Raw genomic sequence first — 288358 nt, forward strand, 5'->3', positions numbered from 1 at the left:
TCTTTATGTTTTGCTCCATGTGCATGGGTTAAAGTGAAACATTCTAGAAAATGTGAAGAAAGAAAAAACGAGTCCGCATTCCTTTGAAGGCTGCCTCTCAGTAATGTGTCAGATGCAGAAGTACCGAAGAAGACGCACACTTGCCACGTGGCAGGTGGGAGTTTTGATCCACCACAGCCCCGTTTTGTCAAGAGTTGGCCGAGGTAGCTTTCTGACAGACTATGCTTATGTTGACTATTTTGAACATCCCATGTGGCCCATTGCTGTCTGTGTGTTTGGGTTTGAATTATGGAAAGGAGTTGGCAAGAAGTCTTACTGGGTAAGAACATTAACTTACAAAGGCCTGGGGTTCATTTTCCACACTCACTTTTGCTTGCTTGCCCATGTGGAGCATAAGCGCCCTTTCCTGCCCGCTGAGGGGGCATCTACATGCCTGTGTGAACATGCATGTGCTACTGAGCACACACACACACACACACACACACACACACACACACACGTTAGAAATCTTAAAACTATTCACAGTTGCTTAGTGTATCAATAAAAATTTAAGACCTTGGGATGTCTGATACTTCATTACCAAGTATGTCTTCAGCTTAAGGTATTGGGTATTTGAGCGATCCTGGAGACTTCAGACTGAAGCCTTTTATAGCACGACATGTGTGGAGAATTGCACAGTCCATGCAATGCCTTTCTTCTGGTCTCTTCAGTCATAGCGGCTTTACCCATATGTAGGCCCTTCTCTGCTTCCCACCTGCCGTCCACAAGTCTCTGCTCACATCCTCACAATCAGTGGAGGTTTCAATGTGGTTTTCTTTCTTATCTCGTGACCCTGAGTTAAGCATGAGCGTGAATGCTCTAGTAGCGTTGTAGTCTAGACCAGCACCTCTCCAACTTTTCTCCTCATGAATCCTGTTCTCCCGAGAAACTCTCATGACACTGAGTATATCGGTATATAAACTAGACCGAGAAACATGAAGAAGTTGATTTTGGCACGCACACACAAGGTTACCATTTATTAGTGATGGAAACAAACTTACATATTAATGAGATGGATGTGCCTATTTTACGTAAAAAATAAAAACTTGAATCTTTAATAATGCATGGCAAGAACATCCTCAACATTTTTGGAGCTGATCATATTTGATTCTATAATTGTCCATCCTGACAACAGAAGGCTGCTTAGCACAAACGCATAGTACAGCATGGCAGAAGGACGTTTAGTTATTTCAAAAAATGGGCAATTTTGTCCTGATAGACAAAATTTTGATTTATGTGTGTGTGTCATATGTGTGTATAGGTGTGTTCACCTGTGCATGCACAGTGGACAGATAATGATGTCAAGTGTCTTGCTCTCTCATTCTCTATCCTGTCCCCGTCTCTCACTGAACATGGAGTTTGTTTTTGTTTTGTCTTTTGGCTAAACTGGCTGGCCAGCAAGTGCTAGCCATCCTCCTATCCACCACCCCTGCACTTGGTTAAAGGAGCACTTGGTAACTCCTGGCTTCTATGTGCCTCCCAAGGCTCTAAACTTAGGTATTAAGTTCTTTTGTCCACTAAGTCACCTTCCCAGACTGTGACTAATCTTCTCTAAAACTTAATTCAGCAGCTCAAAATTTAAAACCAAATATAATGCACTATTATTCAAAATATATGAATTTGATAATGCTGAGGGATGGTGTTAGAAATTATTAAAAGTCCTTGTTTTCTGCAGCCTAACTATTGCTGTAAGAGCAGGAAACTTTAATATTACATGTGTGTGTGTGTGCATGTGTCTGTGTGTTTGCATATATGAATGCCCATGTTTGGCAAGACCAGAAGTATCAGAAATGAGGTTGGTGTTGCAGACAATTGTGAATTGCCTGGTGTGAGTGATGGGAATTCGAACCTAGGTCCTCTGCAAGAACAGTACGCAATAACTAACTGGTGAACCGTCTCTTCAGTCTCCTAAAGTAGAAACTTTTTTTGGTACAGTAAGAACTACACTTCAGAGCACACAACAGACTTGTCTATTGACGTGTGGCTTGAGGGCATGCAGAGTGCAAAGTGCACATGCTCTGTGTTCAGAACAAAGGCTACGGTAAAGGCTAAGGCTGTGTATTCAACATGGGTGAGCACCACTGGATGCACCTCAAATTATGCTTCATGATGAAAGAGCTTTGGTCACCTCACATTCAGAAACTGTTGCCAATTGTTTTCAGCCCCCACAGTTAGCTATGTGACCCTGTGTAGGTCAAAGCCCATTGTGTTAGAATCTGGGTTCTCAGTTCACAGTTCTTTGCTTCTGTTGAAATCTCAGGCCTATTCCTTTCCATTCATGATCCTCATTTTCATATATATATATATATATATATATATATATATATGAATATATATTCATATATATATATATATATATATATATATATATGAATATATATTCCCAGTTCCTGTGCCTGCTCAGAGAAACCTCAGACCTAGATTTTTATACTCATCAGAGGGCTCATATCAATGGATGGTATCAACTATTCATGTCTCGGTCTCATACCATCTACATTCTGTCATTGCTTTCTTTCTCAGCCACGTGCATTTTTTTTTTTCACGAATACTCTCTTATACATTAGTTAGGTGTCTGTAAGATCATCTGCCTCTCTTACCTGTTTCTTACCATTTTCCCAACTTCTTTGCCATACTCCCACTTTTCCAAATTATCACACTGAACCTAAAATTTTTAAATGCCTTTTGATATCTTTATAAAGGAATAAAAGATTCTTCATATTTTTCTTTAGCTTAATGTGGTACTACAAAGTTTATGCTTCTGTAGGATTGAATTGCTGTTATTTTTTATTCTTGTTTCATTATGCACATATTTGTATGTTATATATTATATAATTATATATGGTATAATTAAACATTACATTTTCTTTGTTCTTGTCACTACAAGGAGTATAGCTTTCTAATGGATAAAACACTTTATTCTTGAAAAATTCCCCCAGGCTTTACTCCCCCATGAGCCCTTCCATGTTTTTTCCCCACCCTGACCCTTTAACAGTGTCTTTCTAATATTTTCATTCCGTGTGAATACTTCCACTGTGTACGCCATGTTCTACTTTACATTGCTAGTCCATGGACAGAATTATTAAAGGCTACTACTCTTTTGTTACTCGTCATTCTAGTCTTACCCCACCCCCACTCGTTTTGTAGTCTTCATTCCTAGCATCTAATAAGCATCAGCCTGTTAGTGCTAATTTTATTTTATTTTATTATTTATTTTTTGGTTTTTTGAGACAGGGTTTCTCTATGTTATCCTGGCTGTCCTGGACTCACTTCGTAGACCAGGCTGGCCTTGAACTCACAGTGATCCACCTGCCTCAGCCTCCTAAGGGCTGGGATTAAAGGCATGCACCACCATGCCTGGCTAAGTGCTAATTTTATAAAATTATGTTTGTTTATAAGTTTCTCTTTTAACCTGGCCAACACAAAAATAACTGAGACTCTTGTATTATTTTAATAAGCTTCACAGCACAAGAACTGAGCAGTTATTAATCTGTTCTTAACCCGCTAAGCTAATTTGGCTTCCTCCCAGCCTACATCCCAGAAATACTTGGACTTTCTAGCTTTTCCTGTTCCCGCTCTCTCTCCTGATGTCACCTGAACCTCTGCCATGGCTGAATCCTCTACTTCCTCTCTAACTTTTCATCCTCTGCCTGGCAGAAAGCCCAGCCCTATTCTCTCCCCTGCTCAGTGACTGGCTGCCAGCTGTTTTATTGGCATATCAGGAGACAATTGAGGATCAGTGTTTACTCAACATTGAGACAGGAGATTCTCAGAACAAGGATTGCAACCAGGAAAGGGGATCAGGGACACAGAAATCAGCACCTAAATTACATCATAGCCTTAATGCATACATCAGCCATCAAAACTTTTTGCCTGGGCTGATGGATCCAAACATTTAACACCTGATATAGTAGTACCCATATATCCATGTTCTGCCCTGTATTCCTTGCGGCTGTCTGAAGCTGGATAGCATTGATCCCTTATCTATACAATATGTTTTTCTTATAAGTGCATACCTATGACAATATTCATACACAGTAAGAGAATAACTACTCAGAAAACAGAATTAAAGAACATGCTATTATACAACTCCCAGAATCATTGTTTTTGGGCTTTGGGGACATTATTGGTAAAAATAATACTTATCTCAATATAAATGTAGTGAAATCTTGTCAGTCTGGCAATTGAGAGAGCTATGAAGTAAAGGGCGTCTAATATATACCAAATGAATACAATGGGCAAATAAATAATTCAGCAGTGTGAGAATTCATCAAACCATTCAGAACAACTTGCTATTTTTTTCTGTTATAAAATTTTTATTCTATTGTTATTTAATCACTTCACAGCCTGATCCCAGTCCCCTCCCTCCTCCTCCTCGAACCACCTTCATGCCCCTTCCCCACATCCCCGCCTCACTCTCCTCAGAGAAAGGGAGGTCCCCAAGGGGTACCCACCCACCCTGACTCCTCAGGTTGCAGCAGGACTAAGTGCGTCCTCTCTCACTGAGGCAAGGCAAAGCAGTGCAGCTAGGGGAAGGGGATCCAGAGACAGGCAACAGAGTCAGAGACAGTCCCTACTCCCATTTCAGGGGGCCCAAATGTTGACCAAGGTGCACCTCTGCTACATAAGTGTAAGGGGTCTCGGTCTAGCCCATGCATGGACTGGACTTTGGTTGGTGGTTGAGTCTCTGTGAGCCCCCATGGGCCCAGGTTAGTTTACTGTGTAGGTCTTCTTGTGGTTTCCTTGACCTCTCCAGTTATCTATCTTTCCTCCTACTCTTCCACGAAACTCCTGGAGCTCAGCCTATTGTTTGCCTCTGAGTCTCCGTATCTGTTTTGACCTCTGAGAGAACAGTCATGCTAGGCTCCTGTCTGCAAGCATAACAAAGTATCATTAATAGTGTCAGGGGTTGTCTCTCTCCCATGGGGTGGGTCTCAGGTTGGGCCAGTCATTGGTTGGCCACTCCCTCCATCTCTACTCCATCTTTATCCTACACAGGTTGTTGGCAGAGTAAATTGTCAAACGTTTTATGGGCCAGTTGGTGTCCCCTCCTTCCACTGGAAGTCCCACCTGGCTTCAGGAGTGGCACCTTCACTTTCCATATTCCCCACTGGTAGCATTCTCAGCTAGGGTTAACCCACATACTCTCATGAGCCTCCCCTGTCCCAGAGATGGCCCACAACTTACAACTTAAGCCTTATGAATTATTTCTGGAATAGTCTGCTTAATACCTTTTAATATTAAATTTTGGATTGAGAATTTTGGTACTATGTATTTTGAACATATTTTTTCCTCTCACTCCCAAACTCTCTACACACCCAACTTCTTAGTCGTTTTTGAAAAACACCCAAATCCAAACAGAACCAACTGCTCCCACCCCTGCAAAAGTAACAAATAACAGTGTACTCTGGTATACCCAGTGTCACTCCATTGTGAAAAAAAAATTGATTTTCCCTCTCCAGAAACTGCTGAGTATAAATAGCTTTTTGGTTGGAAGGATGACAGAGACTAGAAAAAATATTTTAAAAAAATTAACTTCCGTTATGCTTTACTGTATAGTTTTAATTTTATATTTTTACTTTATATTTTGCATTTGGAAACATGTGTCTAATAAAAACATTGACACTTCTTCCATTTAAAAATTATTGAAAGTTTCTTTCAGTTTGTTAACTATAATGTTAATTTTTAGTACTGTTACCTTTCTTGAAGCCTGCCATGAGTTTTGTGAACCCTGAGGTTTTAGGGCAATGCTAATTCATAGATTTTTTTGTTTGTTTGAGACAGAATTTCACTGTGTAGCCCAGGTTGGCCCCAAATCTGTAGTCTGCTTGCTTCAGCCTCCTAAGTGTTCAGATTGTAGGTCTGTGCTGCTGTACCTGCTCACTTAACATGTGGGGCAGCAGTGACTCTTACACACTCAATTGAAGCTCATTTGTTTCAAGGTTTTGTGTTAGAGAGTTTGAATTTTAGATTATAGATGGTTATCTCTCATGCTGCAGCAGTAAGTTTTTTTTTTTTTTTTTTTAAAGGGGTCAACACCATTGCATGGTTCATTTTCACCAATTATAAAAAAAATTCAGGAGTCTCTTAGCAGTATTTAAGAATTAATTTTTTCTCCTCAATTGCTGATCTTAGTTTTACCTGAAAATATTTTCCAATTCACATCTTTGTCAATAATTTATATGGATTTCATGTAGTATAATTAATTTTATTGTATGATGCATATAAAGTTATACATTGTTTATGGTATTTATGAACAAATATTTCGAATAGATGGATAAAAATTGAATACAACTTCTGCATGTAGACAAATTTCTACCTGTACATGTTGGAGGATGTATTGACTGCAGTGCCCATAATTTCTAGTGCTGTATGCCACAAACATCGTTTTCATTGGGATAAATCCATTACCTGACCCCAAACTTTAACATTTGTTGCTAAGTGAATTACTTTAATAGATGGTAAAGCATGTTCCTCAAAAATCCTTTTTTTGGTGGGGGTGGAGTGGGGTGCGTGGGTTCGAGACAGGGTTTCTCTCTCTGTGTAGCCTTGGCTGTCCTGGACTCAACTTTGTAAACCAGGCTGGCCTAGAACTCAGGGAGATCTACCTGCCTCTGCCTTCCAAGTGCTGGGATTACAGGCCGTGTGCCAACGTGCCTGCCTCCTCAAAGCTATTTTTACACCAGATAACTATCAATACAGTGATTCTACATTGAAGTGTTATAGAATTCCTTATCCTTTAAAATGGTAAACCATGTATCACTGTGCAGTTCAAGATCTTTGCCTCCCAGGGTTTTAAAATAAAGTTCAATTTCTTTATACCATCCACAAAATACTGGCTTTGGCTTTTCCCATTCTCTAAGCTTGTTGACTTTGTATAAAAGTAAACTTTATTCTCCTGGCTCAATTTTCTAGGGGGCTTACTGCCTCCTTCTGCTAACCTAGGCCTAGTCCTGGAAACTTCTAGCCTCATATAATCTAACCAAGGCCTAGAACGTTTTCAGCCTCTGAGCCTTACTGCTGAATAAAATCACCCTTTCTTGTTTCTTTCTGAGCTCTGGGCTGGCTGGTTCAACTCAGCTGTTCTGGCTCAAACTCCTCTCCCAGATGATTTATATATAATCTGGCCTCTGTCTAGGCATGGAATTACCTTGCTTGGCCTCAAACTAACTCAGCAATCTCTAATCTTCTCATTTTCTGGCTCATTCCATCTTCATCTGAGTTCTGTCTTTGCAACTCATCTATTACAATCCTGGTAAAAAAAACTGCCTTCTCTCTCTATAACACTGCAGCATTGCTTGGGATTGAAGGCATGTACCAACAAGCCTGGTCCTAAGCTTTTCTTTACCTGATACTTGCTCTATGCTGGGCTGGTCTTGAACTCAGATCTGTTTGCCTCTGTCTCCTGGATTAAAGGCGTGTTTGTATTCCAGCTGATCACACAGACCTAGAAAGTCTTTGGATGTGACCTCTTGCCAGAGCAGCCATGTTCTGAATTAACATTCCTCTACAGCATTCTTATGCTTTCTGTAGTCCAGGTATACGAGCCTCATCTCAGTTGTGAGAATATGACAAGGGACAATTCCCCCCAGGTTATTCTATCTAAAACTTTTTGCTTCTTCTATACTGACATTCAAGCCTATATGAAACTTGTCTGACCTTCAGCACTCTGTCCCAGTGAAGCTTTGACTTGTTTCCCCGAGTTTCATCTTCTTTCTCCTTTGGAGGTTTTTACCTTTTGAGGTACGCCACCCCCCCCCCCCCAATGCTTCCTTCTGAAATGAGCAAGTTTTTGGTTTTGTTTTGTTTTTAGATTTATTATGTATACAGTGTTCTGCCTGCATGTACACCTGCAGGCCAGATGGTTGTGAGCCGGCATGTTGTTGCTGGGAATTGAACTCAGAATCTCAGGAAGAGCAGTCGGTGAGTGCTTTTAACCTCTGAGCTATCTCTCCAGCCCAAGTTTTTTTTTAAACTGTCATACTTTTAATTCTACAATTGATAATGCCTATAGACTGTGTATACATATACTAATGTGTACTAGTGTACATTTTCTGCATAATTTTTGATTTTACAAACTAAACATCCCATTATAATCTCATATATGTAAACCTCAACTCACTTCCTTTCCCAAGCCTACCTCTGTATGTATTCCATATATACATGCATATTCCACACTGCTGACTCGTCATCCTGGATTAGAAACCCAAGACACGGGTTGGAGAGATGGCTCAGAGGTTAAGAGCACTGGCTGTTCTTCCAAAGGTCCTGAGTTCAATTCCCAGCAACCATATGGTAGCTTAAAGCCATCTACAATGAGATCTGGTTCCCTCTTCTGGTGTGCAGGCAGAACACTGTATATGTAATAAATAATCTTAAAAAAAAAAAAAAAAAGACACATCCTAGTGTCTCACTCCCCTGTCCAGATCCACACTGCCAATAAGCTTTACTATTTCTTTCTTGGGCTGTCTCATCTATCTACTATAGACTTAATGCAGACATCTTATTTCTTCTTGCAGTGCTGGTAAATGTCTCTAAATGGCCTGTGTTTCTGTGTCTGCCACTACCCAGACATCTACCCTCCACACTACTGTTAGAATGATCTTTTAAATACTCAATTTTAATTATGTAATTTTTCTGAAAGGTTAAAAAATGTCACTTAAAAGGTACACCATTAAGCCAGGCATTGTTGGTAATCCCAGAACTTGGGAGGCAGAGGCAGGTGGATCACTGTGATTTTGAAGCCAGCCTGGTCTATGAAGTGAGTCCAGGACAGCCAAGGCCCCACAGAGAAACCCTGTCTGGAGAAAAAAAAAAAAAAAAAAAAAAAAAAAAAAAGGGATGCCATTAACTGTTAAACAAAGGCTTAAAATATGATTTAAATTCACCTTGTTTCATTTTCCTTTCTATCCATTTCTGCTTACTTTCCCCTAAAAGCATTTTCCTCTCTTTGTACTTTGATTTTTCTTCCAGGTAACTGAAACAAGGGAAGCATTACCTTCTCAGAAGAACGTTTACCTAGGTGTGTCAGCTTAGCCGTCTTTTTTTTTTTTTAATTTAAATTTAATTTTATTAATTTATTCAGTTTACAACTCACTTGTTATCCCATCACTTGTATCCTCCCATTCCTCCCTCTCTCCCGATTTCACCCTATTCTCCTCCCCTAGGCCTATGACCCAGGGGGATCTCCTCCCCCACTATATGGTCATAGGCTATCAAGTCTCATCTTGGTAGCCTGTTTATTCTTTTTCTGAGTGCCACCAGGCCTCCCCACCAAAGAGAGGTGGTCAAATATTGAGCACCAGAGTTCATGTCAGAGTCAGTGCCCGCTTTCCACATAACTGTGGAGAATGTCCTGTCCATTGGGTAGATCAGAGTAGGGGTTCGATGTTTATTTCTACTGTGTTCTCAGGCTAAGTGTTCTTTTATTCCAGTACTTACCCAGGCCCACAGAACTATGTGCCTCTTTGCATGAAGCCCTGAGGGCTGGCTGTGTCCTCCCCTCCCCCACCATCTTCGTGTCATCTAGGACAGGTCTGTGGACCTCCCGAGATGACCGTGAAGAAAATTCACAAGAGAATGAAAAATGAAGATGGAAAATAACGGATTTGGATTCAAATAGACTTTTGTTAACTAATTTTGATCTTTTCAGTAATCTGCAGAGTGCGATATTGTCAACTAGACGCGATCTAGAATCACCTAGACAACAAACCTCTGGAAGTTTCTAGACTGGGTTGAGGGGAGAAGAGCAGGCTTCAATGGGCTGAGCCTGCAGGACTGGGTGAATGGGGCGCAGTGAGCCCCATTCACCTCTGCTTCATATGACCAGCTGCCTCATGTTCCCGCCACAATTTCTTCACCGTAGGCTACACTCAAACCATGAGCCAAAATAGACCCTCTCTTTAGGCGTTTTGATTTTGTTTCTGTTTTTGGTTTTTTGTTGTCATGGCAGCAGAAAAGTAATTTAAGTGAAAATATGTATTCCTGCTGGATGGACACCATTTCTCCACTACTATCCTTGTGGACAATTGGAATCCATCCACAAGGCATACCAGGTAGAGCAGCTGCCAGCCCCTTCAAGCAAACAAGCAAAGAAACGGGATTTGGGGTCACAGGCATGGCTCTCTGACTCAACCTCCCTCATAGAGGTGGGTGGCCTCCATCACTGAGGATACCTCCCTCGCAGGTTTCCTGGGTTAGTCTCCCATATGAAGGCGGCCTGGCTCACAGAGGCTGCCTCCTACTTCATACAGAGGCCGGCTGGATCCCACTCTGGACTCCCCGGCCCGCTCGTCCATCTGCCCCGCCGGCCTCCAGCGCCTAGGAGAGGTAGCCTAGGTAGCCGTCCGTCCGCGCACCCCACCCCCAACCCCACCGAGCGCGCGCCACGCCCACCGCCCCGCCGACCCTGCCCCGGACCCACGCGCCGCCGGTTTAACGGTCCTGACCCCGGGGCCCCGCCCCCGGCCCGCGCCCAGCCCCGCCCCCCAGCCTGCGGCCGCGGTGACCCAGGCAGCCAGCCGACGCGCGGCGGGAGCCGTTCCCCGACGGCAGCCGGGCCCTCGGCCGCCGTGTCTGGGCTGAGCGCCGCGACGCCGCGCCGGAAACCCTCCCGGGTCTTGAGGCGGTAGGTGAGGGGGAGGCCGCCCGCACAGCCTGGGCGCCGGGTGGGCAGCGGGCAGCGCCGGGGAGCGGGCAGGGAGAGCAAAGGCACGGAGACCCCTGCCGCCTCCGGCTCGCCCGCTTGCCCGCCGCCGGTGCCAGCGAGGGAGAAGGACCAGACCCACACCACACTCACCTGTTGCCTGGACAGCTCCTCTCAGCGAGTAGTTAAATTGTGTCTTTTGGTGAATGATGCTGAACAAAACAAAACACACAAAAAACCCTCTTTGAGTCCCTCTCCCCAGGTTTTTTAAAGAGAAGTGTGGAGGATAAAATGTGATGCTACATGTGGCTGTTGAGTAGTTTTTTAAAAAAAGCAAAATGGATTTATGGAATATATTATATATGTATTATATATAAAAATATATGTATATATTTATATAATACATATATAATTATGTCTATATATTTACTACCTAATAATGGATTCTATTTCCTGTTCGACTATGTTTTGTTACTTTTTGACTATTATTTTTTATCACGACAGGTTTTTTTTCCCTTAACAAGCAGTGTTTGGTTTTAAGTGTAGACTTTTGAAGTAGGAAATTGAATTTAAATCTTAATGAGTTTTCATATGGAAAATATACAGGAGGAAAATATAAGTGATTCTGTTTTTTAATTGTACTAGAACTTTGTGTATTTATTTTGGTGGTGCTGGGACTAGATAGAACTCAAGACCTCACACATCCCTCCTACAGAAGCACTTTAACCCTGAGCTACAACCTTAGCCCCAAGAAGCCTAGAATTTATAAGGAAGATTTTAATTTTCATACTCAGTTTATCCTCTGGGTTGGCCTCTGATTCAACCCTGAAGCCGAGGATGAGTTTGAATTCCTGATCCCGAGTGCTGCTGTGATTGTACGTGTGACCCATCACACCAGGTTTTATGCGGTGCTGGGGATGAACCGAGGACTTCATACCTGTCACCTGGGCTACACACCCAGCCTGATATTTCTTAAACTCTGGGTTAACAGGAAGAGCTCATGTCATAGTTAAATATTCGAAGACAGATGTAAATTGAGGCAATGCCAGTGAACGTCATGACATTCACCTTCATAATATTCAAAACACAGACATAACATTCACCAAGGCTTATCATAAATATACCTTCTACTAGTTAATTTTTTATTAGTATGTAACATTCGTGTATGTAAAGTTAGCAACTTTAGAGACTGATGCGTTTTGTAGTCAAACCCTCACTTCTTGGCTAACTCTGTAGATTTGGGTCTCTGTATCTCACGTGTCTCCTCTGTAAGGCGAGACTAGTAACTTCCAACAGTTAATGTGTAACTCAGTGTTTAGTGATGTAGCATTTGTAAGGTATTTATGATGTAGTACCATGTAAAAATGGTGTTTTAATTGAAAACATCTATACTCAATACCAATTGCATCCAAACTTATCAGTTTATGTGTTTATTCTACTATATTTTAGAAAATTCTGGCTAATTTGTACTTTCGGAATTACTGAGAACAACTTCTGTGAAGCAGGAAAGGTGCCTGGGGTACAGTTAGTATTGGCACATGTGTAGTCGTAGCTACAAGACTCTTGACTGATTGTTCCTAATGGTAGTCTACTGATTTCACTCATAAGCAACTTGTCCTTCAAGATGATATGTTTTCACAACTTGATAGAAACTGTACTTAGCAACCAGTTTGAAGAATTTTAAGATCTTATGCCAAATTAATGAAAAAAAAAAAAAAAAAAAAAAACTAGGTCACAAGCTGTATTTACATTTTAAAAGACAACTTTCTCCTGAGCCTTCCTCTTGCTACCCTTTGTTACTAGTTTCTTTTGCAACTACTGCCTTTTTTTTTTTTTTTTTTTAGTGGATGAGCTAAATGCCTACTGGTAGCACTGGCTGCATCAAGAACACTTTTAAGCTCTTGGATGAAACAGGCATTAAACTCTGAAGATTTGATTGATACATTGACTTAGTAGTTCACTAAGCCTCTATTATTTTGAACTAAATGGAGATGTGAATTGTGGTTTGCAGTCTTCTCTTGATCAACCGATTTGATATGGTGATTATCTTGTTAAATACTTAACCCTTTAATTGATAAGTGATGGTAGTGTGGACTATGCATTGTGAGTGGCTACTCATTCCCTGTAATGTGCAAGCAGAGTTTTATTTTAAAAGAAAAGATATTAAAAAGCGTGTGTATACGCATATTATCTAAATTACTGACTGATGTGAATTTATATATGGGGTGACCTAGGTGTTCTCTTTCCTACTGCCGACTGGAAGGTAGGTGGCACTAAAAAGGCTTTCATTTTCTGTTTATTGTTTTGCAAAATCTGTAGCTCCCCAACTCTTGAAATCCCCCCAGTTTGAATACAATCCCCCAGTTTGCCTTGGTCAGCAGCTGGAAGAGACTTCACAGTCTACAGCTCAGTTTCAGCTGAGCAATGGAAAACAAGGAAATGTGTGCCAAGGTCTTTCTATTCTTTTGTAGTCTGATTCACAGGGTGGAAAGTTACTGTGTGGTGTTTGAGTCCTCATCAGAACTGTTAGGATAAACATTAAGCAAAGAAACGTGTATTATAGTTAACAATTCACATTAGAGGGCTTTTGACCTTTATTTTAAATATCCTATATAGAGGTTTTTTCCTGCTTCCTGTTATATTAGGGTTGTATTATGAACAAATAGTATTGATTTGTTTAGATTTATAGCAGTTCTCAACCAGTGGGTCATGGCCTCTTTGGCAAACCTCTATCTCCAAAGTATTTACATGACAATTCATAACAGTAGCAGAATTACAGCTATGAAATAGCAACACAAATAATTTTGTGGCTGGTGGGGTCACCACAACATGTATTAACAGAATTGTGTTAAGGGGTTGGTTGCAGCATTGGGAAGCTTGCAAACCACTGGGTTAGGAGCTGCTGTTAAGCTCCAGTTCACAGGAATATAAAAAAGCAGGACAGCTACTGGCAGGTGGGCTGGGACTTTTATCCTCACATTTCAAGAACAATTAACTCTGAGATTAGTTAGCATGACTAATTTGAGGGATTACATTGTTATTGTAATATTGGAATCATATATCTTCAAAGACTTTTAGATAAGAGAAAGGTAGTTAGCAATCCTAACATATACTTGAGGAAATGGAAACGGGCTTACACTTTGCTTAAGATGGTAATTCTTTTTAGATGGCCAGTATCCAGCTAAGCACTGGCTTGCTCTTCTTTTGCTTTGATGCACACCAGAATTTAGGGAGCTGTGTGCCATAAAGATGTAGGGATAATGGGACGGACTTAAACTACTTGGTTTATTTAATGAAACTAATTATGTTGTAGATAATAGAGTGAAAAGACAATTGAAATGTAGTTGCTGTGGCCTCAGCCAATTAATAGTGTATATTCAAATAAGCATGTATTATATTTACATGCTATTTATTAGAAAAGGAATAGACGAGATACAGTGGGAACCAATGGAGAAGGAAGTTAAGGAAAGTGGAACTTTTTAACTTTTGACTGCACATCAGAATATAGACAACGTTTAGAAGCGCCTTGCTTTAAGCTCTGCATTAAGGCTCAGATCTTCTGTAAGGAAATACCAGGTCCTTGGCTTTGGTCCTGAACGATGATTAACCATTTGGGAGAAGAGTCGCAGAGAGAGTGAAGAGTCCAGAGACAGCTGGATTTCTGTCTGTGGTGGAACAGAGTGAGTATCCATGCTCAAGGCGAGGTGCTCACATTAGATGCGTTCCTGAAAGGGAGAACTGGGGTTTAGTAGCTGGTGGGGGGCTGGGCGTGGAGGAGGAGTTGAAGGGGAAGGGAGGGCTGACTGTGTGTGTATGAAATTCTCAAAGAATACATTGAAATGATAGCTATTAGGTAGCTACAATGTGTGCAATAATAACTGGGTTGGAAGAGGTTACAGAACTGTTTGGGAAAATATGAAAAGGCTTCTTCTTACCAAGAAATTGTCAAGTGTGGAGTGGACAGAAGGTTGAGGCAACAGCTACACTCTAGGGCAGTGATTCTCAACCTTCCGAATGCTGTGACCCTTTAATACAGTTCCTCATGTTGTGGAACCATAAAATTGTTTTTATTGCTTTTTTATAACTGTAATTTTACTACTGTTATGAATTCTAAATATCTGGTATGCAGGATATCTAATATGTGACCCTTGTGAAAGGGTCATTCGACCAACACAGGGGTCTTTAGCCACAGGGTGAGAGTGACTGCCCTAGAGGGTTGTCCCAGAATGAGTAAAGCCCAGCTATCACTTACTAGTCTGTTTAACTTGGCTAATTACATTATTTCTCTGCACCTTAACTATAAAACGAGAATGACAGATTAACTTTTACTGAATTGTGTAACAAGTATTTCTAAGTGATTTATGTAAGTTATACATTTAATGCTTATATCAGGCCAAGGAAGTAAATATAGTTATCTACTGTCATATAGCTAGGCGTTGGTGTCAATGATATGAATCCAGGCATGCTTGCACAAAAATGATTAGTTTTGAGACACAGGACAGGTAGCGCAGGAAGGCTTTGAATTTAACTAGGTGGCCCAGTGTGACCTCTAGTTTGCAATCTTCCTGGCCTAGCTTTCTGAGTGGTGGGTTACAGCGCATACCACCATGCCTCAGTTCTGTGCATGGCACTTTGGCTACAGAATTGTTTATAATAATAACACGTACAGAAGTGGTTTATTACATTTGTCATGGATATAACCTGCTTTGATTATTATTAGTGCAGAAGATTTTGAACTGGTGGGCAGTAGTTTTTGTTTTGTTTTTGTAGTCCTGGGGAATTTAACATAGATCGTTGCACATGGTAGGCAAGAATTCTACCCTTGAGATATATTCCAAGATATTTTTAAAGCTTTTATTTTTCAGACTGGATCCTGATAAGTTGCTTATACTGGCCTTTCAAGTCTCCTGTCTCATCATCCAAGCAGTAGTGATTACAGGCCTTCAAGCCTGTACCATTAGTCATGCATTCATGTCCTTAAAATTTAAGTGTATATAAAGTGATGCCATTTCAAAAGATGGCAATATTTATCTAGTTGCTCAAGGAAGGGTTTGTTTTATCTATTTTGTATTTTATAGGGCATATTTGGTGAATAAGTGTCTCTTCATTAAGATAAACTTCGCTTTTTACTTTTGTTTAATATGGAAGAAAAACAAAGTTATAGCATACTACAATGTCTTAAATGTCACAACATGTGCACATTCTTGGTATCACAAGTTCACATGTGGGTAGCATTTATATCTACTTAAAAAGTGGTCAGAGAGCAGTTACAGAATTGATGAAAACATGTGAATATCTTGTGGCAGAAAAATGGGTTTGAATCAGAGTGACTTAAACCATCAAATTGAAGGTGTTTTTGGGGGGGGGGTTGGTGATGACTTTAAGGAATCCAGGAAGAAGATTGTTTCACTCTGGAGATATTTAATTGATGTCTCAATGATAATGTAGACATGGAAATAGCAGTGGATAATGAGAAAAGAAGATAATAAGACAAGAAGGGCAAAGGTTCACTTTATATATTTCCACATGTATGTAGGTAGCTGTAAGCATGAACGTTGTCTAAAAGATAAAAATATGTTTTCCCTATTAAAGTATGGAACCTCAAGGTCTTTATGACAATGGAAACCAAAAAATTGATTGGCAAACCGCTTCAACCTGCAAGACCTGTTCGTCATCTCTCTTCTCCTCCCGGTGAGTAGTGAAGTACTGAATTGTTTTAAGTATTAACCTATTAGTGGCTAATTAGTATTTGAAAGGCTTAATCATTTGTGAGGTAATTTGAAGAGTTTACAAATGCTGTGTAAAGATACAGAGGTTATTAGTTAGAGTCTACTGGTCCTACGTCTTACAGACTAGCCAGGGAAGGGAGCTTAAGCCCTCACCTGAAAGTAACTGTGGTTCTTTTTTATTGTCTCAGTGTATAGCTAACTTGTCTCTGGTCAGAGAGACACCTTCCCATAGAAATTATTTGTACCTTGTGATTATTGTCAGTGCATAATATTTGTCTTGTGAAACACATGAAACAAGAACAAATTTAACAGTAACCAATGCCTGGAGGCATTACACTGTCCGTGGAATGCCAGCAGGAACTAAAGGTGTGTTTGAGCTGTCATGGAGCTCATTCCAGAAGCCTAAACAGTGATAATGGTTTGGAAGTAAGCCAGGCCTAATGACTCAGGCCTGTAATCCAACTGCGTGAAAGGTTAAGGCAGTAAGATTGCACGGCCAAGGCTTGCTTGGGCCACAGACAACATTCATATCTGATTGGGCAACTTAGTAATAACCTGCCATTACTTATGAGCTTGGTTTTTAGGCTGCAAATCCTTCTTGTGCTTGATTACCTGCCTTGTAAAAAGCTGCATGCCAGACGGTTGCATAAGTACTTGTTGAATAATGAGCCATCATAAAAATTTGTCCCAATGCCAAAGATATCACAAACATGCATGCTTTTCAGATTATCAAGTATTGAACGTGTGAATATTTAAAGTAGTTTCCTTCTTCTAACAGGACCAGTGTTCCCTTTCAACTTTCAGAATGAATATCCATGCAACACTCAGTGCTTACAAAGTGGAGTTGGAAGAGTAAGTCTTAGAAATTGTAACAGATTGGGCCGGGAGCATCACAGTGGCATAGCACATGCTTATCCAGGGTTTTTAGTTTTGAGTGTGCACATGTGTCTGGTGTGTGAGTGTATATGCATGTAATTTGTATATTCACTTTATAGACTGTAAAATGACATTGCTAGCTGGCTGTATGCAAAATCTTATGTTAACTGCATTATATATATATTTTAAATGTTGATATATTTCACATATATATTAAAGATTGCACGCCACCCATACACTCCACACATAATACTTTAAAATGTAAATATTTCCTATATTTGGTTGTTTGTTTGTTTGGGGTTTTTCAAGACAAGGTTTCTCTGTGTATCCTTGACTGTCCTGGACAAGCTTTGTAGACCAGGCTGGCCTTGAACTCACAGAGATTTGCCTGCCTCTGCCTGCTGGGATTAAAGGTGTTAGCCAGTGCAGGGGGCAGGGAGTTTTCAGGTCAGTTCTAGTTTGATGCTTTTGTGTCCTACAGCCAAAGGCATGGTTTCAGAACTGGGGTCTTCCCATCTAGTTGTGCTGGGTAGCCAAGGACAATGGCAATAGCCATATTCCCTGGGGAAACTCGAGGGCTTTCAGTGCAGCAGCTCATAGGGAGGTGTGGGTGTGCTGTAAGTGTGCAGCAGGGTACCACCTTTCTGATGTTCACTTTAAAAAGTAAGCTTATAGTCAGCGTTTATTAGTCAGCTTCAAATATTCCATGGTTAATGTCATAGGCCTTAGAAAAATACCCCTGGGTGGTAAAAAAATTTTACATAAACATCTTAAACCCAAGTTTAAAAGTACATTTCCTTACTCAACAGTGTAAGACGAATGGAATGCAAGCCTTTTCTCAAGGTCTTAGTGAGCAACAGCAGCACCAGTCTCCAGTTAAAAAAGGTACTCTTTTGTCAAACTCTCAACTCTAATCACACAGAGTCCTCAGCATTCACATGCCTACATATCTATACATGGGAATTTGGTTACGTTTTAGGTTAATTTCTTGTTATTAATAATTATGTTGATTTTCTTCTCTAAAGGAGACACCAGAATAATAATGGTTGCAATGAGATGGAAAGTTATTTATACATTTTATCAAAAATTTCATTAGGCTTTTTAATTGATTTAATATATACTAAATACATACATATATATTAGAGAACACACACACCTATATTTGTGTATATATATATGTATACACACACACACACAAACACACACACACACATGTTCTCTTTCTCCTCCTTTCTCTCCTCCCTTTACTTTGAGTTCTAGCTCTTGTCAGATTGCAGATTCCTGACTCTCAAGTGTTTCCCCTGCTGGACCATGTTCTCTCACTGGCTTTTTACAGTGCTTAGGATTTTAATTAGATGATTGTCTGATTTAAGCATTCTTTTTTTTTTTTCTTAAAAAATTTTGAGATTTTATTTTTATTTTATATACATAGATAATTGGGTTTTTGTTTTTAATTAATTTATTCATATTACATCTAAATTGTTATCCCATCTTTTGTATCCTCCCATTCCTCCCTCCCTCCCATTTTCCCCTTACTCCCCTCCCCTATGACTGTGACTGAGGGGGGCTTCCTCCCCCTGTAAATGCTCATAGGGTATCAAGTCTCTTCTTGGTAACCTGCTATCCTTCCTCTGAGTGCCACCAGGCTTCCCCATCAAGGAGACATGGTCAAATATGGGGCACCAGAGTTCGTGTTAAAGTCAGACCCCACTCTCCACTCAACTGTGGAGAATGCCTTGTCCATTGGCTAGATCTGCGTTGGGGTTCAATGTTTACTGCACATATTGTCCTTGGTTGGTGCCGTAGTTTGAGCAGGACCCCTGGGCCCAGATTCCTCTGTCATTGACCATTCTTTTTTTGTTGTTTTGTTATATTTAGGATTAGATATAAAACAAAAGTATCAGCTTGTTTTCTTTAGAGTTTTATACTTTTAGAACTTTTGGGCTTGTGACCCATTTTTAGTTAATTTATGGATATAGTCTGAGATTGGAGTCCAGCTCCATACTTTTTCCTGTAGCTATTCTGTAGTAAAAACACCTTGCCCACACTGAAAGGCCTTAGAACCTTTATTGGGGACGAGGTGATGTGGACGATGGTGGTAATGGCCTCTCAGTTGTAATCCTTTATCTATATTCACCCTATGCTGGTATCGTACTCTTTGCATATGGTAGCTCTGTAGTAAGCTTTGCTATTTACAAGTGTAAACCTAGTACTGTTTTTTTTCCAAGATAGTTTAAGGCTATTTGGGTTTCACTGAAATTCCATGCGCTTTTTGGGTTCAGATTTTCTATTTATATAATAGAGGCCATTAAAAACTTGTTAGTGATGGCATTGTCTCTTTAGGTCATTTGCAAGGACTATTAAAACCTTGACATACCATGTGTTTGTAGCCGGGCAGTGGTGGTGCACACCTTTGATCTCAGCACTGGGGAGGCAGAGGCAAGTGAATCTCCGAGTTCAAGGCCAACCTGGTCTACAGAGAGAGTTCCAGCACAGCCAGGGCTACACAGAGAACCTTGTCTGGAAAAACTAAAAAGAAAAACAAGCAAACAAACACCATGCATGTTTACCAGCTGCTATCTCTTGTCCTGGGAATGTTTGTCAGGCAGAGTAAGCGGTTAGTGAAATTACAGACTTCAGAGAAAGCTGACTCTTGCAATTGTTCACCAGCTTACTTTCCCTCTAATGGATGGAAAACTTTGAGGTTCCCGACTTGGCTCTTTTCCATGATGCCCCTCAATTCTTCCCTTGAATGTCACATTGTTTTCTTGTCATTCACCACTTCTCTTTGCTCAGTACATTCTTTAGAAGATTTAGGAGGAACGGTGTTTAGTAGGTGACTGCTTTTGAGTTTGTTTGAAAATGGCTTTATTCCACTTGCAGACTTGATTGATAGTCTGCTAGATAGAAAATTTCAGTTAACAATGAGCTCTACAACATGCACACTTTTAATAAGATAGACACAAAGTTGGAGCTATTTTAACATTCACAGGTAACAACTAGACAGACAAATCTGTAGAAACAAAGCACACAAGGTGAGCTCTCTCAGGATGGAGACCTAGGGCCTTCCAAGTGGAATATTTTGTGCATTTCTCTGTTTTTCACCACTCCATTTTCCTCCCTGTTCCTTTTAGAAAGCTCCTGTTTTATTCTGATATTAATAACACTGGCTCTCTAGTTTTTGTCTTTGTATTTTTCTTAGTCATTATTTAGCCTTCTGAACATCCCTGTCCTTTGCCTGGTTAATAGCTTTCCTCACCCTCCCTCCTGTCCCGCCCCACCCCCAGCACTGCAGCACAGTCCAGTCTGAAGTTACTAATCCTTAGTTCTCAGCCATGGGCCATTCCCATCACGGAAAACTTCCTAGTCATTGCTTTTACACAGCACTGCTAATAGCAGCAGCTAAATAGTCTTGTCCTCCCTATCTAACAATTCCAATGTAAAATCCTTTTGTCTCAACTTTATCTATTCCTTAGGAGCTTTACTGAGAGATAGAATTTAGATATTATAGAAACCACCATTGTCAGTGTGTGACTTGTCCTCTTGCTAAATTGTGGAATTATGTAAGCATCGCTACACATCCATCACAAAGCACACTCACTTGTTAGACCTGTGTAAGCATCGCTACACATCCATCACAAAGCACACTTGTTATACATTTGCCTCACTCCCTACTCCCACACTCAACTTCAGGTAGCTAATACTAATTGATATCTTTTCTCTAGTGTGTATTTTTTTTTCTTGAAAAGTGGTTCATAGGAATTCCACTGTATGGCTATACATTTTATTTATCCTTTGGCATTATAACTTTTGATTATTGTTGATATTAATATATAAGAAGTTATTGTATGATTTTTTTATTTCTCTGTGGTAGAAATTGGATTGATATACCATAGACTAGGTAAATGCATAATTTCATCATACTGTTTTGAGTGCCCTTGTAGCTAGATTTACCTGTGAAGTCTAGTTGCTTGACAGCTCTTGGCATTCATTATCATTATTATTTTAATTGCATTAACTCTAATAGAACCTAATTTTCAAATGGACATATCAAAGAGACATAAACCGTATGTCCAAATATTTATATAGGCATTTCATCCATGTTGAATGTTGGTAGAAAGCTGCTCGTCCTAGCTCTTATATTTATATCTGTAGTGTCTCTGCTAAGAACTCCACTATTCTTCCAGACATTGATTATTTGATGGATTTTTTGCTAATTAATCTGCTTGGATATTAGTAAATTTTGTTTTCATTCTTTAAAGAACCAGATTTGTCTTTATTTATGTTCTTCTTTGGTGGTTGTAAACTTCTTTCTCTTACTTTTTGGTTTCGTTTGCTATCTCCCCAGCCCTAGCATTTACTGTAGCTTATTAGGTCATTACTTGTATATATTTATTTTCTTATTGGTATGGTTCATGTGTGATTTGCCTACAACAAGCCTCTTGTTGAGGCTCAATTTCCCATTACAATGGTAAGAGTGGAGTCTTTAAAATGGATTAATGTCAGTCTCTCTAACATGTTTATGCCTATTTGTGAAGATGCCTCCTTGCATGTCAGATGAAGTCAAAGGTTTCTTCCTTCCCAGATGCCATGGTGTTTGGATTTTCCAGTCACCAGAACTCTAAGCTTAATTTCTTTCTATATTACCTAAATAAGGTATACTGTTATAAGAACACAGAAACAGAGCAAAACATTTCTTTATATACATATGTTGTAGTAGTTGAGAATTTTAAACAATGTGCTTTGATCATAGTCACCTTTCTCTTCCTCCTTCCAGATTCATTCCCTGCCCATCTCCCCAATCTAATTCTGCATTCTTTTACTTTAAAAAACCCACTAAGAGAGATTTCTGCTACCCACATATTGTTGCATGTGTGGTAGCCCACTGGACTCTGGTCAACTTAGCAGCAGCTCTGCTCTTTGAGAAGACTGACTCTCCCTCTCCTAGCACCTAACAGTTGCCAAGAGCTCCTCAGCCAGGGAAGGGACTTTATGCTAACTCCCCTCTCCATGCTGGAATTTGGTACCGTGTGAGTTTGCATAGGTCTCCTGCATGCTGTTGTAACCACTGTTCTTATAGTCATCAACAACCTCCAGCCTTTACCCTCTTTCCACTGCCTCTTCTTCAATGATCTCCGAGTCTTTGGAAGAGGGTGTAGAATATGTCTCTTCCATATAGAGCTGTCTTCTGCACTCTCTGATTTTCTGCACCATGGCCAGTTGGGAGTCTCTGTGTTCATCTTCATTTATTGTAAATAGAAGCTTCTCTGATAAGGGTTGAGAAATGAATTAAGTCATTAGCAGTCAATTTAATACTATGCTCACTTAGCAGAACAGAAGTGGTAACGGCAGGGATGGTCATGTGGTATTGGACAAGCAATTGGTGTATTCTCCTGGAAGACTATCTTTCCAGCTCTCAGCATTTCTTCATTACCAGCAGTTCTTTGTCTAGTGTAAAAGCCTTTCCTTGCCGGCCGTGGTGGTGCACACCTTTAATCCCAGCACTCAGGAGGCAGAGGCAGGTGGATCACTGTGAGTTTGAGGCCAGCCTGGTCTACAAAGTGAGTCCAGGACAGCCAAGGCCACACAGAGAAACTTTGTCTCGAAAAACAAAACAAAACAAAACAAAACAAAACAAAAAAAACCAAAACAAAACATAAAAGCCTTCCCTCTATCGATGTAAGCATGTCTATTGGTATTGTCTGTCAAAATAATTCCTTTAAGTAGTGACTTCTCCCTTATGGCTCATGACTTGTCTAACTATAGGTCCTTGGCCTGATAATGGTGCCAGGTATGGGTTTCAAGTTGTGGAGCAGGCCTTACATCCAACCTTAAAGTAATGAATAATGCCCCTTATGTTCATGGCACTATTGCCACAGTGGGCATGTCTTGTCAGCCTAGTCAGTAGCGTAGATTTCAGGATTTGGGATAAGAGGGGTTCGATTGATGATTATTTTTATCCTCTGGTAGTGTTCATAGTACCTTCCAGCACGAGGAAAGCTAGCCAGTAGGGTGAAGCTTCTAGGTTAGATTTAGCTGGACTTCTCCATGTTCTTTGATCCAGTATGTCATGTCTTCAGCAATAGTGTTGGCCAAAACCTTTGAAACAATACAAAATTGTTCCCACCAAAGCTATGTGAGAAAGATTTATGCATTTTAAGTTTATGTGTGTGAAATTTTTGCATTCTCGTGTGTGCATGTGCGTCTGTCTGTGTGTGTGTGTGTGCGCGCGTGTGTGCGCGCGTGTGCACCACATGTGTGCCTGATGTTTGTGGAGGCAAGATGTCAAATTCCCTGGAACTGGAGTCACAGACAATTGTGAGCCACTAAATGGGTTCTGGGAATTGAACCCAGGTCCTCTGCAAGAGTAGCATGGCTTTTAACCTTTGAGCCATCTCTCAAATTATTCACTTTAGTTTTAATTCTCTTATTATTGCATCTTAAAATATATTATTTGCTTAAATATTTGAGATGTGAGGGTATTATAGATTTATAATTTAGTTACTAAAAAATATAGTCTAAGCTGAGTATGGTGGCATACCACGGACCAGCTCAGTTGGGGATAGGTCCCTGGGAATGAGTTCTTGGAGTGTCAGTGTACATGAGATAAGGTGTTGACAAACAGAAACAAAACTCAAGATCAAGTCTGCTCCTCAGAGTGTATTTTTCAGGCAAGCTGTCTAACATTATACACATTTTTTGAAAGCAGGGGGATTTTTAGGTTACATTTTCCCACAAAGCAGTTTCACTAAGTCAGTGAGCAATCAAGCATACAGGTACAGATCTAGAATGCAAAGTTATTGTGTTGTCATAATTTGAATTACAGCTTTAAATGAAACAATGCAGGGTACAGAACATACAACCAAGATGTCATCACTTCTAAGTTACTGGTTTGGTATCAATACGCCTGTGCTCCCTCTGTCCAGGGTCAACGTTCTCTCTCCAACGAAACTTATGCCCAGCACCTGTGTGCCAAAACAGTTTTTTCCTTTTCTTTAGCTCCCTCTTCTAATATCTGAGTGCCACTACCTAGATAGAGCCTTTTGAAATACTCCATTTGTAGGCCGTAATATAACTTATTAACTAGTGATTACTTTCTATTCATGTTTCTTTTAATAAGTGGAAGTGAAGCAGAATTACTCCAGACCTGGACAGTCCCTGGCTGCAGTCCCGAGTCAGGGTTGTCTCCTAGCGACCATGGTTATGCCTGAGAAGTCCTGATCTGGGAGTGAAGTAAAGTTAGAATAGAAATTGATTTGCAGTAAAAGAAGAGGAGAAAAAAGCAGAGAAGAGCTGCAACCAGTCAATCCCACTTCCAGGAGACTCTCCCCCGTTAAGGAGGTCGTAGTCTCAGACCTCTGTATTAATTGTCACACAGGTTCCACTGGCGGGGGGGTTGTGACAGTGGCACCCACTTGTAACCCCAGCATTTGGTGAGGCAGAGGCAGGTGGATCTCTGTGAGTTCGAGGTCAGCCTAGTCTACAGAGAGTTCCAGGACGGCCAAGGCTACACAGAGAAACTATGTCTCAACAAAACAAAACAAAACAAACAAAACAAAACAAAATCCCCAAAATATAGTCTGTATGATTTTAAACATTTTAAGTTATTAAGACTTGTTTCTGGTCTGGCTTATAGTTGCTATCGGTATACTGTACAGGTATACTCAAAAGGAACTTGTGTTTTGTAGGTGTCATCTCTATAATTTTAGATGAAATATTTATTAATGCTATCCAGATCACTGATGCTTTTTGTGCTTAATTTTCTTAGTTCCTGAAGTAGGATTTTTATAATACTGGGTATTGTTGTCTATTTACCCAATTTATTTCTGTTAAAGTTGCTTTGTGTCTTTTAAAATTCTATTATGCAGCACATATTAATAATTACCTCTTTGTCTGAGATGGTAGATACTTCAGCTTTCCTACTCCTAATCTTGTTATGATATATATGTATATTTTCCCCATATGAATGGATTTGTGTTCAGTCTGTCCTTTGCAGGCAGGATCGTGTTCTTTACCCAGTGTCAACTTGTATCCATCTATGCAATGGTTTTCAAGGAGTCAGAAAATTATGGCCTATGCTTGTTTTAGAAACAAAATTGGTTGAAACAGAGCCACACTCATCATTTATGTAGTATCTGTGGTGCTTTTGAGCTATGATGCAGAATTGAATAGTTGTAACAGATTGTATGACTCAATGATTCTTAACTGTTTGCTAGGTGAATACTAAGAGAAGTTTACTGTTTTTAGACTTTTCACATTTAGAATGACTGCTGATATAGTTGGACTTAGACCTATTATTTTATGATTTGTTTCAGTTGTTAATAAATGATCTTTGTTTTATTTTTCTTACCTACTTTTAGATGGTCTTGGGTTTTTATTTCATTTTCACTTATTGAATGAATTTGTGGCTACTTTTTCTTTTAAAGGTATAATCTAGGAATTATAATATCCAACCTTTTTACTTGTTTTTAACATTGTACTGTTTCAAGCATATGGTGATGATGCATTCCTGGACTTATATGCAGGTCCTTTTATACATCTATACCTTAGGAACACACCATATCTGTACCTTAGGAACATACCAGTACTTAAGCAGTGACACATATTTTAGTCCACTTGGCCGGCTGTTATCATTTCATTTGACCTTTCATTTAAAAATTTTAAAAATCCATTCGTGTTATATCTTAACAGTTATCCCATCCCTTGTATCCTCCCATTCCTCCCTCCCTCCCACTTTCCCCCTACTCCCCTCCCCTATGTCTGTGACTGAGGGGGACCTCCTTCCCCTGTATATGCTCATAGGGTATCATAGGGATAGTCTGCTATCCTTCCTCTGAGTGCCAACAAGCCTCCCCATCAAGGGGACATGGTCAAATATGGGGCACCAGAGTTTGTGTGAAAGTCAGTCCCCCACTCCCACTCAATTTTGGAGAATGTTCTGTCCTTTGGATAGGTCTGGGTCGGGGTTTGATGTTTACTGCATGTATTGTCCTTGGATGGTGCCATAATTTGAGCAGGACCCCTGGGTCCAGATCTGCCCATCATAGTGTTCTTCTTGTAGGTTTCTAGGACCCTCTGGATCCTTCTATTTTCCCCATTCTCCCATGCTTCTCTCACCTAAAGTCTTAATAGGATGTCCTCCCCTCTGTCCCACTTTCCTGATAAGTGAAAACTTCCATGGGACATGGTCCTGGGCTAGTGTCCAGATATAAGTGAGTATATACCATTTGACTTTTTCTGCTTCTGGGTTAACTCACTCATTATGATAATTTCTAGCTCAACCCATTTGTCCACAAATTTCGGGAATTCCTTGTTTTTAATAGCTGAGTAGTATTCCATAGTGTAAATGTACCATAGTTTCTTTATCCAATCTTCTTCTGAGGGACACTTAGGCTGTTTCCATGTTCTGGCTATTATGAATAAGGCTGCTATGAAAATGGTAGAGCATATGTCCTTGTGTGATGGACAAGCTTCTTCTTGGTATATTCCAAGGAGTGGAATAGCTGGGTCTTGAGGAAGCCCTATTCCCATTTTTCTTAGAAAGCGCCAGATAGCTTTCCAAAGTGGTTGTACTAGTTTGCATTCCCACCAGCAATGAAGGAGTGTTCCTTTTTCTCCACATCCTTGCCAACATGTGATGTCACTTGAGTTTTTGATTTTAGCCATTCTGATGGGTGTAAGATGGAATCTCAGTGTCGTTTTGATTTGCATTTCTCTGATGACTAACGAGGATGAGCATTTCTTTAAGTGTTTCTCAGCCAGCTGATATTTCTCTGTTGAGAAGTCTCTGTTTAGTTCTGAGCCCCATTTCTCAATTGGGTTGTTTGGTTTGGTGATGTTTAATTTCTTGAGTTCTTTATATATTTTGGATATTAGACCTTTGTCAGATGAAGGGTTGGTGAAGATCTTTTCCCAGTCTGTCGCTTTGTTCTGCTGACAGTGTCTCCTGCTTTACAGAAGCTTCTCAGCCTCATGAGGTCCCATTTATTAATTGTTGACATTAAGGCCTGGGCTGTTGGTGTTCTGTTCAGAAAGTTGTCTTCTGTGCCTATGTGTTCCAGGCTCTTCCCCACTTTTTCCTCTAACTGAATTAATGTCTCTGGTTTTAAGTTGAGGTCTTTAATCCACTTGGACTTGAGTTTTGTGCATGGTGACAAATATGGGTCTAATTGCATTTTTCTACATGTAGACATCCAGTTAGACCAGCACCATTTGTTGAAGATGCTATCGTTTTTCTATTGAATAGATTTGGCTTCTTTGTCAAAAATCAAGTGACTATGTGTGTGTGTATTCATCTCTCGGTCTTCAATTCGATTCCATTGATCCACCAGCCTATTGCTGTTCCAGTACCATGCTGTTTTAATTACTGTTGCTCTGTAGTATAGCTTGAGATTGGGTATGGAGATTCCTCCGGAGGATCTTTTATTGTATAGGATTGTTTTTGCTATTCTGGGCTTTTTATTTCTCCATATGAATTTGAGAATTGATCTTTCAAGATCTTCAAAATATTTTGTAGGTATTTTGATAGGGATTGTGTTGAATCTGTAAATTGCTTTTGGTAAGATGGCCGTTTTTACTATGTTAATTCTCCAGATCCATGAAAAAGGTAGATCCCTTCATCTTCTGATGTCATCTTCAATCTCTTTCTTCAGAGGTTTAAAGTTTTTTCAAATAAGTCCTTCACTTGCTTGGTTAGAGTTACTCCTAGATATTTTATATTGCTTGTGGCTATCATGAAGGGAGTAGTTTTCCTAATTTCTTCCTCTGCCTGTTTGTCATTCGTATATAGGAAAGCTACTGACTCTTTTGAGTTAATTTTGTATCCTGCCAATTTTCTGAAGTATTTATCAGCTGTAGGAATTCTCTGGTGGAATTTTGGGGGTCACTTATATACACTATCATTTCATCTGGAAATAGGGATAATTTGACTTCTTCCTTTCCCATTTGGATCCCCTTGATCTCCTTTTGATCTGCGCCCTATTTCTCAATTGGGTTATTTGGTTTGATGGTGTTTAACTTCTTGAGTTCTTTATTTATTTTGGATATTAGACCTTTGTCAGATGAAGGGTTGGTGAAGATCTTTCCCCATTCTGTAGAATGTTGCTTTGTTCTGCTGATTGTGTCTCCTGCCTTACAGAAGTTTCTCAGTCTCATGAGGTCCCATTTATTAATTGTTGACGTTAAGGCCTGGGCTATTGGTGTTCTGTTCAGGAAGTTGTCTCTGGTGCTAATGTGTTCCAGGCTCTTCCCCACTTTTTCTTCTAACTAATTTAGTGTCTCTGATTTTATGTTGGGGTCTTTAATCCACTTGGACTTGAGTTTTGTGCATGGTGACAAATATGGGTCTAATTGCATTTTTCTACATGTAGACCTCCAGTTAGACCAGCACCATTTGTTGAAGATGGTATCCTTTTTCCATTGAATAGATTTGGCTTCTTTGTCAAAAATCAAGTGACTATATGTGTGTGGATTTATCTCTGGGTCTTTGATTCGATTCCATTGATCCACCAGCCTATTGCTGTTCCAGCTGTTTTAATTACTATTGCTCTATAGTACAGCTTGAGATCGGGTATGGAGATTCTTCCTGAGGATCTTTTATTGTATAAGATTGTTTTAGCTATTCTAGGTTTTTGTCTTTTCATATAAAGTTGAGAATTGAACTTTCAACGTCCTTAAAACATGTGTAGGTCTTATGATAGGGATTGCATTGAATCTGTAAATTGCTTTTGGTAAGGTGGCCAATTTTTACTATGTTAATTCTCCTGATCCATGAACAAGGGAGATTCCTCCATCTTCTCAAGTCATCTTCAGTCTCTTTCTTCAGGGACCTAAAGTTTTTTCAAACAAATTCTTCACTTGATCTTACATTTTGAAGGGGAAAATTTCCATCTAGGATCATTTCCCTTCAAATTGAATGACCTCCTTTTAACATTTCTTGCTGGTCAATCTGCTGGTGAATTCTGTTAGCTTTCCTTTACTAGAGAGTGTCAGTGGGATTGCTGTAGGATTTTCTCTCCACACTAATAAGGAGTTTGTCAGTTCTTTTGGTTCATTTAGAATATTGTGGCAATTTTCTTCAGCATCTGCATATGGTCAGTACTGGTGATAGTTTCTGCATGATTTATGATGAGAAATCAGCAGATACTTGAATAGTTGGGTGACTTGAAAATAGGGACCCTGTCTTGGATCTCCTTACCATCACCCAGCACAGTGGTTCTCAACCTTCCTAACACTGCGACCCTTTAATACAGTTCCTCATGTTGTGGTCACCCCAACCATAAATTTATTTTGTTGCTACTTCATAACTGTAATTTTGCTAGTGTTATGAATTGTAATGTAAATATCAGATATGCAACCCCACAAAAGGTCATTTAACCACGAAAAGTGTCTTGCCCAGAGGTTGAGAACCTTTGATCTAGCCAATTATAAATGTTTTCTAATTAGTTTGATTGTTTTAAAACTAAAATATTGAAACAGATTATATTGGCTCATTGTGATTACATTTTGGCATGATTTGAATACTACAATAGGTCTTAATATCTATTGCTCCTGCTCTTTATAAAATCTGGGTCACCTTGCTCTACCTATGCCTGTATTACCAGTACTACTAATTTTTCCAAATGGTTCCTTTTTCTTCCTTTTTTCCCCTGGCTTCTTTTGCACGTGAAAGAAAGATCTGATGACCTTTCTCTCCCTATCTTCTCAATAGATACTGAATGCCATTTAATAAAAAGGGGACCATTTAGAGACACCCAAAATCTGAGTCAAATATTTATCTACAACAGTATAGTTTTATGATTATGTTTAAAACTTAATATCTACAGAGAGAATTAAATACAGCAGAGATTTCTTGTTGAAGCTTTCAAGTGTTTCCATCTGCAGAAAAAAACCAGACTTTCTGCCTGATCATCCCATTGTACTTCAAAAACCAGTGAGTTGTTTTATGATCTTTTTATTGCAAAATTGTATTCCAGATATTTGTCTTTAACATTTTCACTGTATTATAAGGGAAGGGTAGTACAAAAAGTACAAAGTTTAAAATACTCAAGGATAGCACAGAATAATTTTGATATTATGTGTGTAAAACTCTTCTGCTAAAAGATTAAGAAAATATCATCCTGCATTCTGAAAATTCTATCTTAGTTTTCAGTTAAATTCTAAAATCTACCTGGAATCTATTTTATAACAAACAAAGTGGGGATTGTTTCAATTTTTTATGGATGGATACCTTGTCATCCTAGCAATATTTAAAGAAAGGGTAGTGCCCTGGCACTCTGGAGCTATGTGTGCCTGTTTATAGCTTTTGTTCTGTTCAGTTAGTCTTTTTCTACAGATTATTCCTGCTATTTATTTGCTTTGCTACACAGCCCTGTTATCCATGCCAAACTACCAAATATATTAAGGTGCACTCAGTCATATATAATCAGCCTGCTGGAGGCTTATAGGAAAGGACACGAGTATTCTTGTCAAACTTGAGTTTAAACTTTTAAAAAAGAGATTTATTTATTTATGATATGAGTGCACTATTTGCATGTATGCCTGCATGACAGAAGAGGGCATCAGATCGCATTATAGATGGTTGAGAGCCACCATGTGGTTGCTGTGAATTGAACTCAGGACCTCTGGAAGAGCAGCTGGTGCTCTTAACTGGTGAGCTATCTCTTCAGCCCCAACACTTGAGTTTAAATTGTTGCTCTACTCTGTACATTTCCAGTTTAAGCTTAGACTGTAACAATTTTACAATTGAAGATAAGGATGATGACTTTTGTATGGCTAGGGTTAAATCAAATAACATAAAAATACAAGTAATGTGCCTATCAGTCATTCTGAACTCAGTAACTTATTTCTATGTTTTTTTGGTCTCTACTCATCTTTGACTTTTCCCCTTGTTTTCAAAACAATTATTTTCTAGGTGAAAGCAATAATAAGATAAGACGCAGCACATGAGTGTGCTAAGAAAAGCTCCACTACAGGCTACAGGATACTAGCTCCCTTTCCCCTCTTTGGGATTTTAAGCCTTGAAAATCCAGACCACCTCTGCAGTCATGGGGGCAGGGATGGTGGTTCAGTGGGCAGGAGCAGTTGCCTCGCAGGCCTGAGGAATTCAGTTTGAACCCTCAAAACCCATATCAAAAGCTAGTTGCATATGGAAATGGGAGGGTCACTGAGGCTTGCTGACTGTCAACCTAGTTCCAAGTTTAGTGATGCAGCTTATCTGAAGAGAAAGGTGGAAGCCACAGAGCAGAGCATGTGGTGTCCCCATGTAGTCTTCATGCATGTCTGTCTGTGCTTCAGCTGGCGCAGACATACAGATTCCCATTAGCAAAATTATCTCCTTGGTTATAAGTAAAAAGTAACCCTGTATTATTTCTATCAGTATTCCACAATTGAAACTTTATAGGTGCCTCCAGCCAGTTAAACATTTTTATTTTGTCTGGCATGTGTGTGTGTGTGTGTGTGTGTGTGTGTGTGTGTGTGTGTGTGTATGCATGATACTGCATATGTATAGAGGTCAGAAAATAGCTTTGCTTTGATCTTGGGGATCAAACCCAGGTTGCCAGGATTAGTGGCAGGCACCTTTACCACTGAGCCATCTCACTAGCTCAGTAGCCATGAGCAAATAAATCAGGAAGTAAATATTTTACAATACTTTTAAGAAAGGAATATTTGGTGAAGAAAAAGGTATTGTATACTTGAAATATCTTACCTGTTTGAAGATCTAAGGAAACATATAATTTCTTGGGTCTTTAAGAATAAATATAAATTTCAGTTATACATAAAACACAACCACTTTTTATTTTCAGGCTTAAACAATCCAGTAACACTTTATTTTCTTAATAAAAGCTTGACAAACTCATTTTGAATAAACGCACACTAGAATTGCTTACTTTTGCTTTATGCATTAACAACACTTAAAAAAACTAGGCATCACAGAAAAAGAACAACAGAACTTGGAATGCAATTTACTATATTTAAAAATGGATTACATAGGCTTACTGAAACACAAATGCATTTGATAGTTCCAGTCACTTTAATAGATTGTATAGGAACATGCATTTAGGTAGTAAATCCATAGTATTTGGTTAAATAAGCTACTTTGTGAAAACTGTACTCAGTTAGTGTAACTGATAAATTATCTTTCTTTTATATTACAGGAAAACAACCAAAGTTTTAAGTAGCATTTTAAGAACAGATGAATTTGAAGATAAAGAATTATTCATTTTATATTTTGGACACCTGCAAATGAAGTGGACCTAGTAACAATAACTAATGGACTGTGACGATTCAATTTATTTTTACTTTTGATGGTTGGCTATTTGGCCTCTCATAAAAGGAGAAAGAGATATTTTAAACTATAAAGAATTTTTATAATCAGTTTCAGCTTTGCAGGCAGTTCCTGCAAAACTTGGGAAGTAACACGCGACAGTGGGGATGTTGTTGGTGAAGTGGGAAGACTGTATTATATTTGCATGCTACTTGCAATTCTTGTTTTTCACCACTTGTAATAATGGAATGGAAATGTAAGCTGTAAAGATTCTCAAATATAAAGTATTTGCTACGATGTATATATGGTATGTAATTTTTGTTGCCCTTAAAGTCAAAGTCACTCATTCGTTTTCCCACCAATTTCACACCAGGCCCTGAACAGGTCATTGTGATGTCTGCAGAGGCCCAAAATGATTCTGGGTGTTCAGAGCACAGTTGTCAATGGCAGGGGTGAGGGAGAGTTTCTAATGGATGTTTCAGACACATAATTGAGTCCCTGGGTTCATAGTAACAATATGTCTTAGGTTCATAACTTCCAACAGAGATGAACAGTTGGGAGAGGGAGTTAATGAAGCAGAAGTTGAAAAGTAGCTGATACAAGTTACTCATTGGTAAATAAAATTGAAATTGTTTCCAAGAGAGGAAAAATTCAAGCATTTGTAAATAATAACAAAAATATATATGGATAAAGAATTTGGAGGCTTAAGCTTTTAATTTCTAGGAATTTAATGCATTAAATGTCAATGTAATAGGTCAGAAATACTGCCGACAGAAAGGTAAGTATAAACTCACTGCTTCTCTCTCTTGTGCCTTGGGATCACTAGCAAGTCATTCAAGGGCCCAAATGATCAGAAATGTCATCTCTCTCCGCCTGTGAAGTCCTCTGGTTTGCTGCTTTGCCGATTCTTGTAGTCCAGATTCTAACGTTTAGTCCACAGAAGATTTCCCAGCTTGGTCTTTTCCTAGCTTCTTGTTCATTACTTTGATTTCCAGAGAAATAATTGTTTTTAATACACAAAACCCTCTTCATTAAGTATAAATGTACTGCTTATTTGAAAATGAAATATTTATACTATCATGCTTTGGTGTGTGTATGTGTGTGTGTTTGTGTGTGTGTGTGTTGCCACCTACAATTTTTCTTTTTTTTTTTTTTTGTCACAGAAACCAGTATGTGTATTCATACATATTCACACATATACCCACTTAAAACATACATATAAATAGCTAATAGCTGATTTCAGAATTATCATAGTTAAATTCATTATTTGCTTTTTTTCTTAAGTCCTTTTGATTTTAGTTTAATGTATTTACAAAACTCATTCAAATTTGTAACCAGAGGGCCATTCTTCAAACTCTGTTGCTGGACAGAGCCCTTTTCAGTTACACTACTCTGCTACTTTGAAAACTATCTAGTATGTAAAACACTCAGTAGAATTTTTGGGTTGGATGTGAAGTGGCCAGTTAAGGTAACATTTTGACTGGTTGTAATCACCAGCATTTCCAAGAAGCATTTGTATGTTGAAAGTCCTCTGTGTTCCAGAACTTTACAGTGTGTATTGATAGGCCTCAGCATCTGCTCTGCTCCCTTGCTTTCACAGTTTGTCTCAATAGACACTGCCCATTCAATGGACCCTGCATACCTATAACAAAGAGTTGTTTCATAGTGCTTGTCACCTTAAGGTTTGAACGTGTGTGTGTGTCTGTGTGTATGTGTGTGTCTGTGTAAAAAGTTGCTAGTTCAGTCTAACAGAAACTATGAACTTTTATATAGATTGAAGAGGACTGAAATTATACAAATGTTTTCAATAAATCAATGTTACATGAACTATTTTGAGATGATATTGTAGATCATGTCTCATATTTATGAAATGAAGTTTTCATTCAAGCATTCTCTTTCCCTAAGTTTTCCAACTGTTAAAAATACCATAATATTTTACATGTATTTTTCCATAAGACCCAGAATTTCAAAGGCATTTGTATGAGAACATAACACAGCAATAATTCTGTGTGTATTCTTGTAGCAGTCTCTATAGCTAGAGCTTGCCGAGAAGGGTAGATACATAAGGTGTGTAGTTTGTTAGTTACCTTAGGAAAGTATATAAAATAGGTATAATCAGTTCCAGAGTTTTGTGCTTGTTTTAAATTTCTCTATTCAGTTGAGTTGAAATTTTAGTTCTAACATACTGAATTGAAAAATCTTCGTTTAAGTTCAAGTGTTCATTTTTCATAAGAAAAATTTATATGGATCATATACCAAAGCCTTCTGTCATAAATATTAATTTACACAAAGTAAAGCTTTCTTCTTTGATCAGAAATGTTTAGCTTATATATGAGAATTATAATACTAACAAATAAAGGTGTCGCATTAGTAAATGCCCACAGTTACTGTAGATTTTTCATGTGCAGAACACCAGTACAACATGACACATGGGCAGTTTCTACAGGCAATAGCCTAGGTTGTTTTATGCATTTATGTTAATGTTAAAGGAATCATAAAGAGAATAGTTGGAGGACCCTATGGACCTTAATGAAGAGCAACATTTCTCTGTCTCACGCACACAAAAATGTATTACCGAAAAAAGTCTCAAAGCACAGCTGTAATCCTTTAGAGCAGTGGATTTCAACTTGTGGGTCACAACCTCTTTGGGGTAGCATAGTAGATATCTTGCATATCACATATTTACATTGATTCATAACTGTAGCAAAATTCCAGTTATGAAGTAGCAACAAAATAATCTCATGGTTTGGGGGTCACCACAACAGGAGGGACAGTATTCAAGGGTCACAGCATTGCAAAGATTGAGAACCACTGCTGAAGAGCGTATGCCCGTTTACAAATCCTGGCCTATGATATGAGATTCTAGAAGTTCTCACGGAGCATTTTTAACAGAATTGTCATATTTTATTACTTTACATACCATGTCCTTACATTAGGATTTTACTATAATGATTGATCACAATGTAGCAAATCAATTAGCATCAAATATCAAGAGTAACAGTTGAAATAGTTACAGACTGTACTTTACAAGTGTATACTATATGACACATTGAACAAAAGTGCGCAGCAGATTGACAACCACAGAGAACATTCCAGTTTACTTCTTAAATAAGAACACTTTTACTTGGAACAATGAAGACATTGTATAGGGGCATCTAATTATTGTTCAGGATCCACCATGAAGCTGAAAGAAGAAAAAACAAAAAACAAATCAAGAAACATATGTGTTTTTAAGGTAGAGAAAGTCCAAACTGTAAAGAGGTCATTCCTTTCCTCTTCTGCCCGCATAATTGTTTTTCTAGTTTTCAGTTCTAGATGTTTGGGGATATTGAGTTAGTCCTGTGAATTATACTGGAATTTTTGTTTAAGACTTTAAAAAATTATATAGAAATGGAGTTTGTCTTAGTAACAAGATTATAAACAGTCCAATACTGAATCATATTGTGCACCCTATCCACTACTACCAGTTGTTAGGAAATAACATGGGACACTTCTACATATATGTTTCAGGAAGTTAGAGACTAAGTAAATGGATGTATTATAAATAACATATTTTTTAATTTATTCACTTTACAACCTGACTGGAACCCCCCCCCCCCCGCCTCATCTTCTCCCAGTCCTACCCTCCCTTCCTCATGCTCCTCCCCCTCCCCTAGTTTTCAAAAACGGGGAGCCCTCATCCCCTATTATCTGACCCCAGCCTATCAAGTCTTACATCCTCTTCCTCTATGGCTTGGCAAGTCTGCCACACCAGGGGGATGTGGTCAATGAGTGGGCACGAGAGTCCATGTCAGAGGCAGCCTCTAGTCCCCATATTATGGGGCCTACAAGGAGTCTGTCCTGCCTGTCTACTACATCTCAGCAGAGGGTCTAGGTCCTCACCATGCATGGTGCTTGGTTGGTGCATCAGTTTTTGCAGCACCCTGCTCCCCAGCCCAGATTTGTTGGTTCCATTGGTGGTCTTGTGGAGCTCCTTTCCCTTCCAGGTCCTTCTATCCCCCCACTCTTCCCTGTGCTTCGCCCTGAAGTTTGGCTGTGAGTCTCAGCATCTGCTTGGATCCCCTGCTGGGCGAAGTCTTTCAGAGAATATCTATGGTAGGCTCCCTTCCTGTTCCTTCTCTTCAATTGCTTCCAGTGTCTATTCTATTTGTCCTTCTGAATGACAATTAAGCATCCTCCATAGGGTCCTCCTTGTTAGTGTTTAGATTTAAACACTAGAAATGTGTTCCCCAATGAATATAAACACCTAAACATAACCTATGGCAAAGAAGTATGGTTGTCGTCATGTCTTGGTAAAATGGCAGATGAAAGGAATAAACTTCGCTTTTTAAAATTGTTGAATTGTTTCCACTCAGACCTCACTTTCTTGTGTTCCTTCTTTCCTTTATGGCAAGGACATTCCAGTTAAACTCCTGTTGTCCGCATGGATTATGATGGTTAATGGGCCTGCATTGCTGTGTTCCTGCATGCCTCATTTGACTATTGTATTTAACAGCTCATAGTGATACTCTTTGGTTGGTTTGTATACTTAAGTCTTGATGGTATTTGGCTTACTTGAGACATATCTTAACTTCTGTGTTTCTAAACATCATAGCTGCCATTTACAAATGTTAGACTTAAATTTGTGCAGTGACTGTGGTTTTATTTTCATTTCCAACCTTCATTGTGGTGTAACACAAAATGCACAAAACTGGCCAGTATGCTGTCATTACAAGTGGTATGGCCATCACAACTGTACATAATGTCTTTACACTAATTCTGGATGTTTGTTCAGGGAATGTTTCTGCAGTCACACCTAGGAAACTTCAAAGTAGGTTGAGATGCTCCAGTGGATGTTAAAATGTTGAGGCAGGTTTTCATTTGTTAGAAGCCAAGCCTAGCTTTCCTTTATGTTCTATTACGTTCCATTTATCATCGCAAGATTAGGTGTGGCAGGAAAATTAATGCAAAGTTGGGCACAAATTAAACTGTATAAAGTTCAGCCTTTAAGAACGATAGTTGATTCAGTTTTATTTGTGCCCAATTTTTCTCTGAAATTAGAGAATCCCAAAAAGAGAGTGGAGGAGAGTAACGCATGCATCAGTGATGGACTAGTTCATTGCATCAAAGTTCATCCAACATAATGGTGAGGCTGGACCAGAACACTTACTTGGTTATGTTATATTTGCAGTGCTCACAACAGCATTTTTCCCATCCTTATTGTTAACTTGTGAGTCCCTTCTTGTATTATTTTTCTACTCTATTTTTGCTCACATATTTTCTAACCTTGACAGACTCAAGACCCAAACAAGAACGAACACTACTTTCATGTTTTTGAACCAGTGGGTTTATTATTGGGAGAAATGAAAATGGGTCTGATGGCAGACACAGAGATATTAATATGAGACTTTGGAGATTTGCATCTGTGATATGGAAGGTCTTTATTCCTTCGCAGAAAGGTTGTATTCTTGTGTCATCTACTGCCAGTGCAGCATTAAAGACAAAGATGAGATAAATGCTAGCCCTGTTTTTCTACGTTCTATCTATCGTCTGTCATATCTGCAGCATTTATTTGTATTGTAGGCTGAACCTATTTAGAACAGCAAGTTCAAGCTTGGTATAATAGTGAAGCTAAAGGTTTTCTAGATAAACATAATGTAGCTGCCTCAGTGTCTTCCTCATAGTTTGCTGCACACTTCCCGGGCCTTCCCCAACTGTAACACCTTGCAATACAAACTAAGTCAAACTGCTAAGCTTGAGAAACCAAGCCGTGTGCATGGCTTTTTTTGTTTGAGGATTAGGCCAGCTATACAGTATGAGAAGTTCTTAACATATGTCCCCCAGAAGCTCCACTGGCACACCAAAGCTGCAAGGCTGTAGACTGTGAGGATCAGCTAAATTGAAGGCTCGCCCACCTGGCTTCCTGTCTCCTCAACCAGCTGCAGTTCCCGAATTGATTGCCTCGTCCCCTGTCTGTTCCTCAGTGCATCAAAATCATCTTTAATTTCAAATCCCTACCACCTCATTAAGATTCTTCGCTTAAGATGTGATTTTGGCAAATCCAATTTTCTGTGCTACTTCTTTTTTTTCAGCCATGTCACCACAAATGCCCCAAGGAGCATGGCACTTTTGCATTCCATGCCGATACTATCCTGTCCTGGTTGGATGGTGGCCTTTGTCTTCTTTTTTTGGGTTTTGTTGAGACAGGGTCTCTCTGTGTAGCCTTGGCTGTCCTAGACTCCCTTTGTAGACCAGGCTGGCCTCGAACTCACAGCAATCCGCCTGCCTCTGCCTCCCGAGTGCTGGGATTAAAGGTGTGTGCCACCACGCCTGGCAAGCCTTTGTCTTCTTACTAAAGTAGGCTCTTCTTCCTCTTAGGTCTTTACAGAGATTCATTCCTCCCTCAGATGTTCTGTTCTATCTGCACGTGTCCTCACTCAGAATGCATCTTGCTGTGCATCTGAAGCTGGAACCCCAGCAAGCTCTTGCTGGAGGTTCTTTTCATCCCTGGCCTGCTTGGTCATTGTCCTGCTTGGTCATTCCCCACTCCACAATGACTGCTTTTGTCCCAGCAGTCAGATATTACTGGTTGGAACATGTTGTTATCCATCTAAAAACATTCAAGAACTTTAAATTGTTGTTCATATACCTAAGTGAGATAATATCCACCTTCAAGTTGAGAAAGATAACTTCTCTGTGTCTACAAGCATGTGCTGTGTCTAGTAATAACTATTTTGTGCCTTGAACTGTTTTGTTTTTATATAAATTTGTGCCCTGTGTGTGTATATATATGTGTGTGTATATATAGATATGTATGTATGTATGTATGTATGTATGTATGTATGTATGTATACAAGCTCACATTATTACCCAGTAAATACGTGTGTAGTTAGTTACTGAGCAGATGGATAGATAGCAAGTGAACTTTCTCGGTCATTGTAAGTTTTGTCCAGACATTTTAGACAATTTCATTCCTAACCTGTCGCCTCCTGTTCTTCTTTCTCCCAGTTATTAAATTATCTTAATAACTATTATAATGAGTTTTTCTAACACAATTCTAACCCTCTTTCTGTGGTCAGTTATTTCAAATTGCATTCAGCATACTAGAATGTAATATAGGAAGGCATTTGAATATTTTTTTAAGTATATGAGTTGACTGACACTTTAATTTTGCTAAAATGGCGGTGACTAACTAAGTACCAGTACTAAGTTCACTGCAGCTAGAAACAAAGTCATTAAGGACAAAAGAAAATAAAAAATTTCTTCCCCCTCCCTAGATTATAAAGAAAACACCATTGATAAAGCGTGTGAGATAATTTTATGTGTAAAACAAAAAACAAAAAACAAAAAAACCCAACGTGGCAGAAAAGCATATAGAAGTAGAATAGTTACCAGGAACTAGCATAGTTGAGGTGAGCTCTGGGGTTTCCAAGAAATCCACATTGCTTCTTTGGAATGTCTTGCTGTAATTCATCTGGAGGTGGCTGGGAAATGATTGCAGGTTAAAGTTTATTTTTAGTAAAGCATTCCTAAGCAGAGTAACAGCAGAGATCAAATGCATCCACAATGGCAGGATTTGGAGTGGTGTGAACTAAATGCCCAGATACTGTCTGTTCTTGGTGCTTACTTAACTTTAATAGAATCTGAAGAGTAATACTTGTTATCAGAAATTTAGAAGAAAAGGCATTTAAGATCAGCATACAAAACTTGCAACTACAGAAGTTAAGCTAAATTCCAGGAGAAATGTACAAATAAAGGCAGCTTAATATCTTCATATTTAAAGAACAAGATATCTAAGAACAGGAACTATAACATTTCCATGAGGAGAGAATAAAATGAGATTTAAAATCTCTTAAAAGGCGAATATGTGAGCCAGGTGTGGAGGTGCACACATTTAATCCCAGCACTTGGGAGGCAGAGGCATGTGAATCTCTGAGTTCAGGCCAGCCTGGTCTACAGAGTGAGTTCAGAACAGCCAGGGCTACACAGGGAAACCCTGTCTCAAAAAAAAAAAAAAAAAAAAAAATCCAGCCAACATGTTTGGAGTTGCCTTCCGGGTATTATTGCTGTCTGTCTTCCTTATAGCACAAAATGCTTCAAGTATTTACTCCTGGGCAAGCACCCCGCCATTGAACTACATCCCAAGACTGCCCCCTCGAAGCCACAAAAGTAACAATTTAAGGTGAAATATGAAATCAGTTGACTTTCTTAGCATTCTTTTACTTTTATTGCCATAGCTAGCACCCTAAAACACTGATTATCGGAAAGCTATATTTTCTGTACTACCTGAAATCAGGAAGTGTTGATGTGATTGAAGAAAAAAAAATCCTTCATGTCATTTAAAATTGCACATTTTTACTCTCAAAGTTGGTTTATAAGGTTTTCCAATGTCTTTTATTCCTTTATTTGTAATGTTTGGAAACATTTAAAAAGTTATATTAGCCACTGTGTATAGTTTTAAATTTAAATAAAACAAAATGATTTTTGCAGAGCTTATATTTCATGAAGCTTCAAGTTCCACCAGTTTTTCTTCCTGAGACACCCATGACCCTTGTTGTCTTAGGGTTTCTGGTTGCTGTAAAGAGACATCATGACCAGGGCGACTCTTATAAAGGAAAACATTTCATTGGACCTGGCTTATCGTGCAGAAGTCTGGTCTGTTATCGTCATGGCGGGAAGCATGGTGTCAAGCAGGCAGACATGGTGCTGGAGAAGGAGCTGAGAGTTCTGCATCTCAGTCCGCAGGTAGCAGCAGGAGACTGCGGAAGCACACTGGAGTAGCTGCAGCACAGGAGACCTCAAAGCCCACCCCCCGCAGTGACACACTTCCTCCAACAAGGCCACACCAGGCAGCTTACCAGGCAGCTGGGATGTAAGCGGGACAGTGTGCTTACCCACTATGCTCAAAGCTCTTGGTTCAATCTCCAGCACCAAATAAGGTGTTTCCAACAGTATAAAAGTTTCATCGAGTACAACGCCACACCCCATGCTCAGTAACACAAGCCATGTTTTCCCAACTTACCGATTCCACACGCTGCTATTCTCCCAGAACTCGTATATCATGTAGCGAGATTCATTTGAAAGTTTCTGTATAGAAATACTGAAATAGAAAAGGCGTGATTGGGCCCTGGAAATTACAGAAGCGAATGAAGGGGTAGGGGAGATAACTCGGGGGCTAAGCATAATTACCAAGTCACGTGATCCCCATTGCACGCTGGTTAGTGAAGTTTGGCTCAATGAACAACGTGGAGAGCCGCGAAGGAAGAGTCCCAACAGCCTCTGGTCTCCACCCGTGTACCTGTGCGCCCTCACACGCCGATAGGCACTCACACTGCGCGCGCGCACACACACACACCGAATTTTCTAGTACGCAACAATGTTACCCTATATGTATAGGAAACAAAGTAACCTAAGCTAGGAAGAATATCAAACGTCTTTATCAAGAACTGAGTAGTTCAGGGTATCTATTTTGGCATATAATGTTTAATTTAATATCTTTGAACACATTCACAATTCTTAGTTTCTTATTTTGTGTCTGTTTTGTGTATTCTGTATGTCTGTGCACCATTTACATGCCTGGTGCCTGGTGCCCATGGAGGCCGAAAAGGATATCATATTCTTCTGACACTAAAGATACAGCTGTGAGCCACCATGTGGATACTTGAAATCCAACCTGGGTCCTCCAGAAGAGCAGCCAGTGCTCTTAACCACTGAGCCGTCTCTCCAGCTCCAACCCAGGAGTTTTACTAACTCCTTTTATGCCAAAACTTATGAAAAATTCTTTGTTTTAAAGTACCCCATTCGTGGCAGTGTGGCGTAAATAAGTGTATAGTCATGTAAAGCCTAGAGAAAAGTTGAACAGGTAAGAAAATAGCTTAGATGAGAAAGATCCAAATCAATAAAGAAACAAAACACAGGGGCGTGTTCATGAGCTGAGTAAGAAAAGACAGACATGAGTTACGCGTAAAACTGAATTCTTACTGATGTCTTTTTAGTCTAATGTTTCATATTTGCAGACTTAGGATTTATCCATTTGTGGCCAGCAGGTGGCAGTAACTACACAAAAGAATTTTAATATATATATATATATATATATATATATATATATATATATATATATATATATATATATATATATATATATTTTGTATCATGGCAGTTTGGAGCGTGCATAAAGGACATTTTGTTTCTTTTATTTTTATAGTGTTGTAATTTCCATAGTTTTGTATAATTTGGTTCATTAGGCATGATGTGCTAATGCTACTAGTTCAACTTAAGATTTTTCTGAATAAATATTTGCTATATGATCATTTAGTACAGCAGGGAGTTTGTAATTTTCTTACCCCAGGAGTTCATGGGTAAGCTTTGTGACTTTTACCATAAACTTGCAAAGTGACATGCAAATTAATGTACATACATACATTTTTCTAGGAAGAGAACCTGTAGCTTATTTCATGTCTTGAAGTTGTCCCTAATGCTGAACTATAGCCTAATAGTGTGTTGGGCAAATTTAAACTCTATTTTCTTTAGGATAAAGATGAAAACACCCGCCCTAGCATTTTAAGCCCTTATCAGTTGCCTCCTGCAAACTAGTTATTAACATTACTCATTATATTAAAAGTCTAGTTATCATGCTATAAAAATGTTGCATTGTTTTGACTGCCACAGAAAGCCTATAAACCTATAATTCCAGCACTTGGAAGACAGATGCAGGAGGATCTTAAGTGTGAGGCCAGCCTTGGATAACTGGTAAGCTATCCCTCAAGCAATCAAGCATTGGAGATGCACCTCTCTGGGAGAGCGCTTGTGTAGCAAGTGTGGGATCCTGCATTTGATCTGCAGCATTGCTTCCCAATGAAGTTCACCTGTCATCATGGTGCCCATGCTTGTGAAAGACTGAGGGTTGAAGAGGAAGGATATCATGGTGTGACAGGATAGTAGGTAAAGTATGTCCCAACAACAAACAACAACCAGAATGTCCCAACAGAACTACCACATTTGACCCATTACTCAGTCTGTTTCTCTCTCTGTGAAAGGGTTCTATGAGGACCAGAGAGGACCCCCTCTTACTCTTGGTTTCCTTCTTTCTATGAGTGTCTGCCTTGCTTAACCCACAGGGCCAAACCAATGAAAAAAGATGTAACACGCGGGACATAGTCCACACACACCTACACAGAGAGGGATGGGTTTGGCCAGCATGTTTTACTCTTATCCATACAGATTGATGAGTAATACTTCAATGCACTCCAGTAATTCTTAAGGGTGTCTCAAGAGTGGGTTTTACAATATCATCCAGACATGTTCCCTGGACCCTTGATATTGGAAATATGTACAGATTTAATTTCTGCAATCTTGTAGCTGAGAATAGTCTCAGAGATCAGTTCTGTTGAAAAACTAGAACTTTAGGACAAAAATATGAATTGCAAAGGAGTCAAGATCCTGTTTTCAAAGTTAGATCATAAAATCAGTGAAGGCAGATGCTATTTCCTGTCTGGTCTGGGTGCTGAGTCTAAGAGCACCCTGTGTGTGCCACTTCTTCCACTGGTGGCTCTCTCACAAAAAGTATTGGGCATCTGTAATTGAAGAGAGAGGGAGCAGCATAAAATAATACACATCACCTCATATGAATGATCTGCTTGAAGTTTTATCCAAATTAAATGTGTGTGTGTGTGTGTGTGTGTGTGTGTGTGTGTGTGTATGTGTGTGCAAGCATGCTCACCAGGGTATGTGTGTGGAGGTCAGAGATAAGCTGTGCAAGTGAGTTCTCTTTTTCCACCATGTCCGTTGCATCAAACTCAGGCCACTGGACTTGCTGGCAAGCACCTTTACCACCTGAGCCATCTTGTTAGCCCTCGCCAAAGCCTTTAAAGGCATCAGGGACAGATATAACCCAGCCTCTGTCGATCTCTAAACCTCCACATTTCTTAGTGAATACTCAGAGCCAAAGTATTAACTCAGTTGCCTGAGTTTAACAAGGTTATTAGTGAGATGACTGGAACTGGATGGATCTTGTGTTTTTATTCCACCCCTAGTTAGCCACACATGCTCAGGAATCTTTAATTCAACCATGATTAAATCCTGTCAAGGAAGATTAAACAAGGTTTTGAGTGAAGCTTCAGCAATCTTTTAACACACCAGAAGCTGTTTTTTTTTTCTAAGCTGGATGCATTATATGCCTGTAAAGATTCCTGTGAAAACTAAGTAAGAAAATGGATACAAAATTGTTATTCTTGTAAGACATCACCCCATGTCTCTTGTGGTAAGGATTAAGCTAAGCATTGTGGGAGATAGAACTAAGGATTATGGAAGATGAATCTTTGCTATCTTAGAACTTCACCAGCACAGCACTAGGCAGCTATGGAGGGTATACAGGATGATGACTGCTGACATGAGTGGCCTTTGATGATTCGTCAACAAGTAGCGAACTGGATCTGATCAACTCGTACATCTGAAAAGCTCAAATGAGACGGGTGGCATCTCATCTACGGTTGTTCCACCTGTGTGGTCATTTTCCGATACTCATTACATTTCTATACATCCTGACAACAGCTGCAAAGGAAACTAATGGAAGAATCTGCAATAAATGCATGAATGAAGCGCCACTAAGAGACATAGCAGTGTTGCAAAGGAAAAGGCAAGGCTGGGAGCCCATCCTTCCAGAAATGGGTCCTCTCCTGGCCTCTGCTCACAGTAAGGCAGTTCTTTATGATTCTTCATGCTTTGGCCCAAGCATCATGGATGTACCTGTCTGACTCACCCACAGCAGGTTCCTCCTTTCTGGGGCTATTGGAACCCCCAGGTCACATAGCACATGAAAACAGTGTTTCAGAACTTTAACAAATTCTGTGCCCTTTTAATAAACATAAAACATTGAACCAATGCCTGGGAATTTGGCACAGACTTTTCTACTTTCCTTGCTAATTCAAAAGTTTACGGAGTTCAACTTTCTTCAGTTGCATAGGTTCTGCTTGCATTTCCCCAGCAGAATTATTTTTAGACAAGTAGGCCTTTAAAAGCTACATACATTCCTGCCTTGGCAAACCTCTAATTCTTCCAAGAGTGAAAATGCTCTTCTGTCCCTAATATGAAGTAGAAGAGCAGTCACAGCAGTGCAGCTTTTCCTAGTGTCTGTTACAAAGGCCACGCTGTGACATCATGAGGAGCTAACAATACTCACACCGCAGAGATGGGAGGACGAAGGCAGTGGTGACTTCAGGTCAGATGTCATGGTCCTCAGTGTATGGAAGATTCCAAGCCAGGCACTTCACACATAAACATTTTCTGAGATTGTGCACACGCATGCTTGTGTGTGTGTGTGTGTGTGTGTGTGTGTGTGTGTTTACTAGGTGTTGAACCCAGGGCCTACAGGTCCTAGGAGATTGTTCTGCTTCTGAGGTACACACCCAATACTTTCTGTGTTTTGAGACAAGGTCTCACTAAAATTGCCCAGGTTGGACTTAAACTCGTTCTGTCATCTAGGCAATCCCTGAACTATTCTTTCCCTGCCTCAAGTATGTGTGCGAGCAGGCCTGCCTCCATGAGGTTCTTGATGAGGAAACACGAGGTTTACAGCCAGTGGGAATCCCCATGACACAAAGCTGGCCTAGCTTTAACCCTAGTTTAAATCTACCAAAACCTGAAAGGTAGGTTTTAGCATAAATAGAAATTAACCATCAGAAAGAGCAAAACAAAGGCAAAAAGCATGCGTTTTTTTTAATGAGCACACAGATGTACACCACACAAACACACATCTGCAAATATTTAAAGAACATTATTAGGGAATGCAGGTAGCTCACAGGTAGGGGTATATGTTGTGGAAGTTTTGTACACACAGCTAAGTTTGGGCCTGTGCTGTGAACTTCTGGCACAGCAGGAGAGGCCGGCTGGGTGGATATTTATGGAGGAGCCTGGCCAGGTCTAAGGCAACAGATAATGCTGGATTATTGGTAGATGACTGTGAATATGGGCTTCTGGGTTTGAAAGCAACATAATCATAAAGTCTGGGCTAATACCTAGCCTTTGACAGGATACGCTTTGGAGTCCTCACAACAGGAATTCTACCTTTGTCTGTGGAGAACTAGTCTAATACAGGTTTATTGGACTGGTTGTAGTGAGAAGCTACAGATGAGGTGTGGCATATTTTATTAGTGTTTACATAACAGTTGAGAAGAAGCCATGAAATGAAGAGAGAAAAGAAATGCTTGCCACTTGAGATAATCAAGGTCTGAAATAATAATTCTGGAGAGCCCTGCTATTCCCACAGTAGTGGAAATGGTCATTAGTCCACAGAGTAATCAAGGCCAGACACCCAGGAGTGGAAGCCTTGTCTACAGAGATGATTTCCTATGAGTGCTGGCTGCCTGTGTGCAAAGGGGAAGATTTCAATCTATCTGAAACTTTTCTCATCCAGATAGCTTTCCATTTTATTTCCCTTGGTATGCCTAATGATGAAACCAATTCGGGTTCAAAGATCGAACAGAAAATATTCTGCTAAACTCTGAAAATACCATAACCCAGTGGGCTGGACTGCTCTGTAGAATTTAGGAGTCTGTGTTCTGGAACCTTCCCCCCCTGCACCTAAACTCCTACTTTCACCAACCCTGTAAGGCTTAAGGCTGGTGGTGATGGTGGTGGTGGTGGTGGTGGGGCTTGCCTTTGAGCACTTACCGCAGGCAGCCACTTTGGGCTGATGCACTCTCCGCATAGTGTTTGAGAGCAAGCTGGAATTCTTCCAGATCATCTTCAGTCACAGACATCTGGCGCTGCACAAGCATGATGTGCTGCAGAGGGAAGAAAGATTAGCGTTTCATAAACACGTGACTTCCAGTCACAAACTGACCAGGGAAAGCCGTGGCTGTTCCATATCTGAAGTTATACAGAACCCCGAAAACATAGCAATGGAAGCTAAAGAAAGTGTTTCCTGCACAGTGTCATTTCCTCTTTAAAAGCAAGAAATGCAATTAGAATCACGAAGCAGTTTGCAACCTCACGTGTTTACATCCCGGTGAGGCAGAGGTAGCAGACCCAGGGACCAGCAGCATCTTAGAGACTTCCCAAAGGTCCTCCAATGGGCAGAGAGTCATCACCACTGCCCCAAAGTCACCAAGTCTTTGTTTTTTGTTTTTTTAAAGATTTATTTATTATTTATACTGTATTCTGCCCACATGTACACCTGCAAAGCAGAAGAGGGCCCAGATTACATTATAGATGGTCATTAGCCACCATGTGGTTGCTGGGAATTGAACTCGGGACCTTTGGAAGAGCAGGCAGTGCTCTTAACCTCTGAGCCATCTCTCCAGCCCTAAGTCACCAAGTCTTAAAGAGAAGTTCCATCTTACCACACTTCAGCTTCTTGGATATTTCATGACATCAGATACTGGACAACCATTACAATCAAATTTGCTTTACTGTAGGCTTAGGGAGCAGTGGTGCATGCCTATAATCCTGGCACTCAAGGAGGCAGAGGCAGGTGTATCTCTGTGAGTTCGAGGCCAGCCTGGTCTCCAAAGTGAGCCCAGGACAGGCAAAGCTACACAGAGAAACCCTGTCTTGAAACCTGTGCACCCCCTTCCCCGGCAAAATGTGGGCTTACTGATACATTTCCAATGCTTCATCGGTGATTAAAGGGCTATCATATATTTCTTATTTCCAACATGTGCTGTTCAGAATACTGTAACTCTGTGTGATGTGAGGGAGTTTCTATCTTACGTTAATTTAGCTGGTTCTTTTTTTTTTTTTTTAGAGACCCAACTGTGATGGGCACCATTCCCTGAGCTGGGGTCCCGAGTGACTAAGGAGAAAGCAAGCTGAGCACCAACTTTTGTGTCTCTCCTTCCTGACTGTGGATACAGTGTAGTCAGCTGGCGCGGGATCCCGTCCGCTCCTTCTCTGCCAGGATGCAGTGCGCCCTCACAATAGTAAGGCCAAATAAAGGCCTTCCCTCCCTCCTTAAGTTGCTTTTGTCAAATTCTTTGCCACAGCAGCAAGACAAATTGCTACGACTCCCTGATTAATAGCTCACAGTGGCTTGGCTACTAACTGCTTTTCCTAACAAACAATTATAACAATAAGAGTTTCAAGACTTCCCCAGAGATCTGCCTGTGCGCCTCTCATGGAAGTATAGGGCTTTCTTTTTCTTCAAGAATTGATAGAAACACAAAAAAGAAACACACACACACACACACACACACACAAACACACACACACAAAATACAAGCCTCACAAAAGTGCAAGAACAATTTTAAAGGGCTATTCACAAGAACTATTTGAAATACAAACAAAGCATGCCAAATATTGTTAGACACGTTGCACAGAGACTACAGCTCAAGCCCTGGTCTCCTGTTCCCTATTTCATTTAAGTCCCCAGTGCTGCTGCACAGATACTATCTGCCGAATGCTGATTGCATTGTAGGGACTACAGTAGACACTAAATAGATACAATTGTGGTGGTTTGAATAAGAATTGCCCCTATAGGCTCATATGGAGTCACCAAGGGGAGTGACACTATTTGGAAAATGTGTCTTTGTTGAAGTAGGTGTGGCATTTTTGGAGGAAGTGTTTCACTGGGGGTGGGCTTTGAAGTTTCAAAAGCCTAAGGCAGGCCCAGGCAGTCTCTCTCTCTGTCTCTGTCAGCCTCTGTCTCTCTCTGTCTTTGTCTCTCTCTGTCTCTCTGTCTCTGTCTCTCTGTCTCTGTCTCTGTCTGTGTCTCTGTCAGTGTCTGTCTCTCTCTCTCTCTCTCTCTGCAAATCAGGATGTAGTTTTCAGTTTCTGCTCCAGCACTGTGTGAGCCACAATGCCTGCAGTCGGGCTCCCTGCCATTATGGTAATGGATTAAGATTCTGTAAGCAAGGCCCCATTTAAATGCTTTCTTTTATAAAACTTGACTTGGTCATGTTGTCTCTTCTCAGCAGCAGAAGAGTAACTGAGACACTAACAAATGCTTTTTTATGACACTAAATACAACATGCTGAGTTCTGAGAATGCAGTGATAGATAAAGACAGGCTTCTAGGGCTAGGTTCAGCAGTAGAGCACGTTCCTAGCGTGCATAAGTCCTAGCTCAGTCCCAGCACCACATGCACACACACAAATGACTTCCTGTCTTCAAAGGGCTTAGCAAAATAATAAGGCTAAAATCTACGTCCAGATAATGTCAATGTCTCAAACATGAAGTTGACTACATGTAAGTCACTAATAAGTCTAACAAGTTTTTGAGGACACAGTATTGCATTGTCAATGAAATATTAAACCCAGCCATAAGAGTCTTCAGCTGTTTAGCTGCTAGAACTATGATTGAGTCCATGTGAGCACTCAACAGGCTATGAACAGTATCTAAGTTCCCCCACCCCAGCTCCGCAGGAAGGTGATGTTCTTCAGTTTGGCTTTACAGATGATCACAGAAGTTAATGAACCAGGTGAAAAATTCACAAAACAACTGGGCTGTGAGGCTATTCTAAGAACGGAGACTCGGTGTCCAATCGTAGAATTTCCTAGCTGAAAATGCCTCTCAGCTTGAATTCATTGTTGCAGCCAAGCGTCAAAGGCTGTGTGTTTCTCATCCACCCACTCCATTTATGCCTTTAGGTCCCAGTTTGATCTCTCTCTCTGTTTCTCTCTCTCTCACTGTCTCTGTTTCTCTGTCCTCCTGTCTGACGCTCTCCTTTCAGTTCACTGTATCTAAAATTCATGTTTGTCCAACCTCCGTAGACAAATTCCCAATAAAGAGGACTTAATAACATGCGTAGGTCCCCGATTGTGCGCTAGGGCAGTAACTAAAGAGAGCTTTGGGTGATGTCCCTTGTGGAGGGTCTGCGTGTGCTCTAAAAGGGGTGTCTGTGGAGATTAGATGGTCAGACCCCAAAATGCTTCGTCTTTATTTTTCCAGGCACACTATGGGACTCTCTGTCTCGCCCACTCTCGTGCATTTAGGACCAACCATCTGTTGCTTTGTTTTTTTTTAATTTAGAGACTAAAATAGAAGTTCTAGGTGCCATGTTTGAGACTAAAACCATGAAGCTTGGATGCAGGCAAAGTTGACAGGCAAATACTGCCAAGACAGGGTAAGCCAAGTCCTCAATAGTTTCTGCTTCACAAATATGTCTCTCAGATATACTGGGCCAGAAATCTGAAGATGGTGTTCCAACGTTACAGAGAGTTTTGGGTGGCTGTTCAAGCAGTAAACTGTCTCTGTAATTTTTTTTTTTTTTTTTTTACTTTGAAAGCTGCTAACCTGCACTTCCTGTTTACTCAGGTAATTACTTTTATTCTTTTCAAGTCTCTGATGGAGTTGAAGACCAGATAGTTTAGTTTTACAATTAAGCTTAGTTGTTTAGGGTTAAGATGTTTTAGGTTTAGACAGATGTTTTAAATAGACAAAGATGAGATATGATAGATACTGATTTACATTCAGAATTTTAGACTCACCAAGATAGGAAAGATGTTTTCTTCAAGGCTGCCAAATACAAATAGCTAAAATGCTAAGAATGTAAAATTTATATAATTCCTTATTGTTTCGTGGTTCTTCTTGCTGTCTGTAGTTTATTTTATATATATAAATGTATGTGTAAAAATATGTTTAAAATGAAGATTAAAATAGAAGTTCTAGGTACCATGATTGAACCTAAAGCCATGAAAGACGTGAGCCCTCATGTTTTTTTGTTTGTTTTTTTGTTCTTTGTTTTTTTCTGTTGGTAGGAGGAAGACCTATCTTGGGAATGAGAGAGCCTCAAGGTGAGAGGAATATGGGCTCTGAAGCACTAGGTGGGCTTTCTACCAGAAAAATAACACTAAAAATTGTATTGGAACCATTCTATAAATTTGATCCATATCTTTCCATATGTAGCCACTTTGAGTTCAACAATCCAGCAAACCAAGTGACCTTTGCTTTCTTTCCTCTCAGGGTCAGAGACCAAGAACCAGAAGATGCAAACCTAAGACTAGCTGCCAAGGTTCTGCATGAGCAGGCAGCTCTGTGTGTGAGTCTCCCAGGAAGTTGGTTTAGTATTAATAATGAAATAGAATTGATTTCTGATGACATGAAGATGGACACATCCTCTCCTAGACATCTTCAGGGACTTCTTGGGTCAGGCATTTCTCAGAGGCTATCTTACATATATGCACACAAACTATCTAGACTTCTATGTACTTCTATAATTCTTTTAGTTTGAAAACAATCTTTACACGATCGAGTAGGAAGAGTACCGACAATGGCCAGAGGCCTTCACTACTCCAGAGCTTACAGCCCCTTGCAATGTTGTTCTCACAAAGTTCCAGGCTCTGTTTCCCTCACCTGGGCCCTGGGTTAGCTTCCTAACCGGCTTCGGCTAACTGAATGCTACAGAGCTGACAGTTCATTACAGTCAACAGATTGGTTTCCTGTTTTTGTTTTTTGTTTTTCCCTCTCAAGTCCTTGGGATTGCCATGTGAACAAGACCTGATAGAGCAGAGTCAGCAAAGGGTTTCTGTAAATAGACAGCAAACATTTCAGGCTGTGTGTTACTTGGTTTCTGTTGCAGCCACTCTAATGTGCTATTGTGTGGCCAGAGCCACACACTATAGCAGTGGGTCTCAACTTTCCTAATGCTGCCACCTATTAATACAGTTGCTTATGTTGTAGGGATCCCCCCAGCATAAAATTACTTCATTGCTACTTCATAACTGTAATTTTGCTACTATAATAAAGTACATTGTAAATATCTGATATGCAAGATATGTGTTGGGCCCCCCCCCAAGGGGTTTGCAACCCACAGATTGAGAACTGCTAGGCTACATAAACAAATAAGAAGGGCCCAACTTCAATACAACTTAATGCATAAAAATAGACTGTTAATTAAGCCCACAAAGAGCAGTTCTGACCCTCTATATGTATGAAAGCTGATGGGAAGCTGGCCACAGACACCCAAAGGAGGCCACAGGGGTCACAAGAACAACACCACTGATCCCATCTAAATTTCCTACTCATAAAGCTTGGTTATTATTTCAAATCCCTGAAGCTTGGGTTCGGTTGCTAAGCAGCAAATGAGTGCAGCATGCATTTTTTTTTAAGATGGGATCTAGAATAGACATCTTTTACTATTGCCCGTTAAGTCTTTTCTTGTACATTGTAACTAAATCTTTATTTTCACCTTTCTTTTCTTCCTTTTATTGAACATAGATTTTTTTTTTGTAAAGTCACACACTATATCCTGATTACAGTTTTCCTTCTCTTTGCTCTTTCCAGTTCCTCCCACCTCCTTTCCCATCTGGATCCACTCCATTTCATTAGAAAACAAACAAGTTTCTAAGGGATAGTAATAAAATAGAACAAAATAAAATATAATAAGATGAACCAAAAACTATCACATCAGAATTGGACAAGACAGACAAACAGAAGGAAAAGAGCCTAGGAGAAGACATAGATCAGAGACCCACTCATTCACTCATAAGGAATTCCATTAAAATATTAAACTGGAAGCTACAATATACATATGCATAGGACCTGGTGCAGACCTGTGCAGGCCCTGTGCATACTGCCTCAGTCTTGGTGAGTTCATATGAGCTTTGATGATGTTGATTTAGATCCCTCTTTTTTGGTGTTCCCTATTCCCTCTGGATCTTACACTCCATTCTTTATGGTTTTGTCTTAAATATATACTCTTGGATGCATTCTCTGTTCACCTAAATTAGATATGTCCCTTGGTGAAAATGGGTACTTTTTTTTAGAATTTTATTGATTTTTTTCATATTACATCTCAATGGTTATCCCATCCCTTGTATCCTCTCATTCCTTCCTCCCTCCCATTTTCCCCTTACTCCCCTCCCCTATGACTGTGACTGAGGAGGACTTCCTCCCCCTGTATATGCTCATAGGGTATCAAGTCTCTCCTTGGTAGCCTGCTATAACGTTCTTTACCACATGTTATTACTGACTCTAGTTTAATTAACTATGTTTTTTTCTCATCTGTTTTCTGACAAACAGTATTCACACATTTATTTCCAGATCTTCTCACCAGACTGATACATAGATGGTCCTTAAGTTTTTTTGTTTTTTTGTAGGGCGATTACTATGAAAGATGTTTTTACTTTTAGAAAGTGACTGTCAGTTAATTTTCTTTAATGCATTCCATATATTTACTCATCCCAGATTTGAGATACCCCTAAGAATTCTAGAGTACTGGACAACTGTGAAGTTTTCTTCTATCTGTTTCTACTGTCTTGTTCTTTCTTTCCTTCTCCTTTTCCAAGAGCAGAGGACAAATACTTTTTGAATTGGCTTCACTCTTAATGGATATGAAGGCCTTAAACAAACTATTTGTTTTTCTTAAGTTTGGATACATAAAACTGAAATAGTAGCACTTGTATCACAGAATTGAGGGAGATTACATAGACTTATGCCTGAAACATGGTCCAAGAATGGAGTCATTTGTAAAGTTTGAATACTTGTAAGAAAACTCCTGAAAAACAAGACAAGAATTTTGTGACTTCAGTTCCTTTAAAATACAGAATTATTCTTGGTCTGTGTTCTTGAGCTCCTAGCAGGTGTAGTGGATAGGAATGAATTTACTTCCGCTGTTGTTATTCATTTGCCTCTATGGGGAAAAAAAAAACCAATTTTTTACCATGCACTGCTTGTCCTTGTGACTGTGTGCTTTCTTTACTTCTTTGACTCTTCTTAATGCTCAGAGTATAAATTGTCAGATGCTCTGCATAAAGTTGGCTATTGCATGGAACTTTAGTCTCCTTCATTTTTAGGTCCTGTTCTCCCAGGTTAACAGTACCAACTAGAGCAGTGGATACCTTAAAACAGATTGTGTCTATGATACCTCACTTCCCTTCCTTTGAGATGATGGGAAAATGGGTTTTAGGAAATAGAATGTATTCTGGACTTGTCATGATGTAATGGTTCAGTGCTCAGAAAGTTAGATTTTCTTTGTTTAAATAAGCCCACCAAATAATCTGGTAAGTTCTCCAGATGGAAAAATTTCACAAGCAAAAGAAAAAAAATCAATTGTTAATCTGTCTTGCAGCAACAAGCACCTCTACTGTGGTGGTGAGAAACCCATGAGACACTGCACTGACAGTGTCGTCAGCATGTTGAGTGTGAGTTGAGCATTGGACTGCTGGAGTTTGGGTATAAACTTAAATATCTCTGCATTTAACTTTCTTCATCCATGGAATGAAGCTGATGACAGCACACACTCATTTGGATATCTTGAAGATCAATGACTTGATCTCTTAGTATTTCACACTCCCCAGATTTAAGCTAAATGCTGGAGATACAGTGATATACAGTACTAGGTTTCAGCTTAGACCTTTAAAAAAAAGATTTATTTATTATGTATGCAGTGTTTTGTACCAGAGGAGGACACCAGATCTCATTATAGATGGTTATGAGTCACCAAGTGGTTGCTGGGAATTGAACATAGGACTTTTGGAAGAGCAGCCAGTGCTCTTAACCTCTGAACCATCTCTCTAGCCCCAGCTTAGGCCTTTACAACATTCAATCTAGTGGTATTTATAAAATGCTTTATGATAACATCTGGATAGTATCCTTGTCATATTCAATAATGCAATAACTCACTGTCCCATTGTGTATAAGAACTTCATTTGGTACCCTGAACATGACAAGTTTATTCACACAAGCAATGAGTGCTTAATGTAAGCATTAGGTCACCATAAATCCATACCAGCCAAGCAAAATGACTAAGCTCTTTCAACAATGAGCAAAAAAGCTTAATTGGAAATTTTCTGAAATTGCAATTGTTCTAAAATCTCTATATGTACTGTCTTCCCAGGGTTAGTAACTATACCTCCAATGATGGGATTACCTTGCTGCTTCTTTGCATGTCACGAACATTTTATTCTTATTGAAAGTAAGAAATGATACATATGATAAGAACTGCCATGGTGAATCTAGAAGGTGTGAAATGTGAAATCCATTACTCAGGTTTCCACCTGTCCTTGAGGTACTAGATTTTGAGGGAAGTTAAGTCTTGTCTTTAGAGTATCTACATCTGAAAATTTGAGATGGAAGTCACTCACAGCTTTAGTGTTCGCTTCAATTACTTCTTCTTCCAGGGGCTCCAGTTTCAGATCCTTCAGTCAGAGGAAGTAAATGGAAGGAAAAGAAAAAGATACCAAGTTACACAACCAGAGAACTCAGCATGAAACCATATGCTAGCTTTGTTTCATGATTAGTATCAAGCCCAAAACCTTTGATACTGAAAAGAGATGAACCAATTCTCATTTTAAAAAAATTAGCTGTTCTGGGGCTGGGGAGATGTCTCAGTGGTTATGAGCACTGGCTTTCCTTCCAGACATCCTGAGTTCAATTCCCAGCAGCCACATGGTGGCTCACAAGCATCTATAATGAAGTCGGCTTCCCTCTTCTGGTGTGCATGAAAACAGAACACGCGCATACATAAAATAAATAAATCTTAACAATTAAGCTGTTCTAATAAGGGGAATACTATATCATTATTAAAAACCACCTGTAAGGAGCTATTTATGATACATTCAAGTAGTAACTGCAGTTTACTCCATCAGAGAGCAAAAGGGAGACTAAAAATGCATTCATAGGAGGAATAAAGTTAGCAGGAGTAGCTTAACACACAAATGGCCTTTGTTGTCAGTATTGTCACATCTTTCCTTTCCTTGGGAGTTCATTATTGACATTTGTCTATTGTAATAATGTTTTTTTTTTATGTTGTAGCACAAGTTTTATTTTTATTTTTTAATAATATTGGTGAATTGAAAAATATTTGTTAAAGATTTTTTCAAACATTTTATATACACCACCTGCCCCTGTGTATACCTTGTGTATAGGCATGTGTATACCACAGTGTAAGTGTGGAGAATCTTTGAATGTCAGTCTTCATGAATGAAAGATTTTTATAAAAACCTTCAGGTCTTCGAGGATGACCAGTGGTTAACACTGATGTGCACAGCAAACCTTCAATAACTTGGCTAGATATGTATATTCCATGTGAGGAATCAAATAGTTCCCTCAACCGGCTAAGAAACAGTTGTCAGTTGTGGAGGTCCACTTAAAGAGACAGTGTTAACCGCGTCACCGCAGAGCCAGGCTGCTCCAGCTCAGCTGTGGGTAGCACTCGGGGTAAGCTGCTTATCATCCATGGAATTCAGGCTCAGGATCCCTTCTGCTGCCTTCCCCCTCGGCCTTCCTCTAGCTGGCCTTTTACACCCAGGTTTAATATAGCATCCTTTACACAGACTTTCTCAGACCACTTTAGGTATGTAACCTCTCCATCCACCCACATTGCTGACTTCGGCTCTAGTTCATGATCTGATTTCGTTTTCTTTCTTAATTCTCTCACATATTTTTTTGTCTGCCTTTTATCTGTTTTAAGTTTTCTGTACTGTTCTTTCCAGACAGAATGCTGCTAGGCACGTAGTAGGCAGCCATTGCAGATTCAGTGAGTGGCTGGATGAGGGTCTCACTTAAATCATGGCTTTTCTAAAAGGTAAAATTGTGCAATGATTACAAATGTGAACTAAACATTAGGTAGAGTGAGTTCGCAATGTGGAGGTCTCCATTGGATCCCTCCTCCCGGAGCTTGGGCAACCCTTTGGAAGAGAGGGATGAGGAATTGTGGGAGCCAGAGAGGTCCAGAACACTGGGAGAGCATGGACCATGAAATCAAGTAAGCAGGGCTCATGGGGGCTCACAGAAACTGAAGAGGCAGTAGTAGAGCCTGCATGGGCCTTTGCTATGTCCTCTGCATGTATTTTATGGTTGTTGGCTTGGTGTTTTGGGGGGGCTCTTGACTGTAGGAGTGGGAGTGTCTCTGGCTCTTTTGCCTGCTCTTGGGATCCTTTTCCTCCTTCTGGGTTGCCTTGCCTAGCCTTGATGTGAGCGTTTGTGCCTGGTCTTATTGAATATTGTTGTTATGTGTTCAGTTCATGTCCCTGAGAGGCCTTCTTTTTCTGGAGGGGGGGAGACAGGTGGATATGTGGAGAGTGGTTATGGTGGAGGGCAGGGGGAAGCTGATATTGAGTTGTACTGTGTGATAGAGTAAAACAAAATAAAACAAAAAGCCCTATGAATTCAATATTACAAGTACAACCCTGACAGAGCTTTGACCTAGCATTCTCTGGGTGTGTTGCTACCAATGTTGAGTTCTAGGTAATCTGATATAAGAGAAGAAAAGCTTTAATTACGTGAGTGTGCCATTCTCAGTTATTCCTCTTCTGGTGACCTGATGCTACACTGGGGGAATGAATAGCCATTATCTTTAGCATTGTCTTTGATTTGTTTAAAATTAAACATGTTTTCCTTTTTTTTTCATTCTATTTAAAAAGTGGTGCGTGTGTGTGCATGTGTGTTTCTGTGTGCGTTTGTGTGTGTGTGTGCACGTGTGTGCATATGCAGGCATGTGTGTACTACAGTGAATGTGACAAAGACAACCTTGCCTGCCAGACTTCCTCTTTCCCCTTTCCTGAGACAAGCTCTCTTTAGTGTTTGCTGCACACAACAGGCTGATGGTCTGGGAGCTTCCAGGAGCTCTCCAGTCTTTTCCTCCCATGTATCTCCCCAGAGAAGCAGAGGGACTGCAGGTGGGTGCTGCTGCAGCCGGCTTTTACATGGTTCTGCATGTTTGAACTGAGGTGTGAGGTTCCCATGCTTTGCATGGTGAACACTTTACACCTGGTGCCATCTCCGCAGCCCTGAAGGTATTCTGTAGAGATCCAAGGATAGCATAGCTATAACCTCGGGACACCCACATTGTTGCTCATGGAGACTGCAAAAGACAGAACAAAACCCTGAAAAACTTAGAACAATCACAATTGTTAGAAGCCTCCAACCCCTTGAATAGAATTATGTTTAGTTTACAGTCTAGGAATGGTTTTCATAAATACATAGGAAAAAAATCTATGTTCTGCCTCAGGTAGATTTCTTTTAACAAGGAGATCAAATCTAATGCTAACAACCACAGGAAACAAGGGGGTCAGCAGTGAAATGACTTACACTGAGCCACTGTTGGGCAATTGGATAGTTTCCCTCTGGAAACCTAATTCAGCACAGTACAGAATAAGTCATACAAGAAAACGGAACCGTGCTGCTCCAGCACTCGTTAAGACAGCTCATGCTGAGCCCCACACAGCTGGAGGCCCAGGCTTTCAGCAAGCCTCTTGGATGCTGCTCTCACACTCAAACCATTTCATAGGAAGGGAGAGAGACAAAAGTCCAGGAAAGAAAAGGATGTGACAATACTTTGATTTGAAACAGGGGAGAAAGGTATTACTAAAGTTTAAGCCATTCCAGGAAAAAAAAAAAAAAAAACAAAACCCAAACCTGTACATATTTCATACACCAAGAAGAGACAGTTTTGCTAGGAGCTTCAAAACCACTTCAAAAAGAGTTATTTGTTCTTTAAAAGAACCTAAACTTATTTAACACAGGAACCCTTTTTGGGTTTTGGGTGAAAGACGAGAACACTCACTTTAGAGACAGAAGCTAAAGTTTTGTTACAGACAGGACCCCCCCCTCCACTCCCCGCACCCCCCGCTGTCTGTTCTGCTTGCTATGGACTCTTCTGCCTGCCTTTGGATTACTTTATCCTAGCTGGGCTGCCTTGCCTGGCCTCAGTGGAAGAGGATGCCCTTAGTTTTGATCCAGCTTGATGTGCCAGGGTGTGTTGGTACCTGACGGCCAGTCCCCTCTTCTGAAGAGAAGGGAAGGGGCAAGGGGTTAAAGAGTGGGAGGGCGGAACTTTGGGACCTGGAAGAGAGGTGGGAGGGGGCTGAGGTTGAGATGTTAAATAAATAAATAGATTTAACTGATGCCGGTGGAGAGGACCTAGGCCCCCAGCTGATAGGCCGCTCAGTCTCCATGTGGGTCCCCTAGTAAAAAACAGTAGGTACGGGCTGTCTTGGCCATGGACTCTGTTGCCTGTACTTCATTCACTTCCCCATGGTGGGGCGACCAAGAGGATGCAGGCAGTCCTGAGGGGCCTTTATAGGCTGGGGTCAGTTGGTAGCAGGGAAGGACTCCTCCTTTCTAAGGACTAGGAGAGGGGGATGGGGCGACGAGGGAGGGAGGGTGGTACCGGGAGGAGAAGGGGAGGGGCCTATGATCAGGATGTAAAGTGAATTAAAAAAAAATTTAATTAAAGAAAGAAAGATATTTAGAGTAACGTATCTGTTGAATTTAACAATAAAACATGGTTGCTTGTTTTTAAAAAAATTGCTGACAATAAATTCTAGTCCTGCCAAAACCAAACCAAAACAAACAAAATGCGAAAGCTTTATTTTATGAGCTCTCAGGGAAATGGTCTGCTTGGGATTTGAACTGTGTTCCAGAGGGAAAGTGGTATTGCATAATTAAAGGGTGAGATCACAAAACGAGGGGGCTTGGGTGAGCTGTGGTGCCATCCAGTTACAGTTTGACATTGAGGATTAAGCAAGGGTCTATCTGTTGGAGCCTGGGCCTCATCCAGGCCACCTGGTTTCAAGGCCCTTAACTCATACCCCTAGATATTTGGTCCGAAATCTGGCACTTAAAGATACCTTGTCTATTGTACTTTGAAATTGATGCATTTAGAAAGCCAGCTTCCTTTTTCATTGAACCTTAAAATGGTCTATTACATGTTTCTCCTGTTTCTGTGAAAGGACTCTGATGGGCCCAAATCCTCAGACTCTCCTGTGAATTCCCACCACACCCATCCTGTGGTGCTGTTAATTTCACTACTGATCTTGGAAATCTTTCATTCCGTTCTCTCACTTCGGATGGACCTATCTCTGTGTTCAGGCACACAAACTTGAAACTGATACCATTGATGGAGATGATTTCCTCAGCTCTCAGCCTAGTCTTCTCTTGTTTTAATCCATTTTGATCTTAATTCAACACAATTTGTATCTTTCCCCCTGGTTGACTATCAAAAGATCTTATGTCTTTAATTATAAGTTAAAATGTCAGGAGCCATAGGACCTTGCCTGACCTGCCCCAGTGGCTGAGAGGCCCTGCTGGCTGAAAGCCACAGTTGTCTGCATACTTGAGATAATTATTCTGCCTGGCTACCACAAAGATCCAGCCTGACCTTGAGAAAGAGAACATTCGGTGTATCGAGACTTCTGTATAGTCGCCCCACTCCACACCTGCTGTCCTTGGGCCTGGCCCAGAAGATTTTGTAACTTTCCACTGCATTCCTTCTCACCCCCGCCCTTTCAGAAGCTTATTATAAATTTGGATACCCCCTTAAAATAAACGGCCCTCGGTAAGCAAAGTTTTTCCTGGGCTCGTGCCTTTCTTTCGTCCATTCTTTATTCACAGGTCGCGACCCTCCTCCCCACTCCATGAATAACTGAACCCGCGGGTCGAGAACATTAAAAAAAAATGTGTCTGGTTGTTCTCCATACCAAATCCAAATCCCTTAGTCTGTTACTTAGTGGCCCTCATGATCAGGACTTAGCCGCCATCTAAGTGAGTCCTCACTTCTTCCCTAAATGAAAGACTCAGCTAAGCTGTTCCTCTTTTGTGCTGTCACTGCCCTCTCCAATTAATTTCTTCTTCATTTACTAGAACTTTACTTCAGGTAAAATGTTTGTTTGTTAGCTAGCCAACATTTATTCCACCTTTAGTGTCAACACATTTTTGTTTCCATGACTTCTTTCCTTTCACTACAGTGGTCTGGGATTGTTAGAACTCTCCCTTTCCTTTCTCTAAGAAGCTGGCATGTGACCCTAACAGCCCCAGGCCACCTTCCCAGCTGGAAATGGAATAATAAGCGCAACATAAACAGATGGGCTCATTACTTCTGGCGGATGTAACCCAAGAGACTGTAGCAAATGCTTGCTAGACATCTAGAATCTCTTTCTCTCCAGCATTCCCAAATTCATGCCGAAGAGTTATCTATTGATTTCATGAACATCCCCATGTCCTCCCAGGACAATCTCAATTTTATTAAGTTGGAAAGAAGAGTTTTGTGGCTTGTAATAAAAATTTTAATTGAGATGTCATCATTTTTTCTGAATGTAAAATCCTCCCAGGCACCCAGCCCGTGCAGACCGTTCCTTCAGGTAACCGTCTGCAGATCCCAATCTTCTGGCACATGTCAGGACTTAATGAGCACTAGCCATGAACTCAGTTCTGTCAAGCATTTGAAAACAAGCAACCCTTCTTCTATGCCTCCTTGTTTTTGTACACATACAAGTGGGTTTTTAAAAAACTCAGGTTTTCTGCCAAGCAAAAACATTCATTCTTTGTTGCTCAGAAGTCACAGAAAACACGTGTCCTTCCTGACTGACAAAGGCTGCCTTAACAATTAAAGCTGTACAAGCATAGTGACAATATACTGTTAAGACACTTGGTGCAAGCTGCAGTGCTCTATTAAAGACTTTATTTATGCCAGGTGGTGTGGTGCGTGCCTTTCATCCTGGCACTTGGGAGGCTGAGACAGACAAAGCTCAGGTGAATCTTGGAGTTTGAGTCCAGCTTGGTCTACAAAGTGAGTTCTAGGGCTACATAGAGAAACTCTGTCTCAAGCAAAGCAAAACAAAACAAAACTATATGTTATTTAGGAACATACAGTTTATCCCTAAGGATGTCTTCACCATATTCCTTCTTATTCTCTTCCTAGTCAGGCTTAACACTAAAACTGTCAATATGCCAGTCTCTAGAAGTCGAGCAAAGAATAACTCTGTCCCCTAATTAACCTAGAAGATTCTCAAGACCCTACTTGTATCTCTCTATGAGGTGGATTAGCATCATTCAAGCATGATGTAAAGAGTTCATTCTCAGCCCTGGACCTTAGTTTACAAGTAAGCTTTCATATTTTAAGAGTCAACCAATCAACCAACCAACCAACCAGAAAACAAGGCCTTGTAGCGCCACCAGACATTCACAGAGTCAGTCAGATGTTGAGTATTATTCATGGCATGGGGCTGCCATGGAGGGGTATCCAGGAAGCAAGTAAATTGGGTCAGGCGATCTTGCAAAAGAAAGAGGAAAAAAAGGAAGTACTTACCTTCTTTTCCAGTCTATCAATTAATTTCTGGAGTCTGTTTATCTGCGTCATCCACTGGTTGTCTTCTTCTAACAATGCTTGGAAGAAAATCACAAAGGCAGAATGTGACATTTTTAACAATGTAGAATGCTTAGTTATCTATCGTTCCACCCTGAAGGAAGAATGTATGGTCACTGACTTTTAAACACATTCCTCAAAATGTAGCTCGTGAGTGATTTCTATGTAACTGACTCAACAAAGATCTCCACGTCACTGGCTTCTTTCACAAGCTCCTCCACTCAAGTTTTTTTTTTTTTTTTTTTTTTTAAATATTGTTTACTGTACTGGCCTGTGAAACTCAAGAGAACCGATCTCACTGAACCATTTTCACTCTCCTATATGAGAGTTTTCTTTTGAAAAAGAAGGAAAGCACTGATTCTAAACTCGCCTGTAAGGCAGAGGCAGAAGCAGATAAAATCAGACCCTTGATATGGAGCCATGATGCAAAAGAAGTGTAGCAAGGTAGCCGGTGTTGCCCTTCTCACTGACTAGCCTGGGGATACATGGACCCTTAGTCATGGCTTAGAGGTACAGAATGGAAACTGGAGCCTGTTGCTCTGTATTTATGCACATGAACTATACTCATATGTATATGTGTGAATGTAGTATGTACTGAATGTGGGTATATGTATAAATGTGTGTATTTATGCAGGTACATATAGAACAGCTGCATATCTGGTACCATTTGTTATGTGCTGTTTCAGGTCACTGACAAGTGGCTTTCGAAGTAGGATTGCCTTTCCTCCTCATTTCAGCCCCAAGCATGTTTGTTTCAAAGCATCCTTCAAGGCTCCTTGTCTAGGGATGAGCTGACTCTCTAACTTTGCAGCAGGGAGGAACTTGAACAGAAAAACAACTCAAGAGTAAATACTTTACACCCCTGAGAGGAGCTAGCAGGTACACTATTGCCAACAAGCGTTATTGTTGTTTTTGTCATGATTTAAGAGTGCCTGTAGTGAGAAAGAGAAGCCAGAATTTCCGATGTGGGAAGCTCATTCATGAAAAGAAAGCTCAATTGTGAACTCCACTTGACTGCCTTGACTCCCAATTTGATGACGTCATCTTTAGGTGTTGCTATTTGTTCTTGTTGGAAGCTTCACCAAAGGGGGGTAATCTTCTGGGACTATCCATGAGGAACTCCAGCTGGCTGCCTCAATAGGGCTTCCTCAGCCTGTTTCTGTGGGATGTCTGAAGCACTTGTTTTGATAATAGTCCCTCTCTGTCTTCTCTCTCTCTGTTTACTTGTTTACCTTGTCTTGTTATTAACTTGATAAACTCATTTGCTCAAAATCCAAAATATGGCTGTTATAGATCTGGACTGTACAGAAAACACCACTTTTAAAACACTGTATAAACAGTGCTAGTATTATCATTGTAACTATTTCTATGTAAAGATGAAAAAGGAGGCGCTATGGTCTGAGACCTTGAACGGGCATCCTAGCTTCCTGTGTGCTGAGGACAGTTCACTCAAGATGTCTCATATGTGCTTGTTGAAGCTGTCTTAGTTAATCTTTCTTAAAATGAGGGCAAAATTGAATTCACAGCTACAAATCTCATTTTAGCATAGAAAGAAATGGAGTCAAGACTTAAATTATAAACAGTTACTATATAGAGACAGCACAGTAAATTCCATTAATATTTAGTATTGCAAAAGTAAAGCGTAATTATTTGTATCAAAATGTACTCTGTACCTGTCTTTTTTGAGGGAGAAATGCACCAAGAAATTATTAAATAAAAACAAATATAAATATTAGCACTACACCCAAAAAGTGGTATCAGAAATGAGAGTTTAAAGAAAATACCTTAAATGCAAAAACCAGTAGGCTTACTTTTAAATTCACAAATTAGGTAGTATACTTCCAAGCTGGGTTGTTGCCTATAAGGATTCAAGGAAAATCAAAGTCCCTGGGAACTGTGGTTTCAACTATGCCTTCCCATCTAAGCACTAACCAGGCCTCACTCTTCTTAGCTTCTAAGATTAAAAGTGATTGATACACTCAGGATAGCATGACAGTAACTAATTTCTATATTTTTTCCTTAAAAATTGCGTCAAATATATCATCTATATCTATCTATCTATGTATCTACCTACCTACCTCTCTATATAACATTTATCTATCTATCTATCTATCTATCTATCTATCTAGTATATGTGTGTAAGTATGTGTGCATTCCAGCATGTGCATGCTTGCATGGAGGAGAAATTCATGCATGCCAAGGCATGTGTGTAAAAGTCTGCTGACAAACTATGGGAGTTGGTTCAGCTGTGGGGTTTGACTTCCTACCATGTGGGTGCTGGGGACGAAGAGCTGAGCATCAGGCAGCAAGCTCACTTACTCATGGAGCCAGCTCACTGGCTCTGTGTTTTCTAAACGGTTAAAATGGAAATCATATAATCTATGATTGGCCTTGTAAACCCAGCACTGCCATTTTCGAGCCAGTCTGTAATTTGCTTGCTGATTCCTTGCTCTTTCCTTCTGCACAGTGCTTGTGCAATCCCTGCGGGGGCCAACTTTGTACACCTCTTGTTACAAGGAAGGGCATAATTTCCTTCTCCATGATTAGTGGGCTTGACATGTGACCTATTTGGTGAATGGGAAGTTAGGGGGCAAGACTAACATTGTAGTTTAAATCTACCTATATATTTTTGGCGTGGCTGCTTGTGCTTCTGACACCTACCAGAAGGCAAAAATGCTCCGTGTGTTACTTATTCTAGATGAATCTCTGCCAAGGCCAGAGAACTCAGTCTGTAGTCTGTAAGCACATCTGGCTGACACTACCTAAACCTCCACCAATCACATTCATGAGGGAGTAAAACAAATATTTGTAGCTGTAACTATTGAGATTTTGGGTTTCTTTGCTAATAAAAATGGAATAATACTCCATATGATCATAGACAAATAATTTTATATTCTGGGCATTGCCTTTTTTTTCTGGGTGACCTGGAAGAATGTGATAACACATATCCATTGTGTAAGGATGTGAGATAGAATAGACTGTTCAACAGTGTACTTTGACATCTTCCAATCATAGTCAGTGTGATATTGAAATATTTGTGTTAAAATGTTATGTTCAAATGCAAATATGTTTTCATACATTTATGTTTACGATAATTACTTGGATATTTGGCAAACATGAATTTGCATAATCAGAATGATTTTACAGCAAGTATGTTAGTTAATATGTAATACTTAAACCATTACCAGTCAGAATTAGCCCAGTAAACATTTCATTACGTCACAGGCTTCAGAAGTCCCAGCTATGGCTAATCCTAAAATGTTCCTAGATAAGTTTATGATACATTTTTCAGAGGACCTGGAGAGGGAGAAGCTATGGCGCAGAGGAACAAGATCAGAACTTGGGCATGCTACAGTGCAAGTGTCTTGGGAATCAGCTGCTCGAGTTCTTTCTTCTGTGTCAATACCCCTGTGGACTAGGCAGGCACCTGATCTGATGGGACTGGCAGGAGGATCACCCCCTCACTTCCTAATTAATACTCCGCCCCTTTTCAGTGTCATATGCATTTGGTAAAAGGAAGGCATTCCAGGCTGTTGTTTTTTATTTATCCACACGATGAGGAAGAACACCGAAGTCTGTCTTACCTGGGCTGCTGGCATTGAACTGTGGGCTGTTGGGAGAGAAGCTGTTGTGTCTCTGGACTCGGCGGTTGGATCGCTTCCCAGGCCATTGAATGGACAGGACTTCTGGCTTGGTTGGCCCTTGCCTGAAGTGAGAGCCAATATTAAACTTTACTGTCAGAGTTTCAGTATGTTGCTCCTAAGATGAGATCCTAAAATATCAACCCCAGGGCTTTCTGGGATATTTAATGGAGACACAAGAGAAATACTGCATGCAAACATGCTCTGGAGACCCAAGATGATTGTTACTACAATTTTCTTTTTTTTTTCTTTCATTCTTTTTTTTTCTTTCATTCTTTTTTTTTTACATTAAAAATTAATTTATTCAGATTACAACTAAATTGTTATCCCATCACTTGTATCCTACTGTTCTTCCCTCCCTCCCTTTTTCACCCTATTCCCCTTCCCTAGGTCTAAGACTGAGGGGGGCCTCCTCCTCCACTATATGGTCATAGGCTCTCAAGTCTCATCTTGGTAGCCTGCTTATTCTTTCTTTGAGTGCCACCAAGGATCCCCACCTGGGGGAGGTCATCAAATATGGGGCACCAGAGGTTACTACAATTTTCAAATGCAAGGATGAGAATGTTCTGGGCTTTCATTATTATTAAAATTTAGCCCAAGTGAACAGACCAATAAATGCTAGTGAAATAGAAACAGTAATTAAAAGTCTCCCAATGAAAAAAGGGGGAACAGGGCCAGATGATTTTTGCATAGAGTTTTTTGAGATCACACAGTTACTGGTATCCAAACCACATTAGAACCTAAGAAAAAAAGGAGAATTATAGACCAAATTTCCTTTAGAACACAGATGAAAAATTGCAACAACGTACTTGCAAATTGAATCCAAGAACACGTTAAAAATATCTACCATGATCAAGTGGGTTTCTTCCCAGAGATGCAGGTATGGGTCAAGAAAAGCAAGTTGATGAATATAATCTGCCATATAACCAAACAGAAACACAAAAATGACGTGATCACTTCATTAGATGCAGAAAAGGCCTTTGACAAAAATCGAACACCCCTTCATGATAAAAGTCCAAGAGATAAAATCAAGGGATAAAGCCTCAACAGTTTACAGTAGGCCCGTAGCCAAGATGAACTTAAATGGAGAAAAATACGAAGCAATACCACTAAAATCGGAGCAAGATAAGGTTTTCTACTCTATACCTACTCAATACAGTACTTGAATTCTTAGCTCTAGTAATATGGAATTATTCAAACTAAATGGCTGTATATAGAAGAATCCAGAGAGATCCCATACTTAGCTTCTAGAAAAAACTCATCTCCAAATGGGTCAAATGCTTCAGCATAAAACCAGATATACTGACCCTGAAAGAAGAGAAAGTGAGGTATAGCCTTGAACTCATTGGCACAGGAAAAGGCTTTCAGAAGAGAACACTCTTAGCACAGGTACTAAAATTAATAATTAATAATGAGACCTCATGAAACTAAAAGGTTTCTGTAAGGCAAAGGACACTGTCATTCAGACAAAGGAGCAGCCTACAGAATGGGAAAAGATGTTTACTAACTACACATCTGATAGAGAACTAATATTTAAAATATATAAAGAACTCTAGAAACTAGATACCAACCACCCAAATAATCCAGTTGAAAATGAGGCACAAATCTAAACAGAGAATTCTCAAAAGAGCAGTCTCAAACGGCCAAGAAACACTTAAGGAAATAAATGTTCAACAGCCTTACCAACAGAGAAATACAAATCAAAACTACTTTGATATTTCGTCTTACACCAGTCAGAATGACTAAGATCAATAAAACAAATGGCATGCTGGCAAGAATGTGGAGCAAAGGGAACACTTATTTATTGCTAGTGGGAGTGCAAACTTGTACAGACACTATGGAAATTTCTGTGGTAGTTCACCGGTAAAATGGGAACCAATCTCCCTCAAGACCCAATTGTACCAATTTTGGGAAGATACCCAAAGGATGATTCATCCTACCACAGAGACACCTGCTTAACTATGTTCACTGCTGCTTTATAAAGAAAATGTGGTACATTTACCCATCAACTCAGCTGTTAAAAAATGAAATCATGGAATTTCCAGGCAAATGGATGGAACTAGAAAACAAAATAATTCTAAATGAATAATTCAGACCTAGAAAGACAAATATGGTATACATTTGCTTATATGTGGACATTAACTACTAACTCAATGCTAACCATTCTACAATACATAGAACAATAGCGGTATAGAGTAAGGAACTTGGGGTTGTGGGCAGATATATCTCCCTTTGACATAATAATAGAATAGATAGTTGTGGATGGATGGGGTTGCTGGAATGGGAATATCCAGTGGGAACGGGGAGTGAGAGTGGGGTGGAGGGAGTGATGAGACAGAGAATTCGGAATGAGACACCTAAAATGAAGGACTACTTGAGGGGTAGTATAGATACCTAAAACCGTAGAAACTTCCTAAAATATACACATATATAAACCAAATCTAAATAATTTTGCCAAATAATGGGGGATGACATCGCACCATCTAGATATCTCTTGTCACCAAATGTAGCTTCCAATATTGGGACTGGGTTGTGTCTAATTGAGTTGTTGGTCAAAAAGCTCCCATGCAAATGTCCAAACAACCCAGGCAGTTGCCAAAAACTATAGGTTGCTTTCCACAATGTGATGGCAAGATGGCAAGGCCCCATTGTTAAAGACAACACCTAGACAACTCATTAAGCATAGAGAGATCAAGATGATGTCAACACAGAGACCTTTCCTGCATGTCCTAGTGTCTTTGGTACAGAAAGATACTCTGTACTCTACCAAAAGAGAAATACTAAACCCAGTCACAAATCATTTGATTTATAATAGTGTCCTGACTACAAGATATGCTAGGGCAATGGTGAGCTTTTGGGACTACCCAACTAATATCTGAATGACTGAAGGCCCACTCTATGAGATGGAAACTATTCCTGATACTGCTTGGGTGACCAAGAACCCAAGGCCAGATATTCCAGGGACCTAAGGTAAAACCAAATATGACTGTTCTTTAAAAAATAGATAAAATGACTTCTAATGACACTCAACTATTCTCATAGATCAGTGCCTTGTTGCCATCACTAGAAGCTCCCTCCTCCATCGGATGGGAGCAAATGCAGAGACCCACAGCCAGATCTTATGCAGAGATTGAGAAATCTTTGAACATTCAGCCCTAGAAGGAATGTCTCCATCAAATCCCTTCCCTCAAGTCTCAGGGAACCCTGGATAAGAGGAGGCAGAAAGTTTAAGAACCAGAGGGGATGGAGGACACCACGGAAACAAAAACCCTCTAAATCAACATGAGCAAATCTCATATGAACTCACAGAGACTGGGGCAGCATGAACAGGTTGTGCATGGGTCAGAATCAGGTGCTCTGCATATATATTATGGCTTCTAGCTTAGTGTGTTTATGGGATTCCTGAGTGTGCAAACGAATGGTCTATTTTTCTTGTGCCTTTTCTTAGGTACTGTTCCTTTTATTTGTTTGTTTTGTCTTATTGCAAAGTCTTAGTTTTGTTTGATTGTATTGAGAGAGAGAGAGAGAGAGAGACAGAGACAGAGACACAGAGATAGAGATGGAGACAGAGACAGAGATAGAGACAGATAGAATGAGAGAGAATAAGAGTAAGCAAGCGAGGGAAACCTCTGCATTCCAATTCCCAGAGTAGACTCCTTTGTCCTTTCCTGATGTCCTGGCTTCTCCTCCTTTACAATGTCTGGCCATAGCTTTGTAATAGTCAGAACTGTCACAGTTGCAATCCTTAGTGTCAGATTTGTTTTCAAACCATTACAATGAGTTCTTGGTCGAATCTACCAGGCTGATAACTATTACTTCTGTTCTGAAAGCTTTTATTGATTATTCTTTTGATAATTATTCTCCCTTGTTTCTTTTCTAGAATTTCTACTTCACAAACACAAGACGTTTTCAACTTACTCTCTAGTTTTCTCATTATATATATATATATATTCTTGTTACTTTGTAGAGATTTTATATTAAAATATTTCACAAAGAATTTCACCTTTACAATCACAAGTTTGGATGAATGAGACAGAGCCCTGTTGTCAGCTGAGGATTTTTCTGCCTTCAGAAACATCTTTTCCTTTTGATAGTTCCGATTCTTTTGAATTTTTTCTGCTCTCTGAATTGTTTTGTGCTGGATAAAGAAACTACATTTTGTTCTAGGGATCCATCTTAGTGCCTAATACCCCTTTATCTCTGACTCAAGCTCCTAAAATGCAAGTTACCGATAACCCCAACCCCCAGAAATGTGCAGCTGTGAAGATAGCTTGTTATGCCCACAAAAGTTTCTGTTTTTTCTGGTTTTGTTTTGTGTTTGTTTTGCTCTTGCTGTTGCTCCACTTCTCCCTCTACATTCCAGAGAGAGGACTGACAAGGCAGGCTGGGATTCTTGAATGCATTGGTGTTAACCAAGTCACATCTTCCAATCGGGGTCTTTTTTTTTTTTTCAAACATTTACTGAACACAACACCATATTTCCTTCTACATAGCAAAGTTGTTAGTTTCAAATTATCTGAGCCATTATGACTGTCAATTGCCATGAAATCAAAAGGGATCCTACATGTCAAACTCAAATAGAAGACATCATGCAATATACAAGTTACTGATAGGCCTCGGTGCAGTCAGCAAGGTTACTGTGCTTATTAAAGTCACATAAATGGCTTGACAAGACAGTGGCTTGATGGTTGTGGGGAGTATATCTTTGACGTGTGCACAGGGGTGAGTACTTCTAAATTACTGACAGCTTTTCTTTAGGTGTGAGTCATGGGATGAGTACCCTCATCAAAAATGAAGGCGTGAAGATGCAGGCCTGCTAGATGAGGAAGCAGACAGTCTTTGTATCTATTTCTTATCAGGTATTGGAAAATGTGTGCATGGCTTTTTTTGATGTTGTTGTTGCTCAGTAATTGGTAGAGGAGGAAAGATGAGGGGACCCCTTCTCCCAAGCTTTCCTAACCAGTCCTTTCAGAGGTACATAGCTGGGGAGTAAAATCTAGCCTTAACCTATTGGCAAGACCCTGTCCTTTGTAATGTTCACAGCATCCTGCAGTCCTCGATGCAGAGGAGCTACATAGTTGCAGTCTAGTAATTCACTGTGTTTTACTATGAGCCAATCAGAGTCTTTAAGCCTATTTGCAGGTATGACTATAACTTTCTCTTAGATTAATCAGATCTTCCACTGAAGTGTGCCCTAACAGAACACCCTAAGCCCTGATGTCATGATCTGGAAACACAGGATACCAAGAGGATTTTAGATGAAGGCCATCACTTAGTGTCTCATCTTCAGCTTTGTGTCCAACCCCCTGTTGTACTTGGTTTACACTTGTTTTTCTCTAGGGTTCTCCAGACTGGGAAGAAACAATCACTATGAATAGCTGGTGGGGATTTTCATAATACTTTTGTCTCACTTTCACCTCCCGGTCCGCTCCGCATGGCATCTTCTGCATCCCAAGGCTCTCTGTGCTCACTGTGCACATCATCCTCTCAAATAGTCCATGTGAGCTGCTTTCCCAGGGATTTTAAATCCTCCATATCCTTCTTTTTAGACTTCAAGTGCCTAGTTTTGTGGTTGTGGTTGTGGTTGTGGTGGGGGTTTTCTTCCCTTTACTGTTCATGTGTTCATGACTCTTTTATCCAGGCATCTTTCAGGCTAATTTTGAAAGTTTAGGCAGAGAACAGCAACAGAAACATTTACATATATCTAGTCTCCAATATTTAATTTTCCCTATGGATTTTCCCACAGCAGAAGCCTCATGCTCTGGTGACACAGGCAATCAGTGCTGCAGTTCTTTGACCCAGCGAGGATGTCATAAGCCGTAGGAGGATTTATAATCACTTGTGGGTGAAATTAAAGCCGTTTCTTTCTTCTGTAATAGGCAACTATCAAAAGGCAAAAAATGACTTCCAAGCCCAAAGGGACTCATTTGTATTTCTGCCCATAGAAGAAACTTGGAAAACAGACCAAACTTCGAGATTCCATTTTACAAAGAAAATCCACACATAATTGAACTGTATTCAGGAGATGTGGCTTGTGAGGAGGAGGATTTATGCAATAGGACAGGGGTCCTCTTGAGGGAAGCTTGCACATCACACAATGATTAGTCTTGCCACTGGCTATTAGGTTCTTTCAAAAGACAGGGAATTAAAGTGGCTCCTACTTAGCCAGTTTGCCAGAGCAGATACAAAGATGGTATGAAATGCCATCTGAGGATCTCACCTCTGTGACATGCCAGCTGTGCATACCCTTTCTCTGAAATTGCTGTTTTCACATGAATAAGCACAGACATTATGCCTAACCCAGCATGTCTGATTCATTATTGCAGGTTGAACGATGTTGTGTGATTCTGCCTGGGGCTTCTAGAAGGCATAGATGTTGTCTCTAGAGTTCATCCTTCTCAAAAGTCTGTATCCCTTGGTTTCATAAATATTACACTGTAAAGCCATATTGATGCTGAAGGGGAAGTAAATTATTGTGACCCTGAGAATTTTAATGAAACCTTCATCTTACAAGTCTTGACTGTAGGGTATCATGGAATCCTCCTTTGTGATATTAAAAACAAGAGTTTCGTAAATCCTGATTTGCCTTCTCTTCACTCTGCTCTTTTCTCATGCAAATATGTACTATATATATAGTTGTTACACTAACTTTCTATAATCTTCGGTTTTTATTAGATCGTTCTTTTATATCCACTAACAGCGCCTATGATAGAATTAACTTCCAGTGCATCTGTCTGGCATTGAAGATCTTCCAGAGAGCAGATGGATTGGCCTGCTCACTGTCCCTAATGTGCTGCTCTTCTGTGGGGTTCACTCCCATTCATTCAATTCCACCTTTTTAACATGTAGAGGGGGGCAATGCAAAGCCCCTGGCATGTAGACATGCAAAAACTAATGGAGAAGATAAATAAGTTCAAGTCTGAGTTCATTAAGTGGCAACACAAGGCACAACTAGAGGACTCGGTAGGGGACATGGATATTATAGATAAATTGTGGAGTGACAGAAAAGGGTGGAAAAGCTGGCCAGATGACAGCATCCAACATGGGGTAGGCTGGGACCCACTCTCCCAATAAAGAATATAGTCTTGACTCTCAAAGTCCTCCTAAAGATCCAGTTCAAGGATTCTCAGCCTAGGAAGCTTTTCCAAGGCTGGTTTGATTGATATGCTGGGACAGGACAGCTTCATCTTACTGTCACTCTGTCACTGGTCCTGGAGCCTCTGCTCCTGTTGGCCTTTGGTGGCAGCAGATAGGAAAGTGTAGCATTAGGAAAGGAGACACAGCCCTCTGGGTTAGGAGGCTAAAGAACGCTTCCTTTCGAAATTTCATAATGTATATAATAGGCATTAACCCACAGTAGTGTACTTTTTTCTACCCATTAAAAAAGTAATTTATTCAGAGACTCCTGAGAGTATCTCAGGAAGGGGTGGAACCTGGGCATCCCTGGAGGCTTCAGCCAAATTCCATGTCACAGCGTTGTCCACATTGACAAGAAACGTGCAATAATTCCCATTATTCAATCAGTTTGGGGCTATAAATCTAGAGGTAAAAGGCTCATTAATCCTCTGCTGTCTTCTTTGATTCTTAAACTCTGTATTATTTTGTTTCTTCTCATTAAACACAGCTGTTATGTAACTTCTGGTTGCAAGCACAAGTTTAAAGCAAGCCTAATGCAAAAAAAAAAAAAAAAAAAAAAAAAAAAAAAAAAGAAAAGAAAAGAAAAGAAGAAGATTGTTCATTAAACATTTGCTATGTGCGTGGTGCTGGGTGTGGCATACGCTTGTAGGCAATAACTATAGAGGGGAAAAAGAGAACCCTAAGAATGGAGGTGGGGAGGCATGCTGACTCTTTTCTAAGTCTCTTCTCAGGTGGCAAATGATGATTCTAAAAGGAAAGAATTCGGTCCACACGATCTAAACCAAAGAAATAATAAGGACCATTATTGCCTTACCAAGAGCATGAAATCAATTTCACTTCTGCTTCAGGACATTCACTTATGGTCTCAGACTGAGGTGATTCTCTATACCTCGCTATTTGGTATGGGATCACTCAACACGGTGAAAAGAACGGGTGAGTGTGAAGAAGGGTGCACAGATCCCTTGAAGGATGCATGCCAACAGTCACCTGCCGCACGCCCAAATCCATCATCTGCACAGACAGCCTCACTGTATTCTGAAATGACAAGCTTTCTTTTGTTGGACTTTGGCAGTGACCATGCATCTGACACTGTACACATGGATGAAAATTACATAATGTTACAGAGATGTCTTGTTTAGAAAAACTGATCTTATAGAATAAATTACTACCACCATTCAAAAACCGTACTGCATGGTCTCAAGACGCAAATGTCATATAAGGCATGTCTAGGGGCTTAAAGTGACATATTTACCAATGCATGTCAGAGGAGCAAGAATTTTGTCCTTGTTCATCTTGCGAGGCCCAATGTCAATTGAGTAACGTACCAAATGGATGTCATTGCACCCGCCTATAGGACAGGCTTCTCTTAGGCATTCCCACCTCAATCATGTTGTTAACTGGTAGTACTAGTTTTTCAATCTCTCTCATCACTCACTTGTCTCCATTTAAAAATATTTTGGCTTGTAATTAATGACACAATCTTTCCAACATAGCCAGGGTCATTTGAACATAACCACATTTTCAAATTATTCTAATTTAGAAGACCTGGCCATGGACTTAAATTCCATTCTTCCATATTTAATATTTCACTCTTCAGAAACCCATTGACAAGTCATTTCCCTTCCTCTGTATTTATCTTGCTGCACCTTGCAGTTTAGTTTTAGTATACATGTTTTATCTTTATCGGTTTTATCTGCTTAAGGAATAATATCTTCTTAAACATATATTAATATCATCTGTTTTGTCTTTTAAATTCTTCTCTATGTCCTAAATTCTAAATTCACATTTGTTGAATAAATGACAGACTACATAATAAAAGGTGAGCTTTTTTCCCTAAGCAAATAGCCTAGAGGGGTCCTTGGCATTCTTTAAAATTGATTAATTCATGAAATTAGCTTTCTCTAGAATAATCAGAATAACCCCTCAACCCCTTCCCATAAGTACAGCATCCTCAGAGAGACAGAAAACATTAGTTGCCTTTCTTGACGTGTTTGCTCCTCAGTAGTTTCCATGGCACACTCCAGAGAGTTCTGGAGAGACTGCAACTGATTCAGGGTCTCCTTCAACAAAAATCGAGTGACAAATTGTTCCAAGTTGGAGGCTTCTTGGTAGTCCTATGGGTTACAAAACAATTGTAATTAGAAGTGTCCTAGAGACAAATATCCAGGAAAAGATTTTTTTTCCCCCGAGTATCCCTTGGTCTTAGACTAATCCCAGAAACAAAACTGGAGAGAAAAGGGGTGTGGTCCTAGAAGTCTGTGGTAGGACTGTGTCCACCTGCCAGAGGCTGAATTTAAAAACTGATTAGACTATATGACTTCTCATTGCACCTTCCTCAAGTTTGGCAAAAAGAACAAAACTTAGCACTATGAAGTAATAGATATTTGGAGAAAAATGCAGCTGACTCACTTTGTTATGTTTCATTAAAATAACGACCACAGCATCATGCATTTTTCCTTCACACTCACAAAATATAGTCATATTTCCACAAATGCAATAATTCATTCTTGCTACATTTATCATGCTTCATCTGTATTCCAGAGAAGGCAGAGAAATTAGGTGTAGTTATTTTAAAATCTGGAAAATGCTAGGCTTCGAATATTTAGAGAGTTTTCTCAATCTGTTCATGTTCTGCTCAGGGATGCTAAAGACTGCAGCTAATGTCTACCACAAAAGTTCCATGTATTCCACCAGCCATTGGCTGATGTGGGCCTAGCAGCACCACTTGCACAGCTCCTCAGGGCAGGCCGGCGAACTCTAGATCAGAGGTTTTCAGCCTTCCTCTGTTGCGACCTTTTAATACACTTCCTTATGCTGTGGTGACCCCAACCGTAAAATTATTTTTATTGCTACTTCATAACTGTTATTTTGCTACTGTTACAAATCATAATGTAACTAAATGATATTTCCAATAATCTGAGATGACCCCATGAAAAGGTTATTTGACCTCTGAAGGGGTTGTGACTCAGAGGTTGAGAACCATTGCTCTAGAAGGTTCTAGTTGCCACCCTGTAATGTCTCAGGGAGAACCAAGGAAGAAAACCAGGTTATAGCTATGTCTCTAGAAATAGGGGATACAGAGCCTGAACTGTCCATCTCCTGTAATCAGGCAAGGCTTCCAGTGGAGGCACTGGGGCACCAACCCAGGGACAATACCTTCAACCAACAATTTATCCTGCATGCAAAATGTCTGGGGTAAAGATGGCACAGAGATTGTGGGAGTGGCCAACCAGTAACTGCCCAGCTTGAGAATCATGCCAGGAGAGGCAGTCCATGCCTGAAACTGCCTAGAGGGCCAGGAACCAGAGGCAGGAGAACCCAGAGATGAAATGTAGAGCCAAATATAAAAACAAAACAAAACAAAACAAAAGTCTGTGAAATGATCCGTAATGATATTCTGCTATATATTAAAAAAAAACTTTCCTTTATTTATTTAATCACTTTACATCTTATCCTAGCCCCCCTCCTTCCTCTCCTCTTAGCCCTACTCTCATGCCCTCCCCACCAGTCCTCCTATCTCCCTCCTCTCAGAGAAGAGGAAGCCCTCAAGTGTTACCAATCCACCCTGATATCTGTATTAGTGGACAGGAACCTAGCATAATCATCATCAGATAGGCTTTGTCAAGCAACTGATGGGAACAGGTGCAGAGACCCACAATCAAACATTAGGCAGAGCTCGGGGAATTCGGCAGAAAAGGGGCAGAAAGGATTGTAGGAGCCCAGTGGATCAAGGACACCTCAAGAAAATTGCCCACTGAATTAATTAAGCAAGGCTCATAGGAGCTCACATAGATTGAACCTACCAATCTCCAACCCTGCATGGGTCTGAGCTAGGTTGTTGGCACATACATTTTGCTTGTGTAGCTTGGTGTTCTTGTGGGACTCCTCACAGTTGGAGTGGGGGTGTCTCTGACTGTTTTGCCTGTTTTTTGAGACTCCTTTTCGCCTACTGGATTGCCTTCCCTCGTCTAGCCTTGATCTGAGGGGTTTGTGCCTAGTCTTACTGCAATTTGATATGCCATGTTTGGTTGCTATTCCTGGTAGCTCTGCTCTTTTCTGAGCAAACAGAGGAGAAGTGGATGGGAAAGGGGGAGATGGGAGAGGGACTGGAAGGAAAGAAAAGAGAGGAAACTGCAGTCAGGATGTAATATGTGCGAGAAGAATAAAGAGAAGGAGGAGGAGGAGGAGGAAGAGGAGGAGGAGGAGGAGGAGGAGGAGGAGGAGGAGGAGGAGGAGGAGGAGGAGGGGGCCAGGTTAGAGAGAATGAACGGCAACAGAATCTCCGTTTCAAGTTACTAGGAACCAGCTAAATCTGAATTTTTAGCATCTTGAGTGCTGCTATGCTTTGAATCTCAGTGTTCCTCATAGACACGTTTTGAACGCCTGCTTACCAGTTGGTGGAGTTAACTTTAGGAGGTTGTACTATCTATGGAAGATGAGGGCTGAGTCAGAGCCAGAGGAAGCAAGCCACTAGTGATGAGCTCTGATGGTTACATCCGGTTCCTGGTTCCGGCCACTACCTGATTCTTGATTCGCTATGATGCGAAGTGTCTGCTGCAAGCTCACAGTGCCATGGACTTGCTTCTCAGCTGTGTTTCACCTACTCTGTCATGAGTCAAAATTAGTCTTTCCCTTTTAGACGGTCTTTGTCAGGTAGTCGGGTCACAGTGACACAGTAGTAACTAATTTGGGTGAGAAGGGTATAGTTTAGTTCATCCATAGAAGGGTTTATTTGTCTTTGTCCCTAAACAAAATGATGTATTTAGTGAAAAATACAAAAGCAAAATTAAGACGATGAGTTCCTGCCATGAGTCAGGATATTCTGGGGAATTAGCTGGGATGGTGGCAAAGCCAAACAAATGAAACTATTTATTTATTCTTTGGGGACCTTACTTTTCTCACTTGCATATCAGGCTATGTTATTACAAATTGAAAATATTCTGTGCTTCTATCAATTCTAAATTATAAAGTATTTACTGGAGGCCCGATAAAAATTACCTCATTTTTTCCTGTCCACAGAATAACATGATAGAAAATTTTATTTAGCAAAATTTCAATCACCATTCTTTAAAAAAGCCCATTTCACCCAGGAACATTTTTTTTAAATCCATTAATCCTGTAGCCTTTCTTAAGAATTCAAAACTGTCCTTAAACTCTCCTTAAGAAAATAAGCATATAATATATATAAGAACTTGGAATAATTTGAATCAAGTAAAATTCACAAAATACCCCATTTGATCTCAGAGGTTACTAAGTTTTGCAGACAAAACTTCACAGAATTATTTCTCCGTATTTTTTTTTTTTTTAAATACAATCAAGGAAGCATTCCACTGAGCTGAAAAGCTTGCTCATGGAATAAAGGCTGTGTTTGATTCTCACCCTGCAGTTGTTCCCAATTTTACCAACACATATTTTAAAAATAAAATTTATTAAAATGAACACAAGACACAATTGCATAGTCAGAGATTATGCCAGCTCATCCGCATCTCTGCATAAACTATGACTAATCCTGAACAGGATGGCAAATTTGTACACATTTGCAGACAGCACCGAACAGAGGAGAACCAATACACCCAGGGAGCAATGGCCACAGTGTCTGCCTTATGTTGTTTTTCATCTAAATGCTAAATATTTGTCATTGTCATGTCAGAGCTAAAAGAAGCCTTTTTTTTTTTTTCAATTAGCTAATGTCAATACTCAAGTCATTGCTTTTTCTTTCTTTCTTTCTTTCTTTCTTTCTTTCTTTCTTTCTTTTTGACTTTATTATCTTAGACACAGGGAATGCCAAATATATATGATTAAGGTAAATGTTCATTTAGTATTTAAGTGTTTTGTTTTGGAGGTAAATGTCTACCCTAACTGTTTATTATGTTGATGTTGTTTTTCTATACATAAAGACCCCAATAAAGCTAGATACTTCAAAACTACACACATGATGTATTTTCAACAATTTACCCCTTACCATTTCCTTCTCTTATATGCCCCATTTGCACCAACATATCCCCCCTTCTAATTTCATGTCTTTAAAAACTCCAATGAGCTTAATGAGTTTGCTTGCGTGTGTATAGGTGTGGGGCAATTACTGGATCACGGCAACTTCCCAGTGGCTACACCCTCCGAACAAGCATGGTGCTCCCGGGCTCTATCATACATGAATTGCCAATATCTGTTCGACTAGAGATGGAACATTTTATGCTCCTCCATCACTAGGCTGGAATGTTGATAGGCTAAGTCTTGTGCAGGTCCATGGAGTTGACATGAATCATGCCTATTCCCTGGTTCCTATATTCTTTCCGCCCTCTCTTCCATGATGTTCCCTGAGCCTTGGGGGAGGGGGGGAGGGAATGGTATGGATGTCCTGTCTAGGGCTGACCAAAAAGTTAGACATTTAAGGAAAATGAAAATCAGACAACTGTAGTTTTCCTATCATTGCTCTATGATAGCAATGTGGGTGTTATTTCTTACCCACTCTTCTATGGGTCTCTGGTGGGTCTGCAATAACATTATAAAATGTTCTAACCCAGCTGGGCGAGAATATTGGATAGAAATGTGGGGAGCTTGACACCGACAAAGATGATAAGTGAGACGAAGCTTTTGGAGATTAGGATTTTTTAAAAAACAGTTACAGGAGGATCCAAGATGGCGGCGAGCAGTGTGGACCGCATTTGGAGGCTCCAGTGAACAATTCAGGGAATTGCACAGATTTCTGAGCCAGGAACACCGAGGTCCGAACATCACGGCAGCGGGAGTGCTCCACGGTTTGGAGGGACCAGGGTGCGGAGGACCTGCGTGCCCCTGCACACGGAAGGAGCATGGTTTTTCTCTGATCGGAGCGGCAGCGGCAGAGGCAGCAGCACCAACGGCACCAGCAGCGGCGGCTGAGGTTTGCAGCTCATAGCCTTCCGGTGGAGGCGATTGGTGTGGTGGCTGGTGGAAATTGCTGCGGGAGAGGGGACTCGGGGCAGGATTTGGGTCGCGTGGAGCCTTTGGACCCAGACTGGACTCGGCGGACTGTTCGGCCCCAGAGTCCCGGGTACTGGCCCGGCCCAGCAAGCAATTCTGCCTAGGGCACTAACTCAGCGTGGCCACAGCTCCCCTGCTGTGGCGCAGGCTCAGTTGAGCTTGCAGCTCCACACTAGGCACTACCTCAGCTCAGCGGCAGCTCCCCTGCGGTGACACAGGCTGGGCGGAGCACTTGGTTTCACCACAGGTGCTAACTCAGAGCAGCTGCAGTTCTCCTGCTGTGGCGCAGGCTTGGTGACGTGCTCAGTTCCATCCTAGGCACCACCTCAGCTCAGCGGCAGCTCCCCTGCGGTGACACAGTCTGGGCAGAGCACTTGTTCCACCACTGGCGCTAACTCAGAGCAGCCGCAGTTCTCCTGCTGTGGCGCAGGCTGGACAGAGCTCTCGGTTCCACCAGCTCTAAGACTCTGGTTGGACACAGTGTGCAGTTTGAATCCAGAATTCCTGGCTGAGATTGGTGGTCAGTTCGGGCCCTGAGTCAATAACTGACCACAGCACGCACTTTGGGCCAAAAGGCCCTAGCGGAGCTTGGTGCGTAGTCCCAGCCCAAAAATTCTGGCTGGACCCTGTGTGCATTTTGGGCCCAAAATCCCTAGCTGAGCTCGGCAGATGGTTCAGGCCCTGAGAATCTAGCTGAGTTCAGCCCGTGGTTCGGTCCCAGTGCTCCTGGCTGGACTTGGCAGGGAACACAGAGGCTGTGGATACCTTGGCCTGACCCAACGCTCATTCAGAGACCCAGAACAATTGCAGGATCCACAGCAGAGGGGGGCTGAGGATCACTGGCTGTGAGAGACCAGAACAACAGGGCTAACCTCCTAACATCCACACCAGTGAAGCTTTGAGCTCCCAGCCTAGGGAAATCGTGAGAAAACAAGTGAATCTATCGTCAGACACCCTCCATTTAACTCTGGAAGCTACCCGACAAAAACAAAGACGGCAAGATGTCTAAAGGACAACGAAAAAGCATACGCAAAAAACCCCAAAACAACATGGCGTCTCCAGTTTCCAGCTATCCCAAAGAAAACAACCCAGAGAACTCAAATACAACGGAAATACAAGAAAATGACCTCAAATCCTTAGTAATGAGGATGATAATGGAGGAAACAAATAAAATTCGTAATCAAATGCAGGAAGACGCAGACAAACAGGTGAGAGACATAAAAGAAGCACATAGAGTGGAACTGGAAAAATTGCAGGAAAATGCAAACAACCAGATGAAAGAAATAAATAAAACGGTTCAAGCTCTGAAGACCTATAAAGAGGCAATGGAAGAAACTCAGGAATATACAAAAAATCAGATGAAAGAAATCAAAAAATCAGTTCAAGATCTGAAAATGAAAATGGATTCAATGATAAACACACAGACAGAAGAAAAACGAGAACGTGAGACCTCAGAGAAGAAGGCGAGCAACACAGAGGTGAGCTTTTCTAACAGAATCCAAGAGATGGAAGAACGAATCTCAGGGCTAGAAGATACAATCACAGATATTGAATCAACCATTAAAGAAAATGCCAAATCTGGAAAACTCCTGACACAAAACATCCAAGAAATTAAGGACACCATGAAAAGAAGAAATCTGAGGATAATAGGCATTGAAGAAAGAGAAGACATCAGACTCCAGGACCCAGAAACTATTCTCAACAAAATCATAGAAGAAAATTTCCCCAATCTAAAGAAAGAGATGCCTATAAACATACAAGAGGCCTACAGTACACCAAATAGAATTGACCAGAAAAGAAAAACTGCCCGCCACATAATAATCAAAACACAAAACATGCAGAACAAAGAAAAAATATTAAAAGCTGCAAGGGAAAAGGGCCAAATAACATTTAATGGTAAACCTATCAGAATTACACCCGACTTCTCAGCAGAGACCATAAAAGCCAGAAGGGCCTGGACAGAGATCCTGCAAACCCTAAGAGAACACAGATGCCAGGCCAGACTACTTTACCCAGCAAAATTATCAATAACCATTGATGGAGAAAACAAAATATTCCATGACAAAAACAAATTCAAACAGTACCTATCCACAAATCCAGCTTTACAGAAGGTACTAGAAGGAAAACTCCATCCCAAAGGGTCAAGCTACAACCAAAACTACCCAGGAAATAGATAACTATCCCATGGCAAAAACACAACTACACAAACGCTCGACTGGAAACAACATAAAAATTAAGACTCTTAACAGTCACTGGTCATTAATATCTCTCAACATCAATGGCCTCAATTCTCCAATAAAAAGACACAGACTAACTGAATGGGTACATAAACAAGATCCAACATTCTTCTGCATCCAAGAAACACATCTCACCCATAATGAAAGGCATTACCTCAGGGTAAAAGGTTGGAAAAAAATATTCCAAGCAAATGGTCACAAGAAGCAAGCAGGTGTAGCCATTTTAGTATCGAACAAAATAGACTTTCAACCAAAATTAATCAAAAGGGATGAGGAAGGACACTTCATACTCATCAAAGGTAAAGTCAACCAAGATGACATCACAATTCTGAACATCTATGCTCCCAATACAAGGGCACCCACATTGTAAAAGATCTCCTAAAAAAGCTTAAACCACACATCGATCCCCACACAATAATAGTGGGAGACTTCAACACCCCACTCTCACTGAAGGATAAGTCATTGAAACAGAAACTAAGCCGAGAAATAACATCATTAACCAATGCCATGGGTCAAATGGATCTAACAAATATCTATAGAACCTTTCACCCAAACAAGAAAGAATATACCTTCTTCTCTGCACCCCATGGAACCTTCTCCAAAATTGATCACATCGTAGGTCACAAAGCAAGCCTCAATAGATACAAGAGGATTGAAATAATACCTTGAATCCTATCAGATCACCATGCTCTCAGGCTGCAATTCAACAACAGAAATAACAAAAAGCCTACACATACGTGGAAACTAAACAACTCTCTGCTAAATGACACCTGGGTCAGGGAAGAAATAAAGAAAGAAATCAAGGAGTTTCTGAAATTCAATAAAAATGAAGGAACAACATACCCAAATTTGTGGGATACATTGAAAGCAGTGCTAAGAGGAAAATTCATAGCACTAAGTGCCTTTAAAAAGAAATTGGAAACATGGCACATAAGCATCTTAACGACACAACTGGAAGCCCTAGAAAAAAAAGAAGCAGAAACACCCAAGAAGAGTAGACGTCTGGAAATAATCAAACTCAGGGCTGAAATTAACAAATTAGAAACTAAGAAAACAGTCCAAAGAATCAACAAAACCAAAAGCTGGTTCTTTGAGAAAATCAACAAGATAGACAGACCATTAGCCAAACTAACTAAAAGGCAGAGAGACAGTATTGAAATCAACAAAATCAGAAATGAAAAGGGAGACATAACAACAGACACTGAAGAAATTAAAAGAATCATAAGATCCTACTTTGAAGGCATATACGCCACAAAATTTGAAAATCTAAGGGAAATGGACGATTTTCTTGATCAATTTCACTTGCCAAAGTTGAGTGAAGAACAGATAAACAAGCTAAATAGTCCCATTTCCCCTACAGAAATAGAAGCAATCATCGATGGTCTCCCAACCAAAAAAAGCCCAGGGCCAGAAGGTTTCAGTTCAGAATTCTACCAGACCTTCAAGGGCGAGCTAATACCAATACTCTTCAAGCTACTCCAAAAGATAGAAATGGATGGAAAATTACCAAATTCATTCTATGAGGCCATAGTCTCATTGATACCTAAACCTCACAAAGACTCAACAAAGAAAGAGAATTTCAGACCAATTTCTCTTATGAACATAGATGCAAAAATACTAAATAAAATACTTGCAAAACGAATACAGGAGCACATCAAAGATATCATTCATCATGACCAAGTAGGCTTCATTCCAGGCATGCAGGGATGGTTTAATATACGGAAATCCATCAATGTAATCCACCATATAAACAAACTGAAAATAAAAAACCACATGATCATCTTCTTGGATGCAGAGAAAGCATTTGATAAAATTCAACACCCATTCATGTTTAAAGTTTTAGAGAGATCGGGGATACAAGGCACTTTCCTCAACATAATAAAGGCTATATACAGCAAGCCAATAGCCAAAATCAAAGTAAATGGTGAGATACTCAAGGAAATTCCTCTCAAATCGGGAACAAGGCAAGGCTGCCCACTCTCTCCATATCTCTTCAATATAGTACTCGAAGTTCTAGCCAGAGCAATAAGACAACAAAAGGAGATCAAGGGTATCCAAATGGGAAAGGAGGAAGTCAAATTATCCCTCTTTGCAGATGATATGATAGTGTACATAAGTGACCCTCAAAACTCCACCAGAGAACTCCTAAAGCTGATAAACACCTTCAGCAAATTGGCTGGATACAAAATTAACTCAAAAAAGTCTGTAGCCTTCCTATACACAAATGACAAGCTTGCAGAGGAAGAAATTAGGAAAACCACACCCTTCACATTAGCCACAAGCAATATAAAATATCTAGGAGTTACCCTAACTAAGCAAGTGAAGGACTTGTATGAAAAAAGTTTCAAAACTCTGAAGAAAGAGATTGAAGATGACCTGAGAAGATGGCATGATCTTCCTTGCTCATGGATCGGGCGAATTAACATAGTAAAAATGGCCATCCTACCAAAAGCAATCTACAGATTCAATGCAATCCCTATCAAAATAACTACACAATTTTTTAAAGACATTGAAAGTTCAATTCTGAACTTCATATGGAAAAACAAAAAACGCAGAATAGCTAAAACAATCTTGTACAATAAAAGGTGCTCCGGAGGAGTCTCCATACCTGATCTCAAACTGTACTATAAAGCAATAGTAATTAAAACAGCATGGTACTGGCACAGCAACAGGCTGGTTGATCAGTGGAATCGAATTGAAGTCCCAGATATGAATCCTCACACATATGGTCACTTGATTTTTGACAAAGAAGCCAAATCCATTCAATGGAAAAAGGATAGCATCTTCAACAAATGGTGCTGGTCTAACTGGAGGTCTATGTGTAAAAAAATGAAACTGGACCCATATTTGTCACCTTGCACAAAACTCAAATCCAAATGGATTAAAGACCTCAACATAAAACCAGAGACACTAAGCCACTTAGAAGAAAAAGTGGGAAAGAGCCTGGAACATATTGGCACAGGAGACAACTTCCTGAACAGAACACCAACGGCCCAGGCCTTAATGTCAACCATTAATAAATGGGACCTCATGAGGCTGAGAAGCTTCTGTAAGGCAGGAGACACTGTCAAGAGAACAAAGCGACAGCCTACAGACTGGGAAAAAATCTTCACCAACCCTACATCTGACAAAGGTCTAATATCCAAAATACATAAAGAACTCAAGAAATTAAACACCACCAAACCGAATAACCCAATTGAGAAATGGGGCTTGGAACTAAACAGAGAATTCTCAACAGAGGAGTATCAAATGGCTGAGAAACACTTAAAGAAATGCTCAACCTCCTTAGTCATCAGGGAAATGCAAATCAAAACAACTCTGAGATTCCACCTTACACCCATCAGAATGGCTAAGATGAAAAATTAAAGCGACACCACATGCTGGTGAGGATGTGGGGAGAGAGGAACACTCCTTCATTGCTGGTGGGAATGCAAACTAGTACAGCCACTTTGGAAATCTATCTGGTGCTATCTCAGAAAAATGGGAATAGGGCTTCCTCAAGACCCAGCTATTCCACTCCTTGGAATATACCCAGAAGATGCTCCAGCACACAACAAGAAAATTTGCTCAACCATGTTCATAGCAGCCTTATTCATAATAGCCAGAACATGGAACAGCCTAAGTGTCCCTCAGTAGAAGAGTGGATAAAGAAACTGTGGTACATATACACTATGGAATACTACTCAGCTATTAAAAACAAGGAATTCCCGAAATTTGTGGATAAATGGATTGAGCTAGAAATGATCATAATGAGTGAGTTAACCCAGAAGCAGAAAGAATCAAATGGTATATATTCACTTATATCTGCATACTAGCCCAAGGGGCATGTCCCACAAAAGCCTTCACTTACCAGGAAACTGGGACAGAGGGGAAGGCATCCTATTGGGACTCTAAATGAGAGACGCATGGGAGAACAGCAAAATAAAAGGATACAGAGGGTCCTAGAAATCTACAAGTAGAACAATATGATAGGCAGATTTGGGCCCAGGGGTCCCGCTCAAACTAAGGCACCAGCCAAGGACAATACAGGAGGTAAACTTTAAACCCCTTCCCAGATCTAGCCAATGGTCAGAATATTCTCCACAGTTGAGTGGAGAGTGTGATACGACTTTCTCATGTACTCTGGTGCCTCACATTTGACCATGTCCCCTGGAGGGGGAGACCTGGTGGCACTCAGAGGAAGGACAGCTGGTAGCCAAGAAGAGACTTGATACCCTATGAGAATATACAGGGGGAGGTAATCCCCCTCAGGAACAGTCATAGGGGAGGGGAATAATGGGAAAATGGGGGAGGGGGAGGAATGGGAGGATACAAGGGATGGGATAAACATTGAGATGTAACAAGAATAAATTAAAAAAAAAAAAAAAAAAAAAAAAAAGAAAACAGATGCTCCCACTGTGGGGCCTGGTAATGGCCTGAGAGCCAGGTCATGGCCTGGCTGCAATCAGTGTCAACTTGAGGCTGCCCAGCTGAGTCACTTCCTGGTTTCTTATCACAGACACTCAGATAGTAAATGCTTATTTGATAGAAAAATCCTGAACTTCTCTCATATGTCACACTGAATAGTATCCACCCAGCAGGAATAACCCTGCTGGGCTGGGGAGTACCATAGAAGCAAGAGAAAGCACACATTGCTTTCCTAATTTAGTTTTCTATCTTGGTTGTTTTTTTTTTTTGTTGTTCTTAGATGTCAAGTAAAATCAGAATTGCAGGCTGGAGAGATGGTTCAGTGGATAAGAGCATTGTGTGCTTTTCCAGGGGTCCTGAGTTCAATCCCCAGCAACCACATGGTAGCTCACAACCATCTATACTGGAATCTGACGCCCTCTTCTGGCATGAAGGTGCACATGTAGATGGAGCACTCATACATAGAATAAATAAAATCTTTAAAAAAAAAAAAACAGTTACAAAGAGTTGCTGGTATGTGCTGCTTCTAGAGAATCAATAGCTTGTATTCTATTAAAAAATTAAACTAATTTTTGTTAGCACACAGAGTAATGTATTTCATGATGGCATTTTCATACTCCTTTTTCCATTGCTATTGCCTCTCCCTTCCCCCTATAGTATCCTCCCTTCTGCTTTCATGTCACAAATAATTCTATTATCCTCTCTCACCCTCTCACTCCCTTCATATTTCGTTCTCCCTTTTATGGTCCCCTTTCTAGCTTTATTACACACACACATGCACACACACGTTTAAGTCTTTGTTATGCATATGGGATAGAATGTGCAGTATTTGTCTTAAAATAGGCTACCCTGTGACCACTCCTGGGTATATACCTAAATAAACCTGAGTCCTTATATGCTTTTGCACTGTTCACACTAGTCAGGAAATGGATCTGGTGAGGTGCTCATCAACAGATGAATGGCTGGGGAACACAATCTAACACACAATGGGATTTCAGCCAGCCACAAGAAAAAAAAAAATGAAATTATGATAGACTGAACTGGAGACCAGCAAGGGAAGGACCAGTTAAAGCAAACCTTGCTTTCCAACATTTCTATTTGTCCTCCCAGGCTGAGCTCACAGCTCGGTCTTCATGGCCTATACTGATATGGGATCATGATTTATTTTCACACCATCCCTTTCACTTCTCTGTGTTCTTGGAACCTATTTTCTCTACTTGGGGACTAGGATTTGCCATTTTATATCGTAATCTGTGTCAAGTCCCTAGGTGTAAGGGTTCTATCTTTTTTTCATTGGTTTCCTGAGTGTTCAGGAAAGCTCCTGGCTCACACCAGCTGCCCCAGAAATGGTTAAAGGGTATATGTGAGGAGCAGACATGACATGTAGGCCTGGGGAGGCAGAGGGAAGGTCTGAGCCCTGTGTGCTCTAGATGCATGCAGTCGCCAGCTGCCTCGTGTGTGGCTCATGCTGTTTGTACATGCCACTGCCTGCTCTGCCTGGCCATGTGGTTCTACTATAAAGGGAAATACAGCTTTCCCTCTTAGCAGACTGTTTGTCCTCATTTCTTTCTTTCTTTCTTTTTTTTGGTCTGTTTGTTAGTCTTCTCTCCTTCCTTTCCTCTGGATCCCATGCTTTGAGACTGCAGACCCATGTGGCACAGATCCAACCTCCTTCCTTCTCCCACACACACGCAGATGTTCCTTTGGAAGGCAGAGTGGCAAAGAAGCAGATGGAAAATTAAATAGAGATAACAAGCTGGAAAATGTCAAAGCCTGGACCCTTCATCCTCAACAAATGTATTGATCGTGAAGTACAAAAAGGGATCTTTGCATTCCTGTCTCCCCAGAAGGCTGGGGTGTTGGTATTTGACACATATTCATTTGAGCCAAGCGCAGTGTTTGTGGAATGGAGGAATGGACTTCCAAGAATCTATAAAGCATGGGATAGCCAATGCATGGATAGTACGGGGTGTCTAGATTCTTCTTTATTTTCAGACATTGTTCATTCTTCCTGTCTATTAGAAAGGTTATGAAGGGATGAAAGCTGACTGTATTTCTCAGATCCAAATAATGCTCACTCAAGTCAGCAGTAATTGTCACATAAGTTGAATTATTAGGTGGAAATTGTTAGTCACACACACTAAAATTTCCATTTTTGCCTTTGGAAAGCCGAAATGCCACCATCTTAAGGTGAGCTTTTCTTTTTTTGTGAAACTGCAACAGAGCTAGCATCCGTTCAAGTAAAACTCCCCATGTTTGAAGCTAACTTGAACATTGTGTTTCTTAGAGGGCTACCTGTGCATCCTAACTGCAAGATCATTTCTCAGCAGGTGAATGCTGCACATCTGCATGCTGGGAGGAGCAGAGAACCCACTCATCAACCTGATGTGAGTCACCTCAGGTAATTAGAACAGTTAGAGTATCAGACTTGCTTGTTTGTACTTACTGTGCTTGAGACTTAATCAGGCTGGTGGAATCTAGTCACACTGTCTCCTTGCTGAGGACACCAGAGGCTACCACCGTAGGCAAGGCTACTGCCATCTGCCTCTGAAACAAGGCTCCATAAGCAGCCTTGCTCTTGTGGGAGACATCTTTATTTCCAGACATCGTTCAGTCTTCCTGACTATTAATTAGAAAGGTTAGGAAGAAAAGAAAGCTGACTGTACTTCTCAGGGCCAAATAATGGTTACACAAGTCATTGGTAACTGTCACACAAATTGAATCATTAGGCAGAAAATTGTTGGTCATCCATTTTTCCATTGGAAGGGTGGGGGAAGGGAAGGGTAAATGACGTCATTATACTGTGATCTCAGAAACAAAATAAATCCTCCCCTCCCAAAGAAAGGATTTCTGAAGATGGCCACATGGGGTCTGTTCTGTCTTTTTGACAGCTGTGAGAACTTAAAAAGTGTTCTAGCTTTCTCTTCACTGTTAGGAATAATTATCACCAGGTTTCTTCAAGGAGCAAGTCAAGAAAATCACGAGAAGTGCATGTTATGTTGTTTAGCTCATAGATTTTGATAACTTTATTATCTCTATCAATGCCATGAAGGAGGATGTCAGGAATTATAATAAGTAGTTCAAAATTAAAAAAGACCTAGATTTATCTGCTGCAGTATATATGTCAGAATTACTGTCAAGATGAATGCACAGTTGGCATTTGGTCTGTAGTAGGTTTCATATATAAATGGATTTTCTGAAATTATTTATTCCTTTATTTTCATTTAAAAATTTAAATTTCGAAAATCTTTTGAGATACATCATTTTCTTCCTCTTTCCTCCCTCTAAACACTTTCATTTATTCATTCTTGCTCTCTTTCAAATTCATGGCCTTTTTTTTCAATTGTTGTTACACACACACACACACACAAACACACACATACACACACACACACACACACACACACTCCTAAATACATGACTACATACAATCTGAGCAGTCTATATAATACTAGTTTAATATTTCTTGCACATATGTTTTCAGGGCTGTTTACCTATATTTTCTATTGCATAGTTCCTACCTTGCTTTCTCTATGATAAACACATTTTATGTACAGATCTGGTACTGTATTTAAGTGGTGACACATGGAATTTTCTTTGAGGAATATGACATTTAAAATGCAGAGTTCTATAGCAGAGTCAGCCACAAAGTCTTAATACCCTTGATTTGCCTCTCACTAAGGATAAACACATGGGATGTAACTAATCAAACCAGCCATGCTTCTAAGCATTTATTTTTGCCTTCTCTGAATTGTGTCTTTCACTTTGTTCAGATAAAGGCCCATTGTCCAGGATCATTCCCCAACTCCTTTTTTGTCTCTGACTTACTGCTTTCTTCTTTCCTTTCTAGAATGTTAGATGTGTAGTTAAACTTTCCTGTCTTCTTAAGTGTATGTGGGCCCACCTCTCTCCATCTAGGCTCAGGCCCCTTTTCAGTATCACAGAAGGATAAAAACCAGAGCAAACAGCTATGAGAATTGGGAAAGAAAGAAAATCTAGGTTAGAAGGAAGAAAAAACAAATGACCATGTATAATACCTTGATAAGAATGAAGAAAAGAACTACTTTAACAATAAAGAATAGCCATGAAAAGAAACAAAGGATTATGAATGGAAAGGACTAATATAAACGAGAGAGAATAGTCAGCCTATTGACAATGTAATTCAAAAGAAGAAAATTTGAGCCGAGCAGAGTAACAGAGCACCAGGAGCTAGTATTTAAGAGTGCTTCCTTGCAAGCTGGCTGGTAGTGGTGTACACCTTTAATCTCATTATTAAGGAGGCGAAGGCAGGTGGATCTCCATGAGTTGAAGGCCTGCCTGGTCTACAGAGTGAGTTTCAGGACAGCCAGTGATACACAGACAAATTATGTCTCAAAACCCAAACCCAACCAACCAAAGAAAGAAACAAAATAAAAGTGCTTTCCTGATATAAAAGAGATCTCTCATTAAATACTTGCATGCTGGAAGTGAGGGAGCATCAATTCCGAGCAGCATAGCACTGGACTTAAAAGACAAAGCAAAGACCAGGGCTATCAGCGTGGTGCTTGCTTGTGAGGTTTAGGCAAGAGGATTGTGAGTTTTAAGCAAGACTGAGCTACATGACAAGGTCTTATCCAGAAAAAGAAAGAAAGAAAGAAAGAAAGAAAGAAAGAAAGAAAGAAAGAAAGAAAAAGAAGTAAAAGTAAAATTTATTTGTATACACAGACACAAGAGAAATCTTATAACTTAAGAGGTAAACTGCATATCAAATAATAATCACACCTTTCAAAAAGCCATACTTTTTTGTTAGAAAAAAATATAACAAAATATGTTTTAAAATAGAATTATCTAAGGATTTCAGAAAAAAAAAATTGACTTCTAAGATGAAAGTCTTCCTTTGCCCCATGGCCAAACAAGTTGTCAACATTTGAACTCTGGTATAACATTGCTATGCAGGAATTCATTAGACCACATCTAAAAATAGACTGCCAATAATGGCTAGAGAATCTTCAGAGTAGTGATTTAGGCTCTAAGTGTAGGCAAACTGGATTTAGAAATAAGGTGCACGTTTTACACTGTAGATTTTAGGCTCTGTGAACAAGTGGTCATGTATCCTGACACTGGAGTATGCAAGAAGCCATACAATGTTTTCTAATAAAAAGTCTGGCTGTGTTCATAGACCACACAAAAGCAGTAGTTGGAAGAATCTGTCCAGGCATGGACCTTGCTCACCCTGATTTGGGCATCAGTGACAAGGCTGCTGCCATCAAAACACATGACCCACAGTCTGTGAGTGTTGATGAAAAGGCACTACAAAGCTCAGCTCTAGGAAGTAAACGATGAACTAGGCTAAGAATTTGAAGCAAATGTTGAGTTCAGAGGACCATACAACCATAGTGAAGTAGCCAGTGATGCCTGGACTGCGAGCACAGCTTAGCTGATCTGTTATAGACACATGGAAAAAGCAAATAAGTAAGATAGGCTGGGGCAACTTGCAAGGTAAAAATGATGGACAAGACACAAAATTCAGCACAATTCCAGTTTCTTAGAGTGGACATCCATGTGGCACAATGAAATGCAAGGATGTGATGACTGTGTGAGCAGTCTGCTGGCTACACTCAGGAAAGGCAGGATTACAACTGGGCCAGAGCATGTGGAAAGGCTCCTGTGGTCACTGGTAGTTTTTTGTTTTTTGATTGGAGAGGCGAGGGGTTTGCTTTAAAATAACTAAGCTCTACACTTGATTAGTGTTGTTTTCCCATATTTGTTTCATCCAACAATAAAAAGGTCAAGATGTGTGTAAGAACCAAACCGGTAGAGATAAGCTATCTTACTATACTTGAACAGCTGTGGGAATAGACAGATATAGGGCTGTAAAGTATGGGGCTCTTTGGCAGGCAGTAGGGCAAGAAAGTGTGTAAACACTAGCAAGTCAGTCATTTCTACCACTCCTCATATGCTAGCTCTTCCATGGCTAGCCAGCATTTCTCTGAAGTATAACACAATACCAAATGGTACTTTTTTTTTTCAGTACAAAGACTGCTGGCCTATATTCATACATAAATTAGACTCAACTTATATCTGCTGATTATAAAATATTACTTTTTTCCTGGTAAACATGGTGCTTTCTACATTATGGCTCGCTCACATATTTTTCTTCGGATATCATTTTATGCTCACAGAACAAGTACGAGGCCAGGGAGAAGCAAACATAACCCCAAGTGCAACAGCCTCTTACTTGACTCCTGCTAACCAGCACTGTGTCAGATGGATAATGCTATTTCAGTCCTAGTGCTATAGTGTCTTCAGTTAACATGCCCAACTCACCGAATTGCCAGCCAGAAATGTATTTTCAAAATACCATATTTAACCTTTTACATTCAAGACGCATTATCCTTCTCTTTGATCTGAACAAGTTTTGAGACAGAAGAAATGATTGAATATTAAAATACTGTGGGTATTCTCTACCGCCACGGTGGACAGGGAATGATGTAGGTTTTAAACACTTGAGCACCTGCCAAGTTTTGAATTCCACTTGTGCCTATGGCCAATTTCTGGATAGAATACTAAATTTTTATTAACAAAAATAATAGCCCCCCCCAAACTATTAGCTTCTTCAGATGATAAATAGCCAAGAATTTGTCCCAGCGGGACTTTGCAGAAAACAAAATACAGTGGCACATTAAACATAAAACACTACTAGTTATGAGATATAATATTACTTTGGTCTCTTTAGATAGTACTCATATTCAGTATGTTTTTTTTTTAATGGTTTTTTGAGACAGGGGTTCTCTGTGTAGCCTTGACTGTCCCGGACTCACTTTGCAGACTAGGTTGGCCTCGAACTCACAGCGATCCGCCTGCCTCTGCCTCCCGAGTGCTGGGGATTAAAGGTGTGCACCACCATGCCCGGCTTCATATTCAGTATGTTGAAATGGAAAACAAGGTTTAGAAGCCATATTTCGCTGGTAAACAGCAAGAGAAAGCTGCATACAAAGCCTTCATTTTCAAAGCGAGCTGCACACAGATCAAAGGCATTTGCTCGGGACAGGAGAATACACATATGCTTTTCTCTGTGTCTACTGCCTAAAGGCATTTAATACACAACAGCAACCTATTGATGGCTTCATCAGGCTCTCATCTCATGAGCCAGTGGAAGCCAAAGGGTCTTGATTCTCAAACTACCAGCGAGGGCATTGCTGCATGGAAAGCATTTAGGGCTGTAAATAAGCAATTAAAATGGAAGGGAAACATTTCGTAGATGGCAGTGGAAGTCCTGTTTAAGCAGAGGGAGTAAAGAAGGAAGCAACATTTCCCAAATGCATTGATGCATTGATCTTCTGTAGAGAGACTTCAGTCATGTCAGTCTTGGAGTTTTTTTTTTTTTTTTTAATATTTTTTAATCAGAAAAGTCACAGTTTTTAGGCAAGGTTTATCAAATCTATGCTATGCTGAGTGTCTCCAGGTCATCATGCCTTTGCTTAATAATTTTACATCCTAGTAAATATTTGATGAAGGTTTTCTGTGTTGAATCAAGCAACCAGAAACCCTATTGTTAAAAAGCCAAACCTCAGACAATAAAAGGGGTGTCATGCATGTTCCTACTGCCTACCAGTCTACTTTTCATCACTGACACCAAAATTTTAAAAATATCTAGCATTATCAAAACAGATTTATATTGTTGAAAAAAATTTAACAAACCGATGATGCAAAATTAATTCAGTTATTATACAAACAACAAAAACCATATTCCAAGGCTGTACTTTGAGCTCCAGGCTCAGAGCATTACAGGAAAGATGATGAGACAGTGATGAAAGAAACCTCATAGGTAACTTGATTATTTCTTACAAAACTGTTCATTTTAATCAGAGGCTTACATCTTGCTCTTTTGCCATGGCAACAGATAGAGAATCCTGCACCCAGAAGGTCACGATGACGATACTCATTATGTTCAGAAGAGGCCCTGACACACCTTAGGATTAGACGGCAGTGAACTAATTTGAGTGTCTCTACTCAGGTCTGAGTAATATTTCCTGACCCTCATGGAGGATAGGATGTTAAGCTGGGTGACATACTTGGCAATATTAGCTTCTCAAATCTATGAAACCGGAACATCCGGCTCAGTATTCATTCAGAATGAACTGACTCTATGTTCACCAGTTCCCTTAGAACTAGGCAGGAAAAAGGAATCATTTGTCCTTTTGTCTCAAACAGAATGTACCTCCTTCTGTCCTGTCTATCTTCCCTTGTTCCAGGCCCTCAGTAGAGATAGGCAAAGGGGAGGTGTCACACAGAGTACGGCCATTCGGCTGTGGCACACTGACGTTCCAGATGTTTGAAACTTCCTCATTCAGTGTGTGAGGGCCGCTGCCCTTTGAGAAACTACTGATTTGCTTAATGAAATGAAGATACTGATTCTAATCAAGCAAATGCAGCGACAGTCAGCAGACTCCTAAAGAAAGACAAGTGGAAGGTTTACTTCTAATACTCAGGGAAAGCAGTTTCAGAATACCGCATTAAACACCATCGACCGTCCCTGGATCGTAAGCTGAGTTTCTATGTGTTGTTTGTATGTTCCTAAGTGTGTATAGGTGTATGTTTGTGTGCAGTCATGCAAGTACATGTGTATGTATACAACTGAGGTGCACGAACAGGAAGAAGGCCAGGGGATGGTGTAGAGTCTTCTCCGAATGGCTTTTCTATCTTATATATATTTTGGAGGAGGGGTCTCTCACTAAGCCTGTAGTTGACTGATCCAGCTGGCCTAGCTGGCCAGCAAGCCCTGTGAATCCTTCTGCCTTTGCTTCCTGAGAGCTGGAATTACAGGGACAGGCCTTTGAATTCAGCTTTTTTTTTTTTTTCAAATACTTTTTTATTTATTTGTTTATTTACTTTACATCCTGGTTAGAGCCCCATCCCTCCTTTCTTTCCAGTCCTAACATCCTTCCCTCTCCTCCTCCGCCCCATTCCTCAGAAAAGGGGAGCCCCCTTTTTCCATCCACCCCAGCTTATCAAGTCACATCAGGACCAAGTGTACCCTCCTCCCCTGTGGCCTGGCAAGGCAATCCCACCAGGGAGAAATGATCAAAAAGCTGGGAACAAAGTCCATGTCAGAGAAAGCTCTCACTTCTACTACTAGAGGACCCACACGAAGCCTGAGCTGCTCCTTGGCTACATCTGTGTAGGGGGCCTAGGTCCAGTCCTGCATTCAGCTTTTTATGTGGGCGTCAGGACTCTCATTAAGCGTTTGTGCCTATGTGGCAACAAGAACTAATCTGTCTTCCCAGTACTTAGCAATGCTCACCATTGTCCTCGCAGTAGATCCGACAGACACACTTAATCCTTGGCCCTGGATTTCTAGACTATTTTGAGAGCTCTCATATTTAGCCTTATCATGATGTTGGTACTGATAATAAAACCCCACTTTCACTACAAGTTTGACTTAGTGAGGAAAGAAGCCTTTCTGGATCAAAGCAGGGCACAAGACACCCATATAAAAGTCAGACGACGTCTTATATAATATTCTACGCACCAAGGAAAAGATTTCAGAGTCTTACAGACCATGCAGGCCAACATCTTGGTGTTGGTTTTGGTGTACCTCTAACCCTTTCTGTGCCCCTCTCTGTCTCAGCGTTTCTCACCAGAGACCCATCCTGTTACACGCAGAAAGCTTCCGTCCACCTGTGTGTGCATGCTAGCAACATATCCATTACAGGCTCATATATCGGGAAGTTTATTCCCAGAGTCTTGTCTCCGTGGCACTTGGGGGTGTGGACTTTAGAAGGTGATCAGGATTAGAAAGGATCATGAGGGTGAAACCTTCATTATGACATTAGTGACTTTATAGGAAATGCAAGCATGTATTCAGCCATGAATTTGATCCCCTCTGCTGCTCTACAGGGCAGCAAGAGGGTCTCGTCAGACACAGGGCACTGTGCTCCTGGCTGTCATGGTCTCCAGAACAGTGAGCCAAATAAACTTTTGTTTGTTGTAAGTTACTCAGGTGTGGGTACATTGTCATAGTAAACGAACACAGACTATAACAAATTGTTCAAAATACCCAGGATTCTTTCTTAGCACTATTTATTTATTTAAAAACTTTGGAGAATAGACTCTTAAGGACTAAAAATCTTTACTGGAAAAGGAAGTGTCTTTGAGGTTGAGTCCCACAGATTTCTGAATCTTTCCTCATGCTCTTTGTCGTGCCTAAACCTGGCAATCAGTGTGACAGGATTTAGATTCACGGTGACAGCGAGAAGCTCAGAAAGGATAGTTTTGTTTAGGTTAAGTGTGTTGGGGGAGACCCATCCTAGATGTGAGCAGCTCCTATACATGGTCCTGTTGTGGCTCTAATGTGAGCTGGTGCCTCAAGTCCCCCCAGCTTAGTGGACTGTACTCTCAAACTATGAGCCAAAATAACCCGCCCCCTTCTTTTTTTAAAAGTTTCTTTTGTCAGGTGTTTTATCATAGCAACAGGACAGCTAACTAATGCTCTCCTCCAATCATGTTCCAACATATCATATGAACCGTGACAGCCATCCAAATGCGTCAAGAGAGAGGATGCCAGAAGAGCTCCCTGAATAGTCTCTAGCTGCCTCCCTGAGGCCACATTCTCAGAGCTGTTTCTCTGCAGCAACGGAGGCATGGCGGAGGCTCTCACTCAAGGTCACTTCTGCCTGCTGGGCACTCTTTCTATGGTCTAGTCAAAATTTCTCTGAGGTCCTTCCTTCCTGCACGACACCCATCCACCTGCTTTTCATTCTCAGGAAGGAGGCGTGTACTCCGGTTTGAGTGCTCTTCCACTCCCAGGGCTCCTTCCTCTCTTTCTTTTCCATAGGCTTTCAGGTGTTTCTTTCTATAAACTCGTAATTCTGTCTTGGCTTCAGCCTTCTACAAGATTTGGGCAATATCTGATACTCCATTACCATTTGCCACATCAGGTGAAGGAATCAGAGTTTGAATGAGAGAAATGAAATACTGTGGAAGGTGAACAGAGAGCTGAGGAAACTAGGATATACCTAGTCATTGACGGAGGTAGACTTGGTAGAGTTGGGCTGAAAGATTGATGAAGATAATATGTGGATGACACGTGCTGAGTGCTCAATAAATAGCAGCCATTTTTATTGAGTATGTTTGATTATGTGCATTTAGGTATGAGATATGGAAGGCCACAGTAGAAGAAAAGAATCAGGCAAGAGAGGAGGTTAAGAGTTTTAGACCAGGGAACATGGGCCACTCAGCTTGCTCAGCCAAGAACTCCCTGAGAGCTGCCATTTCTTTTGAAGTTATAGGACTCCTGGGGACTTTCAGTCCTAGAGGGTGTCAAATATTGAATTTGCTCATCTTTTAAAAATGTTTTATTTTAACTTTATTAATTTATTCAGATTACAAGTTAATTGTTATCCCATTACTTGTATCCTCCCATTCCTCCCTCCCTCCTACTTTCACTCTGTTTCCCTCCCCTAGGTCTATGACCGAGGGGGACCTCTTCCCCCATTATATGGTCATAGGCTATCAAGTCTCATCATGGTAGCCTGCTTATTCTTTTGAGTGCAACCAGGGCTTCTCAATAAGGGGAGGTGGTCAAATATGGAGCACTGGAATACTACTCTTAAAAACAAGAAAATCCTGAAATTTGTGGACAAATGGATGGGACTAGAAATGATCATAATGAGTGAGTTAACCCAGAAGCAGAAAAACTCACATGGTATATACTTACTTATAATTGGGCACTAGCCCAAAAGGGCACGTCCCACCAAAGTCTTCACTTACCATGAGGTTGGGATAGATGTGAGGACATCCTACTGAGACTCTAGGTAAGAGAAATATAGGAGATGGGGAAATAGAAGGACCCAGAGGGTCCTAGAAACCTACAAGAAGAACATCGTGATCGAGGCCCAGGGGGGCTGCTCAAACTATTGCACTAACGAAGGACAATACAGCAGTAAACATTAAACCCCTACTCTGATCTACCCAATGGACAGGACATTATCCACAGTTATGTGGAGAGGGGGGACTGACTTTGAATTTGTTCATCTTTTAAGGCTCTGAGGTTTTACTGATCTGTCTGTCTATCTATCTATCTATCTATCTATCTATCTATCTATCTATCTATCTATCTATCATCTATGTGGTCTCAGTGAAATGGGAGAAGACTGATATCTATACATCTTCATCTCTAAAGATAGGCTATGTATTTCATTTGTATGCGGGCCAAGTGATGGTAGACTAAGTAAGATGGGTGGCAAGAATCATCAGGGCTGTGGAGTGATCTTGAGTTCTTTTCCATTTAAAGTTATTCTCACATGGAACAAATAGGCTTGGCAGTTAGCTTTTCCATGTAGTGAGGTTGTGTGGTTATGAGATTCTCTTCATTAGAGTAGAAACTTTCTGTCCATATTACACATGCTGAGGCCATATTATTTACATGCTAAAAAGAAACAAGCGAAAACTAGGAAATCTATAAAAAAAATTACAGAGGGTATAGAGGATTAAGAATTTAATGTTATGAGATGAAAAGCTGGGAATGAAGGCACATACTGTTAATCCCAGCACTCTGGCGGTAGAAGCATGCAGATGTCTGAGCTCAAGGACAACTTGGCCTACAGAGTTATTTCCAGATCAGCCAGCACTACGTAGAGAAACCATGCCTTAAAAAAAAATCAACTCCCCTGATCCCCGAATCCAACCCAACCCAACCCAACCCAACCCAACCCAACCCAACCCAAAAATTTGTAATGAGAGGATAATTAATCTCAACTTATAGCAACAGCAAACATAAAACAAATTATTCTTTAAGGTAAACTGGTTATTCCCAAAGCCACTCAAACCACTTGCCGCCCATAACTTATGGGAAGGATCTATCTGAGCCAGCAAATGGGAGCATTCCTAACCCACTGTCTATCAGCATGTCAGTACACTTAGCAGGAGCACAATTAGTTGTCTCTCACAGGTGCCATTTTTGAAAGGTTAGTGAATCCATCACATTTTCCCTGGATCCCTAAGGGTGAGGTTTTGTTTGACTGTAGACAGTTTAAATCTGATGCGCTTTGAAATGCAATAAAATTCCCAAGGAATTAGTAGTTTTCTTATTAATTTTACCTTTTGAACATTAGATAGTATGCATTTATGTACTGTTGAGTAACACAATCTGATAGTCAAAAAAATTAAATAAAGATTGACTACAACACCATATACAATGAGATATCTGTTGTAATTCAGCATTAAAAAACTCACCAGGGCTAATGTATGGCACAGTTCAAATTTTTCCAGAATTTACAGAGGTAGTACCTAACACATAGCAGATGTTCTATAATACAAAATGTGGAGACTTACTCTGTAATGACAAAATTGATATTTTCTCCACCAAAATTCCTACATTAATATAGGTTTTGCTACCAGATGGATTTAGAGCCTATGTTTCTCAAGCAGCAACAAAATCAAGGCAATCTCTTTTTAGAAGTTCTGGACAGGGAGTGGTGGGAGTGTAGCGAGTGTCATCCTAAACGTTTGCTTGAAGCCAATACAGGGATAATGAAAGGGATAGAGAATCTAGAGACTCAGCCTAAAACTGCAGCAGGGCCTAGTATCACTCCTTTCCACCTGTCAACTATGTAAGATTCGTCTACAAAGTGTCTCTCAAGCTCTATAAACTATACAGTGCTTTGCCTGAAATGAGCAATGGAGAATTATCCTCCTACTAGAGACCAATTAGCTCACTAAGGTTTCACTGTGCATCTGATTTGAAGGAGACAAATACACCTAAGGTGGAGAATATGAACTAAAGGAAAGAAACAGTTCCCTTCAACCACTGCCACATGCTTATTCCACACAGTGCTGCATCCTGTAAAAGGCAATATTGTATTAGATCTTGTAGAGCTGCTGAGGGTCCTGTAAATTCCCACTCTAATTCCTTTTTATAAGATTGGTAATCACTTGTTTTATCAGCTGAAAAGCAAATCCTGCCACAAAATGAACAACACAGAGGAGCTTAAAATACATTTGTTATATACACTTGATGAGAGAATAGGCTTGTTCATTGTTGCATTCCTTTTAATGGCTAGCACCAGGCAACATTTAGCGTGTGGGGCTGCTCCTTATGAGGAAAAGCAATTGGGTTAAGGAAGCTCTCAGCAACCACATACAAGACCATTGGCTGTTTGGCTGTTGCTTTGCAGATGGCATCTGTGCTTCCTCCAGGCTCAGCCCGGTTTAACTATTTGCATAGGATTCTGCTTAAGGAGCTATTTAAAGCTTGGGTATTTGGGTCCCACATACTGCCTTTGTGTTTCCAAATGCGTTGTAGGAGTGTATGTTCTTTCAGATGATCTGTTTTGATCACCTTAATAAGAAAATGTCTGACTAGAAGCTGTGCCTTCATTTAAAAATTTTCCTATACTTTTGTGAATTAACTTCTGTTGGATTTGATAATTTTGTTATAGACAGACATCTGTGCCTCCACACACTTGTCTATGTCTCTGCCTGTAAATAACATCTTGGTCAGTTATCCAGGGAAATGTTTCAACCTTTCTCAGAGAAGCTTTGCATTAGATGCCGATTCATACAGAGGAGCACAGCCGGTCAAGGTGCAGAGTATAAAGGACTACAGCGTACTCATTGCTAAACAGGACACCTTTTCCTCCCAAGGCTCAGAGCTTATTGCAGAAGTGCTAGGAAGGTTGCAAGAGGCATAAGTGACAACAACAAAACAGTATTTTTTAGACACAACAGGCCAGTAGCCCATAAGCGCTGACTTATGGGCCATGACTGCATGCACAGGACCCACACAAGATCAAGCCAGACAAAATTGTAGCAAGAAAGGGGAGAAGACCAGCAAGTCCCACTTCTCGCAGAGAGGGAAAGCTAGTTCTCTTTTGGGATGAGGGTCCTGAGAAGCTCCTCATCCTCTGGTAGATAAGCTACACCTGTGTATATGCTGGGAACACCAAATAGATTCTGTGAGTTCTTTAAAAAAATACATGAAAGAAGAGGTAGTAGTGGTGGTGGGGATAGGAGAAGAATTAGAAGGGAGGGAATGAGGGATGAACTTGATCAAAGCATATTATATAAATGTATAAAATTTTCAATCAATAAAAAAAAACATATCCTTAAAAGACGCCAAGCCATGTTTCCCAACTGTTTTCAGTAACTAAGGTTGGTGCTTAGGAATCCTCTTAGCAGTAAAAAGGGAATTACTCTGTTTTGACTCTATTATGGAAGACACGTAGTCATAGACTTCTGACACATACTGTCTCATTTTTATCCCCCAATATCTTTGGGAAGGGAATAGTATTGTCCAAATATAGTAAAGGAAGAAATGGAGACTAGGAATTTAACATAGGTATACATTAACAAGTATTGGAGCTAGGAATAAAGCCAAGTTTTAATTATTATTTTCTTTTTTTATTAATTTTTTATTGTTAATTTATTCTTGTTACATCTCAATGGTTATCCCATCCCTTGTGTCCTCCCATTCTTCCCTCCCTCCCATTTTCCCCTTATTCCCCTCCCCTATGACTGTTCCTGAGGGGGATTACCTCCCCCTGTATATGCTCATAGGGTATCAAGTCTTTTCTTGGCAACCTGCTGTCCTTCCTCTGAGTGCCACCAGGTGTCCCCCTCCAGGGGACATGGTCAAATATGAGGCACCAGAGTACATGAGAAAGTCATATCCCACTCTCCACTCAAGTGTGGAGAATGTTCTGACCATTGGCTAGACCTGGGTAGGGGTTTAAAGTTTACCACCTGTATTGTCCTTGGCTGGTGCCTTAGTTTGAGTGGGACCCCTGAGCCCAAATCTGGCTATCATAATGATCTACTTGTAGGTTTCTAGGACCCTCTGGATCCTTCTACTTTGCCATTCTCCCATGCTTCTCTCATCTAGAGTCCCAATAAGATTTCCCCCCTCTGTCCCAGTTTCCTGGTAAGTGAAGGCTTTCGTGGGACATGCCCCTTGGGCTAGTATGCAGATTAATTATTATTTTCAATGTGAAATAATTAAAAAATACTGTTCTTTCCAGAGGCATCACTACATTTGTGTCCCATATACTATTTATATAGTTTGAAAATACTTTTCCATATGTCACTGTACTGGACTGGGAAGCTATTCAGAACTCAAGGAACAACTAAGGACTGAGAAGTAGGTTTCACATTGGATAATGATACAATTTCTTTATATACTAAAAGAACTGGGCTCTGTTTAACATCATCATTATCAAAAAATTCCATTAGGGAAAACCACAAAACGCTTAAGGATATATAACTAAAGACCCTGTATGATTCTATGCTATAGATGATTCTTTTTTTCTTTGCTCCTTAGATGATCAGCATGAGAATGAGGGATCTAAAAATACTGTTCACCTGCACCTACCATATTCTGCCACATTATAACATTGGTTCCAGCTCTTAAAATGTCAGAACGGAAGATCACAAACTGAAGGTATGCCATAGTCAAACCTTCTCAAAGGAAAGTTCAACATAATGACTAAGGAAAAAAATACACCTGTGAGGAAACTTTATGCTGACCTACAATTTAAAAATAACATCCTTATAGCAGACTACCAAGAAGAAACTTGATACCCTAGCATCATATTCAAGGGGAGGAGGTCCCCCTCAGTCACAGTCATAGGGAAGGGGAATGGGGTAAAAGTGGAGGGGGAGGGGCGGAGGGAGGATGGGGGATGCACGGGATGGCATAGCAATTGAGATGTAATATGAATGATTTTATTTTTCAATTAAAAAATAATAAAAAAATAGCATCCTTTACAAAAACACTAAACTGTATTTGCACTATGATTAAAACTATGAAACCAATTCTGTTACCTAGGTCCCCTAAGCTCTCTGCAAAATGCACCTGTCCCTTTGCAGGTGTACTGATATTGTCCCACACCAGTGGAGTCCAGACAGACTGCAGAGAGCACAGTTTTACCCTGAGTTGTTAAATTCAGAAAGAGTAATTTGTTGCTCAAGGCAATTATTCCAAAGATTTCAAGCAGTCCTGGGTGAAAATTCTGCAATGTTGTCCCTTTTCAGCCTTTCCCTGGTTCCTTGGAATTCCGCTCCATTTTGCCTCCTCAATCCTCCCAGAGTTGGAATATGGTTATGGAACCCTTCTCTTTGCTTCTGGCTGACCTATAAACGGAGGTGAGCTGCAGCACATCCTTGTTCTCCCAGGAGACAATACTCTTTTTTTTTTTTTTTAAGATTGCATGAATGCCTTCCTAGGCCTAGCAGTGACTGTTGATACTACAGTGAGATCGGACACTTTGTGTTAGTGACATAATAAATACCTGAGGCAATCAGCTATTAGGTAGAAAAGATTCATCTTGGCTTACAGTTTTAGAGCCCCAGTCTGAAGGAGGATGCGTTTGGACCCCTCTCTAGTGAAGCGGCCTATCACAGTGTTCCTCCAGGAGCATCTGGAAGAACAAAACCAGCCAACTCTTGGCTGGGAGGCAAAAGGCAAGAAGCAGAAGGAGCTAGACTCCCACTATTCCCGGAGAGGCACACCCCCAATGACTTAAAGGCCTCTCTTGAGGTGCTCCCTTATAAGATGACTTTCAATACATTCTCGTAGTCTGGGGAGCAAACCTTTAATGTCTAGGCCTTTTGGGGGGCCATCTCAGGTCTAATCTAGAGTATACTTCAGTTGAAAGGACAAACAAAAAATACTATGTGTGTGGAACTTGAGAATAAACAACCCAACTTTGGAAAGATTTCTTATTCCTTTCTCATCCAGGGTTCTATGTAAATAACACTGGGAGAAAAATAATGTATTTAATGCCTGTGGAAAGAATCCAGTGACAGTTCGGCTGGCTCTGGGAATCACACCCTATGTAGTAGGTTAAGAGGGAAAAGAACGTATTGGAAGTAAACCTTGTATTATAGTTGAATTGTATGGGTACAATACCTCATATTATAGTAGATATATATATATATATAATGTATAAGAATAATCATAAATTTGAATTCTATACTAATGTATCAAAATTAAACTTATTTTTGAAACATTGGTATAGAATTCAAATTTGAAGGCTGAAGATGATGTTCCAGTGTCATAGAGGGTTTTGGGTGACTGTTCAGGCAGCAAACTGTCTCTGTCATTTTATCATTTTGGAAGCTGCTAACCTGCACTTCCTGTCTACTCAGATAATTTGTTTTATTCCTTCTCACGTCTCTGATGGGATTGAAGACCAGATAGTTTGGTTTTGCAATTAAGCTTAGTTGTCTAGAGGGTAAGATGTCTTTAGGTCTAGATAGATGTGTTGATAGAGATGAGATATGATAGGTGTTGATTTACATTCAGAATTTTAGACTCTCCAAGATAGGAAAGATGTTTTCTTCAAGTTTTCCAAATACAAATAACCAAACCACTATGAATGTAACATTTATATAATTCGTGATCGTGTCATGGTTCTTCTTGCTGTAGGCAGTTTATTGTATGCATGTGTAATAATATGTGTATCTATGCATATGTTAAAAAATAAAAAAAGAAAATAAAAAAGAGGAAAGAGAATGGATAGGAATAATTTAAAAAAGATTACTTCATTAGTGTTGAGTGGTTGATTCAACCTCAAGGAATAAAAGAAAGAGTGTTATAAAGATCTGAAGGGGACACAATATGAAAACTACCCTTTTATTTGAGTGGTATTCATGAGTTATTGAAGTAGTTCTGTATTATAAAATAATGCATAATAAATGGCAGAAAAATTTTGATAGGTGTGATATTTCCAATGTTTTTGAAAAGATAGAAATTATAATCTCATATAATTACTGTAAACAGTTATTATTGCCCATATCTGAATGACGCAGAAGGTGTACTGGTTAGGTGCATTGGTGTGGCTAAAACACCCAACCCAAACAACCTAAAAGAAAGAGTTTCAATTCATCATGATAGGGAAGATGTCACATAGTAGAACAATTTATAGATGGGGGGCGAAATAATATATTCCCAAGGACCTGTCTCCCAGTGGCTAATTCCACCAGTTTTGCTGTACTTTTAGTTTGCAGAACTACCAGCTGAGAACTAAACACTCAAAGTGTGTGCCTGAGGGAGACATTTTATATTTATATCATAATAGTCTACCCCTAGTCCCCAGTGACCCTTGGCCTAGTCTACTTTAAAAATATCCTCAGAATCTTATTATTTAAACTTTTAGATACAAGTTTTCCTCTGAGATTCAAAGTTAACTTTTTGATATAAGCACTATATACTTAATTAAAATGGTTACATATTTCTAAGATACAATAGAACTTATGTTCACACTGCAAAAGTTAGAAATGGAGGCAAAGAAAGAAGTGCAATAAAAAAAAGGACTTGATCTGAGAAGGACAAATATTGAATTATGCAGCTCTATCTAGCATCCAGAGCACGGAGTGGCATAGTGTGAATTCTAATGTGTTTGGACAACCCTGTCCCCTTGGCCTTACTGTTGTTGGGGCATGTCGCCTCTCTCTTGAGAGACTCTATTTGTTGCCTTGGACTTTCCTCGACAGAAATTCCACATACTTAGTATCTACAACATTTTGGGGTCTCTGTTCCAGCTAGACGTCACCTCCATTGATTCACAATCCTGTTCTTGCGGGTTACCTATGGAGAATCCACCTGAGAGATATTGCCTAGCCTCACAAGATCCATTAGAGATCCAGTTGGCAGCCTCTATAACATTGTAACACTTGAGTTCTGCGTACCTGCAAAACCAGCACCCTGTGACTGACTTCCCATTCTGCTGCCTACCTGAGCAGCAGGGAGGGTGGAGGCGCGCGGGGTGGGGGGTGGAAGGGTCCTGTTGGACTAGAGCTCGAGTGGCCTCTTGCTACCTGGATGAATGAACTGAAAATACTTCTTTAGGTTCTTTGAAAGCAAGGTACCCCCCAAAACACACTTTATTTTATTCTTTAAAATGAGTCTATAATTTTTACCCTGCTTCCTGAAGTGGGAGGGGTCTTGATAGTTTCTTCAAAGGCAACTTTCCTGTTATTTCAGTGCCAAGTGCTAGGCTTCTTCATGGAGTTAGTTTATTTATGAATACAAGCACTTTTGTTTTTTTTTTCTTTTTTCTATTTTTTGGTTTTTTGAGACAGAGTTTCTCTGTGTGGCCTTGGCCATCCTGGACTCGCTTTGTAGACCAGGCTGGCCTCGAACTCACAGCGATCCTCTTGCCTCTGCTTCTATGAGTGCTGGGATTACAGGCGTGTGCCACTACACCCGGCAAGCACTTTGTCTTTAGCATTCAACTCCCTCCATGCTTTTCACGATCTTCTGCTCTGAATTTTTGCTTCCTGCAGTTTCTGATGCAACCATAGATAAGGGCCATCAGTAATGACCCCAGCACAGCCTGAATGCTGTGCCATCTTGACACATGCTCCACCTATGAGTTAGTCCATTGCTTTTTAATTTAACCTTGTTCAGATGGTCACTCAGGTCGTGGGTGAGATATAGATAAAAATTGTTAGACAGAATGTAATATGAAATAAGAGGCATAATTTGATGTCAAATTTAGTATTGATTCCCATCACATACCTCTCATATAGTGTATTACTATGCATATTCTTATCTTCTGAGCATCCATCAAAATCGCCCATTTAGCTGAGCTTACAGAATTCTAAGACTTCTTCAATTTATATCTTCCCATTTTAAGTTTCTTCCCCAACCAATTCTAAAGTCCTTAGAACCACATAGCCAGGTTAAGTCACAGCAGTGACCTCGTTTCTCTGGTACTAACTTTGTACATTTGTTAGCTTTTTCTTTGCTGTGATAAAAATACCTGACATAAGTCAGGTATGGTGGTGCACGCCTTTAAATCCCAGCACTTGGGGAGGCAGAATCAAGTAGATCTCTGTGAGTTTGAGGCCAGCCTGGTCTACAAAGCGAGTCTAGGACAGCCAAGGCTACACAGAGAAACCCTGTCTCAGGAAAAAACAACCAACCAACCAACAACAACAACAAAAAACCTGGCATAGAAAAGGGAGAAAATGGTTCATAAATGTCAGTGTGTCATAGTGGGGGAGGGCATGGCAAAGTAAAGCAGTCCACATCACGGCCAGGCCAGGAAGGAAGCCTAATGGATGGCACAAGAAGGAATAGGTACAATATACCAACAAACACCCGCGGCCACGGACCTCCCATCTGGGCTCTGCATCCAGAGGCTCTAGGATTTACCAAAATAGAAACATGGACTGGGGCTCTGAGTCTCTTAGGGATACTTCAGATTCAAATCACGTTGAAGGCAGCATGCCCCTCTACCACAACAAAGATAACATATGTGCATTCTCTCTTCTACCCGTCTAAATTCCCTCCAGTTAAAATACTAGCAGTCAAACGAATACAGAAAAGCATGATATGTGACGGAAACAAAGAAAAGTCTAACTAAACAAAGAAAAATCTTTCCACAATTTTTTTTTAAAAATTCAATGACATTTCTACTATATTTGCTGTCAGCAAACATTCTTGGATTTTATCCATCCTCTGAGCTTGGAGTGTGTGAAAATCCCCTCATTCCTAGCAGCCTCAGATCCTGCTTCTTATTTATTTACAGCTATTAACTACCTAAATCAGTCAGATCGAGAATGACAGCTTTCATTAAAGTTTTTCAACATACCAAGTGGTTCTTATTAAGCGTAATAAAAAAAAATACCCTCTCTGTCATTAATCGGAACACACCTAGAATAACACATACATAAACATAGGACTATGCCGTACCACGGATAACAAATCTTCCTGAGAAGAAAGGAGAGAAATATTATGACTGAAGTAAATCTCTTCCATTCTAGAGATGACAGGAAACAAACAAGGACCTATGGGAAGACCAGAACATGTGCATAGCTATGTACACATACATACAAAATAAATAAATAAATTGAGTTTTCTAAAATTAAGGAAAGAGTACCTTTCTTGTGATAATAATCGATGCCTGTCAGGTTTGAGAGATACAGTGCTGAGCAATTTTGAGTCTCTCTTACTGTGTTTCTCATCCTCAGGCAAAAGAAATGAGCCATTGTCAAATGTGATTCTCATGACAGAAGAATAACGTGCTGTGTTGTGTAGCTCCCATGACAGTTCTTGTTAACTCTTCTTACAAAGAAGAAGAGTTCCTTAGAAAAAGGTCTATAAATTCACTCCAGCCACTGTAGTTTAGAGCTAGAGCCTTAGGCAAAATAAACCCTATTTTTTGTGTTAACATAGTGTACTTTGTATACATGACCTTTCTGAGCTGAAAATTAACTCACTTTCTATTAAGAACATACATGTTTTAGCTAGTGGTTTAAAATAGATATTTTAAAAATCCACATAAAGGAAACAGTTATTCAAAAGTCATAAGCGCATCACATTAAATAAAAATAATTTCTTCCAGTGTCTTGTTACTCTCTGAGGTGAAGGGAGGAAGCAGAGGGTTGGAAATTTTGGGAAGATTATCAAATAATAGAATGCAACCACAAAATCACAAAATATGATTGTCAATGGGTCCCTTGCCTTGGGGTGTCAGGAGGGTTTCTGTCACAGCTCTAGAAACTTGTCAACATTTTTGTTTCGCTTTGTCTTCTACAGGATGGGGATCCAATTTAGGGTATTTTGAGTACTGGAAGAAAGCTCTGACATTGAGCTATATTGCTAGGACTCTGTTGAGTTGTTCTAAATCATTTCAACTCAAGATGGTTTGCAAGATCACTGTGGACCGTTTATGTACTCATTGAAGAAACAGCAAATAGAATGAAACTTTGTAAATTGCACCTTTGCATGCTCTGATTCCTTCCATTCAAAATGACAACTTTTCTATGCATCAGAGACCGCTTCTGGCATAACCAGCCTTGAAAAGTGTCTCTTTAAAAGGTCAAAGAAATGTCATCACTCACTGGCTCTCCTATCTGTTCTTGATTAAAATTCTGCACATTCTTTGCTGCTCATGGAAGATTTTTCTCATTCCTGACCACTCAGGAGACATTGATCTCTCTTTATTTAATATCAGGTATATTCATTGTTTGCACTGATGCATTAGCAATTAATTTAATGCATATTTTTATTTTATCATTTTTCTTGTCTTTTGAATTAAGAAATGTAAGGAATCCACTGAAGTCTTACATGCTCATCTATATAATATTTAGTAGCTTAATCTTTTAAAAACTGTGCTTGGTTTGTTCAATACTTTAAAGGAGAGAGAGAGAGAGAGAGAATTTATTACTGCCTTGTGGCACTGACAAAGGACTGAGACCTTATAGAATAACAATGAATATAAAGTTTACAGTTTCTGATTAGAAAAGTGGGGGAAGCTGTGAGAAGAAGCGAAAGACTATGAAAATGGGGTGGTTTTTCTGGAAGACTCAAGCTTCATAGTGGCACCAGAGCTCAGGGCTCAAGCCTAGAACAGCAACAAAGGATGTCCACACTACTGATGGGGCAGCTGCTCAGAAGAGTGGCTAACAGAGTTACCAAGGGGGTTCATCAGAGCCAACCACTTCCCACTATCACAGTATTGCTAAATTATGAAGATAGGGGCCCCCCATTTATGAGGGACCAAAGCACAAACTCTCGATGGACTGATCTAAGAAAATGTTTGAACCAGTATTAAATATTATTTAAAAATTAGTAAGAGATAAAAGGAAGGTTGAATAAGTGGAAAAATGCATGAACCTCAGAGAAAATGAAAATAAGCTCTACATAGTTCCCTCAGAATGGGAAAATTTTGAAATTTGTACAAATCTCAACAGCTCTAGTGAAAGGTTGTAAATGCAAAGAGCAAAAACCTATTACAAAATGTATAGTAAAATGGCAAAATGAAGGGAAGCATCTTAGGACTAGAAAAACAAAGGAGGATTTGGATTTTCAAGTGTGTTAAGTCTCTAAAAGTGAAACGCTGTACAGTGCTGTTAGCAGACACAGTCTGTCAGTGGGACAAGACAGTCAACCCTCACACAAAGTCGGCGTGTTAAAAAACATTTGCAAACAGTAAGCATCGGATTTGATCTGAAAGGACGAAGGAATGAATTAGTCAAGAAGCACACGTAGGCTGCCTGGCTGCTTGGAAAACAGGTCAGCTGGACTCCTGTTTGGATGCTTTGGGACCTCATCCATAGCTCGGAAGGCCACCAGTGTTTGCTTACTGTTCTTGACTGCGCTATGTTTGGAAGAGTGTATTTTCCATCTTTTTTAGCAAGCTGAAAGCTAAGTACATCTTTAACTTTTAGACACTCCCTCTGTAGCCCAGGCTGGCCTTGAACCCGTGTTCTTCTTGCCTCAGCCCCTCACTTCTGGAATTATAGGCATGTGCAGTACAGCAGGCCTAAATATTACTTGTCTGACATAAAATGTAACGTCCCATTTCCCAGTTAAAGTTCAATCTTCTCTGACAACAACAAACTACAGAAATCGACTAATTCCTCTGCTTAGAACTTTGCCCTGTCTTGTAATTTCAGTACTTAGTTATTATTTAATCATTTAAGTATCATCTGTTTCTAGCCATAATTTCTTGCATTGAGCTCTGGACACTTACTTATTCTACTGTTTAAAAAGTGTGTATGACAAACTGTGGCACCAACCAAGGACATTGCATGCAGTAAACCTAGGCCCCCTGTTCAGATCTTGCCAGTGGACAGCTCATTCTCCATGGCTGTGGGCAGAGTGGGGCCTCTGACATGAACTCTGGTACCCCAAATTTGATCACTTCCCCTTGGTGGGGAGGCCCAGTGGTACTCAGAGGAAGGGGAGGCAGGTTATCTGGATGAGACCCAGTCATATGGTGGGGGAGGAGGCCTAGGGGAGGGGAATTGGTCGAAAGAGGGAGGGGGGAATGGGAAGATACAAGTGAGATGTAATCTGAGTAGATTAATTTTTATAAAAAGCTAAGCTCTGTCATTCTCTGTCTATGCTTCCTGACCTGCCAGCATGTGACCAGCAGCTACCTGCTGCCGCTGACAGGAAGAGGTCCTGCCACCTTGCTTTCCTACCTTGTTATATGGCTGAACTGTGAGTCAAAATAAACTTTTCTTCTTACAAAAAAAGGTGTATATGAGAACAATATAAGAAGCAGGCTAGACATCTCCATATCTTTCCACAGCTGAACACTCAATTGTTTGAAAATCCAAAATATCTAACACTAGAAAGTTTTCATAATGATGTAAGTTAGGATTTTATAATTGCAATGTTAAAGGTAAAGTTATTTAAACCTTAAATAAAAAAAATAAGGGCTGACTAGATGACTCATGTGGTAGAGGTTCTTGCTGGCAAGCCTGAGTTCCAGTAAGAACCAACTCTCTCAAGCTGTCCACTGACCCATACACATGCGCCACTACAAGCATGTGGATGGACGGACACACACACACACACACACACACACACACACACACACAAATGTAAAAAGTATACAAATTGTAAGGGACTATTTCTTGGTTTAAATCTACCCTTGTGGTCTCAGTAACCCAGTTAATAACTGAGTGACTCTGTTTCCTCACTTTTCAAATGGGAATGCTATCATCTGTGTATCACACATCAGCAGGATGTTACCAAGAGTTACTAAAACATCTGAGTAAGGTGATGGAATTGAAGCTGCTTACACGTGATCCGGTTAGGAGTTAGTACCAGAGAAAGAGACTCTTTTCCCAGTGAGAACGAGGAAGCTTTTGGAAGGCCCCAATGTAGTGACAGCACATCTGCAAGGTGCTGAGAGAGGACAGGCTAAGTGAGCTCCTGAAGAACCAATCCAAACTGAGCTCAAGATGGGTGGCTGCCCAGTGCATAAGATGGAGGAAGACTTCATCCAAACGCTGCAGGTGTTAACAAGACAGCGAGTCCACCGAAGGGAGAACACAACAGCCGTGAGAGGACTTTCGTTCATTTTTCTTCATGACTTGGAGGGCAGAAAAGCTATGCTGGGAAGGAATCTATTGTTTAAAACTGTGCTCCTGGGGGCTGGAGAGAAAGCTCAGAGGTTAAGAACACTGGCTGCTCTTCCAAAGGTCCTGAGTTCAATTCCCAGCAACCACATGGAGGCTCACAACCATCTATAATGAGATCTGGTGCCCTCTTCTGGTGTGCATTCAGGCAGAACACTGTATAGTTAATAAATAAATAAATCTTAAAAAACAAACAAACAAAAAAACCAAACCAAAATAAAAAAACAACAACTGTGCTCCTGAGGGGGACCGAGAATGCAGAAGATCCTCAAGTTATGGCGTCTGTATTTTACCTGAGGTAGAGGTCTAGGGGAACTGTGGCCCAGATGAAACTAACACTGGGATTGACAGGCCTGAATCTGAGGTCAGTCGGGTGATCAGTTGCTGGGCCAACTGTCGCACACTGCTGTACAGTCTGAAAGCTCTGAAGCTTCAGTGAAGTACTGGACACCCACGGCTGCGTCCCTCCACTAGGAAGGTCAACAGTTATCAGACGCAGAAGTACGAAGGTAAGTCCTCTGCCAGAATCGTTTGTAGTGGGTGCTTTGTTTTCTTCTGTCACTTCCAGTGTTCTTGGAAGACACTTTGCAGCTAGAATATCGGCTGCTCTGTGAGGAGACAATCTAGAGTGACAGGACTGCAGGAAAATCATCAGCCCTCAGACTTCAAACGAAATGTGACCAGCAGAGGCCCTCGGTGTGCGCAGAAGGTAGTTACTGAAGACAAGACAGCTCAGATAGGCATTGGAGAGTTGTGCAGTCCAGGCGCCATATCAATAAACCACAGGAAACAAGAGCCCACAGTCAGCTGTCCTGCGCCCCAGCCCCCCAATGCAGATAACTGGTATTTCTAATTTTCATGCATCTAATAAATAAATAGATCTAGTAAATAGAATCTAATACTTCTTTCTCTTTTCTCTAGCTCGCCCCTACCACTGCACCCCAGGCCTCCACTTTCATTCTTTTGCTGCAAAAAGTAACATTTTAAACTTTATTTTATTTTAACTACAGAAACCTTAAAATTTTCATTCCTCCTCTATATACATTTAATTTTCCTTATGCTTTTCTGACTATTATGCAAATTTTCTTCTATTATTTTTCTTTTTCATCCCATGTATTTGCCATTTTTAACTGTTATATGCTTTTAGTAGTATTTGACTTCATTTGTGATTATTTAATTAATAGAATGTCTTATTTTTGTATTTTTATTCTTCATTTTACATTTATCTTATTTTGTTTTTAAGGTTTCTTAGTATTGAAAGATTCTTGAGAATTTTCTATTCAGAAAACTCAGAATCCCATGGAAACTTTTATAAATGAGACCATATTCTTGGCCACAGAGCTAGATTTGTATGATAGATTCCAAAACATTAAAACACTTGTTTTATAGTGTCAGATCACCCTGCACACACACACACACACACACACACACAAAACTGCTATAGGAAAATTATTGGAAAACACTTCAAGATACAGGCATAGCCACAGACTTTCTGAAAAAGATTCCAGTAGTGTATGAATCAGCATAAAATTTGACAAATAGGATTCCATAATATTAAAATGCTCTGTACAACAAAGAAAACAATCACCATAGTGAAGAAGTAATCTTAATAATGAGAAATAAGCTTACCATCAGATGAAGGATACTATTTAAACTACATAAGGAGTTGTAATATGTAAATACCAGGACACAGCAAATCATTCAATAAATGTGCTAACAACTCCTAGGTTTCTCTTCAAAAAGATCCACAAATAGCCAATAAATATTTGGAAAGATATTTAATATTCTTGGCTTCTAGGAAAATGCAAATTAAAATGATTTTGAGATCCTGTCTTATCCAATTCAGAATGGCTTACAGCAAGAAATTAGTGACAACAAATATTGGCAAGAATTTCAGGGAAGAACCATTGTTCATTGCTGGCATCAATGCATATTTGTACAGCCACTATAGAAATCCTTGTAGAGGTTCCTAAGAAACCTAAAAATACAACTACCATATGTCCAAGCCTGTAGCACTCTTGGTATATAAGTAAAGGACTCTAAGTCAACACATCATGAAATACTTGTACACCCATGTTTATTGTTGCACAACATTCAAGAAATGAACCAGCTTACATGTCTATCTACAGAAGAATATATAAAGTAAATGTGCTACATACATATAATGGAATTTCATCTAGACTTAAAGAAAAATGGAATTGTGATATTTTCATGAAAATGGATAGAACTGTAGATTGTCATGTGAAGTAAAAAAGAAAATCTGAAATCAGAAAAATAATAGCATATGTTTTCTCTCCCGTGAAGAAGCTAGCTTTATGTGTGCCTGTGTATCTATGTTTATATCATAAAAGTAGAAGGATGAACTTGAAAATGGAGGAAGAGATCTTAATGGAGGAGAGAAAAGTGAAGGTCATATGTCATTTGAAAAGAAAAGAGGGACATTTAGGTTGTTTCTAGGTTGTGGCTATTATGAAGAAGGCTGCTATGAACATGGCTGAGCATATGTCCTTGTCGTATGGTGAAGGATCTTTTGGGTATATCCCAAGGAGTGGAATAGCTGGGTCTTGAGGTAACCCTATTCCCAGTTTTCTGAGAAAATGTCAGGTTGATTTCCAAAGTGGTTGTATTCTCCATACCTGATCTTAAGCAGTACTATAGAGAAACAGTAATTAAAACAGCATGGTACTTGCGTGGCAATAGGCTGGTTAACCAATGGAATTGAATCGAAGATCCAGAAATAAATCCATATAAATATGGACACTTGATTTTTGCCAAAGAAGCCAAATCTATTCAATGGAAACAGGATACCATCTTCAACAAATGGTGCTGATCTAACTGGATGCCTACATGTAGAAAAATGCAATTAGACCCATATTTATCACCATGCACAAAACTCAAGTCCAAGTGGATTAAAGACCTAACCATAAAATCAGAGATGCTGAATCTGTTAGAAGAAAAGGTGGGGAAGAGCCTGGGACTCATTGCACAGTAGACAACTTCCTGAACAGAACACCAACAGCTCAGGCTCTAAGGCCAACAATGAATAAATATGACCTCATGAAGCTGAGAAGCTTCTTTAAGGTAAGAGACACTGTCAACAGAACAAAGCAACAGCCTACAGACTGGGAAAAGATCTTCACCAACCCTACATCTGACAAAGGTCTAATATCCAAATATTTAAAGAGCTCAAGAAATTAAACACCACCAAACCAAATGACCCAATTAACAAATGGGGCTCAGAATTAAACAGAATTCTCAACAGAGGAATATCGAATGGCTGAGAAACACTTAAAGAAATACTCAACATCTTTAGTCATCAGAGAGATGCGAATCTAAATTACTCTGAGATTCCATCTTACACCCACCAGAATGGCTAAGATCAAAAACTCAAGTGACATCACATGCTGGTGAGGAAGTGGAGAAAGAGGAACACTCCTTCATTGCTGGTGGGAGTGCAAACTTGTATAATTTACATTATGGAATACAACTCAGCTATTAAAAGCAAGGAAATCCTGCAATTTGCAGGCAAATGGATGGAACTAGAGATGATCATACAGAGTGAGTTAACCCAGACTCAGAAGTGCTCATATGGTATATACTCGTTCATAATTGAACACTAGCCCAAAAGGGATGTCCCATGGAAGTCTTCACTTACCAGGAGATTGGGATAGATGTGAGGACATCCTTATTGGGCCTCTAGGTAAGAGAAGTATGGGAGAATGGGGAAATAGAAGAATCCAGAGGGTCCTTAAAACCTACAAGAAGAACATCATGATGGGCAGATCTGGACCCAGGCGGGGTCTACTTAAACTACTGCATCAACCAAGGACAACATATGCAGTAAACATTGAACCCCTACTCAGATCTAGCCAATGGACAGGGCATTATTCACTGTGTGGAGAACGGAGACAGACTCTAACACGAACTCTGGTGTCAACATTTGACCACTTCCCGTTGGTGAGGATGCCTGGTGGCACTCAGAGAAAGAATAGGCAACCTACCAAGATGAGACTTGATAGGATGTGACCATATGGTGGGGGAGGAGGTCCCCTTCGGTCAAAGACCTAGGGGAAGGGAATAGGGTGAAGAGGGAGGGAGGAAGGAACAGGAGGTTACAAGTAAGGGAATAACAATTGAGATGCACTCTGAATAAATTAAGAGAAAAAGAAAAAGAAAAAAGAAAAGAGGTCATGACTTGTGTGGTGATAGTGATCTCAGAGGCAGAACAAGAATGAGTGGAAGATGGAGAAGAATAGCTAAAGGGGTGCTGGGAACTTAACCTAAGTCCTCCACAAGAGTAGCAAGTGCTCTTAGCCACCAAGCCATCTCTCTAGCATCCTCATCTTCATTTTTCTCATAGGCACTCAAACACTGTCCTGGCAGCAGAGAAGAACAAGTAGCCCTAAGCTGGTCACTTAGGTACAGGAAGTCATGTCAGCCCCCAGGAATAAGGTCGGGCTTCAGCAATGGCAAGAAAGTATCAATACTATTGTTATCAAAGAAGAGGCAATACAAGTTCTGAGCAGTCCAGCCTTTGCTGTAGGCTCTGTTCTCTGCCCTCTCAGCCATCACCTTGTTGATAATCTTTGCATGGATGAATCATCAACTCAAGTATGAGAGGTGGTGGGGTCTTCTGCAGAAGAGTGGTTAGTTTCTGGACCAGCAGTTATGCAGAGTTCTTCAGGCTTGCCAGTGCCTCCAATAAGAGAACTGTGCCCTAACAATTCCATTGATTGGCGTCTCTAAGAGCCTAGTGTTACTGTTTGCCAAGTACTGTGCAGAAGTCTGCATAGAAGGTTCTAAAACTTAGACTGGACCAGAGCTTCTCTCATGGCTACATCTATGGCCTCAAGACCCTTCTGTTGTTTCCCATGCCTGTGATATCCATGGCCTCCTCACTATACACATTCACATAAAAAATAGTGAGGAACAAACGGGCATCAAATAAGCTGTTTGGAAAATATTTCACCATAAAGTCCAAGAACTAACTTCCATTTTATTTTAGAGAACAATCAAAGGATAATAATGAAACAACAAAAGATGGAAATGCCATACCATTCAAGTAGAATACAAGGTCTACCTCCAATACTTTGAAAGTCCTATTGCAGTCTATTTAGGATAGTTAATTATACAAGTTCATTTTCAATTGATCAAATCATAGTCATGTCAATTACTAGTCTATTTTTATAACACAAATATACACCCTAAGTGTAACAGATAGATATGATTCTATAGATAGACAAGGTAAAATACTTAGATGAAGTCTCCAAAAACCTCAGAGTCCTACCGAATATGGCATTTAAAGATGTTTTTTATTGTTTTAAGGATCCTTTGACAATAAGATAGGTTAACTCCTGGTAACACCCAGCCTACCTCAGAGAAGCTGATGAGCATCAAAAAACCTTTTTATGGAGATGGCTTCAAATGTGGTAAACAAGCCACCGGGCAAAATGTCCTTGTTTCTGCCACAGAAAGAATTCTGCCTGAAAATGGGCAAGCTCGGATGCAGGCAGAGTTGACGGCCAAACTCTGCCAAGACAGGGTAAGCAAGTCCTCAATAGTTTCTGCCTCACAAATATGTCTGTCAGATATTTTGGGCCAGAAGGCTGAAGATGATGCTCCAATGGTCTAGAGAGTTTTGGGTGACTGAACAGCGGCAAACTGTCTCTGTCATTTTCTCATTTTGGAGCTGCTAACCTGCACTTCCTGTTTACTCAGGTAACTAATTTTATTCCTTCTCAAGTCTTGGATGAGGTTGAAGACCAAATAGTTTAGTTTTACAATTAGGCTTAATTATTTAGAGGTAAAGATGTTTTTAGGTCTAGATAGATGTTTTAAGTTGGTAGAGACGAGATATGATAGATGTTGATTTACATTCAGAATTTTAGACTCACCAAGATAAGAAAATGTTTTCTTCAAGGTTGTCAAATAAAAATAGCTAAAACATTATGAATGTAAAATTACTGTAATTCCTAATTGTTTCGTGGTTCTTCTTGCTGTATGTAGTTTATTCTATATATGTGTAATAATGTAAATGTATATGTAAAAAATAAAAAAAAGTATATAAAAAAAGATGGAAATGCCTATCTTCTATGTGCCTAAATAGACACTTCCCTATTGGACACATGACTTCAGTTTTCATATTTGCCTGAAAGGAGGAGTATTTTTTGATGATAAAACCAAGAATCATTAATATTTATTCAGTTTTGTATTAAAAATACAATTCAGAAAATACTGCAATATTTAAATAGTGAGAGAATTACAGGTCTCAGAGAGGCTTAGATGCTAAATACTAGGAAATGTGGGTACTGGAGAGAGGGAAAGTTTGAAGTCAAGGCGTCTAGAGTTGACTCTAGGAAGGGTGTGACCCCAAGAATGACAGACATCTGACTGTTCCAGAAATTGAGACTAATTTACCTAAATATTAAAGACATTCTGTAGGATGTCCTTACTTATAATTGAGTTCCAGATGAAAAACTTCATAAGCATGTTTTATTTTTATTGAAAAATAAAATCATTCATATTACATCTCAATTGCTATCCCATCCCGTGCATCCTCCCATTCCTCCCTCCCTCCCGCTTTCACCCCATTCCCCTTCCCTATGACTGTGACTGATGGGGACTTCCTCCCCTTGAATATGATGCTACGGTATCAAGTTTCTTCTTGGTAGTATGCTATTCTTCTTCTGAGTGCCATTGGGCCTCCCCATCAAGGGAACATGGCCAAATATGGGGCACCAGAGTTCATGTGAAAGTCAGTCCCAAGTCTCCATTTAACTGTGGAGAATATTCTGTCCCTTGGCTTGGTCTGGGTAGGGGTTTGATGATGACTATACATATTGTCCTTGGTTGGTGCAATAGATTGAGCAGAACCCCTGGGCCCAGATCTGCCCATCATAGTGTTCTTCTTGTAGGTTTCTAGGACCCTCTGGGTCCATCTATTTCCCTATCTCCTATATTTCTCTCGCCTTAGGATGTCCTCACCACTATCCTACTTTCCTGGCAAGTGAAGACTTTCATGAGACATGACCCTTGGCCTAGTGTCCAGATATAAGTGAGTATATACTATTTGAGTCTCTCTGCTTCTGGGTTAACTCACTCATGATGATCATTTCTAGTTCAATCCATTTGTCCACATATTTCGGGAATTCCTTGTTGTTAATAGCTGAGTAGTATTCCATAGTGTATATGTACCACAGTTTCTTTATCCATTCTTCTACTGAGGGACACTTAGGCTGTTTCCATGTTCTGGCTATTATGAATAAGGCTGCTATGAACATGGTTGAGCAAATTTTCTTGTTGTGTGTTGGAGCATCTTCTGGGTATATTCCAAGGAGTGGAATAGCTGGGTCTTGAGGAAACACTATTCCCATTTTTCTGAGACAGCCATAAGCATATTTTAAAGTTAGAAATCCTCATAATAATATTCAATATGGTAACTATCACATCCTAAATATCATTTCAAAAACAGTGTTCTTCATTTTTGTTTTTAATAACCTTCCAAACCTTATCAATCACCAATCAGGGAACATCCCATATTTGCATACCAGCACATGATAAACTCTTGTTTCATCATAATTCTACATTTCCATTTTGGAGTTACAATCACACCACATGCTGATGCTGTACAGCAGCTTATTACTCACTCTGTCAAGAAGTGACAGAAGGGAAGTGAGTCAACCAAGTCTGTCAGTATTGGATGAGGGTTCTGCTTTTACAGAGGCAAGCCAAATGAGCATTAGGGATTTCACCTACTGTGTTTTGTTCCAGATAGGGCTGCACAGTTATCTAATGCATCCCCTGAAGACCATGTGATGGCTAGATTAAGGAGAGGAAAAGGCCATGGCACACTGTATCTCTCCTGGGTCATCTCCTGGAGCTTGACTTAAACAGACCTCATTTTCTTTTCTTCTGTGATACGGCAAACAGATGTGCTGCCAGTCAAGATATCACAAATGGCTTGTATTTCACTTTTTCTTCAAGATCATATGTAAGTCCTTCCTACTGAGACAGTACATTTCATCTGGATAAAAATACACCAGGTTTCTAAAAGAGAAATGCTGTCTGCCGGTCAGCATACTTCCTCACGCTGGCAGTACGGAGAAGATAACAGGTCACCAGTGGCTTGAAAGGTTTTGGGATGCCTGCATTTCACCCATCTTTAAGCTATCATACTAAGATATAATTTCTAATTTTATTTTCTACCGTTTCACGTTTTCTTTTATTAAAAATGTTTTCATAGATTAAGCAGTGTTACATAAATCAAACACGTCAATGCCAATTTTTTTTTCAACTTAAGACATAAAAATAAAAGATTGCCCTTGGTTTAAATGTCACAAAGCTTCATTGTATTAAATGCAAGAAAAAGCAAAGCGAACAGGACTTTAGTGCATATTTATACGAAAATATTACCTTTTATCTTCCTACTAAAAGAAACTTGAAAGCTTCTAGAATTTAGAAACATATTTTCTACATGGAATTGAAGTTTTTAGATGAAAAAAAAAACTGTATGAATGCTTCTTTAACTAAAACATTCATTTAAAACAGCAAGAAAATTAAAAATTGGGAGGACCTTTCCAGGGCTTATGATAAGTGTGGCAAGTAAAATAAATAAATAAATAAATAAATACATTGCTTTTATTTCCTACAGCAATATTTTTAAATTAAAGTTACTGTTACTCATTGAGATAGTCAATAGCAGCAAACAAGTGGATTTTGTAACACAGGCGAAAATGTGTAGACAGGGTAGCAAGCCAAGTTCTGAATGAGGCCGCTAAAGCAAAGACCTAAAGAATGAATGGAAGAGGACAGTCATGCTGTATTAGCTGATTTCTCTCTTTGTTGTCTCCACAGATCTAACAAGGACCAGCCTATGAGGAAACAGATTTATTTTGGCTCACAGTTTGAAGAGACTGTGTGCCATGCAGAAAAGGGCACAGTGGCGAAGAGAACAGCTACATGGTGCCATAACTGGGTGCCTGGGACTCTTTACCTTCTTAGATCTCACAGAACAAGAAGTAAAGAGCAGATAGGAAGTGGAACAGGGCTGTAAAACCTCAAGGACTGCCCCGACTCCTCCAGGCAAGCTTTGGTTTTTTTATTATAAATTTATTCATTTATTCACTTTACATCCCAGTCATAGCCCCCTCCCTCCTCTCCTCCCAGTCCTATCTTTCCTCCTCTTTCCACCATCCCCTATTCCTCAGGAAAGGGGAGACCCCCTACCACCCACTCCAGCTCATCAAGTCACATCAGGATTGAGTTCTTCCTCCTTCCCTGTGGCCTGTCAAGGCTGTCCTGTCAGGGGGGAAGTGGTAAAAAAAGCAGGCAACAGAGTCCATGTAAGAGACAGCCCCTGCTACCCTCACTAGAGGACCCACATACCTAGTGGAAGGAGGAGACACCCACCCATTCACAAAAACTTTGATCCAAAACTCACCCTGCCTACAAGATATGCAGGGATAAAAACAGAGCAGATAGAGCAGAGATTGAGGGAATGTCCAACCAATGCCTGGCTCAACCTGAAACCCACCCCATGGGAGAGAACCAACCCAGACACTATTAATGACACTCTACTATGCTTGCAGACAGGAGCCTAACAGAGTTGTCCTCTCAGAGGCTCCACTCAGCAGTGATTTGAAATAGTCAAACATTAGGTGAAGCATAGAGAGTTTAGTTGATTTTTATGTGTCCTAGGCATAAAACAGCTTTGGCTACCAAGTCAAGCATGAAAATAGTATGAACAAAGAACTGTCATTTCTCTGTCTCTGACCAATAAGATGTCTCTTCCTCCATTGCCAGGGGCAAAAGATAACATTTAAAATTTTTATTTTCCCGCATAATTCCTATGTTAACTCTCTTCTGTCTCCCTCTGTTTTTATTTCTTTCTTTTGGTCCTATTTGTATCTCTGCCTTCTCTATAAGAAATCTGGTGATTCTTCTGGACAGATTACATACTTATCAGTTAGGAAGGTTAGGGAAATGTTCATCAGTGTTAGAGGAAAGGCGATACTGCCAGACTATAACCTTTATGAATCTTTAGTTTTGTCATTTTGTACTGTTGGGATTGTCTGCTAAAGGGTGCACTGCCCAAACTCTTAGAGGTTAGTGAGAAGAAAAGTAGATGCCTTTTCATTTATGATGCAAACTTTTACTTAATCCCACAATTATGTCTAATACTGCCCCAGACAAGAGATAATGTTTTACCCTTGAATATCTACAAATGTCAACCCTGGTTGACAAAAAGCCACTGCTGAGCAGAGGATGGGGTCTGAGAGTCCAAGTGGTTCTTACATGACTTTCCAACTGGTCACTGTCCAGCTCTACCATGACCTTCCTTGTTGAGGCAGCAACTATTACCACAGATTTCTTAGTCTCTCTTTCCCTATTTAAATCCATGGCTGATTTTCCCAATGGGTCAAACAGTTCAGTGCCTCTTCTGTTAAAAGCTCGCCTTTATGTCCATGTGCTTTGGTGTTTCCAAATTGCATTGCTATAAATGTCCCCGTGTTAAAGAATTTCGTTTCAGTGGCTTTCATGTGGCTTTAGGAATATCAGGTTTCACTCATTGTACAGATTTGTTGTCTTTATTGAAAAATTCTATGTATGCATTAAAAACATTTTACTTGCCATGCATTTTAAATGCTAATGCACCACTTAATTCACTGACAATTAAAATTTTAATTCTATTTCTAAATTTGAACATAGCAGTCAACATTAAATCACTCTCCAGGCTTTAACATATTTTTCTTCAACTTGTGGATACCGTATACTCCTGGCTTGCCTTAAAATCCCCATTCCATCCTTAGCCTTCCTGGCTCCTTCTCTTCCTATCATCATCAAAAGCTGTAATGTCTTATTGAGCAGGGTTAAATTCTCTCCTCATTTTAGTCATTTCCCTTTGTCTAGATGACACAACTTAAGTTCTTTTTCGGAACTTCAATTCAAGATGTTACTGATAATAAATCAGTTTCTTTCTCTAATGGTTTGTCTCCTTTTAGACACCATAAAGGCAGTGTAGAGTCAATAAAAACTTAGTTATCACACACTCATCGCTGGTCCTCTGTCAGCATTCTGTCATGGTAAAGTCACTACCCAAGTACTCAAGCTAAAGATTAAATTTATCTGGAATACACCCTTATTTTACCCCATGGATCCAATCTTTCTCCAAATCCCATAGCTATTGTACCAAGCACGTGCAATTAATTTTCTACTCTCTATATTTCCTACCAATTTGTACTCCAAATACTGGTTAACTAGCATCCTTATTCATCTTCCTGATTCTACACAGTTGTATTCTTATCTTAATTGCAGGCTAGTTCTCATGTACTTTTTCAGAAAGATGAACGAGCTTCCATATTTCTGCTTGAAATACCCTCTTATCTGCATTCTATATGTAGGGTTATATCCTTAGCATTGGTGACATTATGAAAGATGCGGCCCTGCCCTAATCCAGTTTCATCTCACATTGTGTCAATCTCTGATTTTTCTGAACTTTAGCCTTACTATTAATTTTTATTTCCTTGAGTGGCCTAGGTCATTTCTGACACAGACATTCTGTACATGATGTTATCTCTCCTTTGTCTAACGACTATTGTCTTGACTTTAAATTCTCAGGTCTTATTTATCTCAGTGTGAACTAAGTTTTCCATCTTGGGTTCCTCTCTGTTATATAATAATGTATTTAATTACACACATGCATTCCCACCATATTAAGAATTGCCAGAACAACGTTGGGCATCTTTGTTCTCAGCACAAAATAGTCTCCAGCGCACAGTTAATACTAGCCATTGTACTGTGAAAGAAGAATACAGTCTATGTTAAAAAGAATGAACCATCACTGATAAAAGCAATCTATATTTTCATGATAGGTTAGGAAATGCATATAATTCTGAAGACACTGTTTTTCAAGGAATGTGTTGTTCTAGAGAGTAATCTTTGACACCTCCTTACTTTCTTTGTTTTGCCCATTGCCTTCAGGATGGAGAGATTCAAGTCTTCAAGTGCAGCCAGTACATTCTCATATTCACCCAAATGCTGAGAAAAATATTCTGGGAAGTAAAAATATTAAAATAAAATTATGCTGGGGTTTAGATAATCATAAAACAAAAACCTCAACTGACAACTTACTTCATAAATCAGCAAAATGTTGGCTTTATATACATGAAAACTTGAAATCTTTCAAATGAAACTAAGGTAGCCATACCCTAATTTTACCAGAAAAGTGAAATAGAAAAAGAAAAAGAAGCCTAGCTGATTATAATTACCCATAAAAGTGTTCTTTCTTACAAAAGAAAAAACATGACTCAGGGTGTGATGACAAGGTTGAGTCAATAAAATATTATTCTTGACAGTATATTATTACAGATCCCACAAAGATAGCAATTTGAGAAAAATGTAAAAATTTTTCTTCTAGAAAACATTTAAGAAGGTTAGTTTTCCCTTAAGGTATGATGCTGCAAATCACAAGGAATGCCTGTTGCAACTCTACCCATAAAGACATGAGTTACTTTTAATACATTTAATAAATAAACCAGCAATTTATTTCAAAGGAACAAAAGTCATGCTTATCATATTCTCCATTGCTAGGAATAAGTAAAGCCTTGGAAATTATGATTAAAATGAAAATATGGCACACAAAATAATTTCATATTAGTTGAAATGTAATATAAAGGGAAATTTCATTTACAGAACTCTATATATTTCTAAAATCAGAGACATCCATTCCTCACAAACCTTCATATATTAGAAAAAGCAAGCTGTCATGTACTATGAAGCCATTACCACTCTTGTACACCATCTACAGATTAACTACTATTTATTATTATATTTCTGTAATGTATCATAATACTTAAAAATTATACTAAAATGATATAAACTCACATGCAGATTTCAATTACTGGGGTACACTGTACACTGTAACATGTTTGTTGAAAATTGCTTTTATTAAATTATTTAATACTCCAAATATGGCATTGTTGACACTGTTATTAACAAAGAAGAGGCCCGAGATGTAGATCAGTTCGGTAGTGGGCTTGCTGAACATGCACAAAGCCTTGGTTTCCATCCCTGTGCCATGTAAGCCATGTGTGGTGGTGCATGCCTGTAAACTCAGCACTCAGGAGCTGGAGACAGAAGGGTCAGATATTCAAGGGTCATCCTCAGCGACATAGAGAGTTCAAGGCAAGTCTGAATTACAGGAGACTTTGTTTCAAAAATGAAAGAACTAAAATACTTGGGGAGTTGACTGATTTTGTAGCCGATGTATATGCTTCTCTGAGAATGAAAAACAATGAAACATAATCATCCTATACTCTTGTCAAAATGCAGTCTACACAGACATAGATTAAAAATAATGATCAATTTAAAAATCATATATTAGATTATGCAAAGTACATTCTTGATTTTGCAATCTTTAGAAAACATTGTGACACATCCTTTTTAGGGATGGATTAATAACCTAATAAATGAACAAATACTCCTCTTTTTTTGTTTTGGTTTTTTAGTTTTTTGAGACAGGGTTTCTTTGTGTCACCTTGGCTGTCTTGGACTTGCTTTGTCGACCAAGCTAGCCTCCAACTCACAGCAAAACTCCTTCCTCTGCCTCCTGAGTGCTTGAATTACAGGCATGTGCTACCGCACCCAGCTACAAATACTATTTAATTAAATAAAAAGTAACAGTTTAAGTCTTGGTTATGCTATTAATTCTCTGATAGAGTTGACAAAGGTGTTTGTTATATGTTTGTAGTGATTATAGTAAATAAAATCTATGTGGACATTACCCAATATGAACATTACCCAATATGGACATTAATCAATATGCAGTTAATATTGCTGTGGGAAATCCATAAGATGGGAAAATGTGTACCAGGATAGAAGCAACATGAAGTTGAAATAGGTACCACATAAAAAGAAAAATGCAGAAAAGATAAGCTTGTTAATTAAGACGACGATGGAAGTGGTTTACATATAAGCAGTAAAAATTCATGTTTTAAAGATTTTGTACAAAGGGGTTATGATGAGAGAAGAATCTGTTTTTAATTAAAAAAAAAGAAACCATCAGCCTGGAGGCCTCAGATGGGATCTTCCCCTTCTTCATTCATGCATTTGTTCATCTCAACTCACACATAGTTAGAGAGGTTACAACCACACTGTAAGTGATATGCTAGCGGTGACTGTAACTCTGAGAAGTGAGAGAACTAGCTACAATGCCAGCCCTGGATAACAGCTTGTGCTGTGAAGTCAGCCAAGGTGTTGAAGCTCTGTGTGACTGAAGCTTTGTCATAGCAAGATGCTAAGACCATAGGCCAGAGAGGAAGCTGCACAAGCCAGGAGCTCTTGGGGGATGGTCTGATGTATTTTGATGCTAATTACTGCTTGCTGTCTCTGTGACCCACCTTTTAATTAATAAAAAGCCATCCCACCTGGGCAGCGCAAAGGAACTAGAAGTGTGGCTAAGGTTCCCTGGCTTAGGGGAGAGAGAGGAATCCTGGGAAGAAGAAGAAGAGATGAGGAGAGGGTCCCGAGAGGAGAAAGAAGGCCACCATGTGTTAGATGGAAGAGAAACACATGCTGGCATAGATGGAGATTCGGCCCAGATGAAGAACATTAGGAAGTATTTGGGATTATGGATGGGAGGTAGCTTGACAGAAGTTATTAGAAGCAGATGACATAGGATTGCGGCAGGTATGTGGGGCAGGTAAACTGCTATGGGAAGTAGAATAAAGGACTAATGTCTGCCCTGCCCCAGGTTAACTAAGGCGATTTTAAAATATAACGTGTCTTTGTCTTGATTGGTTGCTAGCCGGGCATAGTAATCGTACAGATAATAATGATAATTTAAAAACAATAAGCATTCGTTGATTGGTGTTCTACCTTTTATCCTCAAACTGAGATCAGTGTTCTTGACTGTCTGTGACCGGGTCCTTCAGCACTTCACTGCTTTTGCTTCTCTGTGGATCAGCAGTTAGAACTTGCAAACACTCACCATCTCAGGCCCATTGACCTGCTGACTCACAAATGCATTTTAATAAGACATCAGGTGATTTATGGGTACACTTAAATCTTGGAAGTATCACTCTAGGGAACTTGCTAGGAATTGATTATTATTAAAGTCCCATCTGCTAAATCAGAAACCTTAAGTCTAAGCCCAGAAATCAACATTTTCTATAGATTCTACATATTATGACGTGAAAATTAAATTTAAAGTGGCCCTGTGCAACATGTAAGTAAAGCAATTTGAAGAGAAGAGTGACATCCTACAGCTTTTCTCACAGACTTGACCTGGGTGTGATGTAGATGGTTAGGGAGTGATGGGGAAGTTGTCAAGAGGCGAGGGCAATGCTAGTTGTCAGGAGGGTTTTCATCATGAACTAAGGTCCAAGAATCTGACCGAGGTGTGGAGTAAAGGGAAGAAGAGGAAATGGCAGATTTTGGAATTATGACCTATTTATTCCTGTCACTACCATTCATATTTATTCATTAAATCACAATGACAGCATGTGCCAGTGAATTGCATTTTATCATTAAATCATGTCATTGAAAAACAATAGATTTGGAGCAGACATTGGCCACTCGAAAGTCTTGTCTTTGGGTAACAAGAATTATTTTCCGGGGAAAATAAAAACCACTTTTATTGAAATATACGAATGATTTTCATGGATTTGGAGGAAAATGGTCAAATACCATTTATTGAAAACTTAGGACCGGCTTTTCTCCGTTGATGTGAAGGACTTTGGGAGAGCAGCCCCGACACTGGGTGTAATGGAAGAACAGAATGCGCTTCCTAAATGGATGCTTTAAGCCCGTTACCTTCTAGAAAGCAAGCTGGCTTCTCGTGCATATGAGCACATCACCTTCACTAACCGAATGCTAAGGAGAGGCTACTTTCTCCCTCCCCACTGCACGGAATCAGTAGTGCCGGATGTTGGATTTTCTTCTATAACTCAGTCTTCTAAGTTGAATTTCAGATCTGGCTTAAGAAGAATAAGTGGGCCCAGAAAGCATTCTCTCCTGATTCCAAATGACTTCCCTGCTAGTGTCTCTGTGTTTGCAAACCAGAAAGAAAAAGAAATAAGTGAAATGAGAGACAAGGCTTAATCCCCTATAACCTGAAGAGCTCAATCAGAACGTTCCAGTAAAGATTATTCTAAGGGGTTTGATCAGTATGGGTGAACAGCCCAGAAAGCCCTAAACAGAAAAATATACTTTGAAGAACCATACATAACGAAAATTCCCTTTCTATCTCAGTGGTACCTTCCACAGGCACCAATGGCAGTTCAGCATTATTAATTAAGATGTTACTTACATATTTTTCTCACAAGTTAGACTGCAAAGGTATTTTAAAGTAATATTTTAATAGTTTTGAGTTTTGGATCCCTACTTTAATTAACAGAGAAATTAAGTAAAAGCTTAATGAGTCTGACAGCTAGATACCTAGACTCTGTAGCTGGTTTCTATGGGAAAGTGCATGAAATCTCCTTTGTCAATCAATCCTCACCCTCCCACGCTTACAGGGAACTTGGATGAGATGTGACTTGACATATTTTACTTGCCTTCACTGAAGCCTCGGTGCTGATTAAAATCCGACTTAAATATTTATTTTTATAGTCACAAAATAATGGGAAATGAAGGTGCAATATAGAAATAAAAATGCCTATCCTACAGGAGAGAAGAGGATTATGACAGGACTATGAATATAATCACTGAATTTTTAAAATATAAAGAAATTCTGTTGAATTGAAGCCCAATCAGTTCTCTTGCTAAAAGTGAGGGGGAGGTGCCACTGTTCAAATTCTTCGATGTATTCAGAGTAGATGACTAATCAAGTTTAATTATTATAGAGGAAAGAAAGTCTTGTGTGGATGGTGAAGTCTCACTGCTAGGCTTTCAAATTTGGTAGTTTTAGGAGAAGACAGAGAGTTGCAGGATATGCCTTAATGACTGATGGACAACAAAGGCAAGCAGACAGTAGCCACTGAATGTTTATCTAAACAGCTATATTTTGGTGTTTTAATTAATATTTTAAATGTTTAATGTTTAATTAATGTTTTAATTTTTAAATTAATAAAAGTATATTTCAATGTTTATTTTTAATAGTTTTTTTTCAGTCAGCTCTTCTTACTCAGGCAAAGTTAGTTGAGTATAGAAGAAATTACCTGAACAATTGGGGGAACTGGCTTGCCATGGCTAGACTTCTGCAAGAAATAGGTGTCCATGAACCAGTCAAGGTGCTTGTCTTGGTTCTTCTCGTTTTTCTCGTCCCTTCACTGGAGGGGGCTGCATATACATGAGAGCGGACGACAGCTCGACCATCAAGGGCTTTGGTGTTCCTCACACATTTTATGGTCTATGGACCTTTTTGTGCCTTTAGCATAATAATCCTCATGTGTGGTTGGAAGGCCCTGTGCCTGTGTGTAAAGGCATGGCAGAATTTCCCCGTAACTCACAAAATCCTAAGCCTCTGTGATACCAAAATGCCTTGCTTATGTGCTAGATCTTGTTTCTACAGTTGGATTCTTGTTCCTGAACCGGGAGGGACATTGCTCAGCTATTATGCAAGAAGCATAGTCTAATGGCAACTGAAACATTTGAAGCTCCTGGTCAGTGATTGTCGTTTGGTTTGTTTCATTTCTGCCTTGAAACTGTCTTGAGGCACTCTATCCTGACCAAATCTCTCAGTGGTGGTCTGCCAGATTGCTGAAACAGAAGGTTACTAAGCTTCAATGACATAAAACGTCCATTTGGGTGACTGGAGTGAACTCTAAAATTGTAAAACTTCTATCGTAGCCAGGAAATATTTGTGATTTCAATGTCAGCAGCCCTGAAAACCTTCCTCCTAATCATCTAACTGTCTCAGGATGCCTAGAAGATAAAATCATACTCGTGCAAAAGTGTTATTTGACACATTCGTCTTAAAATGCAAAAACATAAAACTTGCCATATTCAGAGACATATATATCCATTTCAAGTTTAGCTGTTTCAGAATGCTTCATTTTTACACCAAATAATACATTTCACATTATTTACTTCCCCACATTTTTAAATCTGTGATTTCTGCTCCCAGCTGCAAAGATAACGGAGATAAATGAAGAGGCTGGTAGACTAGGCATTTGAAAATATTTCTTTTCTTCCCACTTGTATGTTTTTAAAAATGCATTTAAGTCTCTAAATAATTGCACAGATATGGAACAAAGTTATTTTTGTATTTTAAGGCTACAGAGCTTCAGAAAGGCTGCAGTATAATTATGAAGCAAATGGAAAAGTTGCATTAAGCTAGCAAAGAATCAGTTTCTATAAACCTGTTGCACAATCCTGATTCTCTTTTCATGAGCAAACTAAGTAGGCCCAACTGTTTAAGTAACATACGTGACAGAGCCAAAATCAAGGATAAAGAAAAATCCCCAGCGACTCAGACTGATGTTTTACATTACTGCAGGACTAAAATTCCAAGGTGTGAGAAATTGGTCTCATCCCATTTCTCCCTTTCTAGATAAAATTAACAACACTTTGATTAGTCTTAAAGACACTCACCACATAGTTCTTCTGTGTCAAGATTGCTGAAAAGAGAGAAAGAAAAATATTATTTCTTTGATAATGCTTTTTTATTTATCTTTTTATTTCACTGCTTAGGACTGATACATTACAAATACTGGGATAAAATGTTAATAAATATGATATATAACTGTCAGAAGAGTAATGCTATGGCCATGGACCAAGGGCCCTGTGGTACAGCTATCAAAAGATACTTTAGTATTAGTCAGCCAGTCACCTCACGCCTAATACATCATCCATGGCTACATCCCTCACCATTCATTTGGGTTTCTAAATGTTTAAATACAGTCATTCTCTAATCTGCATAATTGTATAATGGATTTATGTGGCCAGATAATTCTTTTACTCATTCTACATTGTTGAGTAGTTGAATGTTATATACTGATTATGTTAGAGTCAGTCTTGGACAAATAGTTCTGTATTTGTGCTTTTTCTTTTTAACATATTAGAAAAATCATACACAGTACCAAAGGACATAAGTCCTGGGTCCAGAATGCTTGAGTCTAAATTTTGACTCTACAATTTACTGTCTTTGTGATCTTGGATACTTATTAGTCAATAAATCATTATAACCAATCACATTATGAGAAAAAGAAAAATCATAAAATTATTAGCAATGGTAAATGAGAATTTAACAATAATTTGATTATAATTCATATTTTAAAAATTGGAATAAGAAGACTAGAAGCATACCTCTTAAAGATTCAAAGTATATGGGGGCGGGGGTAAACTAAGAACATGCATTTGAAAAATCTTACAATATGGACTTGCTGCATGTCAAAGTTCAATGTATGGCTTCATAGGCAAGTCTTCCAGGTGGGAGAGACTCTGTCATAGCATTCAATCACCAGCTCTAGCATTCCTTGCTATGCAACTAACTCAATTTTCATTATATGACACTGAATGTTCTATCTTGTATTTGGATATTTTGTTACTTCAATGCATGTTTTTGCCACCAGGCAGAATTTACAGGGATGGCTGTGTTAGTTTTGGTGTGGGCTCCTCATTAGTCATCTGTTTATTCCACAAGCACATACTGATACATGTTAGACATTACTCTAACTGCCATTGATACCTGAGGCTGAAATACATATCAAAATGAATCTATTAGATTTCTAGTCTCTTGGAGCTCAATGCAACTCATAGGCCACACGTGGTGCCATCACTCAGGAAGCAGAGGCAGACAGCTATCTGTGCATTCAAGCCAAGCCTGGTCTACATAGAGAGCACCAGGACAGCCAGAGCTACATAGTGAGACATTATTTCAAACACACAGGAAAAGAGGTAGACTCATATGGCAAATAAATGAATTACAATGAATCGGTTGACATGGAACTAGAGAACTGGACTGAGAAATCAAAGAATGTACCTCAGGGTAGTACAGGTAAGTTAAAGTTCAAAGGTTAAACCTCAGTAGAAAAAGTAGATAAACAGGAGTTATTCTGGTTAATTTTTTTTTTCAATAAAAGTTAAAAATGTGAATAAAAATTCATTCAATTTCAGGGAACTAGGCTATTCCTTTGGCTGAAATGTAGGGCATCAACTAGGAAACAGGGCTGAAAAACACCCGAAAGGCCTAATACAGCAATTTAAGAAGTTCATTTTTGACTTGTTATCAAATTAGAATCACAGGAAAATCTAAAGGTGAGTAGCTTGACTAAATTATACTTACTAACTGGTTGTGATTAGGTAGTGGCAGAAGGAAAGCAAAGCACAGAGAGTGTTTGCAAGTTCTTGAAGTAGCCAGGTTGGCTGATATGGGTGGAGCACACAACCCAGTGGTGTGCAGCCTCATTCATGCAAAGAGCAAGAGGATATATTTGTATTTACATTAAAGTGTAACTTTTACTTTCTTTTTGTACTGCTTACTTATATAACATAGAAACAGAGTATGTCTGTAAATCTATATTTGGATTATAATCTCATAATACAGGCTTCCTTAAGACACATTTCTCCAAACCTCTTTGTAGGACTCCAATTTTTCTATATTAACTAATAAGGGAGTGAAGTCAGTAGCAATTCTGTGCACTAGTGATAAGGAGAGATGAGGGGATGGGCAGGGAAAAACTGATTCTTGTGAAAGGTTTTGATGAGAAACCAACAGAATGCTTTAAAACATATAGGAATCATGGTTAGTTCTCTCAGACATTTCATAGTGTCATTATAAGATATATGATTTTTCCCTCTGACTGTTACTGTTTTTATAGAACTTTAGACTTGAAAAGGGCACTAAAGGGCACTAGTTTTATACTTGTTTTCTTCAGAATGATTCACAGGCTCATAATGAGATTTATTTGAATTTCCAAAAGAATAAACAGCTCCAATCTATTATTGAAAATTAAATTACTTGGAATACAGTACAAAGTAGAACAGTTAGGAATAGTGAACACAGGAGCCCCGCTTGCTCTGTATTACCAAATGGCACTTGTCAAGTGTTGCAGTGTTCACGGCTCTGACGGGCCTGCATTCCATTGTTTTTGTGCTTTGCTGTTCGTGGTTGGTAGGAAGCCACAGCTCTCCTTACAGCAGGCTTACATGGATAAATTACAGTAGGACTTGTTTCAAAGCGTGATGTATTCCATCTGACAGTAATTCAGGATTTTAAAGGCCTCACAAGCTACAGATGAGCCTAGAGGGTATCTGATAGGATTTTGTTGTGTCTTTCCATGTTTACAGCAAAAAGTCTAGTAGTGTTTTAGCAATGGCATCATAAAGTGAGGGGGAGAGAGGGCTGGTGGAAGGGGGAGAGAGCCAAATGGAAAGAATGAATGCTGGTTAAACAGTACATATTCCTACAGAAACAGAACTAGAGGGGTGATAACAGAAGGACGCCTCTCATCTTGCTGCCAGAAAGGAGTCAAATTCAGACACACAGATGTCCATGGCTACCTGATTGGCAATGATGAAATAAAGACAAAGCAACCAGATGTGCATCAGATGAACAGCTGCATAAACTGGGTGTTATCACAGAGTCTCAATGTCATGGCAAAATTATACAAACATCAAACCATAAGCAATTTGCCTATATCTATATGTATTAGTCAAAAACCTATTTTTTTTTTAACAACTTGGAAGAAGTGAATGAATATGTGAGTTGTGGGGTCACACTGCTCCGAGATGCTAGAACTTCATGGAGCTTTGTTTCTTCTTTTGTACCGTTTTGAAATATCATTGTATACAATCATTACATTTACCATGGGGATGATAAATTTTGAGGTTGGTCTGAAAGATGTCAGGAAGAAGTAAGGTAACAGATGAGGATCAAAGTTTTTCTGCACATATACAACTGCCTGTGAGCCTGCTTAGCAGAGATTGCATTCAGTCTGTCCGTTTGAACCTGGTACTTAATTTTGCCAACACCCCCATTTCACGTTCTGGGTATAATAAACAGTGGCATACTAGACAATATTTAATGGCATTTATGTGCAACCTTGAAACTACTAGAAATATTGCTCTATTGTGTGGTTCTGGGGTGTCTAAACTCTGAAGAGACCAAATTTCTGCCTCAAGAAGTACATTTGCCACTGAGCGAAAGGGATAACATCAGGGCTCTGGGTTCTGGTAACTTAACATTCCCCAGTTCTTAGTTTAGGTTATGCCTCAGAACAATTTGATATTCAGAACAAGATTCTTATTATTTCATCCAGGTATTTTCCTACAGAATTACCTGCATTTTAGCTCAAATATATGAAAAAAGATTGTGGCTGTCTCATTAAAGCCTGCCATGCTAAACTCCTCCTTCGCTGTTCCTGGTTATATTAGTTTCTTTATAGTTTCCTCCTTTTCCAAATGACAATTTCCATCTCCTAGCTATCTTCGCGGCAATCATTAAACCCAGGGTCCAAGCAAGAATCTGAACTCTCCAAATATTGAGGCCAATTAAATGCAGACTGTTTTTATACATAAATATGTCTCATGTGTGGGAGATTAGCTGGAGTTAGAAAAGCACATTTGTCTTGAGCTACAAGTTATTGATTTACTCAGCCATGACATTCAAGCTATTTTTTTTCCTGTGAAGTGTAGTGAGCTGGTTTGCATCCTTAAAAATATAGCTTCCACTGAGTATGTGGGAAAAAGTCTTTAAAGATACAGCAAATTAAGATGGAGGTAATGACGCATTAGTGTGTATGCTAAGTGATTTCTTCTTTAGATGAGAAAAGGAAGAAAACATTTGAGTATTGAGACACAGACACAGAGAGGATTTGTGAAGACTGGCAGAGATCAGAACTGCTCTGTACCAGCTGAGAAATGCCAACCTTTGCCCGCTACCACAGGAAGCTGGAAGAAATGAGGAAAGGTTCCTCTCTTAATGCTGGAGAGACCAAGGTCTTGCTTAGCCTTTATGTTGGACTTCCAACCCTCGGAACTGTGAGAGAATAAATCCCTACTGCCTTAAAGCACTCTGTTTATGCCATATTTTTTTTCATAGCAGCTATAGGAAACAATTAGTCCTGTTCTGATGTCCTGCGTGGTGTTCAAGTAGCCAGGCGCATCAAATAGCATCATGTTTTAGTCTCTGTGTCACTTCACTGTCCTTTGAGAACTTCATGAACTCAAGAGCTAATTTAAAGGCTAAGAGCTACCACACCACATTATGGCAAGAAATGTAAACAGATAGAGCTGCTAACATCCGTGGTGCAGTGAGCACGAGCTTTACGCTCCCTGGGTTCCTTCCAGGCGCTTCACTCCTCCACATAATACCTCTGTGACCTACATGCCACTTTCTCATCATGGAAGTGATCCTCAGTCTCCCGTTGGAAATACCCATCCTATCCAATGGGTGAACCACAGTGGCCAGATTCTAACCCAAGCATCTGTCTCTTGATAGCTCTCATTCTCTCACACGGGAGTCTGGACTCCAGGATAGAATGTGGAGTCAGCTGCATTCAGAACAGTCAGCTACAGCAAGAAAACAAGGTGAGGATTAGATGAGCTGTTTAAGAATACTCACTGTAAATGCACCCGTTTTCAGATTTACTAAGGAGGAAATCAGGAGCTCTAGGCTCTATGGTACCCCACAGCAAGGACTAGGCATCATTCCCTGAATGTAAAAATACCAAAGCAAGTAACTTCCACCATGCACAGACTCCCTTACCCATCTGCTGAACTCTACGAGATGCAAATGATGGCCTTTGGACTGAATCCATCATTGTGGACCCAAAAGGAGGGAGAGGGACTGCAAAGAGACATAGTGGTCAGAAGAACACGCAGCAGAAAGCCGTGGTTCAGAAGACAAGGAGTAGAGAGCCATCAAATGCATACCTTAAAGGGCAAGTACAGTGAGGTCTGGAGATGGCCAGTTTGCAACTCACACTTAGGGCTCTTGGCACTGTGCAGAACAAGGGTTCCAATCCCTCTCTGAGATCTAGAGTCTTGGCAATAGCAGGAAATAGAATCAGAACTCCGAGAAATGAAGCATGAAAGCATAACCAGCGGACACACTGGCTTGCATCCAGATGAGCACAGATCCCGAATAAGCACATAGGAAACACATGAGAGGGATGAAGAAGGATGTATCTCAGGCTTATATGCAAAGAAAGGAAGTATGAGGGTTTTGTTGGGAGGCTACATTTACTCACATAGGGATTGAGATTGCTTATTTTAAAGTCACAGTTTATGAAAGCGGAGCTAGTAGACACATTTTGGGGCACACATGGGTCAAGGTCATGCAACACATTTTTCAAGATCCGAATACTGGACAGGCATGTCTCTGACTATTTGCTTGCAACATAAAGTTCATCTGAAAACAAAAAGAAGGATACTTTGTAGTTATACCAATTAAGTTTGTCTCCAAAGGTGCTTGCCTTTCTTAAGCTAACAAAAACAAGAAATTAGGTGTGACTAAAGAGTCAGAGGGAGTTTGTAGGCTTCCAGCCTACCTCAAAGAAGATGATGAGCATCAAAGAACCTCCTTATGGAGATATTTTCAAATGTGGCAAACAAGCCACTGGGCAAAATGTCCTTGTTCCTGGCACAGACAGAATTCTGCCTAAAAATAGACAAGCTTGGATAGAGGCAGAGTCGACAGGTGAACTCTGCCAAGACAGGGTAAGCAAGTCCTCAATAGTTCTTGCCTTGTGAATATGTCTGTCAGATATACGGGGCCAGAAAGCTGAAGATGATGCTCCAGCGTTATAGAGAGTTTTGGGTGACTGTTCAGGCACCAAACTGTCTCTGTCATCTTCTCATTTGTGAAGTTGCTAACGTGTACCCCTTGTATACTCAGGTAATTAATTTTATTCCTTCTCAAGTCTCTGATGAGGTTGAAGACTAGATAGTTTAGTTTTACAATTAAGCTTAGTTGTTTAGGGATTAAGATGATTTTAGGTCCAGATAAATGTTTTATGTTGATAATGACGAGATACAATAGATTTTTATTTACATTCAGAATTTTAGACTCACCAAGATAAGATGTTTTCTTCAAGGCTGTCAAACACAAATAGCTAAAACACTATGAATGTATATAGACTTTGTGGTGCTTTTTGCTGTATGTAGTTTATTATAATGTGTAATAGCATAAGTACATATGAAAAAATACACAAAATAAATAAATTTTAAAAAGAGGCAGAGAAGGGCATAGAGAGAGGATAAGAGTTATATTTGCAAGAGACTAGAATTATAATATGGAAATTGAAGCTTTTCAAGGTGAGGCAAGTGGAGGTGAGAGGCCACAGCAGACCAAAATAATACTAATACTAATAAATACTAATACTAATACTAATACTAATACTAATACTAACACTAGTGGGAGAAGCAGAGGCAGAGATACAGGTTGGAAGAGTGGGAGAAATTTTTCCGTCTGAATTTGTTTTTCTTAAGGAAGAAATATTGGTTTATGCATCAGCCTGCTTTTTAGTTTAGAGGCTTCTCAATCTGGCTGAATCTTGGAACCACCTGGGAAACCTTCAGAGATACAGATTTCCAGGCCAAACCCACAGAGAGAGTGCCTCGGGACTCAAGGTATGCTCCAAAATTTCTCCTTTAGCAACTTGCCAAAGTGATCATGTTGTCAGCCTCCACTTCTCAACACTATCACAAAAAGAATGTGAAGCGTTTCCCAACCACTGAATGTAACCTACAAGGAATATCCCTTGTTCTGCAAGGAGGGCTTAACTTTATTATAATTGTGTACTCTGCTAATCTAAGCCCGATAATTATGTACACAGCAATATACTGTCACTCCTTTGTTCAGATTCATAGAGAACCTCTTTACACCCAGAAGGGGATGAGACCTTACTATATAAAAGATCATTCCCAGTGTCACTGCAACATGTGGCCTTGGTCTGTCTAAAAATGACCTCTATGTCTAGTGGAGACACCTAGCTTTCATGAATATTTGCCAGAGGACTGAGGACGACTCTTAAGGTCTCTCTGCATCATTTTCCTTAGGGCTATTGTCATGCATTAGGTCCATTGCTGGTGATAATTCTTAGTTCCTGGGCCTCAGATGCTCTGGTTTAGTTTTTGTAGCCACCTTTAGGACTTTTTCATTAGAACATTCTACTACTACACATCCTTGCACTTCTCAAACTTTTGTTAATGCTGGAGACTCAGTCAAAGAGCTTGCTAAACTGTAGGCTCCTGGGCCCTATGCCCAGAATGTTCCTACTGAGCAGTTATCTCAAGCTTCCCACAATTGTGCTGCTGTTTTGGGGGCTACAATTTACGCAGCAGTGGTTGATGTCAGCAGGTACATTTGAGCTCAGCATAGCTTTTCCTTATTCCAAGTTAGATGCTCTAAAAAGCCAGACATTCTGACCCACAAGCGCCAACTGTGAGACTGTGCATTCCCTGCCTCGCATGTACTAAGTTTTTCTCAGACTATCTGTGAGTTTTCTCAATATATTCGATTATTCAAAAGCAGTCTGACTTTAGATCCTGCCTTTAAAAGATTCAAAACACACAATATATACAGTTCTACTCTAATATGAGGTATTGTATCCATATAACTCAATTATAATACAAGGTTTACTTCCAATACTTTGAAAGTGCTATTGCAGGCTGTTTAGGATAATTAAATAATACAAGTTAATTGTTAGTTGATCAAATCATGGTCATATCAATTATTAGTCTATTTTTATCCTAAGAATATACATGTTAGGTACAACAGATAGATGTGATTTTATAGAAAGATAAGGTAGTTACATAAAGTCTTTAAAAACCTCAGAGACATACAGAATATGGCATTTAAAGATGTTTTTATTATTTTAAAGATTCTTTGACAACAAGACAGTTTAACTCCTGGCAATACCTAACTTACCTCAAAGAAGATGATGAACATCAAAGAACCTCCTTATGGCTTCAAATGTGGCAAACAATTCTGCTACAGACAAGAATTTGGCCTGAAAATGCTTGAATGCAGGCAGAGTCAATGGCCAAACTCTGCCAAGACAGGGTAGGCAAGTCCTCAATAGTTCCTGCCTCACAAATATGTCTGTCAGATATATTGAGCCAGAAGGCTGAAGATGATATTCCAACGCTGTAGAGAGTTTTGAGTGACTATTCAGGTAGCAAACTGTCTCTGTCATCTTCTCATTTAGGGAGCTGCTAACCTGTACACCCCTGTTTACTCAGGTAACTAATTTTATTCCTTCTTAAGTCTCTGATGGGTTTGAAGACAACATAGTTTAGTTTCACAATTAAGCTTAGTTGTTTAGGGGCTAAGATGTTTTTAGATCTAGATAGATGTTTTAAGTTGATAGAGATGAGATGTGATAGATGTTGATTTACATTCAGAATTTTAGATGCACCAAGATAGGAAAGATGTTTTCTTTAAGGCTGCCAAATACAAGTAGCCAAAACACTTTGAATCTAACATTTATATAATTCCTGATTGTTTCATGATTCTTCTTGCTGTAGGTAGTTTATTATATGTATATGTGTAATAATATAAATGTAAAAAATGTATATGTAAAAAATACCTAATAAAAAGATTCAAAACACAATTCAAGGCAATTTTCTTTAAGACCGATTAAAAAGAAAAACTTTTTATTGATTCTTTGTGAGTATCCCTTCACGCACTTCAGTCCTGTTCATCTTTCACCCTCTCATTTCTTCCCTTTGTCCTACTAAATAAAGCGTGTGCACCCACACCCACACACCACCACCACCACCACTACCACCACCACCACCAACAACAAAACTAAAGCATAGAAAGCATCTCATTGTGGAAGCTGTAGTGTGTCACAGTGTGTCTCACAGCATATCCCGCTGTCCACACATCTTTATTTGCAAATGTTCATTACAGTGAGTCATTGGTCTGGTTTGAGATCTCTGGCTGCTGTGACATCATCAGCCTCCTCCTGATAATCCCGTTGTTGCCCTGTGTCATGGAGATTCTACTGCTTTGGATCAGTAGGACTGGTTTTTTATGCCTCCTAACCATTTGCAGATGATACAGATTTTGGGGTGCGCCAACTCAGAGCCCTGGATTTGGGCCTGGGTGGTAGCCAAGCTGGTCAGCCTACTGGCTCTCTCTATGTGCATTACCAGGGAGAGCTCCAGCACTGCTCCAGCTAGGCCGCCCAGTGCTGCCATTGTCAGAAGGCAGGGTCAGCTCTCCTGTTCTCATGCCTTAGGGTCTGGCTCACCCACACTAATGCCTCCAGAACCAGCTCCAATGTGCTGGCCAGGCAAATTGCAGGGACAATCTCTCAAGTGCTGCAGTGTATGAGGGGCTGTACCAGTTCTCCCTACCCTTAGACCCTCAAGGCTGATTCACCCATGCATTGGCCACCTGGATCAGCTCCACTGTGTTGCCCAGGTGAGGTGCAGGGCCTGCTTTCCACTGCTACAGGCAGTGAGAGGAAGGGATAGCTCTCCTGCTTTCATGGTCCCAGGGCCAGCTCTTCTGACTGACACAGGTGGTGAGGGGGTGATGTGGGGGACAGGAGGCACATCACTCCTGCACTCTCCACAGTACAGTAGCCAGCTAGAGACAGGATCAGGTCACTCACTCTCATGACCTTGGGGCTAGTTCTCCCAACTGCCATAGGTGACAAGGGGCATGGGGATGAGGAGGCACCTTCAAATGCCTAGGCCACATAATGACAGAGGAGTGGTGGGGACCAACTCTCTTGTGACCTCATCCTTGGAGCTGGGTCAACCCTTGCCACTAGATCCAGCTCTACTGTGCTGCTCGGAGAGGTGCAAGGCTCACTCTTTACTGCTGTAGCTGGTGAGGGGCAGGGCCAGCTCTCCTGACTGACACAGGTGGTGAGGTGCAAGAGGGACAAGGTATCACTCCAGCACCCGTGCCACCTTATGGCAAATGAGTGGTATGGCTAGCTCTCCTGTTCTTTCTCACCTTGGGTCTGGCTCATCTACACTCCTGCCACTAGGGCCGCTTTACTACCTGGGTAAGACACAGGGTGCTGCTACAGGTGAGAAATGGGGCCAGATCTGCAGAGTACCACATCCAATGAGAGGCAGGACCAGTTATGCACAGCTCTCTGGACATCTATGTGGTCTCCTACATCTTTCTCAACCAGGAACATCCTGGTGGTAATATGAGTCATGGACATCTGCACCAACCCCTGCCACTGTGCAACCATGGGCTTAGACACAGCCCTTATTGGCAGCCTGGGCTGGGACCTCACCATGGCCCAAGGTGGCAAAGCTGGCTACTACTTCTCCTCACCTTCAAGTCTCCAGTTCCATCTCTCTTCATAATGCTCAAGCTGCTCTACTTCTGTTTCTTTCACATCTGACCACTGCATACTCACACATTATGTTGTCTCCCACTGCAGGCTGGACACATGGCTGGTGAGTGTCCTTGGGTGACACCCTCCATCTGTGCTGCATGGTGTGGCAGCAAGCGCCTATGGCCCACTTGTGCCTTATGCTGGAGGGCAGGGCTGTAGGTGGAATGTCAGTCTGCAGGTCTTTATCTGACTTCCTCTTTCCTCATTGCACTCCCTGGATTTGATTTTACTTTTATGAATCATAGGCATAAGCAGCTTTGGCCACCAAGCCAGGCATCGAGCTAGAATGAACAAAGGACTGCTATCTGCTCTGCCCTTAACTGATATAAGAACAATACCATCAACAAGGTGTCTCTTTGGTCACTGCCAGGGGGGAAACGACTATGACTTTTGAAAACTTTTACAGGCACATTTCATCTTGACTGTCATTTAAAAATTGTGGATAGGTTTAGTATAATATAATGGGCCTGGTAATCTCTTCTGTATTGTTAGTTTGTATTCAGAAAGCCAAACAGGAAAAAACAGATTGAGTTTTCAGTTGTTCAGTAAGCTAGCAATGGAGAGGAAGCAAAGAGGAAAAAAATGATAAAATGTCAGGCATTATTTTTATTTAAAATGGTCTGTCCAAGTGCTAAAGCACGCAGTAACTGACAAGCCAAGGCTTAACACGAGGCTCTTAGCTGCTTGAGGAATTTTGAGCTCTAATTGTCTGATTGACAGATATTGCCTTCCAGGCTGACAACGCTGTCCCATGGCTGATGTCCTCAGAGGACACGAATATATGGCTCTCCGCCTACTCTCTACTTCTCTTTTATGCTTAGTTTCATTGCTTTTTCTATGCTGCTCAACACTTCCCACATCCAACCTGTATCATCTTCTAGAATCTCTGGGGAACTCATCTTCCCTTTTCATCTTTCTGATGGTCTTCTTTATCATCTCTTCCACCTCCTGCCATTTCCCACACATCACAGTTTTCACCCAGAAAGACTCATCCATATGGTGCAGCAAACATCTCTTACTACTTCTACTTACCCCAATCTATTCTGAAACACACTTTCCTATCTTTGGGGAACTTGCACTCAACTATGTCTTTCTGGAGGGTCTGCTGAGCATAGTATTTGGACTTAGTTAATTTTCTTGCAACGGTGCCAGGATGTCTGACATAAGCAGCTTAAGAAGAGGAAAGATTGTCTGGGCATGGTGGCGCACGCCTTTAGTCCCAGCACTTGGGAGGCAGAGGCAGTCAGATCTCTGTGAGTTCTTGAGGCCAGCCTGGTCTACAAAGTGAGTCCAGGACAGCCAAGGCTACACAGAAAAACCCTGTCTCAAAAAAGAAAAAAAAAAAAAAAAGGTGAGGGTGGGGGAAGATGTGTATCGGCTCAGAGATTTCAACCCAACATGGTGGGACAGCATGTGTATCAGTTACTTTTTTTCTTGTTGATAAAATACATGACAAGAATCAACTTAAAGAATGAAAGGTTATTTTTGGCTTGCAGTGTGGGAGGATATAGACCATCATGGCAACCAGATACAGAGGTGGAAAAGCATGAGAATGAAAGTGAGAGGCTGACTGGTCACGCTTCATCCACAGCAGAAAGGGAAGAAGAAAAAAGAAGAAGAAGAAGGAGGAGGAGGAGGAGAAGGAGGAGGAGGAGGAGGAGGAGGAGGAGGAGGAGGAGGAGGAGAAGAAGAAGAAGAAGAAGAAGAAGAAGAAGAAGAAGAAGAAGAAGAAGAAGAAGAAGAAAGAGGGTGGACTGTGCTTTAAAAACTCAAGGGAACCTTGAAGTTCCCATGAGAACCTACCTCCTAATAGTCCTTCAGATTCCACTGTCAACTGGGGAACAAGTATTCAGTCTATAAACCCACAGGGACTTTTCACATTCACACCACAGAAGGGGAAAGCCTAGAAGCAAGGTAGGAGCAAAGAGCAAACCACTGGAGTTTACGAGCTTTCCCTTCATCCCCTTTTGTTTCAGCTGGCCACCAGCACAAGGCATGACCCACCCACAGTCATAGTAGGTCACCTTCACTTAGTAAATGCTCCTTAGAAATGCCCTCACTGAGACACGCAGGAGCATGTTTCAGTAATCTCTTAGGCATTTTTAAAGACAGGGTCTCCTGAGTGCCAAGCTAGCCCTGAATTTACTCTGCAGCTGAGATGACCATCAACTTCTCCTGATATATGTGCCTCCACTGTAGAGTGTTTAGATGGCAGAGTGTACCATGTCTACTTAGTTCTGGTGATTGAATCCAGGGCTTGTGCTTGGTAGGCAAGTACTCTACCAACTGAACGGCATCTCCTACTAGGCGTTTCTTAATCCAATCAATTTAACAACTAATATTTAACCACCATATACCCCATTCTTACCCTTCTTCAACCCAGTACACCCTAGTATTAGGCATATGCACAAAAAAGTCTCCTGCTTCCTTGGTTGTGATAAATGGTCCCAAATTGAGAACATTGCACAGGTTCTAGTCAAATGCTACTTACTCTTTTAGGATTTTCTGTGTGGTGGTCAGAGGAGGATCATTAAAGGAGCTGAGGTGAGACATTACCTATCTTCCTGTTGTATAAAGTCAATCTCCCTCTGACCCACATTGTACAACTATCTTTGTGGTTGAATAGAGCAATCCTAAGACCAAGGGAAAGCTAAGAAAGTGAGTGGCACAGTATGACTGGATACACAAAAATGGTGACACGGTGACTCCAAATTCTTTGAATCTCTGTGACAGCTTCACATGAAGAGTACTGAGTCCAGGAAATTATTTACCACCACCCACCCACCCACCTACCACAAACTCAGAATTCTCTCTCTCCTCAAAGCTATTTTGAGTTAGGTTTCTGTCATTGTATCTAAAAGAAGACAGACTGAAACAGAAAATTCCTAGCTACTGGGACTACCAACAAATAAATTAATCTTTTCTAGGAATGTTATTTTTAGGGTCTTTTATTTATTTAGCTGTATCTGTTGCTTAGTATTTAACTTCCGTCTGCCTCCCTTCTTCATCTCTTCCTTTCCCCCTCCATGAAAGCTTCTATTCGCACTTCTTCTCTCTCCCCTCCCTCATGCACTGCTCCCTGCCTGGATCTCTTTAGAAGCCTCACATAGCTCCAGAGAAGAGCTGTTTATGCTCTGTGGTAAAAAATAGAATGCTTATATTTTCTTTTTTAAAAAATGAACATTTCATTTATTATAATTTTTCACATTACATCCCTAATGTTATCCCCTCCCTTCCTCTTCTTCCTATTCCCCCCTCCCCTAGACCTCTGAAGGGGGCCCCCTCCTATCCCAACTGTCTGGCAGCCTATTAGGTCTCCTCAGGATAGCCTGCATCCCCTTCCTCTGTGCTAGGTCATTTTGCCAAGGGACAGTGACCAAATCATGGGCACCAGAGCGCATGTCAGAGGTTCAGCAGCAGTCCCCCTCCCATGGAGAATGAGCATTCCATCAGTTACATTGGAACAGGGGTTCTCTGCATGCATTGCTCTTGGCTGGTGCATCGGTTTGTGCAGACGCCCTTGTGACCAGATTCACAGGCCTTTATGGTATCCCTATGGAGCTCCTGCTCCCTTCCAGACCTTCCATCCCCCCCCCCCACCCTCGCTCTTCCCTACAACTCTCAGTGCTCTGCTCAGAGTCCAGCTTTGAGTACCTATCATGATCTCACACTGGATAGAGTCTCTCAGAGGACATCTATGTTGGGCTAATACCCACTTATGAGTGAATATATACCATGCCTGTCTTTTTGGGTCTGGGTTACCTCACTTAGGATGATCATTTCTAGTTCCATACATTTGCTGCAAATTTCAAGGTTTCTTCATTTTTAATAGCTGAATAGTATTCCATTGTATAAATGTATCACTGTTTCTTTATCCATTCTTCGGTTGAGGGACGTATAGAATGTTTCCAGATTCTGGCTATTACAAATAAAGCTAATATGAACATAGTTGAGCAAATGTCCTGTTGTATATGGGCTGGAGAGACGGCTCAGCCATTATTGGTATACAATTTTGTGTATTGATGCAAAATAAGTTAAAATTTGACACATTGGTATAGAATTCAAATTTAAGACTATTCTTCACACACATTATATATATTTCTACTCTAATATGAGGTATTGTACCCATACAACTCAATTATAATACAAGGTTTACCTCCAATACATTGAAAGTGCTACTGCAGGCTGTTTAGGATAAGGTAATACAAGTTAATTGTTAATTGATAAATTCATGGTCATGTAAATTACTAGCCTATTTTTATCACCAGACTATATGTCCAAGATTTAATAGTTAGATATGATTCTATAGATAGATAAGGTAAAATAGATAAGGTCTTCAAAAGCCTCAGAGACCTACAGAATATGGCCTATAAAGATGTTTTTGCTATTTTAAAGATTCTTTGACAAGAGAGGTTAACTCCTGGCAATACCTAGTCTACTTCAAAGAAGATGATGAACATCAAAGAACCACCTTATGGCTTCAAATGTGGCAAACCAGCCACTGGACAGAATGTCCTCATTTCTGCTACAGACAGAATTCTGCCTGAAAATGGGCAAGCTTAGATGTAGGCAGAGTTGATGGCAAAACTCTGCCAAGACAGGGTAATCAAGTCCTCAATAGTTCCTGCCTCACAAATATGTCTGTCAGATATACTGAGCCAGAAGACTGAAGATGATGCTGCACCATCATGGAGAGTTTTGGGTGACTATTCAAGAAGCAAAAACTATCTCTGTTATTTTTTCATTTTGGAAGCTGCTAACCTGCACTTCCAATTTACTCAGATAATTAAGTTTAATTCCTTCTCAAGTCTCTGATGGGATTGAAGACAGTTAGTTTAGTCTTACAGTTAAGCTTAGTTGTTTAGGGGTTAAGATGCTTTTAGGTTTACATAGATGTTTTAAGGTGATAGAGATGAGATATGATAATATTGACTTAGATTCAGACTCACCAAGACAGAAAAGATATTTTCTTCAAGATTGCCAAATACAAATAGCTAAAACACTATGAATGTAACATTTATATAATTCCTGATTATTTCATGGTTCTTCTTGCTGTATGTAGTTTATTTATGTGATATATATATATATATGAAAGGTAATACAAATTTTAAAAAGAGGCGAGGCTCACAACGAAAAATATAAGATGCTTACATTTTCAATTCCTGCCAAACTGACATCTTACAAACTACAAAAATAAATGACTAGATCATGTTCTTGGATGTCATGGGAGTGACAAGTTGCTACAAGATTTCCACAGAGCCTTTAGGCTCTCTGCTTGTTTCCATGTGAACAAATAACAGTGTGTGGACTGGCATTAGCCTATGGCCCATGCCTCCAGTGGCACCCATATGGGTGGCTGTAGCAGTTCAACTGATTTTAATACTCCTACTCTAAATTATGTCTAAGAAATTGCTTTGTTTTAGTACACTGTGGAATAAACACCTGTTCCTGCTTCTAGAGCTGTCATGAATAATTTCAGTCTCCACTGTTTAATTTCTTAAACTAAATACATATTTAAGAAGTCTAATGTTAACAGAAAATGAAAAAAAAAACCTGTATGTCTTAAAGACTGAAGAAATAATATCAAAAAAGCATTTATCATATTAATATTCCTCTATCTTTTTACCATTTCGTAAATACTGCATAACATCATTTGTACTGGATCACAAAATGTTTCACTAATAATAATGTTCAACAAAAGGAGGGAGTCTAAGAGTTAGTTAAATGTCAGAAAAGTCATATACACAGTTTTGTGAATATACACAAAAGCTTGAGGAAATTGTTCTAATTTGCTGTGACTGGCAATGTTCAAATCTTTTCAAAAATAAGAAGAACTCAGGGGGGAAAGTTGCTTTCATAAGTAGGAAAATTATGTGGTGGAAGCATTTAAATTCCTCTTTATGTGATAAACAAATTGTCATGAATAATTCTGAGCCTGGCATACTTCATAAAAATTTTGATCTTTCTTTCTCCTAATATTTCCAAAATCTAAAATTCTGAGCTTATTGGAAGAAAAACCCAGTTTCCTTTTGAAACTGTCTTTATACCAGTCTTTTTCATCAGGCGGACAGTACAAGGAAGTCAAACGGAAAGGTTCTAGGAAAGATAGCATTAGGAGTAAGAAGTGAATTTTTCTTTTCAATCTTTCTTAAATCTGGTAGTATGTTTGTATCAAAATTTGTACACGATTTTGAATTAGATGCAAGAGGAATTTCTTTTTAAAATATAAATGTTGATGACATTACGTAAGGTCAAAGTAACAAAATTGAAGCACAAAGGTAAACTAAAACACAAAACATGGTAATTACAGATGGGCAGGAGGGAAATTATCCCATGGAACCAAGATACATAGTATTTGTTTCAGATTTCTCGTGCCTAATTAGCAAAATCTTGGATTTTGTATGTGGACTGGAGAAGAAGGGCTGAGAAAAAACACAGTGTAGATTTTGAATATATCTTTATTTCTAATGTTAAATAGAATTTTACTAATTACTTTATCTGATCAAGATACGTTTAGGTTCTAGTTTTATACTACAAAACTCTTTCTCAAAGAAAATAGAAGTACATAGACCCGCATATGCTGAACAGTATGTTCCTTTAACAGATAACTTATGAGTTACCCTGACTATGTGTTTTGTCCTCAAAATGTCCTGTCACTAATATTTCTAAGCCTAATACTTCGAATTTCTATTCCCTATTGCCAATGGTAATCTTGGTTTTGTCATCACGGCAGGTGACCTGTCTGCCAGAGCAGATAGTGCACGTGTGTTATATGATAGTCACAGGATGACGTCACCTTCAGTGGAAAGCACGTTCCCCCATATCTTCTCTACCCCAAGTGGAAGCTCTTTTTCCAAAAGATACATAGAAAGTTATGCCTTAGCAGTCATGGGGGGAAGAAGAAGTTCTTAGTCAGTTGTCATGTGACAGCCTTGTCTTTGCTCATAATCTTATGGAACAGTTACCTGTCATCCTGAGGGGCTGGTATAGCAAGGCCTACGCCGTTCTATTTCTAACTGATAATTTACACGTATGACAAGCAAAGAAGATAAATGTATGAGGTGATTATAGTCTTTAAATCTTATCCCACCTCACAAAAATGTTCCATCCTTTTCCTTTCCAAAGAGCACAAGAAGAAAAGGGATGGATGGAATGGCATATCACTCTCCTCACCCTTGCTGGTTCCCCAAAGAGCCAGGAGTTGATGCTAATAGAGTGTTCCAGGGGAGCAAGTCTGCCACGTTTTCTCTCCCAGTACTAGCTAGGCTTCTCCATGGCGAATGTTTCTGACTTTTTTTTTTGAGATGCAGAAAGGAAGGCTTTGATTATTTGACTAAGACTAAGACACAAAAATCTAGATAGAAGTGAAAGTTGGCTGCCATTTAATGTTACCTTGAATGAGCCTCAAGGAATCTGGAGAAACCACTTCAGCTCGACCATTGGCATCTTCTAAGAATACCAAACATTTAATCTACAAGTTTATAAAAGCAAGGTTTTAATTAATATGAGACTGGAATGGAAGAAAAAAAATTACCCTTGATGTTCAATGAAAAAAAAGTTTCCCAAGAAAGCCAGCTCTATGGTACATGCCTATAGTCCCTGCAATTTGGGGAGTGTTGGCAGGAGTTTAGCTGACAAGGAGTTTAATGCTATTCTGGCTATGTAGTGAGTCTGAGGCAAAGGTAGGCTACATGAGACCACTCCTTAAAATCAAAAACACTTTCCTTGATGGTCTGAAGGCTATGCTTTTCTTCTTTAATTCCAGCAGGCATCTTCCTACCCTCAAAACTTAGCTCCTACTCTACTCTGGTCCTCCTCCTCTTCACTAATTCCCAGGAGCTTTTCTCCCACAATGTAATTCTCCAATAGTTGGACCCAGCTGGTGTTCTGCAACTCAGCTATGATCCTGAGTATGAGAAACTAGCATTCATCCATGAGGAAAGGACTTAATCCCAATGAGGCGATAGAGGCAGGTGTCTGCCTCTATGGAAAGTGCAGAAGCCCCATGTAGTCATCTCCCTGGAAGTTCTAGCTCCACTGATTAGGGTAGGGAGACCTCACCGTCAGATGGGACAGATGGCTTGACTGACCACTGGTGATTAATTCAACATCCAATCCTTTTCCTCTTCCAGGATGATGAGCCCCAGAATTAAAAGTTCTAACCTTCACATCACGGGGTAGTTTCATTGCTATCTAGTCCCCATTTTCTACGAAATACTCTTACCCATAAACACTGGTATCATTGAAAGAGGCTTATTATGAATAGCAAAAGATGGGTCTCACTCTATCACATACTTTCAGTAAACACACAAAGGAAATTTGAACCCACTAATTAGATACAGGCCAAGTACCCCACCTTGCTGCTTCCTAATGGAGTGCTCTTTCTTCAAGCTGTCTGGGTCACGTGTTTCATAACTATGAGGACTCTACGTAGATGAAAACATTTTGTGCAATTCATTTTCCTCTCTACACAGTTACTGTCTGTTTTAGATGGTTTGTTTCTCAGGCCTCTTTTCCATTATGTCATCGTTCTTCTATGCCAAAACCTTTCTATTCACCATTAATTTTATTGTTCCTTTATAGAAAATGCCACTGAGAAAATGGTTTCACATGGCCATTTCCTAGCTGTAGAAATGAATTCTAAGGGAATTTGCTACCAGGAAGATAGAGGTTTTCTTTCTTTTTCTACGGTGAGTTCACTAATTTTATTGAATTATTTACTATTCAAGAGAATAATCCATTAAAATCAAGCCATTGTCATTTCCAGCAATCAAATCAATCTTTCCCTCTTTCCGTGTAATTTCATTTTTCCATATCTCTATTTTTGTTTTCTTCCCTCCATTTTGTGAGGACAACTGGAAGTTCAAGTATTTTCAGGTTAATTGACAACCATTCTGACATTATATTTAGTTATTCCAATAATTTTGGCACGTTGAATTAATGATATTTCATATTCCTCTTTCTAACTTGGAAAGTCTAGCTACAAAAGCAAGTTTATGTAGTGTAAGCACAGAAACTATAATCATCAGCCATATTGATTTTATTAGTAGTTCTACTAGAAACAGTTCTGGAGTTTTTAGGATTAAAAAGAAACGTATTTTAAAATATTCCATTATGCCAATGCTAAATCAGAAAAATAATTCAAACAATGCTATAACTTCAAATTCTTGGTCACTTTTCTTCTCTACAGTCTGGCATATAATAAATAGTCAATAAAAATAAACTATAAGCAATAAAAACTAAACAACAGAAGAATACAAAAACCCCACAACTTGCTTCCCCCGCCCCAGTGGTACCCTGTTATTTCTAAATCACTTGAAACTAAATTTCCTTACTACTTTTGCTAACAGCTGGTGAATTAAAAAAATTCCTATTGAGGCAATCTTTAAGGCTGGTAGAACTAGCGAATTTTAAAAAACTGGAGATCAAGTTAAGTTCACAGATTAAACCTGTTATGACATAATTATTGCACTCTGCATTTGGATGACAATATCCTGTCTGTTATTTTTCATCTCTTATTGAAGGATCAAGTTCAAGGACAGTTACTGGGAAACAGTTGCTCTTGTCATTTCAATATTAATAGCAACTGTGTTGGAACAGCAAGCCAGGGAAGACACTGCAGGCTAGCAGTGAAAACGCAGACAGCCACACTGGGAGAATGTGAGCCCAAAAGACCTCTGTCGCAATGCAAGTTGGCAACACTGGAGGAGTCACTCCAGGCCTGAAAGGCTGGCTTATGTAACTCACTTGAAAACCAAATTCCATCTCTGCCGGTCTGTGGTACATTAAAGCTGGCATGAAGGTAATTAGGTACCATTCTGTGGTAATTAAGGATATGCTACTTTTATTCACTTAGCCCAGCTTGCTCTCGGCTTCACAGAATTGAGGATGTACCAGGTGGCATTGCATTCTGGAAAGCCGTGTGGTATCCCAGCAACTCAAAGAAGATGCAAGTGTTGCTTTGCTTGCTTTCAAAAACCACTTTAAAAAACCCACTTCAAAAATTAAGAAAATGGGTGATACTAAAAAACAAAACAAAATACCCAGCTGTTCAGAGAAATGCCCATTGCTCATTTATGAAACTTTTCACCACACCATTGATTTTTGTATCATGACAAAAATATGCATGTTTCAGGGAAAAAATGCCTTTATGTATGTAACAACAATTAATAAAAAGAGCGGCCATGAATTTGTTGTTTTTTTTTTTTGTTTTTTTTTTTTTTAATGGCCAATGTTAATTATGTCTTTATTCTGGAACTGAAGAGGTGGTCCAGAGTGTTTCAATAGCTCTGCTTTGAAACACCAGCATCACTGAACGTACTTTACAAAACCAGGAGATGGGGTCAGCAGGTGAAGGTGCTTGCCAAGCCTGATGACATGCGTTTGGTCCCTCTGGACCCACTTGGTAGAAGAAGAGCACCGCAAGTTATCCCCTGACCATCACATGCCTATGCACGCTCGCATATTTTACAAATGTTAATTGGTTTAATCTCCCCCAGTGCTGTTTAAGGCAAAAAAAAAAAAAAAAAAAAAATCGCTTCGGAATTTTGCTCTTTTTTTTTTTTTTTATTAATTTATTCTTGTTACATCTCAATGTTTATCCCATCCCTTGTATCCTCCCATTCCTCCCCCCCCCATTTTCCCATTATTCCCCTCCCCTATGACTGTTCCTGAGGGGGATTACCTCCCCCTGTATATTCTCATAGGGTATCAAGTCTCTTCTTGGCTACCAGCTGTCCTTCCTCTGAGTGCCACCAGGTCTCCCCCTCCAGGGGACATGGTCAAATGTGAGGCACCAGAGTACGTGAGAAAGTCATATCACACTCTCCACTCAACTGTGGAGAATATTCTGACCATTGGCTAGATCTGGGAAGGGGTTTAAAGTTTACCTCCTGTATTGTCCTTGGCTGGTGCCTTAGTTTGAGCGGGACCCCTGGGCCCAAATCTGCCTATCATATTGTTCTACTTGTAGATTTCTAGGACCCTCTGGATCCTTTTATTTTGCTATTCTCCCATGCATCTCTCATTTAGAGTCCCAATAGGATGCCCTCCCCTCTGTCCCAGTTTCCTGGTAAGTGAAGGCTTTCGTGGGACATGCCCCTTGGGCTAGTATGCAGATATAAGTGAGTATACCATTTGATTCTTTCTGCTTCTGGGTTAACTCACTCATTATGATCATTTCTAGCTCAATCCATTTATCCACAAATTTCAGGAATTCCTTGTTTTTAATAGCTGAGTAGTATTCCATAGTGTATATGTACCACAGTTTCTTTATCCACTCTTCTACTGAGGGACACTTAGGCTGTTTCCATGTTCTGGCTATTATGAATAAGGCTGCTATGAACATGGTTGAGCAAATTTTCTTGTTGTGTGCTGGAGCATCTTCTGGGTATATTCCAAGGAGTGGAATAGCTGGGTCTTGAGGAAGCCCTATTCCCATTTTTCTGAGATAGCACCAGATAGATTTCCAAAGTGGCTGTACTAGTTTGCATTCCCACCAGCAATGAAGGAGTGTTCCTCTCTCCCCACATCCTCGCCAGCATGTGGTGTCGCTTGAGTTTTTGATCTTAGCCATTCTGATGGGTGTAAGATGGAATCTCAGAGTTGTTTTGATTTGCATTTCCCTGATGACTAAGGAGGTTGAGCATTTCTTTAAGTGTTTCTCAGCCATTTGATACTCCTCTGTTGAGAATTCTCTGTTTAGTTCCAAGCCCCATTTCTCAATTGGGTTATTCGGTTTGGTGGTGTTTAATTTCTTGAGTTCTTTATGTATTTTGGATATTAGACCTTTGTCAGATGTAGGGTTGGTGAAGATTTTTTCCCAGTCTGTAGGCTGTCGCTTTGTTCTCTTGACAGTGTCTCCTGCCTTACAGAAGCTTCTCAGCCTCATGAGGTCCCATTTATTAATGGTTGACATTAAGGCCTGGGCCGTTGGTGTTCTGTTCAGGAAGTTGTCTCCTCTGCCAATATGTTCCAGGCTCTTTCCCACTTTTTCCTCTGAGTGGCTTAGTGTCTCTGGTTTTATGTTGAGGTCTTTAATCCACTTGGATTTGAGTTTTGTGCGAGGTGACAAATATGGGTCCAGTTTCATTTTTTTACACATAGACCTCCAGTTAGACCAGCACCATTTGTTGAAGATGCTATCCTTTTTCCATTGAATGGATTTGGCTTCTTTGTCAAAAATCAAGTGACCATATGTGTGTGGATTCATATCTGGGTCTTCGATTTGATTTCACTGATCAACCAGCCTGTTGCTGTGCCAGTACCATGCTGTTTTAATTACTATTGCTTTATAGTACAGTTTGAGATCAGGTATGGAGATTCCTCTGGAGCACCTTTTATTGTACAAGATTGTTTTAGCTATTCTGGGTTTTTTGTTTTTCCATATGAAGTTCAGAATTGAACTTTCAATGTCTTTAAAAAATTGTATAGGTATTTTGATAGGGATTGCATTGAATCTGTAGATTGCTTTTGGTAGGATGGCCATTTTTACTATGTTAATTCTCCCAATCCATGAGCAAGGAAGATCATTCCATCTTCTCAGGTCATCTTCAATCTCTTTCTTCAGAGTTTTGAAATTTTTTTCATACAAGTCCTTCACTTGCTTAGTTAGGGTAACTCCTAGATATTTTATATTGCTTGTGGCTAATGTGAAGGGTGTGGTTTTCCTAATTTCTTCCTCTGCAAGCTTGTCATTTGTGTATCGGAAGGCTACAAACTTTTTTGAGTTAATTTTGTATCCAGCCAATTTGCTGAAGGTGTTTATCAGCTTTAGGAGTTCTCTGGTGGAATTTTGAGGGTCACTTATGTACACTATCATATCATCTGCAAATAGGGATAATTTGACTTCCTCCTTTCCCATTTGGATACTTTTGATCTCCTTTTGTTGTCTTATTGCTCTGGCTAGAACTTCGAGTACTATATTGAAGAGATATGAAGAGAGTGGGCAGCCTTGCCTTGTTCCCGATTTTAGAGGAATTTCCTTGAGTATCTCACCATTTACTTTGATTTTGGCTATTGGCTTGCTGTATATAGCCTTTATTATGTTGAGGAAAGTGCCTTGTATCCCCGATCTCTCTAAAACTTTAAACATGAATGGGTGTTGAATTTTATCAAATGCTTTCTCTGCATCCAAGGAGATGATCATGTGGTTTTTTATTTTCAGTTTGTTTATATGGTGGATTACATTGATGGATTTCCATATATTAAACCATCCCTGCATGCCTGGAATGAAGCCTACTTGGTCATGATGAATGATATCTTTGATGTGTTCCTGTATTCGTTTTGCAAGTATTTTATTTAGTCTTTTTGCATCTATGTTCATAAGAGAAATTGGTCTGAAATTCTCTTTCTTTGTTGAGTCTTTGTGAGGTTTAGGTATCAATGAGACTATGGAGCGGCCATGAATTTGAAAGTGAGCTAGGAGGGATATATTGAAAGGCTTGAAGAGAGTAATGGAAGAGGAAAATGATGTATACTTATATTATACTCTAAAAAGTAAGAGAAACAATCAAGTTCTATTAATAGAGCTGTTGTATGTTTCCTTGGTGACCAATGGTTTTTGGCCACTGCTAGTAAACTTTAATGGTCAACTAGCAGCAATCTAGACTCACCTCTGAAGAGAGTCTCAGTGGTTAATTGTTTGGATCAGATTGACCTGTGAGGTGGGGATACTCTTCATCACATTAACTGAAGTGGGATGACCCCTTTGGGTGACATCATTTCCTGGGCAGGGCATCTTAACCATATAATGCATGTGTGCGTTAATCCACAGGTCTCTGCTTTGGACAGTACATATAATGTGAGCAGTTTTTTTTTTCATGCTTCTGCTATGGTGACTTCCTGGAATTGTGAGCTAAAATAAACCATTTTTCTTCCCAAGTTGCTTTTCAGGGTATTTTATTACAGAAACAGGAATCAAAATTAAGTCTCAAAAACTCTTTTTGAGTTATATGGCCTTGATGTGGGTATATAGTGCTGCATCTTCTAGTCCAAAAGTTAATCTAATTGTACAAAATTAGATTGTGGTCTAATTGTACAAAACAGTGTAAAATGTGGAACATTAGCCAACACTTTAAGAGGACACACACACACCAGTATGTGTAGGAAGTATTCTAAGACTATGGACTGGAGCTGTTGAGATGGCTTAGAGGGTAAAGGCATTTAAAACCAAACGGGATGATAGGGGTTCGATCCCTGGCATCAGCATGGTGCAAGGAGAGAATCAACTGCTGAAAGGTGCCAAGAGCCATCTGTATGTGTGCACACATATAAAGCACACAACGGGGACACACGTGGGGAAAAAGAAGTCTTTATCCAAAAAGACGAACCTAAGTTCCTCTATTTGCTTTTAACATCAGGCCCCCCTATTGTTTCCTGCTCCTGACTAGTCTTGAAGAAGCCAACAGTCATGAAAATGTTTGGAGGTTAACAATAAAAGAAGCACAGATGCTTGGGTAGAATGGTGATAATCCCGCAGAAGCACCATGGAGAGCTGAATGTGAGGATACCACACTGTGTCTCCTGGCTCTGCACTAGACCACACACTAGATAACCCTATATAAAACCCCTAAAGGAGAATGAGAGTGACCGTCAATTGACTGGTAATATATTGGCATGCCTTGGTAGAATGAAAGCTCAAAACAGAAAGCAAATTAAATTGTGAAAGGAAAACTTACACGTATGCCTAAGTGCTGTGTGGTTTGCTGTGCCTTCTGCGGAAAGGCAGTATTGGTGTAGAGGAGAGAGGACAGGAGAGAAGGCACGACTTCTAGTGTAGGCTGGTGAATCATGATTGTCAAAATCACTTAACCTCTTTAAACTCGGTCTAGTTAATATAAACTAGGAGAGCTGGACTGGAAAGCTCCTTCCAAGGTAAGGCCTTTTCTGTTTTTAGTAAACATAGTGAGTATCCTAGCCTGCCTTTCTGTTGCTGTAATAAATACCATGACCAAAACCAAACTGGAGGAAGAAAGGGTTTGTTTTAGCTTATAGGTTCATCACTGAGGGAAGTCAAGGTAGGAATGAGGTGGCAAGAACTGATGTTGATTACTGATTTGCTTTCTTATACTGCTCAGCCCACCTGCCTGGATGGGTACCACTCCCAGAGGGCTGGACCCCACAGACATGCTCACAAGCCATCTGACTGAGGCAATTCCTCAGTTGAACTTCCCTTTTCCCAGTTGTGTCCAGCAGATAATTAAAGTTAATCGTTACAGTCAGTTACCTAAAAATACAAAGGAGCATTCATCTTAGCAGGAGGCACTGCTGTGTGCAGGTCCCTGATACCACATCTGTTTCTTGCAAGTCCAGAATCAAAGCTGAGGTTGAACAGATATCTGATTAAGTGAAATGAAGTGAGTTCCAGAATTGAGTATGGACACTGTCCCTGTGCTCTAGCCATCTCCCTCAGCATAGTGTTGCAGCATGTAGCAGCCATTGAGCATGGACACTGTCCCTGTGCTCTAGCCATCTCCCTCAGCATAGTGTCGGAGCATGTAGCAGCCATTGAGCATGGACACTGTCCCTGTGCTCTAGCCCTCTCCCTCAGCATAGTGTTGCAGCATGTAGCAGCCAGTTCTCTAACAACATCCAGCTGGGCCCGTGAAAACACATCAAACACATTTCCGTGCTACATGTTAAGCATTATTGAAAATCTGGTTGGTGGTCTTGCTAATCACAGCTGTTTTGAAACTTAAAGACAAGGAAAGAAGGAGAAAGAATGAGAAGAGGCTTCTCTTTGCTCAGGAAAATGTTCACCCACAACCCTCTTGGATAACAAAAGGACAGGGCTGGTAACCACGTTCACAAAAGACAAGAGCCCGAAAGGACACTGAATGGCAGGGCAAACTTCCCATCCATTCGTTGATCCCTATCACCACAGGCGAGGCTACCTTTCGGGCACCTACAATCACTACTCACAATCATTTCCGCTGTCTAGACTGACTTTAATAAAACTCACACACCATACAATTCATAAAAAAAAACATGGGTAATGTCCCAAGTACTATCAAGGAAGACATTAAAAAAATGCCGTGGCCACCTAAATGGCAGCCTTGTCTTTGCACTGTTTTGGTGTTATGGAAAATGCCCTGTGTCAGGAGAAGCCTCTGGGTACGGTTAAAAAGTGCTAACAGGCCACAGAGAAGAGAAAGCCTGGGACTTATTTGATGAGCAAAGAGCTCCAGGAGACAAGCTGTTCCAGCTCCCATAAAACAAATAGGGAACAGCAACCAATAAGCCCTCCCACACTGTCCCTTGTGAGCTGCCGAGAGTTTTTCTCTATTTTCCATGATGTTAAGGTGTATAGCTAAACCAATCTGCCCTTCTCTGCTATACTTGTCTCTTAGGGAGGAGAAGCAAGGGGATGTTCAAAAAGAAATATCACTTTTACTGGTTACACACACAGATTTTGTATTAGGTACAACTTTGAGCCCCAGGACAAGGTTGTCCTTTAAAATGGGAAGTAAACAGACCTTTTAAAGGGTTCTGAATGACACTGTATCACCCCAAGTTTGACACTAGGGAACCATAGGCAGTCCTGACTGTACACTCCCCAGCTTCCTGCTCAGGCCCGCAGACCTCCACCACCAGGATTCAGAATGCTTTCCTCAGTTCTCAGACCTGGGACCTCTCCATTACCAAGCAGAAAGGATCTTTTCTGCCAAGCCTGAGAGTCAGCCTGCTCAGCTACTTTCTCTCCTTGGTGTCCTTGAATATAAGTCATCAAGATGCTGCCATTGTTGCTCAACTGAACACTAGGAGTTGACCAGGAGGCAACCAGGAACACCAGCTCTTCACTCCCCTTTCAGAGATATGTGAGTGTTCTCCAATATTAGGCTAACCCCCTCCTACCATTATGCTATGCAAACCTATATTCTCAAAGACAGCCCATTTTACAAGGTATTGTTGCATCCAGAAGATACGATGGAGGTGGGGGTGGAGGGAACTTTTGTCAAATTTCTTTACTAAAGGAGATTGGCTTACAGGGCTCTCTACCTAAGATAGGTCATTGGTCAGGTTCCTATGAGAACATATTACTCGTTTTTAAAATTAATTTATTCTTGTTACATCTCAATGGTTATCCCATCCCTTGTATCCTCCCATTCTTCCCTCCCTCCAATTTTCCCTTTATTCCCCTCCCCTATGACTGTTCCTGAGGGGGACTTCCTCCCCCTGTATATGCTCATAGGGTATCAAGTCTCTTCTTGGTACCCTGCTATCCTTCCTCTGAGTGCCACCAGGTCTCCCCCTCCAGGGGACATGGTCAAATGTGAGGCACCAGAGTACACGAGAAAGTCGTATCACACTCTCCACTCAACTGTGGAGAATGTTCTGACCATTGGCTAGATCTGGGTAGGGGTTTGTTTTATTATCCTTTATAGTACTACCCCTCTTGGTTGGGCATAGCTGTGAGCTCCCAAGTATCACATATATCCCTAGAGGGGAGTTAGTGTGCAGAGAACTAAGGCAACGATTTGATTTTACAACTAACACGCTTACCCTGTCCTGAATCCAGAAGGCAGCACTAAACAATGAGTATACACGCCATTGTTCTGTATTCACAAGCACAACTGACTCTAGTTAAGCAAACTCCATCTATTTATATAGCACCTTCCTTGGCTGGCAGACTAAACTGCTTAACATTTGTTCATAAGCTTTCACAATTTTCTTTCCAGAACATATTATTAGCTCCACTTAATATTCTAAGAGAGTGAAGCACTGGGAAGTTTTCTTGGCCAGAGACAGAATGAAGACTGCTGCTCTGCCAGACTACAGGGCAGTGTGCAAAGGCAGACTCGTTGAGCACCTGTGTGGGGTGTGCTGTGACTTTGGGATAGCTCTCAGCTGCATTGTGACTCATTTCCTCCTGTGCAAATGGCGTCCCTCAGGAATGTTCTTACAAGAATTTTTTTTTTTTGATACAGCTTCTCACTATGTATCCCTGGTTGGCCTAAAACTCCATATGTAGACCAGGCCTTGGACTCACAGAATTCTGCAGGCCTCTGCTTCCCATGTGCTGAGATTAAAGATAGGAACCACCCGGAGTGGATGTCAAGGTTAAACAAATTAATGAATGAAAACTGCGTAGATCTGAACACAGGATACAATCCATAAATTTGGGCCATAATATTTTTTGATAGTCCAGGGAAATTATCATCATGATTTTTCTAGGTCAGAAATGTTTACACTGGCTCAGGAAGACTAGAAGATCCTTCAAGAGGGTCCTACAGATGGCATTTGGTCAAGCACAGCTGAAGGAAACTTTTGTCAAGTATGCTCCTTCCAGTGTTTCTCTTCAATTTGGAGATAACTGCTTTTTATTCGAGTCAGCTTCAGCTTTAAGACTCTCCCTTGGATCTGCATTGAACAAAAGGTAGAAATCTGAATGCCTTGCTGGTTCATAAACTCTTTTCTAGCCAGGATTTGCCTGTCAAGCATTTTCTCTTATCATCTTGAACTTGATGCTTCAGACATGATGCATGTCTGATTTTCAGCATTCTACATTCTTTCACCTAAGGGCTTTCACATATAAATTTCTCTTTTATTGAATTCTACTCTCATCCCTTGCCACACTTGTTTCTTTGCCTCTCTCCTGACAACTCAGCTATGAAGCTGAGGTTTTGAGGCTCTCTTTAGACTAGGTCAGTGCCCCAACTCCCTCCAAAACATTGCATTCCTCTGTTATAAAAAACATTTTTTCATAGATTATATTTTGGTTATATTCTTTCCCCTCCACACCTCCTCCCAAGAACCCCCCACCCACCTCTCTATGCACCCAACTTCACACACACACACACACACACACACACACCGCCGCCGCCGCCGCCGCCACCACCACCACCACCAGCAGCAACATGGAGTCCATTTGTGTTGCCCAACTACTCCTGGGCACAGGCTTGCACTGAGGTCATTGACATACTCAGTGCCACTGCACTGGGGAAAATCTCTCTTCCCTCTTCCAGCAGGTACCAATTGCAAATAGCTTCTAGGTTAGGGGTGGGACTTGTGTCCATGCCCCCTTCTCCATAGTGGAATGTTGTTTGGAGAAACCATGTGTTATACTTATTTTATCTACAAAATGAGTTCACCACTACATCCCCAAGACCAAACAAAACATCCAGCACTTTGTACACACTCAGCAACACATTACTGGAAGATGGCACACTCTGTTTGTGTGGGCAAGACAGAAATAATTTCATAACTGAGTTAGTTACTCAGGGGAACCTTCAGTTCAAATATAATATTTCTTAAGTCTTCTTAATCTCCTGAATCTTCTCCCCTGAAATCACTGATAATTTTTAATGGGCCTTTGGAACATTCTCTTAAAATATCAAACTAGTTTTCCTATAACAGGAATAAAATAAAGTGATCCAAAAACCATTAATGACTTGTAAGCTGAAAGGAAGATAGATAGTGGTTCTTTGATGTTTTCACACAAAATGTCAAAAGTATCATACAACAGTTTAACCATTCTTTCTCAGTTCTCACCAAAATGAAAACTGCAGCCTTCACCATATTTTATAATAGATGTCTAGAATTGATGTTGCTTAGGTTAAGAAACTTTATTTCAATGTCTATAAATAATTGATCAGGCAAACATTTCCTGTGTAGTCTGTTACCATGGAAAAGATATTCCTGTCACAGGTTTGAAAGTTCAGATAACTTTTTTCACGTTGCAGGAAAAAAAAAAAAAAAACTCAACAGAATACGATGACGATAGTTCTACAAAAAGATAAATTAAAATCATAACATCATACCTGAGTCACAGCTCCTCCTACAGAGGTTCAGAAACCATCACGGAAGAGGGGCCAGAAAGAAGGTAAGAGCCACGGAGGACAGATGACTACAATGAAACAGCGTTTCTAAATCACAAACAAGTATTTGCGCATATGAATTCACAGTGGCTGTAACAGTAAGCACAAGGTTGACCCAAGATCAAGGCAGACAAAGTGTTAGAGGAGAGAAGTGAGCTCAAAGTCTCAACTCTATCTGATGAGCTACTGACAACTGCTGGCTGCTAGGAGAGGGTCAGTCAATTTTCTTTAAGGATGCAAGGGTACCCATGTTCCAGTAGATAATCCTACATCTATACAGTGATGAGTGGACTCAGTGTATTTGTGTGGAAAGGTGGCAGCACACCCTAGTCTTTTCATTGAAATCTATCTGGAGATGCCTTTTAAAATGCATGATTTTATGGATTTTCATTAATCATCCAACATATAGATGCAATTAATGTACAATAGAAATTTTTTTTGAAATATGCAAGGTAGTGGCTTCAAACCCAGGATTGAGAACTCCGAATATAAGCAGGAATTCACAGGAATTAAATTAAATATCAAACAATAAATTTGATTCTGGACACCTCCTTTCAGCTTTTCTCATTTAAACAAATCCAGCACACACACAATTTCTTACCATGGCATTGGAAAAGGTTTTGTGTGCTACAGAAGGGAATTAAACACACTAGACACAGTCTTACTATTCTCATTTATAGTATCGAACAAGTGTAAAATGATAACAAACAGCAATTTTCTCCATTTATTCTCTAGTCCACAGAAAAGGGCTTGATCATTTTTAAAATATGGTTTTCCTCATCAATAGTCCTTCCTTAAGCAGCTGACCTCTGGACAGAGCAAGGCAGGGAAGCTTGCTGAGATCTACAATGAACTACACAAGCATCTCTGGATGTCTAGAAAGGTTCCTTAAAAGTTGCCCATAAGTAACTTTCAGACCATATAATATTTTAAGAAAAAGTTGTTGAACATAATGGTTCTTGGTTATATGTAGCCATGCTAAATTATATTTTATCAACAAAACTAAACACTGTGAAGATTGTGGGCCAAAGTGATACATGGATGGGACTATCACAAGATGAATCTGTCTTCTCATACTTAGAAGTCATGAGAAGTGGAAGACATCACCTATGTTGGAAGAAAAATCAATTTTTATGAGTTATTTGAAAAATAATTTCCCATTCATGAATGAATGTCAGCTCATTAAATATGCAGTAATGCTTATTTATTTTTGTATAACACATGACACATGTTAGCCATTGTAGGTGATGGATACATATGTATTGAATAAATATATGAATGAGTAGGCAATACATGAATAACTTCATGGAATTTGCAAACTCAACCAGAATAATGATCAAATGTAACAGTCTGGGTTTTTCATAATTAAAAAGAAAAAAATGTCAGCAAAACAAATTCTTCATTGTTGTCTTAAATGAGTCCTTATGCTTTACAATCTTATGGCAATTAGGATCAAGATATAAAGAAAATTAGGTGTGCAAAATCATCAAATCCTATGGCTCAGTAGAAGTAGATTTCTAATCATGTTCAATTGCTATGTTTAATCTAAAGTTGATTAAAAATAGAATCCTTGAAAATCAGAAAGATGAAATTAAACCTTTATAGCCATTAGTGAATAAGACAAGAACAGTAATGTTCACCTGAGGCTGGCACCTAGCTCTCATCCTATTAGGCTTTGTGATAAGCACTAAAAGCTTTTGTTATGCACTCCTTTTCTTACTAAGAAACCTTTTAAAGGCAGAGAAGAGTGTAGAATTCTATTTAGTAAGCACTTTTTCCACAAGCAATAAAAACTATTTTTACATATAAATGAAAAACCATTAATACTGGGAGAAATAAATTATTCATTTGTACATATCTGTGTCTGTTAAAATATGGAACTCATTCACATTTATATTTTAAATTATATTTCACAGGTTTTAATTCATAAGAATGTAGTATTATTTTTAAAAGAAATAACTTTTGAAAGTAATTTTATTTCAGTCTGAAGCCAAATTAATCATTTACTGAGCCCCCCGAAAAAAGTGCCAATTAAAGGATTTACATGATAGACTCTGCCAGTGGCATTACTCCTTCTGTACAATCCACACCCTCTATATGCTTACATTGTCACAAATATACCTCTGCAAAATCTTTTACAGCTAATCAATATGTTATGCTTACATGTCAATCAATTAACTATCTACTAAATTTAGTACAGTAATTATAAGAAACAGAAAACAATGGTTCCTGTTTCAGAGTAAATAATTAGATTTGGAGACAAGAGGAAAAGCTAATGAAACAACTATTTAAAAAAAACATTATGTAATTAGATGGTGCTTTAAGAAGTCATAAATTACAAATACAAAACTTTAAAGAAAGATGATCCAGGAAAGCTGGAAAAGTTAATGAATACATCTTAATTATCTTCATTTTATTGTTATTTTGGGCAGAGAGTTATATACTGTCAGTAAGCTTTGCAAAATAGGTTCTTATATTGGTTCCCTTCTTTTGGCAAAGAAATTTAAGATCCAAGGAAGAGAATAATCTCAACGTTCCAACACTAGAAGTGGAGAGATTGAAGGCTAGGGCTGGGGATTCCGTGAGTCCTTTACACAGGGTGGTGTGGACACACAGTGAGGTCAGGATTCCGTGAGTCCTTTACACAGGGCAGCGCGGACACACAGTGAGGTCAGTGGCCCTTTACAACCGGCAACTATACTATGGCAAGAAAGAAGGGCACCCAACCAAGCAATGTGTACATGGGAGATACAAAAGAACTGGAATTTATTTTCCTTCTCATCTCAAATATTTATTGAGCTCTCATATTGCTGGGTGTTATGCCAGAAAAAAAATTGTCGATGAGCAAAGCAGTCATGACATCTGCCTTCATGCCTTGGGGAGGAGAGCATCAGCTACTGAATACAATAGATCTAAGATTGCAGTTGACATAGCTGCTGCAGAGAGTAGTTTATGTTCCAGTGAGAATGCAGGACAGTAAATTGAACCTAACAAGGCAGGTTAGGATAGTTTCATGAACTATAAACAGGTATATGTAATAATATAAACTTGGTTGGGAATATACATAAAGCCATATTTTAGGTGGTAAAGATTAGCTATGGGGTGGAATAAAGGCAATCAGTAGACGAAAAGAAAAGATTTTTTTTCCCCATGATCACACTTGAGTACATAACTAGAAGCCATGTTAGCCAGCTACTGCTGTGACTGTGTCAGAGTGGCAGGGTTCCAGGTGTTCTGTGCTCTGCCCTGAGATCTTCTGTGTCGCTTCAGTTCATTTGAAAACAACCACACTATTTATACTTTGTTAATCACGGACGACTTATCCCTTCACCGTGATCTAAAAGAATATCTTGGGCTGGGTAATTAATAGATGGCAGAGATTTGTTATCCTACGTCTCAAGGCTTTGAAGTCCAAGATCGATACACCAGTGATTGGAAGGGGTAACAAGCTCCCTAGGGAATATCTCATAAAGGCTCTCATCCCATCCAAGTGGGCTCACAACCGAGTCACCTGCCAGAGACCTCACGGACTCATGACGTCACCTTGGCGATTTGAATGTAAGGAGACAGACAGCAAGGGAAAAGTTGTTTTTTTGAAAACCTTTCACTTCAAAAATAATGATTTCAGTTTTTTTTTTTAAAAATAGCTCCTGCCTAAATAAGAACTTCTGAGAATAATGTGGTTACAAAGAGAGAAACTTTGCACTGAGATGGCTGTAGTGGTAGAAATTTTTTAAGAGCAGATTTTGTTGGTGGATTGGGTATGTGGGGAGAAACAGTCCAAGTACAGTGTACTTTAAAGAAACTCATGTTTCACTTTTAATGAATTTATTACATCCATTCAGTGGATAATTGTAAAGTATGAGAGAGTAGGCTATATTCATGTGAATAAATAATTTACCATAGAAAACTTTCTTTTGAGTAATATTGACCTCATTACACCATTGGCAACAGCCTTCTGGCTGCTTATCTTCTCAAAGAGGGTGTTCACTTAAGGCTAACAGGAAGTTCAAGTCCTTCATGGGGAGGAACGGATGACAACCAGAAGGTAATATCAAATACTGAAACATTTGGAACTGCAGCTGTTAATACAGCCGATGTAAGAAAACAGTGGAACTCTGGGTAATCTGAAGAACAGTGAGAAAGTAGAGTGAACAAAGGAAGGTGGTGGGGGGAAGTCTAAAAGTAGAAGGTGCCTTCCAGGTACGAGGGGGGGAAATGGGAGAAGACTGGAATTGGGGTCCACAGAAAAGAAGAATAACTTCTCTACAATGTGGCGACTCCCACACTGTAAAAATCCAACACAATAGACATAAAAAGAGACGAGATAAAGGCAGCAATTAAAGTAATTGCCTCTATACTGTACATCCAAATATATTCTCTTGCTGGGGAACTAGCCATCTTCTCATCAGAATAAAACACTTCAAAGTGACTTCTAAGAAAGGCCTTGAAATATTTTGATTTTTGATATATAAAACAGCTAAAAATAGGAGATGTTCTTGAGACCGCATGACAATGAAAACGGTTTACATTTTGTTTCTAAGTAGACCTTGGGAAATCCCATGCCTCTGCACAAGCTGTTCACAGCAGCTTTGGCAAATGAGTTAACTGTTGGTGACTAAGTGCAGGCTGCGAATTGTAACAAGTTCTTATAAATTCTTTGTGGCAATTAAGCAAGATGATACAAATATGTGCCTAGAATGTAGCTGTCTAATAACTTCATCTCCCAATTTTGTTATTAATTGCAGAGATCCCTTAGAGATTTTTTTTTAGAAATAATTTTGTGCTGCCTTGACACAAAATTTAACTTCACTACCTTTATCTGAGAAAATTGGAGCCAATTTCTTTCTTAAATTATAGCTAAGGATAAATAATTTTCATATAAAAGGTCTTTAAATTTTTCTCCATTTAAATCTACCAAGATATGATAGTCTTTTTAGTTGTAAAGTATTTGGCTTGATAACTTCGTAGTCTCCTGTGTGGGTTGAAGATACCGCTATTCCTGTACAATAGCTGGTGAAGATACTTGATTTGGAAAGAATCGTGCTGCTGCTGATAAAATACCTTCACAATAAAGAGCAAAGTTTTAAACAAACCATCAAAATGTAAATATTTATTTTTTTCATTTCATTTTTGTGAATTAGAGAAAATGATGCTCCAAGTAGGAAAATAGGCTTAGATAATTACTAAAGTGACAGCACATCTTAACAATGAATAAATAATAAAAAAATTTGTTTCCACAGCTTATCTCTTGGGCAAATAGAACAAATAACTGGAGGTTTGATAGTAAATTAGAATGCGCCATAGCTTTCAGCTCTTAGGACTGCGGACAAACGTATACCTTCAAAAGATTGGGACTCTAGGTGAGAGAAGCATGGGAGAATGGGGAAATAGAAGGATCCAGAGGGTCCTAGAAACCTACAAGAAGAACATTATGATAGGCGGATCTGGGCCCAGGGGTCCTGCTCAAACTATGGCACCAGCTGAGGACAATACAGGACATAAACTTCAAACTCCTACCCAGATCTAGCCAATGGACAGGACATTCTCCACAATTGGGTGGAGAGTGGGGTCTGACTTTCACATGAACTCTGGTTCCCCATATTTGACCATGTCCCCTGAATGAGGAGACCTGGTGGCACTCAGAGGAAGGATAGCAGGCTACCAAGAAGAGACTTGATACCCTATGAGCATATACAGGGGGAGGAAGTCCCACTCAGTCACAGTCATGAGGGAAGGGAGTAGGGGGAAAATGGGAGGAAGGGAGGAATGGGAGGATACAAGGGATGGGATAACCATTGAGATGTAATAGGAATAAATTAATAAACTATATTTTGAAAAAAGATGTAATGAAATAGTGTTCCTTTCAGCCATGCGCACTACTCTTTCTACTCTCTGAGCTCTCAAGGAATTAAGCCTGTATGAGATTCAAGAACATTTTGATATCTACAGCAGGTGGGATTATAAAGAAGTGAATAAATACTAGATGCTGCCATGTCTAAATTTTGGCAATCATCCTAAATGCACAGAGGACCAGATGGACAAAGGAGTGGTGTGACAAGCATGGTTCTAGAAGAGTGTGGGGAAGCTGGCATACTGGATGGTCAAATGGATGGGGAAGTCAAGGGTACCAAGGCTAGCAGGAAGGGCAGGGCCATGGGTACCTTAGTGAGACCAGAAAGCCTGTTAGAGGACAGAGATTTTCCTGATTTTAGGGCTTTTGACTATGAGTAACTTCAGGTTTTCTGCTGACCCAACTCTCAGAACGTTTTTTGGAATTTAAATTTCTCTAAGCCTCTTTTGCTCTTCAAAGGGTGGTGGTGGTGGTGGTTATACTTCACTAAATCATGAGATTCTAAATGTTTTTAAGGCTAGGTAAGCAGTTCTTTGATCTGTGGGACACTCAAGCTGTACCTGCCTAGAATTTACCCCTTCTATCCTGATGCAGCGTCCGGGTTCCAGTTCACATCCTGTTTCCCCTAAAACAGGGACACATGGTTCACAGACGCTCGTGATAACAGAGTAGGCTAATGATCCCAAAGCAGGAGTTTGCTGCAGCTGTTGCTAAAGAAAAGCAGTCTCTCTGACAGTTTTCCAGGCTGGCTTCTAGCCACCCTGGCCTCTGACTCCTTCTAAGGAAGAGGAGAGAGAGAGAGAGAGAGAGAGAGAGAGAGAGAGAGAGAGAGAGAGAGAGAGAGAGAGAGAGAGAGAGAGAGAGAGAGAGAGAAGATGTAAACAATGACAGAGCAAAGAGTCTTAGCTCTACCAGTTGAGAACGTGGTTTCCACACACGTAATCATGTTTGTGTTCACCTGACACATGAGCAAAGTTGTAATTTCCTTAAGTCATCTTAACTTGGGTTTCTGTCACTCACAAGCAACAATGTTCTTCTTTCTAGAGTGTCATTTTCCTTACTGTGACCTTTCCTCAAGTTGAGCAAGGCAGAGATTGAGGAATATCTGTTAAAAGGCTGATTTACCCTAGCCCTGCAGCTTTGAGAACCCTCTGACTCCACCCTTCACCCAAAGCATCCCAAACACCATGTCTCTTAAAGGCATCTCACATATGCTACTGTTTCAAAACAAGATCCTTTGGGTTTAGACAATGGAACAACCCTTTCCTTAGTTTCAACAAATCACGCATAGAAACAGATTCTCTTAAGATAGTGTTTGATGCTTGTTTTTCCTGTCCAGTCTGGGTCATAAGTGTTATTCTCCCAGAGCTCCTCAAGTAAAACTCAACCATTATTGCTCAGTCTAACCACTCAATTATGGACTTTCATGGTCATTTGTTATTTTTTTCTATAGCTCTATAGCTCTACCACCTCTCACTCTCTGGTTTCTTGCTTACGCAGTTTTAGCCACCCCATATTGTAACTAGTTTATGCAATTTTAGCCACCCCATATTGTAACTAACATATGGGATTGTGGACTACTCTACTTTCACAGGTACTAAGTTTGTGGTTTTACTTCCTACATCCTCTGTTCCACGTGAAGGTGGTATAGGTTATGTTAATAAAGAGATCTGGCTTGCTCTCAGCTAGAATGGCAGTGAATGCAATGCAATGCACAACTATGTTGCATACCCTTTGGATGGTCCTAGTGCTTGTTGCATGCTATTAACCCTAATGTCTTTTCCAGCATCTCACAACATATATCTCCTTAGGCAGTGTGATGAATAACTCAAGGAAGAGAGTAGCATTATCAATCAGCTCATCATACTTTTAGAAATTAACCATCATGTTTAAATATAGGATAAACAGCCTTTTCTATTTCAGGAGGAGCATAACTCTGCCATCTGAAACAAATACTTTGATATAATTACTCTCTAATAATTATGGGATTTTAATCTCATCATTGGCACATGAAAACTGCTTTCAAATGTTGGAAAGGCATGCCATAGAATACTAATATTCTGAGTGGCCTTAAGGAGAAGACTATGTGGAAATTAAAGAGAAAAAAGTCAGTTTAGTATGGGAAAGAATGTTTTCAATTCCAAAGCTACTGTGTTTTAGTAGTTGGTGATATTTCTGTCACTGTGGTGTCAGTGAGTTAAGAAGCACAGGGTTGAAACGTCAGCACTCAGCATCCAAAAAAACCCAAAACTATTTTAGTCTGGAACAAAGAATCTTTCTTCTATCTGAAAGTATGAGGTTTTAGTCATGAGCTCCTCTCTGAGAACCTTGGGACACTTTTTTGTATGTTCACTTTCTGCATCACGAGCAAAACTTCCATCTGGTCTACCATTTGGTCTACCCTGGCAATCTGGAGCTCCTAACTGCAGTTCACTGCCAGAATTGCTTTAAGTCTCTAGGGAATCTTTCTTCCATGCTTCTGCCATGACTAATATTTCAATGATTTATGCTAAATTTTCTTGTTTTCGGCTAACGGATTGCAAAATGTAGCTAAGCTGACTTTCTAGTGAGTGAGAGTACTTTATGTGAGCTGTGAAAGCTTCTTCTTGACCTAACAATCTTCTTTTTTCCTCCAATAGGAGTGGTGGTCCTCATTTATGACTACTTAACTATAGATTTAGTTTTTTCCCTAAACTTACATATTAATAGTATCATGATTATTCTCTTCTGAATAAGTCTTATTGTCTTACAAGTTGAGAAAACAATAAGTTGAGAAAAACTAGAAAGTATTTCCCGGGACTAGGAGGGCTGTAATAAAGAACAGTTACTGGAGTCACTGGGAGATTAACAATCTTTTTTAAAAAAAGAAAGATTCAGCATACCTACCTGTAAAGACAATTGAGATTATGAAATTTTTCGTAAGATGGAGGTGTAAAATTTTAATTTATTTTGAAAGATTAGTTTGTTCACAGTTATTTTTAAGAAGTTAAAGCTTTCAATAATGTCTTTCTTTGTTAACACTTTCAAAAATACACCACATTCTCTTTTGTCAGACCATATAATTCAAATATCATTTTTTACATACTTCGTGAATCACTTTATGACACCATGATCCAGAGAGAAAACATTCTTAGTATTCAAACAGAATAAAAAAGCTACAAATTTAAGATATTAAGTATAAAAAGTGATAGTGAAAACCATTTATCACACTAGAAGTCTAACACAGCACATAAGCAGAATGCTGCATGGGACTCAGCTTAGGATGAGGTTTTTCTGAGTATTGAACTCAAGCTATGATGTATAGCTGGACAGTGAATGTGAGGCACTTTCCTTAAAAACATGGGCCAGTGATCCATAAATTAGCTGAAAACCAATTTAAAATTCTTCTAACTAGGGTATTCTTTTTTGTTGTTGTTTGGTTAGTTTGGTTTTCGAGACAGGATTTCTCTGTGTAGCCTTGGCTGGCCTAAACTTGTTTTGTAGATCAGGTTGGTCTCAAACTCACAGTGATCTGCCTGCCTTGGCCTTTCTGAGTGCTGGGATTAAAGATATGCACCATTACACCTGGATGGATATTCTTTTTATAAGAAACAATTTATCTAATTTTGATACGTAATCATACTGCATTGTAGAGACAAGATACCATTAAATTTCTCTAAAAGACTACTTCTTATGACAAAGTAAATATTCAACTACCAGACATTGTTGGGAACAAGGACCAGGGAGCTGATGTAAATAGAGAGATAGTCAATTTGCTTGGTTCTGCCCCACCAATATTAATTGGTTTCTTTTGGGCCAGACTGTGCTCTTGTTAAAATTAGAGTGGCTTGGAATACTTGGAAGTATTAGTATTTGGGAGGATAGCATATGCCAAAAGAAAGTGAGTAGAAAAGAAAAAAAAATGGCATATATAGTACAAACTTGGATCATGCAAGATAAAAGTTTTTTTAAAGCTTAAAATAAAGCTCTGGAATTTCTATGTCAAAGCTTGAATTAATCTTTGTAAAAGATCAAAGCTTGACACTGACAACCTGTTCTAAGGAGGAATTTCATGAATATAATTCAGAGGTCTCCAACTAATATTATGAATTTTGAATTGATTATAGTTATGCCAGAAAACATACTGTTGTTGATAATGCATATGATAGCAACAAATAATAATATATACTCCTTTAGACATGAATAAATCTTTGCCCATCTCTGTTTTGGGTACTAAGTAATTTTAAATGTATACAAAGTAATACCACCTATGAAAAATGTAAACAAATGGCAAATCAAACCAATAAAATCAAGTGAAAACTTTCCGCTTAATTTTAGTAAGTATGCACCAAAATGGCACCAAAGTCTAAAACTAGAAATCCCAATAAATGTTCCACGTCTAGAAACTTAAAATATTTAATAAGGAGGAAGTAATTAGCATGCTTGATGGAGTGTTAGCATACAAACTTTGAACAGGGTAGCCAACACACAAGGGGAGCTTCTGTCTCCTCTCCATCCTCTCTCCCAAAGGCTTCATTCTGTACATGAGTGTTCTTCCTCAGCATCCACCTAAGGTTTGGTTAAGACCCACAGTCTTCTTCCATCACCACCATTTTAGTTGGTTCCTCATAGGACCAGAATGATCAAGACATTGCTAGAGTTCTTAACTAGATAACCTTTCCCTTGCAGAGGTAATATAAAGTTGAAGTACTTTCAAGAACTCAGAAGATAAATGATCTCTCATCCACACCGTTCTTTCCTCTCTGTAAATTCCCTTACACTTTTAGTTGGATAGTTGATACTTTAGCAATCAGAAGTGACTCCAATGCCTCATGTATCCAGAACTTTCTCCTCTTCTTGACGGAAATTTCTCTCCATTTCCACCCGCACTTCTTTACCTAAGCAGTTTCTATTTTCTTATCATATCTGAGTTCCTATGAACAGTACTTGAGCCACACTAACCTACAATGCGCTTCCTTGTGATTCCCAATACATCAATCACAGAATTTTTGATAGTATACTGAAATTATGACTTACCGAGTCTTAAGTAGACTTAAGTAGAAAGTTTTTCTGACAATGAAAGAAAAGGCATTGCCAGGACAATTTATATTTTTGTTGAATTCTAGAACCTCACTGGTTGTTTTAAAAATATTCAACCACTTGAGTAAAGTGAATTTAAACTTTTAAGTTTTTAAATAGCCTTAGGAAAATGTCTGTTCATAGTAGAACCCCCGAGCATTGTCTTGGCGGACTGGTTTATTGCCTGCAACCATGTCAGTGCTTTTCCTAAAGCAGAATGTGATTGTCCAGGAAGTAGGCATGGTGCCGGCTCTCCAGGCATGTGTGAATCCGTGTTCTTTCATATTAGAATTCTATAATCGTGGCTGTGAAATATAATGTGATTTTGTTCAGTAACCCTAAACAAGCAGCACATTTCTGTTGACACATATCGTAAAATCCTCATTATCTTATATTCTCAGCATGGGGGTGGGATATGAACAGAATTTTCCTAAGTGTTCTCCTACTCCAAAAGAGAGACCTACATGCCAAATAAATGAAGTTAATCGGTCATCCTATGCGTCAGCTCTTCAGAGCTGTTCTGTGCCTGCCTTACCTGTAGCTCTCAGGTAGCAGTGATTTGCACTTTATAGCTGCCATAATTTCATTTCCATATTCTAATATAATAGTACCCATAGGACATTTATTTAAACAAAAAAGTTTAGATTATACTGAAGACGGAAGGTAGAATTTTTACTTATTTATTAATGACAGAGTGTAATTATTTAGCATGTCCTCTCTATTTTATAGTCTATAAAGAAGGTACAATCAATTTCAAACTAATATAAAATATCTTTTTAAAGATATAAAAGGCTTTTAGAACACTTGCATTTTTAGGAAAGAATATTCAGAACTAAGTATTACAGAATGTACTCTCTCAGGTCCCCTCCCCCACTGCCTGAGCAGCTCGGTCACATTCTCATTCAACACCTCATTTACAGAGTCCACTGATAAGAAGCATTCCTTACTTGGTATTGTGTGTATCAATGGTGTGGAAGAGCTCATGTAGCTCTTCTCCACTGAGAACTCCATCTGCAAAGTAGGCTTTAAATTCCTCGAAGGACAACTTTCCATCATCTGAAATAAGAGCAAACAAGAGAAGCAAATCACTGGAACCTCTTTTTGTACTGGTCTCCTTTTGACTTTGAAAACTTAGCCCTAGTGTCTGTGGTTGTTTATTTGTGCATGGCACACACACATTAAAAAGGAAAAAAGGAAGGAAAACTTTCAAATGTTAAAAAGAGAACAATAATTTAATATCTCCTCCTTGAATATTGTACACCAATGAATGCACTGATGTACATCTTCCTGGTTTTGAACATTTTGGGTTGGCTTGTTGCCATGACAATTATGTAACATTTAAGGAACTATTTACGTAGCCGTAGAAAACAAGATCCACACAGCAACACAAAGGGCCAAGCAGACATTTTGCTTTAATGATACCAAACCGACACAGAGTCTAGCAGACCAAAGGATAAATATTAGATGCTTAACAAGTGTACTTTGATTGACTATTTACACAAGGATATAAGTTATTATAAGTCAACAAATTATGTTCATTGTTGTATTCATTAAACTAGTGGCTGATTTTAAAGGCAAACACATTTTTCTTATTTGGGACACAATTGAGATACACAATCAGAGCCTAACAAAAGATAAGATGCAGAGACATAAGCATAAGTATTTTTGCACAGCTGGGATCAGTAAATCCAATAAGAAACAGATGCACTTTAAATCTATGGGAATTCGGGTAATGGATTATTTTCATTTCAAAGAGTGATGGGCAGAGTTAGTATCATTTACACCTGACTTTGAGCAAAAGCTCTGGATAAGCCTAGGTGGAAAAACCCCACATTACTAACATGAAAAATATCTGTGCCAGGCAGAGAAACAACAAATTCAAAGGAATGAAGGGCCCCTAAAGGAGAGGCAGCATCCTTTTCTATGCACAGTCATTTGTCAGCTTTTTATAGAGATGCTGCCAAATTACTCTAAGTGATAGAATCAGCCTTTGCATTTGTAACACAGGAGCTCAGATCTGAGAAAGAAGTTGCCCAGGATCACAAAGTTCTCACGTAGACCTACTGACAATACTGCAATGAACAAAATAGAATCCTATCATTGAATTAAAAGCATGATTTTTAATAGGAGTAGACCATCAAGATTATTTAGAGCATTTTCAACAGATGGCTCCAGACTGCCACAAGTAGTGTTTAAATGCTGCCCAAGCATAAGAATTGCACAAAGAGCTCAGAGTGTAGGTCGACAAGATGGATTTTTAAAAAAAGCAACTTGTATTGCTTCTCCTTGCATTATGCCCAAGGAGTATTACTATAAAGAGAACAGCAGGCCTGAATTACTTAGTTCTTCAGGTAAAGACTAAAGGGCTGGTATATTTTTTTTTAAAAGATCCTGGTTTGTGAAATTTAACAGGTACAATACACCAAGCTTCCACTAAACTCTTGCTAACAGTAAATAAAACAGAAGTGGCCATCCAGATGATAAAAATCTAGATCTGGATCAGCTTACAAAGAATTCCTGGCCTCAGTGACCTCCTGGACCAGTAACTCTCAGCATGCAACCCTAGAGTAGCTCACTGCAGTGAAATCAGTCCACTGGTTTCTCTATTGTCTAATCCAGTCTTGTGTTAGGTGAGTTATACAAATTTAGTCCCATACAGCCTTTTGTATGGCTGAATGTGCATCTTCTTATTCCGATAAAGAAATAAATAAGCCCACAGGAAAAGAAAGTTGTCTAGGTCTAGAGTCAGGCCTCATGGTGCACACTTGCAATGCTAGCACTCAGGAGGCTAACGCAGAAAAAAAAAATCTATATTCCAAGGCTACAAAATAGGGCCTTGACTACAAAGTATCTAACTAACTAACTGGAGAGAAAAAAAAAAACTAGAAACAAACACACTATTTTCTCCACTGTTGCTGTGTTGTGCAGTTAATATGACCTTACACACTGATTATGGGATGTGTCTGTCCTACAGTAACCCTGTGCTGGTTCTCAGGTGAATGGAACCAGGCTTTAGAACTGTGGTTGCATTGCTTCCTGTGAGTTGCACAGACCTCGGTATGCTGCTTTATAGTTAGGGGAAAAGGAGTTCAAGTAGTAATGCATTGCTACAGAACAAAAGCTTTGGCTAACAAGTGCCCTGATTTAAAAAACAAAAAACAAAAATCTCCTATTGGCAAAAGTATGTAGAATAGGAGAATGTAAGCATTAAATTGCAGTCCTGCTGTTTTTATCACCTACAGGACTCTTGAAAGTCTTAGTGACAGGCTGCCACATTGTAACGCAAGCAATTGCAAAGAATTTCTTTTGAGCAGCTCTAGACTAGGACTACAATGTTAAACAAAGGCTTAATAGGAAGGGTGAAAAATCAATCCCCCTGTGTGATTCGGTATTAATAAGGCAATTATATTTTTATTAACATATTTTATCTCAATTTCAGTATTCCTGCTGAAACCTCATTTTGAAACAGAACAAAACAATGAAAACTTGGCTTAAATTGGTTTGCTTACAAAATAGGCATGCCTCCTATGGCTGCATTCTGCCAGGGACAAACCTTAACCTTAACGGACAATGTACGCAGGTTTTTCAACTATTCTTTTAGAGTAATTAATGTGCTTCATCTCAGTATGTCTTGAACATTTGACCTTCTCAGCTTTATTTATTTATTTATTTATTTTTTTAATTAAATTGATTCTTCGACATCGTCATATGTATGTACAATGGATTCTGGTTGTTCTTCCTTCTACTCTCTCTCATCTTTCTTCTCTGCCAAACTCCCTCTTCCAGGGTAATCTCTTCCACATTCACGTCTTCTCATTTTGTTTGTGTCCCTCTACATCTGACCAGGGCCATCGGTGTAACTCTGGCATTAGAACTATCTACTGGAGTCTGGTGAGTATACCGCTGATCACACAACTGAAGATGGTGGCCAGTAGTGGCTCACAATTCAGCAGTGAGGGGTACAGGCCCCCAAAGCCCCTCACTATTCTTGCCCAGTTAAATTATTTCCTTGAGGGAAAACAGTCGTAAAGGAAACCTTGAGTTTTAAACTTGAATCCCTACTTACTCATTTATTCATCGATCCAATACTTATCTAGATCTTACTATGTGCTAGGCACAGTGTTTTTGCGCTATGAACAGAGACAAACCCTCACGGATCCTATGATGGGTTATAACAAATGAATACCAGCCACAGTTTAGACACAAATGAAAGCTAAAGGGTAGTGAAAGGTCTCTACATAGAAAGGTCTTCTGGGCAGAGGAAATGCAAACAGCAGAGCTAGAAGGCCGGAACAAATATGGACTAGAAACTACAAAAACCAGAGCTCTCAATCAAAGAGTATCTATCCTGAGGGAAGGGGAATCATAGATACAGAGAACTAACAGTGTGAGACGTTATAAAAATCGTGGTATGCGGTTTGATTCGTGCCAAGTGCAGTAGAGAGCTGCTGCTGTGTTTTTGAAAGCTAGATACAGTTGCAGCAAACAGAGTGGAGCTCAGACATGAACCAATAGGAGATGCGCTATGATGTTGCGTGGTGTCAGACAAGATCAAAGGTGACAAGAGTTTTGTGGTGATAGTGAAAACAGGGAAGCAGAAGGTTTTAACTTGTTTAGGAAAGGGAGAACAGAAACTAGAGATCACCTAAGGGGGCAGGTGAGGGAAGCAAGAACTCCAGAGTGACTTGTAATTTCCAGGGCAGGGAAAGAGATGGATGTCACATTACCATTTACTGAAAGATGGACACTGGACTAAAGGAATAGACAAAGTCAAGGTACCTTCTGGCATGAAGTTAGAGTTACCCCTGGATAGAGTAGAGACATCCAGTCAGTGAAAAGCTCATATGATTCTTGAAAGGCCAAGGGGCAGGATGGAAGTTTGTATACTTAGGAGTTATCAACACAAAATAACTGGGATTCCAAAAGTGAGCCAGTTATCGCCACAGAGAATGGACAAAGAGCCCAGGATAGACTTCAGAAAGATGAAATTTTAAGTTCCAAATGTTATAAATGCTGCAACACTGTGAAGATCAGCTGTGAGGCTCTTCGAAAATTCTCCATATAGGACCTAGCACACAGCAAGTTTTAAGTAAAGGAAGAGACATTTAACACAGCACAATAAGCAAAGGCCATCCGTGTGGTTTTTAATTATTTTCTATTTTTCCTCAAAAAGTATTTACTGACTAGAGACAAAAAGACGGTAGCAGAGGGTGGGGGAGCATTCCATATGATTACTCACTTCCCATCTGCCAGAGATGCAAACAGTTGCCAATGGTTGTTTAATGATGTCTTACCTTAATTTCTTAACTAACCAAAACTGATGCTTCTCTTTCAGAAATGAAAAAGAAAGAGAAGGATTGGGGAGAAAAGAGAAGAGAAACACAGAAGGAAAGCAAGCCTGCTACTCAAACAGTTGTTCATTGTCTCCCTCAGGTCACAACCACAAGTACATCAACAAATAGAGCCCTGAGCTCAGCCTTGGGCCTCCTCCAGAGACATTAAAGTCTAGTTCGTATTATTGCTGAGAATAATTATGTACATTTTAATGGACTTTTATTCATGTGTTACTTTAACATTTTTTAAAGACTTTAAATATTGTAGTTTACCAAAATTTAACAAATCATGATCACTGTCAACAATAACAGTGGAATCTGTGGTACAAAGTGAACATCTGGGCAGGACTGCTGAGTCACACAGGAAGGGCTGAATATGCTTTGCAGAGAATCCAAGAAGATCAGAGAGAATCTAACCCATATATAATTCATATTGAAACATGTCAAATTTAAAGAGAAGAATGCCAAGGACAAAGAGAAAATTTGTAAAGCAGAAAGCAGAAAGATAAGCATTGATGGGGGACCATGGCTGAGAACTACAGAGTTATTGGAAACAATGCAAGTAGCAAAAGGAGTATGTAGGAAAGTATTTAAAATGCTTTAAGAAAACATCATGGCATAGGACTGTATATGCTTCAACAATAAAAGAAGTGAAATCAAGATTTTCACAGGCCATCAAAAGCAAAAGAATTTATTGCCACCGGACTTGGCCTGCAAGGCATGTTAGGAAATGTTCTTGTGGGAGAAGGAAAGAGAGATTGACAGCAAATGGAGAGCCATGTAACATGGCATCAGAGGAATAAACAGAGGAAGTGAAACACAATGTCTTGTGTTTCTTACTCTGAATGGCTCAGGGATAGTAGGAAGCAGTAACGCTAAATGCATGCTCATTATGACAGCAGATTGGCAGGGGAGATGTCCAAGAAGAATTGGCCATACTGGATAAAAGATGTTTGTATTATCTATGAGGTGGTATAGTGCTAATTGAAGGCAGAGGCATTAAAAATTTTAAGACCATTCAGGGGGGTGGGGAACACACAGTTGGAAAGAAAAAATAGTAGGTGAGACAAGGGAGGGAATACGGGTGGAGCATCGGGTGGAATTAGTCAAGACATATTATAAGCATGTGTAAATAACCACTTTCTGATTAGATTTAAGATCCACTATACAAGATGAAACCCATACCTGCCATCATTATTGGGGCCAATAATCTACGGTTAGACATGTCAAAGGCCCTATGGCAGAACCAGCTGCTAGCCCTCTGCTAAATGGTCTAATTTAAACTGACCCCTAAAGACCTAGTGTTACTCCTATAGACTAGTGCATCTCTTCACTCTCATCAGAGAGGCTTCTTTGTGTAGTAGATGGAGGGTTTTTTTTTTAAAGATGGGTTCCTATTGCTGTGATAAAACAACACAAACAAAAGCAGTTTGGGGAGGAAAGAGTTATCCTGGGTGACAGGTCCATGAGGCGAAGCCAAGTCACAAAGTTAAGGTAAGAATAGGGATGCAGAAACTGAAGCAGAGACTATGGAAGGCTGCAGCTTCCTGGCTTGCTCCTCACGGCTTGCTCAGCCTGCTTTTCTATACATGCAAGGACCATCTGAGCTGAGCCCTCCAACGTACATCAACCATTAATCAAAAAGGAAAAAAGCCCGACAGACTTTCTTTCAGGTAATCAGATGGAGGCGTTTTCTCAATCAAGATTCCTCTTCCTGGATAACTCCAGCTCAGGGGCTCTCATCCTTCCTCATGCTGCAACTCCTTAATCCAGTCCCCTCATGTCGTGGTCACCCCCAACCATAAAATTCTTGTTATTGCTGCTTCATAAACTGTAATTTTGCTACTGTTGTGCAACATAATGTAAATATCTGGTCTTTCGGATGGTCTCAGATGACCCCTGTGAAAGGGTTGTTTGCCCCCAGTCCCCCAAAGGGACTTGAAGGTTGAGACCCTCTGCTCTAGCTTGGGTCAAGTTGACATAAAAGTAACCAGGATAGAGACTAACGCAGAAATCCACACTGGCCAAGTAGCATAAAACAAGAGACTTCATAGTGCTCTTCGTGACATGGGACGTCTGTGTCACACCCTCTCTTCCCCAAACTCACGGGTCACTGTATAAGAGGAGCAGAAGAGGTGGTGGGTGACTACAGCAAAGCAGCGGTTTTCCAATACAGCAGGGCAGTTGCACATATGAGCTCACAACACTTGTGACGGCTTGCAGAAGACCTGCACAAGCTCAAGCCAGACAAGCGTGCAGCATGGTGAGGGGAGGGAAGTGGACATGAAATCCCACTCTTAGCCAAGGAGCTATTGACAACTGATAGCCGCTAGGAAAGGGAGAGTCAGTTTTCTGTAAGTGTGTGGACCCAGGTGAGCTGGCGTGTTCCCACGGAAAGCCATACAGCTGGGAATAAACGGGAAGTACAGATGGACAAGATGGGTTAAAAAACATTACACTAATTTGAGTGGGGAGGGAAGACGGGTGGATCTGGGAAGAGTTGGGGGAGGGGTTAACATAAAAATACATTGTATGGAATTCTCAAAGAACTACTTTAAAAACAATTAAAAGGCAAACAGGAGGATTGAACTTCGTCCTCATATGTACAAGATGTCTTGTCCTAGTTACCTTGAAATAGCTGTCACCTTGAAGTGGCTAGAGTCACATGAGAAGGGATTATTAACTGAGGCATGCCTTCATTAGACTAGCCTGTGGGCATGTCTGTGGGTTGTTAATTGGCTTAAGAGGGGCCAGCTGCACTGCGAGCTGCACCATTCACCAGGAAGATGGTCCAGGGTTGTATAGGAAAGTTAGCTAGGCATGAGCATGGGAGAACCAGACCGCCGTGCAGTAAGCAGCATTTTTGATGGTTTCTGCTTCCTAATCCTACCTTGAGTTCCCACCCTGACTCCCCTAAAAGTTGAACTGTGATCTGGAAATATAAAACATAACCCTTTCTTCCCATAAGCTACTGTTCGTGAGAGTGTTTCACAGTAATAAAAAGCCTAGGACACAAGGCAAGCACTCAACAGAGCTATCTCCTAGCTCTCAAAAATTTTTACTCCACATTTTATTGACTGTAGTCATTTATAATAACTTCACAGAATAGTTATTCCTTCTTATTCTTTTCAGGTAGAAAAACTCTGGAAAACATAAGAAGGTGATATGGCTGACGTGAGGTCACAGCCCACCTCCTGAGATACATTCCTGGAAGCCAGTCTTTAAAATAGCTGTCAGATCTCCTGAGGGCCCAAGTGCCTATGCAGACAGATCCTGCTTCTTTACTTAACAGCCAGTGTACAGACTGGTTTTCATTGTCCACTTGTGTGTCATTGGAGCAGGGGGAACCTCAGCTGAGAAACTGTTCCCATCAGATTAGTCTGTGGGGGCATTCTCTTGACAGGTGATTGATAAGGGTGGGACAAGCCCACTGTGGGTGACATCACCTCTATGCAGGTAGGCCTGCACTATATAAGAAAGCTGGCAGAGACCAAGAGAGGAAGCAAGCCAGTAAAGAATATGCCTCCATGTTCTTGCCTTTGTTCTGATGGATTTCCTGTCTGACTTCCCTCTAAGATAGCCTACAACCTGGAAGTGGGAGAGGAAATAAACTTTCCTCCCCAAATTGCTTTTGGTTTTTATCATAGCAACAGAAAGCAAATTAGGAAAGCTACCAAATATTTAGACACTTTACAAGGAAATGTATTTGTTATATAAGAATATTTTTATTACTTTGGGGTTGTGATTGGAATAGTAAAAATAAGCTGAGAGAATTAATGTCAACTTCTACTGAGAGTTAACAATAACATTTTATGTGAGATTAGAAGTAAAAAAACCAAAGACACCCCCAGCTATTGAAGCTTTCAGATAATGACAAATGAAACATTTGTTAGAGGAACACTTTATTTTCAGAGGATATAGATTCAAAATTAACAGCACAAAGCACACTCCATTTATAGACAAATTTCACTTACACACCAAAAATTATTTTCATGTAGACATAAGAGTAAAGAGTACACACCACAGTTGATTTGCTTCCTCTTCCACCTGCCACCTCACCTTCATCCCCAGTTAATCATCTCTCATTTTTTTTTCCAAGAAAAGAAATGTGAAGAAAAGCTGCCATTTTTGCTTCATCAGAAGCCATATTCCATGTTTTTAGTGGAAACGGTGATTTTTCACATGAGAAATTACTAGTCCCATTTCACTAGAGTGCAGCCTTATATATTCCACTCCTCCTTCCACTTCTCTCTCTCTCTCTCTCTCTCTCTCTCTCTCTCTCTCTCTCTCTGTTGTCATATGTAGACATGTTACTTGTTGGGCAATCAGAGAAAATGTCAAGAGTTTTACAAAGTCATCATGGAAAAAAGTTCCCTCTAGTTTTGACCTATTGAGCTGGAGGCACACAGTTTGCCACCTTTGGTAAGAAACCAGGAAACCAACCGGAGAAAAACCACAACTGAGAAGCAGAGACAGAGAGAGAAAAAACAGTTTTCTGAACCCTTGGATGTGGCAGTGTTGAAGCCATACCAATTGCAGGTGTTTCAATGTTAAAAACTGGCAATTTCCCAACTTCAGTTAAGCTATTCAAAAGTAGTTTTAAAATTTAAACTGAATTTTTCCTAACTGATAGCTATTCTTGTTTTTCTTTAGTTTTCTGAATTTTTACCCTTCTTCAGAGAATTACTGCAAAACAATTCTTGCATAAGCCTTCCTAGTCCACTCGAAGCCTGGAGAGCTTTCTTCTTTGAAATGTTATACAGCCATAGGCAGATTACTCACTTGGCTTATGGATATTTTTTCATTGCTGAAGACTTTGATCTTCAGTCTTTTGTCTTCTCATGATTTACTCGCCAATAAGACGCTAAGCTCATACAAGACACAATCATTCCCTTCTTACTTCTCTAAAGGTTTCTTATTGATTAACTAATTTTCTCAAGTCTATGTACAAAATTAAAGAGGAATTCCTTTCATTTCACAGATATATAGTGAGCCCTACAAATATGAAGTCCAACAAGACTCACCATTGGTACAGTATGACTTCCATAATGAATCTACAACCAAAGAATCATATATATACATATATATATTATATATATATATGGCCTATAGAATATTAGTGAAGGAAGCTTACATGTTTTGATTACTTACAGTATTAGACACCACCCATGGGGATTTATCTTTCTTATTCTTCGCAGTTAACACAGAAATTAAGTCTTATGATTCCTGCCTAAAAAGGAAGAAACTAAGCCCAAGCAGATTACTTGTCCAACATCACAGGCTAATAAATGTATCCTAAGGTTTGTATATTCTTTTCTCTCTGCATTCTCAACAACTAGGGTACTGTCTGGCACACAAAGAACATGGATTAAAATATCTGGTTGGTACGTAAATAACAAAACCGAAAAGTCAAGGTTAACATTTGTTCTCTGTGGTTCCATATCTCCATTATACCATGCATCTTCAGACATGGTAATAGTTAGGATAATTTCATGTTTTATTTCCTCTGCTATTGAATAACTTTGAATTACTCAGTATTATTCATCTGTTATAGAAGGATCAATGTTTCTACTCTGAACAGACCAACTCTGCGGCACAAAAGTGCCTGACTTAGGTTGTTAAGACTCTTAGGTTAGAAGGGACCCTATACACAAACTTTATTTACAACCCTGTGTCCTTGAGTTTTGTCTCAGATCATTCATGGATAAAACTGGGATAATTATACCACTCTCCCTGTGGAGCCTATGCAGATTGTCTAGCGTCTGGTATGAAGAAATGCTTTACTAAGTTATTTACTATTAGTACAGCAATTTCATTTGATGCATGAACTAATATTCTTAAGATTACACAAAACTTGGTAATAAACAGACTATTACATTACAAAGTTTTATAAAACCATTTATGTGTGGCTTAGAATGTCATGAGAAACACAGAAACATCACAGATATTTGTCAGAACTTTCATAAGTGAAAATGAAACAAATATTACAATGAATTAGGCTCTTAACTTGAGGCTCTTGTGAAGTATTTCTACTACCTATGTGGGTACCTAAACCAGAAAGCAGAAATGTACTTCCCACTCCAACTGCCAAGCACAAGTGTGTGCTGTTGAGCTCCCTCATCTTTCCCAGTAACCCTTCAATTAATTAATAATTCTTTGCTAATTATAAATGAGAAATGTCACATTCACTTTGTCATCACTGTTCTTTTACCACTGATCTGTTGACACCTTTAATAGCTCTGCTTTGGTTTTACAGTGTGCTAAGTAGGTGATTTCAGAGGCTTTGGGCTTGAGTGGGACCTGCGGAGTGAGAAGTAATTGACAATGGAACTGACAGGCCTGCTAATGACTTGTGTGCAGAGCTACTAAAAGAGGAGGACCATGGAAGTGGAGGAAACTTTTCACTAGAGCCACTGCTGAGTGCTGGTCCTGCCCTCAGACAGTAGAGGCTGCTGAAGAGCAGAGCAGGGCGGTAGGATTAGATGTAAGAATCAAACATCTGTGTGGTAACTGTTCAATGTATACTTTTACAACTTGAGTCTTCTTCCTTACTTTCAGATTTTATTATTCAGCATTGGGAAACCCTGCTGCTAAGACCACAGTCCATCATTACCGGAAAGCCCTGAGCTCATTACAAAATGGAGGATTCCCTTTGTCTGTGAGGTTTCCTCTTTGACTTGGGGAGCTCAGATCCCCACACCCTCTACCTGAAGAATGTCATGTAGACCTTAGAAACATTACAAGTCCAACTCCCCTTTTCCCAGTAAGAACCCATTAGGCAAGCACCTGGGATTCTTGGAATACCTCTCCATGTTAATGAAGCATCTCTGTATTTTAACCCTTCAGCCATTGGTCTTTGCCCACCTTGGATATCTTTACTCACTCTGCAAAGTTCCATAACCCTTGTTCTCCCTGAGTAAAATGGATGTGCCTCCTTGAAGCTGGTCCTGGAAGTTGCCATTTCTGTTTGTGCTCATGGACCACCAAGTCCCCAGTTTGTCATTTATGCTCCCTTGCTCCTGAGGCCATGGAGAGGTGCTACTTACTGGCTTACTCAGCATACCGGGCAAAATTAGCCTCCATTCTAGAACCATAACTGCTTTATAATGTTTATGACATACCTACAACATGTCAGGAGTTATACATGTTACTAAACATAATGACATGTATTGTCCTTGTTCTCAAATGGGATATGCATGTGTATTCCTTTTATATAACTATATAATGTCTTAGAAAGCAAAAGAACACATCCCCAGACTAGCTATCCAATGTGGTAAGAATATGAGATACATGATGGTATAGATGGAAGAATGAACTATAATTTGATGAAGCATTATTATTTATTAAGTTTATATTTATCATTGTGACATCTTAATGTTATTTTTATCTCATCAGTCCCATGAGTTACGTGTATGGGTATAACTACCCTATGTTTGCAGTTGTCAAAGGATTTGACAAATTGACCCTTATATATGAATAATTCCTCTGCTGTTTTAGTTAGGCTTACCATTTCTGTGGTAAAGCACCGTGACTAAAAGCAAGTTGGGGAGGAAAGGGTTTATTTGGCTTATACTTCCAGCCCATTATTGGAAGAAGTCAGGGCAGGGACTCAAGCAGGTCAGGAACCTGGAGGCAGGAGCTGATGCAGAGGCCACAGAGGGCTGCTACTTACTGGCTTGCTCCACATGGCTTGCCCAGCCTGCTTTCTTACAGAACCCAGGACAACGAGCCCAGTATGGCACTACCCACAATGAGATGGACCCTCCCCCATCAATCACTAATTTAGAAAATACCGTGCATCTGGATGTGATGGAGGCATTTTCTTAATTGAGAGTTCCTCCTTTCAGACAACTCTAGCTTGTGTCCAGTTGAAATAAAATAAGGCAGCACGTTCTGCCAGACAGAGTTCCGAGAGGGATGAATGGGAAGGATAAACTTGATTGGAAACCAGTGGCTTGAAAGTTGTTCCAAGCAGACAAAGCTATGCGTTACACATAATGAGGGATGCGTGATCTGGAGTAGGTAAGTAGGTAAGAGTCTGGGCTTTACCCTGCATAGCAAATGGAGAATTTTGAACTCACAAATAGACCAGGGCTCTGGTATAGAGCCCAGTGAAGACTTCTACCATGGCATTCATTATAATGTATAATTCAAATGTACTTCCCCCTCAAAAATATGAACTTTCCTTGTGCACCCAGCTGTCTGTCACACCAGACTCTTGACTAAGGATCACATGTCTGGAAACTGTGTAAGAGAAGGCTGTGCCTTCTCAGCATCAGACATCTCTGACCATGGATCAGGCATAATGTCCAATGGGAGTAAACACTATGGGCCAAACCTAAGTGAAACCCAGATTCCATTTGCTGAGGTCATGATCAGAACCTTACTAACAATACAAAGGAGAAATATAATTGCATCAGGCTTTTTTTGTTTTGTTTGTTTTTACAGGATTCTTCAGCAATGTCTCAGGGTCCTCACTGGGAGAATAACTTCTCCCAAACTGTGAGTTTGACCACTGGGAATTTGACTGGAATGACACGCTCCGAGGATGTACATGTTCATCACATGGCCATAGTAATCTTCTAGATCTTTGCTGTCTGTTAAGTGTTGCCATGGTCTCTTATGTAGACCTCATCTGAGGCACTGCTATCCATTACGTCTCCCTTTTGCCAGCTTGAGGGCAGTTAGAGCAGTCTGTGCCCCAACCATCTAATAGGAGTTAGGATGACTTCTGGAGCGCATGGTGTGAGGGACTACGAGACTTCCCTATAGGCAGACAGATAGAGAGAGAAAGGACATAACAAGGTATAAGGATGCATAACTTATACATCTACCTTATGGCTTCTACCTCAGCCTCCTTCCTACCTGAGACAAGAGTCTTACAGCTTAAAACAAAGGTCTGAGGGCAATGGCTCCTGTCAGTTGGCCTCCTGGTGAGGACTGGTTTAGCAAGTTCAGGCTGGATCAAGCATATAACAGTTGAGAGCCCATTAGCCATCCTGTCTTTCTTCAAACAGACTAACCCTAAATGAAGGAAGGACAGCTCTGCAGAGACTTTCAAAGGCCCAGACCTCAAGAAAAAGCTGAGCTTCAGTTTCTTCAGCTCTGCCTACCACCTCTGCTGTGCAGAAAGTCTTTTCCCTCTGTGTGCCTGCTGTATGGTTGTGGTTTCACAGCCATAACAAAAAGCTTTCTTTACTGGCAAACAAACAAAACAAAACAAAACAAAACACTCTTTATGTTAACTAAACTCTGTTCTACTCCCTGGTGTTTTGTGTTTGCATGAGTGTGTGTGTGTGTGTTATTGTTTTTGTTGTTGTTGTTGATGAATTTACTGCCTATATAGGATGGTACACAGAACAAATGCACAACAGCAGTTGAATGAATGAATGAAAGAAAGGAGGAAGGAAGAAGGAAGGAAGGAATGGAAGATGGAGGCTGGAGACTAGCACACTCTAAACCCTAATTATGCATACTTCTCATTAATTTCCATAACCATTTTTAAAATATCTGCACAAAAATTATAGTTACTTTTAAAGAAATATATTGATCACAGGCTCTTTTGGCATCATTAAGAAGTCACATGGCATACATTTTCCATAAAAAGGAAAGTTTTGTGTATATGATACATCGCACAATTCCTTTAATTCTTACAAAAACTATAAAGTTCAATCAGTTTCTTTAGTTTTCAAGGTGCAACCACAACAACACCAACAAAAGCTCTAAGTTTTTTGTGGGTTGTTGTCTTTGTTTCATGTATAAGGCATCAATCCCAAACATACAGAACTTAAACTAGGATGGTTGGTTTGCAAGCATCAGGAAAGGCTAAATGGCCAGGCCAGGTCATCCCTGAAGCTCTGTGGTGGGGAGAAGGCCATCTTGGACCTAACCTCTGGGTGCTGTGGTAGTAACTACCTTCCATCAGAGGGAGAGTAAGTAAGGTGTTGAGGTGCATAGTCCCAAAACAAAAGAAGGATTAGGATGAAGACTTAAGTCAGGTAACATTTACTAAAGACTTCCTGAGGTTCTGACACTATCTTGAGAAGCTTCTATGCATCGTCTTCATATTTCACAGGCATGTATGTAACAGAGTCACTATCTTCGCTTCCATTTTATGGGTAAAGGAACCAGGGAAGCTATTTGGGTCACAAAGATTTGAACGTAGTTCATTTGACTGCATGCCATAGACTTAACTATCATGTTACATCCCTCTGGGACCTAGGACAAATAGAAGCAGTGGCTAAGGGTAAATTGCATGTGCTTATGAGGTTGGATTCAGGTTTTAGGGTAAAAAAAAAAAAAAGGAGCATAGGCTCTGTACACTTCATGGTCTGCTGTCATAGCCAGGCCTGAACATTTAGTGGCCTTTAATTGGGCTCAGAAGTTTGAATCTATATTTTCTATTCCCTTCTGTGATATCTAATAAGTCCCGCTATGTAAAGATCAGAGTTTTTACAATTTTCTACTTCTGGAAGAAAAGTAACACATTTGTGTGTATGAAACTGTGTTATACTTCAGAAAAAGCTGCTATGGAAATAGAAAATTTGTTTTCCCTTATTTTGTTATAAAAAAAAAAAGTCACTGGAGTCAGAGTCTGCACTCTTGAGTTCCTCCCACACTCTCAGTGCTGCGAGCTGCTCCTCACAGGGTCCTTCTTAGGGCACAGATTAGTGACTCATTGCTAATAGATGTGGCTTTGGCTTCCATAGTGGGAGGAGTCCAGGTGACTCTCTATCATGCCTGAGGCTAATCGTGGGCACAGAGTTATTTGACAGCCCTTCTGGTAAATTATCCAATTCTCAGTATCATGTTCATTTTAAGAAATGAGTAAGAAATTATGATAAAAATCAATTTTGTGCTAATAGCATTAGTTCCTGGGCATACATCTTAATCTTTCCACTTTATTTGGGCCCACATCCCTGATTAGGAAGAGTTTGGGAGCTCTTAGGGTTGATGGACAACTGTCTGTGTGGCTCACACTAAAGCACAGATTTGTTATCAAGTTTCAGAAGACAATGAACTGTTCTAAGGCTCCCAGGAAGATATGTAAAAATCTCACCTGTCTGTGAAGAATGCCTGCACTCTGAACCTTTATTCTAGCGCCTGCTTATCTTATTTTCATGAGAAGCTAGAATAAACCAAGATTTGGGTGAACTTGAAAGGCTTTTTAATCAATTCTCATATAGTCAATTAAATACTCACTGACTATAACACAATGTAATCTTCAAAATGTACAAGTAATACATGAACTACTGTTCAGGATTTTTCTCAGCTAATCTTATTTCATAGGGATTTGCTAGTCATTCAGGTATACTATTTTTCAGCTTTCCTATGAAGTACTTAACACTTTAAATAAATGTAACTATCATGTATTACAAAAACAGAACATTAAACCTTTGTGGACTTATGTTACAACTACAATTAATAGTCATGTATTGACACACTAAAATAAATATAAATGCACACAGACAGACAGGCAGACATACACACATATACATACAAGAATATGAATAAGTCAATTTGAAATAAGAAAGACCTCAATCTATAATGTTGATCCAGCTGTTGCTTAAGAAGCAACTCAAAGGCAGTTATTTAACCCTACCAGCTTCATTTGGTCTATTAAGTTAGAAACAAAAGCTACAAATCTGAGCTACTATTAATAAGATTGAAATTAATGCTATACTGCTGGGGGAGAATTGCCATCACTAGCCTTACTAAGCTGTGGACCACCTTGTATGTGACAGAACTAAGGCAGGCAAAATGAGCTCGCTCATGAAACAGTGGTAAGTCTATCATGGAGGCAACCTATCACTTCCTGACTGGATTTGATACCTACTCTGCACAAGGGGTTTCACACCGTACACATGACCAGTAGCCCACGGCTCAGGTAGGGAGTCATAGGCCATAGTGAGGAAGCAACTGTAGTTGTTTTGCTAAATGAACATGATGTGTCTGTCAAAATACATTCCATGTAACAATGCTGTATACATAGAAGAGTGTGGCTATCAACTTTGGTCAAAGAAACATCTTTTTTCTTTTTCATCAGTGACTCTTACCAGGTTAAAGTACTGAGAATAAACAACTTCAGAAGCCTACTCATAAGTGAGACACCTACATTTTGCTCTCCCTCCACCTCACTCTACCCCAAGTTTCAGGAACATTGCAGAAGAAGTAGAAAGGACAAAGACGGGAAAGAATCAGAGGAAGATGGGGCAGCAACGAGGAACTCTGACTTTTGAGAGTTACACGTCTGCTGCTCCCCTGAACACACAGCAGGTATGGAAGGATGTACAAGATTGGACCTGTCAGCACCCTGTCATGGAGTGGGGAAGGTGGGGCTCCACCCTAGAGAAGAATAAGCAGCTAACGATACAGGAGGGAAAATATTTTCTTCTCACATGGTCTTGTGAGCGATCCTAATGAAACTCATTAGGTCACCAAAAGTAAGAGAAGAAAAGCCACGAAGGAGGAATGGGGCAGAATGGGAAGAGATAGAAATAGGATTAGTGAGGCAAGAGAGGTGGTGTGTGTGTGTGTGAACATATTATTCATTATGAAATATCATAATGAAGTCCATTATTGTGTATAGTAACATATAATAGTAATAAGCAAAATGCTTCAAAAGTATAATCTCATTTAACTCTCAAGGCAGCTTTATAAGCGAATGTTGTCATTAACCCACTTCACAGATGAGGATACAGAGGGAAGGCAAATGATTTGTTCAATATCATGAAACTAGACAGAGTAGGAGCCAAGATACTGGAGCTCTTTTTTCTCACCTTCTGCTCTTCCTATGGCTTTAAGCAATCTACGCTGTGGACTCTTCAAAATGACTCTAGACAGTGTGTATGAAGAATTTAGGATTCTTTCTGGGCCATAATAATCCACCATAAATTTTAGTCACTATTAACAATTGGGAGAAATAGCTAAATAGCAGAGTAAAACTTGATTAAATCATTAATATAATTCAGTTTCTTCTTTAGGGTTCAAGGTTGTTGATGATGCCCTTCTTGAAAGTATATTTGTTGAGTACCCATGTCATGCCAGGCATTTTGCCCAGTGTCATGAACCTCAGACAGCTCTGCCCTCACAGACTTTAAGTAAGTGAAAGCCAGAGGAGAACTGCAGCATAGGTCAATTCAGTTGGATATCTGCCATTACACAGAGGCCAAACCCACCTTTTATCCCCCCTGAGTATTTACTGACAAGAACAGCAGTGGATCTGAGCAAGTGCACATCAACAGAGGAACTGGATGTCACTGCTCACCACTAGGAGCCTTTTCACTTTGCCTTTTACTAAGCTGAAGAAAATCTTTTGGCTTAGACATAGAGCAATAAACACTGTATGATTTTAGTTATATGTAGACTCTAGAAAACGTCAAACCCACAGAAACAGAGTAGAGTAGTAGTTGCTAAGTGCTGGGCATGGGAGAAATGGGGTGTGTTGTTAGATGGATATAAACTTCCAGGCGTAAAACAAGCAAGTTCTGGGACCTGCTGTGGACTATGGGTAGTGACAGATGTGTTAAGGGATTTGCTGGTAACCAATGCACAATGAATACATGCAACCCAACATCGTGTTATATACCATTAATATATGCAATCCCATTTTGCCGATTAAATATCTTTAAACAAAAATTGCAAGTTAAATATTTTCAAATATTTCAAATATTTAAAAAAAATCCACGTACTGTTTTCATTTCCATTCAGCCCACGTGTGCAGAAGCTTCTCTAAGGTTCTGCATTTCTGGATGTAATTTGGGGCTTTTGAGATCAAAGCACAAGTATGTCCCCTAAGCAATACTATTTTCAAGTCTTGTCTTTCTGTTTAAGTCCCTAGCCTGTGATTTAAAAAAACAAAACACCCAGGCGTAAAAAGACAAACAAACAAACAAACCTCACCAAGACACCATTAGTCTAGCTAATCCCTCATCATGTACTTTCTCCCATTTACCCAGCAGCTTCTCTTTTATGTCAGTTAGAGTGCAAATGCTAATTTTGTCCTCTGGTAGGCCAACTCTCATGCTGCTTATTGTTTCTCATTCTTTCATTATCTCAGTACCAATTAAGCTGTCCACAAGTGTCTCCATCACATGAGTCTGTTACCAAGAGAGCAAGTACATAAGTATGCGTATTTGTAAGCACAGAGCATGATTAACATGTGCTACGGAGAGATGACTACTTTCTTAAAAAAAAAGATTTATTTATTATGAATAATCAGATCACATTATAGATGGTTGTAAGCCACTATGTGGTTGCTGGGAATTGAACTCAGGACCTCTGGAAGAGCAGTCAGTGCTCTTAACTACTGAGCCATCTCTCCAGCCCTGATGACTACTTTCTTTATCCTCATATGTGTACTAGATCACCCCCTCTACTTTTCGTTTTCAGTGTAGCATGTCTGGTAAAGCAGTCTTAGGTGTCCTCGCCACCAAATCCTACTAACTGAAGACATTACTGAACTGTCACCAGTTGCTTCATGGCGCCATGACACGAAAAGGGCTCACAACTTGGAAATGAAATTGCTTATTGGGTGTCAGACACTGCCCCAGAGGTTTTACATGCATCCTCTCACTTATTATTTACAAGGATCCCTGGCATCCATGGAGTTACAAGGTGGACTAACAGAGATTTCAGCAGAGAGCTGCTTGGTTCTAAGTATTCCCCAACTTTACCCCAAGAGCCAGGATGAAGAATAAGGTAGAGAGACGGCAAAGAGGAGCCAACAGATGGAGACACTGTATCGTGGGCAGAGTATCTTCCCTAGCAACACATTAAACAATCGTCTGCATGTGTAAAGTGCTTGCTGGGCATCGTGTTGATGCATAGGACAACTTTCTGCTCTAGAGAAGCAAGGTTGCCTAAGGGAACTAGAATCTCTTGTGATGACTTTCAGCCCTCCACTACATAATGACCTATATACATGGAAGAGGTAGGAACTCAGAGAACGGGCAGGACCCTGCATCAGAGCGAAGGCTCCTTAGATAGAATGCTTTTTGAGCAGGACCATATGTAATATGTGGACATTCTCAAGCTGCCCAGATTGGAATGTCATAATAAGCGGTGGTTGAGGCAGGCCAGTGTCATGGAGGTGGGCTAATGAAGAATTGCTTAGGCAACTCAGGGTCAATGCAGGCTAAAACTGTGAGAGATAGGAGCAGGGAGAAGGTGGTTTTGATTATATGGTAGAACCAAACCTTAGGACAAGGAGTGAACAGAAAGGAATCACAGTAAGGGGAGAGGATATTGGAAAGATGGAGTTCGAGGCTGGCAGAACAGGAGACTACTCTGCATAGCATGAGATGCGGGTTACTATCATCCATTAAATTTATTCATGTGAATTGATTTGTCAGATGATTTTTCTCATGAATATGGATTATGGCAAATGGGTTTTACTCTGATTTTGAAGTATGATAGTTTTGATAGAAAGAGGAGTGATAGGTACAAAGGTAACACTGGGCTTTAGCCAGAGTCTTGAGGGCCGAGGAAACAAAGAAAGAAGAAGGAGCTCCAAGCGAGAGGGAGCCAGGCACAGCAGAACAGGCAGAAGCTGACGGACAAGGCAGCTGGCACAGAGACCAATGTGCCCCTCTGTGGTACCCCAGCAACGCTGCGCTTAGATATAGACAAAGGGCTAAAGGCTCAGGCAAGAAGACAAAATAAAAGCATTGTGGCTTCCGTTTTCAGGAGGAATGAAATGATACAAGTGAGCAGAGGGCATCTTTGAACTGTTAATGTAACAACTGCTGCAACATGACTTGAAACAAAATATGTTTATATGATCAGGTTGGGATCCTGTCTTGGTGCCTCCTGGCTGGACATTGGTGTTGAGGAGAAAGGGGTACAGTGTCAGAAAGGTTCTTCTGGATCCGGGTGCTTAAGAACAAACTAGATAACTCATTTTAATGGTCAGATCTGACTGCAATCTTTCCTTGAAGATAAGATGTGAGATTTCAAGAATGGGAAAGAAGCCTTTGTATCCTAAAACTGTCAAGCAACTTTTACCAGAAATATGCCTGTACCAAAGCATTCAAGTAGAACAAACTTAATAAGCTCTGATTCTATGGAATGAATCTTCTAGTGGAATCAAGGAGTAAAAAAATACTTATGAGTTCATAACTGGGCTTAGCAGACCTGGTTCTAAATTTTCAAGGAAAATTTTAAATTTTGGTCTGTTGCCTCTCACTTCTCTGTCTCTGTGGATGAGTTTCCCATGCTTCAGGTTGAAGAGGAAGCCATGCTGTTTCCAGGCAGCCATGACATAGTGCCATGGGAACTCCTTAGGCCACTGTGAGACTGGTGAGCCTGGATACTGGTACCAACCAGATTCATGTTCAGAAAGATTTCTAGCTTAAACTCTAAGACAAACTACACAGCCTAATACACGCAATGGATCAAAGCTGTTGTTGCTATAAGTTTTTTTAGCATTAAAGGGAGAATTCACAGCCCAGGTATGACAGAACTTCTCACTTCAAAGGCATAAATTTCGTCTTGCTGTCAAATCTGAATTCACCTGCCAACTTCTCATGAATATCTGGAAACATAAACTTGATGAAAATTATGACTATTGTTAAATTTTTATTTTATCCACCAATTTCTAGGACTCGGTACTTTTGTTCTTCTTTATAAGACATTTTAAAGTATAATTAATTGATAAATAGAAATTGTAGAATTTTGGTCTTACCATTTTTGTCTGCTCTCCTCAGTATCTGGAAAGAAAAAAAGAAAAATGTTATCATGATTTTCTGCTGTGCTGGGGCTTAGGCCAGTGGTAAAGCACTTGCCTAGCATATATGAAGACCAAGGTTCAGTTCCCAAAATTGGCAGAAGGAAAAATGGAAATGTTTTGTTCCTAAATATTGCAATGAATGTTATGTTTACACAGAATTCATCTGTCACTAAACAAATAAAACTCTAGTGCTAAGTGAATGCTTTCCAACTGACATTTTCCTTTTTTTTTTTTTTTTTTTTTAAATATTCCCTCACCTGGAAACAGCTTTTAAATGCACAGTAGTTATTTCATGACAGAAAGTAGATCAAAAGCTGTCTAACAGTGGTCAAGGTTAAGAGCCAGGGATTATAAGAGTGTGTCAGAAAACTGTTAAGGATAATAAAGATATTAAATTATCTAGAATGAAATTGTTTCACTTCAGAGTCCAGAAGTCCTCCCAGGTAAGCATTGGAGAATCCAGGAATGTTAGTCAGCCAGGGAAGTCTCCTCAATGAAGAAAATGTGTACCTGTTTTCCACCCAGAAGGCTGGGAGTGGATGTCGTCAATAACCTGGTGACTTTTGCTCTCTGTAAAGCAAAGTCTCACTCAAATCCACAGAATCTTTATCCCAGACTCTTCCTCCCTTGACCTTTATCTTTAGCTTTGTTTCTAAGTCAACTGAACTCATCCTTAGGGAAGATGTCAGGTGAACTTTATAGCTGGCTGACCTCTCTCCTATCTCAGTCAGAGACCACACCAGATCCCAGGCGCTTAAGCTGAAGAACCCATCTTCATGTTGCAAAAGAGTTTTGATGTAGTCATGTCTAAGGCTTTATGGTGCATATGATATTGGGATAATTTTTTTCCAGGAAAGTTTTATTCAAAATCATACCATATTTAAATATACCTAATATGAACTGGCCTGGGGTCGAACTCTACAAGGTTGAATCAGCCTGGCTAAGTAAGTCATACGGAACCAACGTTCCATTCTTGCCTCTCCGCAGATCATTTTGCTGTCATTGGCAGGGATCACTACATTTCATATGTTACAACTCAACAAACATATATTCAATGTATACACTTCAATGTAACTTAACTGTAATCTCAATAAAACAGGAAATAAAAACAGAAAAGAAAATAAATAAATAATTGGTAAACAGGAGTGCACACATCTGCTCCATGTCTTACTTGGCTATATTAATAGTGCTGTCACCCTCTTTAAGGTGTGTTGATGTATAGCAAATGCTTTGACCATCTAGTATCCGTTACTCAGTGGCAGGTAGTGTTTTCCAACTTTTCCTTGGGACCCTAGTCTTTCCTCTACTCTTGGTTTCTATGCTTAAAGGCTGGGTGGGGCATGCAGACCTCACAGAGTATCACATCTCTTTGTCAAAGAAGTTTCCTGTGTCAGGAGCACCTTGGTGAATAACAAGCTTTGCTTGAGCAGTTAGAAGAAAGATTCACTTTGCTTGGTTTGGACTTATTTCTGGAAAGATATAGGCAAGGTGCTGGACATTCTGTTATCATATATGCTGTTGGTTGAACTGTGTTTTTTCCTGAAAACAAGTGTTGAAGCTTTAGTATCTTAGTGATCTTATTTGGAAGTGGGTCTTCCTTTGGTGTAATCAAACGATGATGAGGTATGGGCCCTAATGTGATGACCATCTAGAAAGTCAAAATTTCAGAGACACTTTCAACTCCAGAAAGCTGTGTTGAGACATTTGGAAGAATTAATTGGTGTTCTTTAACCCCCCTGGCTAGTCTCTAAGGAGATAACCTCCGCTGCTTATGACAAAGGATATACAATATACTATACTATGTTTAAACCTTGAATAGTTTTTGGTTATTTCTGTTAGGAGCAATCTAATTAACCCCATGTGATGTAGGGACTAGCAGAAATCCAACTGGATGACATAATGCTTTGCATACACACCTGCAGAAGTTGACCATGTACTGTATTGCAAATGCAAACTTTAATTATATGGAATGAGCCCTTGAGGATCTTGTTTTTCCTGAGTAAGCTTTAATTATAGCTAAATAACCAGAACAATCCTTATTTTTAGATTGGCATTTCTTGGTGAACAGTTTAAATCATAAACAATAATTTTTTATTGCTACTTTATTTTCTTCATTCTATCATAGGAAAAAATATCCTCCCTCCATCCTTCTGACTTCACCAAAGTGAGGTATGGATAAATTTAATCATGACTAAAATGTTTTCTATTATAAAATGCCAATATTATTTCTAAAAAATCTCATCCATGAACCGTTCCCAGCAACACATGTGCCACCCTAACCAGCAGACATAAATTGACATTCCGTTTCATAGAATACATTTAATTACTACAAGAGGATGGCTTCCAATGGTAAGAGATATGCTAGAGTAGACTGACAGCACATTCTTTTTACTGTCTGGAGTAGCTTGTGGAGAATGTAAAGATCTATTATTCCAGCCCACAGCATTTTCCTGTCTCAGGGAGCCATGAAGTACATCTCTTCTCTTATCACTGATTGATCCCAAGGTTTGACTTTTGTCCTATGTCCTCAAGAAAGTGAAATAACTAGAATAGAAACAACCACACATCAAGGAGCAGACCCAGGACTTCCGTCATTTCATGGCATAAATAACAACCAGAGGCAGTCCTCAGGTTCTCAGAGATGAAATTAAGACACTAACTCGTGTTATTAAACTCCTGTAATTAAATATGGATAGAACTGCCTTGCCTGCAAATTTTGCCTCCCAGCTCATCTGGTAATAAAAAATGCACTACGATGAGAATGGAGTTCAGTATGCAGTGTTACCACAGTTAGCCAATCTTAACAGCTGCCATCACTAGAGGCATAGTAAACACATTTAAAAATGTCCAAAGAGGAAGCTTAAATATGAGAAATACTGTACTTTGTTATAACTTACAGATTGTTGGGCAGATTCCTTTTTACCTCCAAAGTTATTCCTTGATACCCAGAAGTGAACTTTCTTATTTCACACTTAAATTACTGAGGGCAGACTTGAAGTGTTATCTTGGGAGCATTAAAATGTCATCATTCACTGGATTATCAAGGATGCAGGATGCAGGTTAGGATTCAAGATAAGATGGGCTGCCAGTCACTGGGTGGAATCTGGGGAACCTGGCATGTACAGCAGAAAATTGGAGCTCAAACAGAGCATAAACTGACATACAGAAGAAAAGAGTGAGGAGATGAGTCCTGATGCACAGGCCTGGACACTCAATAGATCGAGTATGAGTCCACACTGCTGGCTGCCCTCAGGCTGCAGGGAAGTTGGCACTGGAAAACACATGACTGAAATGTAAGTACTACGTTCTATTCTATTCTTCTCAGTTTTGCCCAGGGTAAGCCCTGTGTGGAAAAACATGGCAAAAGCCATGGCTGTCTAGCCTTTTACTTGACATCTTCCACACTGGACAAATCACATTCAAATAACTCAGTGTGCATGTGTGACTGGGCAAGGCAGGCAGTGTGCAGCTATAGCCGAATTCAGCAAGAAAGTCATGGTGTCAGCAGTCCCTTTCTGCTATGACAACCCTACATCCATGTCATGTCACACAAGGAACTGTGTGCTGAGCCTCAGAACTAAAGACCTTTTAGAAGGAGAAACGATCAATCATTTTTCCCAAGTTCTGACCTTCCAGGCCATGTGCCTTGTATAGGCTTATGTACTTAGATGGAGGCCGGGAAAAAGGATGTCAAACTCTAACGCCATCACTTTCTTTTCTGACCTTCCAACTTTAATCCCACCTTACCAGTTAAATGGAGAAGGCCTTGTTCCTTTATAATTAAAAGTAATGAGAGGCTGGAGGCACGGTTCAGAGTAGAACACCTGCCTAGCATGCCCAGGACCCTGGGTCAGATGTCCAACACTAAACAAAACAAGAGCCAAAGAAAATCTCTTTGAAGAGGACTGTGCCATTGGGTGAATAGAGATGTGGCTCATTTCTTTTGGAATTTCTCTAGCGCCAGGAGCAGAATTGAAGACTCCGACCCCCTCTGCCCTCACTGCACAGTAGCAGAGTAGATTAATCAAAAGAGTATCCGACTGCTCCAGGGACTTGTATTTTAATGTCACTTTCTTCTTCATTATCTGGATGAGGCAAAACTTGGAAACTATAGTGGGGAAGAAAACTGGTGTCACCTTCTGGTTTTTCTGTGTTGCTCAATACTGAAACCAGCTCTGGTCCTGTCCCATGACTAGCAGGTGTGCATTGTGTAAATATGACCAACAGCGGTGTGCCAACCTGCTGAGTACCAGCGAGGTCTTCTAAGTCTCATCCTCAGTAGGTATTCACAGATAGTTCAGATGAAGTGATATGCAATTGTACCCCTTATGGGGAGGGGGAGGGGAAGGAGAATAATAAAGATTATAATATATACAGTTCCTTTGTTAGTCTTTGAATTTAGCTATAATTGTTTGTGAACTTATGAATATGAATGTGGAACTCTGACATACCATAGTGTTTCAAAAGTATGTTGCATGTGTCCTTTTTTCCTCTGACTTTTAGGATGTGACCCTATAATGACAAGGTGGCACCTGCTGAGTATGTATAGGAAAAATGAAATGAAGGACAATGATGGTACAAAAATCTGACTTTCATGTGCAGGCCAAGCATTTATCTCTAGTTTCTAACCGTCTTGCTAAGTCTAGTCATATCAACAGCATCTTCAGATGAGGCTTAACCAATTTCTTTAAGAGGTCTAAAGTTTGGCTGTTTCAGTGGTACTTGAATATAAATACTAGGATTCAGTTCTCCCAGAATTTGGAAACAAGTCTGGAAGGTGCAGAAGTCGCCCGGTGGTTTCATGTCTTTTCTGATCTAGAACAGGTAGTATCTACCACCTGTTCCTCAGGAACTGAACAGAATTCAAAAAGCGACCATTCTTAGCCATGCTACTAGAATATACTAAATTTAATCAAATCAAATGATGTATTTATGTTTCACATTTGTTTTTGCCAAAACCAACATGATCCAGAAATGAATAATTCAGAGATCTCTAAATATTCAATCCTTTTTCATGTCACACAATTCACCAGAGTGTTATATTTTTCGCAAAATAACTCAGAAATGTGTAAACAACATATTTTCTATCCAAGGAAAGGAGTCCAAGTGAAGTTAATCTTTTCTTTTCTCTTTTTCAAAAAACTACATTTCACAGAAAAACAAGCATGTTAACGTCCCTCTTGTGGAATCAGGTTTTTTTTTTTTTTTTTTTTGTTTCGTTTTGTTTTTTCAATTGTGGAAATAGACGTAAGAAGGTAAGGGGCCCTGATTACAGAAGACAGGCCCTTCAGGACAAGGACCTTACATTCTTTACAGAATGTGGGAACAACTGTACACATAGACTAAACGAGTCTTAACATTTTTGCTTTTAAAGAACTGAAGTTGAACACTTGGGCTTACATGGCGAGTCACTGGGGTGGCTGACTTTCCTCTTACAGAGTTTCAGGGCATTCCTCACCAGGACAGCACCAGGGTTTGTTAGATGCTTAAGATAAAAGCACAAGGTAGCACTGAGTGTCTCTGGAGGGCAGAGCAGAAATTAGGCCAAAAAGAATGGAGGTCGCACTTGACCTCAGAATGAACTTCTTGGCAGATTAGTTTTCTCCCTCCTCATGGTCTAGAAGAGCGAGGCCCTGCTTTCCTCCTGACCCTGGGGGCTGCCTTCCCATGTGTGCTGCTTTGTCTTTATATTCACCCAGCCTAGTGTCTCAAGGGCTAGGTCCTCAATGGCTGAGCAGGAAGAAATAATACTAGCGAGTTAAAGCATGCACTGAACCTCTGTAGAGATTATTTATTCAATAATAAAAATAAACTATAACAATCAGGTGCAGCAAGAAGTGGAAATTAGAAACTTGTGTTTTTGTGGGGAGAAAATGGCTGGCCCCCAAATACTGAATCTCGTGTTGGAACTGCATGGAGATATAGGGAGAAGGCTTCCAGGAGGTGAGGGCGGACTCTCAATTAAGTGTCTCACACAAATTTTAATTATTGATATAGGTTTCCTTACTAATTTTAACAAAAAGTCTAGATAGTTCATTCAAGACAGAGTGCACAGTCATTGCCCCTTCCCCGTTATCTCCAAAATCGCTGACTGGCCATTATGATACTTGTATTTGATTTTCTCCTATTTTCATTTTTCACAATCAAGTGTATTTGGCCTTTGGCCCACCTCCTTCTTGTTTGGACTTTCATAAGAAATAATGGCTCAGAGATAAACAGGGCTCCTTGGCGTGCTTTGCCCATTTCCTGTCATGCTAAGCTAGCTGTGACTAGAACTACCCACACTGACCAGACACTACCTGCCAGAACAAAGTGAATTTGACAAATGAGCAACAGCTAGGAAGGCAGGCAACCCAGAGACAGGAAAGCCAGGAGCCTAACAAGGCAGCAGGGTGAGAATCAGAGAGTGGAAACAGCGGAGGACAAAGCAGCGCAGAACCCAGGAGCAATAAAACTGCTATAGAGAGAGAGGAGAGAGAGAGAGATCCCAGCATGAGGGAAGGAAAATAGCACAGAACGAAAAAGAATAGTCATGTTTGAGATGCGGAGGAAGGAAGTCAATTCCAAACAACAAATGGGACCAAAGGGAAAATAGTCAAAAGCTGGAAGAGAATGCAATGATAGTAATTACAACTTAGCCACAGGGGAAGAGAATAATAGGAGAGGAGCGGGTACCGAAAGGAAAAGAATCATCATAATAAAAGAGACCGTGGCTACCGGAGTAAAATGAAAAGCAAATTTGTTCAAAGAGGTTGTTTTTGGAGGCAGCTGGGAGAGACTGGAGGGGCGTCACAATTTCAAAGGCTTCCATCAGCGCTCCCCAGAACAAGCGAAGGTGCTCTGCTCGGCAGCAAATTGGGCAGCGGGGATGAGTCGGAATTAAGTCCTATACAACCCATGGAGACTAGTGTTTCCACTACAGCCCTGACAGAAGCCCAGGCTGAATGGAAGTCGAACTTTTTGGCCTCCTTAACGCTTGTAATCAACGCTGCAGGTCTGGGACAGCTCTTTACAAGTTGGGAGACAGTCCATTCTCTCCTATTTGCTTAGAGTCCTCTGGGCGGCGGGGGGTGTGGGTGGGGGGTGGGGAACAGCAGGTAGGAGATTGGGTGGAGGTCTGAGCACACAACGCAGGCCGGTGATGGCCAGCGGCTGTTCCCGACCCCTCCTCTCTCACAGGGGTGATGCCTAAGGCTCCCACCTAACTCCTTCGTTTATACTTACGTCGAGGAAGATGGACATGCCCTTGGACAGCTGCATGGAAGAGCTGAGCTCTTCCGAGGAGTTGTTGGAGGACGGTGAAGTCTCTCGGGAACCCTCCATCCTTGGAAGCCCTGACGCCGGGCCCCGGAGACAGACTGGGCGGGATGCAGAGGCTCTGACCTGATGCTGTCTCAGCTGCTGCCTCCCGCGCCGCACCGCCGGGCTCGGATACGAGTGGGTGTTCGCTCCGCCGCGCGTGCCTCCCTCAGCTCAGCGCGGACTCTCCTCCCTCTCCCTCCTCTTGGCTTCACAGCGCACTAGCTTTCGCCTCCCCCTTCCCCAGGCTGTCTAAGCCTCACTGGGGATCCGACTCATCCTTGCACTTAGCAACAATGTAGCTCCCCTTGATTGCGAGCATTCTCTGGCCCTGGCACGCCCTTAGCCACTTGCCAGAAGTAACCTTCTGGACCTTGCCCACCACAGGACACCTTTCACGACAGACCAAACGGGATTTTGTCCTGAACAGCCAAGGGGCAAGGCCAGAAACACGGAGGAAAATCCAGGAATGAAAAGAAGGAATCCGAGTTTTGTGTAGTTTTGTCTATTCCATCTTTGGAGGAAGCAGGCCCTCCCTGTCTCCTGCTACCCATACACCCCTGGATTCCATCTGAGAAAGGATGGCTAGATCAGTTTTGAATGAAGATGCTGGGTTCGGAGATCTGCCTTAATTGCTCCTTTATCTTGTGCTCTAGCAAATTGCTAAATTTTAAACTTTGTGTTTTACTAATTGGTAAAATGATCACCATGGTGATATTTGCCTCATAGTTCTGGTGCTTACACATGGGGCACTATCAGGTGAGGCAAGCAAGGCACCTCACAGACAAGCATCCCCTTGCTCCAGTGATCCTGGTCATGTGCCTTCCAACATTTTGCATTCTGGCGTTTCCACGTCGGCCAGTTCCAGTCCCGCTTTGTGTCTAGTGTTTACAAAGAATCAGTTTGGCTGGTCTCAACTCTGGCTGCATGTTGGAGTCATCTGTGTGTGTCACAGCAGACGAATTGTCTTTCTTCCTTCAGGTTCTTTTCGTTCCTTGGCCTCAGAGTTTGTGCTTTCTGAGGCAGGGGGCATAAAAGGCCGGAAAGCTGCACTCTTCCAGTGGTCCAGGAGTCTGGAACTTCTACAGAATAAATTTGGGAATACTGAGGCACCATACTCTAAGAAAGTCCAAGATATATGGAAAGGAATGTGTAAGCATGTGTCTGACAGAGAGGTCCAACTGAGCAGGGCTTTGACATCACCCCAGCCTAATAGCAGAACAGTCAATAAAGACACTTGTGGATGGTCCCAGCCCCCAGCTCCCTCAGACATCCTTAGCTAAATGAGTAGTCCCAGGCCAAGCCACAGGCATCACAGGTACCCAGAAGAATCCTAAGATGGTATGTGCTCTTCCCTACAGAACTTAGGGGCCCAAGGACAATATTTGCTGCATCTTACAAATATATTTTGGGCATCAACTTGAAGCAAGTAGCCCAAATTAAAAAAAAAAAAAGACCCTATTATTCTCAGGTTTCGTGTTTTCACAAGAAGAACATCAGGACGGGTGGATCTGGGCCTGGGGAAGGGGGGTATGCTCAAACTACTGCACTAACCAAGGACAATGCAAGCAGTAAACATGGAACCCCTACTTTGATCTAGCCAATGGACAGGACATTCTCCACAATTGTGTGGAGAGTGAGAACTGACTCTGACATGAACGCTGGTGTCCCATATTTGAGTACTTCCCCTCAGTGGGGAGGCCTGGTGGCACTCAGAGAAAGAACAAGCAGGCTACTAAGGAGAGGGGAATAGGGTGAAAGGGGGAGGGAGGGAAGAATGGGAGGATACAAGTGATGGGATAACAATTGAGATGTAATCTGAATAAATTAATAAAAAAGACCCTTCCAATAGATGCCCCCTATTTGACCGCTTCCCCTTGGTGGGGAGGCCTGGTGGTACTCAGAGGAAGGGTAAGCAGGCTACCAGGATGAGACTTGATAGGCTGTGATCATATAGTGGGGGAGGAGATCCCCTTCTATAACAGACCTAGGGGAGGGGAATAGGGTGAAAGAGGGAGGGCGGGGCAAACAATTGAGATGTAGTATGAATAAATTACTTAAAGTAAAAAAAAAAAAAGCAAAGCAAAAACAAAGTAAGGCCCTCATTTCATTCTCAGATTCATGTTCAGCTAGCACGTGGTTGTCCCTGGCCATATTTTTCTTTTTCAGAGCTTCTCAAGCAATCCCAATGAGGCCAGGATGAATAAGCACCTAAATTGAGAAGAGCTGCGAACTTTAGGCAGAGGCTAGTGAGCTCAAACCCCTGAAGTCCAGGCCTAGGGAAGTGAGCTTCATTAAGACACAAACATGATACCTGATTAAGGGGGCTGCTGATTGGGGCTGGCCTTTGAGGACTACTAATCCTGCATCTTTGTGTATTTACACCTTATTCACTGCGAGGTTCCTTATATGAACAACTGGAGTAGATCCTTCCCCTTGATAGTTGCTTATCAAAAGGAATGAAAAGTCATTACAAAGTCTAGCCAACCTGTCAAAGAAATGCTGATCCCTCAATCACACAGAAGCGAGACAGGGGGAGGCTGACGACGAGTGTTATACTGAGTTTACAAAACATCATATTCCTTCTCACTATTGACTGGGGAATATAATTTTGTCAGAAGTGCAGCCTAAGTCTGGGCTCCCTATGTTGTATGGGTCTCTCTGCCCTCAAAGTCAATCTTGTGAGGTAAACCAGAAGGTTTTCTTTGATTATAAATGAAGAGCAGAAAAGTAATCTGTCCCCATTGTTTAAAACTAGAAATCTAACTGTCATACTTCAGTAAAACCAGCCCTGCTTCCTTTACCGAGAATACACCACAAGGCTTTCCTTGTTTGTTCTAAGGGGCTATCAAGAAGGAATGTAGGCGGGCTGGAGAGACAATTTAGTGCTCAAGAGCCCTTACTGCTCCTGAGAGGGCCTGGGTTCAGTGCCTAGCACCCAGGAGATGACTCCTAACTGTCTCTAATGTCACACATGATGCACATGCATAGATCCAGGCAAAACACTCATACACATAAAGCAGAAATAAATAAAAAGAACAAGAAATATGGGGATAGTGAGATGGCTCAGCTGGTAAAGGTGTGTTCCATGAAATCCAGGCTCTGCTCAACACTATGACTCATGTAACGGTGGGAGGAAAGATTGGACTTCAGAATTTTCCCCTATAGGGATTCGAAGGCACATGTGTCCACACATAAACAACACACACATGTGTGCACACACATACACACACACAATTTTAAAAGAAGAATTGTAAATTATTAAACAACCTGCTGGTTACTATTTCTCTTAATGATTTCCACAAGAATTATATTATGCTACAGATGACTTGCTTTCATGATGAGTGTAATAGTTAAGGAAGGTTCCACCAGAAACGGATGACAATTATATTCTCATTCACAGCCAAATTCAATAGGCTTTACAAAGTGGTAACCAAACATATTTTTAGTTTTCTTTTTTATCAAAACAGAGTGCATTTTAAAACTGTTTTTACACATCGTTTTCCTGCAACACAGATGCTGTACGGCTGTGCATAGCATCAGTTGTACATAGCAGACATCTGACTGGAGGGAGGAATTGTATCTTTTTTTTCCCAACTTATTTGTAGTGAGGGCATGGGAAGAAAGAAAGCAAAGGAGGAAGGATGTACTCGCAGATTATAGCTCTCAGACTTGCTATAGACTGACATGAAGATATTTGGAGCATTTCAGCAGATGGCCATGTGGGAACGTATTGAATTTCAATCCATCTCTGTCTCATGGAGGAACTATTATCAAAACCCTTTCAGACTGTCAGGGATCTATTTTATTTATACTTTAAATCCAGGGAGTGCTATCCTTCAGAGCAATGACTCAGGCTCCTTCCAGTCTGGTTAATGGCCATTCTGTTGCTTTGGCAACCTTAGATCCAAATCTACTTTTTATCTGGGGACCTGAACCCAGGGTGTGTGTTCTGAAAACAGGCAGGACTCATCTTCTGTACAATGAAAGATGATTCCACTCATAGAATCTAGAACAGAGATTGGAATGTTGGCTTAGCTGACAGGAAGTTTAAATCCACAGAAGGCATTTGTTAATTACAATGAGTACGCAGATGTGAGTGTGGAATGGCTGCAGTGCTTTAAGAACTCTGCAGACAATTTAATTAATTTGAAAGAAAGAATTTTGTGAATGAGATATTTCCCCTGATTTCTTTCCTCGTAATTAAATTATTGGTGTTTAGAAAAAGCTACTGATTAAAGTGTGTTGTTTTGTATCCTACTTGAGTTAAAGTATTTGTAAGATCTAATAGTTTTATTGTAAGAGAATGAGGATCTTATGAATATAGGATTATGCCCTCTACAAATAGGGATAATTTGACTTCTTCCTTTCCTATTTATATCCTTTTTGTTTCTTCCTCTTGCTATATTGCATGAGCTAAGACTTCAAGAACTGTATTGAGTAATATAGAGAGAATTGACGTTCTTGTCTTGTCTCTAATTAGGGAAAGTGTTTTCAGGTTTTTAGCCAATTAGAATAATATTGTCTATAACTTGTCATAGTTTCTTTAGAGCTTCAATAGTTTCTTCAGAGCTTTTATTATGGATGGTTGTTAAATTTTGACCAAGATTGTTTCTACGTTTATTGGGATAATCATGTTATGTCTGTCTCTGAGCCTATGTTTATGTTGTATTTATTGACCTGCACATGTGAATCATCTTTGTATCATTCACTCAGTTTGCAACAATTTAATTAAGAATATTTATATAAATTGACCATAGACATTTATATTTGCTCTACTGTATTTGACATTAAGGTAGTTCTGTCCTCATAGAATGCATTTGATCATATCCCTTCTTTTGGATTTGTGCAACAGTTTTAAGAACACTGGTGTTAGCATTGGCGGGGAATTCAGCAGTGACTCTAACTAATCTGCTTTACTTTACTGGAATGCTGAGGTTTTGTTTGTTTGTTTGATTCCATTACTTTAAACTTGTTGCTTTTTATGGGTCTGTTTATGATGCTTTGTCTCCTCTTATTTTAATTTTGGTGTGTTATATGTAACTATGAGTTTATAAAATTAAAAATTTCCCAATATGTTTGGAATATGAGTTTTTAAAGTATTTCCTAATGATCGTTTGTACTTCAATTGAGGTTTCTGTTACATATATGCCCCTTAGTCCCCATTCTTAATAGTTTGAATCTTCTCCCTATTTTTTTTTAACCTGGTTTGACCAGGGTATTGTCAATCTTATTTCATACTAGCTTAACAAAATAAAGTATCTGGTAATAAATCTAACCTACCCTCCCCCCAAAAAAACTTAAAACAATGAAGAAAGACATTGAAGATGCTGAATGATGGGAAGACTTCTTATGCTCACGAATTGGCAGTCAACATTGTGGTGTGTGTGTGTGTGTGTGTGTGTGTGTGTGTGTGTGTGTGTGAGAGAGAGAGAGAGAGAGAGAGAGAGAGAGAGAGAGAGAGAGAGAGAGAGAGAGACAGAGACAGAACAGTTCCAGAATTCACATGGAAGCACAATGCCTTGAGCAGCCAATGCAACTGTCAGCAGAAAACAGCTCAGGGTACGTCATATGCTTGTCAAATTATACTACAGAGCCGCATGAATAAGATCACAGTGTTACCAGCACAAAAGCAGAAACGTAGACTGATGGAACAGTGCAGAGCACTCAGAAACGAACCCATCCAGGTACAGGCACCTATTTTTTTCACAGAGGTTTCGAAACCATGAGGAGGGCAGTGATGGTTCTCCAACAGATGATTCCGGGAGGCTAAACCTCCACAGAGAAGGAGATAACAAATTCTGCACCTCTTGCCCTGCACAAATATTCATTCAAAACTGGAACAACTCTTTCTTCCCGCTTGGTCTTGGTACGGAGGCCCGCTGGGGACAAGTCATCTAAAAGGCAGGTAGGTGTGGAAGGCTGTGGTACAAGCGCATTTTTACAGGCTGCCATAGGTATCCAGAACCAAAGAGAGCACATGATTCTTCTTAAAAATTAGAGGTGTTTTATCCGAGATAAAACTGCGTTCTGTGCGGCAAGAGATGTGCTTATGTGTATAACACAAAAAACTAACATAGTGACTCCTGGAGCAAACCAAACAAAACCAGAGAAATCTGGGGAACGGTAATTAGGGGCCATGGAAAACAGTGGCGTGGTTCGTGCCAAACTCCGAAGCAACCTTCCTGCAAAGGCCACTGGACTCAGGATCAGGGTGATGTTGTACCCTTCCCAGATTTAAATAAAAAAAAAAAACAAAAAAAATCAGAGAAACAAAAATTTTTTAAAAATGGATCAAAGAACTGAATCAAAGACTGAAACTTTGAAATTGCTAGGGGAAAACATTTTGGGAGACAAGCATAAATAAGATTTTCTGATAGTGACCCAACTGTCACAGGAAATAAGGCCAAGACTTGACTAGTGGTATTCCACAAAATTAAACGGCTTCTGTACAACAAAGGAGGCAGCCATGAGAGTGAAGAGGCAGCATTCAGAGTGGGGGGGGGGGGCTTATAGTAGTTGTACAGTAGACAAGGGAGTAATATCTTGATTATAACTACTAAAAAAATTATACTCAGAATAAACCACCCAGTCAACGAACATACTGATAATCTGGAGACAGTTATCAAGAGAAATATAAATGGACAACGAAAAATTTTAAAAGATTTCAACATGCTTAGTCATCAGAGGAATACAATTAAAATGACTCTGAGATTCCACCTCACCCCATAGAGTAGCTATCAGCAAGATAACAGAGACAACAAATGCTAGTGAGAATGTGGGGAGGCGGTGAACCCTTACTGTCGACTCATGCAGTTATGGTAGCTCATGGAGAATGACAATTCATGTCGTCCTTGTGGAAATCAGAATGGAGGCTTTCCAAAAAGGATAAAAAGAGAACTGCCATATGACCCAGCAAAAGCCATCCTAAGTATACATCTGAAAGACTCCGAGTCAACATACCATGGAGATATTTGCAAACTCGGGCTTATTGATGCACTATCCAAATAGCTCAGAAATAGATTCTGATCAATCGATGATAGGATAAAGACATATGATGCAGATAAATACACAATGGAATTTAATTCAGGTATAAGGAAATAGTAAATAATTAAATAATCCTGATACTTGCAGTGGGATGGGTGTAACGGGAGATAATTATGTGAAGCAATATAGGGCAGACTCAAGAAGGCAAATACTACATCCTTTCTCACATACATGGAGTCTGGATCTGTGTGTGAGTGTGTGTGTGTGTGTGTGTGTGTGTGTGTGTGTGTGTGTGTGTGCATGCACAAGTGTGTTCATTGTGAGAAGTATGAGAGGAAATGAAGAGCTCTTAAAGGAGATGGGAAGAGAAAAAAGTGAGTTATAGAGTGCATGGGACATAAATCCAGAAAAGATGACCATTTACAGGGAAAGAGAAGCAGCAACTGGCGGGGTGAGGGCTAGCGGGGAGAGGGGGAGAAGAGAGAGTTAGAACAAAGGATAACCAAGTATATGCAAGAAAACGCAGAGGGAAACTCAACACTTCAGATCCTAACCTAAAAAAAAAATAATTCAAAGATGTTGTTTATCTGAGACGTAGAGAAAGAAACAAGAATTATGGGTTCAGCAAATAATCCACTTTCTAAGATGTCTTCTCAATAATCCTTCCTACAGACTTCTGAAAAAAATCCTCTCGCTCATGAACTTTCTTTTCATTTCACCTTGGTCAGTTAGATTTTTTTTTTTTTTTTTTTTTTTGGTTTAGGATTTGATTTAAAAGGATTCAATTGCCTGCATGTGTATGTACAGGATACACATGAGAGCAGCACCTGTGGAGACCAAAGGATGCTGTTAGATTCCGTGGATTTGGGCTTACAGGCAGCTGTGTCTCCTGCCATGGGTGTTGGAAACCAAATTCCATCTCTCTGCAGAAGCAATCCATGCTCTTAACCTCCGAGCCTTCTCTCCAGCCCCTTGGTTATGTTTTGTTGTTGTTTGTGCAACATTTTTTTTTTACTAGAGTATAGTAATTGTATAAAATAGAATATTTCTGGGTTGTGGAGATGGCTCAGTCATGCGCCTATAATGCAAGCACAAAGACTCCTTCAGATCCCCAGATTCTGCACAGTAAAGCAGGGCCCAGCAGCATGCCTATAATTTCAGCACCAAGGAGGAACAGATATGCGGATATTCTTGGAGTTCCTTGGTGGCCAACAGGCTTAGTCAGATGCATCAACTCCAGGTTCAGTGAGAGAACCTATTTCAAACAAGATCAAGGCAGAGAGTGAATAAGGAAGACACCTAAAGTTAGGCCCTGGCCTTTACACACACTTACACAGACACATGCACACCCCTACACAAACACCTGCATGTACACAAAATGGAGGAATGTAATTAAAAGTTCCCTTGTGGTATCTTCATACATGCATATAATATAATTCAGGCACATTTAATTGGTCACTTAGCTTTTTGCCGTTTAGACTCTGAATAATAAATTCTGTCTAAATTTCTCCTGCTAAAGTGAGACATAGCCTAAACCACAAAGGAAAAAAAAAATGCTTCAAAAATTAGTTCTCTTCAAATATACATTGTGTGCCTGCTTCATCCCAGGCAACTCACAGCCAAGGATGAAGAGCGGTAAAAGCCACATGTTAGAAAAACACTCTCTGAGTAGACAGTTGTACTGCAGTCATCCACGAGTCCTGCTGGAGGGTTGTGGTTAGGGTGGAGAGAAGACCAGAAAAGGCACTTCCCCCATCAGAGCCTGGTCTCTGCAGACCTCTCTGTAGCTGTAAACGGCAAGAGTAGAACTCAGGAGCTGTAAGTAAGGGCTTTTTAAAGCATTAACTAATGTGGACTACTTTGTTATAGGCCATTTTATCCTGAGGATAAAATTTTTCTCCTCTGCCACTGTATGAGTAAATTAAGACCGTGTTTACTGGCTTATCCGGTATGCGCTTCTACTTTAGTAAGTTACAGAATTCTAAGCATTCACTCTGCATGTTGCTATGTTTCAAACACTCTGTCTTCGTCTTATTCATCTATGGGCACTGCAGTTTGAGTCTGAAATTCCCCGTCTTGTTGCTTTGAGTGGTCAGCTCCCAGAGTGTGGTACTGTCCTGGTGGTTATAGAACCTTCAGGAGAGGAGGCAGAGGTAGGTCACTAGAAGCAGACCTCTCTCTGTTAAACTGGTCCCTGGTTCTAGCCTGCCTCTCGGCTTTTCACGACCATGTGCACATCTACTGTCACACCCTCAGGCCACCATGAATTAAGCTGCACTGATGTACCACAGAACTGCCACACAGTCTGAAGTTAAAAATAAGTCTTTCTTTATGTTTTTCTGGGAGATATTTTGTCACAGCAATGAGAAGTCAGTAATAACCGTGGGCAAGCTTTCTTATCTGTAAAAGCAACAATGAGGCTTCACGTGTACAAGGTTCAGACAAGGGGAATGTGCTCAACAAAGACAGTCATCGCAAAACCCAACAACCTGCTTGCAAAGACAGTGAATCTTCGCGGGAAGTTTGCAGTGCAGTGTCTATATATTGAGATGAAGAAGCAGTGGTGGTCACCGATATTGTGACAGTGTTATCTATGACTCTAGACACTACTGATTCCTCCCTCCTTTTTGAACCTTGAGTATGGCTGCATTATTATTATTATTATTATTATTATTATTATTATTATTATTATTATTATCGTCATCGTCATCATCATCATCATCATCATTATTTTTTTATTCTCCATTTTTCTTCCTTCTTCATGGAATCCTCTAATTTTTCTCGTCTTCTAAATGCTGTTCTCTGAAAGGTTATCTTAGTTTATCCATTGTCTTATCTAGGATTTAGCTGTGAAGAGACACCATGACTACAGCAATGTTTATAAAGGAAACCATTTAACTGGAGCTGGCTTAGTTCATAGGTTTAGTGCATGGCATCATGAAGGCAATCATGGTGCTGGAGAAGCAGTTGAGAGCTCTGTGTCTTGATACACAGGCAGGTGAAGGATATACCACATTATGCCTAACTTGAGCATATGAGACCTCAAAGCCCACCTCCATGGTGATACAATTGCCTCAGCAAGACCACACCAAGTAGTGCCACTCCACATGGCCAAGCATTCAAACACATGAACCTGTGGAAGCCATTACTGTTCAGCCCACCACATCTCTCATTATTACTCTCTTTTGCAAACTAATTTTATCCAACCCTACAATTTCCATGCATCTGTAGGCTGATGACTATAGAGTTTTATTTTCATCCGGGTTTGACCCATTTTCCTATAGATGCTTCTTAGACATTGAATTGAAAAACATCTAAAAAATATCATTATTTCTCCTAACTGTACTTGGGTCCGTATTTTGTTAAAGCATGTCATCATTCCTAATTTGTCCAGAAGGAAGGCCCAGGAATAATCTTAGACTAGTTTCTCCACCCTTCCTCTAGCTTCGCCCTTATCTATTCAGTTGCAGAAGCTTCTCTTTCTACCTTCTCCTTTCTGCCCTTATAAACCTGTCACCTCTCAGGAGGAGCAAAATCTTATGCTGCCTCTCTGGTTATCCTGTCATCAAGCTGGCCTTCTGAATCCATCCTTAAAACTTTTCACAGAGTCAGGCTTTAAAAAATAAATTCTAAGCAGACACACAAAGACTTAAAATTCCTCAGAGGCTCATCAGAGTCTGCAAAACAAAACTCACCTTAGTGCACTGTCTTTGCTGTTCTCCTCCTACCTTCCCCCCAAACACAGCATTCTGCCAATCAAGAATTTCTGGAGTCGGATTAGGTGGTGAGGTCAAATGACATTGAGAAGAGCTGGGATCCAATCCCAGCCTCCCTCATTATTTTCGAACAATACCAAGGGGGTGGTAATTAGCTCCTATTTTTCTCAACTCCCAAATAAAAATGGGAATGGATCCTACTGTTTGGTGTTGTGATGACAATACAGTTAAATAGTGCATGCAAGACATTCAGCGGGGCGACTTGCACAAAACAATGGCAAAAAAAAAATTCGCTAGTTATCATTATGCAGATTTCCTAAACTTTACTTACTCCCCCATGCTCCCGGGTGGCTGCTCTTTGATTAAGTGCCTGGAACACACATCTTCCTTAACCAGCCTGCTGAGGACTTGGACATCACTGCCCATCCTCTGACCCCACACTCCCACAGACATCCAGAGCAGCGTTGATCTCCCGTCTTCCCCTTTACCACAGGTTCTATGCGTACCAACTAATATCCATTACCATATCTAGATAAAAATAATACTGTAGCATCCTCTCTGCTTAACTGAACTCAGGTGCAATAGAAAACAGACTGAGACAGAGAATAAGAAAAGTTTATCTCACATCCGATCATTTTCTGCCTCAAAAAACATCATCCAGTTAATGGGAAGGAAATAATTTAATGTGTGGGGAAATTAGTATAGCCATTTGTGCTAAAGTTAAGACATGAAGACCCTTTGCCCAAGCAGTGTTATTTCTAGCATTTTTTCTAATAAGTCGAGCAGACAACTTCACAGAGATGTTATCTTGAGGCTATTTACCTTAGTTTGAGGAAAAGTCTGATGCAAAATTTGCATAGGTGACTTAAAATGATAAATGAAGTCCCATATCAATAAAATTAGTGAGAAGCAATATCTAGAAAGGAAAAGAAGAAAGGAAAAATACTTATCTGGATGGCCACAGTTTTGCAATAAAATATAGCTGACCATAGCATCATGGCAGCCATCTCTCATCTGGTGTTTGGATCCCAGTGGCTCTCCAGGCGTGGAGGAAGGAAAGAGGAATTCTCCTTCTCCCGTTTATCTTCTTCCCATGCCTTGTCTCCCTAATCAGTTTCACCATACTATTCTCTCCCCTCCCTGTATTAGGACTCCCTGTGTTTTAGGTTGTGCAACTTGCTATGATTTCTAAAATTCCCATGTCTTTGTCAACGTCTTGGTAAAATTCATATCATTAAATATTGTCAGTAATCCTAAAGAAAATTTGATTTGCCTACTTAAAACTTTAATAACTATATTTGTAGTTTGAAATGTTCAAATTTATGATTTTCTGTGACAGGAACAAATCATGCTTAAAATGATAACTCAGTTGTAAATAAAATAGTTATGCAATAAAAATATATCCCAAAGCACCAAAATTAAAGAAATAAAATGACTGGTTTCCAGGAATGTCTTTGAAGCCATGTTGCCTTCAAATATAGAAATAACCAACTGGCTCCATTCCAGGGATTTTGTTCCATGGTCTTTGGGGTCCATTGTTTTTGGTAGCACGGTGCACTGTAGCAAAAATATAAGTGGAAGAATTGCCTCATGACGGTCAAAAAACAAAAAGAGAGGAACAATACGTCAGGACCATATCTACTCCACAGGGTTCCTCAAGGGCATACAGCCTGTGGCCTGACTTCTTTCCATTAGACAGAACCAACCATCCCTTGATAGCACCAAAGGCTGCTGATGCATTCAGGAGACAGAGCTTCGGAGGATCAGTGAAGAGTCTAAGGGTATCAGTCTTGCCCAGGCTGACTGAATAGAAGGAACAGTAGGTCATAGGGGCCAGAATTTGAGAGTTGAAGACAGCAACCCTCTGCCACTTTTTGGCATTCAGGAATCATGTCTGAGTAGACCAATATGAAATAGGATTGAGGTAGGAGAGCAATGTTGTCCAACTTGCCAGCTGAATAACACAGTGGTGTCGTGAAAGAAGCAATAGTCAGAGACTACCAACATATACCAAATAGTGATAATAATTATTAGCAATTATATTTTTACAAAGGACCTTCTTTCAGACACTCCTCAGAGAAATTCTCAGGACTCAATGAACATTTATACACTATGGGGTAGATATTATTATTATTATTATTATTATTATTATTATTATTATTATTATTATTATTATTATTATCCTTAATTTATTCACAAAGAAATTGAGTGTCAGAAATTTGAACAATCTCCATTGTGCAATGTGAGAGACTAGCTCTCCAACAGATGACCCCAGCCACAGTGATTCTGTCATGCTTATTGGATTCAGCCCCCAATCACTATCTCAGAAGCACATTAATCTGGCTCTAAGGATCTTAGCCAGGGCATTGCAAATGCCTTCTGGAAGGGTTTTTGATATTGACAAATTCTTCTTTACCCAGTTTGTCATTTTCTCAGACAGCACCCTTAAAACTTCTCTTCAGTGTACCTACATCCCTCCTTTGTAGCTTTCCCCATTAGCCCTATAGAGATTGACCCAAATTATGATGATGTGTCAGCCAATCATTGATTGTGGGGCCAGAAGACAGGAAGTGTAGCCAAGTGTTTCCAAGTGGCTATGGGAACCCACTGAGAAGGAAGATAGCATCAACTCTTCCAACAGCTGGAGACCTGTAACATCCTGGTAAAGGAGACCTGACCAGAGAGAACATCAAGGACATGCCTTCTTCTGATTCCAGTACTGTGTGTACATGTATGTGAGTCCAAGTTTAATAACTTGTCTAGGGAAATAAAGATGTTACGTACCACATTCTAGAGCTCTGGGCAACTGAAAGTGAATGCATGGCTTGAAGTACTGTTTCCTAAGGAATTGAGATAGCAAAGTACTAAAGACTAAAGACTAATCAGATTTCAAATGGCACAGAGCCATAAAGATGTCATCTATCCTGACAAACACTGCCACAAACGGAAAACAAATCCAGTCATCACACCTGATATGATTGTCAAACCCATTAATTAGAAAGAAAGGCTAAGACTCCTATGCTTTGCCCAGTGTTTGGCTATGAGTCTCCTCATCAGTTTGGATCTTCTGCTGGGTGAAGCCTCTGAGGACAGCTATACAAGCAAGCATAGCAGAGTATTGTTAATAGTGTCAAGAGTTGGTTCTCTTCCATGGGATGGGTCTCAGTTTGGGCCAGGCATTGGTTGCACATTCTCAATCTCTATCTTTATCCCTGAACATCTTGGAAGAAATCTTGTGGAAAAGTACAGGGATGAATAGAAGCACCTGGAGGTGACAGGAGCTTCACAAGAAGACCAACAGTGGCAGCTAACCAGGACCCAGAGGGGCTTGTGGAGACTGAAGTATCAACCAAGGACCATGCATAGAGTGGACATAGGCCTCATACACAGATGTAGCAGATGGGCAACTCACACTTCCTGTGGGTTTCCTAGTCAGGGGAGCAGGAGCTGTCTCTGTCATGGACTCCGTTGCCTGCTTTTTGATCACTCCCGCCCTGGTGGGCTACCTCACCAAACCACAGGGGAAGACGATGATCTCAGTCCCGATGCAACTTGATGAGCTGGGGTGCTTGGGTAGGGCAGCTTCCCTTTCCGGAGGAATAGGGGAGGATGGGTGGGGAAAGAGGTAGAGAGGGTAAAACCAGGAGGAGAGGAGGGAAGGAGATGTAAAGTGAATAAATAAGTTAATTTAAAAAAGAAAGGCTAAACCTCTAAGATAAGGGATTCAACCATACCATAGACAGTAGTAGTTCCCAATCCTTTCCCCAAGGAGACCAGCAAATATACTTTAAAGGTTATGTGATGATAGCTCTAACACAGGAAGACTTGACATACGATCACTTTTCCTCCACTGACACTGTACAATCAACTAATAGTGGTCAGAAAGTAAATAGAAAATTGTCTTGCAAAGTCACATAGTTGAGCCAATGGCTTTACAGACTTATCCACCGCTCATTTTTTCAATTCTTGAGGGTAAAATAAAAGGCATATTTAGTGGTTGAAAGAATTTTCATGTATGTTCCCTTTTGTCTAGGGAAGAATTGTTACTAGGACTGGAAAGGCCAAGTAGAATCCCTGAATACTTCCCTGTAATCAAAATACACAACTGGATGCTAGTGCCCCCCAACCCCTAAGCCACAGATTATCTAACAAAATCCCAATGTCCAGTGTCAGAAAACAGCTTTTCAAGTTGTTGGTCATGGAAATGCAAAAGATTCTCAAAACAACATAGGCTACCACCACTGTCCTTGGTTTGCTACCCAGGCATGAAAAATAAGACCCTACTGCTGAAAACACCACACACTTGGAACACAGGTCAGGAGTGGGGGTGTGGGATCAACCTGGATCTGACCTGAAAGCTTCCTCTCTGAGGGCTAGATCTCATAGTATGCAAAGGTGCTATATAACCTGCCAAGGGAGAAAAACAATTAATGGTTCCATCCAGTTGTAAAGTCTATGAACCACAACAAAGGCTGACTTGGCAATAGTGGAAGTTTTATATTGGGGGTAAAAAAAAATCCAGCCATCTAATTGGATTTAAGGTCCTTCAACAAGAAGGAATTTATGCCTTGTACTGTTAATCTACCCTTGGCTACTACCCTTGGCTGATGAAGCCATGAACCCTGGAGGTGAATCTCTAACCACTACCTTTCTAAAGGAGGATAATTTATAACTACACTTGGAATGCCCACAGGTAAGAGTACCTCTTACCCTTCATCAAAGAAGCTTCCTTTTGCAGAAGACAGACCATTACAGAAAGCCGCAGCTGGTCAGAATACAGACAATTGGCTCCAGGGTGTCCAAGACCAATTGATATATCCAAAACACAGCCCCTATACCTAAGGCTCAGGGAATATCACGGAGGAGGGTTTGGAGACGTTGTGAAGTCCTGAAGATCAAGGCGGCAGTGAGGTGGTGCTTTCTAGATAGGACACAGAAGTTGCATTTATTAAATCTCAACCAACCTGCACAATCATAACACCAGTGGACATGCCAAGGTCCTAGATATAAATAAAGAGTTATAAACAATTAATGGCAAATGAGAGAGGGGAAAATACCTCTGATAGGTTACCCAATCTCAAGGGGTGTGCCCTAGACACCTGTACATATTAGTGACTCTAATGGGACTCAGCATATTGTACAAATGAATATACAAATATGTGTGCACATACGCATATATATAGAACAGTAATAATAAAAAATTTAGAGGCTATGAGTTGAGACGAAGTTAGGATAATGCAAAGAGTTGGAGGCAGGAGAGGGAAGAGAGAAACTATATAAATACAATTCTCCTGGGTGAAATTCTCAAATAAGTAAAACATTTTGAAAAAATAAAATCAGTGCCACACAGGACCCAACTGCAGAATTGGTGACACTCACAATAGCCGAAGATATGCAAAACGTGGTCCCCTCCCTCCTCTCTTCACTTATTTCACTGGTCTGCCTTCGAGGGTTGTAAAAACTCTGAAGGAGACTGTACCTACTGTAGATAAAGCATTAACAAATGAGAGAGCCTTGATTTTTCCTGGATTCTGCCCTTGTCCACTTTCATAGTTATTCACTGGGCTTATCAAGGGCATTACAATAATTATAATAATAGACCCTACATGGGCTAGTGAGATGGCTCAGTGGATGGACCCACTTGCATCTTGGTTTTGATTTCCATGCAGTGGGAGAAGGCCAACTCCTGCAAGTAGTCCTCTAAATTCCATGCCAGTGCATGCGCCACAGCATGAGCATGCATCACACCGTGCATGCACCCCCTGCACCCACACACTTTGCCTAAACAAGTGAAAAGGTATTAAAAACTTTAAAATGAAGCAGAGTCTGCATGAACTAAAAAAGCATGTGCTTAATGCCACAGCTAAATATTCCATCAGTAAGTAAGAGTAACTTTTGAGCTCCTGCTATTTGTGTCATCCTGTAAGGGTTAAAAAAACACACACACACACAAAAAGAGAGAGAATTGGCAGTAATTTATTTACATGCATGTTTTCTACTCTAGAAAGGACAGAAAGGATGGCAGTTGGTTCTGGGGAATCAGCAGGGCTTACCTGTGTTTACCACAGTCCCTTAACTAGCCCTGACACCAGAATTTATAACAGTGCCTAGATCATGAGAGCCACTGTACAGCCAAGGCAGTCGAGAAGCAGGCACATGGTGATAGGGTCCACGGTTCTTGAATTATACCAATTTTTATAGTATTCTACTGGAGTAAGATGCTGTTATTCAAGATATGGTATGCCCAGTAACTTAAGATTCCTTACATGGCATTGTGTACCCAGTAAATAGAGCACAATAGTTTAGGAACAAAGGGACAGCAGTGAAAATAACCCAGTAAGAGTCAACATAAATGATTTTCTGAGGAATTCATATGCTCCATTTTGGTAACATTAATCTGTATAGAATGAATTCAATCTCCCAAAGGGAAATGTTCTACCAGTGGATTCAGTATAAGTCTCACTACACAGAAATCTATTGCATAAACCTGCTGAAAAAAAGTGATACTATGTAACTCTTCAAGAGAAATAAGATTCATATCCTATAATAGAAGCAGAAAGAAAAACACATCAGACAACATGATCCAGTGAAACCTCTATTCTATTCAGAGTTTCATGTGCAGCTTTAATTGAAATGGTAAGTACAGTGGCCTGGCAGAGGCCTGGCAATCATCGGGTCAGAAGCATCCAGGATGAGGGTCTAAGTCTAACAACAAGTAAGTTAACTGGAAATGTTGCAGAGGGAAAAATAACAGCAGGAGATGAAGAGTGTGTTTCATTTGCTTCTTTGGGATCAATAGCAATAGCAGTGCTGTAGTTTGTCTCAGTAATCTTCTGACTACAAGATTTCTCACAAATTACGATTAAATACAGGTCAGAAGAAGCTATGTGTATGTCTTAGAAGTTGTGTAATAGGCAAACGCATTGGAGTGGTACAAGGGGAGCTGTAGAAGGCTTGATACTGTACTTAGTTTCCCCTTGTCATACCAGTGTAATTTGCTCCAGGTACAGTAGTTGTTGCCACCCAATACTCTCTGACAAGGAAAGAAACCCAAGCCTAACATGTAGGTGCCTTGTGGGCATGGTCTCTCATCAGAAGTAACTCAAATCTAATAACTGACATATGTGGGCATATAACAGATAACATCTATGCTGTGACTTCTATGTAAAGCTCTCCAATAGAAGCTCATATGTTGCATTTTTGGTTCCTGACTGGTAGATTTAGTCACTGAAGTGCTATTGGATCATGAGGACTCTAACATTATCAATGAATAATCCACCAATGGACTCATAATTTGATGGAATTACTGTGAAGAGATAGAAAATTGGAGGTGGGGCCTATTTGGAGGAAGTATGACACTGATGCATGGCTAATGGGGAGACATATATCTTCTTCCCAGACCCTCCTTGTGTGTCTTTGTTTTGTGTTTACCATGGAGTGAGCCACTTTGTTCTTCCATACCGTTCTACCTTGCTGTTCTGCCTAGCAACAGAACCAGAGGAGTACAGGTTAAAACCACAAGAGCATTCCCTTTGTAAACCATGTACACAAATGTCCCCTTGAAGACCCTGTGCTTGGGAAATGCCAACTAAGACAGGGCATATACCTGGATTTCAAAAAATTATTAGTACTTTGGTATCAGAAAACATTTCAGGGTCTGGATGAGATGCTTTATTCTTTTTAGTGTGCTGAAACTGGAGTAGGACTGAAGACAACTGTGAAGATGCTGCAGTGAGAAGTGTCCCCTGCTTTGAGAAATAAAGAACTGCAAACACCGAGGGCTACACAACAACGTCTAGGTAACCAAGTGTCTCCTTGTACTTGGAGTATCATCTCTTAAAAGGTAAATTGTATATTTGGGTAAGGGATGTCAAGAAGGACTATTGGTCTTTCTTAAAGACATCCTTGCTTATACGCTCCACTGCATTCAGTCAGGCAGAGGCAGCCTCTTCTCCTGAGGCATCAACTCCATGATTATAGATTTCCAGTAATGACACGAAATAAACATTTGCATGATGCATGAGTGAATTCTAATATCCCCAATGTCAGCTGTGTTTGTCTGAAATGCCTGGAGCCTGCTTATCACCATATATAATATTCATAAAGCATTTTCAATCACTTGACAGAGGCTCTCTGCAGAAAGGATACAGTTATCTTTTTCTAAAGGATATGGTGAAGATTAATTAGTTAATTTCTTAAAGTGCTTCAGGGATGAAGTTTCTTTGCTCAAACTAATTATAAATATCACAATGTGTTTATGCTATCAACTCACACTTCTGAAGCTGAACAGAGCTTGGTTTTTTTTTTAAATTGATATAGGGAATACTTAGATATGCCATTACTTCCTTATGCCACTAAGATTACTTTGCAGTTCAAAATGTAGGCTTATGAATGATGTTAGATCAGTGAGGCAACTTGAATCTTATTATACAGTCCGGCAGTTTGCACAACTTCTCATTTGGGGTCCATTTAACAATGCAGACATAGTCTATTATCATTTAACACATATGAATGTAGAAGCTAATATCCTTACTCCTATAATGGCAGGAGTCTTTATAAAAATCTCATTTACAGATATAAGTGAGTATATACCATTTGACTCTTTCTGCTTCTGGGTTAACTCACTCATTATGATCATTTCTAACTCAATCCATTTATCCACAAATTTCAGGAATTCCTTGTTTTTAATAGCTGAGTAGTATTCCATAGTGTATATGTACCACAGTTTCTTTATCCACTCTTCTACTGAGGGACACTTAGGCTGTTTCCATGTTCTGGCTATTATGAATAAGGCTGCTATGAACATGGTTGAGCAAATTTTCTTGTTGTGTGCTGGAGCATCTTCTGGGTATATTCCAAAGTACTAGCCCAAGGGGCATGCCCCACGAAAGCCTTCACTTACCAGGAAACTGGGACAGAGGGGAGGACATCCTATTGGGACTCTAGATGAGAGAAGCATGGGAGAATAGCAAAGTAGAAGGATCCAGAGGGTCCTAGAAACCTACAGGTAGAACATTATGAAAGGCAGATTTGGGCCCAGGGGTCCCACTCAAACTAAGGCACCAGCCAAAGACAATACAGGTGGTAAACTTTAAACCCCTACCCAGATCTAGCCAATGGACAGAACATTCTCCACAGTTGAGTAGAGAGTGGGGTATGACTTTCACATGAACGCTGGTGCCTCACATTTGACCATGTCCCCTGGAGGGGAACACCTTGTGGCATTCAGAGGAAGGATAGCAGGTTACCAAGAAGAGACTTGATACCCTATGAGCATATACAGGGGGAGGAAATCCCCCTCAGTCACAGTCATAGGGGAGGGGAATAAGGGGAAAATGGGAGGGAGGGAAGAATGGGAGGATACAAGGGATGGGATAACCATTGAGATGTAACAAGAATAAATTAATACAAAATTAAAAAAAAAAAGAAAAAAATCTCATTTACAAATAGCATGGCCAAGCCCATGAAACTAAATAATATAATGCATACAGTACTTGTTAACATATCTAAGATGCACAAGAATAACCAGAAATGTGGGGCTAAATGGTTTTTATATTTTTACCTCCAAGTATTAGACTCTACTTTATTCACAGGAGACATGTTTCACTGTTGTATGGCACAAACCTCCTAACAGGCCTCTGAACTCCTTACCCAGCTCTTGAGTCCCTTATGTCACAATGGTCTCTCAATGTTGCACATAGAACTACCACCTCTGTAGTGATGCAGGCAAGTGGAGATAAGCCATAGGTCTCACCAAGAGCAGAAAAGTAGCTGTACTTCTTGCTTCTGGAGAAGAAACTTGTGCTCCATAGCACAAAACAAGACACTCTAGTTTTTGGCTGCTTTCAGGTTTGAAAAGGTGTTTCTATTCATAGGAGCCTGGTTTTGAATGTGATCATTAAGGTTGGAAATGAGCCTTACAGTCATGACATACTCCATAAGTGGATTCCATCCCTCCAGAAATGTATTCCATCCAAGTGTGAGATCTGGACTTTCAGGTATCAAAAGAGGCTCTTAAGTTTCTGAAGTAATATAAAAGTCTTTGCCTTATGCAACTATGGTACCTGAATGCAATTAGAAATATCAGATATGAAGCCCAGTCTTTCGGATACATAACAGAGAGCAATGGCTTGGATGTGTAGCCATATTGAAAACTTAATTCTCAATGTGATGGTTTTTGGATGTGGAGCTCAACGAAAGGCCATTGTCTCATGTGTAGTAGTTTGAGAAATCTCTCGCATAGGCTCAGGGTACTGGGTTGGAGAGGCTAGGAGGTATAGCTTGGCTGGAGGGAGCAGATCACTGGTGGTGGCCTATGAGAATTTAAAGCCTCCTGCCACTTTAGTTTTATGTTTCTCCCTTCCTTTTAAAGACACGATCTCCCAGTTTCCTGCTCCTGTTGCTGTGCCTGACATGTCTCTGCCCCTCTGGAACCTTAAGGCAGATCAAATTCTCTGATCCTTAAGTTGCCTTTGGTCATGGTGTTTAATCACTGCAACAGAAAAGCAGTGATACATTATGAGACTTCAAAATCTTACACACACACACAAAAAAAATCCTCCTTGGTCGTTGGCTTCTTTTCTGGCCATGTGACCTCTCTCCTCTCTCTCTCTCTCTCTCTCTCTCTCTCTCTCTCTCTCTCTCTCTCTCTCTCTCTCTCTCTCTCTCTCTCCTGCCCGACATTGTGATCTGCCATCCACTGTAACATGATACACCCAAGGAGATCCTCTCCAGAGCCATGATTATGCCATTTAAACTCCCAATGATCAAAACTGTGAACTAAATAGAGCAACTTTATTTACCCATAGGAATTCCATTATAATAATTTTAAAATACAGCCTACTGCATTAGTTCAGCCTGCATGGATGAGCAGTCATCATGCACATATGAACTTTTACTATCAAGCATGAAGATGACCATGACCACAGATTTTGATCCTATGAATAAGGGATTTCAGCAGCCGAAATGTAACAGAACCCTAGAGAAATGGAACCTGATCCTCCAAATAAAAATCTGTTTTTCAGACATTGACTTATGTCTTTTATGTGTGAATACTCTCCTTCTCCATAAGAACCATCCTTAGAAACATATATTTGGACCTCCACCAGAAGCAACTAGACATTTTATTATAAAATTTGGCCATTCAGGTATAACATGCACCCCTCCTAGAAGCACTTTTTATATGGAATGTCATTCATAGAATTTAGCTCCATAAGCATAAGACATAATTCTCTAGCCATGTAACTATAATTCAGTCATATACACAAGTTCTCTAAAACTTGACAATTGATAATCATAAATACTTGAACTCTATGTATATATCTCCATGTGCAAGCTGAGTGCCTATGCTCCATGCATAGAAGTTAGTATCATGAACAGATGGTCAGTCTTTCTGGCCAGGGACCTAGAGTGCCATATATGAATAATCACTATCAAGAAACAAAATATGCCTCTGTAGGGCCATGAAGGTAACAGTTCATGGCTGAAATTCCATTTTCCACAACTTCACCTTCGGTTTACAAAGTAGGAAATTGATTGCTTCAAGTGTAGGTAAAAAACACTAAACATGGGCAATCATGTTTTACACCTGAGATTTCAGACACAGCAACTGCCTTATTAGTCACAGACACTGTCCTGCCACAACATGGAAACTACTGTCCAAATGATGGTACCCGCACACCACGTGTTAGGACTAAACGGTTATCGCCCCAGGTTCGTTTATTGAAGACTCAATCCAAGTTTGGCTAAATTTCAACAAAGGGCCTTTAAGGATATTATTACAATTAAATGATATCAGGAAGGTAGATCCCTAATCTGCTCAAGACTAGCGTCCTTATAGAAGAAACAAAGACACCAACTGCTTTCATCTAGTGCACACAGGAAAAATGATACGGAGGCACAGTGAGAAAGGGGCTCTCTGAAAACTGGAAAGACAAACCTCAGTTAGGTGAGTATAGTGCTACACACTAGTGATCATAGCACTTGAAGCACACGCAGGAGTGTCACAGGTTCAAGGCCAGCCAAACTAGATAGTGAGACCTGTCTCAAAGGAAAAATCTGTGTGGATGTCTCAGTGGTGGAACAATTGTATAGCACACACCTGACACTAGGCTCCATTCCCAGTACTATCAGATGGGAGAAACCACCACAGATCCTGAATTTGCTAGTGCCTTGAACTTTTGGACTGGAACTATGGGAAAATTTTATTTCTCTTGGTTGTGATACTATACACCATAGCACTGCACCCTTTACAGACTAATATGCATGTAACAAATCTAAATCTCCACTCATTCATTTAAGTCATAGAAGTTGGCTTTCCCAGACATGAAACATGATCAAATTGGGATTCCATGTGTGGAATCAATCTACTCCTGTAATCATGAAATTATACACACAGCATTAGATGCTAAACCAATTATGAATATGATCTTAAAAGTGTCCTGACCTGATGGCACGAAAACAAAACCTAAATATACAATGTGTTAACTACATTGCCCATCACTATGACAAAATGCCTGACAGGAAACCATGTAATGGATGGAGTATTTATCTTGGCTTATGGTTTGAAGACACTGTGCCCATTATAGAGGGAAGGCATGGTAGCAGGTGACACCATGGCTACAGAATTACACAGTGGCCTGCTCACATCTCAGGGGCAAGGAAGTAGAGCAATTCCACTGGTACAGGGCTGGTCTGTAACCTGTAAGACCTGCCTTCTAGTGAGCCACCTCCTCCAGAGAGGCTGGAGACTAGCCAAGGCAGCACCACAAGGTTGGGACCAAATACTGAAACACTTGGGCTTGTGGGAAGACAGTTTACATACAAACTATAGGACATGGAAATTTTCTTTCTGTAGAGGTACATACTCAGAGAGATCAATAAATTAATACGCATAAGTAGGCAAAATTATGTGAATATTTTTAGAAAATGATTCTAGTCTTGTGACTGGGAACAAAATTTAAAGACATACATGTATGAAAATGTAATAATGAAGCCCATCACTTTGCACTATAGTTTAAAAATAAATATAAACTCTGGTGCCCTATATTTGACCATGTCCCTTGGATGGGGAGACCTGGTGGCAGTCAGAGGAAGGATAGCAGGCTACCAAGAAGAGACTTGATACCCTATGAGCATATACAGGGGGAGGAGGTCCCCCTCAGTCACAGTCATAGGGGAGGGGAGTAAGGGGAAAATGGGAGGGAGGGAGGAATGGGAGGATACAAGAGATGGGATAACAATTGAGATGTAATATGAATAAATTAACAAAATATATTTTAAAAATTTTTGAACAGAAAATTGAACTGTTAATTTTTATAATGATTTCGGAACAAGTCTGGTTCAGGATAAGCCCTTAGAAAGTATTGGATGATGACATTGTTACTACTGACGAATTTAGCACACATGGTGAGGACACTGGCACATATTTGTTGTTTTATTAAACAAAATTCCTCCTCAACTAATATAAACAAGGTTTTTAATGATCTTTAATAAGAATATTCTTTTCAAAATTTGTATATACCCATAAAGATGAGAATCATGTAAGAAAATTATTAACACATTGTATTTTAGAAATTGTTATCAGGGCATGGTGGTTTAGATAGGATTTAATAGTATATCTACCAAGGAGTCACATGATGGAGACATGATCCTGCATGTGTCAGTACGAAATATGGTATAGCCCTTTAAGGGGTATTGCCTACTGGATGGTGCTCAGCTCACTAGAAGTGCTGCCTACAGAGCACAGAACAGGTTGTTAACTTGGTCATGTGCAAGCTGTTAGGAGAATAAAACCAACCAACTCCTGAATCTTTCCTGCTTCCTGCCTGGTAATGTGCTTCCACCCTCTCAATTGGGCCTTTGTCACCCACTAAGAGGCCCTCATCAGAATCAACATGATGCCGTGACATTGCATTTGAATCTCCAGAATTAGGAGCTAGTGACCCCACTTTTACTTATAGGGTTACTCTATTCAGGTGTTTTATTAGACTAACTTTTAAAATGGACTAATAGCCAGGGTGAAAGATAAAATGCAAGGCTGATGCAGAGGTTGAGAGAGCAAAGCCTTCATATACTAATGAAAGAAACTAAATAAAGCTTTCATAGAGGGACATTTGATAAGACATGAAAAACACTTTAAAAGTCCAACTTTCAAATTCTTCTGTTTCTAGAATAAATCCTAGAAAATTTAGATAAGGAAGATGAATATAGGTGAACAGTATATAGAATATATATGGCTTCTTAAGAAATACATATAGCTTATATAATAAATCATACTTATAAAATTATAATGATATATTTGATTATATATTTATATGCAATGTATAAATATAGACAAAATATGTAATTCTATATTAATAAATATAAAATTAAATTATATAAATGCATAGAATATGTGCTTTATTATATATATTATATATATTATAATAAACATAAAATTATATATATGATTTATATATGGTTGTATATAACATGACACACATATACATACATATATACATACATACAGTTTCTTAAGAACTCTGTGCCCCAGTAAAACACTGGACAGAGTTTGCTTATATAAGGGAGTAACGAAGCAAATTATGTCACATATTACAGTGGAGTACTTCCCTGCCACTCCATGGGTATATGAAACTACTTTAACTCAAAATGCCCATTGTATGTTGTTACAGGAGAGTGGCAGTTGCTGTAGTAGTTCATAGTTGATCTTACTAGATGAATATCTAGTTTAACTACCTCTGTACCATACATACTAGATCTTACTAGTATGGAGACATAAACACCATTATATTTGGTCAGTTGTGCATAAGCTATAAGATTTGGATGGTTTTACATTTTGTTTTGTGCATGGTTGTTATATTTTTTGGAATCATTGTGTAACAAGAAGAGATTCTTACTTATTTGCTTAAAGATGCCTATTTTTCTTAGAATATAAGAGAATTATATAATGTAGATCCTGGTTTACAATGCAACCCTTTAAAGAATTTCACAGTCATTGTGAAAAATTTCCCATTACTATAACACTTATGCCATCTTCTGGTCTAAATATAATTCACCTAGCTGAAGCTGTCTAGCACTGCCTATTTGTGCGTTAGTGCTATTTCAGCTAGCTTGCTTTTTCTCTTTAAGAGTCAAGTATTTCTTTGCATATCAAATGCAACCTAAAACATAAGATGGAAACTTACACTTTATGCTCATGTGAAGACAAGTATAGCTTTACAAAATGGAGCATTGGCAAATCTTGCCAAAATGTAACAGAGTGGAGAAAAACCTCCAACGAATAAACCCATAAATAAGTCGGCTGGATAAGTTTAATGTAGCCCTAAATATCGATTTAGATCCATTATAGAAAGGCACAGGACTTAAAAATCAAAGCCTAGATTAGAATGCCAGATTAGTGGCTAATTTTCTCTGCCATCTTCCTTCGCCTGTTCATCCTCTCATTCACCTTTAGTACCGCTACTCCATGAAAACCATGACTTCTGGCCTCACCAGCTACCTCAAATTCTCTCCTCTCATTGCTTTTAAAAGTTTGAAATCCTATAAATTGGTACATAGTTGGTGGTGCACCTAGGGAATAAGGACATAGTTTGGGAGGGGAAGATAAGCTGATATTCTTTCTAACAAATGAAATAAAATAGTTGTTCAGGGTCACTTGAAAAATTAGAATCTATATTCTGCAATGTTTTAAAACAAGATATGTGACTGCTTTACATATGCTGTAACATGTAGGATGAGAGTTAGCACCATGAAAAGGCATCACACGAAAGACTGCCTCCAAAGTGGCAAGGTTGTGTGAGAGATACTGTGAGAGTTTAAGAAGATAAAATACTGAACTCTATTATTTTTCTGGTAATAGTTTTCAAAATCAAAGCTTGTGCACACAAAAGCTAACGCCTCATCATTTCTGCTACTCAAACAGAATCTAGAAACTTGCTCAGTGAGTATCTTCCTCCCTACCTAGATTCTGACTTGCCTGGAACACTGAAGGAACTTACACTTGCTGCTAGCATTCTCTGCTGCCTCAGACGGAGGAGCTGCCATTCTTCATTAGCTTCGTTGTGTATTTTTCACCAGCTTAAACACCATCAGCTTTCCTTAGTATCAGAACAGATTCCAACTATTGGCTAGGACATAGAAGCTACCACAATGGACGTAACATAGTATATGCTCAGCAAACACCTTTTAATCAACAGCTTAATGAATATAAAGAATAAAGTGAGGTTTAGTAGATTTAAGTAAAATAGGTGTGTAAACCCATTTTAATTACTACGATGAATATCTAAGACAGACTAATATACAGGTGGTTTGACTAGCTTACCATTTTTGGAGGCCTAAAGTCCCAAACAGCACATATCTCTGGAAAGAGCCCTTGGGTTGTGTTATTTCTTGGTGGACATTTCTTGGTGTATGATGAGATCACATGAGAGAAAGGAAACCAGGACGAGAGAGAGAGAGAGAGAGAGAGAGAGAGAGAGAGAGAGAGCAATATTGCTACCTCCATTTACTCTGGTAGGAGGTCTGGGAGCCAGCTGGGGCTTCCTGTGCATGAGCACCTGGTGCACACATTCAGTTCATGTGCAAACCACAGACACAGCAAAGGCAAGTGGCCTCCTACATTGGATTCTCGTTGTCTTTCTGGGATCCTGGATACTACCAATGTCTTGTTGTATTCTTCTTTTGTTACAAAAATAGGACTTTTTTTAAAAACAAAAAAGCAAAAATCTCCCTAGGGAAATATTAAAATAAATCATTATTTCTAAAATGTAACAATGTCACCCTGAAGAATTATGTTTTGAATATTTTCCCATATTCCCACAATGTTCCATTAGCATACTTTAAAAAACTTAGCACTGCATCAGCACACTGTTCCTTTCTGTTCTACATATTTCCGAAATACATAATTATCAAAATAACATGCTCATTATTTAAAATTTAGAAAAATTGCCTTAGAACTATTATGTCTATTGATAACCCATGCTTCAGCTCATAGGTTAAAAACCCCACAGCCAGGACCTTCCAACACAGCCATGCTGACAGCACTCAATGGTCAGGAAAGGCTTAATTTGTGACCTAAATTCTGCCTCCTATAGAAAAAAATGCTCTGTAAAGAACTTTGTATAAGATAGTATGCAAGGTGTCAAGCTCAGCCTTCATTTTATCTCTAGGTTCTTTGGGAGAGATTCTCAACTGTACAAGATAGAAGGTGGCACGAAATACAGGTGATGGGTCATCTGGGTTCAGAAGAAAGATGGCTCGTACTCTATAACCCTCTATTTGATGTCTGCAAGATTGTTACCCATCTTCTTGGGGCTTACTTCTCCTTATTTGTGATGTAAAACTGATTCATTATATTTAAAATATTTAAAATAATTCCAACCATGTTGTTAGAATTTTACAAATATTGTCTCTTATTCTTTTTACTGATGAATGCAAGTGTTCTTTAATTTTTATGGCACTCTAGTTGTGAACTTCTAATTCAGGACTTAGATGGGAAGTGGCCTCTCCAGCTGTGGGATGTCCTATCAATATTTCAGGATAGGGTTCAGAGTAAATAAAAAATTTTAAACGTATGATTTACCTCATTCTTAGTTACCTAATTGAATCACTGGTTATATCCTATTTTATCCCCTTCACTTCTACTAGATTTTTCTTTCTCATCCTTTTTGGTTTTGTTGTTATTGTGCCTAAGTTTATATGTTGCTTTCTCCTGTTTAAAATGTCTGGCAGATCCTCAGCATGTTTTAGTTTTTTGCAATGACCATCCCTCAGGGTGCTCCTGACATCCATGCACACCAGTCAACTCACAGTTTTATCTTGTTAACAGTTTTCAAACTTTTATGTTGATTGCTCCAAATACGAGCCCAACCAGCATTAAAAGCTTCATAGGATTCACAAGATAATAATTGTTCCTCTGTTATTCCAGAGAAAATAATGATACTCAATGATAAATAAACCAGTAAAGTTATGTAAATTTGTTATGTTGTATTTCAGAGTCCTGGGTCTATTGGTAGGAAACAATATTTAAAACTTGTTATCTATTTACTTTTCTCGCACTTTCTGGGAGAACATAATTTTCCAGTTATATCTTATTTCCATAAACTAAAAACTATATGTTGAAATACTTTAAAATCTGTATTTCAAGTATGGTGTAAATGATTATTAATTATTTCCTAAACAGAGGCATAAATGACTTAATTGAACTGAAATTTTAATGCTGCTCTTCATTAGTAAAAAAAAAAAAAAAAAAAAAAAAAAAGACCTGTGTGCATGTGTGCTTATGTATGTGTGTGCATGTATGTGTGCAAATTCAACTGCAGTAATATTGTGTGAGACTTTTCCTGGGAAAGTGTGGACAAGTGTTTTTTCACCCCATAGAACCAATAACAGATTGAGGTAGAGTTTCTAACAATGTAGAACTTGAAGAACCAATGAGGTATTGGGAATACTTACAGGCGTATGGGTTTCAGTTACTTATGAGGGCAGGGAGGGACTCACATGTAAGTGCATAATTAAAGATATCACCACAGCATGGGTCACAACTCATGAAACATGAAGTTCCAATCCTGATGCTTCTGCAGAACCTATAAGCAGACTGACAAGCTGGAGAGTCTACTTCGGGCAGCTCAGCTGACTTGAAAGACTTCCTAACAGTTAATGACTGCTTCTATTAGCCTGGGATGGGGGGCTTGGAATCCTACTCCAGCTTTCCCCTACTAGGTAGCTTGATTGCTTCCTGAGTCTCATGAAGCTCCCTCTTCTCTGTGGTCCAACTCCATGGGTTGGATGTCTCTTTAGCATCATCGCTGTTCGTAGTCAGGATTAGTCTGCTCACATAATGTAACATCTGAGCACTTGGCAAGGAGTGGAAGCAGACTTCATTTGCAGTCACACAACATCTTGTGGTTTATTCCATGCACTCTCCTTAGCATTCTATGTTGAGATTTTCTGATAATTATACAGTTCTTCACAAATGTACCATAATATGACATGTTATTCCATGCTACAAAAGGGCTGCAATTATTTTGTAATTGGCTTCAGAAATACAGCAGGTCACTAGACAGTTTTTTTCAAGAAACAGAACCATTAAAATATATTAATTATTCTTACCTTGACCATGTGTAGGGGATTTTTTTTTGGGGGGGGTGGAATCTTTAGCAAATAATCAAAAATACAAGAAAATATTTTAATTTTGTGGAGAATTTTTAAACAAAAAAATGCAAAATTCCACTGAATAAAAAACCAGACATTTATTGCACTTTGGCCACCCACCCTTAGCCTTTCTCTTCCATCTCTCTTCTACCACCGAATGGCTGTTTTATATTGACTCTCCATCTTTAGTCTCTTACAGTCTCTCCTAGTCCAAGGTCATCAGCTCATCTAGTCACTAGGGCGACTCGAGGAGGATGGTTCCTACTTCTCTCGCCCAGATTGCTAGGTCTAAAACGTAGGACAAATGGCGGTGGTGCCTAGGAACATCTCAAAGCAGACTCTGCCTACCAAATTCTCCTAGCATCCCTTAGTACCTATTAGAGTCATCCCGGCAGGCATACCCTGCCTTTTACACTGACGTCTGCCCTTCCTCCAGCGCTGTTCCCTTTATAACCCAACCATTTTGGCTATGCTGGTCTTTTTGGTCTCTCTGCCTCTTGATTGCCATTCTTGGCACCTGACTCTCCCCTCTCCCTTCTTCCCTCTCCTCATATGGCCCAGCGAAGTCGGCCAGCCACCTTCTACTGTTTTTAAAATTACAAGTATTATCTGTAAGCCCGGCTAGCAATCAGTTAAGACACAGATACTTGTTATATTTTAAAATAGCCTTAGTTAACCTGAGGCAGGGCAGATATCAATCCTCTAAACTACCTCCCATAGTAGGGCCTCAGGCATGGGATCCCTGTCTCAATCCCATACTGTCTGCTTCTAATAACTTCTATCATATATACTTGCTCATGTTCTTCATCTGGGCCGGATTCTCCATCCACGCTGACCATGTGCTTCTCCTCCAGCTAACCCCATGGCAGCTTTCCTCTCATTACTTCAGGTCTCCCTCCTTCTCCTCATGATGGTCTCTCTACTTCCCAGAATTCATTCCTCTCTAAGCCCCACCTATCTCCTGCCCTGCCCAGATGGGATGGCTTTTTATTAAGCAAAAGGTGGGTCAGACAGCAAGCAGTAATTAGCATCAAAATACATCAGATTATCCCAACAACCTTCACTCAGGACTCTTCCAGATGCCTCTGCCTATGCCATCCCTTATATTTATAATAAAAACCTCAACCCCTTCGGAATAGTCATGTTCTTCTTCTACTTTTTTTCTTTCACAGGTCACCTTGTTACAATTCTGGCCCTTATATCACCCTGCCCACTGGGCATCCCTGTCGTAATGTACCATATTCAAAGCAGACAAAACACACTCAAATGCTGAGAAAACAGGTCCTCATAACTTGAGAGTGACCGGTGAAATTCTTCTTGACAGCATCCTGTAACTTAGGCCTCCATCACTCTTGTTACCTAATTACTCATTACGTCTTCAAAGGATTCCTAAATATTTAATCTTTTGGGTTTTTTTCCATACCAGTTTCAAGTACTTTAACCCAGATACCCATCATTTGTTTCCTAGGCTTTTTACAATGCCATCTTTAATGCTTTACTTACTCTGGGGGTTAACACTCTTTAATTTTAACTGCCTAAAATGATCTTTCTAAAATCCAACTAAATTTTATCACTGTCTTCCTATCAGTCACTAAGCAGCTCCCACCAGCGATCTGGTGACATCTGAGTAGCTGATCCCGTGGTCCTGGTCATTCTCCAGAGTCTTGTCTACTCTTCCGTTCCGACCTGCTCTTTCTCATCTTGTGATATATGTACACTTCCTTCCTGCTGTGTTCATCCTCCTGGAGGAGGACGTTATTCATATGCTAAGACTGCTTAATTTTCACAACTCCTTGGAAGAAGAACTGAGGTTCTTACTGTCACATGATTCCATCTGTGTAATCCTGTTAGAATTTCACACTGTCGTAAGATTGCTTGTGTATTTCTCACCAGACCAGAAATATCTAGCTTCATATGCTGACTGGCATAGAGCATCTGCTCAGTTAAATACGTCAAAATTAGTCATGTGAGTTGTTTGCGGGGTCCATTTTAGCACTTACTTTCTGTACCATGGGTGTCTTCTTGCTCTGGTTCAAGAATAAATGTCTTATTTCCATGTAAACATCCGTGTAAGCGGATTCTGAATAAGGATCGATAGCAGATTCTTTTTTCTCATTTGTTCATCTCCTAAACTGTTAGTTTTCTGGAGAATTAGAAATACCGTGGCACTGTGAACTTTGAAACTGACTTAGCTTTCCCTCTTTGCTTTGACACTAAAGAACTTGGGTCTAACACATGACTGCCTCTAAAAATTTCTCAGAAACTTACATCAGGGATTTTATATGTGAATCTTTAAATTTTATTTCATTTTTGCCTTTTATTTTTATCAGATATTCTAATCAATTTATCTTTTGTATATTATATTCTTTTAAAATATATATTAAATATATAAACTTAGTGATTGATATTTACTTCTTAAATAACCTCAAAATGGTTCATGTTATTATATGCAAACTGTCTTAGTACTTATGGGAAAGTGTTTTGAATAATATATTTTTCATTTATTTGAATTATTCATAATGTATGCTTACTTTAAGCTTTGATCAGCTAATTAATTTCTGAATTTTTTATTTTGCTCCACCTTAAAAAGATTCATATTATACATGGAATTAACAAATGTCTTGAGATAAATGTCATGCCACTTATTTGTATGTAACAGTAATAGCCTTCAGTTTGTGTGTGTCTACCACAGAAATTAAGAGTGCTGTACTCCATAGGGTGGCAAAAATAATTGTCAAGAATATTGATAAAATTTCTAAATAGGACATTTTTCTTAAAATTATAATTAATAATTTCTCAAATAGTCAATGCATAGTAATTTGTTAACCTATGTTTTTTTTTTTTTTTTCTGTTAAAACACCATGAACAAAAGCAGCTTGGAAGGTAAAAATTTAGTTCATCTAATTTCCACGAAACAGTTCATCACTGAGGGAACCCATGGTGAAAACTGAAGCAAGGACCATGGGAAATGCCGCATCCAGGTCTGCTCACACTCAGCTACTGTGTTTATGCATCCTAGGAGCCCTTCCCAGAGATCACAGAGCCCACAGTGGCGGGACACTCCCACATCAATCATCAGTCAAGAATATACCCTGATAGCCTTGCCTGAGGGCAGTCTAAGGCGGTGCTTTCTCAGTTGGCATTCCCTGTCCCAGATAACTCCAGCTGTGTCAAGTTGACAAACACAACAAAAACAAAACAAAACAACAACAAACTAATCAGGACACTATCTATGCATGACTTTTACATATTTGAAAACAAACAAACAAACAAAAAAAAACCAAAACCCAATAATTGTTTAAGTCTAAACAGAAATAAAATTAATTATAAGTTTAACATAGGGAAACATATAAATGATGAAAATATGTACTTTGAGCTGGGTAGTGGTGGTGCATGCCTTTAATCGCAGGACTTGGGAGGCAGAGGAAGGCAGATTTCTGTGAGTTTGAGGCCAAGTCTAGAGAGACCTTGCTTTGAAAAACCAAAAAGAAAAAGAAAAAAAATATGTACTTTGCTTTGTCAATTAGGTTATTTGAGCTAATTTTACAGCTAAGAACAACTATAAAATGTTTTTAAACTACTGTTTTAAAACATGTAAGCAATGAACTCTAAAGGCAGAGGTAAATCCCTAGACAGAGTCCCTAGAGATGACAATCCAGGACAGCAAGCTCTCTGGAGACATCGGTTACTCAGCAATGGTTCAGAGGCTGAGAAGCTAAACTGGGCTTTGAGAAACAACATATGCTTAAGATGATAAACATTGGCGTTCAGAGGCATCCAAGCTGAGGTGGCCTGGAAGTCCCCAGGCTTTCTATTCAAGCTCCCAATGGCTGCACTTGAAAAGTTAGAATGAACATTTGAAAAAGCCCAGGCCTTATCAGGATAGAGGCTCCTTCTTAAATCACCTCAATACTTGGTTGGATTAAGGTTAGCTTTTGCCTTAGCTATCTGCCAGACAAAAATGTAAATTTTTTATTGGGAGAGGATAATTTTATTTCAGACCTTAAATTGCCTCAGTAATTTTTCAAATGCAGCAACTGGCACCGAATTTAAGAGATTAGGTACACAGAGAGATAAAACAACATTATGAAAACCAGGAAAGACACAACAAAATAATATAACAAATGCTCGCAACATGAAGCCAGTGTTATTTTATATGCAAGCTGTTTAAAGTGTAAAAGATAACAATGCCAAATACAATATTATCACATGTAAAAGCTAAAAATACAACAACTGGTAGGGTTTTGCAGCAGAGCACCTTGGTGGGTCAGGGCCAAGGTATGCTACAAAGACCAAATCACACAGCAGAGTTCACTCAAGACATTTATTGGAGGGGGCAGTGAAAGGCCACCTCAGAGTTGCAAGGGGGCTGGAGACAGAAACAGACAGAGATACCTGAAGACAAACAGCTGGCCATGGTGGCTGGAGCCCTTCAGAGGATATGAATGTCCCATTTGATGGCTGGTGATGATCTAGCTTCTGGCATTGAGTCGCTGAAGGCAGCATGGAGCTAGCATTCATTTGGAAAGGAGGAATCCCGCCCTCAGGAATAAGTGGAATAGGCAGGTGGGGAAACAGGCTGTTGGCTGACAATACTTATTTGGACTCCACTTGACGCATGAGAGCTGGATTCAAGTTGATTTTCTGAAGCTTTGTGTGAGTTTAGAAGAAGAGACAAGTTTTAGGTATGTTAGCACTACCATTGTTTATAATCTATACTGAAATCCATACTGTAGAAAAGGCAGTAGACTCATGCCTTTGAATCACAGTAGAATCTTGGGGACCCAAAATAATTTTGGGTTAAAAACATGAACACTTTTTCCTTTATCTAGAAGACTCGTTATATATAGATTAGACAGATGTTTTTAGCACAAGAAGGAGTTTAAGTCTATACTTAGAAGATAACCAAGGGAAATTTACAGTCTTGAGCTTGTGTCTATCATAATAGTAGTCACTGCTTACCAGAGCTAGATTAATAGACATCAAAACTCAATTGATTAATATTAAAAATCTGAACTGTCTGAGGTCTTAATAACAATAAGGTAGAGAAGGAAAATGATCAGAAACATTTTTCATTTTTATATACCGTAAGTGACTTTCTTATACCTTTACAAATTACATTTATATACCTTAAAACACCTTCTTAGACTCTCCCAACTTAAATTTTCATGTCCTCAGACTTTTATAACTTGCATTTACACATATAAAAACATTTTCTTAGATCTTCACAACTTAGGTTTTCATATTCCAAGACCTTACATAAACTTTATACCTTTCCCTCTATCCAGCCATTTGCCATGAGACACAGGTAGTTGATTACTGAGAGCAGTCACTGTAAAACAAAGGAACAAGCAGCATAGCTACATCGTACCTGAGATGGCTGTTACTTCAGCCTTCTGCCTTTTAGAGATGTGACTACTGAGTGTAAAGTTTAAAATCATTCAGCATATGTAAGGAAGGGAAGTTCTACAATCAGCTACAGCCATATTTGTATCTCTGTTCATTGTATAACTTTAATTAGGTGCGAGAAATACCAGCATTATATAGAAAACCCACATTTGAGAGCAGGTTTGGGGAAATGATTAGTGCCAGAATGCTGGAGATTATGCTATAGCCTAAGGATTCAAAGTAATACCATAGAAGATTGGCTGTGCAGTCCATGGACACAGCAGCCATTCAGCATACACAAGGCCCTATAGTCAGTCCTTAGCACCCAAAGAAGACAGAAAGAGAAATAGGGAAAGAAAAAAGAAAGATAGACATAGGAAAAAAGGAAGAAAGGATGGAGAGTAAAAGAGTAAGTAAAAGGAAGAGAGGGGGAGATGGAAGGAGAGGCGGAGGGAGTAAGAAAAGTCAATTACATAAAATGAAAATAAAGACTTCAGGCTACTGATAACAAGCATTAATCTTAATGGAGCAGAGAAGTTATCTTCCTCTTGAGTACAATAGAGGTGTGACTATCAGATTATCAGCACTGGTACCTGGTCATCACTCTATTGTTTTAAATGGCCACTGATCATTCCTATGATGGCCTATAAGATATCAGAGTTTTTACACAAAGGACAATTTACACAACAAGGAAGAATTTGTTCTTTGGTATTAAATATCTAGAGTCAGACACTAATTAAGCATGCAGTACTTTTTATTTTCACAAGAAAATTGTAATAGCTCCTATGCCACATTTTCTTCTGTGTGTGAGTTTACCACACCACACCACGAGGTGGAGTCCACATCCTGAGCTTCCAAATCTTGGCATGTCTCCAGAACTACACTGAGTAATAAGATGTAGAAGTGATATTATGCCAACTTCAACCACACACATCCTTGCTTCCTGAATGTAAACACCAACTATTATTTATGATGTGCAAGTATTCTGAAATCACCATGCTGGAGAAGCCCAAGCCATGTATGTGAACAGGTCATGGAGGACAGGGCATCACATGGAGAATGAGGCTTATTGGAAAGATAGGTACCAGCCATGAAATGACATCTTTCTGAAAGTGAGTCTCCAGCCCATTGAGCCACACAACACCACTTAAAAATTGTTGTTAGAATTCTTGACACCTAAAATGCTACTACTGACTATGTACTATTTCCCACAGACCTCTGTATCATTTTGAGATATTCCTAGGTATAATTAATCTTGGCCCAGAATTCCCCACTCTCACACTGTCTCAACATCCCCCCCCCCATTCCTAGTCCCTCACCCACCTACTTGCTGTGCCTCAGCCTCCAAAAAGGGTATAGACTCACACTTTACTAGAGTCCTCACAGACTGGGGAAAGTCCAGGTAGGCTCCCTGCTTGTGAAACTTTCCCACTATCTCCACTATCTCAATGTCCCCTAACCCTATTACCAGTCCTACACCCTCCTAGTTACCTTGCCTCCAACTGGGGCAGAAACTCCCCATTTTACCAGAGACGACAGGAACTGGGAGAATCCCAAGCTACACAGACCAGAAGACCAGAGAGGAAACAGAAACCAAGAAACAAAACACCCATCCAACAAAGACAAGCTCAGAACCATGCCTAGACCTTTAATTACCCCAATTACTGTCTACAGGCCAGTGTAAAAACAGAAGAAACAACAGTCCATGCATAATGTCACCACCAGAACCCAACTATTTAACTATAGCAAGCCCCGAACATCACAACACAATAGAAGTACAAGAAAAACACCTTAAATCCAACTTCATGGTTGAGGTCCTTAAGGAAGAAATGAATAAACACTTTAAGGAAATCAGGAAAACACAAATAACCAGTTGTAGGAAATGAGTAAATCCAGTAAATCTGAAAAACAAACAAACAAACAAACAAACAGAAAAAAACCTCAGAATAATAGGAATGGAAGAAGGAAAAGATTCCCAGCTCAAAGGCCAAAAAATATTTTCAACAAAATCATAAAAAAATTTCCTAATCTAAAAAAGGACATGTCTATAAAAGTACAAGAAGCTTACAGAACATCAAATAGATGGGACCAGAAAAGGAATTCCCGGCGACATAATAATCAAAACACTAAATATTCAGAGCAAAGAAAAAATATTAAAAGTTGTAAGGGAAAAAAGAGCAAGTAACAAAAAAAAATCAGACCTATTAGAATTATACCTGACTTATTAATGGAAATTCTAAAATCAGAAGGACCTGGACAGATGTGCTGCAGACTCTAAGACACCACAGATTACAGCCTAGACTGCAAATCCAAGCCCACAGAAAGTACTAGAAGGAAAACTCCAACGCAAAGATGTTAACTACACACAGGAGTATTGCTCATCTAATTTACAGAAGACAGAACTAGAGCAGTGAGGACTTGTGAGTAGAAAGTGGGAAAGGTAGAATTTGAAGCTATGTTATCATTTTCTTATCACTCATTAGAGGGACAATGAAAAAATATTCCTAGTCTACTTCTGCCTATTCTAGCTCAACTTTAAAAGCTACCGCATCACTAGATTCTCCTTCATTGTCCCATTTCATAAAAGATACCACCCCATGAGTTCCTGTGTTTCTTGGGTGATAATCCTGTGACAAGTGACACTGCATGAAAGCCCCAAATCTGTTAACAAATGCCTGGAAGATGTGCCTCAGTGAGAGAGGAAAAGAGTGCTCTGTATCTCCACAGCTACATATTGCAGGTATCTGGAAAGAATATTTTTGAGAATAAAATGTTTGGTACACAAATATGAAAAGCAAGTTCAAAGGAAGGAGAAACATGAATATAAAATCCCAGGACTTTAATCCCAGCACTCTCTGAAGAGAGGCAAATAGATCTCTGTGAATTGGCAATCAGCTTGGTTTCCATAGTGAGGTCCAGGCCAGCCTGGGTTACTTACATGTGAGACTTTGTTTCAAAACACATACAAACAAACAAAAATCTGGGGACTGGAGAGATGGTTAAATAGTTAAAAAAAACAGACACTGCTTTTACAGAGGACCTAGAATCCATACCTTGTAGCTCTCAACTGCCAAACTTCCTCCACCAGAGAAATTAGCCCATTCCTTTCAAATTTAGCAGCAGGAAAGTTCTCAGCAAACTGGGCAGTAAACACCAGATTCTTTGCCAAGATATCAACAGGGATGATCTATAGCTCATCCCTCTGAAGCCTACTTAGCTGGACGTCTAAGTCTGACTTGTTTTCAGCATTACTGTCTCCCATGCTCCAGTGAGGAAAGTCCATTCAGCCCTGGACACAGCATTGAACCACTGATTGTCCAGTTCAAGTGTCCAGTTTTCTACATTCCTAAAAAACAAACAAACAAACAAACAAACAAACAAACAAAAACCCAACATGGACAAAATCTTAAAAGCAGCAAGCTACTTTCTAGTGCCAACTTCAGTACTAGTTATTTTTCTGTTGCTGTGATTAAACACCATGACCCAGCCACTTACAGAAGGAATAGTTCATGTAGGTTTACAATTCCAGAGGGATAAGACTCCATTGTGGCAAGGAGCCATATCAACAAGCAGCAGGCACGGTGTCAGAAAAGCAAAGAGCTCACATCTTCCGATGCAGGCGTAAAGTGGGAGGGAGGACTGCAGGTGGGAGGAGGCTATTTAATCTCAAACCCTGTTTGCAGAGATGTGTTTTCTCTAGCAAGACTGGACCATCTAAACATCTCCAGTGCACCCACGGGGAAACAAGCGGACCAAACCCAAACCTACGATGGACATTTCTCATTCGCAGCACTGTAGTGTCACACTTTTAGGTATCCTGTTTCTTTGCGCATGCTGTTGTTTCTCCAGTCTCTCTCTGTTTGAAGTCGTCTTTTGTCACTAACTGAACCACACAGAGGCAGCTCCTCGCCCTTTATCCTACCTAGAAGCCACAGGGACGTTTTTTGGAGACAGAAGGAAACCTATCTGCACTAAGGAAATTGCAACAAGGCTGCACATGGACATTTTTTGATGACATTTTTAGTCCTAAATTCAAGCTAACCTTTACATATAGGAATTTAGACTAATAACATAAACTCATAAAAATGAATGTCAACGGCACCATTGTGTAATAATAGAAGCAACCGAATAAACAGAACATTCAGCAAATATGGAATTTTAAATAAATTACTGCATGTGTAAGCATTAAACCCAATGTAGCAAAAAGTTATCACTTATTTGACTGAGAAATAGACATCATTTACCTTAGAATTAACAAAAATTATATTATTAAGATGTCTCAATGAATCTATACCTAAATGCAAATGCAGTTTGTAGATATATGGATAGACTCCTCCCCTTTAGCCTATATTGTCATTTTTTCTCCAATGGATAAACAGTACTAGTATACAAGATAATCACAATTTCAAAAAGCAAACCAATAATGTGGTTTGATTATGCCTATGCTAGAGGAACAAAGAAGACATTCGATTTTGTTCTTAGATTTATGAAAGCAAGGCAACACTAAAGAGTGATATTTACATTAATATAAAAATAGAAACAGATTTAAGTGTTTGCTATAATGCAAAGCTCATTTGTATTTCAATGTTTGGACTTGAGTTAATAGTGGAATTTTGTTTAATAAATATGACTTTTATGTATTCCTAAATTTCATGGTACTATAATAGGAATATATTAGCAATAAGTATATGGTTAGGAGAGACATGAATGCAATATAAAATAATTAAATTCTCAAAGGAAAATAAAAAAGTTCATAGTTTCAAGAATGCTATCAGTCAAAATGTGTCAAGTGACTAGAATGGATGGTCTTGGTCACAATACTGTAAGCTTAGACATTTGTAAATATTTACTTATTTAATTCTTAAGACTGTCTGTTACCTGGGTGAATTTTATTTTCTCCAATTACACTATGAAGGAGGAGAATGAAGGCCAGAGAGGATGGTTGGCTGGAGAAAGTTCATAGAGAAGCCAGTAGCAGAGCCAGCTCAGTGAACCAGCAGCCCTTAGCGGGGTCTTCAGTGAAACAGCTTGTGCCTGCTCATTAGTGAGGCCGCTCACGTCTGTCCATCTGTTGCACGGTGAACAAGTACCGCATGAACCCTGGGGAGAGGAGAGGAGAGGAGGGCTGTAAAGTGACACCATGATGATGACATCTCCTGTAAATGAAAACACTGAATTGAGGCTGGTTTGCAGTTTCAGAGGTCTAGCCCACGATTATCATGGTGGGAAGCACAGCAGTGTACAGGCACCAATGATGCTGGAGAAGAAGCTGAGAGGTCTACATCTTCATCCGCAGGCAGCAGAAGGAGACTGTGGGCCACAATGGGCATAGTTTGAGCATGTGAGACCTCAAAGCCCACCTCTACAGTGACAAAGTTCCCCCAACAAGTGGCTTTTCTTAAGGCATCCTGGGAATTTATTTTGCTTTGTATATAATTTGGATAGCATTGCATCTTAATGTTAATTCAGTAGTTGCATGTAAGCCTAGAACTATCTTGTCACTCTATAGTCTCCTCTCCACCTACATACTAGGTATACAAAGGTATTGTGGATGGGCTAGGATACATAGGTATTGAGGTGGTTTAAGAAGGAATTGGCCCCATAGACTCATGGGTTTGAATTCTTGGCCCTTGGGGAGTAGATATGGAATTGTTCTTAGAACATACTCTGTTTTTGTTGTTTGTATTATGTAAACATTAAATGAGTTTAAATATTTATTTGTTTCCTAAAGGCCCATACATTTGAATGATAGCTTCTTGGTAGTTTTGGATATGAGTTTTATGATCATCATAACCAGGCTGTTCTCCTGGGATCCTTCATAAAGACTGCTAATCTTAGAGCATCAGGTAGTGATTTTAAATGTAGGTGACCTGAGAAGCATTCTGACATTGTAAAACACATTGTGGGCTGTAGGGTGTTTATTTATTTAACTAAGGCAGGTATGAAATACAATGTATTGAATGTAATATATATAGTAGCTGAAACAAAACATTGAAATGACTGGGAAAAAAAAAACAAGCATGGAATACCAGAAACTGAAGGAGGTATATATGTGTGCTAGCTACTCAAATCTTTCTTTCAACCAAGAAGTGCTAACTTCAGACCTCCCACCTAGAGTTTCAATTAACACCTTGTTCTAGCAACAGTTCAGTACTCACAGGCAGGAGGCAGAACTCCTGACAAGGGAAAGTTCCCAGGAAAATAGTGAGCCTTCTCTAGCTCCTAGTTATTATAATTTCCTATAAAGCTAAATGTACCTTGAATAGATCTCTATTTGTGTATTACAAGACAACTCCTATAATTTGAAAAAGCGTTCCAAATCCAAATGGCTATTTTCTTCAGTGTCTTTAGAAGGGGTAATTCTACTTAGAGAAGATCATATAATGAAAAGAATTTTCTATGGTTGAATTAGGAAGCTTTGTTAGTTGGCGCTTGATAAACATGGTATATGGGAGTCTCGGAACAGGCAGATTTTCAGAAGTGATACATGAACAGGTGGGGTGTCAGATTCGGTTATTTGTTGTAAACAAAGGCTTTTTGGTGCTTAAAGCAGAGTAAACACTTTTCTGAAAGCAGACAAGATATCATCATTAGGAGAGACTGTGGGAGAATAAAAACATCCCGGACAGCCCAGTTGGAAAACTAGATGGGGGCTTTTCATGGCTGATTTCTTTACTTCCTCATGCCCAGAGTCAATGGAGCTTTGTCTACACCCAAATGAGAATGCTGGGGGATTGGAAACTTCCCATGATTCACCCGCTGCAGTGAAATCTACTGAAGGTCCTCCTTGAAAGGTTCAAGATGTACATCTGCCTTGTACTGCAGCACCTCTTCAAGTGTAACCTAAGGACAGCCTGTTCATATCAGAGTCACCCAAGGCAGTTCTTCTGCACACAAAACCATGGCCCCTAACCCATATCTACTAAAAGAAAAACATTAAAGGGTGGATCACGGGCATTTGTTTTAATTGGTAGAATATTTGCTATTCATACAAGTTATAAATGGATTTGCTTTTCTAGAAAAAGATTTGAACTTCTCTCTCAGTTCTGCAATATGATGCCTAGACCTCAGAATATTACAAAAAAAGTTGCTGCTGCTTAGCCGAATTATATGTCCTTCATTAAAGTAATTTGTGGCCTAATTCCAGTTGTCCAAAGACCAGAATATAAAAGCTAAAATCAATCTTAACAGGCAAGTTAATTAGTTGAATTGTTATCTTTTCTAGCAGAAGGAAAAGTGTTTATGAAGTAGAATTGAGAAGAGTAGCAGTCAGAAGCAAATCACAATCAAGGTTAACTTTCAAAAAGGTTATAGAATTCTCTGGGCAAATAGATAAAATACATATTAGGCAAAATTTGGACTAATTTTATTTTATTTATTTATTTTTGGACTTATTTTCAAGGTACTAAGTAAGAGAGAAAAAATATACTATTGAAAGATGAACTCCTATAGTTTTCCTGCTATCTGAGTATTTCTCTCCAGGATCTTTCCTGACAGCTGCCTAGTGTACTGGGATCATAAATACCTTTAATTACATGACTATCCACAATAGGTCATAACATTAAAGACAAAACGACACTAGATAAAGGCTTATTATCCTTTGACTGATAGGGAGACAGGAAGCAGTTTCTGGCTGTAGCACTTTCAAGATGAAATCAAACTGACACCAAAATCAGCTCCTTTCAGACGCCCTGGTCAGTGCTCAGATTTGTAGCAGGTGCAGGACCAAGTCTCCACGCTCTCACATACACAATGCTTCAGCTGGTCATTCCACAGGCAGCGTGAATGCGGCCCTGTTAATAGCCTACCCTCTGGGCTTCTAGGAAGATAGATGTCAGAAGATCAGTGTAGAGAGGCCACCTTACCACGTTGATCAGAGCAGGACACTGTCCAGGGATATCATTTACAGGATGAATTCTGTGCTGAGCTATAGCTCAGAGTGGGAGGAGCTGAAACGAGAAGGGAATGGTGAGTCTAGGGTGCTGTTATTGCTAACTCTGTTCTTTCTATCATCTTTTAAAGGCAGTAGCTGCCTGGGGCTCTTTCCACTGCCTTCTGCTCTCACCCTCCTCACCATTGGAGAAGCTTCCACCTGCTTCAGAGTCATCTTCCCTCTGTAGGAAATCACTGTGCATCTGTGAGAACACAGCAAGACTCACCATGGAGAACGGGGTTGCCTGTTCAAGGTCAACTCCACAGGCCATGAGAGGCAGAGCTGGCTGCAGCAGCACTTCAGAGCATTTGCACTAACCTGGTGCACCAGTTTCCCAGAAGCTTTCCTGTGCCACATTATTGTCTGTTTGTAGATACTTTCGGCTGGAAATCCTGACATTCCATCAAATGGACATTTCTACAACTGCAGAAAGGAAAAAAAAAAAGCCCTTCAGTTTTATATTTCTACTTCTGGAGTGGCTTTTTCTTTTCAAGCTGCCAAACTCACATTGGAGAGAAGCAAGTCCAAAACAAATGCTGTCAGCTGCACTGTTGGTCTAGAACAGTGGTTCTCAGCCTTCCTAACGCTGCAACCCATTAACACAGTTCCTCGTGGTGTTGTGACCCCCAACCATAAGGTTATTTTGTGCTACTTTAAAACTGTAATTTTGCTATTGCTATAAATCATAATGTAACTATCTGATATGCGACACCCCTCCAAAGGGAGTCTTGATCCCCAGGTTGAGGACAGGCCTGGAAGATGCTTGTCTGCTTTGTGTCACCGTGAGCACTTTGATGCTCAAGCCACTGGACGTGTAGATCACAGTGATTCTCATCACCTGCTTCCCAACCTTTAAAGCTTGCCTACAACACAGACACACAGACCGCACCCAGAGCGAACCTCTATGTAGGTGTCAACACAATTCATTGTTTTTCTAAAACATGGGCTTGGATCTTGAGAATGTATGTGCAAGGTTAGAGGTGGGAGCTGGGAACACTAAAGCTGATTAGTAAACTTATTTGGAGTGAAGACAAGTCAAATTGGGCTGGCTCGCTGTTTTATACAAAACAGTAGGTACAGATACACGTAGTCCCGTGAACAAAATAATGTGAAAGAGGCCAATAAAACAGCTTGTGCTGTATTCTAAAACCCTCTCCAAAGAAATTATACAGAGTTAGACATATTTAACAAATGAAATTGGTAAATTTGAAGGGAGTCCTAGAATTCACTCAATAATGAAGTTCTCCCAGTTCTCCATGGCGAGTCTTGCTGTGTTCTTACAGATGCACAGTGATTGCCTATAGAGGGAAGATGACTCTGAAGCAGGTGGAAGCTTCTCCATTAATGAGTAAAGAAAGTCTTCCTAAAAACCCAGTGCAAAGCCAGGAGTGGTGGCACACACCTGTAATCCCAGCGCTCACGAGGCAGAGGCAGAGGCAGATGGATCTCTGTGAATTGGAGACCAGCCTGGTCTACAAAACAAATTCAGGGCAGCCAAGGCTACACAGAGAAATGCCATCTTGAAAAACCAAAACCCTCAAAAGAAAAAAAAAAGTGTGAGCACTCCATTCCAGACCCACAGCTCAGCCTCCATCCACGGAGGCCGGAGGCCACACAGGACAGACAGCAGCTAACAGCCATCCCGGAGATAACCCACACCTGCTTCGCAGTGATCCACTCTTTAGCGCACAACACAGCTTGCATTACTTGAGGCCTGCCGAGACCGGAGACAACCAACCAGATGGCTAAGGGGAGGTGAAAGGACACAAATGACAAGAGCCTGGGCAAGGTGGCACCACCAGAGCCTAGCTAGCACACTACAACAAATCCTGGATATCCTAACTCAGTTGAAACACAAGAAGATGACCTTACATCCAATCTTATGAAGACTATATAGAGGCATTTAATGAGGACTGAACCTCCAACCAAAGAGCATGCATGGGCTGGACGTAGGCCTCCTATGCATATGTCCCCCATGGATAGCTTGGTCAATATGTGAGTCTCCTAACAACGGGAGTAGAGGCTGACTCTGACTCTGTTGCTGGCCCGTGGATCCCTTTCCCCTAGCCTGGCTGCCTAGTGAGGCCACAGTGGGAGGGGATAAGTTTGGTGCTATTGTGATTTGATATGCCAGGGTAGGTTGGTACTCATGGGTGGTTCTCCCCTTCTCTGAGAAGAAGGAAAGGGGGTGAGTAGGGGGAGGGACACAAGGGTGGGACTGGGAAGGGAGGAAGGAGGGGGTTGGGATCAGGTTGTAAAGTGATTAAACAAACAAACAAGTGAAGCTATGGCTTCTGGCACAACCGAGTAGCCAAGTAGCCTTTTAACATTGATATGGTCTATACCAAAGAAATGAACCCAAGTTACTTAATTTGTCTGCAGAAATAAGAATTGTAAGAAGATCACCAGAATGTTTATAGTGAGAAAAGATTTTAAGATGACATGCAAAAGTATCAATTTAAGTTAAGTTAAATGCAACTTAAGAATTTGTGGTTGTCACGGATAATTTTGAACATCTCAATTCAGCACTTTGTTGTTTAAGGAACAGTGTCTGCAAACATTTGCCTAGCTGAGCAGCCACAGCATCTCCTAGTTGTTTCCCAAACACTCTGGGTTCACATCCTCCATCCTTTTCAAGTCTTGTTCGTGTTTCAGTGTCCAGTCTCAGCCTTCTCTACTCACAAAATACTCTACAACCCTTCAGGTCTGAGGCCTGTCTTCCCCTACGGAATGTGTAGTATTGGCTTCCTAGGGAAATGATCTGACAAACTGTTCTCACATTATCTCAAGCTTATTATTTATATATCTATTTACCCTGTAAGAGTAAACATTATATATTTATATTTTAAATAAGCATAGTTAAAATATTTAAACATATATTTTAAATATTTATATTTTAAACATAAATATTATATATTTCACTCAACCCAAGCCATTGTCCTCAACTTTGCTGTTTGCTTCCAATGCTCATATGGTACATGCTTGTCATGAGTATCAAGATCAGACCTAGAAGTCATACGACTCAGGAAGGAGTTCAGCTTGAACTCATTAACCCCATTTTCCTGTGTTAAAAAGCTTTTAGTAAGTATATTCTCTAAGATGAAGTGAAATGTAAAATTCATCAAAGTCATATAAATGTCAGTTCAGTCTCTAATTTGATAAATTGTAACTACTTATCACATCATCATCATCACCATCATCACCAAGAATCAGCCTAGTCCTTTCAGTCAGGGGCCACATCTGCTATTATCTCCATATTACTTATTCAACAAGTATCCATTGTATTAAACATAGCAAATGAGTTCTTGTCTTCGTCTCTACAGCCTAGTGGGAACTGGCTTTCTTTCTAGAATTAAATCTTCAACAATTAGGGCAAGAAAGTACTTTTCCAAGAATAATGTTTTTAAGTTATAGTTTTCGGTTATGAAAAACAATGCATTTTAATTTTTAAATGATTCAAATTCTGTTGTTTCATCAATTTACTTATTTGTATAGAAGTCCCAAATAAAAAAACTTCACATTTGAATGTGGCTAGCAATCTGTGCTGAACTGTTTTGTATTTAAAATAACTTCATGTCATTTTTGTTATGCCTCTGATGTTTATCACGTACAAGCAAAAACACTCTGTTGTGACAGCAGAGACGAAGCAGTGCAAAGTGCGACACCTCTCCTTCCCCCACCCCACTCTGGACTTATAGACTGTACACAATATTTTAGTGGTGTTTGGTATATCAGATTAACTGGCACTGCCATGAAACTAAATAACTTCCTTTTCTTTCACTTCCAAAATACCTACATACCAAAGCTCTTTCCAAAGCAGTCCACTCAGCTGTTAACAGCTGTTTCTGAAGTGTCTCCTGACCATCAGCTGAACAAACATTTCACTAATATAATAAAGAGTGCAACGTGTACACACACTGGCCCCTAGCTAAACTTGTTTTTGGAACTATGTCCTATAAATCTAAGGTCTCATTTTTCCATAGCACCTGTTAACTTCTTGGGTAATCAGTCAGCTTGCAGACTAATATTTTCCCATATAAATCAATGTTGCAAATAGCCTGGTATGTGCCCTTGTAGAGAGCCAGGAAGGACAAGTTGTAACAGTGAAATGGATACGGCCAGGAAGAGGACAGTGGTCCTGGAACAGGGGAGCAGCAAAAGAAAGGGCTACTTTATCTTGTCCCTTATGCCTGGAGCCGGGGTTGCGGGGGGTGGGGGGAGGAGAGGAGAACATTTTCCATTCAGTTTGTTCAGTATTTACACATTCTACTGCATGGCAAATAGCACCTCTGTCATCTCATGCTTCAGCCAGAGTTGGTGACTGTGGGTTTGCTTTGGTTCCACGTTGCTTTGTTTTGTCTAACCAACTGTGGGATGTAGACAAATTTAGAATTTATATAAGAGGGTTTTATTAGAGGACAGGAAACTTATTGACACTGCTGGGAGGTTCTCTCTCTCTCTCTCTCTCTCTCTCTCTCTCTCTCTCTCTCTCTCTCTCTCTCTCTCTCTCTGGAAGAAGAGACTTATTTGATAGCTTCTATAGGAATGGAATCTCAGGGTAGGCAGAGAGAGAAGACATTGAGACGATTCTCATGAGGCGTTCTATGTGTTACTTGACTGACCCCTGCGCATTGTTGGTCCTTCCCACTGAGCAGCTCAGAGCCATGGGAATGGGGAAGGTAAACATGAGTCCACAGCTGGCTGAGAAAGAGCTATGTGAGAACTGCTCTTTCTCTTCCTCTTAAAATTACAACTTAATTTTCTTTTCTGTAAAAGACTCCTGAGTTGCTAACAACAACAACAACAACCACAACAACAACAACAACCACAACAACCTTTGAGTACTTTATGGTTTCAAACCAATTTCCTAAATGCATGGTTCAGATAAGTCACCTAAATGTAAGGATCTATTATCAAGCAAACTGTTCACTATTCATAATTTTTAAATATAACATTTATCTGTCATTTTACATATCTGTGCCTATTTATTGTACGGAATCAAAAAGTCTTTATCTATTAGTTTTTGTTTGTTTTTTGAGACAGGGTCTCTCTGTGTAACCTTGGCTGTCCTATACTCATTTTGTAGACCAGGCTGGCCTCAAACTCACAGTGATTGCCTGCCTCTGCCTCCCAAGTGCTGGGATTAATGGCATGCCCAGCTCAAGCTCTAATTTTTACAAAATATTTCTTATTCGCATCATTGCTAGGTATTCAATTCTTTGGTTCAGGGAAAAATTTCACAGTTTGTTTTAGTCTCCCCTACAAGGTCCATATTTGAAATCACTCCCCAATCTACCTTGACCACCTTTTCTGAGCTCTGTGAAAACACAAGCATGTGTTCCAATATACTAAGTGAAACCTTAAAGTTTAAAAATAATGAAATTGAACTTTCTGTTATTACTCCCTAGGCCACATGAACATTTGAGACTGTACAATATTCACATTTAAAATATCTTTGGCTTCATACTTACTTGAGAAGAATTAATATATAATTCTAATAAAAAGAAGGAAGATAAAATGAAAAGGGAGAATCCTAGAAGCCAGAAGAGAAGCTAAGCAGCGTGGTCCTGTTCTTTTCATATTCTAAATGGCTTTTGAGTGAGGAGGCAGCCTTCTCTCCCTGGAACAGTCTCTTAGTGGCTTGCTCCTGCTCTGTGCTCTGGTCAATCACTCCCTAAGAAGGTGGGTTCACAAAATTTCCTCCCTCAGTTCCCACTTCCTACTTTTGGTCCTTCCTACATCGTGATCAGTGCAAAAAGCTGCAGCTAAATGATAAAAATAAAAAGTTCAACAAGCCTTTCATTATTGTTGAAAAATGCTGTCCCTGCCTACTGACTCTTAAATGACTCCTTATTGCTTCTTGCATCACAGTTAAATAACTTCTCCAGATAATGGGCGCCCAAACCCTTTCATTCACCTCCATGCCTTCTATTCAAAAAAGCGTTTGGGACTTTCCATTTCCTTATTTCCATCAGTATATTTTATATTGTCCTTTATATGCAGAATTCTTTCCTCCCACAACTTTTCAATCGGTTTTTTAAAATCCCAAGTCAAAACTAAAAATTGCTCCTAAAATGTATTTCATGGTTTTGACTCACGGGTAATGTTTCATTCACACATTATTTGTTCTTTCAGCCATTTATTACACTCTTTATGTACCCTTAGTTAGGAAGAAACCTGCATGCCAAGATGATCAAAATCATAGGCTTGGTTCTGGGTCCTAGCTCTGCTCTTTGTCAAATATGTGCCTAGTACTGGTAGGTTATTTAACCTCCTTTCTCTCACTTTTTCCATGAGTTACATACACATGGAAATAGCAACCCTTTAATTTATTGTGAAGATTAAAAAATATCTATGCAAAGTATTTTAGATTAGTAACTGGCTTATGTCAAATGTTTGTTATGATCTAGAGATAATGTCATACTGCTTAGCATGAATTGGACATACTATAGTTCTAGTTTCTGTGTTCAAGGTTAAGTTCATAGTTTAGAGTATGGGTACCATAACTGGCTTCACTCCCCTTCTGTGTCTTCAAGGTAATAAACCCAATGGAAAATATAATATGTTCACAGGTCTTATACCATAAAAGCACAAGCTTCTCAGAAGCAGGTCCATACTGGTGAAAGGATCTCAAGTCTAGGAAAGCTATCATGATGGGCCAAGTGGCTCTCTAATGCATAAAGAGGAGTCTAGGGCATTTAGATGTCCCTTAGCATGGCTACTGTGTCCTAACAAAGAATGTCCACATGTTGTGATGTTGCATATGAAGCCAGAAGAAGAAGAATGAGAGTGAAAATTTGAAAGTATGGATGCTGTCCTTCTACCTACAATGCCTCTGCCAGGCAGACCTGTGGGTGGAGGAAGGTAGGGAGTTAATAATACCTTTGCATTAAGAAGCTCTCAAGGTTAGTCAGAGTCCATTGATGAGCATGCCAATTATCAGAAATCAGTACTCCACACACTTTGAATACAAAGCAAGCTGTCACAACACTTAAAACAGACACCATCAAAGGGAAAAAATAGAATAGATTACTGATGTTAGCTAAAATTAGAGATTTGTTTGAGGGGTCAGAAAACCAGAGAAAAACCATGTTGGTGATCAAATTTAGCTCCCTCTTAGTTTAGCTCTTGTCTAATGAGAATATTTCTGTTGTTGAAATTGAAACAGAAGGTTGTTTTCAACTGTCCTTTCAGAGGCAATTAACTGTGGGAAGTGGAGGCAAACCTCTGGCTCCTCAGTTCAAAAGCAATGCAGAATAACCTTAAAGGAAATAATTACACAGAAGTAAAAGATTGTATAATTCATCCTATTATGATTGCCCTTTCCACAAAGGGGGGGGGGGGTGAAAGAAATAGAAGGTCTGACATTACCTAATAGTTTTAATCAATTATAGCATACAAATAAATATTATGTAAGCTTTATTATAAAATCATAACTTTAGGAATATTTGGAACTCAAAATTATTAGTGAGAGGTGAAAATAGCAAAATATAGTCAATAGACACAAAAACATAAAGGTAAATATATATATATATATATATACATATATATATATGTATATATGGAATCTTAGAAGAGAAAGAAATGTTGTTAACCCTTTCACTGCAATAGTGAATAGTATATTAAACAGTTAGGTATGTGTGCTAAAACTCTACATTGGTTAAGTTAAAGAAACAAAAAAGTACAACCAAACGTTCACAATCTAAACATATTGACCTAAGAGTAGTTCCCATAATATTCAACCTTGTTTCTTCTTTGTCCAGCCTCTTTTAAGCTTCTTTTTGAAAACAGAGAACTAGAATCTGAAAGCATAAGGAGGTCAGAGTCGTCTTTGTCTCAATATACATCTCCTGTGTCACTTTGCTCCTGAATTATCTTTGTATTCCACCTATTTATTCTCACCACCATCAGTTAAACAAAAGCTGGTTTCAGTGCATCCAATTCCAGATCCACAGCTCAACCTGCACCCCTGCAGGCCTGCAGCCATCGTGAGATACCCTACTTCCTGAACTCTGCTTGCTAGATTCCCCTGGGCAAGCAAGCATTGGTGACCTACACCCTACCCGCTGTGAATTCCATCTCCCAGTTTACAGCCCTACCCACATGCTCAGAAGCCTGGGGGTCATCAGGGACCACCAGGAAATGCCCCCCCTTCTCCCCAAGCCCTGCCAACTGTCTCCCCTACAACACTTGCAACAGAAGTAAACCTCACCTGCCCCGGAGTGCTCCATTTTCTGGCATACTACTCAGCCTGCATTACCAGAGGCCTGCCAAAACCAGAGGCAACCAGCAAAGGGCTAATATCCAAAATATATAAAGAACTCAAAAAGTTAAACACCATCAAACCAAATATCCCAATTAGTTTTGGGGTACAGAGCTAAACAAAGAAGCATCAACAGAGGAATGGCCTAGTAACACTTAAAGAAATGCTCAACACAACACCCTTAGTCATCAGGGAAATGCAAATCAAAGTGACTATGACTCTGAGTTTCTATCTTACAACTATCATGGAACCTGCTCTAAAATTGTCTATATAGTTGGTCACAAAGCAATACTCAACTGATACAAGAAGACTGAAATAATACCTTGTGTTATCAGACTACCATGGACTAAAGCTGGACTTCAGCAACAATACAAATAACAAAAATCCTACACCCATGTGGAAACTGAAAAATTTGTTACTCAATGACCACTGGTTCAGGGAAGAAATAAAGAAAGACACTGAATGAAAATAAAGGGAAAACATCCCCCAGATTTATGGGGCATAATGAAAGCAGTGCTAAGAGGATAGTTCATAGCACTAAGTGCTTTCATAAAGAAATAGGAGAGATCTCATACTAGCAACTTAACAGTACACCTGAAAGCTCTAAAGCAAAAAGAAGCAAACACCCCCAAGAGGAGTAGATGAAGGAAATCATCAAACTCAGGACTGAAATCAATGAATTAGAAACAAAGAGAACAATACAAAGAATCAACAAGATGGGCTAACTCTTAGCCAAACTCACTAAAAGGCAGAAAGACAGTATCCAAATCAACAAAATGAGAAATGAAAATGGGGACATAACAATAGACACTTCACTTACCAAAGTTAAATCAAGATCAGGTAAATAATTTAAACATACCTATAAACCCCAAGGAAATACAAGTGGTCATTAAAAGTCTCCCAATCAAAAGAAACCCTGCACCTGATGGTTTTAGCATGGAATTCCACCCTCTTCCAAAGAAGAGCTCAGACTATTTCACAATATAGGAACAGAATAAACATTGACAAACTCATTCTATGAGGTTACAGTCACCCTGATACCTAAACCACACAAAGACTCAACAAAGAAAGAATTTCTTTGTACAAATTTTTAAATTTAAATAATTTATTCAAATTACATCTCAATTGTTATTCCCTCACTTGTATCTCTCTCTCTTCCCCACTCCTACCCTCTTTTACCCTATTCCCTTCCCCTAGGCCTGTGACAGAAGGGCACCTCCTCCCCTATTATATGATCACAGCCTATCAGGTCTCATCCTGCTAGCCTGCATACCTTTCCTCAGAGTGCCACCAGGCCTCCCCACCAAGGGGAAGTGGTCAAATAGGGGGCACTAGAGTTCATGTCAGTCAGTCCCTGCACTCGACACACCTGTGGAGAATGTGCTGTCCATTGCCTAGATTCAAATAGGGGTTCTAGGTTTACTGCATGCATTGTCCTTGGTTGGTACAGTATTTTGAGCAGAGCCCCCTGGGTCCAGATCTGCCAGCCTTGATTGTCTTCTTGTAGGTTTCTAGGACTCTCTGGATCCTTCTATTTCCCCATTCTCCTATACCTCTCTCACCTTCCTATTGGGATCCAGGTACAAAGAGAATTTCAAACCAATCTTCCTTATGAACATTAATGAAAAATACTCAACAAAATACTTGCAAACAAAATCCAAGAACACATCAAATTACATCATCTACCATGATCAACTAGGCTTTATCCCAAGGATGCAAAGATGTTCTGCATATGAAAATCCACCAATGTGATCCACCATATAAATAAACTGAAAGGAAAAATAAAACACACAATCATCTCATTAGATGCTGAAAAGCATTAGACAAAATTCAACACCTCTTCATGATAAAAAGGTTTGGAGGGGGATCAGGAGGCGGTGAGGGAGGAGACTATATTTGGGATATAAATAGTTCAAACTGTAGAACAAGCAGGTAACTTATATTGCTAATCCCACTACATGGGAATAGTTCTGAGACTGGATAAAACATGAATGTCTATGCATAAACAATGCTTCTTGTTCGTTACAGAATCCCTGTTTCTTATTATTAGATGCTATTCTTCATATAACATAGATGAAGATTTACAGATATCTTTCTTCTGCTCAAAGAGCAAAGAACCAGCCTTAGTTGTTCTGTGCATCACACAACCTCATGCATTTATAATTTTAGGACTGTATAATGCTTGTGAGAAATTATATGCTTTCAGAAGAAAAGAAATGGACACTGATGCTGGATCAGACCTGACAGGATTCATTTCTCTCAGCAGGCTGGACACTAACATCCTACATCCTTCATGTTCTAGTATCAAGCTCTCAGGACATCTTTGAAGAAAGCTTCAGAGCCCAATTGGTCCAGCATTTCAGACTGGAATTGCTCAACATTTAGAACCTGGACCACAAATGCTCTTCCTAGCTTGTTTAACCATTCTCCCCAGTTTTATTTGGGCTCCTACAAAGGTATTATTCATTCCCAATCAGTCTGAAGAAACCTTAAGAGAATGATGCCCTCTTTCCCTTAAAGTGGGTTGGGTAGGTTTTTGGTTGCTTTCTTGGGCTATAGATGTTTACTTTCATTGGGAGTTGTTTATAAGTTATTATTGGTCTTATTCAGAGAGAAAACGAGTTTGGACTCAGGGATGTCTCTCTTTCCCTTTATCTCTCTTTCTTAGGTTTGGAGATAGGGGTTGAAAAGAAAGAATGGGGATATAGAAATATATAGGGGAGATAGGACAAAAAGTAGATTATTTAATCTACTCCTTAACGTAATGCCTTAATTGTAACTCACAAGGTTATTTTTAATACACTGGTATAGAATTTTGTTTATTGGTGCAAAATAAGTTTAATTTTGATAAACTGGTATAGAATTCAAATTTAAGATCATTCTTCACACAGTTTATATTTACTTCTACTCTAATAGGAAGTATTGTACCCATACAACTGAATTATGATACAAGGTTTACTTCAAATACTTTGAAAGTGCTATTGCAGGCTGCTTAGGATAATTAATACAATTAAATTGTCACTTGATAAAATCATGGTCATGTCAATTACTAGTCTATTTTTATCCCAAGAATATACATTCTAGGTGTAATATATATATATATGGTTCTATAGATAGATAAGGTAAAATAGTTAGATAAGGTCTTCAAAAACCTCAGACATATACAGAATATGGAATTTAAAGATGTTTTTATTAGCAATAAGATAGGTTAACTCCTGCAAACACGCAGCCTACCTCAAAGAAGATGGTGAGCATCAATGAACCTCCTTATGGAGATGCCTTCAAATGTGGAAAACCAGCCAATGCACAAAATGCCCTTAATTCAGCCACAGGCAGAATTCTGCCTAAAAATGGGCAAGCATAGATGCAGGCAGAGTAGACTGCCAAACTCTTCCAAGACAGGGTAAGCTCGTCTTCAGTAGTTCCTGTCTCACAAATATGTCTGTCAGATATATTGGGACAGAAGGCTGAAGATGATGCTCCACTGTTATACAGAGTTTTGAGTGAGGGTTCAGGCAGCAAACTGTCTTTGTCATTTTCTCATTTTGGAAGCTGCTAATCTGCACTTCCTGTCTACTCAGGCAATTAATTTTATTCTTTCTCAAGTCTCTGATGGGATTGAAGACCTGATAGTTTAGTTTTACAATTAAGCTTAGTTGTTTAGGAGTTAATATGATTTTAGGTCTAGATAGATGTTTTAAATTGATAAAATGAGATATGATAAATGTTGATTTACATTCAGAATTTTAGACTCATGAAAATAGGAAAGATGTTTTCTTCAAGGTTGCCAAACACAAGCAGCCAAAACACTATGAATGTAACATTATAATTCCTGAATGTTTTGTGGTTCTTCTTGTTGTGGGTAGTTTATCGTACTTATGTGTAATAATATAAACGTACGTTTAAAAAAAAAAGAAAGAAAGAAAGAAAGAAAGAAGACAGCCTGGTCTACAAAGCAAGTCTAGGACAGCCAAGGCTACACAGGGAAACCCTGTCTCAAAAAACAAAAACAAAAACAAAAACAAAAAAACCAAAACCAAAACAAACAAACAAACAAACAAAAAACAAAAAGAAAAAGTCTTGAAGAGAGCAGGGATACAAGGCACATATACAAAGATAATAAAGGATATACAGCAAGCTAATAGCCAACATCAAATTAAATGAAGAAAAACTCAAAACAATTACACTGAAATCAGGGACATGACAAGGCTGTCCATGCTCTCTGTATAACTTTGATATTGAACTTGACGTTCTAGTTAGAGCAATAAGACAAGTAAAGGAGATCAAGGGAAGACAATTTGGAAAGGAAGAAGTCAAAGTATCGCTACTCGCAGATGATCTGATAATAAATGTTAGTGGGCCCCAAAATTCTACCAGGGAACTCCTAGAGCTGATAAATACCTCCTACGTTATTGCAGAGTTTGTTCATAAGCTGAGTTGATTCCACTCTGTCCCCTTTTCTCCTGTCTTTGGAGACATCAAAGTCATGGATGTGTGTTCTTGTTTTGATGTTAAATAGTCTGAAACAAGCAAGGCATGAACAGAAAAGGTGTTTTAAATACTATTTCAAAGATTTTCCTTGTCACATTTCTATTTTGCTTTTTTCAGTTTTCTGTTGGCTTTTTGTTTCATTTCTAGAAAGTGGGCGTATTATGAGCACCAAGGGTCTGCAATAAACAGGTAGTTGCACCATCAAAATACTTTTATTTTTAATTATGAAATTATAAAGTGCTCTCTTGCTGTTTTGGTTGGTCTCTTTGGAAAGCTAGACTTTCTAAACATTTGGAACGTTCCTTTCCAAGAATGCAGCACATGCTGACCCCTGGAAGTCATAAGGGGAAGCCTGACGATAGTCTGGAGAGCCATTGGGGTGACAGAAGGGGGGCAGTCAGCGTTCTCTGGAGCACTTTAGCAAAGGATGAAGAAATGCAAGTTATTAGACAAGACTTGCTAGTTAACTCGGTTTTAAGTGCAGTGGCTTCTAGCTTATCCATTTTATTTGAATTACAAAGACTGTTATTTGATATCCCGTTAAAACAAGGCATGTTTACATGCCTTGTAAAGATTACTGTTCCCAAACATTAAGAGTTTTTCCTAAAATCTGAATTTAATTTGACTGAGACTCGGTTCCTCTCTTTCAACAAAATCAGAAAGAAAAAAATAAAGTGCTTTTTTTCTGTGTTGACAAATACTGAGACTCAACCTGTAATTTCTTCCCACTTTCCCAATCGTTATTATACCTAAAGCACTACAATATGCACTCAGAAACAGTCACTATAGCACATTCCTATTTGATTTCTCCAAGTGAATTCCCACCTCAAGGTTGGCAGACTGATTCTCCTGCTCTTGCCTTCACTGTATTTGAAGTACTTTGCCCTCCTCTGCAGTCTCTGTACCAAGCTCCGCGCCACCATGGAATTCATTTGTTCACCATGCACTGCTTGTTTTCATAAAACAAAATGTGATATCACCTGAATTTGACAGGTGAAGAGGACATTTAGAGTCAGTCTAATAGTGGTGACCCAAACCTTGGGCATGAAAGTAACTCTTTTCTCCCTTCCCTTAATTATTCACAGAAATCCCACAGCCTCACGTGGCATCCCAGTCTCCATAGACAAGAAATACAGCGATGCATTCTAAGGGTTTCCACTTCTCATGCGTGGTTATAACCTTGTGAAGTATGGTGTAGTTGGTATGAGTGACTGTTCGTCTCTTTCTCCTAGAGTTTTTGTGACATACTGTTACACACATTAATCATGCCTAAATGGCTTGGATGTTATTATTGCCATATGACCCGGCAATTGCATTCCTTGGTATTTACCCAAAGGTGCTGAAATATGTTCATGCAAAAACCTGCACTCGCTCCCTGCCTCCCCCCCCCCTCACACACACACACACACACACACACACACACACACACACACACACACACTTTAGTTACAATTGTCAAAATTTGAAGCAACAAAGATAACTTTTCCAAGTGAATGGGTAGTGACAGATGCCGACAATAAAATATTTTTGTATGATAAAATGATATGAAATATCAACTTTTGAAAAGAATATGAAGAAAACTTAAACACTTTACTGAGAGAATCCAACCTGCAGTGAAGAGGTTCCATACCATAAGAATGACTCTATATGTGACATTCTAGAAAAGGTAAAACTATGGGGTTGGAACAAGAGAAAGATAGTAAAAATGACACTTAAGACAGATATGTGCCATTGCAAACACTTAGGATGAGTCTAACAGTAGACCATAAACAGTGGGTATTATCTGCCTATGCAGGTTTCTGAACTCTAATAGGTCCCTGATGAATCATGCTAGGCTATAGTCATCTGGGTATATGAGGAGTTCCACCAAATACTTTAAATTTGCCATTAGAACAAAACCTCCTCAAAAATTTAAGTCTTAATAAGTAAATATATCACAGACTAACTAGTATGCAGTTTCCTGCTGGTTTTTTCTCTTTTCAAAACCTAGGACATTATTTGGAGTTTTATTTTAATGTCCTTGTGAAAACAAATGTATCTTGCCCTTTACTCAATAACTCAAAATCTTGTGTCTCACTTTAATTACGGGGTCTCGCATTCTAAACTTCTAATATAATATGTTTTCCTTGCTGAGTCATTCGATGATAGTAGTACAAATTCATGATTTATGGTGTGCCAGAGTTGGGGCTATGTGCTATCTGGCATGCTATGTTTGCCAAGTGAAAGGTTGTTGGGAAGAAAAATTTCTTAATCATTGTGGTTCCTGTCTCATTGCTATGTTCCTAAGTTACCCGTGAAGGATTCTGTGTTTAGTAATGAGATTTGTATCTTAAATGTCTCCAAAGGCCAAATGCTAGAAGGCTTGCTCACTGTCTGACAGTGTTACTTTGTGGTGCTGGAACCTCTAGGAGGTTGGTCCTGTGATGGTTTGAGAAAGAATGGCCCTCGTTGGCTCTTATGTTTAAACACTTGGTCCCCAGTTAGCGGAACTGTTTCAGAAGAATTAGCAGGTATGGCCTTGTTGGTGGTGATGTGTCATTAGGTGTGGGCTTTGGGGTTTCAAAAGCCCATGTCAGGCCCGGTTACTTCTCCCTGCCTGCTTGTGGATCAGATGTCAGCTGTCAGAGTGCCATGCCTGCCTTTCTGCTGCTATGATCTCTCCCATGATAGTCATAGACTGTATCTCTGAAACTGTAAGCCCTCAATAAACTCTTCTATAAGTTGGCTTGGTCATGGTGTCTTTTTGCAGCAATAGAAAAGTATACATTTTGGACTACTCTTAAGGCACCTCTACCTGCTCCAGTTTTTCCTCTACTTTAGTTTCCTGCTCTGTCATTTCCTTGCTAATTGCTTGCCAATTTTGTTCCCTCCTTTCTTCCAGTACAGTGGATCAGCTAATGGATTGCTCTTCCACATGGGAGCTGGCTATGTCCTTAGCACTAGATGCCTCATGAGGATCAAACAACTGCTGAAGTCCCTGTCAAAATGGCATAGAATATGGGATAGCATATGCAGCAACCTTGGAAGCACTAGCCCAAAAGTACTAGCCCAGCATTTGATTTGACTGACGAAAACCTAGATATTCATTTTGCCGACCAAGTTCCCATAAGCAAGCAGATGTGCCCAAGCCCCCCGTTGTGGGTGGCTAAGCTGAGCCAAGAAGTTCACTTTCTAACAACAAAGGCATGCCTGGAACAGCCAAGGGCAGTATCAGAGCTTGAGATGAAGGAATGTTCTGGCTAATGAGTTCCAGATGAAAGAATAGCTTTGATCTTTTGGCTTCAGCTAAATATATTTATTTTTGCTGCTGATTAGGGGGCTTGTTTCAAAATCCTCAAATTGTCCAGAAGGTCTGAGTCCTTGTGTGACACACTGCTTGCTTTGCATGCAGTCTTAAATGACTCTGCCAGCTTTTCTCCTTGCTTCCATTTTGGCATGGGATAGTGTTGTAAAAGTTAGCTTTACTCACGCCACTCATGTTTGTAATGGCTGCTCATCAAGTCCAAAATCACAAGGACTGATCTCATCTGACTATTGCCATCTTTCTCAGTTCACTTCCCATGCCAGCTCCTTAACTCACAGCGCATCGTGTACCCTGTCCTCTTTACTCCAAATAAGCCAAGTGCACTATGACTTTAGGACCTTTATATTCTTTCCTTCTGAAGGGCCTGAGAAACTTGCTCAGTTAAACTTCCTTGATGGATCTGATAACTGGTCCAAGCAAACAGAATTAGAGCAAGCCTGTATTTACTTAGTACACTCAGCCTCTCTCACTTGCCACTCTTGGAATGCTCTGATAAACATGCCTATGGTAATGATATTTTTTTATATTACAAATGGCACCTCTCATTTCTCTAAGAAATAGCAGAATACCTGTGCCCCACAAGTCTAGTGTTTAAGCTGAAACGTTTAGTTAGTCAACTCCCATCTGCTGGTTAGATCTATAATATTGAGTATTCAAAGCCAAGCCAACTTGATCCTGCTTTCATAGAGACTAAAGTTCTGTGATAGGAGCCTCCAGTGCACAATGGCTTCCATAAAATGAAGCGTTCTCTGTCATGTACAGCTCAGGTAGCCTAGGGGCCCTTTCCTTCTCAGCAATTCAGATCCATCCTTTTTTCTGCTCTAGATATCCCTGGAACTCAGTCCTTTCCATAGCCAAACTAGCCTACAGCCATACCTATGATGTCATACACAAGAAGAAAGAAAGAAATGTCATTCTTTTAAGCTAGTAAGGTGGAATTTTCACACATCAATTGTCATCTTCTTGGTCCAATGGGGCTCACAAATAATCTCTGTATGAGCATCAACATCTCTGTAGATCAGGTTGAACCCACTATTAATAGTCTTTTCTAACCCACAATTAATCTTCCTTTCATTTCAGCTAATATCTTTATTTTTGCTGCTGACTGGGGGCTTCACAGAATCGACGCTATTGTTTGAGTAAATAAGTAATATGCAAGATGACATTGCCCTCTCCTCCCTGTATGGATCTAATGGAGAAACAAAACAATGACAGATAGATACTGAAACATCTCTCTCACTAATATAAGCCAGGTTAGAGGTATTGTGTCTGTTTGCCCCAACAGCTCAATAATACCACGTATCTGAATGAGACAGGCATAATCAAATTCCAGGCAGCACTGGATGAACTGAAACCCTTCTGTGTGGTGTGGGTGGACAGAGCTTGTCTAGGGAGGGACAGAATGCTTGCTCTGGGCAGGCAGATTGTTCCTAAAAGGAGGGATGGCTGAGGCTTGTTCAGATACTCTAATCTAACCTACAAAGCCTGCCATTTGTTCCATTTCTCCTGAGGTGATGTGAGTGGCGTAGCAGAGACAGCCTGGGACTTCCTTCCTCTTAATGGCAAGAATGAAATCAAATATTTGATTGAAACAAACCTGGCAGATGTCAGCACATCTCTAAAACCCCAATTTTTTGGCAGTCGTTTCTTTGGGCCTAAAGGGAATCCCTTCTTCACCAATCTTTTTGTCTCTCCACTTGTACTAATTTCTGCTGCTTTTATTTTACCCATTTCTCTTATCTTGAAGGTTTTTCTCTATGGATTTACACAAAAAATGTGGCTATATCTCTACCATCTTAAAAAAAACAAACAAACAACTGACTTCCTTTGACCTTGACTCCTGATTTCTACAGCACAGTCTCTGCCCTTTGTTTGAAAGTGACATAGGAATTCGTGTCTTCATTCTCTATTCTTCTTCAGCTTGCCGAAACCAAGTTCTACTACATCCATTACATGAGTGGGCAATACTCATCTCCACTCTCCATATTTTAATTCTCCATTCCCTCTGGGTTTCTATGACAACTGTCTCTGGTTTATTTCTCTAAGAATTAGAGAATTCTCTGAGAATCTCTTAGTCCATAAATACTGTCATTCTCATGAAATTCATCCTTGATTTTTAAATAATATACATATATATGCCTTGAAAAAACATATAAATCACCAATATGACAATTTTCAAATTAAAACTCTTAAAAAACCCTTTATCTAAACATGACATTTCTCACGATATACACTCAGTATCTTTGTAGAGATGTACAGGCTATAGTCTATTTAAAACTAAATTAATCATCTTCCACCACAAACCTGAACATTAATATACCCAGTCATCATAGTCCAGGTATGAGTAATCATCTTTTATTTCTCTGCCTCTTCAAACCTCTTATTCAATTCTATATGGAAGTTTAATTCCAATCACTCCCTTTCCTAGATCTTACATCTCTACCACATGCAGTCTTCCATCACCATTATTGCTGTGCTCTGACAGGGCGCAGCATCTCTCATGCTGCTGATACACGGTTGTTCTGAACTCCACACCCTGGGGCAGGAGAACTTAAAAACTAGTGGCATTGATGAGCATTCATTCAGCAAGCACTCATGATAGTTTTGTTTGGGTGTTTGCTTCTGGTTCTTTTAGGGACACTGTTGTATCAAAAGTAGAAAATCCCCTCCGCTGCTCCAAAACTGCTGAAGGCCGCTGGGGAAAAATGATGGAATTTGTGGCCTGACATTCCTCAAAACTCATAGCCCTAACTTTGAGTCCTTCTCTTTCTTCACTTGTCACCGACAGACTCCAGAATGCTTAGCAAGCACAATGTTCTAGCCAGGAAGCAGACAGTTATGAGACGAAGGGGCCAGGACAAAATACAACCCCAAGGCACATGTCCCACCTACTGACTGACTTCCTCAGATTTAACCCTACCTCCTGAAGTTTATTTTAATTTTATTAGCCTATTAAACTATAAATTCATTAACAGATCAGTTTATTGATGTTGTTGGCACCCTTATGATCCAATTACCTCCCAGAGGACCTATCTTTAAACATTAGTGTATTGGAAACCAAGACTTGGGTTTAGGGCATATTTCATATCCAAACTGTAAAAATACTTAATTAGACATCAGGATTTAGGTTTGCATCTCTATTATCTTGATAAATATAAACTGTCCAAAGAACAATTTACCGCAAAATCTCATTTTCTTTATATGACATGATCCTTCATGATTTTGTTCTTGGCTATCTACCTGTGCCTGGGTATTCACTTCTGATGATCTGTCAAATTGAAATGCTAAGTGAACTCTCTTGGAGTGGTTTTGCATAGACTTTCTGCTCAGTTGAAAGCCTACTTTATCTGGCAGTGGAATGATTCTTTTGAAGTGTTCAGAACTTTGGATCTAGGGTAGTCACCATGATCGGTCCCACAAACAGAGGAGGCTGTGCAGTGTTTCTGCTGCAATTGCCTTCTGTAACACTGCTCTGTTCCTCATGTTCGTAAAGCACTGCTCCAGACTCTAAGAAAATCAGGGGCCTCATCCAGGAACTTTTACTTAACTATATTCTTAAATTTCAAATTCACTGCCTCCTATCCTTCTGTGCTTGTTCTAAGATATAAACTAGGAAATGTTAACTCTGGAAGAACTTATGTGCTGACTTTTAAACAAAATATAAGCAAATCAATATTTGTTTCATTGTGTAGTTTTGCAATAGAATTTATACTTTTGTCATAAGTATAATTGTCATGGCCTGTTTTCATGCTGTTATAACAGAATATCTGAGACCAATTTATGAAGAATGGATACTTATTTTTTCCAATTCTTAAAGCTGGAAAGTCCAAGGTTGAGGATTCACTTCTGACCAGGACCTCTCTGTCTCTTCATATGCCACACTGGCAACTGGCAGAGGGAAAAGGGTAAGAGCAAGCAGACAGAGACCAAGACAGGGCCAACTTTCTTTTAGAACAGGACCAACCCACACCTGTGATAATGCTATTAATCATAACGGTGCTTGTGACATATTCTTATTCTATTGATCCCTCTCTCCAAATATGGATGCTCTAGGGACCAAGCCTCCAACACATAGAAAAGCACACTGAAATCATATCAATAAAGTACACCAGTTTCTTTAAGGGATCTGAGATTCCATTTTAACATTAGGTAATGAGATGGTGAGATAGGTTTTGAAACCTTTTCCAAACATGGTTTGTCATCAAGGACCATGCCTCTCTGGCATCTTTAGTTGGCTGTGTTCCTTGAAGAAAAATAGTCATCTTTGCATCACTACTATAGAACATCTGAGCCCTTATGAAACTCACAGGGCTTACAGAGTCAGTCTTAAGGTCCTGGTCATGTAATTAGCACCTACATATTGTGGCCCATGTGACTAAAACAGCATAACAAGAATATTTCAGTCATACATCAGGTTTTTTTTCTTTTGTGTCTGAATCTCTGTAAAATTGTGCTAATTTGGGCTTATATTTTCCATTTCCTTCCTCTACATGTCAGCCTTCCTTTGTGTATCTGCTTTGTCACAGGAATAAATTCTATTTAGATGCTTACTGGAAAACTTGAAGTTTAATTCTGTATTTATATTAACATACATTTCTTAGAACAAATCAAATTTGGATTGCTTTTACTTCCAAAGAACTTACTCTGATATCATTAATTAAACAACATAAAAAGGCAAAGCTTTTGAAAAGAGACACTTAAGTTGCATTTAACACAGTTTTATATTCTCTCTATTTTTTTCCATTTAAAGAAAGCAAGCAAGGTGTGTTCAATCAGAAGGCCTATCAAATAAAACTGAATGGTTCTAGAGTCAACGCCGGATAAGCACTGTGCCTTAGCAGGATTGAAGGGGCTCTCTCTCCAAAAGCCCTCCATCCCACTGACGCTCTGATCAAAGGCCCCTGCCCATGACAAGGTAAAATGGCATCCAAGTAGAAAACCCTACGGAGTCCTAAACAATGTAGACATGCTTTGGGTCTTTCGGAACTGCCAATCTAGGAACGAAGCAGCTGTTGAAGACCAGGAAAAGGTGATGTGCATCTAAAAGGGGAAACCCAACGTGCCCACAGAGAAAGGCCACACACAGTGAAGAGGCTAAGCTGGTGTAAGGCTCAGACAGAACAGAGTGCTGACTTTGTCACCATGGAGCTGGTTGCAGGAATCTTGGCTTGGCTATACCTTGTCTCATCACATGGTTTCTGTATTGAAATGTTTCCCATGTCCCAAACAAACTTATGTCAAATGCCCTAAGGCTGTAATATGTCAATTCTAAGCCTAAGGAGAATGAATTTTTGCTAATCCTGTCTTTTGCTGTTTTTTTTTTTTTTAAACTTAACTTCACCTCCATTCCAGTCAGTATGAAAGCAGCGAGATTCTAATAGCAAAAACAGTAGTGTAGGCCTAAGGCAGAGGAGGCAAGAGGTCTGCTTTCCTTTCATCCAGGCTTTGGGCCAAGGGAAGGAGAAGGAGCCTTGGAGAACACAGTGAGTCAGTTGAGCTCACTGGGGCTCTGCTTTCATGCCACGGGCCTGCCACGAGGAACGTATGTACAGGCCAGTTTTTCCACAAGAAATCAAACAACTGAATGGATTCTAAGAATTTGGAGATCTCTTAGCCTTCTTCTCACTGACTTATTAAAAGATCAGGTACATAGCAGAAAGAAAACAAGGTCTGTGTTTTTTTTTTTTTTTTTTTTTTTAAATGTGCTCAAATATTTGAAGTGTTTTCCCATCCTTTCAGATGTAGATCCCCACATCCATACTTCCCACCCATCTAGGAAGGATACTTGGCTGTTCTCTTAGCGTTATGGTCAAGACCAGGCTACACCCTACTCTAAGTTGTTCTGCATTTCACGAAAAGATGTTGATCAGGCAGTGCCTTGCCTTAGGAGAGACTCCATTTTAGCAGCAGGTTTGACTTTGTTTTCAGAGAGAAGGGTAATTACAGCCCCTAGCTTGACCCTGGAATGGCACCATTTGCTAGGCCCCACCTGTCCAGCACATAATGATAAATGAGGTACTCCTGGGAAAAGGAAGCCTCTGTATACATTAATTGGTGAGAAGTGAGATTTTAGGGGCACAGCTAAATTCTGCAGTTTCCTCTCAGATCTGTCTCCAACAGCTTCTCCAGTAATTCCATCAGCAGTTCCCTCCCAGCACTGGTCTCACTCAGTACCACATTTGCACAGACTCTTCCTCAACATGCTTTTGACACCTCTTGAACTTTGCTGTATGCTTTTAACATGTACTCATTCTGTGACCCGTTTGTATATGTATTGAAAGCTATATATATATCTACTGTGTGCTAAGTGAAGTGTGATTTGTGAATATTAGTAACTAAGATTAGAATAAAAAAAACTTGCATTTGCCTTGGCCAAGCTGCCAAAGTACACAGATTTTATAACAAATTGCTACAGCTTGTAGATTTATATTGTTTTTCAGTTAATTCTGACACTGGGGAAGACATACTGTGTCTATGCATGTTTCTGACATGGCATGACCACACTGTCACAGACACAAATTGGGCTGCATCTCATAAGGTCAGAGCTTTATCTAGGTCAAAGCACAGGTCCGCAAAGGCTTGCCTCCTCCCCTGCTTCCCAGCAATCAGTTGGCATGGAGTGGCATGAGGTTGGGGGTGGAAACAAATGAGCTCCTTTCCTTCCCACCCCCTTGCTGAGTTTGGAGCACAACTTTAGCCTCTTCAGCAAAACACAGGAGAACTAAAGAGGTTTCCCATGATGGACATTTCTTCTGTGCTGAAGTCACAGGGGAAAATTAAATAAATTAAAGGATGACAGAGGAATCCTCAAGGCTAGCACTTTAGCCTGGGGCTGCTTATGCCAATAGGCTTGACATAAATAAGCCTTTCCTGTGATCAGCCAGTTTAACTGGAGCACTGTACTGTGGCCAGAAGCCAATTCCCAACTAATAAAGTTTCACTGTTGTTTATTTTCTCCCATGCTCAGTTGCTCTGTGAGACTGGAGCTCTCTGACTTATTAAGGGAGGAAATGGATTCTTACATAGAATAGGGAGACATTCTCAACACTTATGGGAAAAACACTATTCAATTGTGTTTTAGTCTTTACAAACTTATAAAAAAACCCTACGAAATCTTAGTATTAAAGGGTTAAAAGGGGGCGAGGATGTGGCCCTGTTGGTAAAGCACACAGTCCCCGCAAAAGCAGGGCATGGTGATTTCCGCTTGTAATCCTAGCACTAAAGAGGCAGAGGCAGCAAATTTTCTAAGGCCAACCAGCCGGCCTACCCTACTTGGTGAGCTCCAGGCCAGTGAGAGACCTTGTTTTAGAAACAAAGGTAGCCAGTGAGGAACAATACCCAAGGCTGTCCTCTGCCCCAACCCCCGACATATAAAAAGTTGTGGACGAAAACATCCTGACCATACACTGGAACTGTCCACCTTGAACAGATGATGCACCTGGTCATGCTGTCACTTACCAGGTTTCCAGTTATAGAAAACTAAACATTGATGGAAGTGACATGAGCATGGGTACCAACATCCACCTACCAAGAATCACCCTGTAGTCAAGGCACTCAAGCTGTGTCACGAATGGTAATATGCCAGATGGTAATAAAGATGAAGACTCCCCATTGTACATGTTTACAAGTATTATCTCTTTCTAGAGAGAGTATCATATCAATTCTGTTTTTCTGAGTTGTAGAGATCGCCACCTGCACAGCTTTGTTCGGCAGTCTGAACCATACTGTGAAGGGGGTGGGCCAACAGTGTGGTTCTTCCCTTCATAGAGCTCCCATGTTCACTTGGTGCTCTTTCTTATTCATTAGCAATTTTCTATGCCTAGTTTACAATGCCCATTGACGTCTAGAGTGCAGCCCCAAGTTGCACAAGTTGCACAAGTTGTCTAACACTGCAGTGTTAGACAATTAAGTCTGTTGCCAACATATTGTCTGGTACAAACCTAAGTGGTATACTGGTGTGGTATAGACCCCATGAGTGGATCTCTTGACATGATCAGGAGACACAGTGTAAGGAATGAAGTCCTGAGTGAAGGTGTACTGTTGACATGGCACAGCCATGTCAGGTACCTTGGTGCCTTAACTCCATAGGAATGGCAAAGCCTTCCCCACTTGAGGCTCAAAGGGATGGCAAAACTTCTGTCATGTCCAGTGTGAATGAAGGTTGATGGTCTATAAGGAAAAGATTTGGCATTGCTTTTTCTCCTCCCAGATGTTTAGTCTGAAGACTGCTCTCCTACAGAGCCTGCTCCTGATCAGATTAGGTAAACCTACTTCCTTGTTCAGCTATAATCCTGCCCACTTGTTATCTAGAGGTAGCAACTTCACCTCCCTGTTCAACTGCATACAACAAACACAGCGAGCTTCTGGGGGGCTGCAGCCTCTTCATCAGAGAGCCCAGACCATGATCAAAATCTTTTCTATGTTTGTTTGTTTGTGTGTCTGTCCTTCCCTTTGTTCTCTCATTGTGGGGTCAGGTTGCTGTGAGAACCGGGAAGCCCGCCCAGAGCAAGAGTGGGGTCAAGGTATGAGCAGACTCCGGAAATGTCATTCTGAGATCTGTATACTTAGATTGCCCTGTGTCCCATCCTTTGCCCACCACAGGAGGTCATGTAGCCTGGCAGCCAGGGTAAATTTCCTCTCCCTTATATACCTTCCCAGAATATTTGATGCCATAGGAAATAGATCTTTTTCAACATTTCTCAGCATTGAGTGATATTTTTGTGTGGCCATCATCAATATAAGAATATTACCTTGTCTACATTTGCTTTGCAAAACGTCACGGTGATGTTTAAGAAGATTTCAGAAATTGTCTTAATTCTAAACCAAAACTCATTTAATACTTATGATTCCCAATGCAGTAGCTCAGACAGCAACCTTTAAAATTAAATGTTCGAACATAATACAATCCAAAGATATGCTTACTTGATATATGCCAAGGGATGATGGTAGAGGAATATTAAGTCTTTGTTTTTCTTAATTAAAGCACTATGTTTTTCTAAAACCCAAACCAAAAAACAATAAGCAACTTTGTATGTACAGGAAAAAAAAAACACTCACATTCTTAATGTGAATAGTCTTCAACCTAATCTAGGTTCCAGCCAGTGTTGCCTAGTGTTGCATGATCTGATGGCACGTGCAGTGTAAATGCACATATTGTATGTCCAGAACCAAGGTCGCAGGGAGTCACGCAGTGCAACATCGACAAGTGCTGACAGAAACATCTTGAAAGAGAGAGTGGAGGAGGCAAGGAGAGACAGGAGAGAGAAACATGCAAAGGGAGTGCTGTAATGAAGATGCTGAAGTTAAAATTTTCTATAATGATAGGGAAAGGAGAAGGCCTTGTGTTCAATGAAGCATTGCCTTTAGGGAGCTGAAAAAAAAAAGTGCTGAATACCATTTGTTTCCTGGTACTGAAGACCTTGTGTATGCTGGGTAAGTACACTATCAAAGAGTTATAGTTACAGCTTGTGTTCTTTTTCACTTGCAAATCTCATCTACTGCCAGGGGTTAATGAATCATTAAAACGCTGAAACTCTCTCTATTTACCTCTAGGCTAAACTCTCCCATCTTTAGGCTGGTATATTTGTTTGCTTAGTAACTCCTTGAAAACTACCCCAGCTCCACTTGCCTTGTGCAGCACGAATGCGTCTGATGCAGCAGAGAGTTTCTTCAGCCACATCTACGATCAACAGGCTGAAAAGCAGGCAGACTATGCAGGGACCAAAGAAGCAGATGGCCCCCTCAAGTCTGAGTGTTAAAACTGTTTCCCTTTATCTTGTTTGTTTGTTTGAGACAGGGTTTTTCAGTGTAGCCTTGGCTGTCCTGGACTTGTAGACCAGGCTGGCCTCAAACTCACAGAGATCTGCCTGCCTCTGCCTCCCTGAGAGCTGGCATTACAGGCACAGGCCACCATGTCCGGCTCCCTTTATCTTTTATAACACATGCTCTATATCTATCTGTGATTTGTTTTAACTCCAAATTATTTTTGTTCTTTAACATCCACCTAAGGTCTGTCAAACAAACAAGCCACTGGGATGACATCAGAGGATAAGCTCAGGGTAAAGTGGGTTGATCTACGGCAGGTATTAACCCTTCCACAGTGGACAAATAGGACCTGACTTTATCTGTGAATCTGCTAATCGGCAAATTTTCACTTAATATTTGCAAGACAGGTTTGTAAGAGCAAACATTACCTCATAATCTTACAATAGAAGTAACAGTCATCCAGATTTTTACAAAATAGAGCTCAAGCAACTTTAAGTCAGAAGGTAAGTAGAACATGGAAACAGGAATTCTTATTTAAAATAAAAGACAAGGACTCTGGTCTCTCCAGACCCACTCTTGGTCCTGCTGCATGCAGCCTACATGCCTGAAAAACTCCCTCCTCCTCTCCTCTTCCATTTCCTGGGAACGCTACCTCGTAGTGAAGACCTGGGGTAGCCCCAGGTCTTTCCCACAGACTTTGCTTCTAGCTCATCTTAATTCCTTTGTGTCAGTCTGCAATTCAAAGGAACCCATTCTACTAGAAATCACCCAGTGGCCACACGGATCCACAGCCTCCATACTTGCAGAATCACACCTGACTTCTCAATAGAGCCTCTAATAGCCAGAGGGCCTGGGCAGATGTCTTGCAGATAGTATGAGACCACAGATATCTGTCCTGATTACTATACCTAGCAAAACTTTCAACCACTATAGATGGAGAAAACAAGATTTCCCATGACAGATCCAAATTTAAACATTCTCTATGCTCAAACCCAGGCCTACAGAAAATACTAGAAAGAAAACTCAAACCAAAGGAGGTTAACTACACCCAAGAAAACACAGGAAATAAGTAACTGCAGTGCAGCAAAACCAAAAGAAGAGAAGCACACAAACATACTACAACCACCAACATCAAAGTAACAAGAACTAGCAATCACTGGTTACTAATATCTCTCAACATCAATGGACTTAAGTCCCCAATAAAAAGACACAGGCTAACAAAGTGAATGAATAAACAGGACCCATCATTCTGTTACATACAAGAAACACATCTCAGTTACAAAGATAGACATTACCTAGAGTAAAGGGCTGGAAAAAGGTTTTCCAAGCAAACAGACCCATGAATTAAGCTGGAGTAGCCATTCTAATATCTAATAAAATAAATGTTCTACCAAAATTAATCAAAAGAGATGGGAAAGGACATTAGATACCCATCAAAGGAAAAATTCACCGAGATGACATCTCAGTTCTGAACATCTATGCCCCAAATGCAAGGGTACCCACATTTGTAAAAGAAACATAACTAAGTTACACATTGATCCCCACACATTAATATTGGGAGATGTAAAAACCTCACTCTCATCAAAGGGCAGATTATTGAGATGGACACTAAGCAGAGAAATAATGAAACTAACAGACGTCATGAATCAAATGGACCTAATTGATATGTACAGAACTTTTCACCCAAACACAAAAGAATATACCTTGTGCTCAGCACCTCACAGATCTGTCTCCAAAATTGACCATATAGTCGGTCACAAAGCAAGCCTCAACCAATATAAAAAATTAAAATAACCTCTTGTATTTTATTAGATCACCACAGATTAAAGCTTTACATCAACAACAACAGAAATAACAAAAAGTAACACACACACACACACACACACACACACACACACACACACACAAACTAAACAATCCTCAACTCAGTGACCACTGGGTCAGGGATGAAATAAGGAAAGAAATAAAAGATTTCTTAAAATTTAATGAAAATAAAGGCACAACATCCCTAGATTTATTGGCATAATGAAAGCAATGCTAAGAGGAAAGTCAATAGCACTAAGTGCCTTCATAAAGAAATTAGAGAGATATTACTTAACAGCACACCTGTAAGCCCTAGGAAAAAGGGAGCAAATACACCCAAGAGGAGTAGAGGGCTGAAAATAATCACACTTAGGGCTGAAATCAATTCATTAGAAACAAAGAGAACAACACAACAAATGAACAAAGCCAAGAGCTGATTCTTTGAGAAAATCAACAAGATAGATACACACTTAGACAAACTGACTAAAAGGCAGAGCAACAATATCCAAATCAGAAATGAAAAATAAAACATACCAACAGACACTGAAGAAATCCAAATAATTCTTAGGTCTTACTTCAAAATCTTGTATGCCACAAAACTAGAAAACCTAAACAAAGTGGACCATTTTCTTGATAGATTCCACTTACCAAAATGAAATGAAGATCAGATAAACAAATTAAATTGTCCTATAACCCCCAATGAAATAGAAGCAGTCATTAAAAAAATCTCCCAAATGGTCCTCTTCCCACAAAGAAGCCCAGGGCCACATGGTGTCAGTGCAAAATTCTACCAGACTTTCAAAGAAGAAATAATAAAAATACTCATCAAACTCTTCCACAATATAGAAACATAAGGAACACTGATAAACTCATTCTATGAGGCCACAGTCACCATGATACCAAACCACACAAAGATACTGCTAAGAAAGAGAATCACAGACCAATTTCCCTTATAAATACTGACACCAAAATAATATAATACCCACAACCAGAATCTAAGAACACATCCACCATGACCAACTAGGCTTTATTTCAGACATGCAGAGGTGGTTCATTATACAGAAATTTATCAATGTAATCCACCATATAAACAAGCTGAAAGAACAAGACCACAAGATCATATCATGAGATGCTGAAAAAGCTTTTGACAAAATCCATCACCCATTCATATTAAAGATCGTGGAGAGATCAGGGATACAAGGTGCATACCTAAACATAGTAAAAGCAATATACCCTATAGCCCACATCAAACTCAAGAAAAATTTAAAGCAATTCCATTGAAATCAGGTTGCGCACTCACTTTGCATATCTTTAATATAGCATTTAAATGTCCTAGGTAGAGCAATAAGACAACTAAAGGAGATCAAGGCATACGAATTGGAAAGGAAGAAGCCAAAATATCACAATTAATATGTGATATCATTGTATTTATGTGACCCCAAAAATTCCACCAGAGAACTTCTACAGCTGATAAACACCTTCAGCAAAGTGACTGGATACAAAATTAATTAACAAAAATCAGTAGCCTTCCTGTTTACAAAGGACAAATGGACTGAGAAAGAAACTAGGGAAACAATACCTTTCACAATAGGCACAAATAATATAGACTATCTTGCTGTAACTCTAACTAAGCAAGTGAAAGACTTGTATAAAAAAAAAAAAAAAAACCTTCAAAACTTCCAAGAAAGAAATTGAAGGAGCTATCAGAAGATGGAAGATCAAAGGCACAGAAGATATTTTCAACAAAATCATAGAAGAAAATTTCCCCAATTGAAAGAACGTGCTGTCTCTCAAGGTACAAGAAACCTACAGACCACCAAATAGGCCAGAAAAGAGATTTTCCATGAAACATAATTATCAAAACATCAACTATACAGAACAAAAAAAGGATATTAAGAGATGTTAGAAAAATACCATGTCACATATAAAAGCAGGCCTAGGAAAATAACACCTGAGCTTTCAACGAGGACTCTGTAAGCTGGAAGAACCTAGATGGAATTCTAAAAATTCTGAGACAAAATCCCGACTACTATACACAGAAAAATTATCAATTACAGTCAACAGAGAAAGAAAAGCATTCCGTGATACAACTAATATCTATCTACAAATCTAGCTCTATGGGAGGCATTAGAAGAACTTCTGTCTAAAGAGATTAACTGTATCCAAGAGGACACAAGGGGGAAAAAAGTAAATCAAAAGATGGGAAGAAAACACCCACAAAAACAAAAAACAAACAAACAAAAACAAAAAACAAATAACAGGAATCAAGCAATAGGGCTTATTAACAAGTCTTAATATTAATGGTTTTAATTTCCCAATAAAAAGGCACAGACTAACAGGCTGGATTAGAAAACAAGATCCATATTTCTGTTGCATCCAAGAAAAAAAAGCCTTTCCATCAAGGGTAGACATCACCTATGACAGTTAAATCAAGATTAAATAAACAGTATGACAGACCCAGAATGCCTAGTAAATAGAAACAGTAATTTCAAATCTTCCAACTAGAAAACATCCCAGGGTCAGATGGATTTAGTGCATAATTCTATACTAGACCTTTTAAGGAGAATTAATGCCAACACTCCCCAAATTATTTTGCAAAATACAAACTGAAAGCACATTTCCTGATTCTTTTTATGGGGCTGCTATTACCCTGAAACCAAAACCTCACAAAGACTCCCTCCCCCAATTGGAGACCAATATTTATGAACTTAGATGAAAAATAAGATCCTGTTATTGGTGGCACACACCTTTACCCAGCACTCAGGAGTCAGAGGCAGGAGGATCTCTGACTTCAGTGCTTACTCTGACTTACTCTGATTGTTCTCAGAGTAAGTTCCAAGACAGCCAAGGCTGCACAGAGAAACCCTGTTTCAGGAATACAAACAAACAAAATAACTCAATAAGATACTTGCTAACTCAGTGCTTTATCCCAGAAATGTAGGGATGCTTCAACATATATAAAGCAACAAATGTAATCCATCATATAAACTGTAAGACAAACACCATATGATCATTTTATTAGATATACAAAAAGCATTTGATGAAAACAAATAGCCTTTTATGATAAAAGTCCCAGAGAGATTAAGCATACATGGGACATAGTTCAACACAATAAAGGCAGTTTAAAGCAAGCCCATAGCCAACAACTTAAAAGGAAAGATACTCAAAGAAATTCTACTAAAACCAGGAACAAGAAAAAGATGCCCACTGTCTTTATGCCTATTCAACATAGGACTTGAAGTCTTAGCTATAACAGTAAGGCAACAAAAGAAGAACAAGGTAATACAAATTGAAAAGGGAGAAGTCAAAGGGTCTTTATTTGCAAATGATACAATTTTATACATAAAACATCCCCAAAACTCTACAAGGAATCTTCTGAATCTGCTAAATACCTTCAGCTAAGTAGCAAGTAACAAAAATCAACACACAAAATCAATAACCTTCCTACATACAAATGACAAACATACCAAGAAAGTAATTAGGGAATAGTGCCTTTCATAGTAGCCTCAGAAAGTACAATATCATGCGATAGTTTTAACCAAGCAAGTGAAGACCTTATTCAATAAAAACTATCAGCCATTGAAGAAAGAAATTGAAAAAGATATAAGAAAATGGAAAAACCTCCCATGCTCCTGAATCCATAGGATTATTACAGTAAAAATGGTCATCCTAGCAACCAATCTACAGATTCAATACAACCTTCATCAAAATTTCAACACAATTTTCACAGAAATTGAAAAACTAATTTTCACTTTTATATGGAAACAAAAAGACCCAAGATATCTAAAAAAATTCCAAGTAATAAAAAGAACTGCTAGAAGTGTCACCCACCCCACTTTCAAGGTATACTATATAAACTATATAAAAAAAAAAACATGGTATTACATAAAAACAGTTGCGCTGATCAACAGAGTCAACCTGAAGACCTGTAACAAGTCTATATACTTTTGAATACCTGCTTTTTTGACAAAACAAAACCAAAAATAATGGAAAAATATGGCATCTTCAACGTATGGTGCTGGTCAAATTGGATGGTTGCATAGATCCATACTTATCACCATGAAAAAAACTCAACTCCAAATGGATCAAAGACTTCAACACAAAACTTGAGAGAAGAGAAAGTGGGGAATAGTCTTGAACTCACTGGCACCGGAGAGGAGGTTCTGACCAGAACACCATTACAATAGGCATTAAGCTAATCAATTAATAAATGGGACCTCATGAAACTGAAAAGCTGTGGGTGCAGGCAGAGTTGATGGCCAAACTCTGCCAAGACAGGGTGAGCAAGTCCTCAATAGTTCCTGCCTCACAAATATGTCTGTCAGGTATATTGGGCCAAAGACTAAAGATGATGTTCCAATGTAATAGAGAGTTTTGGGTGAGTATTCAGGCAGCAAACTATCTCTGTCACCTTCTCATTTGGAAAGCTACTAATCTGTACTCTCTGTATACTCAGGTAATCAATTTTATTCCTTCTCAAGTCTCTGATGGGGTCAGAGACCAGATAGTTTAGTTTTATAATTAAGCTTAGTTGTTTAGGGATGTTTTAGGTCTAGATAGATGTTTTAAGTTGATCATGATGAGATATGATAGATATTGATTTACATTCAGAATTTTAGACATACCAAGATAGCAAAAATGTTTTCTTCAAGGCTGCCAAATACAAATAGCCAAAACACTAAGAATGTGACATTTATATAATTCCTGATTGTGTCATGGCTCTTCTTGCTGTAGGTAGTTTATTTTATATATATATAATAGTATAAATGTATATGTAAAAATAAAGATATTTAATAAAAACGTTTTTAAGAAGAAACTGAAAAGCTGAGAATAGATCTAACTCAAGATCCAGCTATATCATTTGGACATGTACGTAACCTACTACAGAGCTCATGAATGTTCATAGCTGCTCTTTTCATAATGTCAGGAAGTGGAAACAGCCCAGATGACCCTCAATTTAAGAATGAATAAAGAAAATGGGATTCATTTACATACTAGGATATTATTAAGATGTTAATAATACTGAAGTCATGAAATTTGCAGATAAATGTTTTATGTGTGGATGTTACCTTTTATGCATTTGATATGTATGCTAATGTCCTAATAACCACAGAGGTTGGGTGCCTAGTAAGGGAAGAAAAGGTTCTGCAAGGCAAAGGACATCATCAGTCAGACAAAACTGTATTCTATAGAATAGAAAAAGATTTTTTACCAACCACACATTCAATAGAGAGCTAATATCTAAAATATATTTTTAAAAACTTAAAAAATTAGATATAAAAAACCAAATAAACCAATTAAAAGTGGGGTGTAGATAAGGTACAATTAAAATGAAAAATAACCCAGTTAAAATGAGGTACAGGGAATTCTCTAATGAGGAAACTCACATGGCTAATAAACACTTAAGGAGTCAGGAAAACAGCACCTTTTACAGTAACCTCACATAATATAAAATATCTTGGGGTAAACTCTTACCAGAAAGTAAAAGACTTGTATGATAAAAACTTTAAGACACTGAAGGAAAAAAAAAGTGAAGAATATATCAAAAAACAAAAGATCTCAGATGTTCAGAGATCTTCAAGATTAATATAGTAAAAAGGACCATCCTACCAAAAGTAATCTACAGATATAATGTACTCTCCACAAAAATTCTAACATAGTTCTTCATAGATCTTGAAAGGACCATTTTTCAGCTCCCAAGAAAGAGGAAGTAGAGTACAGGGTTACAGGGAGTTAAAGTGGAAACTAGCATAGGAGGATAAGGAGGGAAGGAGATGACAGAGAAGGGTAAAAGAAGGACTATGCGGAAGGACAAATAAAACTAAAGGTCATTTCGAAGACTTTATGGAAATCTACTACTGTAGAAGCTTCATACGACATACACACGTGTGAAAGCCATCTAAAAGGACTCACCAAAAAATGAGAGAGGCAATTCCTGAACTAGACATCTTAAGCCACCGGAGTAAAATCTCCAGTGCCAGGACTGAATCAAACCTTGTTGAATAATTGGACAAAGGCATCCCACAGAACCTCCCCAAGCATCACAGGCTGCTGTCTAGGCCATTAGTTTCTCCCCACAACCTGATGATAAGGCCCTGCTGATAAAGCAACACTTACTTATGATGTTGAACACAGAAGACCATCACCACTACTGACTAGCATTCATGGCACTGGAAGGTACTCTGCACGTTACTATGTGACAAAGGTAATCATCAATGTCACCTAGCTAAAAACCCTGTGAATGACTTCAACCTGCCTACAAGACATACTAGTTGCAATAGTGGCACTAATGTTATGGGAGAAACCAACCACTGTTTTTGAAATTGGAGGTAAGGCCCGCTCCATGAGATGGAACCCTTAGGTGACACTGTAAAAGAAGGCAGGAACCTGAGACTAGATAGGAAATATGACTAGAGAAAAAACTATTACTGTTATTTTGCTAAACAGATATAGCAATAAAATGACTTGTAATGACATAGTGCTACTGTCTTCCAGACACAATATGAACTGACACACATTTGAACTCAGAGACTATGGCAGCACTCACAAGCTATGCACAATTTCAAGCCACACAGGTTCCTAACCCTGAGAGGAGGAACTGGACACAGGGTCTTGCCCCTAATCAAGAAGTTATTTGCAAGGTATACTCCCTGGTAAAGTTATAGTCAGTTTTTACCAATAGAGTACCACTGAGTATGTCAACCACATTTCAGGGTAGGTCCTATGTCTAAGAGTAAAGAAGCAACACAAAATGAACCCTGGGATATTTTTGTGAAATTTTTGTTTTGTTTTGTTCTAGAATTTATTGTCTTATTGGTCTTTTCCCAAGGTAGAAATTTCTGTGTTTTAATAATCACTAGTGACTCTAATTTTCATAGTTATTTATAATCCCATACATTTAACATCCAACCTCTTTGTAGAAATTTGTCGGAACTATTTTTACCCTGGGAGGTGTGCTTTCCAGGAGGGCATTAGAAGAATGAAGTTTTTAGTTAGCATTTTTCATTTTGTCTTGTTTCTCTATTTATCTGTGTATCACACAGTAGCAAACATTATTTCAGAAAATATAAATATGTTTATTAATAGAGTAGAAAATAGTGAGTGCAATTCTATTCCAAATCTTCTTTCACATGTGTATGCCTGTTTGTATGTATATTGTGTCTGTATATGAGCATGTGTATATCTGTGTGTAGGTAGACACGTGTGTGTGTGTGTGTGTGTGTGTGTGTGTGTGTGTGTGTGTGTGTGTGTTAGTGGCCAGAATGAGTGTATTTCTCTCTCATCTTATAGTCCAGCTAGGCTAGGCTGGCAGACCAATGCATCCATCTCAGTCAGTATACCAGCTCAGTAAAGAGAAAGACAGCAGAAAAGAAGACAGTTCCTTTTTAAATATGTTGAGCTGGAGTTGCACACGTCACTTCAGCCGCGTCTTTATATTAGTGAGAACACATTTGCATAGCTTCCTCAGTTATGGGTGAGGCTGGGTAGTAGCATCTATAGCTAGCTGAATACAGCTTTAAATGCTACCAGTAGGCCAGAAGGAAGATTATATTGGAAGGGAAATAACAGTACATGACAATGTCCCAAAGCTTTAGCTCTCCTTTAATAGCTTTTGAAGATTAAATACAGCTTTGGCAGAAGCAGTATTAATTATGCATTTGATTACAGCTCTGCTCATCTTCATAGCCTGAAAAAATTCTCTTGATTTTTAAAATTGTGTTTTGTCTGATATTCACTACCTTTAAAGGAAAACATTCTTTTTCTGTACTGTCTCTGTCAAAGTTCCTAGTGCAGTGGTGAACCACCATGACAAAAAGCAAGTTTGGGAGAGAGGGGCGTATTTGGCTTACATGTCACAAATCACAGTCCATGGAGGGAAGACAAATCTAGTGTTCTCCTCAAATGGCTCAGATCCATTTCCTCTTTCTTCTGGACACGAGGAATAATCCAGTAGGCAGTTCCCTCCCCGTTCTCCCTTCATTAATGTCCAGTAAGTTTTCTAAATTCAAATCTATTCACTTATTTCTCAAGCTTAAATTTTTCCTTATACTACTAATTACTGTAGATAAAATCCAGAAACTCAGAAGTGTTTCATAAAATGTGGTCCCAAGACCAGCAGCACCCATATCCCTAGGGCTCTTTTGAGCAATGCAAATTTGTATCCTCTTTCCCCAAACACAGACTTGCAGAATCAAGGCCTCTGGGGATGAGGGTGAGTGGAGCGTGCTTTGAAAAGCTCCCCAGGGAATTGTGATGCACACTGAAGTTTGAAAACTAAGGCAAGGAGCATCTGCATTGATGCTGCTTCCATCCTCCAGCCTCACAGATATACTCTGCATCCACCCTCCCAATATCCCACCACATTTCAATCCTGTCTTGCCCTTTTGAGCATAAGTGACTTGGCACTTTCTTGCCTGAACATTTTATTTTACTCTTCCATGGTGACGTCAGATCCCAAAGGACATCTTAAATCCTATGTAGGATATAATACAATAGCAGTTGGATGTTTGAGGCTGATCCTGGGATCAGAGGAGGTACCCCATTTTTCATTTTTGCTTATTTTATCTCTCTTCTTTTTACTTTCTCACTGAAGATAAATCATCTTCTAGAGAAGATATTTCCTCTTCTTCAACTGAGGGCATAGTTTAACTACCAGCTATCCAATCACATTAAACTTAAAGGTCAACAGAGTAAATATTAAGTCACAAATTTATACCTAATAAACTTATAATCTTGATTTAAACCCAGACTCAAGTTCAAATCTTAAAATTCTTTTTTACTCTTAGATATTATTTGTTACTTTATAGACAAGTTTAAAATTACATTATTTTTAAAATGTTAAAGAAATTGTTTCTGTAAGTGTGGCTAAAAAGTGATTTGTCTGCTGTGATGGCTCGGTGGTAAAGGCACTCTACCCAAAGACTGATGACCTGAATTCTGTCCCTGGAACCCACATAAAAGTGGGAGGAAAAAAGAATACCACATAAGTCTCTGACTTCCATGCATGTGCTGGCACACATACATTATATATACACACAATGACAATAAAATACAAACTGAAAAGTAAAGAGATTTTTATTTAAAAAGTGATATGTTATGTGTTGGTTTTATACATCAGTCTTTTCTATACTGGGAAATAGAGTCTCATTGGTAATAGGATATTCTGTGTTTTCAATTTTTATACTTTAAACAAGAATTTAAAGGCATTACCTGCTCATTTTTCTTCTTGATATACAGTGTTAGTGTGGTAGCTAAATCAAACAGCACCTTGTATGAATGTGATCTTGCAGAACAACAGAAATGAAATAATTGAAGGATTTGGCATTTTCATTCATTTTAAGTGATCAACAGTTTTCTCTTTGGAGTCCTGAAATGCCTTTCCCTAAGAGCTGAGACTATAAAACCTGCAAACATCGAGTCATATGACTGCTCTGGATTAGAAGTTACATCCAGAGTCAAACCTGTATGTTTTCATTTTCTTACTGTGAGTAACAGTTAAGTAAACATTTACTTGTCAGATGTGACTCTGTCTCCTTCATCAGATTCTCCTTCCTCTGGGTCAAATATGAGTGAAGGGTAGTATGTGGGGTGGGGGAGGCTGGAGACTCTCAGGAAGTTATGTGCTTAGTCAAGTACAGGCAGACATGATCGTGACAGATCAAGTCTCGATAACATTGAGCTATTTCGGACTACAGGAAGAAAAGCAGTTGAAGGCTGGCTGCTTTCCTAATGAGCTCATGTGCCAAAGAAAGCCTTCAGTTTGAAGTGTCTAGTTGAGGGGGACCAAGGAACACAACTAAGAACACTATTTGAAACATGTGCCCATCAGGACATCCTCCGTATACTTGCAATCCTAAGCCCTTAACCAGCACTCTGATGTTCTTGTGACACAGGCTTCGCAATGGAGCTACTGTTCTCTCTCTTACAATTGGATTACATTCCCCAATGGTAGAAGTGCCTTTAATTCATCTTTCTGCTCTCAGATGAGTCTGGCACAGCATATAGCCTCAACATACTCCTGTTGAACAAATAAGCTGAAAACCTATCATTTATAAAGAATTAGTGGCTAACCGGAAAAGGCAATTTTATGCAGGATCCAGGTATATTTGTACTTATTTAAATTTTATAGCTTTAGTAAGCCTGAAAAGAAAGGTATTTTTCTCCTATAAAATGTACCCAAACTATTTCCCTTACTAGCTGGAGGGCCACTGAAGGACAGCACTGTCATCCCAAGGCCACCTGTTTGCATGTGTGTGGAGGTGAAGAGGAGTGTCCATGTATCCCAGGCTGGCTTTATATTTGTTGTACAGTTAACAATGACCTTAAACTTCTGTCTCTGCCCTCCAACTGTGGGACTACACTCATGTACCACCAGCCCTGGTTTCCAGGTGCGAGGAATCAAGAGAATGCTTTGAGCATGCTAGGCAAGCATCCTGTTAACTAAGCTATGTCCCTAGTTCACAATGCCACCAGATGATGAAGAGCTCTATACTCCTCGCACTGCAGTCTTGTCTGGCATATGTTTATTTGATACAAAGGGGACCAAAGAACTCAAGCCTTCTGGAATTCTTTAATAAATAAACCAAGTCCTAATTTGAGTCCAGAATATGAAAATCTCCTCAAATCAAATATTTTAAAGGGATGCTAAGCAAGGCAAATACACCTCAGACCTTCATGCCAATGCAATTCTACTTGAGGGATGATTCTTGAGAACCTCATACCACAGTGAACTAATGTCAACAGTTTCAATATCTACATATCAAAACTATTATGTTTAGGGAAGTATATAGAAAATACAGCATATAGGAAACCATAGTCACAGAGTAGACACCTTGAAGGTTAGAGAGTAATTTGACGTTGGTTTTCAACAGCACCTTCCATTTGGCATCTAAACAGGATCAGTTGACAATGTGTTTCTGTCTACATTACAAAGTTAAACCTTTGACCTGTTTTGTGGCTGACATGTAAAAGAGCTGGGAGGATAAACCGGCTTTCCTTAATGTTCCAAAAAAATGTATGATAACACTGTTCTAGGCTATCGAAGGAGAGACAAAAACTGCCAGCATTCTTCCAACCACAGTCAACCAAAACCTCAAATGACAGAACCCATTGGTGTCACATAGAAGCACAGGGAAAGAGTAGAAATAGCTGCCCTCCCTTGACTCTCAGAAGATGTGCCTTGTCTCCTGTATCTAATCTTTCTCCCAAAGGCTAACTCCATCCTCTCCCATCGCCTGTGGAACCTGACACATCCCTTGCTTCCTCTCTTGTGGTCCTTAACCTAAAATTATAAACACACTGGAGTATCTTAATAATAGCCCTGTCATTCTCACCATGTACTAACGTCTAGCTCTCTGATTTCCTTTCCTTCGGCAGACATTATACAAAGGTTTTTTGAAATTCATTCCTTTCGACTTACCTTTTTGTTGCTCTCATACTTTTAAGAGAAAAAGGGGATCCTCTTTAGTCCTTCTCTCACCTTGCTCATTTGCTACCATGACCAGTGTTGACCTTTCTTCCCTCCTTTATCAGTTTATCTTTTCCTTGTTTTCCTAGTACACAAAAGATCTCTTGATTCCTCTTAATCCTTGAAATTATTTTTAACTTGAAATCTGACTCTACCCTCTTTGCCTATGTGGCTTTGGGTCAGCTACATCGTACTGACCTGGCCAGCCTCTGACTTGCCTCTCTGTGTGGCTCGAGGTTCTGCCTGCAACAGAAGTAAAAGTGCATTTTTATAGTTTATCCTGTGAGCTTGACTGGAAAAAATGATGTCCAGGAAGCCATTAACGGACATTTTTGGGTATGTCTATGAAGGCATTTCCAGAGAAGACTGGCATGAGGAAAGGACAAGTGAGGAAGGCTCACCTCGAGCTTGGGACGTACCACCCAGGTGGAAAGAGTGAACAAAGAGGACTCGTGTTGGTTCCCTCTCTGCTCCTGGTGAGGCTTTGGTTTTGTTTTGACTTGGCTTGCTCTTCATGTTGCTCTTCCATGAGGACATGAGATTTGAGGTGCCTTGGGTTGGAGCTGTATCATTTGGTCCCTCTTGTTTGGAAGCTTCCTTGGACTGAGCAACTGCTATTTTTCCCTTACTCTCCAGTCCTCCCTGACAGAAAGGCAAGGACTAGGTATCCTCTGATTGCATAAATCATTTCTAATATAGCTCTTTATAGTTATGTATTCTAGTGGTCCTGTTCCTCTGGAGACTCCTGACAAGTACGACAGTCTAATCTAACAAGCACTACAAGGAATGATGAAACATCAGGAAAGAATTACCAGACCTGGGAGAAAATTGGAAACTTAGGAAATTGGAATACTTTCTAGGTAAGAACACAGCTAGTTTCAAAAGCACAGAGAAATCTGATTAAGAAGAGATATGTATATGTATCCAGTGTACTCTCCCTCCTCTTATCCTATCTGATCACTGCTCAAACCTGACTAGGACTTTGGACTATGCTAAGTGGACAGAAGGGGATGAGGGGCAGCCAGCATTCACTGCTCTCTACTCTCTGTCAGTGTGATGTGAGTAGCCCCTTCACACTCCTGAGGGAGACTTCCCTGGTAGGAAGTACAGGGAGGCAGATAAGCCCCTTCTCCCTGAAGTTGCTTTTATCAACAATATTTTATCATTAACAGGAAGGCAAACTGAGAAATCTAACCAAAGATGCAAAAGAACTCTAGGAAAACTTTATAACACTAAATACAATTAAAGAGGACATTAGGGATGGATCCCCATTGCTTGTGGTTTGGTAGAATCAATACTTTGAAAATGGCTATATTAAAAATGATCCACAGATTTAATCCAATGATATTCTTCGTAGAACTACAAAAAAACAACAACAACAACAACAAAAAAAAACAAAAACTTAGTTTCACAGGGAAGCACAAAAGATCCTGAATAGCCAAAATAACCCTCAACAGAAAGAGTGATAACAGAGTTATTGAGTGAGGATAGAATGAGGGAAGTATGGCAACACGGAGGGGAAAAAGAAGGAAAAGGGCGCTGTTCCTAGACTCGCTTGATTCTTCTGCTGAGAAAGGTAGGGAAATTTAGACTCCCAGATAAGGACCGAATGGATTATGGAGACATGATGTGTTTTCTACAAGGCATCTTACCCAAGAAGGTAAATAAATTGTGCTCGGTTGCGGCCAAATGATGCATTCTTAGAGATACCCCAATCACGGGTATCAAGAACAATAAACAAGGCTAGGCTTACTTAGGCAAGCATGAGATGTAATCACATGTTCTCAACACCCACTCCCTAGAACTAAATGATGCCTTACTGAGAACACTTCTGTAACCTTTAATCTTATTACAAATTACACTCTTAGGGGAATGTGAGAAAGAAGCAGGGGAGGGTCACTTGTCTCTTAGCAATCTTTAGAGATTTAACTTGAGAGTCACTCAAATCCCATATTTACCCATTGTAATGAAGCCTAATTGTGACTTCTCAGAGAAGCCCATACTTGCTCTATTGGGTGTGCTTACTCTTCCTCTCTGGGAAAACCTTTTTTTTTTTTTTTCCTTCCAAAACAGGCTTTGTCTGTATAGCCCTGGCTATCCTGGAATTCACTCTGTAGACCAGGCTGACCTCAAACAGAGACTGGCCTGCCTCTGCCTCCTGAGTGCTGGAATTAAAGGCATGCACCACCACCCCTGGCTGAGCCTTTCTATTTTTAGTAAATCGAACTCTGCTTCATATTTCGGTTGCCTTGAAATTCACTTCTGTATAGAATTATGAATCTAGTTTAACAATCTAGCTGCTACTATGATGTGGAGATGTGCTGTATTTGCCAGTAATTGCATTACAATAACTAACCAAATAACTAACAGTATAGCAAATTATGATGCAGACATATAGCAAAACTGTATGACCAGGCACACAGACACAAAGACACAGACAAACAGCCAGCCAGCCAGTCAGGCCAACACACACACACACACACACACACACACACACACAAACCCCAGATATGCAAAATAAAAAATAGAATAGAGGACCCCTAAGCAAACACACAAATACTCAGCTATATCCATTTAATGTTTAAATAAAAGTGCCAAAAAGCATACATTGGAAAATGGCAACTTCTTCAACTTATGTTGCCATGAAAATTGAATACAAAATTAGATCCATATTTCTTACCTGGAAGAAAAAAATCAGTTCAAAATGGATCAAAGATCTTCAAATAAGAAACTTTGAAAAAAAAAAAAAAGCTTTGAAATTTCTAGGGGAAAATATCTGAATATATAAACATAGGCAAGAACCTTCTGAAAAGGATTCAAACAGCACAGGGAATAACTCAAAGAACTGGCAAATGGGATAACACAAAATAAAATTTCTACACAGAAAAGTAAACGATTACCTGAATGGAAAAAAAATCCTACAAAATAGAAAAAAATATAATTACCAACTGTGAGCCACACGAAGGTTAATCTCTAGAATAGATAAAGAACTGAAAAAAATTAAATACTCCCAAATCTTCTAATCAATAAACAATGACTTGAATGGACAACTGTCTAAAGAAGAAGCACTAGTAGCCAATAAATTATTTTGCCGTCCATGAAGTGCAAATTAAAACTGTTCTGAGAGTCCATCTCACTCCAGTCAGAATGGTTAGCAGCAAGAAAACCGTGCAGAGCAAATACAGGTGAGGATGTGGGAAAAGAGGGTCCCTGACTCATCACTGGTGAGGAAGCTACTGGAGTGCCACCAGCCAGGTTGGAAATCAGTGTGGAGGTCTCTCAAAACACAAGCAAACAAGAAATAACTCAGCAAAGAGATACCTTTATATGACAAACAACAACAATAACAAAACAGCTATGCCACTGCCAGAAGTATATATACTCAAAGGACCCTGTACCCTACCATGGAGACACTTGTGTACTCGTATTTATCACTGCTAAGAAATGAAACCACCCTAGATGCCCACAAAAGATGAATGGATAAAGAAAACGTGATACGTATGTGATGCATTTACATAAGGGAGTTTTATTCAGCTACAATGAGAACTGAAGCTATGACACTGCAGAGAGATGGAACACATTGTTATGTAAACTAAGCCAGAATCAAAGACAAAGGTACATGAACTCACATATGCAAAGTGTGTGTGTGTGTGTGTGTGTGTGTGTGTGTGTGTATGAGAGAGAGAGAGAGAGAGAGAGAGAGAGAGAGAGAGAGAGAGAGAGAGAGAGAGAGAGAGAACAAACTAGAAAGTCAGGTCTGAAAGAAGCAGAGAGGAGCGAAAGAGAGACCATTGCAGAATATATGACTTGCTACATGAACGCAGAAGAGAATTACTACAGGGGAAGGAGACTATCAAGAATGTGCCAGGGAGCAGAGAGAGACAATAGGAGAGGGAGGGGGGAAATAAGAACAAATTATGTATTAAAAGTCACAATGAAGCACATTAC

General features: G+C 39.8%; 2 protein-coding genes across 2 annotated transcripts; one reads left to right on the plus strand and one right to left on the minus strand.

Annotated features, from left to right (window-relative positions):
• The first annotated feature begins 10558 nt into the window (after positions 1–10558).
• On the plus strand, positions 10559–33574 carry C2H8orf88 (chromosome 2 C8orf88 homolog). Its single transcript, XM_051160552.1, has 6 exons — positions 10559–10663; positions 16274–16372; positions 17189–17262; positions 18096–18171; positions 30111–30217; positions 32442–33574. The coding sequence occupies exons 2-6, from the start codon at positions 16294–16296 to the stop codon at positions 32463–32465; spliced, it is 360 nt and encodes a 119-aa protein (XP_051016509.1). The 5' UTR covers positions 10559–10663; positions 16274–16293; the 3' UTR covers positions 32466–33574.
• A 1434-nt stretch (positions 33575–35008) lies between these two features.
• Positions 35009–202490, minus strand: Necab1 (N-terminal EF-hand calcium binding protein 1). The gene is made up of 13 exons (XM_051160563.1): positions 202067–202490; positions 194798–194822; positions 173728–173836; positions 131328–131353; positions 124749–124846; positions 75304–75440; positions 66133–66254; positions 62492–62568; positions 55548–55601; positions 47198–47310; positions 41553–41630; positions 39923–40014; positions 35009–35735 (listed from the first exon to the last, which is right to left on the minus strand). Exons 1-13 carry the CDS (start codon positions 202163–202165, stop codon positions 35707–35709), a joined length of 1059 nt encoding a protein of 352 aa, XP_051016520.1. The 5' UTR covers positions 202166–202490; the 3' UTR covers positions 35009–35706.
• Between the last annotated feature and the right edge of the window lie 85868 nt (positions 202491–288358).

The sequence above is a fragment of the Acomys russatus genome, chromosome 2 (assembly GCF_903995435.1).
Source record: "Acomys russatus chromosome 2, mAcoRus1.1, whole genome shotgun sequence".
NCBI lineage: Eukaryota > Metazoa > Chordata > Mammalia > Rodentia > Muridae > Acomys > Acomys russatus.

What these genes read in the sequence shown, in the direction of transcription:
- C2H8orf88 (XM_051160552.1), top strand. Translation starts at nt 16,294, where the DNA reads ATGACAATGGAAACCAAAAAATTGATTGGCAAACCGCTTCAACCTGCA. An exon ending in TCATCTCTCTTCTCCTCCCG is followed by an intron (nt 16,373 to 17,188) that starts GTGAGTAGTGAA and finishes TTCTTCTAACAG; the next exon opens with GACCAGTGTTCCCTTTCAAC. An exon ending in CCATTGTACTTCAAAAACCA is followed by an intron (nt 30,218 to 32,441) that starts GTGAGTTGTTTT and finishes TTTATATTACAG; the next exon opens with GAAAACAACCAAAGTTTTAA.
- Necab1 (XM_051160563.1), bottom strand. Translation starts at nt 202,165, where the DNA reads ATGGAGGGTTCCCGAGAGACTTCACCGTCCTCCAACAACTCCTCGGAA. An exon ending in GCATGTCCATCTTCCTCGAC is followed by an intron (nt 194,823 to 202,066) that starts GTAAGTATAAAC and finishes TTTTCTTTCCAG; the next exon opens with ATACTGAGGAGAGCAGACAA. An exon ending in GCCCAAAGTGGCTGCCTGCG is followed by an intron (nt 41,631 to 47,197) that starts GTAAGTGCTCAA and finishes TTTCTATTTCAG; the next exon opens with TATTTCTATACAGAAACTTT.